We start from the raw sequence: 288,358 nt of genomic DNA on the forward strand, positions 1-288,358 counted from the left end.
TAAATTGGGAAACAGGTTGAGATTACCTGAAGAAAGCAGCTTTGAATATGTAATTACAGACACAATGATAATTAAAAGATTTATAACCAACATGTACATTAAGCTGCAAGAAAAAGAAAATGAAATAAACTATAAACCTAAGCAGGAGTGGGAAAAGGATCTAAACATAAAGATAAAAAATGAAGTATGGGAAAAGTTATGTTCTGGAACTATGAAGAATACACAAGGTTACACAGGGTATACATCACTCCTCAAAAATTTTAAAAAATGGGATTCAACATTATCGGACAGATGTTTTTGCTGTAAGAAGGAAATGGGAACAACATTACATGCAACTTGGGCATGTACGAAAGTGAATACATTTTGGGAAGAACTAAATCAGATACTAAATAAAATTACAAAAAATAACATACCAATAAAAACAGAGATATTTCTTTTAAGTAACATAAGAAGTAGAGAATTAGGCCTCAAATTGGATAAAGTGCAAAAAAAGTTCATTATGATAGCCTTAGCGATAGCAAAAAATGTATAATGTCAACTTGGAAAATGGAAGAGAGCCTGAGAATACAGCAATGGTACATGGAAATGAATAAATGCATTCCATTGGAAAAAATAACATATAATTTAAAAAATAAAGTCACAATGTTTGAACAAATTTGGGAACCATACATGGAATATATCAGAGAGAGCTTGCCTAGGACCTCCATCCCTTAAAATGAGAATGAAAATGACAAGAAGACAAAACGACTAGATTCAGTGTGTAATAAATAGATGATGCATTTTTCTTGTTTATTTTCCTTTGTGTGAAGATATTGTTTTATGGTTTTATTGTATTGTATATGTTGAATATTGATGGGTTTTGGAGGGGGGTGGGTAGATGGGAGGGAAGGAAAGGGGAAAAAATGGGAGAAAAGACCACTGTGTGAATTTAATGAGAAACATTTGTTCATATTTTGGTTGATATGATTCATAGTGTGAAAATTTTTTTTTTATTTTAAAAAATGTCACAGTAGCATGTCCAAGTTCACTATTAAATAAATTGATAGTTAACTTAACCTCCAATAATCTCTCAAAAACTATTTCCCATTCCATCAAATGTTCCTCCCAGATGTTACTTTTTGTGACCATGTCAAGAATATACGCATCCGTATATTTTAATCATTAGATTACAGAATTTATCATCATTTGGAATGTAGCAGGGCATTCTTCATACTAAAAGGTAAGACATTGTATTTATAAAAGCTTGATGGTGTCACAAATACAGAAATCTCCCTTAATCTCTCTGTTAGTTGCACTCATCAGTAGCCCTTCAACAGATCCACCTTAGTAAGAAACTTAGCTGCCCCAATTTTATCAAATCAATCATCTATTCTAGGAATAGGATGGGCATCTTTTTTGGTTATGGTATGGACTTTCTTGTAATCAGTACAGAACCTAACAGTTCCACCTGTTTTAGGTACAAGAACAAAAGGAGTTTGAATGTCTAACAATTACATTCTCCAACAGGTATTCCACCTCCTTATTTCTATTTTTTAAAATTTATTTAAGCTTTTCAAAATACATAAAAATAATATCAAAATAATCTAAACATAAACCCATCTCATACTCTCCCCACCCTCAGTACACCCCCCAAGGGGAGCCAAAAAAAGTAACAAATACGGAGATAAACTAGATAGTATCAAGATATTGCCAACCCCATAGATTTCAAATAGGGCAATCTCATTTGAACAAAAATGTATAATTATCATACAAATTATACATGATCTTTTCCATTATGCCAACGTGCTATATTTACTTCTACATCATCTTTCCAAGTAATCGTTATACATTTCCATGCTATTGCCAATACTAAATGAACAAAAGCTATCTGAAATTTATCCAACCCCAAACCAGTCAACTAAACAGTGTAACCCAATAAAAAAAATTTCAGGATCTAATGGCAATTGGATCTTAAATAAATTTTCCAAAAATACACTAATTTTTTCCCAAAATAGTTGAACATGATCACAAAGCCAAACTGAATGCAAAAATGGTCCAACACGTTGTGCACAACTAAAACATCAATCCGAATGACTGAATCCATATGTTTTCAATTTCTCAGGGGTCAAATACAACTGACAGAGAAAATTATAATTATGCATACTATATCTTACATTAAGTAATTTAGTCACCCCCGTCTTGACACATAATTTCCCAATCTTCCTGAGGTATATCATAAGATCAATCCCCTTCCCATCTATTTCTAGATTTATTTAAATTTGACTTATCCATACTATCCGGTAACAAAGCATACATATGAGAAATAAAACCCTTTTTTAGTGATTGCGATATCAAGAATTCAAATTTTGTTAATTTAGGCATTATCATTTCTTTTCCAAAATTATTCCTAACTAATACTCTAACCTGATAATGCACAAATATAGTATTCACTGATATTCCAAATTTTTCTCTAAGTTGATTAAAAGAAAGAAGTCCTTCTTCAAAACAATTCTCTAACACAAATGCCTTCAAATTCCCATTCCTTTAAAAACCTATTTTTCAACGAAAAAGGCCTCTTCAAGTTTTTCATATATCAGAGTTGAACTTGATATCTTACTTTTAGTAGCTATAATAGAATTCATTTTAGTCCAAATCCCTATTAAATGTTTTAAAACTGGTACGTTATATCCCTGTAATCGACCTAAATTCCAGTTTACTGATGAACCTGAGATTCAGAAATTCAAGCAAATTCCACTTTAGCCCAACTAGGAGACTGTGTAACATCCAACATCCTGTTAATAAATTTAAACTGTGCGATTTCATAACAATTTTGAAAATGAGGCAATTGTAAACCTCCTAAAGCATTCTTCCACATCAATTTTTGCAATGCTATTCTTTCCCTCCTTATTCATTAGTTTTTTTTCAATGTTAATTCGATAGGGCTGTTGTTTAATAGGATTTTCTTCTCCAACATCAACATCATGAAAAAGTATTACTGTGGCGGTGCACATCCTCATGGTGAACCGGCCCCCCTTGTAGCGCCACGTGGCGGGGCAGCCACGGGGAAATGGCGTTATCAGAGGTTTCTCTCTGACTCCAGCATCCCTTCCAGTGTGCACCCTGGGCCGTGATTATGATGCCACAATGCACCAGGTGACTGAGCTCCTGCTGCCCTTATAGGGGCGTGCTGAATTTGGATAAAAACAGTCATTAACGACCCTCAACATGGTGGCAGTGTTTCTTCCACTGCTCACACCCCCACATTGGTGACCCTGACAAGCCCAGATGTTTTTCTGGACACAAAACACCATGGATTCAGCAGAGGTTATCGCTGTCTCAATCAAGCTTCCCCCCTTTTAGATCCACCAACCGAGAACGTGGTTCGGGCAGGCGGAAGCACAATATTAACTCTGCAACAAAATCTCCTAAGATGTTACAATATTCTACCATGTCATGAGCTCTCTGGACAAAGTTACGGCAGTGAGGGTGGATGACATCATCCACCACACCCCGGCTATGGGCAAGTACACCGCCCTCAAAGACCTGCTGCTTGGAACTTTCAGACTAACTCCCCAGCAACAGGCTTCCAGGTTCTTTCACTTAGATGGGCTTGGGACTGTAGTCCGTTAGCACTGATGGATGAAATTCTGGCCCTGGCAGAAGACCACAAGCCTTGTTTTCTCTTCCGTCAGATATTCCTGGAACAGATACCGGAGGACATCCAGCTGACAACCTCACAGATGAAGACTTCTTGAATCCGAGGAGAGCAGCAGCCTGTGCGGATGCCCTCTGGCACACGAAGATGGAGAACAAGGCAGCCTTCAATCAGGTGGCACTATCAGGAGCCAGCCGACTGCAAGCCCCTCCCAAGACCAAGCCAGAGGAAGGCCAGTCGACCTGGTGTTTAAACTACCAGCGCTGGGGAGCACAAGTCTGTAAGTACTCCCAGCCCTGCGGGTTTCAGGGAACCGACCAGGCCAGCCGCAGTTGATGGCTGTGATGGCTGGCCACACAAACAGCCTCCTTCATGTGACAGAAAAATCCACCGGCCACTGCTTCCTGGTGGACACAGAGGCTGAGCTCAGCGTCCTTCCCCCCACAGCATTAGAGACTCGCACCCGATCTCGAGGTCCAACCCTGCAGGCAGTCAACCGCTCCACTATCAGGACCTACGACAACCACAGGGCACAGATCCAGATCAAGAAGGAGAAGTTCCACTGAAGGTTCTTCCAAGCAACCGTGGGCACCATCCTGTTAGGGGCCGACTTTCTCAGAGCTCACGGCCTACCGGTTGACATGAAGGGCAAAAGACTGGTTAATGCCCGAAATGTTCCACTCCACCCGACTGGACATAGCAGAAGCCCATAGGCCTGAAATCGCCACCGTAGCCGCTGCCAGGGACTAGTTCAATGAGATCCTCCATGAATTCCCTGCCATCTTAGAGCCACAGTTCAATGCCTCCCTGCCCTAGCATGGGATCTTTCACCACATTGCCCCACAGGGCCCCCTGCTGCATTCTAGACCTAGACGGCTGCTGCCTGCGTAGTTCCAGCAGGCAAAGGAGGAGTTCTCCAGGCTCCAGGAACTGGGAATCATCCAGTGCTAGGAGAGCACCTGAGCATCACCGCTCCATATAGTGCAGAAATTGTCCAGTGGCTGGAGACCATGTGGAGACAACTGTCAGTTGAACAATGCAGCCACCCCCGAGAGGTATTTGGTGCCCAAAATACAGGACAGATAGGCAGGGATTGATTAGGGGCACCCAGCATGGGTTTGTAAAGCGAAAGTAATGTTTGATGAACCTTTTTGAGTTTTTTGAGGAGGTTACAAAAAAAGTGGATGAAGGTAGGGCGGTATGTTATCTATTCGGATTTTAATAAGGCTTTTGATACGGTTCTGCATGGAAGGTTAATAAGGAAGGTTCGGTCACTAGGGATTAATGGAGAGATAGTGACATGGGTTCAGAGGTGGCTGGGAGATAACAGCAGAGAGTCATGGTGAACAACTGTCTGTCAGGTTGGAAGCCTGTGACAAGCGGGGTGCCTCAGGGATTGGTGCTGGGTTCCTTGGTGTTTATCATTTATATTAATGGTTTGGAGGAGGGTGTGGTTAACTGGGTAATCAAATATGCAGATGATACGAAAATAGGAGTGATGGATAGTGAGGAAGGTTTTCTTAGATTACAGAAGAATTTGGTTTGTTTGGAAGAGTGGGCTGAAAGATGTCAGATGGCATTTAATGTAGACAAATAAGAGGTGCTGCATTTTGAAAAAAATAACCAAAATAGGACATATGCAGTTAAGGGGAGGGCACTGAGATACGCAGATGAACAGAGGGACCTGGGGGTTATGGTACAAAGTTCACTGAAGGTGGATTCCCATGTAGACAGGGTGATTAAGAAGGCATATGGTATGCTGGCCTTCATAAATCTTAGTATTGAGTATAGGAGCTGGGAAGTGATGCTGTGGCTGTTTAAGGCATTGATGAGGCCAGGTTTGGAGTACTGTGTTCAGTTCTGGTCTTCAAATTATAGAAAGGGTATAGATAAGGTGGAGAGGGTGCAGAGAAAATTTACAAGGGTGTTGCCTGGCTTACAGCATCTAGAGAACAGAGAAAGATTAAGGAGACTTGGATTTATTCATTGGAACATAAATGGCTGAGAGGGGATTTGATAGAGGTATTTAAAATTATGAATGGAATAGATAGACTAGACGTAAATAAACTCTTTCCCCTGAGGGCAGAGGAAGTTGGAACAAGAGGGCATAAGTTAAGGGTAAGAGGACAAAACTTTAGGAGAAATATTAGAGAATGCTTTTTCACTCAGAGTGGTGGCAGAATGGAATGATCTTCCAAAAGAGATAGTTGCGGCAGGGTCCCTTCTGTCATTTAAGAGATGATTGGATGTGTACGTGGATGGGAGGGGATTGGAGGGTTATGGGCAGAGAGCAGGAGGGGGGTGCTAGTGGAGTTGTTCAAGTGAACTGGCGTGGACTCGAAGGGCCGACATGGCCTGTTTCCGCGCTGTAAATGGTTATATGGTTATAACCATATAACAATTACAGTATGGAAACAAGCTATCTTAATCCCTCTAGTCCACACCGATTTAAGTAAAATTCCACTAGCCCCACCTATTTGCTCTCTGTCCATAACCTTCCAATCCCTTCACATCTATGTACTCATCCAACCTCCTCTTAAATGACAAAATTGACCCTGCTGCAACCACCTCTTCAGGATGGTCATTCCACTCAGCCACCATTCTCTGAGTGAAGAAGCTCCCCCTTATTTTACTTCTAAAGTTCTCCCCCCAACCCTTAATTATGACCCCTCATACCAATCTCACCTACCCTCAAGGGGAAGAGCCTATTCACTCTATTTTTCCACTCTGTATAGAAGTGTCAGGTCACCTGGCCATTAAATCAAAATTCCTGCTTGCACAACCTCAAGGTACCCTCCTACTTTTACAAGTTATGGTAATTAAATGTGAAGATGACACTACAAAATGACCCAGTTTCCATGGCAACGCTCTTTCTGACAATCACCCCAAACAGGTCACTTTAAATCAATCGCCCTTTTGGCAGTCACCAGCCTCAACCGATTATCCCCTGTTCATTTCTTTTTTCTGACCCAGAGCAAGTTCAGAATGCAGCCACAGTTCAGGAGATGCGTACCTGGCAAAAAAAGATGCTGCTGGCTGGGTGCACACTGACATGTCACCAGTTTACCTGATTACTCTTTCTTCCCCTGGGTCAGGTGAATCATTTAGAGGCTCACATGGTCAATTCAGGGATGCTACACATTATTATCAAGCAATGGTTTTCACAAGGAATATTGGTAATGGTAGATAGGTGGTAGGGATGTGTGAGGTCTGTGAACAACACGGTAGAGGCAGGACACCAGGAAAAAAATGATCACTGCCTGGGCCTGAGCTGGCATTGCAGCAGCTCAAATTGAATTTGTTCAGATGCTTGCCAGTAAACAATTCAAATACTCTTGAGTTATAGTTGATATATTTTCCCTGTGTGTGGAATCTTATCTAACTAAAATAAATGATTATTTCAGATTTCAGATTTATTGTCAGAGTACATACACATTACATTCAACCCTAAGATTCATTTTCCTGTGGGCAAGGTAGATTTACCATTTATTGGTAGTGTAAAAAATCTGTGTACAACGTTCAATGTAATCAAATAAAGGAATGTAAACAAACTGATTATGCAATAGAGGGGGAAAAACCATCAAGTACACAAGTAAGAGTCCTTAAATGAGCTCTTGATTGGGTTTGTTAGTTGAGGAAATTGATGGTGGACGGATGGCAGCTGTATCTGAACCTGCTGATACACTGCTTTCTTGATGGTAGCAGTGAGAATAGAACATGTGCTGGGTGGTGTGGATCCTTGACAATTGCTGCTGCTCTGTGGAAGAAATTTGCCAAATGGACGGATATTGTAGATGGCAGAGTAACTCTTAAGGGGTTAATGGCATGATATAAAAGTTGTTTGTGTGAATGGAATGAGACAGGATCTCTGGTCCCAGGTGCCGTTTGCAAAGGAATAGCTCCAGATAACATTCTTTATCTTCTAAGACACTCTGATTGCATTATATCTGAGACACTGATTGCATTATGTTCTTGTGATATCCTCCCCCTTTCCTCTAGTAACTCATTCTGCTGACTTCACAAACTAACTTGTTTACTTCACTGTATAAATTCGAGCTGTACAACTGTGTAGTTCAGAGCTGAGCCCTGGCTGTTACAAGGACTGCTCTCCAAGATATCTCACTCTAATAAACTCTTCCGAAGCATTACCCTGGCGTTAGTAGTAAAATTGTTTCTCAGCAACAAATCTGGTGCTGCGAGCAGGATCCTATTTGACAGAATCACGAACCTGGGACTGAGGGTCCCATAGGAGTGAATGGGCAACAGCCCTGGCCAAGAACCTAGCTGAAAGGGGATGAGGCAGGCTCACACACCAAGAACTCCACTTGAGAGGGTGAAGTGACGTACAGAGAGTGGGAGACTCTCTATGTAAAGGGGTGAGGCATGCCAAGAACCCAACTGTAAAGAGGTGAGGCATGCCAAGAACCCAAATCCAAAATGGGGGGAAGATGGAGAAGTGAAACCCAGGGTGACAACGCAGACAGAAGAGGCACTGGTTCACGCGCTGTAAAGTAAGAGAACTGACAATTGTGTATATATTGTATAACTGTTGTTAAGATTTAATAGGAGGCCAAGATGGGAAATCAAGTATGTGTCGGTCGAGCAGGGAAAGCTGTTCCCAACCCACCAAAGGAGCGAGACTCTCCAAGGGACCGCCAATGAGTAAAAAGCCAGTCAGACGAGGTCAATAGGTAAATAAGAGTCGGCGACTGGTCATTGATTTGATAGTACTGCCAGGATCGCCCACTGATATTGTGATTAAGGAGACCGGGACCTGGAAATGGGCTGTCCCATTTTCCACTGAATTGTATGGGTAGTCTCAGAGAGAGTGGCTGTATGGAGGAAGTTTTAATGTGCAATTAATAAATGACTGGTGGGAAAACACCGACAATGAAGGAGGGAGTGCTCCTGTCCGGGAACCTGATGTCCCTGCTACTGCCCAGGAGGCCACTCTCCTTGATCCCTGGGTGAGGGATTCTTCCATTCGCTTGCAGCTGGGAGACAGTGGCAGAGAGTTGGAGAAAAGTCAATAGTGGAAGGTAAAGAAGAAATGGAAAGAGAGAGGGGAGGGAGTTACCTGAAACTAGGACAATCGTCATTCTAATTTCGTGTCAAGTGAATTTTTAAACCTGTGAGGTCAGTTTGGCTCCAAAAGTTTAAAAAATTTGATAAAAGAGGATTTTAGAGAATCTGACTTTGGGTAATCAGAGTTGTACTGTAATTAGAAAGAATATTTAATAGGATTAAGCACATTTAGAGATTCCATTTTTATTTCCTCATTTACAAATTCATCACATTTTACTTGGTTAAATTTAATTCTTTAAAGAAATACTATAGGCATCACCTTTTTTGGTAACAAGTTCAATCCAAATAACAGCATGAGAGCACATTGTGGCTGATGTGCCACTGCGAGCAAAAGAAACACATTGAGTTGAGCATAGTTTCAGTTCAACTGATTGACTAATTCAAAATTGAGCAATTAAGTGGCCCGCGCTTCCCAGAAACCCTAGCACCCTGCAGAATGTAAGTGTTGTCAACTTCCAGGCCAAGGCTTTGCTCCGCACTGAGAGTCACTGTGGGCCCACCCATAACCGCTGGAGCCGGTTCACTTGCCACATGGGTGAGCCGCCACAATATCAAACTACCTGGTAAAATGTTCAATTTAGATTGTACAGGAAAAAAATGTAATTTATATAGCCTTTTTCTCATGTCAGAATACTTCATTAACAAAGAAAGTATTTATTGAATTTTGATGTAGAAATTTGTGTCTTTTTTAAAAAATTAGAGATTTCTAACAGTTTAGACTTTATAACCTGATGGAAAACATCCATCTGGAAAGCTTCAGTCCTTATTTTGGTTCCAGTGCAGGGCACTACAACTCAAGAATTGCTTCAAACTAATAACACCAAAAGTTGTTAGAATTAAATGTTAACAATGCAATTACGAGAAGACTAGAATTTAGATGACACTCATAATTTGTGGTCATTTTTTATTATGAATATATTATTATAGCTGAATTTGCTAAATATGACGTTACCACTGAAAATTGCTACGTAGAAAAGTGAGAGAATATTAATAGAATATGGCATATAATTTGTTAAAAATCTAAAAAATGTGCATGTAATTTTACATTTCATAAACAGCTTTGACTTTCTCAAAAGTATTTGTAATTTCCAATGGCAATTTCATTGACACTCAACTTTTCAATTAAGTTACTGTACAGTTAACAATTGAATAATACTGTTAATTTTTATTTTTGCTCCTCATTTCCCAGGTATTCAGTCCATTGATGGCTAGTCATTCCTAAGATCTATTTAAAAATGAAATATTTATTAATGTCTTCATAACCAGATAATTGCATTTAATTACTATTTTTTTCTAATGCTTGTAATTAGATTAAAGGGAACAGAAAAATCCTGTTTTTTTTAAAGCGTAGCCTAGCTGGTTGCTAAAATTGGCCCGTGTGGAAAATTACCTGCTCTTACTGGTGCAAATCCCTGTCTATGGATGTTGGATGATAGAGTTTGATGACTGATTCACAATTATTGCCTCTCACTCGAGGTAAAATAAACTATAGAAAGTGGAAACCTGATTTTTTAAAAGTCAAAATGCAAGAAATATTCAGCAAGATGGACAGAATCTCTGAATGGAGGAGTAGTTAATATTTTGGTTTGACAATCTTTGAATTCACTATTTTACATGGCTTAATGTGTTGTTGTGTTTAGACTCATGTCCTTTTAGATGCAATTCACGTTTGAAGCAAATGGTTGCCCTAATTGCAGCAACCTTTGCAAGATCATCACCTTGAGACATGAACATTGAAAGTGTTTTCCAGAGGCATTCTTTGACCTCTAATTTTATTCACCCAATAAACAAGCACTGCCCCTTTCCCCCTGCCAGGCAGGTGTTCCTTTTAAATTACACATCTCGGCTACTGAATGGAATCTCTGGCAGAAGATCCAAGGGTGCAGAGTCCTGCTGGTCTTCTGGACAAAATCTCCGCCTGGTGCCGCTGCTTGCTACAACCCATTTGATACCGGGACATTGGCCAACACTTTCCTTAGGGTTACTTATGAATTTGCGAGCACTTGTACAGTGACACCGAACTGACGACTGACCAACAAGACAGTTCGTCATGTATTATGCAAAAATAAAATCAGCAAGAGAACAGCTGTTGCTCTGGAAACTATCATCTTACCAAGCCTTTAAGTTTTTAAAAATTGTATGTTTAGCTGTGGTTTTCACAAAGCGTAATGTCTCGAAGCACACTCAGAGAAGATGAAATTTCGAGATACATAATCGCAGTGTGGATGTAAAGTTACAGTTTGTGAGCTGGATCCCTGTAATCGTTACAGGCACTTGGGGCACCCATTGAAAGAGAACGTGAGCAGGAAGGGCATCCTGGTGTCAAACGTCAGCCCAGAAAAGCAGGCGCTCCAGGTACACCCTGGATGTATACCTGCTGACCTGCCCCCTGCCTCACCATGGGGTAGCACGGTGACAGGCATCTGGGCTCTGAGCCTGAGGAGTGTCCAAGCATGAGGCCAAGGCGCATGATGCGCAAGCCAAGAGGAGGCTCTGCCACCTGATGGATGACCTTGCACTGCCTCCTCGCAGACATTGGTGGTAAGGGTGCTCACATTTTCTGGCTAAGTTGGAGAACCCAGGCATAGGAGTTGGGACCAAACAAATTCCTTTTTCTATCTTCCCCTCTGACACTGGGGAGCAGCTCACACTGCACCCTGCCCCACTGGTAACACAACAACCCTGTTTGGTCAGGGGTGTGGAGGCTGGTGAGGTGTTGTCATTGAATTTATCTATGTGCCTTGTCCAGCATTCGGATGGCACTAGTGAATATATTGACCCACTTGATCAGCATTGTTTTTTTTAACATGCTTTGACTTGTAACATTCATAGTTAATGATTGTCTCATGATTGGTGAGTGGAGTGACTTCCGAGGGGTGGCTAAGATTGAAATATATGATGAGAAATGTTCTTTCTTATTGGGAACCTGGAGGCAGGTATAAGATTATTGAATTGCCCACCGCCGGCAACTCCTCACTTCCCTTATTAACTATACCCATTTGGATAGACTGATTAAAGAAAAAGAGCAAATCACCCACCTGATGGGAAAATAAGGACGAACCATAAGTCAAACCCGAGTGGACGTAACCTATAAGGAGGGACAGTTGATCCGGGTCGCAGATCAGATCACCCAACTCACGACCCATCACTGGTGGGATATCTTTAAGGGTTGGTCCCCCAAAGCCAGTAGGATGCTCAATTTGGAATGGCACCCTGTTCTTATGTTTCTCACTTTATTGCTACTATTATTCCTGATCATATGCCTGTGGATGAGAATAAAACGACTGATAAGGCAGGTAGAGAAGACTGCAAGAAAGGTTTGGCACAGGTTGCTGAAGGTGACCAAAAGTGCTAGACAGAAAGAGGAGGAAAAGGAAATTATGATTCAATAAGGTGTTGATCTGCGGATCCACAAGGAGGGAACTGTGGAAGAAATTTGCCAAATGGAAGGATACTGTAGATAGCAGAGTAACTCTTAATGGGATGATATAGAAGTTGTCTGTGCGAATGGAATGAGACAGGATCTCTGGTCCCAGGTGCCGTTTGCAAAGGAATAGCTCCAGATAACATTCTTTATCTTCTGAGACACTCTGATTGCATTATGTCTGAGACACTGATTGCATTATGTTCTTGTGATTTCCTCCCTCTTTCCTCTAGTAACTCATTCTGCTGACTTCGCAAACTAACTTGTTTACTTCACTGTATAAATTCGAGCTGTGCAACTGTGTAGTTCAGAGCTGAGCCCTGGCTGTTACAGGGACGGCTCTCTGAGATATCTCGCTCTAATAAACTCTTCCGAAGCATTACCCTGGTGTTAGTAGTGAAATTCTTTCTCCGCAACATGCTCTCTGACAGTAGTATTCCTTGTAGATGTTCTCGACATTTTGGAGGGTGTAACAGGTGATGTTCTGCGGTGTGCTCTTTACCTTTTGCAGGGATTTCCAGTCAGGGGTATTGGCAACTCCGTACCACACAATGATGTGAAAACAGCTGTAAAAGTCCCAACTAAAGGCAATACTTCTGCAATGGGGATCAACAGTGATTGAGGGTCTCATTTTGCTAATATGTTAATGAGGCCTCAATGATGCTCTATGATTCAGGTGGGATTTGCAGATCCCATCCTAATCTCTGTCCTCCTGAATGGTTGAAATGATGACTGGACACATCAAGGGGGCATTAACAAAGGTTTGGTCACATGCAAAGTTTGCTACCCAGATACCACAACCCTCCAGATCCAACATATCTTCCTCTGCCATTTCAGCCCCTACTACATGCTTCCACCACTAGATACGTATTCTACTTTATTCTCCTCTCTGTCTTTCACCTGGTTCTCTCTCTCTAACATCGTTGTCCACTTCCCTACCCTTTGAATCTCCCCCCCAACCCCCATCACCTTCCCCTTTGATCACAAGAGATGCACCACTTGAGCCAAAACCAAGTCCCTTACCTCTATTTAGGGCCCCAAATACTCTTTCCAAGTGAAACAACACTTCACTTCTGAATCTTCAGGGGTCTTTACAACATCGAGTTGTCCCGTTGTGCTTTTCCCTGACTGGATGCAGACTGGGAAATTATTTTTTTAATTTTGAGCACTTTGGCTCTGTCCACCACACCAGTGGCAATCAGTGCGCAACCAGTGTGCATTACCAGCACCATTCCCTTGATGAGAGGTCTGTCAATGGTCTGAGGCACTGCCAGATATTGACCTCTCATAAATTGGAGGAAAAATACCCCATTTTCCATCTGTTCACCCTCCAACTGCATGGCATTAATATGTACTTCTGCAATTTCCATTGAAACCTACTCCCTAATATCTCTCTCTTACACACACACACACACACACACACACACACACACACACACACACACACACACACACACACACACACACACACACACTTCCCTTTTCCCTCTATCTCTTTTCACGGAGCCAAATTCAATTCTCACTTTTCCCCCTTATCATTTCCTTTAACACCTTTTCTCTGTTGGTCTGTACTCCCTCCTCCCATTTTTATCCCTTTCTTTCCCCAGTCTTTAAATCAGAGTCTTGACTATTTTCAATCACACATTGAGGAAGGGCTTAGGCCCGAAAAAGCCGTAATACGTCTTTTTTTAATGATAATATTTGCATGCGTCCTTCCGATGTTCATCTTTTCTTTTCTGTTGACCTTCCTAGTTACCTACTATTCGTATTTAAAAGCTTCCCAGTCCTCCCTAATTTTTGTTTCCTTGTATGTGTCAAAGAAATTAACTGATATGAGACCAAAAGTATCATGTCACTAACTTTATTTCACATGATATATAATTGAAAGTAGGTGGCAGTCCCCACTGCTTACTGAGTCCAAAATTTACTTCTACAACAATATGGAGACAAACAAGCTGTTACGGTAAATAGGATTACAATATGGGTTAAGCTCATGAGAACTCCATTATGACCTTTGTTTTTTGTATATTAAAATATTAATTTGGTCTAATGTGTCAATAGCCACCGTATTACCTTTGACTATTGCTTAAGGCTACAACTTAGCGTCTAAATTATATGTATAATTGAAAAGATACTCCATTAAAATTTTGTATTTGGCAATTTTCTTTTAAAACTGATGCCAATTATATCAGTGACAGTATCAAACTTCCAGGTAACCGTTATGCTTCACCTGGCCACCGCCAAGGCACCTTTCACAAATTGAATTTGGTGTTTGGACAAGTTCGGATTCATGTCCATTATATAACCCAACAGGAACAAGACTGAATTCTGTGGATACGTCACCCCTGTAATTTTTTTCCAAAATCTCCCCTAATTCTACCCAAAAGGGTCTTACCTTGGAACATAGTCAGTTTGAATGCACAAAGGTTCCTGTCTCTACACCGCATCTAAAACACAATTCTGAGATTCCTGTTTTTGCCTTATGCAATCTTTGAAGGAAATTGTACTGCACCAGCCTATACCTGGCGTTAATAACCTTTATCACGCTGCCCCGACAGATGTCGGACCAGCATTGTTCAGGAATTGCTGTTCCAAGATTTTATTCCGATCTTTGCCTCAATTTATGGAGACTCATTTTTGGGCTCTTGTTTTGGAACAGAACCAGAGTTGAATTTCTGTGTGATCCCCTTTTGAAATAGAGCCTCCATGTCACTACACAATGGCAATGACATAGACAGACTTAATTTGTCCTTCAAAAAGGATCTTATTTGTGCAGCGCGACTGATTGTACTCAGAGACAGGGGAGGAGAACAAATATGCTTTTAATAGCTTACAATAAGTGGCCTATTGACACAATAGTCCCTCAAGTGAATCTGAGGAAAGGCAGAAAACCAGGATTTAAATGAGGGTGGAGCCAGGGGAGGAGCCAGCCATCTGAACAATACATAGACAATGAATTTCAGTTCACTGCATTTACCCCTTTCTTCCAAATTGAGCCTGTGGGTGAAATACAGAGACCATTCATTCAAAAAACTAACACTTTACAAATATTTACATTAAGTTTGTCAGGGAGTCTGGCAATTCTGGTCGAGTGCCACAGTACTGGAGGACTTTGGGCTTCCTGAACTTCCTGGACCCCCTGTGGTACAGGGTCAGTGGGCCTCAAGGGCTCAGGCTTAGGTCATGGGGTTGAATGGACCACTTCCCGAGCAGTGTGCTCCGGGACCCTGAATGGGGTACTCAGTAGTTCCTAGCTCACTTGAGGCATCGGAATCCTCAGTTCTGGTGGGTGCCAGGTCTGTGATTGAGACGGTGTCCTTTCTGCCATGAGGGTATGTGGCATACATACATTTGATTGGCGTACAGCAAGTGCACCCTCTTGATCAGGGGGCCTGCCTTGCTCCTCCTCGCATTCTTCTTCAGCAAAACTGGCCCTAGTGCCACTAGCCAAGCCGGGAGAGTAGTCACAGATGTGAATTTCCTCTGGAACATAAACATAAGCTCGTGATGAGTTTTGTTGGTCGCCATGCAGAGGAGCGACCTTATGGAGTGGAGCACCATGGGTAGGACTTCTTGGCAGTGTGAGTCTGGAAGGACTTTGGACCGGAGAGCTAATTTCATGGCCTTCCAAACAGTTGTGTTCTCTTTTTCGACTTGTCCGTTCTCCCAGGGATTGTAGCTAGTTGTCCTGCTTGAGACATGCTCCTTATGAGTAGATACTGGCGTAGCTCTTCACTCATAAATGATGAGCTCTGGTCACTATGGATATAGCTGGGATATTCAAACAGGGTGAAAATAGAATGCAAGGCCCTGATGACCATGGTGGTGATCATGTCTGGGCAGGAGATGGTGAACATAAAACGTGAATACTCTTCGATGATGTTGATAAAATACATGTTTCCATTGGTGGAAGGGAGGGGCCCCTTGTAATCAACACTGAATCGTTTGAAAGGGTGGGTTGCCTTTATCAGGTGTGTTTTGTCGGGGAGGTAGAAATGCAGATTGCACTCTGTGGGACCTGACAGGAGCTGGTCATTACCCTGATGTCCTCAACAAAGTTGGGCAGGTTGTGTGCCTTGACGATATGAACCATGCGAGTGATGCCTGGGTGGAAAAGCTGATTGAGCAGTGACTGCAACTGGCTGGTTTGTATACAGATACAACTTCCTCTTGAGAGTACCTGGCCTGTATGCTATGTCGTAATTATCGGTGGAGAGTTCGATCCTCCACCTAGTGATCTTATCATTCTTTATTTTCCCCCTTTTTGCATTATTAAACATAAATGCCACCAATCACTGGTTGGTGAGCCGTGTAAATTTTCTGCTGGCCCAGTAATGCCTCCAGTGCCTGATGGCCTCCAGAATGATTTGAACCTCTTTCTCCACAGATGGGTTCTCAATCTCATGGTCTTATAGGGTGCGGGATGGGGGGGGAGGTGGGAAAGCAATTGGCCTACCTGCCTGGTTAAGTGAAGTGGCCAGATCTACTTCAAAGGCATCATTTTCCACCTGGATGGGTGCATTCTAGTCCACCGCATGCATGGTGACCTTTATGATATAGCTCCGAATATTGTCGAAAGCCATCTGGGATTCAGCCGATATTGGGAAAGAGGATTTTAAGAGGGGGAAAACTTTTTCCGCATAGTGAGGGACCCACTGGGTGTAGTAGGAGTAGAATCCCAGCAATTCCTGAAGGCCTTCATGGTGTTTGAGATCAGGTCTAACAGGGCGCATTCAATCGGGCTCAAGGGCAATGATACCATCCTCCACCACATACCTCAGGACCACCAGATGTTTCATCCGGAACATGCATTTACTGAGGTTCAGGGCCTTGGCCATGTGAAGAAACCTCTGGAGTTTGGCATCATGGTCTTCCAGAGAGTGCCCACAAATGGTGACATTTTTGAGATAAGGGAAGGTGGCCATCAACACGTATTTGTCAATCATTTTGTCTATGTGTCTCTGGAAGACACCATTAGTAAAGCAAAAAGGGACCCTCCAGAACTGATAGAGCCATCTGCCTCAGATGCTGTGTAAGGGCGGTCCTCGAAAGCGATCAGTAACTAAAGGTAGATTTCAAGTTGATAGTCAGATAGACCCGATACTGTGCAATTTCTTTTTACCATGTCTGAAATTTAAAGGAGAGGGTCTGAGTCCAGTAGTGTGAAGCAATTAATTACTTGGCTATAAGTTAATCACTAGCCTGGACTTTTCTTCCCCTTTCATGATTACAACCTGGGCTCTACATGGGCTGTTGGTAGGCTTAATGATGTTTTCTTGGAGCAGTCACTGTGACTCAGGTCGAATAAATTCCCGATCCCCCACATTGTATCTCCTGCTCTTGGTAGCTATTCGCTTGCAATAGGGAGTCAGATTCAGAAACAGTGGGATGGGGGGAAATCTATATTTAGGGAGGAGAATCACATGTGGCATCCAGCTTTTGGAACTTTCAATTCCACACCATGATTGGACGAAGTTGTCAAGAGTACTCCATGGTCACGCTTTTAAGGTGACACAGGAAGCCCAGGTCCAGCAACACAGGAGCACACAAATCCTTCAGTACATACAATCTGAACATGCAAAATTCCCCCTTTTTCCTGTTAGATGTACTATACATTACCCCTGTATCATTGCAGAATGAGAGTGCAAAGCTAGGAAAATACAATAGTCCATCGGGTACACTCTTATGTTGTACAGCAGAGCCATCGCAGAGTTTATAAAGCTCTCAGTTGAGCCAGTGTCTACTAAGCCATCAGTCAAATGTTTATTTACCCTCACCTCCATCATCAAGTTATTCAGGATGACCGATGCCAGAAACCCCGTCGGCCCCCACTCCAATATCGATTTTCCCCTCTTGGCCCACAGTCAGACAAGATAGCGTCGACCTCAAGGCATAGCAAGATGGCTGCTGTAGCTTCTATAGATGGTTTACCTCTGGTGGCGCGTCTCACCACGAGGCACAGCAGGATGCTGGCGGTGAGCAGTGTTGAGAGGCTTAGGCTAGCACTTCGGGACTTGAGCACAGGTCAAGCGATGATTCGGGGGGTCGTACATGTGATCACCCTCTTTGGGTTTCCTTAACCCTGAAGACCTTCACCCAGTGCACTCGCTTACTGCATCCTGAGCACACAGAGACCTTCACAGGGCATCAGGTGTGGGGGTGCTGCGCCTGTCCACAGAAGTAGCACCCAGTTGCGCATGGCTACAGCAGTCAGTGCTGGGGCAGTGGGGGTCACCAGCACTCCAATGACCTGGTTCTCTGAAAAGACCCCACTTTCACGTGAGATTGTCAGCTCCCAGTTGGGCCTGCTTGAGTGCTTTTGCCAGCTCCAGGATGTAGGACATCTTTCTTCCCCACTCCAGCAGTCACTGGCTCACATACCTTGACCTCATTCCTTCCACAAGTGTGTCTCAGATTTGTTCCTCCTCTCTTACCCGGGCCGTGGCCACTTCGTAGCAGCATTTTCTGGTCAGGGCCCACAATTCCAGAATATAGTCATCCAGCGATTCACCCGGACGCTGACACATTCAAAGAGCTGGTGCCTCTCCAGCACATTGTTCTGGGGCTCACGTATTGGGCCTTCAACTCTTCTATGGCCGACTTGTATGTAGCACCATTTCTGATGACAACGAACCCTCTGGGGCTGACTTGAAAGAGAAGTGCTGGTCTCCTGAGACTATCTGATTTGAAGACGCTTTGTGTGATTGTCAGGTAGGACTGGAAGCATTCCAGCTAATAGACAAATTCCTCTGTGGATTGGACTGAGGGAAGACCTGGAGCATGCCTGGCTTCAGCTGGGCTTCCTCGCTGCTTCAAAGTTATGCTATTAAAATTGTAACACAACTGATTGCACTCAGTGACAAGTGAGGAGTACAAATACCTAAATTAATAACTGGTAGATGATACAATAGTCCTCAGGTAAATCTGAGATAAGGTGGGAAAATTAGCATTTACATATCGATAAGTAAGGGTGGAGCCAAGGGAGGAGCTAGCCATCTGAACAATAGATATATTCCAGTTCCCTGCACATCTGCTATTGTCATAGACCCTCACCACTCTTCACTCTGCTACCTTTGGCAAAAATGTACAGGAGCCTAAAAACAAGGACTCAATGGCACAGGGACAACTTCTTCCCTGCTGTCTTCAGGTTCCCGAATAATCAATGAACCAAAGATACTGCCTCGCTTTTTGTGCATTATTATTATTATTTTATGTATAGTGTGGGTGGATTGCCCATGTAACAGGTGAATCAGCTCATGGAGTCGCAGGCAAGTCCACGGCAGATATGACTGAGAGCTCCTGGTGCGGGGCATCCCACCACCTGGCGGATGATGCTATAAGGAGTCACAAGCGTCATCGGGTTCCGTAGGATTTAAGTGCGCACGAAGTTCTATTAAAGTGAGTTGTTCTATTAAAGTCAGTTGGTTCAACCAACTTTCGACCCTGTGTGGTGCTTTCTCTAACTGCGTGCCTATTACGACTACATTGGTGACCCCAACTGTCCAAACGGCATTTGGGCCCAACGATGACCGACCCAAGCATGTAGAATGAAGTTTCACTGAAACTGCTGACTTCCTGGACCTAGCAGCCGCGGGTGTGGTTTGAAATGGTCGAAGCCCAATTCCAGGTTGGGCAAATCATCTCAGACACCACAGACTACTTTGTGGTCAGTTCACTCGACCAGGAAACAACTGGCTGCATCATTGGCTTCCTACACCAGTTTGTGGACAGGAATGAAACAGTCAAGGCACTCCTGATCCATACTTTTGGGCTCTCCTGCCATGCGCACACAGTGTGATTGCTCCACATGGATGGCCATGGTGACCGCGGGACACCATCCTTACTGAATGAGATGCTGGCACTAGTAACAGCCAAAAGTCATATTTACTGATCAAACAAGCTTTTCTCAAGCAGATGCCAGATGATATCCACCTCCGCATCACTGAAGATGATTTCAGTGACCCACGCAAAGTAGCGGCACATGCAGATATCCTGTGGCACACCAAGAATCATGGCGGGACCTACATCGACCAAGTTGCTGCATTACACCCTAAGGCCTGGGCCTTCCCCTCACCACCAATAAAGCCAGTGATGCCTGCAGGAGGGAGTGAACTCACTTTGGACTATTGGCATTTTTAACACCAAAACTGGTGTTCAGGAACCCATCGTTGAGCCCATCCTGTTCTTTTCTGGGAAATGCTAGGGACGGCCATCACTAATGGATATGTTGGCTGGCCACTGTGATAGCCTCCTTTACTTAGGTGATCGACATTCTTGGTGAATCTTCCTCATAGATATGGGGCAGAGGTTAGCGTCTTGCCCTCTTTGAGTCATGAAACACATGGTAGAAAGTCATGACTGGCGCTCAGTGCTGCCAACAATATTCACACTATAAATATTCCCACTACAGTCTGGTTCTAACGTATGACCTGGTCATATACTCTGGCAGCAGTGTCGCAGGCTTTATTGGATGCAGATTTCCTACAGGTATACTGCCTCCTAGTGGACCTCAAGGGATACTGCCTAGTGAATGCCAAGTCCTTTCAGACCTTCTCACTCATCAAGCCAAATTATTGGCCCCACACCTGGACTCTGTGACTGTCAGGCAATGAGTTCCCGGCCATTATTATGCTGCAGTTCTCCACAGACACCCTTAGCATGGCATACTTCACCACATTCCCCTTCAAGGACCACTGCTGCATGCCCAGACTGACAGCTCCTACCCAATCAACTCCAATTGCCGAGGAGGAGTTCAGGAAAATGGAGATGGGGATCATCCAGTGTTCAGACAGTCTGTGGCCCTCTCCGCTGCACATGGTGTCCAAGTCGGCTGGAGGCCATGCAGCGACTACAGAAGGCTCAGTGATGCCACTATCTAATGCCACACATTCAGGACTTTAGGGCCGATTTCCATGGAAAAATTGGAAATCAGAGGTAGAGAGAGTGAGCAAACTTAAGATTTCGGGATTCACTATCTTGAAGGATCTTTCCTGAACCCAACACACTAATGGTGTTGTGAAGAAAGCACATCAGTGCCTCTATTTCCTCATGAGTTTGGTATGGCACCAAAAACCCTGGCAAATGTTGGAAAGTATGGTGAATGGCTGCATCATGGTCTGGTATGGGGAAACCTATACCCATGAGCGTAAAACTCTGCAAAACGTAGTGGACACAGCTCAAGACATCACAGGAAAAACCATCCCCACCATCGAGAACATATCTTGGGAACATTGCCGTTGGAGAGCAGCAGCAATCATCAATGATCAACACCACCCAGCACACACACACTGTTCTCGCTGCTGCCATCAGGAAAGAGGTATCGGTGCCACAAGACCCGCATCAGCAGGTACATGAACAGCTGCTCCCCCTCCACCATTGACTCCTCAACAGCACAATCAGGGACTAATTTAAGTACTCTGACTTGCTTTTTTCTTCTCTCTCTGTATTACACTGTTTGTTTACATTTCTTTATTTGTTTCCATTTTTACGTTGAGTACATTTTTTTGCACTTCAAGTGGTAATTCTGTCTCACCTGCAGGAAAAAAGAATCTCAGAATTGAATGTGATGTCATGTATGTACTCTGACAATAAATCTGACTTCTGAAGACTGCAGATGCCAGAATCTGAGGTCCAGCACATTCTGATGGAGAAAAATGCTGAAGGATGTTTGTACAGGAACATTGTAAAGAAAACAGGGTGGGAGGGAGGAGGCAGGGCCTCACATTATAGACCAGTTTTCATTTTAGCTGTAAATATTGAAGAACCTATTTCTGGTTGATGTACTTGATACTCCGTGTGCTCGCATCATGTTTATTGGATGTAAAAGCTGTTTAACCCTCAGTCTGAATCAGTGTCTTTTCTCTGATCCTATTCCACACATTAAATAATTATTCACTGCAGCCACTCCTCATGGAACTGATTTCCATATCCTCATCACTCTGCGGCTGGTATCAACAAAACACACCAGAATCAACTGTGGTACAAGGATGTGAATTACTGAGGTGAATCCCCTCTATTTACCATGCATCTGCCCTGGCCCCTTCCCTTCCATAATGCAACAAGATTAGGACTCCCCTCATCCTCCCCAAACCACACCAAACACATCATTCTCTGATAGTTCTGCCACCTCATCAGGTTTTCACCAATAGATCCCCTCTCTGCTTTCCATAGCGTTTGCTCCCTCAGCAACTCCCTCATCTACTTATCCCTTCCCACTAAATGCCCCCCTTGGTACTAATGTTTTTGTCCACAAGTAGTCCTATACTTCCACACACACCTTCTCCATCATGGCTATTTGGTACCCCCAAACAGTCCTTCCAAGTGGATAGCCAGCATCTTCTTCCGGGGGCGAGAGTATCAAACAGTTCTTCTCTACATCAAGTCCCCTCCCTCCTTTCTCTACCTATCATCTCCTACCTTTGCCACCCCCATCCCCTCTCCTACTCTTTTGCTCAGATGCCTGCTGACATTTTTCCATACTTTGATGAAGGGCTCAAGCCTGAAAAACCTTTCCGACTTATAAAGGACACTGACCTGCTGAGCTTCTACAGTATTTTGTGTTTTAGTTTTTTTCTGTATTGGAAAGACTGGATGCAGATTGGGAGATCGCTTTGCTGAGCACCTTCGCTCTGTCTGCAACAATGACAGGAATCTCCCAGTGGCCAAGCATTTCAATTCTGCACCTAACTCGTGGGCTGACGTGTCTGTCCTTGGCAAACCAAGACCACCCGTAAATTGGAGGAGCAACACCTAATTTTCCATCTGGGTATTCTCCAACCTGGTGTCATTAACATCGACTTCCCTGGTTTCTGCTAGCCCACTCCCCATTATCCTTTTCTTTCTTCTTTCCTCCAGCTTTCCACCCCTTCCCTCTTTCAGAGCCACCCCCAACCCCATTTTCTGGTGCACCTTTCCTTATCCACCTATTACCTCCTGCCTGTGGGACTGTGCTCCACTCCCTGCCCACACATTTTGTTTGGGCATGGGCATCTGCCTATATTTTGTTCATACCTTGATCAAGCGCTCAATCCCAAAACGTTAGCTATGTCTCTTTTTCTTTGCTACAGAAATAACTCTTTTTGACTTTGAATTTCTCCAGGTTTGTGTTTTTACTTCAATTACTGTGTCTGCAGACTTTCATGTTTTACTCCTCAAACACCAGAGGACATCTTAACAAGGTGAGGGGAGGAAAGTTTAGGGGCGACATCAGGTGTAGGGTTTTTTATAAACATACAAAGTAGTGGGTTCCATGATACTTCACATCCAGTTCCCTGCAAGGTTTCTCTCAATACCTCTGTTTGTCGTTATCTGCTCCCAAGATGAGGACTTCAGTCTAGATATTCCAAGATGTTCTCCTTCTTCAGAAATTGTGACTTCCCCTCCACTACCATCAACTCAGCCCTTATCTGCATCTCCACCATTTCCTACCATATCTTCCCTGGGCCCTCTACCCCTTGACTAATGGTTCTCAGCCTTTTTCAGTTTAAGGCCCATGTGGCTAACATGCCATGGCCCACTAATGGCAATGACTGAGTAATATTTTCAAGTCAAAGGCAGCTCTGTAAGAAACAGATCTTTATCTAATTTAAAGTATTTTATTTAACATTTTTAAAGACCCACATGGAAACATGCTGTGGCCCACTGGTTGGGAACCTCCTGCCTTACACACAATAAAACCAGGATTCCCCTTGACCTCACCTTTCACCCCACTAGACTCCACATATTATCTTCTATCATTTCTGTCACCTACATAATCCCACCACCAGACACCCTCTCCACCTTCTGTAAGGACTGCTCTCTCCATGTCCACTCACCCCTTCCCACTAATTGCTCCCTTGGCAATTACCCCAATGGCTGCAAAAAGTGCCACATGTGCCCCCATCTCCTTGCTCACCACCATTCAGGGCCCCAAACAGTCCTTCCAAGTGAAGCAACAGCTCACTTGTGAATCTATGGATGTTATCTACTGCATCCGGTGCTCCTATTGTGGCTTCTACATCAGAGAAACTGGACACAGACTGGGAGATCACTTCACTGAGCAACGTCGCTCTGCCAATCAATGACAGCCATCTCCCGGAGGACAACTATTTCAATTCTGTGCCGCACTCGTGTGCTGACATGCCTGTCGATGGCCCCATGCATTACCAAACCAAGGCCATCTATAAATTGGAGAAGCAACACTTTTGTCTGGGCATTCTCAACTGGATGGCATTAACATCGACTTCTCCAGTTTCTGCTAGACTAATCCCTATTCTCCCTCTCTTCCCCATCCCTCTCTCTTCTTTCTTTCAGCTCTCCACCCGCTTTCCTCTCCATTCATGGAGCCATCCCCCACCCCCCTTGCTGGTGTGCCCATATCAACCTAATATCTCCTGCCAGTGGGCCTGCCTACCCTCCAACCAGGCAGCTTTCCTACATTTTGCTCATACCTTCAAGAAGGGGGTCAAGCCTGAAACATTGGTTATGTATCTTTATCTTTGCTATATAAAGGATACTGTTTGACCTGCTGAGTTTTTGCTTCATTACTCAATGATTCTATTGCCAACACTTGTGATCATTGGTTAAAGAACAGATAGGTTATGGTCACCCATTTGCTTTAGAAAACTGGGTTGCTGAAAAGATAATAATTCCACCCCCCCCCCCCACCTGAATAGGTTCATTTATTCAATCACTTAAAACAAATCCAGAAACATAATTATGCAGATAGAAAATTGAGTGACAAATGTTACAATGAGATGATGTTTTTTTCTTTTCCAACTTAACATAACTTTCAGTTTCAAATGAATAAATCTTCTGCACCTTTACTTTATCCACATTATGATAAGAAAATATTTGCACATATGGGAGAGGACACAACTAAGGATGTTGACCTGCCTTAAAGCCAACAGATGATTCATGAGAAACATTTCCACCTAATGTGCTTCCAGACCATTCCTGAAGGAAGGACTGTCACTTGAAGCCTGGGAATTGAAGTTTATGAATTTTTGAAAGTACCAGGACAGGACTGGATCATTGGACTTTGTAAACTAGAGCAAAGGCTGTGCCATAACAGGAGCAAAATGTCTGGTTAATAAACTTGATGATGCAGAAAAGGTTTCCAGATTGAAGTATTTGAGTCAGGCAAAGAAATGGGATAGTCCTCCTTCAAGCAGAGAAGCTGTGTTCCAAGCCATCGTCCAGTCAAAATGAACAAAGAAAAGCAGTCCTCAGTGTGGTTACTGGCAATTTAAATGGAGGTAGAAACCTCAGGCCAAAATTTTGAAGTGTTGTCTAAAAAAAAAATGTGGACATTCGATATCCTTGCAAGTCAGGGGAATGATAAATTGCAATTTAATCACAAACCACATTTCTTGAAGATTGCATTTGTTTTTTTTTAAAAAAAGATGACATAAATAATCCACAGAACAAAATAAGAAAGTGTAGAAAAATAGCACAATTCACTACCAAAGCCAGAGTCAAGTAATAAAAAGAGAACTTGGAATCCAAAATAAAAATTAAGCCAGGCTGGGCACACCATGGAGGTCTGGTCTTCACGACAACTGTTTGACCATGTTGATGTGTAGTGAACACATTGTTTGGGGAGCATAGATTTTAACTATCTGCCTTGTAGAATTGATAGGGGAAACTTTCAGAAGAGAACTGGGTCTAAGCAACACCTTTGGTTTAGTGCTAACCTTTGCCTGAATCACAAGTTCTTCCATCACCCAGGTAAATACTGGCTGTGCGATGATGGGATGAATGTCCTCCAGGATCTACTGCTTTCTTTACTGTACTGTTGTCATGCAGAGAATGAATTGCCCCCTCAAACCCAAGTCACTGCAGAAATCATGGAATACAGGCTTGGAGTGGAGAAAGGTGTGGGCGAGGGACAGCCACAAATGCCACTGTTTCCATAGGTTGGAGATGGAAAGTGGTAACTGTTGTTATAAATCATTCCCAATTTTTCTTACTGGATGCAGTGAGACTGACCCTACCATATTGAAGTAACAGAGAAGGAAGGGGTGTGCAGGTGGGTGAGAGAGAGAGAGAGAGAGACACACACACACACATACACACACACTGAGACAGAGACAGAGAGACAGTAGCAAGAGCAACTGAACCCCTTCTCTCACAGCTTGAGCCCATCCTCATGAGATACTGATGAGGTTTCAACATCAAGAGTCCCAGAGTTTGTTGAAGCCTGAAAGGCAAGATGTATACTGCATGAAGAAACAGAGAAGGTGCTATATATTACACAAGCTTTACAAAAGTAACTAAAATTGCACATTGGTTTCAATCAACACAATACCTCCCCTGCTCTCAGAAGGAAGGTGATGACATACAAATATACAACTTATTAGTAGGGACTGAAACATCACTGAGAACAGATCTACACTGTTGTCTTCGATTGGTGTGCCTGTTTTCAATACATTTGCTCTTGGCTGGTGTGCACATACCAGTCACTGCCCCAGGGCCAGTCATTTAAACAGTCCTTGGGTATAGATAGGGTCATGGCAGGAGTCTTCTCACCAGGAGCTTTCAGGGGTCCAGCAGCGTATCTGCTCTTTAATCCTAGCTGCAGTCAGTCGGCTGCATGGCCAAACTGTAGTAGAGTTTGAGCCACAGGTCCCAGGTGCAAGGTGAATCCCTGACTCATGCCAACCCTCGGGTTTTCAAGCATCGGAGAGACTTCACTCAAATTCACACAAGTCTCTATTTCTGGCATGGCTTTTTGAAAAGACACAGCTAGATTTATCAATGAAAGTGCAGCTCCATCCACTGTACTTGTGAGGTACACACATTGCTTTGCACTCCAAACTAGTCATAGGAGTAAGGGAGCCCCTCTTCCAATGCAAAGCAGCACCATTTTATTTTGAGCCTTACCGGGTTGAAGGCTTGAATCTGCATTTACCTGGGAGAGGATGGCGAGAAAGATGGTAGGAGCTCTATAACTTTTCAAAGTAGGTTGATTTTGTTTGCATGAATCAAACCCCCACACCCCCCCCCCCGCTTCCCTCCAGGGCCGAAAGAGACTAAGGTTGATACCTGGGATCTTCTGCTCTGTGGAGCTCAGTACCACTGGGACCTCTATCGAAGAACAGAGGGCTGGAGAGGAACACAAAGGGAAAGTGCAAAGAAACATATGGTCACTTCACAAGCAGTCACCAGTTCCTTGCGGCCCTTCTGACACCTCCCTTTACAAAGATTCTCTATTTAGCGTTCTGTCTTTGAAGTTCCTTCAAGTTTTCAGTCCTTGCAAATTTACAAAATTAACTGTTTGGGCTGGATTACTTCGCGATGGTTGAAGATCGAATTTAAACTTCCTTCACTGATGCAATGATGTATGTGTGAGGCAGGGGTGGCAATGGGGGCTTTCCTCTTTCAAAAATGCTCTCACTCTTCACTCAGCAGGCAGCAATGCCACACTGACTCACAGACCCCTTCAATGTAATAATTTCATTGTATGAATGTGTGGCTCAGGTTTGTTGCAGGTTCACTGCCTAAAAGCTGGATTTCTTGTGGGAATCTAGAGATAGAAAGAAAAATGTCAATAAAACATCAAATGGTGAGGCAGAGGTGTTGGCTTAGTCTTTATCAGGCAACTTCCAAATCCTGCACGGTGGTCATTCTCTGTTGCCTTGGGAACATCTTTGCTTTTCAAAGTGGATGCAAAGTTCCTAGGTTGTGGGAAAATAATGTGGAGGGAGAGACACAAGAGGTTGACAAAACCTTTGTATTCCTGAAGGCACATAAAATCATTGACCCCCCCCCCGCCCTTTCACACCGCAAACAGCATCTTTCAGCTGCTCCCATCGGGGAAGAGACCCAGGAGGATCAGAGCCAGCACCACCAGGCTGAAGAACAGCTTCTTCCCACAGGCAGTGAGAATGCTGAACATCCAAAAGAACTGCTCACATTCACCGTCCCAGACTCTCATATCTACAAAACAATATTTATTTATTTGTGTAGACGAATACGTGTTCTACGTATGTATTGTTTGTCTGTATGTGTGATAAGTCTGGTTGTGGGTCTAGGTGTTTTGCAGTAAATTGAAGTCATAGGTAAATTTCTGTACCTTTCACCTATTTGGGAAGTTTGTCCCAAGCAGAGGAGGGCACTGGGAATTTGCCAGCTTTTATGATCTGCTGTTAGGCCACACTGCAAGAGGGGAGTGGACAGTGGCGATGGAACCAATTCGCTTTGTCAAGGATTCCGGGTAGGATTACCACATCACCAGTTTCCCCGTATGCCTTCAAAGAGATGGAAGCACGCACACTCCTTACCATTACTGGTCTGCTCAGAGCCTCCATCTATCTGGACACGTAGGTGTAGGTGCGGGGGGACGATTGCGAACCATCACCCTGCTCAGAGGGCACATTCAGGAAATCCCAGATCAGGATGGTGTCATCGTGAGAGCTGCTGACTATCTGGAACTCATCAAACTGAAGCCGGAATACTCGCCCAGAATGCTCCTGAGAGAGGGAGGGAGAGAGAGAGAGAGAGAGAGAGAGAGAGAGAAAGAGAGAGAGAGAGAGAGAGAGAGAGAGAGAGAGAGAGAGAGAGAGATCACACAAACACTAAATCCAAGGCTTATTGAGTGATGAGCAATACTCTCCCCACTTCTATCGGAGAACCTGAATAGACCAAACATTAGGTTCTAGATTCACAATCGTCACACTGCACTTTCTCATCAGGCAGAAGTGCCCACCCAGTGGGGGGGTCATTGGAGTACAATGGGTCAAGACTCAGGTTCAACCCCAACCACTGGTGCTGCCTTGTGTGGAGTTTTCATATGGTTTCCCCCGGTGCTCTGGACTCCTCTCACATCCTAAAGATGTTTGTGTTGGTAGGTTAATTGGGTGCTGTAAATTGCCCCTAGTGTGTAGATGAGGAGCAGAATCCTAGAGGATGGGGATAGTTTTAGAGGACTAGTGTAGGACTGGTGTTAATGGCACTTGATGGTCAATACAAACTCAGTTCTCAAACTCAGGCTGAAGGAGTTTTTTCATTTGTATGACTATAACCCATGGCTGAGGTGTATTTTAGACTGGATAGACAAAAGCTTTGGGCAACTACCTGCTGATTCTTCTGACATTATCTTCCGATACAATCACCTTTGGTCATTTCAACTGAAGTGAACATTGTGATTGTGTGGCTAGGAACAATTTCAATGCTATTTATAAACTTGCTGATGACACACAGTTGTCGGCAGAATCAGAAATGACAATATCACACCAACACTGGGGCGAGATGGATCAGCTCATTGAGGGGTGTCACACCAACACTGGGGGGAGATGGATCAGCCCATTGAGGGGTGTCACACCAACACTGGAGTGAGATGGATCAGCTTGTTGAGGGGTGTCACACGAACACTGGGGGGAGATGGATCAGCTCATTGAGGGGTGTCACACCAACACTGGAGGGAGATGGATCAGCTTGTTGAGGGGTGTCACACCAACACTGGGGGGAGATGGATCAGCCCATTGAGGGGTGTCACACCAACACTGGAGGGAGATGGATCAGCTTGTTGAGGGGTGTCACACCAACACTGGGGGGAGATGGATCAGCTTGTTGAGGGGTGTCACACCAACAACCTTGCACTCAACATTAGCAAAACCAAGGAGATGATTGTGGACTTCAGGAAGAAATCAGAAGAACACAAACCAGACTTCATTGAGAACTTAGCAGAGGACAGGGTTTAAAAACTTCAAATTCCTGGGTGTCAACATCTCCAAGAATCCTGGAGCCTCCACGTCGATGCAATCACGAAGAAGGCTCGCCAGCGGCTATACTTTATGCGGATTTTGAGGGGATTCAGTATGTCTCTGAAAACTCCTACAGGTGGTCCATGGAGGGCATTCTATCTGGTTGCATCAGTGTCAGGTATGGAGGTTCCAGTGCTCAGGTCAAGAAAAAACTCCAGAGGGTTGTGAATTCAGCTTGTGAAGTCATGGCCACCAGTCATCATTTATCATATCTATGAGAGGCGGTGTCTTAAGAAAGCAGCCTCTATCCTCAAGGACCCCCACCACCCAGGCCAGGCCCTCTTCACTCTGCTACCATCGGGAAGGAGGTACAGGAGCCCGAAGGTGAGCACTCAGCGAAAATGAGCACAAGGACGGCTTCTTCCCATCTGCCATCAGATTCCTGAATGATTAATTAACTATAAACATTGCCTTACTTTGACTGTCTTGCACTATTTTTTATTTATTTCATAAGGTTGTTTAAATGTTTTCACTGTAATGTCACAAAACAATGAATTTCATGACGATAATTCTGAATCTACTCCCTTCCCATAACAAAGAGCATCGTTCCTTCGAGAAGAAGAGATTACTCGTTATCCGGTCTCACTGGAGCACCTCTGTGCAGAGAAGGTTGCAGATTGTAAACACTTTTGTTTTTAAATTTTAAAAAAAATTTTCACACTGTGAACCATATCAATCAAAATACATACAAACATTTCCCTCTTAAATATATAGTGGCATTTTCTCCCCTTTTGTCCCCCCTACCTTCCCTTCCCCCTTCCCACCCCCCTCCAAACCCATTAAACGTTCAACATATACAATACAATAAAACCATTAAACAATGTCATCACACAATGAAAATAAACAAGAAAAATGTGTCATCTACTTTTACACACTGGATCAAGTCATTTTGTCTTCTTACCATTTTATCATTTTAGGGGGTGGAGGTCCGCGGTAGGCCCTCTCTGTTGTGTTCCATGTACGGTTCCCAAATTTGTTCAAATAATGTGACTTTATTTTTTAAATTATATGTTATTTTTTCCAATGGAATACATTTATTCATTTCCATATACCATTGCTGTACTCTCAAGGCTCTCTTCTGGTTTCCAAGTTGACATTATACATTTTTTTGCTATCGCTAAGGCTATCATAATAAATCTTTTTTGCGCTTCATCCAGCTTGAAGCCTAACTCTTTACTTCTTATATTACTTAGAAGAAAGATCTCTGGATTTTTTTGGTATGTTGATTTTTGTGATTTTTTTTTAATACCTGATTTAGATCTTCCCAAAACTTTTTCACTTTCTCACATGCCCAAATTGCATGTACTGTTGTTCCCATTTCCTTCTTACAGTGAAAACTTCTATCTGATAATGTTGGATCCCATTTTTTTAACTTTTGGGGCGTGATATATAATCTGTGTAACCTCGTGTTTATTATATTCTTCATAGTTCCAGAGCATAACTTTTCCCATATTTCATTTTTTATCTTTATGTTTTTTCCCAATTTTGTTTGGGTTTATAGCTTATTTCATAATTTTCCTTCTCTTGCAGCTTGATGTACATGTTTGTTATAAATCTTTTTATGAACCTTGTTTCTGTAATCACATATTCAAAGCTGCTTCCTTCTGATAATCTCAGTCTGCTTCCCAATTTCTCCCTTAAGTAGGCTTTCAGTTGATGATATGCAAACATTGTACCATGAGTTATTCCATATTTGTACTTCATTTGTTCAAATGTTAATAAATTATTTCCCAAAAAAACAAATTCTATTCCTTAAATTCCTTTTCTCTCCCATTCTCTAAAGGAAAGGTTATCTATTGTGAAAGGGATTAGTTGATTTTGCGTCAATAATAATTTTGGTATTTGGTAATTTGTTTTTTTCCTTTCTAAGTGAATCTTCTTCCATATATTGAATAAATGATGCAGTACTGGTGAACTTTTATACTGCACCAGTTTTTCATCCCACATAAAGTATATGTTCTGGTACCTTCTCCCCTATTTGATCTAGCTCTATTTTAGTCCAATTTGGTTTTTCCCTTGTCTGATAAAAATCTGATAAATACCTTAATTGTGCTGCTCTATAATAATTTTTAAAGTTTGGTAACTGCAAACCCACTTGTTTGTACCACTCTGTAAATTTATTTCATGCTATCCTCGGTTTCCACCCCCTCCCCCATAAGAATTTCCTTATTATTCTCTTTAGTTCATTGAAGAATTTCTCAATTAGGGAATTGGCAACGATTGAAATAGGTATCCTTGGGAAGATATTCATTTTAATGCAATTTACAATCAATGTTAGTGGCAATTCTTTCCAATGTTCTACGTCATCCTGTAATTTCTTCATTAATGGCTGATAATTTAATTTGTATAGGTGGCTTAAATTATTATCTAATCTAATACCTAGGTATTGGATTGCTTGTGTTTGTCATTTAAATGGTGATTCTTTCTTAAATTCTGTGTAATCCGCATTATTCATTGGCATCGCTTCACTTTTATTTGCGTTGATCTTGTACCCCGATATTTCTCCATATTCCTTCAATTTCTTACGTAGTTCTTTTATTGATATTTCTGATTCTGTTAAGTATACTATGATGTTATCTGCAAATAAACTGATTTTATACTCCTCCTTTAGTTTTATCCTTTTATTTTATTTTCTGTTCTTATCAGTTCTGCCAAGGGTTCTATTGATAAAGCGAAAAAGTGGACATCTCTGCCTAGTTGACCTGCTTAATTTAAATTGGTTCGATAAATATCCATTTACTGTCACCTTCGCTAATGGTCCATTATATAATGCTTTATTCAAATTAATATATTTTTCTGGTAGGTTGAACCTCTGTAATACTTTGAATAAATAATTCCATTCTACCCTGTCAAAGGCTTTTTCTGCATCTAAAGCAACAGCCATTGTTGGTATCTTATTTCCTTGAACAGCATGGATTTAAATTAATGAACTTACAGACATTATCCGCTGTTCATCTTTTCTTAATAAATCCAGTTTGATCTTGTTTTACTATTTTTGGTACACAGTCGGCCAATCTGTTTGCTAATAGTTTTGCTATTATCCAGATTGTACACACTTTAAGAGGGGAATTTGATTCAGTAAAAGGAATTGAGCTGGAGGTGCTGTTTGCTCGAGAGTCCAATGGGTTTAAGGGATAACTCCTGAGAAGTGGAACATGAAGTTCTTACCACTAGAGTCCGCAAGCAAAGGGTCCCAGCTGGCGATCGGGGGTCCAATGCAGCCACCAAGTCCCAAACCTTAATTTTGCTTTGAAACAAGAAAAAAAGAGATCAATCAAATTAAATTAAAGCACTGCACTGACTGACCACGGCCCAGAGACACCCTGTGTGTGCGTCAGCAGGTTGCCTGACCATGCATGGTCATTTTGCCTAAAATCCTCCAGGGGGGCAGGAGGAATCTTGTCCAGTGGCTGAATGCTGGTCTGGCAGCTCAGCTGGTGTTAACTGTTCCAGGATGGCGGAGCATGGATTGACTGCTCCATTCAACTCTTGAAGCCCACCACATGACAAACCAATGACAGCTGAAAAAACGCAAGATTATAGATGGAGGAATCTAGATCAATGACTGCTGGCACCTCCTCTGTGACCTAACATGCCAAGACCTGTCATCCGTCAGGCCCTGCTTCCAAAGCGACCCAGGCTAGCTTCTTGTCTGGCCAATGCCTCCATTCTTGCATGTTCATGTTCCTCCATAGACTCATCCCTCCAAACCTCTATAATCTCCTCCCAACCAAGCTGAAAAATTTCTACACTCCTCCAATTCTGACCTCTTGATCATTTCTAATTCCCAATGCTTTGCCATCACTGCCAATGTGCTCAGGAATTCCTGCTCCAAATTCCCCCGTTTTCTCATCAAAGATACACCTTGACCTCCATGCCAAGCCAAATATTTGGTCACCTGCTTACTTCCACAAGAAAAAAAAACGATGGCACCGTTGGAGCTGTTGTAATGACAGTGACAGTGCTGGTACGGACCTGTGGAGAGCAGGGAGTGAAGACACAGCGCTCCCACAGGGTCCAACCACCCAGTCTGACTGCTGTCAGCTCCACATGGGTTTTAAATGGTTGATTAAAGGAGTGGATAGTAATTTTATTTAAAATCCTCCGACTGTGTGGTCTGCGTCCAAGATGGTGCCGCTTATGATCGGCAACAGCCAAAAAGTTGCACACTCTGGGGAAGTGGCGGACTGGTGCAGGGCACCAGAAAACATGGTGACCACAGCCGGTATGAGAAGAAGCAGAGGAGACAACCCACAGGTTGATAACCATAGCGGCAGACCAGGGGTTTTGCGTCTGAGGAATATACAGGTGGCGGTGCTGTTGATGACTGGAGGAGAGGAATCCATGCAAGTTGTGGGCTGGAGATTGTGGTCAAGGGACTCACACCAGGGGCGAACTGCTGGACACTGGCTCAAGACTGGCTGAAGTTATCAGAACTGGATGTGAGGGTGCTGAAGAGTTCCTGATTGTGGAACTAGAGCTTGGGTTGCCGAAAGTTTGGACTGGAGTCTGTGTGGCTGGGGAGGCTGTGGGAGCACTGGAGGTAAATCCTCAGACACTTGGTGATTCTGGCGGGAATCTCTTTTGCTTCTCTTTCACTGACTAAGAGGCTCTTCAGGCAATTTTTGCTGAAGGCAAATCTGTCCGCTTTAGAGCAAACAAAAGGTAATTTAATTTAATATGACACTTTTTAAATCACATGACAATAAATTAAATCTTGAAACATGAAAGTTTCCAGACACCCTGGTTGAAGTAAAAAGACAATGCTCAAAAAGTGCACTTTATACAGCAAAATTAAAGATACATAACCAATATTTTGGCCCTGAACCCTTCATCAAGGTAAGAGCAAATGTAGGCAGGGGGAGGAGCACAGTGCCAAAGGCAGGATGTAATAGGTGGATAAGGAAGAGAGGACACACCACCAGTCAGGGGGAGGGAGATGGCTGGTGAATGGAGAGAGGAGATGAATAGCTGGAGGAAATGAGACAGAGGGAAAGGGAAGGGAGGGAGAAGGGAGAGTATGCTAGCAAAATCTGGACGTTAATGATAGAGACATCCAGCTGGAGAGTGCCCAGACAGAAAATCAAGTGTTGCTCCTCCAATTTATAGGTGGTTTTGGTGGGACAGTACGAGGCCATGGATAGACATGTCAGCATGGGAGTTTGGTGCAGGAGTGACCTGTGCTTTTATCAGAAGCATTCCCAGGAAGAGCCTGCAGTGAAAGGTATTAAATAATTAAGTTGTTGGGATCTCCACTATACATAGATACTTCACTTTGGCCAGTGTGCTTCCCCTGGTACCATCTGTATAGTTTATGGAGAAACAGGAGGGACCACATGAACATCACTTCATCTGATCTGTTTACTTTCTCACTGCTGCTTGTCAACAAACAAGTCACTTTTTTTCCTGCATGATAATTGTGACAATTTAATAACTACAATAAAATCCTCTCTATCCGGAATTCAAGCAACTGGCAAAAAATTTGAGGAAAATAAACAAACAAAAAAAAGAAAAAAAAAATTAAATATAAGTTTACAATTCTAAACTTAAATGTCTCCGATGTAACACATAACCCTTTGGTGAAGGTGAGAGCAAATATTCAGCCAGCGGAGGGCCTTGATTGGGCTTTGCTCGTAGCAGCTGTTTGAATAAAGTTGTGCGAAATAGCAATGGGGTCACCCAGGATGAAGAGCTGGTTGATGCTGCTCGCTGTTGAGGTGACTCTCTTAAAGCGTCTCCTTATCCCTGCTTAGTAAGAGATTTTGTCTTTATTAGCATATTATTAAGTGAGGCTTTATGTAAACTTGGGAGAGGGAGTTAATTACGATGGCGGTACGGTTAGCAAAATGCTGTTATAGCGCTAGCGACAGGTATTCAAATATAAATTTAAATTTTTAAAGTTAGGTAATTACCTGATTAAAGAGAATTTTACACAATTAAGGACTACAATACTGATATTTTTTAAATTATTTTACATTTTGCATTGTAAGTGAGTCTCAAGCATCCGAAAATTTTGCACATCCAGTTTACTGTACTTGATTGGCTATGAAGTTCCTTGGAATGTTTTACTTACCCATCGTAGGCTCCACTAACTATCCGTTTGTTGTCAAAACGGATGCATCGAACCAGTTCTTCATGACCTTCCAGGACCCGCAGGCAAGCACCACACTCAATGTCCCATAACCTACAGCAGAGAGAGGTGAGGGGTCGAAATTGAAGCTGATGTCCAATCACATTTGCAAAAGCTCACAAATCGTGTTCCAAACCCAGCAGGGGTCTCCATATTTCCCGACCAAACACCAGGAAGCCATTTTGCTCTTTGAGTCAATGCCATTGCACAGAGCAATCACATTCTTCCCCTGATTGCAAATTATTCACCCCATCGTTTCATTAACTCACCACCTCTCCTTTTTATTACTCAGATATATACTAGGGACATCTTGCAGCCCATTGATCAGCACACCTTTGGAAAATGCACATGGCCACAGGCAAACTCTATAAAAACAGTGCTGGAGGTCGAGATTGAACTCTGGTTGCTGGAGCCATGAGACAGCTACACTATTTGCAATGCCACAGTATTTTATTAAAAAGGAGGGTACTGGTAAATGGGATCTGCAACCAAAGGTAGATCGGCTGTGGAGACTATTCTACCCCATCTCTCCCCTCTTCCAGAGCTCTTGAAACCCTACCCTTTACCTAGAGCAGGAGTGGCCAAACTTTCAATTTTTAATTTAGAGGTACAGCACAGTATCAGGTCATTTCGGCCCATGAGTCCAATTAACCTACACACGTGGGCCGAAATGACATGTTACTGTGCCATATGTTTAACTTAAAAATTAAAAGGAGGGCCACCCCTGGGTTAGAGCTTTTGGTCAGCTCTTATCCCAATGACATGGTTTGATGTCAGATTTTGTTTGACTTCATATTTTGAAGATGTTTTTAAGGTTGAGATTTCTTAAATTGTCAGATAAACAGGAGAAAATAACAGGTTAACTTGGAGTAAACCATCGGAGAACATTTCCTAAGTTTTGACTCCATCCAACTTGCAAGAGATTAATGTGGTTTTGCTCCTTCTGTTTAACAGCAAGACGTGCCTGGAAATTCCTGCATCTCTGGAAAACAGTTGCACAATTAGATCGTTTACCGTTCCTGTGAATCCTACATCTTTGGAAATACTCAGCTTCAGATGAGACTGAAGTGTGGCCTCTCTGTCCTTATAAATGGATGCAAAAGATGCCATGGCCATTACTGGAAAACAGTGCTTGTCCTCGTCTCTTCATACTTATCCCCAATTCAGCATCTTTAAGAATAGTTATCAAATCAGTATCACATTTCCAATGCTTTGAGACGTTCCAAGATCGTGAAAGGTGATAAAACTTGCCCTTTTCTGCTAAAAATAAACATTTCAAGTGGTAACCTGAAGACATTTGTTATTAGAAATGGCCAAACCAGCAGTTTCCTGTTTTGGTGGGGATGACAGTTTGCAATAAATGCCCAAGAGACTTACCGGATTGTATTATCCGAGGAACCACTGACCACGAGCCTGTCCCGGTACTGCAGGCATGCGATGCCTCGCTTGTGTCCGTTTAACGTTCGGACAAACTCACAGGATCCAGTGTTCCACACCTAAATGAGAGTTGTGGGGGTTATGGACAAGGATGTTATTATAAGTAGACACAGGACACAATGAGGGAATAGTTTAGATTCCAAATTTCATCTTAAAAGAATTAAGAGAACAAAGTAACCTGGATAAATTTATTGATTGAGAAGAAATATGGAAGAATGGATTTTTAAGCTGAAAACTATAGGTGATTCATTTGGGTTTATTAAAAATATTCAGATTGTTATAAGTAATTGAAATGAAGGAAAATAAATGTAGAAAGATGGGGGAATTGAGAGCTAAGGAGGACTGGCAGAGTGGAGGCGTAGAGGTCTGGGGCAGATTAGAAATTATCATGGTGAACGGCAGGGCAGGCTTGAGGGGCTGAGTGCACTCCTTCCACTTTATCAATTTGCATTTTTGTATCCTGTCATGAAGAGTTCTAATATAATAGGAATACCATTTCTTCTAGAGGACCTATGGATCATTTCCACAGGTGAAGAAAAGTTCTCTCTTTAAATACTGAGGGAGAGAATGCAAGCTGATGACCCCAGAGCAGCATTGAGGGAATAACAGTGTATATTGTATTGTTAAAATGCTGTACTTCAGAGTTATACTGAGATTTCATCTGTTGGATGAAACCAAATTATAGATCAATAATTGTTCCTCAACCAAAATTGGATGCTCTGTCTGATGAGTTTATTACTTTATAAATTGTATCCTGGACTTCCTAATAGAAAGACCACAGTCTGTCCAGATTGGTAACAGAACCTCAAGAACCATAATTCTGAGCACTGGCACACCTCAGGGCTGTATGCTCAGCCCGCTTCTGACCCATAATTGCACTGCCAGATCCAGCTCCTGGCCTCATCAGCAACAACAACATGTTGTGCTACAGAAAAGATGTGGAAAATCTCATGATATGGTGCAATAACAATCTTTGTCTCAACATGGACAAAAGTAGATGATTGTGGACTTCAGGGATAATCACCCTCCACTACACATTAATAGATTGGTAGTAGAGAAAGTAGAGAGTACCAAGGTCCTCAGAGTCCATTTAAGTAGTGTCCTATCATGGACACACATCTCCTCACTTGTCAGGAAGGCGCAACAGTGACTGCAATTCCTGAGAAGACTGAGGCGTGCAAGGCTACTGGCCACCATTCTGTTAACTTTCTCCAGGAGCTGGCTGGCTGCATCACAGTGTGGTATGGTTGCTATAGAGCTGTGGATCAGAGGTCAATCCACAGGATCATAAGAGCAGTAGAGGGGACCACTGGGGTCTCCCTCTCCCCATTGACGTGATCTACCGGTATCGTTGTCTGAAGAGACTGTGCAAAATCATTAAGGACCCCTACCACCCCGCACACAGCATATTCTAGTTACTACTAAAAGATACAGGAGGATCAGAGCCAGCACCACCAGGCTGAGGAACAGCTTCTTCCCACCAGCAGTGAGACTGTCCAATGATTGATGAGCTGCTCATACAATTTATTTAATAATATTTATTTATTTTGATATATGTACTGAGACAGGGTATATAGAGTATATAGATATGTTCTTGGGAGATAAATTGGAAAAAGTTTGTTAGAGTAGGTCACATACAAACACTTTAAAACAGATCTTATATGAAATACTGGAGCTCTGCCCCATGCTAGACATATCGGCTACAAGAGCTTTGAAGAGTGCTCAAGAGACATTACTAATGGATTGTTGTGTACCAAAGGCAACAGATGAAAGAGCATGCTGGGGCCGCTGCTGTCTGGAAGAGAGTTGTAAGAGAGTCATGTGGTTTTGCAAGCAGAGAGTCAAACAGGCTTTCTCTCTGAGAGAGAGAGAGAGAGACAGAGAGAGAGAGAGAGAGAGAGAGAGAGAGAAAGAGAGAGGGGCAGAGATCACTTGACAGTGTTACATCCGGCAGAAGTAGCTGGGATTGGAACAGGACAAGCTGGAAAGACAATTTGGAAGACAGCCTGGTCAAAACACTTGTGGTTCATGAAAGAGGAGAGGACTGGTTGTCTAATATTTCACTTGGAATAAGTGAAACAAAAAGGAACTCTGTGGTGACCTGAAAGAAAGAAGTTATCACCTGGAGAACCCTGAAGGGGCAAGTTAAATCAGCAGGACACTGGAGTGGCTGATGGAAGTATATCAGTTGTGGATGGCCTAGAACAACAAATCTCTCTCTGAAAACAGACAAGAACCTTCCTGAGCGGTAACCATTTACCTTTCAAGCACCAAAGCCTGGTGAATTTTATAAATGTTAAATTCTGTGCATAGTATAAGAATTGTCTGCAACCAGTGAACTTAGGGGAATGAGAAGTGAGATTGGACTGTGAACCAAGAACTTTTCTAAACTTACACACACACATTACATACATGTGCACTTAGAATTAGAAGGGGGTTAAGTAAATTAGTGATAAGATAAAGTTTGATTCTATTTTAATGTTTAAAGATAATTAAAAGCAACTATTGTTTAAGTAACCATTTGTCTTGGTGAATATCTATTGCTACTGGGTTTTTGTGTTCTTCTAACATTTTATGGGGACTTGTCCGTTCGATTTGAAAATTGGAGTTTTTGTGATTTATTAGTTAATTGGTATTTTTTTCAAGCTAATTTAAAGCTTGTATGGAAAAACAGCAGCAATGGATGTTAATACATTTTTGTCACAGCCATCACCTGCAGAGCTGCAGAGCAAGAGGAAAGAGGAACTGATGGCTATTTCTAAGGCATTAAAACTGACTGAAGTTATGCATTGGATGAGGAAAATACAAGTATAGAGGATTACAATGAAATATTATATAGATGAGGGAAAATTTGTTGAGAAGGACTTAGAAAATTTTCCAGAGGACAGATCTATTGAATTGCAATTGGAATTGGAGAGATTGAGGATGGAAGAAGAAAGAGAGAAATAGAGGGTGTTGGAGATAATATGAGACAGACCAAGCTGAAAAACAAAGAGAAGAGGCTAAGAAACAGAGGAAACATGAGACAGAGAAAACTGAAAAATGGAGGAAATATGATTTAGAGGTAGCTGAAAATGGAGGGTGGGTGATGAAAGACAAAGAAAATATGACTTGGGAAAGATTGAAAGGGACAGATGGTTTCAATTAGTGAAGATAAAAATTGAAATGGAGTGAGGTAAGAGAAATGAGGCTGTAACTCCTGGGGAGAGCTTTTTGGTGAGTAGAGAGGTAAATCTAGTTCCTCCTTTTGATGAGGGAGATATAGATACATATTTTCATCTTTTTCAAAAGGTTAATGAGAGCTCAAGATGGCCAAAGGGAAAATGGCCCCTTACGCTCCAAAGTGTATTGAAGGGAAAAACACAAATTGCATCCTCTAGCTTGACTACAGAGCAAATGGGAAATTATGATACTGTTAAACAAGTAGTATTTAAAGCTGATGATTTGGCAAAAGAAGCATATAGATAAAAATTTTGGAATTTGGTGAAAACATGGAATCAATCTTATATGGATTTTTCTCTGAAGCAATCTGTATGTTTTGACCATTGATGCACCTGAAAAGGAATAAACAATGATTTTGACAGATTGAGAGAATTGATATTCATTGAGGAAATGAAAAGGTGTGTCCCAAAGGAGATTAAATTATACCTGGATGAGATAGACGTGGGGACGTGGCTACAAACGGCTAGATTAGCGGACAAATTTGCCCTAATTCACAAAGGTACATTTCAGAATAGTAAAACATTTTCAGGAAGTTAATGTGGAACAGATTAATAAGCCTTTTCAGAAGGTTATTGTGGAGCAGACTAGTAAACCTGAAATTAAGTCTGGAGAGAATGCAAAGAGAAAAGATGGTGGGAAAGGACAGAATTTCTGGATTTGTATGTCATTTTTGTAAACCTGGTCATGTTATTGCAAAATGTCTAGTATTTAAAAAGAGATGACAAAAGGAGGTTTTACCAGAGCATATATTCAAATAGTGGAATTTAAGGAGAGCAGATGTTCCAAACCCTGGTAAGAAGGTCATGGATGTTTTCAAACCTTTTGTGCCAGATATTTTGTTTCAGTATAGGAGGGAGAATCACAGGTTCCCGTTAAAATTCTGAGAGATACTGGGGGGCTGCTCAGTCATTGTTGTTGGAAAGTATTTTAACTCTGGATCAAAGGACTGACATAGGAGAGACAACTTTGATTAAAGGAGTTGGAGATGAGGTAGAGTCAATATCTCTTCACAACATAGTGCTAAATTCAGAATTAGTTAAAGGATCTGTTGTAGTAGAAGTAATTTCAAAGTTACCCATGCAGGGTGTCTCGTTTTTATTAGACAATAGTTTTGAAGTAGTTTTGAAAGAGCAGGGTAATTGTGAGAGTAAGGATTTCTCTTTACCAAAGAAAGAGTTAATTTGTTGACTTGAGGGACAAAGCAGTAACTGAACAGGAGATTAAAGAAATGGCTTGTGGATATTACTTGAAGGATGAATTGTTGATGAGAAAATGGAGAACTCTTGATATTTCTGCTAATGAAGAGTGGGGTGGGGGGGCACGGGGGAGGGGTGATTCATCAGGTGGTTGATCCGAGAAATTATCAGAATTCAATTTTAAATCTAGCCCAGAGTACATCTTTGGGTGGTCATCTTGGTGTAAATAAAACCATGAATAAGATTTTGAGACAATTTTTCTGGCCAGGTTTGCGTAAGGATGTTGTAAATTGGTGCCAGACATGTCATTTTTATCAGGTTGTGGAGAAACCTAACCAGGGTCCTCAAGTAGCTCCATTGCAACCTATTCCTGTGGTTGGGGAAACTTTCACTAGGGTTATTGTGGATTGTGTAGGTCCCCTGCCGAAAACTAAGTCTGGGAATCAGTACTTATTAACAATTTTGTGTACAGCATCAAGATTTCCAAAGGCTATACCATTTAGAGATAGTAAAGCCAAAATGTGGTAAAGGCTCTGGAAAGATTTTTCACAGTTTTTGGACTACCTAAAGAGATCCAGAGTGATCAAGGATCTAACTTTATGTTTGGGTTGTTTCAGCAGTTGATTTATGAGTTGGGAATAAACAGATCACTTCATCTGGGTACCATCCTGAAACTCGCGGAGCTTTGGAAAGATTTCATTCTATTCTTAAAAATATGATGAGGATTTATTGTCTGGAGGTTGGAAAAGATTGGGATGAAGTTATTCCTTTATTGTTATTTGCAGCAAGGGAGGATGTGCAGGATTCATTAGGTTTCAGCCCTTTTGAAATTGTGTTTGGACATCAGGTTTGAGGACCTTTAATGTTGATAAAAGAACAGTGGGTTAATGAGGATGAGCAGTTGGATTTGCTGGATTATGTTTCTAAATTTAAAGATAGGTTACAAAAAGTGTGGACTTTGGCTCAAGAGAATTTAGAAATGGTTCAGGGTAAAATGAAGCATTTATTTGACAGGAAAGCTCAAGTGAGGAATTTTAAGACAGGAAGTAAAGTTTTGATTTTGTTTCCATCACATGACTATCCTTTGAGAGCTAGATTTTCTGGTCCATACACAGTTAAATCAAAATTGAATGATGTTAACTATGTTGTTAACACTCCAGATCGAAGGAATAAAACTCAGGTTTGTCACATAAATATGTTGAAACCTTATTATGAGGATAAGGGTAGTGGAGAACAATCTGTATCAGAGGTGTTAGCTGTTGTCAGGGAAGTTATAGATCATAAGATTATGGAAACAGAATCTTGTGAGGGTAACCCTAAAGAAACCATGGTTCCTGTGTGACTGTCTAACTTAGCAATTTTGGAAAATTTGGAGGAAAAGTTAGACCATCTTGAGTCACAAGAGCAGATGCAGTTGAAGGAATTAATTTTGAAGTATACATATTTGTTCCCTGATGTTCCAAAAAGGATATCAGTGATTTACCATGATGTAGATGTGGGAGAAGCAAATCCCATAAAACAACACCCATATTGAATAAACATTCAGAAGAGTTAAATCATGGATCAGGAGGTGGAATATATGTTGATAAATGATATTATTAGACCTTCAAACTGAGATTGGGGTTCTCCTTGTATTCTGGTACCGAAACCAGATGGAACTGTTAGGTTCTGTACAGATTACAGGAAAGTTAATTCAGTAACTAAAACAGATGCTTATCCTATTCTGAGAATAGATGACTGTATTGATAAAATTTGGAAAGATAAATTTCTTATTAAGTTGGATTTGTTGAAGGGTTACTGGTGTGTGCCTTTAACTGAGAGAGGAAAGAATATTTTGGCTTTTGTAACTCTATCCGGTTTATATGAGTATAATGTGTTACCTTTTGGCATGAAAAATACCCCTGCAACATTCCAAAGGATGATTAATTCGGTAATCCAAGGGTTAACGCATATAGATGATTGGTCACTAAAAGTTACACATGGGAAGAACATCTAAGGGAATTGGACAAATTGCAAGATTATCTAAAGCAAACTTAACTGTTAATTTAGCAAAAACTCAATTTGAAAATGCCACTGTAATATACTTGGGTCATGGCAAAGTTGCACCTATTTAAGCTAAGGTGAATGCAATTTCTGAGTTTCCTATTCCAAATGACAAGAAAGCAGAGAGAAGGTTCTTAGGAATGGCAGGATATTATAGGAAATTTTGCAGAAATTTTGCTGAGGTATCTCTTCCTTTAACCAATCTTTTGAAGAAAGGGTAGAAATTTGTGTGGACTAAAGTTTGTCATACAGCTTTAGAAAATTTAATGGAGATGCTATGTCATTGCCCTGTGTTAAAATCTCCTGATTTTGACAAACTATTTTCTTTAGCGGAGCATGTCTGTGAGGGAGCAGCAGGTGCAGTTTTATTGCAAAAACATAAAGAAATTGACCATCCAGTTGCCTTCTTTTCAAAAAAAATTCAATGTTCATCAAAGGAACTGTTCCACTATTGAAAAAGAACTGCTGTCTATCATATTTGCACTGCGGAATTCTGATACCTCTCAAGAACCAACTGTAATATTTACTGACCACAATCCTCTGGTGTTTTTGAATAAAATGAAGAATAAAAACAGAAGATTGTTAAACTAGAGTTTAATATTATAATATAATCTGCAAATTAATCATATCAGAGGTACAAATAATATGATAGCAGATTGTTTGTGAAGATGTTAAAATTAATCGTGTATAGAAATATTCTCAACATTGGTTTACTTTATTACGACATGTTATATATTGTGTTTTGTTAGCGATTTTAAAGACAGTTAAGGTATAACTGAATTTTAACTCAAGAGTTAAATTCTTTTAAAGGGCGAAGATGTGACAGAGTATATAGATGTTTTTGGGAGATAAATTGGAAAAGGTTTGTTAGAGTAGGCCACATACAAACACTTTAAAATAGATCTTATTTGAAATACTGGAGCTCTGCCCCTGCTAGACATATCAGCTACACAGCTTTTCCAAGAGCTGTGAAAAATGCTCAAGAGACTTCACTATTGGATTGTTGTGTACCAAAGGCAACTATGAAAGAGCATGCTGGAGCCGATGCTGTCTGGAAGAGAGCTTGCTGTTGTAAGGTCATGTGGTTTTGCAAACAGAGAGAGTCAAACAGGCTTTCTCTCTGAGAGAGAGACACACACACACACACACACACACACACACACACACACACACACACACACACACACACACACACACACACACACACACACACAGTGTCACAGCCAGCAGAAGTAGCTGGGACTAGTACAGGACAAGCTGAAAAGCCCATTTGGAAGATGGCCTGGTCAAAGCCCTTGTTTTTCATGCAGTCTAATGTTTCACTTGCAATATGTGAAACAAAAAGGAACTCTGTGGGGACCTGAAAGAAAGAGGTTATCATCTGGAGAACCCAGAAGGGGCAAGTTTCGTCAGCAGGACACTGGCGTGACTGATGAAAATACATCAGTTGTGGAGGTCCTGGAACAACAAATCTCTCTGAAAACCATCAAGACCCTTCTTGAGCAGTAACCATTTACCTTTCATGCAAAAAAGCCCGGTGAACTTTATAAATGTTAAATTCTGTGCACAGTATAAGAATTGCCTGGAACCAGTGAACTTGGAGGAATGAGAAGTGAGATTGGACTGTGAAACAAATAATTTTTCTGAACTTATACACACACACATGTGCTTAGAATTAGAAGGGAGTTAAGTTAGGTTAAGTAAGTTAGTGATGTTAAAGCTTGATTCTATTTTCCTATTTAAAGATAAATAAAAGCAACTCTTGTTTAAGTACCCATTTGTCTTGGTGAATATCTATTGCTGCTGGGTTTTGTGGTCCTCTGGGCTCATAACAGTACTGCATATAAATGTGTGTGTCATCTCTATGTATGTTTTTACACTGAGGATGAAGAATGCTGTTTTGTCCAGTTGTACCTATACAATTGGATAATTATAATAAACTTGAACTATTAGTTTCAAAATTCTTTGGGGTGTAAAACCCAAAATCAGAATTTGTTGTCATGAACATGTCACAAAATTCCTCATCTATTTATTTGAAGTACTTCAGACATACTTCATGGTGAATTAACTGCTTGCGGGTGTGTATGGACCTCAGAATCCCAGCTTTAAGCAATATCCTTTGAACTTTACCAAACAATTACTCATCATTGCTCTCTTCTTTAGTCGACTTATTGACATGAATGGAGACCTAGGTTCCAGTTTCAAATGAAAGAAAGAATCACTGTGGCGCCCCTTTAATAAGACTCCTCTGGAGTCCACGTTGGGCAGCATGAGTCAGCTGGACTAAACCATATGAGATAGGCTTGATTGACACCTGGGACCATGCTGTCACAAAGTGATAATGTGATGCATTATAACAAAAGTTATAATTTGCTTACAAATCGGTCTATCCTACAGAGATATGCAAATTTAGTTTTTGGATGCGCAGGGAAGCCTCACAAGATTGCAAGCCAGATGAACTGGCTTCAGATCAGAACGTCCTCTTATCTTAGTCTTGTTCCACGAGGGGCAACGTTTTCCACTCAGTGGACAGTATGTCTCTGGAATGAGCGGCCAGAGGAAGCTTTAGAAGCAGGTACGATTGTGAAGTTCAAAACACTTTTGGACAGAGTTACAGATAGGAAAAGTTTCAATGGATCTGGACCAAACGCTGTTTAAAAGGACTGTTGGCATTTGGAGCCAAAGGTTTTGTTCTGCACTGAATGCCTCTCTCTGATGATATCCAGATAAAGGAGATTGGATTGAGCTGAACATAGTACATCGATATCTTCAGGACAGTACGAGAATGGGATGCAACAGCACCCTGGTTAGTTTACAAATTAGAGGTCCTGAGGCCTGGATTAACATTAGAGAATATGGGTTTGGGTGACGCAGTACGCAGTGCTGCTACTTCCAGTGATTGGGTTTGACCTTGCCCTTGGGCACCACCCAAACAGAATTTGCACATTCTCCCAGTGGCTGTATCGGTTTTCCCAGATGCTCTATTCCTTTCACATCTGAGTCCCATGGGTTGGTCGGTTCACTGGATAACGTTTATTACTTGGACTTGGTGAGTGATTGAGAATCAGGTCAATTTAATGGGCATGATACAGAATAGGAAAATATGTAAAAGGAAAGGCATTGCTATGAAAGGCAGCATTGGTTTGATGGGTTTAATATCATTAGTCCACCACTTTGGTGGCATGGTTAGCACAGTGGTTAATGCAACACTGCTGCAGTGCCAGCGACTGGGGTTCAAATCTGGCCCTATCTGTCAGGATTTGGCACCTTCTCCCCATGTCTGCGTGGGTTTCCTCCAGGCACATCTGTTTCCTCTCACCATTCAAAACGTACTGGAGTTGTAGGTTATTCGGGTATAATGGGGCGGCCACGGGCTTGTGGGAATTATGGGCCTGTTACCGTGCTGTATGCCTAAATGTTATTTAAAATTTAATAGTCATCTGGTGGATTTAAATTCAAGCTATAAAAATAAATTCTAAATTTAAAAATCCATCAGAAATGTTGTACACATAATCACAAAAATTTTAAAACTACAGTAAAACCCCTGGTATCTGAGAATTAAAGCAACTGGAAGCTTCAAGCAATCGGCAAATAAATTGACAAAAATAAATAGGTAAAAAATATATGTTTAAAATTGGCATGCCTCGCCGTTAGTTTGCCAATCCACACAACATGCAATCTCAAGCAACAGGAAAATTCACGTATCCAGCATCTAATGGCCTGAATACTCATGAGATTGTTTGATCTCAGAAGCTAAGCAGGCTCAAGCCTGGTCAGTACTTGGAGGGGAGACCGCCTGGGAACACCAGGTGCTGTAGGTTTCTGTGAGGGGCGCTGGACAAAGTGGCGACTCTGTCTACATTACGGAAGAAAAAAAGTTAAAGGATTTCATGTACGTTACCTTCTTAATGTAGTATTACATGACAATAATGGACCCATCAACCAGGGTTTTACTGTGCTCAGGAAATCTCCCAACAGTTCCCAGACTGGTCTAACTGCAATAGCTACATCTGTCTTGCAACAAACACAACACAAAACAAATAGATAGAGAAGGGAACAGAGGAAGATCAAAGAGCAGGAACTGATCTTACTTTGATGGTCCTGTCTCCAGAAGCAGACACGATGTACTTATCATCAAAATCAACCACATTAACAGCTGCCCTGTGGCCAACCAGGACACGGCGCAGGGTGATGTCTGTGGATGTGCTCATGTCCCACACAGCTATCGAGCGGTCCTTGGAGCACGTGACCATCATTCCGTTCGTGAAGCGGAGGTGCAGCACAGCCTCACAATGATGGATCAAAGTATTCAACATTTCCCCAGTGTTCACTTCCCAAACCCTGCAAAGGTCAAACAAGGCCCAACTTTATTGATTATCACTGAGCAGAATGAGAAAGAGCAACAAGATTGTGATAGTAAGAGAAGGAAAAAGAGAGAAGAGGAAAAGAGTGAAAAGATGGGATAGTCATTAATTTCAAGGCCCCTAATGTCAGAGCTCTGCTAGGTTAAATACTTGGACTTTCAACTCTTGGAGATGAGATTGATCTCCTCATGCCATTTCCTGGCTGTACTCCCTCTGACCCATAAGGGAGGGGAACAGTTCACAATCCTTACACAGCCCAGGGTGAGATATATCAGGAGATGATTGTGGACTTCAGGAGAACCAGGAATGAGCACCCTCCACTACACATCGGTTGTGGAGAGAGTAGAGACCACCAAGTTCCTTGGAATCCACTTAACTAGTGACCAATCATGGACACACAACATCTCTTCACCTATCAGGAAGGCGTAACAGTGACTGCACTTCCTGAGGAGACTGAAGCGGGCAAGGCTACTGGCCACCATTGTGACGACCTTCTACAGGAGCTTTATTGAGATCATCCTGGCCGGCTGCATCACAGTGCGGTATGGTTGCTGTAGAGCACTAGGTTAGAGGTCAATTCACAGGACCATGAGAGTGACTGAAAGGATCACTGGGGTCTCTCTCCTCGCCATCGACATGATCTAACAGGATCTGCGAGGGCATTGAGGACCCCTACCACATTGCACACAGCATCTTTCAACCACTGCCATCGGGAAAGATACGGGAGTATCAGAGCCAGCACCAGGTTGAGAAACAGCTTTTTCTCATTGTCAGTGAGAATGCTGAATGAGCAAACGAACTATTCACACTAACCATCCGAGATTCTCATATTTACAAAAAATGTATTTATTTTTATATATGTATATTTGTCCTCTGAACATATTCTTTGTCTGTATGCGTGTAATGTCTAGTTTGAGTCTGTGTGTTTTGCACCGAGGACCGGAGAATGCTATTTCATCAGGTTGTACTTGTCCAATCAGATAATAAACTTGAACTCGAGGTATCGGTTCCATATTGCACAACCCAACAAGCAGCCACACATACCGTACTGTGGAGTCAGACGATCCAGTAATGATGACTTTGTCATCGTACTGTAGACAGAGCACAGAGCCAGTGTGTCCTGTCAGAATGTTCTTACATTCCAACGTGTTCTTGTCCCATATCTGAGGAGAGTGAAATAAAATAAAGCATTGGATATTTTAATGCAACTGAGCATTGTCGTTTCTTATCTTTCCACCCTCATTCTAAAAATAATTCCCCTTGTGTCAATCCCAGGCACCCTGACTACCAATATCAGGCTCAGCGCTTTTACCCAGTTACTAATCCCACAATCTTGACTTTCCACAGTAACCAAAGGCCCCATTGCCTCTCCCTCAGCCAAGGACTCTCTATCCTTGTAGGTCACAATTGGAGCCAATCTTTCACTGTCGCCAGAGCATATACAGGTTAATTAGCTTCCTTTAACTGAAAGGTCTCCTTCTGAAACTGAAACTGATTTTGTTCATAAAGGCAATCCTGAAAATTGGCAAACTCAGTATAGACCATGCATTGGTCGCTGGGAGTCAGCCAACTCACTGCAAACTGTGCATGTCCAGCATTAGTACAAAACAAATCACACCAACCATCTATCAGTGTATAACATCAGTTTTCCTGATTCCTTCCACCTACCTTGATGGTGTTGTCACGCAGCCCACTGATGATTTTCTGGTCATCATACTGTAAACAATAGACTCCTTTGCTAGTTTCACTGTGGCAGTGAATCCGCTGTAAACCGTGATGTCCACACCTCCAGTTAGATTCAATAGTCTGGAAAAACAAACAGTGCTTTTGTATTTCTTAACATACTATAACCATTCACTTTGTGTCCGCATTGATTTCGACCAAATTTCCACTCTAAGGTTTTCATTAATCTTACCCCATCCCCAAAATTGTGAAAACCTGTTACACCTCAAATTTTTCAGTTTCAATGAGATGCCAATGACCTGAAATGTCTTTCCACTGACACTGACCTGCTTTACCTATGTGCAATTCAGATTTTCGGCATCTGCAGCTCTTCGATCACCCACATTGCTCTTTCCTCAGGAGAGATTATACAGTTGAGAAGAATTTGCTGATTCATTGAAAGAAAGCAACATATTTAACAAAGGAATTCTTTCTCTTTAACTTTCAGCTATCTGTCTGCCAACTTCTTGTGAAGAGAGAACAAAGGATGCACTGGTACACGAGAGGCAAGTTACTGTAAAGTAATATTCTACAAATTGAATGACTCCAGAGTTGTCACACCCTAGAACCATGCATCACCTAGAGGGCGGTTCAGTTAGCACAACACTGTGACAGGGCCAGCAACAGGGACCAGGGTAGGAATCCTGCACTGTTTGTAATGAGTTTGTACATTCTTCCCATGCCTGTGTGGGTTTCTGCCAGGTGATGTGGTTTCCTCCTTCCATTCAAAAAATGTACCAGGGTTGTAGGTAAATTGGGTCTAATTGGGGCGGCAAGGGCTCCTGGGCTGAAAGGGCCTGTTTCCGTGCTGGATGTCTAAACATAAAAAAATTCTAACCCAAGCTCATGTCCAATGCAGAACTGTGTGTCGTAGTGCTGGAAGGGTCACATTTCAGACAAGATGTTAAATGAAGCCCTTGGTCAGGTGGATGTGACCATCCTGAGAAACCATTTCAGTCGGCAGTTTTCTGGACAACATTCATCACAGCTATTGTCTGGATTGTATCTTGGTGACGTTTGTGCTTGCTGTGAGCAATCTGGGTGCGTTTTTCTTGAGATGTATTTAATTAGCAATGTTTCCTGCAATAATGTTTACCCTAAGCAATCAGTGTGCCTGCCGAAGAAATTACATCCCTTACCTCTATATCTTGTATGATCTGGGGGTATAGAGATCTGTAGAAGGAATCTGGAGGCAAAATACCATCGGAGGGTTTGTTTTTGAACAGATACTGGATCCTGTAGATAAAAAAAGTTCTTTAGCGTCAGTGGAATTGTACATAAATTTTAGCATCACCACTCAGAACCCAATGGCAGGGAGGGTAATCACATTGGGAACATTTTAGGTAAAAGTAAAGGTTCCATTGTTGTCACGTAATACAACATTTAGAATGTAACATACATGAAATTCTTTAACTTTTGTCTACCGTAAGAGTCACAACTTTGTACAGCACCCCTCACAGCAACCGACAGCACCTGGTGTCCCGAGGTGGTCTCCCCCCCAGTTACTGACCAGGCCTGTGCTTATTTAGCTTCCGAGATCTGACAATCAGTATTGTCAATAACCTGCAGTATTTGAGACCTTTAAACTGAGTCTAGAGTTGGCACCAAAAGGCAGACATACTTCAGCTAAACCCCAGGATTCTGCACATTATTTGGTGCTCCGGAACTTGCTGCAAATTCTCACATCATTTATGTACAACCATGTTCAAATTCATGCAAACATTTGATGCCATGGGTTAAACTGCCACATGCAGAAGTGGGACCAGGAAACAAATTTCCAACAAGCAAGAGGCTTTCAGCTGAGGTTTATTGTCACAAAGCTAACAAGAACAACAGATAAAACAAAGAACAGTTAGAGAGAGATCAGTTAGAATAGAGGAAGGGCAACATTATTTTACTAGTGTGAGGCACATTCAACAATCTGAGAGTAGCAGGAAAATTTGAACTTAGTGGAGGTAAACAAGAAGCCTGCAGATTCTAGGGTGTATGGGTGCACACAAAGTTCTGGAGGAACTCAGCAGCGTGCTATCAATCATGGAAAACAATAGGCTGTCGACATTTTGGGCCTGATCCCTTACTTCATACCTGATGAAGCACTCAGTCAGTTGAACCTGGTGGTGTGTGATCTCGGTCATGAATCTTCTTCCCATTGAGGAGGGTGAAGGGAGTATGGCTGGGGTGGGATGTGTCCTTTCCAGGCTGCTTTTCAGAGGCAGTGGGAAGTATGGATGGAAATGATGGAGAGGGAAGGTGTGTTTATGTAATGATCTGAGCTGTGTTCAGAGCTCTCTGCAGTTCTTGTTGTCTTTGGCAGATTTCCTGTATCATGTATTGATGCATCCTGACAGGTTGTGGGTGAACCAGGTCAGGTTGTTGGAATATTTATGCAAGGACTAAAAGCTAGACATTATCATCACCTCAGAATCATTGATATGGTCTGATCAGTGAGCTCCACTTCTCTTCCATAAGTCAGTGACCAACTCCTTGGTTTTGCAGACACAGAGGGAGAAGTTATTGACTTGTACGAAGTCACTAGTCCCTCTGCCTCCCTATTATGTTCCATTGTGTCATTGTTCAAGCTCCGGCCAACAATGGTGGTATCACCCACACATTTGTATCTGAAGTTGGAATGGTATTTGGCTACAAAGTAATGCATGTACAGTGAGTATAGTGGGAGTATAATGATTTTCTTTTGTCACTTTAAGCAGATAATTAAAATTGCATTGAGAATACTGTATGTTTCATGCAATAAACCTTTCCTTGGTGGTGTTAGGCTTCAAGTTATTGGAGCTGCCCTCTCCTGGGCAAATGGAGAATTTTTCACCATGTTCTTTTGTCGTACCCTGATAATAGTGAAAAGGCACTGGAGTTTCAGAAGCTGAGGAACTTGCCCCCAGCCACTGACCTGTTCCTGTACACAAGACATAATGTACTGCATGTAATGCAGCTATCTTACAGTCCCAGTTAGCCAGATTCTGGTGTGTGGAGTTTGCTTTCTCTCCCAAATGTTTTCTTTTAATACATACTGGGTGCTCTGGTTTCCTCATTCATCCTCAAGACATGATGGTTGGTAGGTTATCCCCGAGTGTGAGTGGGTGGTAGAAGAATCAGGGATGTCAATGGGCATGCGAGAAGAATACATATTGATCAAGGCTAAGATTCCCAAATGTAGATAAATCTGCCTTTACTGTCTGACTAACCCAAACTCTGGATCACCTCCTACTGCACCAGTCCAAATAACATCTCATTTTTCTTGTACTAAAGTACCCTGTGCCAAAATCAGAATCAGAGCACCACTCCCAACATCCTGTCTTATATGTCCTCTAACAATCAATACTCACAAAAGGATAGATGAACTGGTCATTTGTCTCACTGCGGGGTCTTGCCATGTGCTGAAGAGGTGCTATCTCAACAGACAAGGTCACTCCCACAATCAGAGATTCATTTCTGTAATATTTAAATGTGGACAATGCTGCTGGTTGGATAAACAACAGTGATCAGTGTTCTCTTTCACAACTTTTAAGTCATTGAAAAGTTATCAGCACCTCTGATCTCCCAACCATGGCGAGAACTTCAAGTCATTTCAAGCCTGCACTTCATCTTTGTTCAAATGATTTAATACAGGTATCCATGTCAAAGGTGTTCAGGAAAGTTTTCTAAATCAATATATCGAGGTACCAACTAGAGAGAGTGTAATAGGAAACAAGGTAGGACAAGTGACAGAAGTATGTGTAAGGGAACACTTTGGGTTCAGTAATCATAATGCCATTAGTTTCAAGATAAATTAAGGATAGGGTATGGTCCTCAGGTTGAAATTCTAAATTGGAGAAAGGCCAATTTTGAAGAAATGATAAAGGATCTAGAAAGCATCGATTGGGAGAAGTTGTTTTCTGGCAAGGATAAGCTTGGTGGATGGAAGGCCTTTAAAGGTGAAATTTTGCGAGTGCAGAGTTTGTGAGTTTCTGAAAGAACTAAAGGCAAATTTAACAGGCATAAGGAACCTTGGTTTAAGAGGAATATTGAGGATCAGGTAAAGGCATAGAGAAGTGTACAGCTGGTATAGGCAACAAGCAAATTAAGTACTTGATGTGTACAAACTTAAGATGGAAATGAAGAAAGATAAGACACGGGGTTGCTTTGGCAGACAAAGTGAAAGAAAATTGTACGGACTTCTGCAGATAAAGAATCGCAAGGACAAAATTGGTCCTCTTGTACATTAGTGTGAACGGCTATGTACAGAGTCAGAAGAGATGGGGGAGATCTTAGCATGGGTTTCGAAGTTCAATGTTCAGATTTATTGTGAGAGCTCAAATGACATCACATACAACCCCGAGATTCTTTTCCCTGCGGAGAAGGCAGAATTACCATTTTATTGGTAGTGCAAAAAACTGTACTCAAGAAGATATGTACACATAGAAATAAATAAAGAAATGTAACCAAACTGAATGTGCAATACAGAGAGATAAAATTAACTTAGGAAACTGAGACTGAATCCAGGGAAGTGAGGCAAACAAACAGTCAGGTTAGCACAAACAACAACCTTGCATTCAGTGTCACCAAATCTAAGGAGCTGATTGTTGACTTCAGGTAGGGAAAACCAGATGTTTATGATTCAGCTGAGAAAATTTAACTCCTTGGGAGCCACCTGCTCAGAGGATCTTCTCTGGACCCAACACACAAATGGCATCTTGAAGAAAGCAGTAAAAACACAACATGCTGGAGAAGCTCAGCAGGTCAAACAGTGTCCTTTATGTAGCAAAAGCAAAGATAAATAGCCCTTCATCAAAGTATGAGAAAATGCCGGCAAGCATCTGAACAAAAGAGCGGGGGCGGGGGAAAGGGGGTATGTGTGGCAAAGGCAGGAGAAGATAGGTGGAGAAAAGAGGGAGAGGACAGCAGGAATGCAGGGGAGGAGAAATGGCTGGGCTGGATGGATGAAAGAATTGGAAAGACAGGAAAAGGGGGAGGGGAATGAAAAGGCAAGAGGTTTAATGTAAAGCATTAAAGTGAATGTTCATACCATGAGACTGGAGGGTGTCCAAATGGAAAATAAGGTGTTGTTCCTCCAATCTGTGGTTCGTCAGGGTGGGAAAGTACATAAGGCCATGGACAGACATGTGAGCGTGGGAGTGTGACCCTGACATTTAAATGGTTGGCCACTGGACACTAGCAGGATATTCCACTGTTTTGTTTCTACCTGCGATGCTTGCTGTTCTGCCTAGACTTGTAACTGGGAGAGGAAATAAATGGCGTCCAACACCATGCCCACCTCAGCTCAAGATAATAGCACCCATAACTGGAACAGTTCAAGGTACTATTTGGCAGTGGTATTGTCCACAGGGTTTATGTGAGCACACAAGTAAACCTTACCATCCCCTCCGCTCTGAAAGCCCCTTCCAGAGGGTGTCTGTGCGCACCATCCTCTCCATCAATTTCTTCCAGAGCATCCCATCGGAGATGACACGGTACCATTCTTTACACACCAGTTCCGCGGCACACAGCGATCGGGCATCCAGAAATGAGAGGATGTTCTCTGCAATGTGATCCAGACCACGGGCTAAAGAGATAAGTGAAGATAATTACAATAGAGTTGTTAATATTCAGAGTTTCAGAACTAGTATGTCCCAGAGGTGGGGAACCTGCTGCCTTCTCGGCCATCATGTGTGGCCTTTCGAATGAATCAAAATTTTAGGACACATCTTTTATTTTTTTAATATGTTTTTGTTCTTTTATTATTTTTATTTTACCATTTAAATGAACATATGTAAAATACTAAAGAATAAAAGAAAATTCAACAAAATAATCCTTCCTGCCTGACTGGCGCCATTACCGCCTGACTGGCGCCAAATACGATCTGACCGTATTTGCGGTTTATTTGATTATTTTTTTAAATTCTGTTTGCTTAACAGCCCATCATGGGAAAGAAGACCAAGAGAACGCTGAAGGAAGAAAACAAAGGTTTTAATAAGGATTGGGAACTGCAATATTATATTGTGTCTGCTAAAAATTTGCTTGCTTTGTGATACTGCATTATCAACACTGAAGAAATTTAATGCTCATCAGCATTATGCCATTCATAAAGACCACAAATATTTCAGATTAGACGGAGTGGCGTGAAAGGTTGCATTGCAGAAATTAAAAGATGAAAAACAAAAGCAAAGACAGTTATTTCAAGCAGTGGTAAAACCCGGAAATAATGTCACTGAAGCAACTTATAATATAGATTGCATAAGAATGCATTGTCGAAGACCCCGTTAATGTTTCAAGTACAAACAACTGCCTCTTTCAAGGAGAACCATAACTGATTGGCAGCATGAATTATCCCTCAACATAACAGAACAACTTCACACAATAATCCAAAAGGAAAATGTATATTTTTCCAATCGCTTTGGATGAATCAACTGATACTACTGACTCTACGCAGGTTTTATACTTCATTCGGGCCATAACAGATGATTTTATTTGCTATGAAGAGTTACTGGCTTTGGGCACTCTTATGGTATAGATATCTTCACAATCTTTCAAGATAAATGTCGTGAATTTGAATAATGTAGTGAGTGTATGTACAGACGGTGCACCTTCCATGACAGGAAAACATGAAGGGTTCATTGCACAGATAAAAAAGGTATTATCAGATCCAGATGCTCTCATTTCTTTTCATTGTCTCTTACATCAGCAAAATCTCTGTGCTAAATCTACACTCTTAAGTGGCACTTTGCAACAAATTATAAATATTGTTAACTATATTCGTGCAAATGCAACACGGCATCGTCAGTTTCATAACATGCTAAGGTTGGACGATAAGGTATTCAGTGTGGATTGGCCGTATCATTCTAAGGTGAGCTGGCTATCGCAAGGACAGGTGTTAGCAAAAGATTTTATCTTTGCGAGAACAGATAATTAAATTTTATGAAGAGAATCAAAAAAGTGAATTATTGAAAGAAGATTTCTATAGAAATGCTGCATTTCTGTGTGATATCATGTCAAAGCAAAATTACTTAAATATTTCTTTGCAAGGTAAGACTAAGTCTATGTATATGTGGCAAAAAATCCAAGTATTTTGAAAAAAAGTTATCTTTTTTCAAAACTCTTCTTCTTCAAAAGGAAATTTCGAATGAACATTTTCCTCAGTTAGCAAAGGTCATTGATGAACAGGAAGATTCATGCGAATCACGTGAAGAATACGCAGCTATTTTAGACTTATTAATTGGAGAAAAGGTTCACTGACTTTGAGAATCATGACCATTACACTCAAATTACTATCTCAACCTCACTTAGTTGATGTCTCCAAGGCTCCTAAAGAGCGACAGATGGAGTTGATTGAGCTCTCAGAAGATGCCATTTTAAAGTCCTTATTTGAAGCGAAGAAAGATCCGATCGAAATCTGGACAAACGCAATAGAATACCCATACCTTTGGCAATATTCATGAAAAATGCCTTCCTGTTTTTAAATTACTTATTGCTGTGAATCTACATTATCCTACCTAACCAAAATCAAGATGCCCCTAAGGTCACAAATGACAGATACCCATTTAGAGGATCAGCTGAAACTGCGGACCTCCCAGCTGCAACCAAATATTCAAATGCTTTCCTACAAAAAGTAGTCACAACAAAGTCAATAAAAGGTTAGTTAACTTTAGAATTCAAATTTATTTTTTCAATTTTTGAAGTTAGTTAGCACAAAGTAGTTAGATTTTTACATGATATTGTATATTTTGATGAATATTTAATTGAAGTTTCTTGAATGCAGCCTCATTAGATTACAACTAACTTAATGCGGCCTTCCAGCATGAAAAGGTTCCCCACCTCTGGTCTAACCAGTCTTCATATGTGGGACTTGCACCTTTGTGACAGCTGTCTTTTGGACTAGAGTACCACTGAGGCAGATATTCCCCAGGGAACAAAGTTCAGACCACATTTATAAAACAAGCTGGATATCAGAAAGCAGGGAAACATAAAAATATGCAGATAACTCCAAAATCAGAGGTGATTTAACCAGAGAAGATGATAACCAACTGCAAGAGAGTGGCAGAGTGCGTGGATCAGTGGCAGAATGAATTAAATACCAAGAGTATGCAGTGGTGCGGGACCACAAGTTCAAAGTTTGGATTATTGTCAGAATACATATGACATCACATACAATAACGAGATTCTTTTAATTACCATTTATACTAGGCAACGTTTTTTTTGTACAAAAGATTTGCTTCCTGTAAATAAATTGATTATGATAGACAAGCTGAACACAAAGACAATTTCAGATTTGCTGTATCACGTAGGAAGATGGAGAAACATTAACTTTTATTGAATTTAGCATTGTCTATACTCGCTACGAATGAAACAGAAAGTATCGCAGCTGTGTTGCGACATTGATGAGACATGTCTGCCGTTCTGAATCTTCCTGAAGACTATAAATGCTATTCTTAAAAGTACTCACTATGCTATAGCCTGAAGAACATGTGTATCAACTTGCGTTCAATATTTCAATCTATGTCAGCATCTGTATATGTGATTTGCTTTTATTGACTGTCTGCATCTACCCTGACTAAACATGCCCAGGCCTAAGAAACATTGACATAGCATCTGCACTGAGCACATGCCCAGGTCAGCTTGGAGTGACCAAAATGGTTTGCATTGTGGGTAATGTAATAGTAGACTTAAAATATGACAGGAAATCACAAAAATATGTTACATCTAAAACAAAATGGTACGTGATAGGAACATTTTAAGATGATTTTCGTGATGAGCAGCTCAAATCCATAAAATAGATGCAAATGTGCCCAGAAAGAAAAATCTTCATTGTCCAGTGTTATTGATAGGGCAAAAATCTGTACTCAAGAGATACGAGCACATGTAAACAAATAAAGACATATAAACAAATTGACTATGTAATACAGAGAGAGAAAAAAAATCAATAAATGCAAAAGTAAGAGTCCTTAAGTGAGTCACTGACGGATGTTGATGGAGATTAGCCTCAGACCTGCTGATTGGCAGAGATGGCTCGAAGGGAAGACTGCCGCTGCTTCTTATCATCAAAAGTCGGAGCGACAAAGTAGGTAAATAATACAGTTGTAAAAGGTGTGCAGGAACATTGTGACACCGACGCAGATGTGCAGTTTTTACTCTTTACGAGCACAAGACTGATTTGAGAGAATGGTTCATAAAGCAATTGGGACCCTGGGGTTTATAAATTGAAGCATAATATACAAAAGCTGAACATTTACAGAATGGTGCCAAGACTACAGCACCAGAGCTGCATCCAATTCTGGTTACCATGCTTTTGGAAGAAAGTTATCCAAGAATCAAACCGTGCATCTTGCCTAACAGTTCGGCAGGCAGCAACCTCCCTTGAAGAAGACTGCAGAGCCCACCTCACTGACAAAAGACAAAGGAGAAAAAACCCAACACCCAACCCCAACCCACCAATTTTCCCCTGCAACCGCTGCAACCGTGTCTGCCTGTCCCGCATCGGACTTGTCAGCCACAAACGAGCCTGCAGCTGACATGGACATTTACCTCTCCATAAATCTTCGTCCGCGAAGCCAAGCCAAAGAAAAATCCAAGAAGAGGACACAAGTTTTCTGAAATGGTTCAAGAAATTGATGCGAGAAATTGCAGAGTTGTATACACAGCTGAGGCCATCAAATAACCTGCCTCCCCTCCATTAACTCCATCTATATCTCCCATTGTCTTGGGTAAGCTGCTATGAACTAAAGGACCCACCCTGGTCACACTCACTACACCGCCTTCCTATGGGGCAGAAAATAGACCAGCTTAAAAACATAACCCTCCAAATTCAAAGACAGTTTCTTTCCTGCTGTTATCAGACTCTTAAATGACGTGTGACTTGCTGAGTTTCTCCAACACTTTTGCATTCTGCATATGCTAGAAATGCCTTTTTGTTCTGATCTGGTTATTGAGTTGAGATGCCATTTGTTTCTTCATTGATGCTGCCATAGCTGGAAAGAGAGAAATATGTAGGAGATCAATTTCTATTACTGGACAATCACCACTTTGTTTTGATTTGTTTTGATCATCTTCAGGCAACCCTTTTCCCTTTCTAATCCTCAGTAGTTTGGAGGGCATTGCATTGCGTGGATCTGAAGACATGGGGGATGGCAAAACACAGGTTCATGAACGGGATTATTGAAGTAGTTAAAACACAGAGATACTGGAGGAACTCAGCTGGTCTCGCAGTGTCCACAGGAGGTAACAATATAGTACTGACATTTGCAGACTTTAGTGTTCCACTCCATTGGCGAAGTAGTGCTATAGTTACATTTAGTTCTTTCTTGAAAGCATGTTCGAAGGGATTGGTGTACAAATACCCTGTTTCCAAACCAAAATTCGTTCGTGACAGTGGCCTGAAGTCTCTGCTACTCACGACGTCGCTCTGCTTGGTTTCTCACGTGTAATAATGCTTTGACTTCAGGAAAACAAATGCTGTTCCAGCATGCACACTTAGCGTCCCAATCAATAAGCAAGCACTTAAAAATAACCCAGTGAAGGATTACATTTGTAAATCCACTGAATCAAGGGAGAGTTTGCAAGAGTTGATTGAAGAGCAAAGGAGATTTGGTGCTGGTGCTGGAGAGAAAACAGGCTGTCAAGACTGACTACAATTTTCAGATGGGAGAAATTTAGGGGAAGGGGCGGGTATGGAAGTAAAGGAACATATTGCTTCACTGCTACTAAGCAGTTTTTAACGTGAATGTAACATTTATTAGACAGCTTAAAAGACATACAAGATTGTTAGCTTTATAAACAGATACGGAAGCAACAGTTATGTCTACTTTTACAAATCACTGGAAAGATCCCAGCTGGAACAGTCTCCCAGTTTTAGGTCCAACTCTTTAGGGAGAATGTCCAGAGGTTTACCACAACAGTCACAGGTTGAGGCACTTCATGCAGGCAAAATCACGAATTTCTGGGGTTGATTTCCTTACAGAAGAGAGGGTGGAAGAAAGATTTAATCAAACGGGTTCAGAATTATGACAGGCGTTTATCTGATTGTTTTTCTAAGGGATGTTTTTGTTCTCTCGATGAATTATAAAGGAAACTTGGTATTAATGGAAATTCTGTATTTATGCATTATTAATTATGATTTTTTGTATAACAGATATGTGGTTGATATATGATTTTAATATTTGAACTTAGTTTTAAAGTGGATTTCATTTGTTAAATACGTATTATGTTTGATTTAAATATATGTTTAAGGGTATTATTTTAGTATTGATTTTTTTTGTTGTTAGTAATTTTTTTTGTTGTTAAGTTTTATCCTTTTTGTAAGTGGGGTTTTTTCTCTTTTATTTAAAATATTGTTAATTAATTCTTCACTCTTTATTTTGGGGGGGAGGGTTGGACTAATTTTAAATTAGATGATTAATGTTGTGTTATAATTATTGGGGGGGTTAATTTGTGTAGTTTAATGATGTAGTATTCTAATTTTTATTATCTTATTTTTTATTATTTCTTTAAATGTAATTTTTATTTTATTCATGTCATAAAATTTTAAATAAAGTTTAAAAAAAAAGAATTATGACAGGCTCCTATTAGGAGTAAGAACAGTTCCCAGTAGCAGGAAGATCACTGAACAGGAGACAAATTGGCAAAGGATCCAAAAGGAGATCTGAAATAATCATTTTCAAACAGCCGGCTTTGCAACTCATTCCTCAGATTCTGAAGGGAATTGGCTAAATACCGGAAACATGAAATGAATGAGAGGGCCATGTGGAAGAGTTGGGGAGTGGAAGTATCACAGCACCCCATGCAATACAATCACACAACTTGTGAAAACTCTACCCACACTACTTCCAGCTCCTCCCTGCACAAATACCTGGTAAGACGGTGATGAAGTCCCTCTGCAACATTGGTTTAAGATAGGAGTTGATATGGCCGTGTTGATAGTGACACATTCGGGATATCAGGTTCTCGACAAATTCCACCTGATCGGTTTCTGTCCACTGATCGAAGTATTTCACACACTGCTCTTTCTGCTTCTCATAACTGGTGGAAGGCTTGCGCTGCTTGGCTGCGATCATACTCGATGTACCAATGCTGAGTTTAGTCTGCAGAGGAATAGGAACACCACTGTGAGAAGAGGGGTGAACATTTCTTCTACATTGTTCTTAGAAAGTGTTTGGTGTTGAAATTCAGCAAGGAGAGCTTTACAGAGGTTTAAATGAGCAGAGGAGAAATTAGAACAAAGGTGTGATTGGAGAGCAGTGAAAGCTACAAACATCAAGATTTTTTTTAAAGGAGGATTCTGTAGGCAGAGGGGAGGGGAAAGAGGGAATTAAGAAGTAAAGGCCTAGCAGCATTGATGTGCTGGGTGGGGAATATACAAAGGGCAGCAGATAGCAGAGTACCACTGATAAGAGCCACAACAATTGACAGATTTAAACATTACTGATCAAACCTTCTAAAACTCATCCCATCTAGAGTAGCCACAGAATTTTCACCGGCTCTCAATCATTCACAATCAACTCGCTTAATCTATTTACCCTATCATGTCCATGTATGCCATAAATGGCTTTCAGGCTTTCCCAGGTATTGGTTCACCCCTCTGAAGGTTACGGTTATTTGATGACTTTATATGGGATACTGGAAAAACTGTACCTTGACATTGTGTACAGGTCTGATCTCCCTATCCAAGGGCAGTTATTCTTGCAAAAATTGATCAGAATGATTCTTGGGACAGGACTGTGACCAATCAGAAGAAGCTAATTAGATTGTGCCTACACTACTTCTGGCTTAGAAGAAAAGAGGTGTTCTTATTGAACTGCACAAAATTCTTACAGATGACCTGGATGGTCTGCTCAGGAAACCATCCCACTGGGTCCATCGAGTCCTCATCTATCAGTTTCTGCAAGATGTTCTGTGCTGATCACTGCCTGATGGCCTTGTGGTCGAAAGTGTTCTTCTAGGAAAAGTTTTTTCACGAAGGATAGGTGGTGTGGCAAAATCCAGCAAACTGGGACATTGCGTGGGAATGGGGCCAGGCCTATCCTTGCCAACACTTGGGCCTGGTAGAACCTCAGCACATAGTGCTATTTGGTGCCCTCATACTTTGGTTCCATGCACAGCCTGATACAGCCATACACAAAGAAGGTCATCAGGATGAGGGCCATGTTGGATACGCCCTTGCCTCCATTGTCTGGCAACTTGTACATGCCACCCCCTATCTATTTAGGACCCACATATGAATTGGAAAACTGCTCTGATAACCACCAGGGTGGAGGTGTGAGAATGAGCCACATCTGCGCCATGTACAACAGTACTGAGACCACCTTACACCTGATGACCAGGTTCTTCCACATTATTGAGAGTCAGTGCCATGCCCATAGACCTGATTTTTGGTGGACTTTTGTGATCCACTCTGACCAATTCTTGTTGCACACCTCAGCTCCTCTAAACCAGATCCCTAGCACCGACAGGTAGTCAGATTTGACTGTGAAGGGGATGGTGGACTAGTCGGGCCAGTTACTGAACAGCATTGCCTCACTCTTTTTCTGGTTTACTATAGTACCTGATGTGGACTCAAAATGCCCTCATACACTGCTCATTCTCCACATCGATTGTGTATCCGAACAGAAGATGGTGACATCATCCATTTACAGGGAGGCCTTGACCAGAGTGCTTCCACTGCCTGGCAACATCACTCCTCTTAAACCCTCATCCTTCCTGATGGATTCAGGAAAGTGCTCTATGCAGCACCCAAATAAGACTGGATACAGCCTAACTCCAGACTTGATGGGGAAGCTCTCTGTTTACCACCCAGTGATTTGGGCTGCACTACAGATGTCTGTGTAGTGCAGTTTAATCCAATTCCAGATACCCTCCCCAAATCCCATTTTGTAGAGAACATCCATCATGTACGTGAGCATTATCTGGCCAAAAGCCTTCTCCTGGATTAAGCTGACCAAGCAGGTATCCACTCCCCTGTCCTACATTTAGGCGATGGCATCCCTGAGCAGCACAAGGCTGTCAGAGATCTTCCTGCCTGTAACTGTGCAGGTTTGATCCGGGTGGATTACCTGCCCAGGGGCAGGCTTGACTTGATTGGCGATGACCTTGGACAGGAATTTATCGAGGAACTAAAGAAGGAGTTCGCTGGTTGGAGAACCATGAAATCCTTCTTTGATTCCCCAGTAACTTGGTGGAAAGTGACGAGGAAGGTGTTCAGTGGGCAAGACAGAGACAGCAGGAACTGAGCTAACTCTAGACTGACCTACAAAAACTCCTCCTTCTGCAGTCAAGAGGGGTGGATGTGAGGGAGGAACTCCAAGAGGTGAAGAGCCAGCAAGCCTTGCTGTTCACCACAGAGTCCTCCAAGATCATCTTCCAATCTAGAGCTGCACAGTGGAACAGGATGAAATGTCCTCATGTTTCTTCTTCCAAAAGATTCACAGAGGGAGCTCTGTGATCCACAGCCTTAAGGAAATAGACGGCTCAGTCATATCCTCGCAGATAGGCATTCAGAGGATCTGCAGATCCTCTTAAGCCGAACTGCATGACATGAAGGATATAGACAGAATGGTCTCTCAAAATTTCCTGTTCTCTATCACGGAGATCTTAGTTGACAGCAAGTGGGAACGTCCGGATGAGCCAATTACTCTGGGGGAGTTGACAGACTTCATCAGTTCCTTTGAGTCGAGTAAGACTCCTGGAAGCTATGGTATACCTGCTGAGTTGAACACAGCTCTGTGGGACTGGGTGGGCCCGGACCTGCTGGAAGTATACAACGCTGTGCTTCTGGCAGGAAGCATGTCAAATTCCATTAGGAAGGGTGTCATCACCCTCATCTTCAAACAAAAGATGGAGAAGAATCAGGAATTGGAGACCCATATCATTGCTAAACAATTGGGTGGGAAATCCACGACCCTGTCCAACCAGGGGGGGGTGGGAACTCCACGATCCTGTCCAAGCTGGGGGGTGGGAACTCCACGATCCTGCCCAAGTGGGGGGCAGGTGGGAACTCCATGATCTTGCCCAAGCAAGTGGGTGGGAACTCCACAATCCTGTCCTAGCAGTGGTGGTGGAGTTCCTCAATGCAAAACATCCTGTTGTATGTGGGGAGGATGACTTCCAGAAAATAGACTTGAATCATCACCTGATTAAAGGAGTTCTTTTCCAATACAAGTTTCTTAGGGGGCTCAGCCTCATTAAGGTCATCATGTCCAGACGCATTCTGGGAGCAGAAGAGAAAAAGAGCAAAGAAAAACAGAGAAGATCAGCACTGGGAGTTCTGCAAAGGTTGCCCAAAATCACCCCTGGCCACAGAAGGGTAGACAGAAAAGGGGAGTGAAGAGTCAAGGCCAAATAGAATCTATGAGCTACAAGCCAACAAAAGGAACACGTTAGTGGTGATCAGTGCTCTCAACATTCTCACTGCAAAACCATCTCATTCCCACCATCTTCATTTCAGCTTATTTCACAAATACAAAATTCCTGGTTAAACTGCTCCTTCCAAATTTTCTCCCCTTATGGAGAAAGAATTGTGAATCATGAGGCCTGTACTGTTCCTGTTGTATGATCTGTTCTATCACCATTAGATCTGGAAGGTTTCGCAAGAATCAAGACCCTGCCACAGAAGTCTGAGACAGACTTCAAGGCACAACCACAAGAGAAGCTTCGACAACGTCCTCTTTGCAAAATCCTTCAAATCCATACCTACCGGTTGTCATCAATACTATTGTTAAGCTGAGTCAGTCACAACATCAGTCTCCCACATCAAGCATCCCACCCGGATGGAGTTCTACCATAGCTAAATACTTTAGGGGCAGACAGTGTTCGAGAATGTTCTTCTAAAGTCACCTTGAGGAAGATGCAACTTTATTCCCAACTGATGGCTGATCTCTGGCACACTCACAGTCACCATGAGCATGCAGTGGAAGGACACCTGTCCGTAAAGCACCGTACAGAGAATGTAATTGCTGTTCAGACTTTATTTATCTCAAAATTTTCAATTGTATTACATCAGGTTACAAGATCCTGCATTCTTAAGATGAGCTAAACTCTATTAGAATACCTCACTCTTTAAAAATGGCAAGATTTACTACTTTCCAATATTCTCTTTTCTAGACATTGAAATAAGGTTCTGCAACATACCTCTGCCAACGCCTGCTTTACATCCATTCTCCTGTAAAATTTTTCACAGACATTTTTATATTTAACCATCTATATACTAGTGAATTGCTTTATGGATCCTTTAACTGACTTCTGATGACATTTTGATCATCCGCCCAGACAGTATTGTATGTCAATATTGATAACACTTCTTTAATGCGCCTTGGATTTTCTATTGCATAAAATACATTAATACTTCTAATATTATTTATCTCTTTGTGGAAGTAAGGGTCTGCCTTATGTGGACTAATGTACATTGATAAATTTTAATTAATGTGTCTTGCTGTTTTGTGAAAGAATGCTAAGAGGGTTGTAAATACTTTAAAAGAAGCGAGGATCCCCATAACGCATGTTGCCCAGCAACCCTATCTGAGCTAGTAAATTTCCACAAACCTGGAATTCCCCACAGTGAGACACAAGAACAACACTTGGGAAGATGAAATGTACTTGAGTTAGTTACAAATTAATGCCTAGGGCAACATTTCTCTTTGATGTAAAAACAGGATAGCCACATGTGTGGGGTTCAATGGAAAAGTGTGACTAATGTACCAGGTTCCAAATGTCAGCGCCTTATCTTAGGTCAGCAAGAGTTCACAAGAACTGGACTATCCCTTGGGTGCTGATCAAAAGATTTTTAAAAATGACCAAGGCTAATGATTTCAGATGGTGGTGCCTGAGTTTGTAAAAGGAGACAAGAACAGGAACCTGCTTGACCATAGGCTGAGATCAAGCTAATGGAAAAGAACAGTGAACCCATAAAGCACTGGTAATAGAAGCAAAAGAGTCTGACCGTTTGGTAGACCCACTTGCTGCTGGACCAGCTCCTCAACAGCAGCTGTTCCCTAAGTTAACTGAGTTCTCATTTCGCAAAACTAATAAAGTGGTACTCGTAATAACATTGTAGTTGTGAAATTTTTCCAAGGTTGAAAGGCATGAAGCTTTAATATTTCCAATTCTGAATCCTGAGACAAACTTTCCCTACACAATCTCACTGTAAATTTAGTCCTGTGGGTGAACTCATCATTCAGACTTTACTTCCTCACTTTACAAAAATCCGGATCCTCCAACCTCCTATCTATAATCACCACTCTCCCCATCCTCTCCTATTTACGCAAAAGCAACTAAATAGAGGTCTACAAGATAATGATAGGCAAAGGGATGGTGGACAGCCATACCATTTTCCCTGGGGAGAGAGGAGCAAACAGCAGAGGACATCTGTACTATGTGAAGTTGGGGGCGGGCGGTGGGGGGAAAGTTTAGGGGAGATATCAGGGGTAAGGTTCTCCCCCCTGCCCCCCCAACAGAGTAGTGGGTGCCTGAATGCATTGCCGGGGTGGTGGTGGACTTTGGTACAATAGGGACTTTTAAAAGACTCTTATACTAAGTTCAAAGTTCAGATTTATTGTCAGAGAACATACATGACATCACATACAACCCTGAGATTCTTTTTCCTGTGGGCCAGGAATTTCTAATTATCATTAGTGCAAAAAAAACTGCACTCAAGAAAAGTTACGTACACCTCCGTCGAGGTCAGCCTGGAAGAGACAATCCTTATGGAAGCAGCTAGAATTATGGAAGGTAGGCCTCAAATGTTTAAAACTACTTCTTTACAAACTTTTAAAACTGTTAAAACTTTAAAGCTTAAGCTGTTAACCTTATATTAGAAGATATTGCTAAGCAAATGGAAAATATGGCTTTTCAAATGAATCAAGGATTTTTAGGTGCCCAATTTGATGACATGAAAGGAAAAATGAATATATATATGAAGAAATTTCAACTGTAAAGATGGATGTTTCTGCAGTAAAAATTGATGTCAGTAGATGTTTGAAAGCAGTTGATATTGTACAAGATAAGTTTAAGAAGAATGAACTGACTGTAATGATAAAGTGGAGTGATATACAGAAAGGATGGATTATATTGAGCATTCTATCACTGGTTGGGACACTTATAAAAGAGAATTTCTGAAAAAAATTGATTCGTTGGAAAATCAAAGTGAGCATAATAATATTAACATAGTAGGTCTTTGAGAAGATATTGAGCGGATCCGGTAAAAAATTTTCGGAAATGGATTCCGGAAATGTTGGGTGAAGAGTCTTTCCCAGATGGATTGGAATTAGATCAAGCGCATAGAGTGACAAGGAAAAAACCTTTTCCAGGTCAACCTCCACAGGCAATTCTTGTTCATTGTTTGTGGTATCAGGATCGAGAGATGATCTTGCGTCTTGTGGTACAAAAAGCTTGTCAAAATCAGAGCCCTTTGATAATCCAGGGCAATAGGGTTTTCTTTTACGCTGATGTTATTAGGAGATGTAAAGAATTTAATCCTGCTAAAGCGGTGCTGTGGAAGAAGGGTTACAGATACCCGGCAATTTGGGGGGGGGGGGGGGGGGTCGTGGCAAGATGGCGTAGGGTGAAGATGTGGGAGCCCATCTCTCCTTAGCTGGAAAGTTTAAAGCCTGATTTTAATGTCTGAATATATATCTGAAAACTTTGCTTATGGATATGAGAAGAAAACTGGTTAAAAGAGGTAAAGTTCAACAATAAAAAAAACTGCACTTTAGAGAGTTGGAAGATTCTGAAAAACTTGGCCTTACTGAAAGTTTGGAGCCCGGATTATCAAATGAAGATGGAGCCGAAGACTCAATGATATATAACTACGAAGCTGGGTGTAGCGACGGCATCCTCTGCGCATGGATTGACGCAAGGTGGTGCTGCGGCGGCATCCTTGACGTCGCTTTGTGAGGTATGTGACGTGCACGAGTCTGCTGCGTTAACCATGTCAGGTAGCGTGGTTGAGAGTGGACCGGTTGGGAGGTGCAATGTATCGCCTGTGGCAGCGTCTTTAACGCAGCACGCAGGCGATGTGATGGGAGTGACTTACCAGCTCTATACAGTCGCTGCTGGTACCGAGCAGCAGTGTGCGCGCGCGAAACCCTGAAGCGAGTGAGGGCTGCTGCTCAATGTCAGGCTGAGGAATTCAGCTCATTATTGAGTGGGATAGATTATGGAAAATAAAATTACTCAAGTTGTTTATAAATGGAACCCTATATTAATACAAGAATTTAAATTACCTGTTATACAACATATAATGAATATTTGGTATAATTGAGATTTAAGTATAAGATCTAAAGGGATAGTTTCCATAAAATCTCCACTATATCAAAATAAATTAATTCCTTTTTCATTATATAATCCATATTTGAAAGATTGGGAAATTAAAGGAATAGTTAATATTATAGATTGTTTTGAGGCAGGGAGATTTTGTTCGTTTAAAAGATGACAGGAAAGATATGGCATTGAGTCAAAATCATTATTTGTTTATTATCAACTTTGAGATTTTTTTGAAGAAGAATTATGGTAAGGAAATAATTTTACCGGGTCAAACGAAATTTGAATTATTAATTGCAAGTTGAAAAAGGTTTTATTTCTGACATGTATAAGTTGCTACAGGAGAAAATGGAAAAAGTAAATATATATGTAAAGTTAAAGAGAAATGGGAAAATGATTTAAATATTGATTTGACATGGGAAGAATGGTCAAAAATGTGTGTGGATAGTGTTACCAAATTAATTAATATGAGATATAGTATGGTTAATTACAATTTTTTATATCAATTATATTTAACTCCTGAGAAATTAAAAAGATATGGATTTAGTGTAACAGATTTATGTTTTAGATGTTGAGAGCAGAAGGGTACTTTTGTACATTCAGTTTGGTCGTGTAAGAAAATTAAGTATTTTTGGGAGGAAGTTATAACATTTTTGAGAGATTTGTTAAAAATGGATATTCGATTGGATCCTAAGTTGTGCTTAGTGGGTTATGTTAATGTTCCATTTGTAGATTCACAAATGTCTAAACCGTATTTAGCCTTTTTAAGATTATGGTTAGCGGTAGCGAGAAAATGTATAGCTGTCACATGGAAGAATGAAGTACAATTAAACTGCGTAGATGGCATAATGAACTGCAGTCTTGCTTATATTTAGAAAAAATACATAAAACGTTAGAAATAATTATTCTTTTTTTATTGATATGTGGGGTTTATATTTGAAATAAATGTTGTAAAGTTGGCACACCAATCAGGGATTATTAAATACTTTTTAATAAGTCTCTGGGGGGGGGTAAGGGGGGTTGTTTTTTTTGTGTTAGTAAGGGGGGCAGGGGATGTAATTTATAGTTTTTTTATATACAGGTATTTGATTGTATTTGATTTTTTCTAATGTAATTTGAAAATATTATTTTTTTTTTAAAAAAAGGATACCTGGCAATATTGAAGGTGTTCTATGGGAATTTTCAGGTGCAATTTTTTGAAAATGATATTGATACTTTAAGTTTTGCTAACTCTTTGCCAGATAACCAGTCAAGTTCTGAATGGCAGAAGCAGTTGATGATGAAGGTTTTTCTGAAGAATAATGGGAATGGGAAGATGGTGCCAGAAACTCAACAAATGATTGACATAGAAGGAGATGACCAAGCTGATCATGGATTGGAATCTGTGGGCTAAATGTCACAAAATTGTACATTTTTTTATGGACATTGGTTGGGGGGAGGTGGATGACTCTGATACTTCCAAAGTTATCAGAGTGATATTGACCACACCTGGTCGAATGAGGGAGGTACCACTGAGGTGGCAGTTTTTTTTTTAGGGTTTTTTTTCTTTTTTTAATTTGTTGAGTTTATTGTTTGTTGATTATTTTAGTTGTTAGTGTTTTAAAGGGGCTTTTTTTGAAGGAAATTTTTTTATTTGTATTAGTGACTGTGTGAGGTGCCCGGGGGATACAATGATTAATTTGAATTTTGCAACTATTAATGTCAAAGGGCTTAATCACCCAATTAAAAGGAAACGAGTATTGGATTATTTTAAAAAGATGAAGGTTGATATTGTTTTTATGAAGAGACTCATTTGACCGAGAAAGAACATTCAAAGTTACAACGAGATTAGGTAGGACAAGTCATTGTGTTGTCTTTTAATTCTGAGGCTAGAGGGGTAGCTATTTTAGTACATTAAAAATTACCTTTTATGTTGGAATTGTTTTCTGCTGGTAGAGTATTGACAGTTAACTGTAAAATATTTTCAGAAGCTAGGACTTTGATGAATGTAGATGATGAAGAATTTGTAACTGAAACATTTTTGAATTTGAATCAGGCAAATGAGAATATTTTAGTTGCTTGGATCCTTAATTGGATAAATCTCCAAAAACTTTGAAGAAAATAAAAATGGCTGAACGATTGGCTGTATTCATGAAAGATTTGAATCTGGTTGAAATTTGGAGACGTTTGAATGTGACTGAGAAAGATTTTTCATTTCATTCAGCAAGACATCATTCTTTTTCTAGAATTGATTTAATTTTAGCATCGGCACACTTACAAGGTAGAATTATGCATGCTGAATATAAGAGTAGGATTTTGTCCGATCACTCTTTATTATTAATTTCTGGTATGGGTCCTGAGGTGGTAGAAACTGCCTATCGTTGGAGATTTAATGAGATGCTATTAAAAAAACCTGAGTTCATTGACTATATTAGGAGTCAATTACAAAAATTCTTTTTGTAATCAAATGAGGATTCAATACAGAGTAAGTTTATTTTATAGGACGCTTTGAAGCGTATTTAAGGGGTTAGGTCAAAAACTAAGAAGCAATATTTGGCAGAGGGTCAAAATTTAGAAAAGGATATAGAGGTGTTAGAGAAGAAGTAACAAAGGAATTTGACAAAAGACAAGAAGGCACAGTTATCTAGATTGAAATTGCATTATAATATTTTGCAAACATAAATATGAGAAAATGATACAAAGATCTAAACAACATTATTATGAGTTAGGAGATAGATCCCATAAAGTTTTGGCCTAGCAGTTAGGAGAAATTCGACGGTTACTTATAGACCCCAGGAGATTAATGATGAGTTTCATTAATTTTATCAAGAATTATATACTTCTGAGGTGGTTCAGGATAATGATCGAATTGACTCCTTTTTTAGCTAATTTAGATTTTCCTTCTTTGAATGATAAAGATGTAAATGAATTAGTTTTTTTTAACTGATCTAGAGCTTAAGGAGGTATTACAAACTATGTCTAGTGGGAAATCTCCAGAAGACAGATTTACAATAGAGTTTTATAAAAATTTTTATGATTTATTACTTCTAGTATTTACAGATGTGTTGAAGTAAACTACAGAAATGGGTTCTTTCCTGGAGTCTTTTTCTAGGGTATTAATTACAGTTATTCCAAAGAAAGACAGAGACCCTCTGAAAGTGGCCTCATATAGAACTGATTTCTTTATTAAATGTAGATTATAAAATTGTAGCTAAGGTTTTAGCTAATAGACTTGCTAAATATTTACCACTAGATCAAGCGGGTTTTATTAAGAATAGATATTCAGCCGATAATATTGTTAAATTGATTACAATAATTCTTCTTCTTCTTTGGCTTGGCTTCGCGGACGAAGATTTATGGAGGGGGTAAAAAGTCCACGTCAGCTGCAGGCTCGTTTGTGGCTGACAAGTCCGATGCGGGACAGGCAGACACGGTTGCAGCGGTTGCAGGGGAAAATTGGTTGGTTGGGGTTGGGTGTTGGGTTTTTCCTTCTTTGCCTTTTGTCAGTGAGGTGGGCTCTGCGGTCTTCTTCAAAGGAGGTTGCTGCCCGCCAAACTGTGAGGCGCCAAGATGCACGGTTTGAGGCGTAATGCATCAAGAAAGCAACTCGACCAACCAATGATAGTAGCTTTAGATGCTGAAAAGGCTTTTGATCGTGTAGAGTGGAATTTTTAAAGTGTTAGAAGGATTTAAATTTGGACCACTCTTTACTGGTTGGGTGAAGACTTTATATAAAAATCCTTCTGCTCGGGTGGTGACAAATGGACAGTTGTCATCTGTATTTAATCTGTCTCGATCTAGGTCCATTGTCGCCGGCCTTATTTGCATTGGTTATTGAACCATTGGCTCAAGTAATTAGACAGAATGTTAATATTAAAGGTATTAAAGTTGGGGAGGATGAGTATAAAATTAACTTGTTTGCTGATGATGCGTTAATTTACTTAACACTTCCTAGAAATTCCCTGGGGCTAATTCAGAAACTACCAATTTCAGATGAGATTACTCAGATTGTAAACAGATCGTGAAGTTTAGCTAGTCTAATAAAATTAAATAATTAGGTGTAACAGTAGATATTGATTATCAAAATTTATATAAATTAGATTACGTGCCTTTATTATAAGATTAAGTTTAATTTGAATAGATGGAAGGACTTACCTCTAACTTTAATAGGAAGAGTAAATTACATCAAAATGAATATATTTCCTCGTATTCAATATCTTTTTCAATCTATTCCTTGTTTCATGCCAAATAATTTTTTTTTAAGGAATTAAATGCAGTATGAGTATTTTTATGGAAAGGAAAATTATCGAGAGTTTCTTTACAAAAATTGACATGGAGATATGAATTGGGAGGACTTCAATGACCAAATTTTCAGAATTATTTTGAAGCAGTACAATTAAAATTTATTAACAGGATGTTTGATATTGACCAACCTCCAATATGGGCTAAAGTTCAATTAGCTCAGATTTCCGAATTTAACGTACACCAATTTATATATATGAATGGAATCCTTCTCTTTTACAAGAGTATAAATTGCCAGTATTGAGACATTTAATGGAGATCTGGTATAAAAGGGATCAAATTATAGGGGCTAAATGTAAAATCTCATTTAAGACACTGTTATATCAGAATAAAATAATTCCTTTTTCAATGAATAACCCCTATCTGAAGGCTTGGGAACTGAAGGTTATTAAATTGGTAGAGGATTGCTTTGAAGTGGGTATGTTTCTTTCTTTTGCTAGACTCAAATAAAAATTTGGGATATTATCAAGTTCTTTATTTGCATATTATCAAGTTCATGCGTTATTCTTGGAAAATTTGGACGGGATTTGATATTACCTGGACAATCTAAATTTGAGATTTTAATTGTTGACTGTGGGGGAAAAAAGGGTTTATTTCTGAAATGTATGCTTTGTTACAAGACGGTCAAGGTTGACTTATACAAAATGAAGAATAAGTGGGAGAAGGACTTATCTATTTTACTATCTTAGGAGGAATGGCTGACTATGTGTGTCGATAGTGTTACAAAATTAATTAATGTAAGATATAGTTTAGCTAATTATAACTTTTTGCATCAGTTATATTTAACCCCTGAAAAGTTGAAAAAATACGGTTTTAGTTCTTCAGATTTGTGTTTTCATTGTGGAATACAGACAGGTACTTTCTTATATTCAGCATGGACTTATGAAAAAATTAAACCTTTTTGGGGAAAAAAATTATGAAGTTTTTTGAAGATTTATTTAAGATTGAATTAACACTGGATCCATTACTTTTTTTAATGAGTTACAATGAAACATTAATAACTGGTTTATGACTGGATAAATTTCAAATTGCATTTATACGTCTGGTGTTAGCTGTAGCTAGAAAATGTATTGCTGTTACTTGGAAGAATGATGTTGAATTGAGTATACAAAGATGGCATAATGAACTAAAATGATGTCTTTATTTAGAGAAGATAACATAATTTACAGAATAATTATTCTTTTTTTGTTAAAATGTGGACTCCGTATTTGAAATGTACGGGTTTGGATATGTTGTAAGTGTTTTTTTGTAAAGGGATGGCACACTTTACAGCAACTGATAATTACCCGAAATATGTATTTGGCTCCTGTATGGGGAGGTGGGGGGGAGGGGGAATTAATAGGGGTATAGGTTTAGCATGTTTTCTGTATATATTTTAAAATCTATAAAGTTTTCAGAAAATAAATTACGTACACAAAAGAGATATGTAAACAAAGTGCAAACAAACTGTGCAATATAGAAAATATTCAATAATAAATAATAATAAATAATATGCAAAGAGCCCTTAAATGAGTCTCTGATTGAGTTTGTTGTTGAGGAGTCTGATGGTGGAAGGGGAGCAGCTGTTCCTGGTGATAGTCTCTACCTCTTACCCGATAGCAGCAGCAAAAATAGAGTGTGTTGGGTGGTGTGGGTCCTTGATGATTGCTGCTGCTCTCTGACATCAACAGTCCATGTACATTTTCTTGATGGTGGGGAGAGTTTAGCCTGTGATGTTCTGGGCTATGTCCACTACCTTCTACAGGGCTTTCTACACAGAGGTTTGGTGTCCCCATTCCAGGCCATGATGCAGCTGGTCAACACACTTTCCTCTATACATCTGAAGAAGTTTGCCAAGGTTTTCGATGTGCAGTGAACTGGAATTCACTGTCTATGTATAGATTATATACAAATGTATGGGTTTGGATATGTTGTAAGTGTTTTTTTTGTAAAAAAAAAACTCTTGGTTCCACCCCCATCAGTCCTGATATAAACCCTGTTTTCCCGCCTTACCTCCTATTTACCTGAAGTCTACTGTAGATACCAGCCATTAATTGTAAGCTAATAAAAGCGTGCTTGTGCTCCTTACAAGACTCCATGTAACCATGTTACAATTTTATTAGTTTATTTTTGAAGTCAGGATGGAAACCATATTGAAGCCAGGCATGCTCCGGGTTGACCCTTTGGCTCCAGAGGCCCGGGAAGAATTTGTCTACTTGTTGGAGTGCTTCCAGTCCAATATAGCAGGCACCTGAGAAGTCTTCCACTCCGACACCTCTGGAGAACAGCCCTCCTCTCTCGAGTCGGCCCCAAGGGATTTGTGCTCATTAGGGACTGTGCAATGTACGAGATGGCCATGGAAGGCCTGAAGACCCACTACACAGAACGATGTGCTGGCGAGACACTGCCTCTCACAACATCAGCAATTACCAGGTGAATCAGTGGACAACTATGTCCTGGAACTGTGGACACTGACGGGTGAAGGAAAAAGAGCAAGTCCAGGATACACTCATGGGTGGAGTGAAGTTCTAGGTATGTGAAGCAGTGACTACTAGAATTGGGGAAGAAGGACCTTGCCAGTATCCTTGATCTGGCAAAATCCCTCGAACAGGCCCAACTGGGAGCGAACCACTTCGCTAACAAAAGCAGGAACTTCTTGGAAAGCCAGGCCTGTGGAGCTCAGCTGTCCCAGGTATCAACTACCACAGCCACACGTGACCGGGAAATGCTCAGCAAAAGACTCCATGTGTTCAAGATGCAGTAAGAGGGGACACTGGACGAAGGCTACCGAGTGCGTGGTCCCCAAACAGTCGTACATCCCGTGCCCAAGCCTAGATGTGCGGGCTCCCACCTCTCCATACTCCTCGCTGCCACCATCTTGATGTACCTTGAGGCGGGAACTACTATCGGAAGAGACGCAACGGTGGCCATCGCTGCTACTGGAAGAGAAGCAATGGAGGGAACAGCAGCTATCTTGCCACTCCTTAAGTAGAGGCCACCTTTCTGGCCTTCAGTTTAAGACAGTCGGCAGGGGGAGTGATGAAGCCTCTGGAGCACTGGCATTAGTTGTCCTCGACTAAGCAAAACCCAACCAGCTGAGCAACTCAATGATGGAGGTGAGAGTAAATAGACAGCTGCTGGATTATTTAATACACACTAGCTAGATGGAGATCTTTATAAACTAGGATCGCTTGGCAGTACAGCTTAAAGGTTTACCCCACGAACTATCGTATCTATTTAGTGTCACAATCATATTCAGTGACTATTCAGGGGTATTGTACTCTGCACTTAACGGTAAGGGGGTGGGGAATTTTGCAAGTTCCGACTGTATGCATTGAAAGGTTTGTGTGCTTCTGTGTTGCTGGGCCTAGACTTCCTTTGTCACCTTAAAAGTGTGACCATGGAGTACTCAGGCCCAAAATCCAGACATTACATGCGGTATCTCCACGCTGAATATCAAACCCCCCACCCCCACCCCCGTTTCAGAACCAAGCCACCAACTGTAAGTCGATAGCTGCAAAGAGCAGGCGATACAGTGCAGAGGAATTTATTAGAGCCGAAACTCAGCAGCTGCTCAAAGATTTATAAAAAAAATCATTGAACCTAGCAAGAGCCCACGAAGAGTCCAGGTGGTTGTTGTGAGGGGAGGGGCGGGGAAGCAATGGCGAGTGATTGACTATAGCCAATCTATTAATCGCTTTACACTCCTAGACACATACCCCCTCCCATGAATGAAATTCTGCAGTACCGGGTCTATTTGTCCATCGACCTCAAAGCTGCATATCATCAGTTACCAATCCATTCCAAGGACCGTCCCTATATCGCATTCGAGGCAAATGGATGGCTTTATCAGTTCCTGAGGGTCCCTTTCGGTATTATGAACGGGGTCTTGGTCTTCCAGAGGCAGATGGACGAAATGGTAGATAAGTACAGGCTAAGGGCTATGTTCCCCTATCTCAACAACGTCACCATTTGCGGATACAACCCAGACGACCATGATACCAATCTCAAAGAAGCCAAATCCATGAACCTCACATATAATGTCAGTAAGTGCATGTTTCGGACCAAACGTCTAGCTATCCTGGGTTATGTGATGGAGAACGGAGTCATTGGCCCAGACCCTGAGTGTATGCATCCCCTCTTAGACCTCCCTATCCCAAGGATCATGAAAGCACTAAGGAAGTGCCTGGGCTTCTTCTCATACTATACCCAGTGGGTACCTCATTACTTCACAAGGTCCACTCCATCTTAAAATCCAACTCCTTCCATTATTGGCCGAAGCCCAGGAGGCTTTTAACTATGTCAGGAGCCATAATTGCAAAAGCCACCATGTAAGCGGTGGACGAAAACGCTTCATTTCATGTGAAGAGCGATGCCTCCGACATAGCTCTGGCTGTGTCCCTTACACAGGCAGACAGGCCAGTAGCTTTCTTTTCCACACCCTGCAAGGCCACGAGCTCCGAAGCCCTTCAGTGGAGTAAGAGACCCAAACCATTGTGGAGGCCAACAGACACTGGAGGCACTACCTGTCCACTGCTCACTGATTAGCAATCTGTGGCATTCATGTATGACTCAAAAAGAGGTAAAATGAAGAATGACAAGATCACGAGGTGGAGGATCGAACTCTCCACCTATAACTATGAGATAGTGAAGAGGATGTTATGCTCAATGAGCCTATCTCGAGGAAGTTGCACTGCTGCACACACCAGCCAATAGTTGTCACTTCACGACAGGCTCTGCCACCCAGGCATCACCCGCATGGCCCACTTCATCAAGGCACGCAACCTGCCCTCCTCTATTGAAGGCATCAAGGAGATGACCGGACCTCGCCAGGCCTGCGCTGAGTGCAAATTGTGCTTCTACTGCCCTGACAAAGCACACATGATAAAAGCTTCCCGCTACTTTGAACTACTCAGCATCGATTTCAAGGGGCCCCTTCTTTCCACCAACGGAAATGTGTATTTTCTTAATGTTATTGATGGGTACCTGCGTTTTCTGTTTGCTATCACCTGTTTAGACATCACAGTCATCAGAACTCTGCACTCCATTTTCACCATCCTCGGGTATCCCAGCTATATATATCATAGTGACTGGCTCATCATTTATGAACGAAGAGCAACACCAGTATCTGCTCGCAAGAGGCATTGCCTAAACAAGGACGACTAGCTACAACCCCCAGGGGGAACAGACAAGTTGGAAAGGGGAACACAACTGTTTGGAAGGCTGTAAAATTGGCCCTCTGGTTTAAAGGCCTTCCGGACACACACTGGCAAGAGGTTCTACTCACCGCACTCCACCCTATTAAGTCGCTTCTCTTAAATGCGACTCCTCACAAACTAAGGTTTGCATTCCCAAGGAAATCCACATTGGGATCACTCGTGGCTAATGACACCAGACCAGTCCTGCTGAAAAAGCACGAGAGGAGAAGCAAAATGGACCCGCTGGTCGAGAAAGTGACTGCATGCAAATCCGATGTGGCATACCCAGATGGTCTCGATCAGAGATCAGGCACCTTCAGGAACTAAGGTCCTGATGCCCACAATAGTCCTGGAACCTCCAAATACCTCATGCAGGGTTAAAACGACAAGGTTCCAAAGGAGCTACCATTGGATCTGGGACCCCCAAGTCCTCCTTTGAGTCCCACTATCCAAGAACCACAGGAGGCACAGGAAGCTCTGGAAGAGCAAAGTCCACCAGTAATAAGGTGCTCAACCAGACTTAACTTGTAAATAATTATAAAAATTTGTGTTACTGAATGTGGTCTCTGTTTTTGCCCACAGGTTCTTTTTTGAAGGAAGGGGGTGAACTGGAATTCACTGTTTATGTATAGATTAGACGGCCAGCTCCTCCTCTTTTCTCTGCCTACATCGGACACAATATAAACCCTGTTTTCCCAGCTTATCTCTGATTTACCTGATGACTATTGTAGATACTGGCCATTAGTGGTAACTAATGATGTCATACCAAACCTCCTCAAACTCCTGAGAAAATACAGGCATTGACGTGCTTTCTTTACGGTGACATTAGTGTGTTGGATCCAGGTAAGATCCTCCAATATAGTGACAGTGGAGTATTGATGTCCAAGGAATTGGAGTTTGCTGATCAGTTTTGAGGGATCGATAGTGTTGAATGCCAAACTGTAATCAATAAAATTAAAGCATCCTGATGAATGCATCTTTGCTGTTCAGGTGTTCCAGAGCTTTGTGTAGAGCAAGAGAGTTGGTAGCTGCCACAAACCTGTTGGTGCTATAGGCAAATTAGAATGGGTCCATGGTGTCACTCAGACAGGAGCTGATATGCTTCAACGTCAGACTCTCAAAGCACTTCATCCTTGTGAATGTGAGTACCACTGGTCAGTGGTTACCACACTCTTCTTGAGCACTTGTACAATTGAGGCCTGTTTGAAACAGGTGGGTATCATACCCTGCTGGAGAGAGGTGTGGAAGATATCCGTGAATACACTGGCAAGTTGGTCACCATAGGTTTTTTAAGTACCCAGCATGGTCCTCTGTCCAGTCCAGATGCTTTCCTTGGATTCACTGTCCTGAAAGTAGCCTGCACATCATTGAATACTGATAGGAGAAGATCATTAGGAGACTGGGGGTGCAGTTGTTATTTTTTGTTCTGGTGGACAAATCTGGTATAGAAGGTATTGAGTTTATCTGGGAGTGAAGCTTTGCTGTCTCCTATTGCACCAGATTTAGTTCTGTAGTCAGTTATGATATTTAGGTCCTGCCACAGCTGTCATCAGGTATCCTTTGTTGTTTCCATTCTCGTCCAGTATCTCCACTTCACCTGGGAGATGGTTTGTCGTAAGACATACCTGCTCCTTGTGTAGTGTTCTGGACCTCCAGTCTTAAATGCCTCTGATCTGCCTCTCAGTAGCTTCTCATTTCATTGTTCATCCAGGGCTTCTTGTTGGGGAAATCTCTGAACAATTTAGTGGGAACACACTTGTCTACACCTGCTTTGCTGAAGTTTGTAATGACTCTGGTTTGTAATGATTGTAATCAATCATTCAGATCCTCAGCTGAGTTCTTGAAAACTGACCAATCGAGGCAGTTCTGCAACCATTCTTCAGCCTCCTGTAACTACCTTCTAGCTGTCCTAATATCTGGAGCCTCTCTTTTTAGGCTCGGTCTGTATGAATGCAGAAGGCGCGCTGCCAGGTAATCTGACTTACCAAAATGCAGACTTGGTAAAGAACAGTAGGCCTTCCTTAACTTGGTGTAGCAGTGATCAAGTATGCTGGAACCTCTGGCACAGCAGATTACTTATGTGCTGGTGGTAATTGGGCAGGGTTTTCTTGAGACAGACCTGGTTAAGATCCCTGAATATGATTTGTAGTGTACTGGGGTAGGAGACTCTGGTTTATGACCACATCATGCAGCTCCGCAAGTGCCTGTTTGTAATTGGCATCAGAAGGGATACAAACTCTGATGAGAATCACTGATGAGAACTCTTGGGATAGATGGAAGAATGTGGATTTAATTAAGATTTGCTCTAAGGCAGTGGAGCAGAAGGTCAACATAACCTCAATGTCCACTCACTAGCCGCTATTAACTGAAAAGCACCACCTCTCTCTGCCAGAATACTAATTCTGATCCAGTCTATGAAACCCTCTAGTCGGATCGTGTCTCAAGCACATGGATACAAGAAAATAGAGATTTATAGGTGTGAGCTAGGGAAGGTTTAGTTTGTTGAGTAGGCCATGGGCTGAAAGCCATTAAAGCACAGTACAGCCACTATGTTCTATTTTTACATCATTTCATAATCTGACAGTCAAGAGAGGGGAAGTAAAACTGGTCAGACAGCAGTGGTAACAAAGGAAACACCTCACTGAGGGTGGCAAATCGCCAGTGATGTCTAATTGAGGATATTTAAAGTGGTTCACAAGATATAGTAGAAGTAGGCCCATTGATCCATCGAGTCTGCTCCGCCATTCAATCATGAGCTGATCCATGCTCCCACTTAGCCCTACTTCCCAGCTTTCCCTGGTTGTAGATGCACTTCTGAAAAAAATCAGGAAATGAGGACTATGAGGATCTGGCACAAAGATGGGATGAGGTTTGGGCCAGACCAGCCATGATCAGACAGAATTGAAGCAGAGGCTGAAGGGGCAGAGTGGTCTACTCATGTTCTGGAAGTTTCTCTACTTTGAGACCCCACAGGGCAACAGTTTGTGGTTGCAGTGATCAGCCTGAAGCAGTGTGGGGATGCAGCAGCTGAAACAGCAGCGATCATTATGGTGATCGTGAGGGGAATGGGAGCCAGAGAACTTTGTGTCAGGTGACGAATCCAATGGATCAGAGGAGCTCTTCGTACACAAGTGTTTCTGAGCCAGTATCGCCGCTGTGAGGAAACTAATGATCATGAGGTTTCACAGGTCAAACTGTAAGAGTGGGTGGGAGGAAATTCATACTCAGAGTAATCAGAGATGAGAGAATTTTGCTGTTCTGGTGTTGGGTTGAATGAATGGACTGTTTCAGGAGATGTAGTTGATAGTGCGTTGACTGTTACGACTAACAGTTAACATGATATTTCACAATCTCATGGCACGGGTCATTCTGTTAGCACTTTCCTCCAATAATCTCTCCCCACCCAAACTGGAGTGTTCTCCATTTCGTGCATTTGTCTCCTTACACTTGTGTATGCGGGGCTCTTTCATTCCATTGGATCTATTGCCTTGTACAAAGCTGCACAACGTTCCCTGCCTCCCATTCCCCTCACTAGCACCACAATAACTTCTCCAGCTTAGCCAGTGCATCACCAAAAGGATTGAGGAAGATCAATTCACTTAATGTTGTTAAAGCGCCCAGAGATGTTAACTTAAAAAAAAGCTGTACGTTAGGGACACAGAGCTCTGGAAATAGTCAGAAGAAATCCAATGACACAAGTAAAAATACAATGCTGGAGAAACTCTTATCAATGATGCTGGCCAAATAATCAGTTTTCTAATGCCAACTGAGGAATACATTTTGGTCCCTGTACAACAGGAATTACCTCGGTTTCGAAATAGTCATGCAAAGTGTTTTACATGCACCGATGAGACCTGTCCTGGAGCCTCCACTTTGATGCAATCGCAAAGAAGGCTCGTCAATGGTTATATTTTGTGAGGTGTCTGAGGAAATTTAGTATGTCCTGGAAAACTCTCAGAAGCTTTTGCAGGTGTACCATGGAGGCCTGGTATGGAGGTGCTAAATCTCAGGACAAGAATAAACCCTAGAGAGTTGTTAACTCGGCCTGCGACATCACAGGCACCAGACATCGAGGACATCTATGAAATGGTGTCTTAAAAAAAAAAAACAAGCAGCCTCTATCCTCAAAGACCCCCACCACCCAGATCATGCCCACTTCACTCTGCTACCATCAGGAAAAAGGTACAGGAGCCTAAAGGTGAGTACTCAACGGCCCAAGGACAACTTCTTCTCCACCGCCATCAGATTCCTGAATAATCAATGAACAAAAGACACTGCCTGACTTTTCACGCACTATTATTTTTATTTTTTATTTTATAGTAATATTGTAAGATGGTTATAATATGAATGTTTGCACTTTGATACTGCAGCAAAAACACTGAATCTCACGACAATAAATTCTGATTCTGAGAACAGATCAAGGCCTTGGTTTAAATTCTGAGTCTGCAGTTGGAACTATTCAGACTCCTTCAGTGCTGTCTAGGAGAGTCAAACTAAATCATACAGTGGAGTAGGGCTCACTGTGACCGTGAAGCAAGTTTCTAGGACAATGAGCCACATCTCACACCTCACCAACATTGCAAATCAGAACATATTGCAGACTCCAGAGTTCAAAATAAAACACAGGCATTGTTGGAAATATTCAGCAATCTCAGGCTGCATCTGCCGGAGAATTAGTCACATTCCAGCTCCGCAATTCTGAGTGTTTCTGGGATTTGTTTGTTTTTATGTCATCTTATCAAAGTTGGAGCATAACAACAGTTGAACGTGTGAATGGAAGATATGAAGGGCCCTCTTGTACAAATACCTCTCGCCCACCATACTGTCCACTGAGGGGATTTTATGTAAACCAGGTGGCAAAGTGCGGATCATCCATTAGGGGGAGAAGCGTAATGATCCCGTAGACCGGAGATGATAAAAATTTCCTCTAACCATGGTTTAATTCGTTCATTCACCACCCATATCTTCAAACCTAAACTGGCTTGTAAATGGGCAATAAATCAACTTTGCGCTTTTTAGCCTCATTTTCAAACCTTTCTGTGACAGCTCTCTCTATCTCTCGATTCTTCTAACTCTAATGCACTAAGAGGTCTTTGTTCCTCTCATTCCTGCCTCTTGCTCATAACCCTTTAGGTGGCTTGTGTTCAGCTGCCCAGACACTGTGCTATCCCCTTCCCTTTAAGACATCACCTCAAACTGGACTCTTTGACTAAAGTTTTTTTTTCATCTGCATTATTAGCTCTATCTGTGTGAACATCATTCTCCTTTTGGTTTGTTGTAGTTCCTTAGATAAACATTGTTTTTGTCACATTATAGATGTTCCTGGATGTAAATCAGAATTATTCATAGCAAATGAGAGAACCCACAATGGTTATATCATCTTAATAGCTGTTTTACTAAAAACCTATCCTCAGGGACGGATGAACTTTGTGGGCCGATCAATCTCATAATTTGTATGGAACTCACTTGTGCAAACGAAAATAAAATTCCTATTTTAAGAATTATTACAATTCTCATGAAAAAATGAATTCCAAATATTCAAGGTGAAACCTGCCTTATTTTATGACTGCAGCATATCAAATAATTGAACATTAAATTGATTTTTTTTGCATCTCACTAGAGATAGCAAATCATCCACCATCAGCAAATGAGGTACAAATTTAAATGTTTCCACATTTCATTGGCAAAGCATTAAATATCACAGTGAGCACTGGTAACAGCTCAGCAGGCACATAAAATCCATGTAACTCCTCAAGACAAGAAGTTGCAATACAACACCTAGTGACAAAATTGAAGTAAGTTAACAGCAACACTGGTATTCAGTGGTCTTGAACGGCAATTAGCTTGATCAGTGGACAGTGAAGAAGGTTTTTAAAGCTTTTGGAGGGATCAGAACCAGCTGGAAAAGTGAGCTGAAAATGGCAAATAGAATTTAATGCAGACAAGTGCAAGGTGTTGCATTTTGGAAGGACAAACCAAATAAGAACATACACAGTGAATGGCAGGGCACTGAGGTGTGCAGTACATAGGAAGTAGGAACAGGAGTAGGCCAAAAATGGCCCATCGAGCCTTCTCCGCCATTCAATACGATCATGGCTGATCTAATTTATGACCTAACTCCTGCCTTCTCCCCATATCCCCTAATTCCTCTATCATGTAAAAATTTATCGAACCGAATTTTAAATATGTTTAATGAGGCAGCCTCAACCACTTCCCTGGTTAGAGAATTCCAAACATTCACTACTCTCTGGGAAAAACTATTTTTCCTCATCTCTGTCTTAAATCTACTGCCCTGAATCTTGAGACTGTGTTCTCTCGTTTTAGTTTCCCCGGCCAGCTCAAAAAACAAAGGGATCCCGGAATACAGATACATAATTCCCTGAAAGTGGTGTAACAGGAGAAAAAAGGGCTGCTATCCTACCTAGGAACTTAAGAGTGTGATCTTCCAGCATCTTTATGGCAAGTTCATATCATTGTAGTGGGGCATATTTGGCCATGTTTTAGATTTCCAAAACCACACGATCAGTATACAATTTGCAGAAGCAGGAACTATTGTTTTTTCCGGCTCAAAGAGAACACTGTGGAGGTTATGGGAACCTGGGAGTTCTGGAAAGAGAACAGAGATGTCTTCAAACATATCCACCTGAGGAGGAGGGGCTGGTGGTCTTAAAGCATATAAATGATCTGAGCCTGACTAAGTCTATCCTGGGATACCGGCAGTGATATTTGTATTCTCATTAGCCATGGTCAGATTCCAGAATGCTGAACGATGACTTCTGTTGTCTCTTAGATTCAAAATGGCTGCAAAGACAAGACAGGAAACAATGTTCTAGTGAGCCTAACATCAATGATGAAGGGGATTTTGAGGAACGGGATGTACCTGCATTTGGTAAGGCAAGGACTGATTATGGATATTCAGCATGGATTTGCGTCAGTTTTGCAAACTGTGTCTCACAAGCTTTATAGAAATTTTATTGAAGAGGTGACCAAGGGAGATGTGGAGGGTAGGGCAGTAGATATTGACTACATGGATTTTAACAAGGCTTTTGACAAGGTTTTGCATGGTGGACTAGTTGGAAAGTTATATTGCACGGAATCTAAAGCAGTGGTTCTCAACCTTTTTCTTTCCACTCATATATCACTTTAAGAGGTTGAGAATCACTGCTCTAGACCTAATTGTTACTGAAATATTTTGCTTGAGAAAAATTGCAATTGGTGCATTTCCTTTGGAGTTATGAAACTGTGCATATAACAAGTCAATTGGGTATGATTAAAACAGTGGTTTTCAAACTTTTTCTTTCCATCCACATAACACCTTAAGCAATCCTTTACACAGGACACAGAGCACCTATAGCATAGGGATTACTTAAAGTGGTTTGTGAATAGAAAGAAAAAGGTTGAGAATCACTGATCTAGAGTGAGTTAGAAGGTTAGTTTTACAGACTGGAGGCCTTTAAACAGTGGTGCACCACAGAGATCAGTGTTGGGTCCACTGTTATTTGTCATCTACTGAGACCATTCAGAGGAGAATATAGTTGGCATGGCAAGTTTACAGATTGCAACAAAATTGGTGAAATAGTGTCAATCTTGTAGATTAAATACATTTTAAAAAATTTAGACAGCATGGTAACAGGCCATTTCCATCTACGTCCATGCCGCCCAATTTACACCTAATTAACCTACACCCCTAGTAAGTTTTAAAGGGTGGGAGGAAACTAATACCCCTGGGAAAAACTCACGAATATACAGGGAAAATGTACAAACATCTTACAGACATCATGGGGATTCGAACCCCAGTCCCAATCATTGGCTCTGTAAAAGCATTGCGCTGTTACCCCAATTGTGTTGCCCCTGAGATTAACCGGGGAAGTGGGTGAAGGACCAACACAGATGGAATTTCAGCGACTCAAGTAAGAGATGTTGCATTTGGTAAGGGCAGATGGTCTTGTGTAGTAAATGGTGGGGCCTAGGAGAGTACTGTAGAACAGAGAGACCAAGGGATGCCGTACGAGGTGACACTGGTAAACTTGTGTTGCTGAAGGCATTTGGCACACTTGCCTTCATCAGTCAAAGCAGAGTATAAATGATGGGGCGTCATATTACAACTGTACAAGACATTGTGGAGACCACATAAAGTACAGGTACTGCCTACCTAGAAAAAAGATATTAAACTACAAAGGGTACAGAAAGATTCACAAGAGCGTTACTTGGATTTGAAGCGTTGAGTTATTATATGTGGCTGGAGCTGTTTTCCCTGGAGTGCAGGAGGCTGGGCTCATGGAAGTTTATAAAATCATGAGGGACATATACAAGGTGTATGGTAATAGTCATTTAGGTAGTCCAGAACTAGATTTAAGGCGAGAGAGGAAAGATTTAAAGAGGATCTGAGGAGAATGTGTATCCACAAATAGAGTGGTGGGTAAATGGAATGAGTTGCCAGAGGAGAGGTAGAAGCAGGGACAATTACAGATATAAAAGGCAGCGAACATGGTGCAAATGCAGGCCTGCTCAGGTGGCCAATGTGGTCGCCATAACGGTTTGGGTACAGTGCCGGTTTCCACGTTGTATGGCTTTATGAGATCTCTAACTAAAAACTGCACAAAGTCTCCCCTGGGAAAGGTGATCTCAAACAGGGAAATGGTAGGGCAGGGAAAGGCTTGCATTCTAGTGACTCCAATAAAAATTGGCCATGCGTTATTTCCAGAAGACTATAAAGAATGATTTTCTGCAACCTGAAAACACATTATCTGTGGACATAGCAAAGATGCAAGATGAAAAATAAATTCTGATTTATTTACTTTCTTCCACCACTGCACCCTGTCCCCTCCCCCAAAATTCTGAGCAAGCGCTTTTTAATCTGGGCCTCAAATTTTTGGGTCATAGTTTATTGCAGCAACATGAATGAGTAGAGGAGCCTCACAAATACTGGCTAATGTTGTTGGTGCATCACACTGTCACTGACCCAGCATTGTAGACAGCAATCCTGAATTGATGCTGTTCACGAAGATGTCAATCATTGTTCCAGAACACGTTCTCCCTTGTGTGCTAAAATAATGGCAGCACTGCCGTAGACTTGGGAGAGCAGCGAGTGAAGTCCAAGCGCTCTCTCGCAGGGTCAAACCTTCCTGTCCGACTACTGTTGGCTGTGTACAGGCTTTAAACAGCCTGATAAAGGAGCTGATGGTGGTTTATTTTAAAATCCTGCGATTGAGGGGTCTGGGCCCAAGATGGCAATGCCCATATTTGGCAGCGATTGAGGGATTGCAGACTCCAGAGAAGCAGAGGACTGGCACAGGGCACCATAAAATGAGACCACCGCACACTCCACGTTTGATGAGAAGACCCACGGGGCAGTTACCACAGCAGCGGTCATGAGGGACTCTGCAGCCTTATGGCAGACTATAAGCAGTTTCATGTAATATTACACAGGTTTTATTACATGACAAAAAAGGAATCTTGAATCATATCCCAATGTTCATGCCCAACACATCACTGGACCTCATGGGAACTATTGCTCAGACTGCCACATTTTATAAATTGAAAGCAGACTTCTAAAAAAGCTCTATTAGAGCATGACATCAGAACTGTTCCACAATTTAAGCCATTAAAACTCAATTAACAAAAAAGCAGTGTTATGAGAGTTTCGCTGGTTTGCTTTGTGAGATCCCTCTGATACTGACCATCCAGTCATATGAAAAAGTTTCTCCTTATTTACTCCAGTAAAATAGCTCTCTATTTTGAACACCACTATTAAAGTGCACTCTAACTGTCCCCACTCAAAGGAAAATAACATGCAGCTTCTTTCTGCTGTCGATACAAGAAAAAGGCCTCATACTGGATTCTGTAAATGTCTGTACCCACCTCAAATCCTTCACAGCCTTCCTAAATGCCAGGCCTAGATTTGATTACATCTGGGTTTCAACCAACAAATTATAAAGTTTTAATATTATATCTTTCCAACATAGTCTATTACTTATGAACACCAGAACCCAGTCAGATAGCTCTCATATCTCTGTCCCTACATGTTAAAGTTAGTGATCTCTTCATTACTATCCCAATTAATCATATTACACCTCTCCACGTCAATACATAATTTCCTGCCCAATATACATTGCACTGGGCATCTATTCTCATCACAGCTACATGAGAGAACTTCCTGGTCATCTGCAAAATTGATGTGACCAGCCACACAAAGATTGTAATACATAACAATACCTGTGATCCCATCAGGACAATCCCCTGGGAAACAGCACTGGATGTCTCCCTATAGAGCAGTGGTTCTCAGCCTATTTTTCCATTCACATACCACCTTTAGTAATCCCTTACTAACCACAGAGCACCTATGGCAATAGAAGGTAGTATGTGAGTAGGAAAAAAGGTTGAGAACCACTACAATAGCGTTTAAGAGTCTCCTTGACGGATGCATGAATATACAGGGATTAAGGGATATGTGCCATATGAATGTGGCAGAATTTTCAGCTGAAGGGCGAGTTCCTGTATGTTCTGTGAACAAAGACTGACTGACATCCCTGGTCGCCTGTGCGGAGAATTTCAAAGATTTGCACTCTTAACGAAGAATATCCTCCCTGCCTGATAGTTGATTGAAAGTGGCAGAATTCTACAGCATGGAAATAGGCCTCTCAGCCCACCTTGTCCATGCCCACCAAGCTATTTCCCATTCCTCTAAACCTTTCCAATCTACGAACCTGTCTACATTACAATTGTCACCACTTCCTCTGGCAGCTTGTTCCACTCCCCCCCCCCCCCCCCCCCCAAGGTGTGAAGAACGCGCCCCTTGGGTCCCCTTTAAATCCTTCCCCTCTGGTTTTAGGTTCACGATCTTCCACCACCACCCTCTCCTTTTCTGTTCCTTTGCCAATTTTTAATGACGACACCAAAAGCCTTCGTTTTTTTCCCCTAATGCAATCACGCAGTAAAAAGCCTCGCCTCCCACCCCCCCCCCCCTCCCTCACCTTGGAGGCGCGTGTGACCCAGGATATCACCACAGCACCCCTGCCTGATGATTCAATCGGACCAGAACCCCACTGGGCCAAGGTGTGTGACTTACCATGTATTCCACGATCTTGTCATGCAGAATGGATTCAGCGTCCATTATTCCACAGCCTCAGAAAGACAGTGCGGGGAAACCCAGTTTCCTCTCCACAAACAGAAAGAGGAAGAAGCCTCTCTCCTTCATTAATCACACCGCCCTTCAACCCCCTTTTCTCAGTGTCGCTGCCTTAGAGACATAGGTTATGTATATTTAAAAAAAAACAATTTTTTCTCATTCCACCCTCCCTCCCTCTCTCCCCCCTTGTCAGGCTGTCACCCACATGATCACACCCGGGAGAGGGGAGCATCTGATTCTCGCCTCCACCTCTTGCCTCCCCCCCCCCGCCCCCGATGTCGAGGCCTTGGTCTCGGTACTCCTACCCTCTGCCTTGCTCTAGTCACCCGTCCCCTCCCTACTCTCCCCACCCCACAATGAGGGCGTCCCGCCCCGCCGCCTTCCTCCTTCACCCTGGGCACAGACAGGACGCCAGGCAGTCCAAGCAACTCCCCTTCCCCCCGCCGCCGGGACCGGACGTCGCTCCTTCCACCCGCCCCCCTCCTCAGTGTCGGAACCAAGGCGACCTCTGACCCCGCGGGCCGCAGCCGCGCCCTCTGACCCCGCGGGCCGCTGCACGCATGCTCCCCTCACCTCTCCCCTCACGGACACCGAATACCTCTCCTCGCATCCACACTCGGGGTTTTATTCAGTAAGAAAAATTAAATGTGACTGACCCCCCCCCACCCCCGCCACCTCACTACGCGGCGGAAGTGCGGCGGCGACAACATGGCAGGCAGCGGCCTCGGAGCTTTGGTGAGGCTGACTTTCCTACTCCTCGCACCGGCGGCCCGCGTTCACGTTCTCGGGAGGCCGAAATCCGGAGCAAAACAGGCTCCGGTAGTGGGGCCTGGTGTCCAATCCCCTCCACAGAGGCATCAGGGACTCCAGTAGTGAGGCCTGGTGTCCAATCCCCTCCACAGAGGGATCAGGGACTCCAGTAGTTGGGGCCTGGTGTCCAATCCCCTCCACAGAGGCATCAGGGACTCCGGTAGTGGGGCCTGGTGTCCATTCCCCAACACAGAGGGATCAGGGACTCCAGTAGTGGGGCCTGGTGTACAATCCCCAACACAGAGGGATCAGGTACTCCGGCAGTGGGGCCTGGTGTCCAATCCCCTCCACAGAGGGATTACGGACTCCGGTAGTGGGGCCTGGTGTCCAATCCACAACACAGAGGGATCAGGTACTCCGGCAGTGGGTCCTGGTGTCCAATCCCCAACACAGAGGGATCAGGTACTCGGGCAGTGGGGCCTGTTGTCCAATCCACTCCACAGAGGCATCAGGGACTCCGGTCGTGGGGCCTGGTGTCCAATCCCCAACACAGAGGGATCAGGGACTCCAGTAGTGGGGCCTGGTGTCCAATCCCCAACACAGAGGGATCAGGTACTCTGGCAGTGGGGTCTGGTGTCCAATCCCCTCCACAGAGGCATCAGGGACTCCGGTAGTGGAGCCTGGTGTCCAATCCCCTCCACAGAGGGATCAGGGACTCCGGTAGTGGGGCCTGCGGTCCAATCCCCTCCACAGAGGTATCATGGACTCCGGCAGTGGGTCCTGGTGTCCAATCCCCTCCACAGAGGAATCAGGGACTCCGGTAGTGGGGCCTGGTGTCCAATCTCCAACACAGAGGGATCAGGTACTCCGGTAGTCGGGCCTGGTGTCCAATCCCCAACACAGAGGGATCAGGGACTCCGACAGTGGGGCCTGGTGTCCAATCCCCTCCACAGAGTGATCACAGACTCCAGTAATTGGGGCCTGGTGTCCATTCCCCTCCACAGAGGCATCAGGGACTCCTGTAGTGGGGCCTGGTATCCAATCCCCCTCCACAGAGGGATCAGGAACTCCGGTTTGTGGGCCTGGTGTCCAATTCCCCTCCACAGAGGGATCATGGACTCCGGTAGTGTGGCTTGGTGTCCAATCCGCTCCACAGAGGGATCAGGAACTCCAGTAGTGGGGCCTGGTGTCCAATCCCCTCCACAGAGGCATCATGGACTCTGGTAGTGGGGCCTGGTGTCCAATCCCCAACACAGAGGGATCAGGGACTCCGGTAGTGGGGCCTGGTGTCCAATCCCCTCCACAGAGGGATCTGGAACTTCGGTAATGGGGCCTGGTGTCCAATCCCCTCCGCAGAGGGATCAGGGACTCCGGTAGTGGGACCTGGTGTCCAATCCCCCTCGACAGAGGGATCTGGAACTTCGGTAATGAAGCCTGGTGTCCAATCCCCTCCACAGAGGCATCACGGACTCCAGTAGTTGGGGCCTGGTGTCCAATCCCCTCCACAGAGGCATCACGGACTCCAGTAGTTGGGGCCTGGTGTCCAATCCACTCCACAGAGGCATCATGGACTCCGGTAGTGGGGCCTGGTGTCCAATCACCTCCACAGAAGCAACAGACTGTTGGTGTGTGGCCTGGTGTCGTTTCCCCTCTGCAAGGGCGACGTGGGCATCTGGATTGAGGACGGGTGGCCTGGTGACCAATCCCCTCCACAGAGGTGACAAAAGCTCCTCGAGTAAAATACTTGAGATATTCAGCAGTTCAGCCAGTATTGACAATGAATATTCGTTTCCTGTTTAATCCCTGCTTGTTGATTATTTCTCGCAGTTGCTGTTTTGAATGTTCACAATTCGCAGAGATGAATGAGGTTAGTTTTGGTAGAGGTATACAAAATTATAAGGGGTGTTGGGAGAGTAAATGTTAGCAGGCTTTTCTCCAGAAGGTAGATGAGATACAAACCAGAGGACATGGATTAAATTTGAAATGGGAAAAGTTTAGGGGGTACTTCACACTGAGAGTGGTGGGAATGTGGAACGAGCTGCTAATTGAAATAGTGATTACATGCTCAGTTTTAACATCTAAGAACAATTTGGACAGATTAGTGTATGGGTGCAGATCAGTGGGTCTCCGCCAGGGGTGGGCAACTTTTTAATTTTTAATTTTGACATACAGCATGATATCAAGCCATTACAGTCCATTGAGTAAATACCAGGGGTGTAGGTTAATTGGGTGGCACAAATTCATGGGCCAAAATGGCCTGTTATTGTGCTGTATGTCTAAATTAAAAGGTCGGCCACCCCAGGTCTTTTTAAATTCTTTTTATTTGTTTTAAACAATACAAATTTAAAAATACAATGAAAATCCATTATACATGGCGATTGAACAATCGGTACATCAACAAAAGTATATAAATTGAAAAACACATCCATAAATCATAGTCTGGGTAGTATATTATATTCAAACCAAAGAGAAAAAAGGAGGAAAAAATCCCCTGATCTAGGCAGTTTGGCACAGAGTAGAAGGCCTGTTTCTGAAGTATTGTTCTATGGTTCTATTTTAACTTTGAGAAAATGTTGCCATGATGTTATGAATGCCATTGCTTTTTAAAACCATCCTTGGATTTGTGGTCTCAATAGCCACTTTCAGGTGTTCTGATACATTAGGCGCCTGCAGGCGCGGCTAGAGGAGTTCAGCTAGCACGTTTAGGTGGTCACGGAATGGATGGCTTTCTGGCACCTAAACATGCCAGCTGACTGCTGGCCATCTAGCAGTAAAAGCCGGCTACTCCGGACAGGTGCCGAGTCCCGCTCACGCTGACCTCACGTCATAGCAGCGCGTCAAAGCAAGTTTGACAAACAGCTCAGGCATGACTTGACTCCCGCTGCCGGTTCCCCCCCCCCCCACCCTCACCCGCCCGACTCCCGCTGCTGGTCTCCTCGCCCACCCGACTCCCACTGCAGGTTCCCCCCATCCTCGCCTGCCCGAGACCCGCTGGTGCTCTCCCCCCCCACCTTCGCCCGCCTGAGTCCCACTGGCGCTCTCGCTTTGCCCACCCGATTTTCGCTTCTCCCCCCCCAAACCCTCACCCGCCCAGCTTCCATTGCCGGTTTCCCCCTCCCACCCTCGCCTGCCCGACTCCCGATGTTGCTGCTGGTTTCCCTCGCCCGCCCGACTCCCGTTGCCAGTTTCCCCCTCCCACCCTCCCCCGCCCGACTCCTGATGCCGGTTCCCCCCCACCCTTGCCCGCCAGAGTCCCTTTGAAACTGCCTGTTTCCCCCCTCCCACCCTCGCCCGCCCGACTCCCGTTGCTGTTGCCGGTTCCCCCCACCCTCGCCTGCCCGACTCCCGTTGCCGCTCTCCCTTCCCCCCCCCACCCCTGAAGCAGGAGTCAGGCGGGCAAGGGTGGGGGTGGAGAATGGCAGCGGGAGTCGTGTGGATGAGGGGGGAGTATGCCAGCAGCGGCAATGGGAGTCGGGTGGGAGAGGGGAACCAGCAGCGGCAGTCAGGCGGGCGAGGGTGGGTGGGGTAAACCGGCAACGGGAGTTGGGAGGGTGATGGTGGGGTGGGGGGGTAGACCGGGCGGGCGAGGGGAGACTGGCAGCGAGAGTCGGGGGCGGGGACCAGTAGCAGCAGCGGGAGTTGGGCGGGCGAGGGTTGGGGGGGGGGGGGTGCGTAGACCAGCAGCGGGAGAGGGTGCAAAATAAAATTTGAAGTCGTCTACTTTAGTCTGGCTTCCTTGTTTCAGGAGTCGATGGCTGACAATGTCATCGCAACGTCATCAGCCCGCCCCCTGGCAGCCCGACCGTTTTCAGCTGCCACAATCGATACTCCGAGCAGGATAGTTATACCTCTCGGAGAAGGGTTAGGTGAGTAACCCTCATGGCCGGCTTTTCTGGTTTCAGATGGCCACCCAAAGGCCACACAGGAGTATTCTGTGCGGCTTTACAGTCGGGCTTGTGGTCACCTGAAAGCGGCTTTTGTGATTAAAATCTATTTAGTGTTTGTTGCTGTGTTCAGTAGGTCAGTCATGGTCACTCTGTTTCAATTCTGAACCCTTTATAAAAATAGGAAGTTGCCTATAAATGGAGAAGGAAGCTAAGGTGTGGCAGGGGGAGAGACTGTTATGGGGGAAGTAAAGAATAGATGAAAACAATGAAATCTGATGGGGAGATTTCTTAAAATGTGAAAAATCAATTTCATGCTGTTAGGTTTAAGGCTGTCTGGAGGAATATTTGTGTTGACCCTCAAGTTTTCATTTGGCCTCACCCTGACAGTGGATGAGGCCAAGGAGAGGCATGTCTCTGAGGGAATGGTTGGGAGAGTTGAAATGGTTGGCTACAAGGAGTTCAAGTTTAGACCAACAAACAGCATGGGTGTTTGGAGAAGTGGACATCCAATCTATGATTCCTTTCACCAATGTAGAAAAGGCCATACCAAGGACAATGAATGTGGTGGATCAGATTGGATGATGTGCAGGTAAAGCTCTGTCTCACCTGGAAGGTCTGCTCATGACCCTGGATAAAAGTTGGTGGTGGGGGGGGTGATGTTGAGAATGCAGGGACAATTTTGCACTTTTCGCTATTACTGTGGAAAGAGCATAGTGGTAGATCAAAAGAGACACTTTCTGCATTGGAGGCTTGTACTAAATATTGTGCTCTTTCATCTTATAAATTGTTTGGAGGTGCTCCACAGGAATGTAATCAGATGAAAATTAATTTTGAGCTTTCCTGGAAAGAAGTTGGAATGTAACAAAATGCTGAGAAGAAAAGTAGCATAAATATAGGAATTAATAAATCTTTAAATTCTTTATAAAATTCAGATGAAAATCCATCTTCTGCAGATTTATTACCCTTATCTTTACCCCAGTAAATGGGGCATTAAGTTTTCTGTTTTTTCCAAACTTAATCTAGGCAATATTATCAGTGATTAAATAATTGTTTATTTTATTTTTTTAATCCCTTAAAGACTCTGAACTATATTATTTCAACTAAAATATTAACTTATTTCTTGAGGCTTATACGTAACTACATTGGTATATTTTTAAAATTGCATTAATTATTCTTGAAGCCTGCTCTGCCTTTAATTGTCAAGCTAACATTTTATGTGACTTCTCAAGTAGTTCATAATATCTTTGTTTCGTTCTTATAATTGCTTTCTCAGTTCTATAAGTTTGTAATGGATTATACTGGAGTTTTTTATTGATCAACTGTCTACGCTTATTTTCGGAGGTAAGATTTTGAAGGTCATTTTCCAAAACTATAATTTCTCTTTCTAATTGGTCTACCTTTCATGTATTCCTTTTTAATTTTAGAAATGCAACTTATAATTTGACCTCTTAAATATGCCTTTAAGGTATCCCAAATAATAAATTTATCATTTACCAAATTCAAATTTGTATCACAAAATATCCAAATTTGTGATCAAATAAACTCTCAAAAATATTTTCAACAACAAATTCAACCTCCATCTGTATATCGACTTCTCCTTATCAGCCATTTCCATTGTTATTTACAAAGGTGAATGATCAGATAAAATCCTCGGTTTATAATCCGTTTCAAGGATCTTAACTTGCATTTGAGCCAAAATCAAAAATAAATCAATTCTCGAGTAGAAGTCAAATAAAATTAATAATCTTTTTCTCTCGAATGAATCCTACTCCATAAATCTATTAATTTAAATTTCTCATCAAAACCAATGTAGATTTAGCTGCTTATGTTCTCATTGTTGCTTGGGTAGACTTATCGAACAATGGATCTAAACAAAAATTAAAATGACCTATTAAAATATTTTCATGAGCCTCTGCTAAAATTGAGAAATCTGTCTTTGATAAATTTCTTATGGTCAACATTCGGAGTGTACAAATTCAAAAAAGTCCACATTTCTGAAAATATTTGACAATGTACTATTACATATCTCCCTGCTGGGTCTATCACATTTTGAACTTTGATCGGAAGGTTCTTTTTTCTATCGAAATTGCCACACCTCTTGCCTTAGAGTTAATCGAAGATGACATTACATATCCCACCCAATCCCTTTTTAATTTCAAATGTTATTTTTCAGTTAAATGTGTTTCTTGAAGAAAAATTTCTTAATATACATTAATACTTTTTGTAATGTATGTGAATAATAGATGAGATTGTGTGGGGGGAAATTGGTAGGTTACAGACAATTTGAAAATTGGTGGATGGAAAGAGTAGACAGTTCATATCTATCTCACAAGGGAGAAGAGTCCTTGAAGAAAGGCTCAAGCGTGAACATTGGTATGTACAATGCCCTCCATAATGTTTGGAATATAAATTTTTTTCCTTTATTTGTCCCTGTGCTCCACATTTTAAAATTTGTAATTAAAACAATTCATATTCGCACCAGATTTTATTCAAGGTTATTTGTATACGTTTTGGTTTGACCATGTAGAAATTACAGCACTTTTTATATATATAGTCCCCTCATTTCAGGACACCATAATTAAAAAAAAAACCAGACATATAGCACTGTAACAGTCCAATTCGGCCCTACGAGTCTGTGCTGCCCAATTTACACCTCATTACTCAGGTATGTTTAATTGCTTCATTGGTGCAGGTACAAGAGAGCTAGGCTTGCTTCTAACTTTTTCATCACCTGCAGATGCCATTTTTCAACGTGAGGACCAAGTTGCGCCAATGAAAGTCAAATAAGCCATTATGAGGGACAAGTCTTCTGTGGACGGTAGTCATTGACATATCCACACCTTCTTCCTGAAGAGTCCTTCTGATCTGTCGGTCATATGTTTGGGGATTTTTCTTCATGTTGAAAATTCTGTCATCGACAGTGGAGATCTTCCTTGGAATCCCATTCTCTTTGTGATTACTGAGCTCACCAGCATGCTCTTTCTTCTCAATGATGTTCTATAGTTGATTTTGGTAATTCTAAGTTTTGGGCTATGTTTCTTATTGTTTTAGTTTTGTTTTTCGTAATAGCTTTTTTGACTTTCATTTGCACAACCCTTTGAAAAATGGCAACTACAGACTCCAAAGATGATCAAAAGCTTAAAAGCAAGCCTAACTCACTTGCAAGCCTACCTGCATCAATGAAGCAACTAAACATACCTGAATACTCACAAACACCAGTGAAGCCAAATGTCCCAAACATTACAGTGCCTTGAAATGAGGGGACCATGTAAAAAGTGCTGTAATTTTTACATGGTCATACCAAAATGTACACAAATAACCTTGAATAAAATCTGGAATGTGTACTTTAATTACATGTCAATTGTTTGATTACAAATTTAAAACTGTGGAACACAGGGGCAAATAATGGAAAGAAGTGTCTTTGTCCCACATTATGGAGGGCACTGTATAAGTTGCTATATAAGTACGCCGTTTCACATGGTGAGTTTCTCCAGCATTGTTTTTATTTCAACTCAACTACAGAACATAGATTTAAAGTGAGACAAGAGAAATTTAAGTAAGATCTGTTTTTCACTCAGGATATTGGTTCTATGGAATGAGCCGGCAGAGGAAGTAGTGGAGATAATTCAATGTTTAAAAGGCGTTTGGATATTCTAATTGGAATGGAAAGGTGCAGAAGGATGTGAGCCTAAAGCAGGCAATGAATCATGGTTAAAATGGACGAGATTAGTCAACAGGACCTGTTTCTGTGCTATGATACTGATGGCTCTATCTCTGCTTTCCCAAACAAACTTGTTACTTTCTCTCCCAGTCCTGATTAAGGATCTGATATTTTAACTGTTTCCTGATTTCCAGCATCTGCAGTTTCATTTGATTGTCGTTTATATTATTGGTGCTTATTAGTGTTTTGTAATCTCTGCTAACTGAAGTATTCACAGTTGATGGAACTTGGAGCATCCATATGAAACTTTTGACCCAGGTGCATTTTTGTGACAATGAATCCACAAGACAACTTTGTCTAAACAGTAGAAGTCTTCCTTCCAGCATTTCACTCCTGACTACCCTATGTAAATTATCTGATCATAAACACAATTCCATTGTGCAGTTCTGATCAAACACAAATAACATTGAACATGACAGATCTGTACAGGCCCTTCGGCCCTTGATGTTGTGCTGACATGTATACTCACACAAACATAAAGAAACCCTTCTGACTTGATAACCCTCTATTTTTCTTTCATCCATGTGTCTTAAGAGTTTCCTGCATGCCCCTTATGTTTCAGCCTTCGCCACCACCACTGGAAAGGTATTCAAGGCACCCACAACTCTGTGTATTAAACAAAAACTTACCCCCAATGTCTCCCCTAAACTTCCCTCCCTTCACTTATACAAATATCGTTTGGCTTTTGCTATTCCCCCCGCCCTGTGCTGGCTGTCTGTGCCTCTCATAATCTTGTTGACCTCTATAAAGTCACTTCTCATCCTTCTTCCTCCAAAGAAGGAAGCGCTAGGTCTGCTAATCTTTAGGCTGTTGAGTTTCCTGCAATATAATATTGAGTATGACTCCAGGGTGTGAAGGGCAGTACAGCAATAATTCAAAGCTCTGGGTATAGATTTGGGCAACTCGTGTCCTGACAAACCACCTCTCAAATCAATGAGGGACTGCTTAGCCCTTGTATTGATGAGTTGCTTGTGTTTACAGAGTTGTTTCTTCAATGTAACCTTGGCTACAGAGGGTGATCCTTCCTGTTTTCAGAATAATGCAGGGCAATGTGATCCTGGTCAAAGTGCCAGGACTGCAGGGATAAATTGGCTGATTCTAAATGAAGATGTGATACAAATAGAAATCAAGTACAGTGCAACTCAATTATCCAAAATGATCAGGACTGGGCCTATTTTGTAAAAATGTTTTTTTCGGAGAACTGGTCATTTCTTTTAAAAAACGGCCCAGAAGCAGTAGCATTCATTTGTAACAGTGTTTAAACAACAAGGGATGGCTTTTTAATCATTAAAATAATGTTTAATTCTCACCAAAAGATGCTGGCCGCTGCCGATCACTGACACTCCCCACTGAGGTGCCCGTGCTGTCGCTGGCAGCCTAAGGTCTCAGGTCAGTTCGGCTCTTGACAAAATTTTGGATAAATGAGGATTTTGGAGAATCTGGTTTAGGTTAATTGGAGTTGTACTGTAAATGGATTGTCAGTTTTCAAAATACTCCCAAGATGTGGAACAAGTACCATCAAAAGGACAGGCTGAACCAACTAGAAAATCATTGGGATTTTCTTCAGCCTGACCCGTCACCCATTTGACCACCTTGGGGACATGGCCTGACCATTGTCTGTTTCTGTCTCTTGTTCAGGGCAGTGCTGAATTGATGTCAGCAGCACAGGCACTTTCTCTGCCAGCGGATGCTTATGGGAATGATGTGAGTATTGGATCCTTTTGCTCTTGTATCAGAGAGGGTTGTAGCATCTGCAAAGTTGTCCCTGTATCCCATGGTGCCGTGGGATAATGGATGCACTCATTTTCCACACTTTCACAGATTCCAGAAATGTTTCCACAGGTTGTAAGGTTACAGATAAAACCCCAGAAGAACTGGGAGTGTTTGAACTATCAGCAAAAGACCAGGAGAGACTTAAGTGCAGGAATCTATAGTCAAGAGGTGGTAACAGGGTACTGAGGGGGGGGGGGGGGGGGGGGGGGGAAATAGGGTTGAGTTGAGTTGGTGTGGATTTATGAAAGGAGATTTTATCATCACATTGTTCCTAGCTATAGGAGGAATAAAATGTTGCAAAGGGTACAGATGAGGTTTATGAGGTTGATACCAGGATTAGAGAGTTTTAAATTTAAATTTTAGATGTAGACATGCATCATGGTATCAAGTCCTTTTGTCCCACGAGCCTGTGCTGCCCCAATTACACCAATTGACCTAAAACCCATGGAACATTTTGAAAGGTGGGAGAAAACCAGAGCACCCAGAGGAAACCTATGCAGACATGTGGAGAACGTTCAAACTTCTGACAGACAGTGCCTGATTTGAATCCTGTTGCTGTAGAAGCAACTGCTAACTGCTACACTAACCGTGCTGCCGAAGTTGAGTTATTACAAGAGAATGGAAAATTAGGTCTGTTTTCTTTAGAGTTTAGAAGGTTGAGAGGGGGTCTTATTAAGGTCAATAAAATCCCAAGGGACAGTGATAAAGTGAACAGCAATGGTCTGCTTTTTAGAGTCTGAGCGGCAGTGTTTACATGCTCTAATGGTTAAACAGCTAATGGAAGTTAATCCTTAGTGTTGGTAAATAGCAAAAAGCACAAAAGGTGATCATGATAGAGAAACTAATCTGCAAGGGGAGGGCATAGTTAAATAAGGAGGAGAATTGGATTGACTCCTGGAGCTAGCATGGACTTGATTGGCTGAATAGCTTCTGTCATAAGTTTAAAATTATTCTACAAGGGTTGCCCTGTCAACCAGCTGTAACAATAGGGTGGCAGAGAAACCAATACATACCAGTGACTTTTGACTCAGGGAATGATTACTTTGTTTTCTTGATTCCAACAAATGAAAAAGCAAGTTGTGAGGGAAGGTTATGTACATCTTAAATGATGGTTGATGAAGGAGATGCTGAGAAGTGTGAGGTATGAGAGTTTGCATTATAAAGTATAGGTGCAGTGAAATTCTTGCTGCAATCGCACAAGGAACCTTAAGTACAACAATATAAATTAAGCGACCTCAGTGTACTGTGAGACAGTAAGAAATAATAAGTCAAAGGATCGATCGATATGCATAGTTGCAGTTAGTGCAAAAATGGAATTACAGTAGGGCAGAGTGATTGTTTGGTGGCTCCAGAGTAGGTTGTGTTAGGGTAGAACATGGAGATTCAAGAGGCTGATAGCTGTTTGGGGGAGGTGAGGAGGGGTAATCCTAAAGGGTCCAGAGTTCAGACCTTCCGCTTGAAGGAAGCGGCAAGAGTTCGTGACTAGGGTTATGGAGATACTTTGTTGTTGGCTCTCTTCCTGAGGCAGCTCTTCACAATGGATGGAAGATCAATGCCCATGATGGATTTGGTTAGGTTTGCCATTTTCTGCAGCCTTGAGTGTTCTTGGGCACCGTCAACCAGTCTGTTCACATACCACAGCACACCTGCAGCAGTTCAACACAGTATTTGATTACATGAAAAATCTTCTCTGACTTCTTCAATTAGGATCAGTGTACACACTTCCCAGGTGATTCTGTGCTGGCTCCAGGAGAGCTCCTCTGGTATATGGCCCCTCAGGAACCCGCCCCACTGCTGCTCTGCCAATGGATGTATTCAGGCTTGTGATCACTCGGCCTTCTGTTCCCAAAATCCACAATAACAGTAGTGAGAATGCTGAACAACCATAGAAACTGCTCGCACTAAATATTCAAGATTCTCATCTTCACAAAACAATATTTATTTATATATTGAATACTTGTCCTGCATATGTATTGTGTATTTTGTCCAGTTGTGCCTGCGTGATTTGCACCGAGGACCGGAGAACACTGTTTCATCGAGTTGTGCTTGTGCAATCAAATGACAATAAACTTGACTTGATCTGCTTCAAATTCCATTCCAAGACAGATTTGTGAAGTCCACTTATTAGACTTGTGGTTTAGTTTCTTTGAGCAGTTATGATGGATGTAAATCTTCAGTGGAATGGTATACAGTGTTTGTGAGATCCACAGTGATTGAAGACAATTCTGTTGACATTGTAATAGCTTTATCTAAAAGCTTCCTGTGCAAATGTGGTCACTGGGAAATGCACCAATCTCCAAGAGATCTGAAAATTGTAACTATGGACATCAGATTATAGCCTTCACTTCTCAAACTGTGAAACACTCCAGATGAGGGAGTGCAGACCCCAATCAATGCAGGTCAGCAACATTACCTCATCCGCACTGACTATCAACATGGGCACCCCAAGGCTGCATGCTTAGTCCCCTGCTCTATTTCCTTTGTACTTATCTAAGCTAGGCTCACAACACATTGAATAAATTCACTTAATACACCACTGCTGTTGACTGAATACTGGGAGTCGAAGAGTCAGAATACCAGATGGAGATAGAGAATCTGGTTGGATGGTGTCAGAACAACAAATTTGCTCTCAACGTCACCAAGACCATGGAGCTTATTGATTTTAGGGAGGCAGAGAGGGTGAGGACCTTGAGAGTTCCCATGCGACCTCTCTTAGAGACAGTACATGGAGGGAACCATGAAGAAGGTACACCAATACTTTCTAAGAAGCCCAAGGAGGTTTGGCATGTTGTCGAATATGGTGTCAAACGTACATCGTTGCACTGTGGAAAGTAAACTGACTGGTTTGACAATACAAGTGCCCAGAAATGCAGAAGGTTACAAATGCTTCGAGGTCCATCATAGTCTCTGACATCACGCTCATTAAATGCATCCAAGTGACGTGCTGCCTCAAGAAGGCCAACGTAATAAAGACCCCGGTCACAACCTCTTCTTGGGCTGAAAGTACATACAGAATAAACAAGGTATTTGAGAATAAGAAATGCAAAAGGACCCTCAAGGATATCAGGAAGGCTAAAAAAAAAGAGGTTGCTTTGACAGACAAGATGAAGAAAAATAGCAAGGGTTTCTACAGATATATTAAGAGCAAAACAATAGCCGGTGATAAAATTGGTCCTTGTGAAGGTAGTTTGGGGAGGGGGGTAAATTGATCTGAAATACATTTTTTTTTGCATCAGTATTTACTCAGGAAATGGTCAGGGTATAGAAGTGAACAAAACAGCAAAGGGGCCATCAACCAATACAGATTATACAGAAGGAGGTGCTTGCTGTTTTGAGGCAAATAGGGTGGACAAATTCCCAAAACTTGACAAGATATTCTCTCTGACCTTGCGGGAGTCTAGTTCAGAAATTACAAGGGTCCGAGCAGATGTATTTAAAATGTCCTTGGCTATGGGGGAAAGAGCTAGTGTTAAATGTTGTTGTCCCTTGGCTCTAAGAATCTGGGGAATTGTAGGCTGGTAAGCCGGAAATCAGTAGTAAGAAGTCTGATTTATGTACTTGGATAGACGGTCTGAATATCCAACATGGCTTTGTATCCAAACCCATTTCAAATTTTTAAGGTTACTAGGAAAGTTGACGAAGGAAAGGCCTTGCATGTTACATGGACTTGAATAAGACCTGTGACAAGGTCTGCGAGGGAGGTTGATCAAGACGGTTCAGTCACTCAATATTCAGGATGAGGTAGACATTGGTTTTGTGGGAGAAGCCAGAGAGTGGTAGTTGTAGATTGCCTCTTTGACTGGAGTATCAGTGCTGAGTCAATTTATTGTTTATTATCCAGATTGTTGATATAGATGACAATTATGGTTTTTGGACTGCAGGCATGAAATGGCACAATCAATGAATTTTGCCACTACACAGGCAGTATAAAAAGGAATGTGCTTGAATTTTGAGTCAATTCCTGCACCACGATTTATCCTGCAGGACTCCTACTTTTTGGGAAGCCTGCAGTCTAAATCATACCACAAAACTCACCTCATGAATTTGACGTCCAGCAGGTGATTTGCGATGATGCACACAGCATGCAACAACTAACGCGGGTATTTGACTGCTGATACTGGTAGTCAGACTATTTCAATCAGCCACAATGTCTGGAACAAAGCACTGGACTGCTGCAGACATCAGTGACCTCCTCAGCATCCGTGTTGAGGATGAAATTGATAGTTACCTGCATGGCACATCTAAGGATGTGCCAACATTGGACATGAAGCATCAGATATTAGTTTCAGACAAAGGCCACGTTGCTCCATGTATAATGAGTGCGCACAGGAACTTGCAGTTTAAAAAGGCATGCATTGTAAATGACCACAAGGTGAGTAATTGTGTTAATTTTTTTCAGGGATTTCCTGTCACTGCAGTCTAAAAACCATAAAGGAGGTAAATTGGATCAGCAAATTTGCAAATGACACAAATATTGGGTATTTAGTGGACAGCAAGGCAGGCTCTTGAAGTTTGCAGCAGGGTCTTGTCCAGCCTGGAAAATGTGGGCTGCAAAGAGGCAGATAAGATTCAATGCAGGTGTTGCACTTTGGGAGGACGAAGCAGGGTAGGACATGCATGGTAAACGGAAAGGCACTGAGAAGTGCAGAAGAACAGGGATCTGGGAATAGAGATAGATAATTTCTTGAAAGGTTCATGTAGAGCTTTTGGCACATTGTCCTTCATAAATCAAATATTGAGAAGAGGAGTTGAGATGTTGAAGCTGAAGAAGGTGCTCAAATTTGGAGTATTATGTGCAGTGGCATACAGGAAGGATATCAATAAGATTGAAAGTGTGCAGAGAAAATTTGCAAGCATGTTGCTGGGTCTTGAGCTCAGTCTTTGGGAAAGGTGAATATATTATGACTATTCCCTGGAGTGTCAGTGGTTTTCAAAATTTCAAAACATACAGTCGATGTAAGTTAATTGGGTGGCACAGACTTGCGGGCTGAAGTGGCCTTTTACAGTGCTGTATGTCTAAACATTTGGAGAGGTTTTTGATAAGGTAAATGCAAGCAGGCTTTTTCCAATGAGGTTGGGAAAGACCAGAACAAGAGGACATTGGGTAAGAGTGAAATTTTGAAGTTTGATATGGGTGGGGGGGGGGGAGGGGAGACTTCTTTGCCCAGATGGTGTTCAGAGTATGGAAGGAGCTGCCAGTGGAAGTGGTGGATGTGGTTTCAACAGTTAAGAGAAGATTGGATAGAATAAACAATTAGGTACACACTAGATAGGCAGAAAAGCCTGTTTCTGTGTTGTCGTATTCTGTCGTTTGAAGCCTAAAGTTCAGCTCCTTAAGGTTCAAGAAAGATTTTTCCAACACCTATAAAGCTCTTGAACTTTACTACTCTGGCACCACAAACTATTCCTACACTACTGAAATGCTTCTTGCATTAATGTAATTGTGAAAATTTATTATCTATATTTAATTTGATATCTCTACAATATATGGTTAGTGGTCTTGAATCTTTTTTTAAAAACAAAGTAGCTGTTCATCTGCAGCAAGAAAACAAATTGGGCATATGTAGTTCGCGCGTGACAATAACATTTAACAATTTGTCTTCCCATTTTGTAGACAAACGTTGAAATGATGTGGGCTATTAAAGCCTATCAACATGCTGAAATTTATTTCAATGTAAGTATGTTATTTTGAATATTTTTAATTGGGTATCTTTCTGTATCAGTGTCACCTGTGACACACAAGGCTTTGAGGACAGATTTCCCCTGTCACTCTGCAATGGTGCTATCACTAGAACCATTTTCTGCATTTGTTGGAGTTTAATGATCAAAAGTAAATCCAGAACAGTGCAACTTGAAATCATCAGAAATTGCCTTCTCCATTTCAGACCTTTCAGGTGATGTAGAATGGATTTCTTCGCCTGTGGTCTGACTTGGTTTGAGCAATATGGCAGATCCTGTAGCTTTGTTGTTGCTTGAACTCTGGAATGATTCCATATTTGAAAGTAGACTCCTGAATTCTCCAGTTATCAGAGGTGGAGTGGAAAAGATCACTGACTATGTATTTATTCTGAGAGTCCACAGAATATTTCAGTATCTATGGGAATTGAGTTATTTTTGACAAGGCATCTCTGGGCAAGGAGACCAATCCTAACAGTGTGTCATCATGAAGAAATAGCTAGTTGAACATTGTCTGTCAGATTTGATGTAGGTTCCCTTGCATCCAGAATTATGTATCTTGAACTTGAGCTGATTCAGTAGTTCATTTGACAAGTTGTTGGGAATCATGAAGCTCTCTTCTGGAAGAGATTCCTTTTCATCATAAAGGGGAAACTTTATGCTAAAATTATGCCCCCTACCCTTATACCAGAAGAAACATTTTCTCAGTGTCTACCATTACAATTTCTGAATCTTGTTTTAATACAATCAACTCTTCCTTCTAAACTTCAATGAGCAATCCTTGAGTAGAACAGTTCACCACAGGAATTGCAGCGCGAGCGATGAGGTAAGTATTTATTGGGAAGACATTGCAGATAGGAGCAGGGATGTCATGGAAAACTGCAGAAGGTGCTGGTGAGGCTGCACTATTGTCAATTTGGATCATCCAGATTTTATTCATAAGAATGTGGCTGGGATTGGAAAGTTTAAATTACAATGAGATAGTGGATAGTCTGGGATTTTTTATGGAAGATGGAAGGTGGAGAGGCCGAGATGAAACTTTTATCCCCCTGACAAGGTGAAGTCCAACAATCAGAAGGCATAGATTTAAGGTGAGATGGAAATGTGTTTGAATGAAATGATGGAAAGTGAGTGAAGACCACGTCTTCACTTCAGTAGTGTCTCCTATGATGGAATTTCTAGTAACATCTGCTCTTTCCAAAGCTCATTTCGTCAGTTGACCCAAGGTACCTTAGACTGACAAAAGAAGATGATATGATCTACAGGGAATTCAGAACGCACTTCGGTAGTATGAAAGTTGACGTTCTGGATCCAGACCAGCTGAAGTCGGAGACTGCAAAACTTGTAAGTTTCTTCTGCATTCATACAGAATGCAGGTGGGGACTGCCGCGCCCAATCACTTTAAGCAAAGCACCTTGAGTTTCACATTGAAGAGGATGCAGTTCAAGAATCATGGGTGGTTGTGCAGAAAATCTGAGCCATTGTCAGCTTTGCAAATTGGCTATGGTGGAAGACAGTTGGGCTTTTGGCTAAGGCAATGTATGTGGAGCAAACTTCAGATCTAAAGTAGTCACTCTGAACAGGGCCCATATGGACCCCCCATCCCCTCCCCCCCCCCCCCCAAGGGCCAGAGCACATTTAAGGGGAGGGCCACCATGGACTGAAATCCTTAATAAGGAGGGTCCCCAAGGTGTACAAAGGCCAGGCAAAAAGTATGGACTTGACTGCTTCACAGGGAAGGGGACCATAGCCAAATTCAGGAGCAGGTAACCTTTTTTAAAAAAAACCCTCAAATTCCACCTTAAATATTCACTATGCCATAAGTGCTCTGTGATTATTAAGGGATTGCTTAAGGTGGTATTTGAGTGGGAAGGGAAGGTTGAGAATCACTGATCGAGACCCAATTGTTACTGAAATATTTGGCTTGAGGAAAATTGTCATTGGCCCATTTCCTTTGGAGTTAAGAAACCATGCACATAACGAGTCAATGAGGGACAATTAAAACAGTGTTTTTCAAACTTTTTCTTTCCATTCACATACCACCCGAAGTAATTCTTACTAATCACAGAGAACCTATGGCATAGGGATTACTTAAATTATTTGTTAAAAATTAGACATTCAGCAGTGTAAGAAGCCAATTCAGCCCCTATGAGTTCATGCCACCCAAATTACACCCCATTGACCTGCAACCCAGTACATTTTTTTGGAAGGAGGAAACCCATGCAGACGGGAAGAATGCACCAATTCCTTACAGACAGCGTGGGGTTTGAATCCCAGGGTCACTAGCCCTGTAAAAGTGTTGTGCCAACTGTGCCACCCTTAAGGTGGCATGGGAGTGGAAAGAAAGTTTGAAAACCACTGGTCTAAACAATTTCAGATGCCAGACATAACAAATAATCTCCATGATAGTACAGAGGACAGTTTGTTCCCGCCTCCTAATGGCTCTATTGAAATAGGTGTAAGGCTGGCTGATGTCCTATTTCAGGCCTGGCGTCCATTCTGCCTGCAGTTTGAAACTCTGGTGGAAGATTTCAACTATGGAACACTTCTCCGCTTGGATTGTACAAAGGATTATACAGAGGAAAACACCATATTTGGTAAGTACTGAAGGAGGGGAGGTGGGGAGGGGTTGGGGGTGGGAGGAAAGGAACAAAATTTTCTTACTTTTCAATTTACTTTTAGCCACCAGAATCCAGTTCCTTGCCATTGAAGTCACACGCAACCGTGAAGGTTTCAATTCTCCACTTTTCCTTCATTCAGTTCATTCTGCTCACGCCAACCACAAAGGATGCATGGCTGATGTGGCCACGTAGATTTCTCCCCTCTGCCTTTCTTCCATCTCTGCACGTTGTCCTGTCATTTACATCAAAATCTCCACCAGACTGCAAACAAGATGTGTCGGTCACAGCACACTGCCTCCTTTTACTCTGGCATCTACAGTTTTCCTGAGGGACCATGATTGAGGACACCAGCAATCGCACAAGCATGCGAGGTCTCAGAGGTTGACCTCGTATCTTCGATCCATCAGCGCAAGTCTAGGATCAAATGCTTCAGAGGGAGAGGGCAACTCACCAAGACCTCGGCACTTCATGCCCTGCTCATCTGTTGACCACAATGCAGACACTTCATTTCAGTACAAACCATTGACGTTTTATTTGCAGCCTCAACACTTACATTTGATGCAGCAGCAGGACATTCGTACATAACAACCAGCTACCTGATCACGCAGCCATTTGGAAACCTCTCATTTGAATATTCAGTTGTAAGGAACAATAAAAATATATAATCCATTGCTTTTCTTTTGAAATGTGGATATAAATGAGCTGTGCTCAACACATTACCACTGCTGGAACAATAGTTGCATCACACATTAATCCCAATCACCCTGGGAAGGTACTACCATTTGTTATTCATTTTTTTTTTAAAATGGGAATTGGGTTGTGTTGTTTCACTTCTGGTGTTTGAGTTTGATTTATAACACCCACACACATTCTGCCTCAAGGGCCACTCAGCTGAGCCTCTCGTCATCATACTCTCAACTCTAAAAAGTTCAATCACAACTTTTCTGTTTTCCTCTTTACTGATTTCATATAAACAGTTCAAAATGTCTTAAGAAAAAAATGTACAAGTTTATACAAGGCAGATGTGGGGCCAGAGGACAGGGACGCTCCCTGCCAAGATAAAAGAAGGAGGGGGTTGTGACGTCCAATCATCAGTGGGCTGGATGAGTTGCAGTGACCCATCTATCTGACTCCAAACTCACCTTCCCCCAATCCCCTCCCCACCACCCCATTCATCCTCTTGCAATTGGATGAAAGCCAATCCAGTGGGGGACAGGGAAGCAGAACTGATGTCAGCTCATCATGTCGTTGCTGTTGACACCATATGTTGAATTCTTCATCGAGTCGTTCACTTCTCTTCGAAACACAGAGAGGTTCTGCGTGAACCTGAGGAGGAGTAACAAAAGTACATCAACCATGATCCTGTCCACTTGAAGCACCCTACCTAAGTCAGCAATTTTAAATTGCCATCCTTCTAACAGATTCCAGCACTCCCTGCAGTCACTGCATCTTGATGCAATCCCCTCCCTCCAAATCACTACACAGCTGCAGTCTGGACTGCTTACCTATCCCTGTTCTTTGTCAATAGGTTGCGTTCAATTCCTTCCATCAAGTTTTCAAAGCAAAGGTGCATGGCCTGCTGCTTCTCAGGGGGTTGGCTGTTCACAATGCTGTTCCTCAGGTCTGCAAAATACTGCAGTTTGGTCGAGAAAACAATGAAAGAGATTAACACAGTGAGCCTGTTTGCAATGTTCAGAAGAGTGCTGCCCAATTCGAGGTCCTCACGCATTTTTGCAGGGAATCTCCAGTTGAGCACCACTGTGTTCACGTGTATCCCATTGCTACTGTTATTCCAGCTACATTTCAACATTGGATCCATTACAGAGGTCAAATGAAATGTTCTGCAGCTGCCCAATAATTACCCTCAGGAAGATGTCCCTCAAAACCTGGCCCACCAAAAGGAACATTGACAGCAAAGCAGAAAACCTGCTAATGTTCCAGATTAATAGTATTTATTTCAGTACTTGTTTTCAAAGAAATAAATTTTTAGCAATAGTGAATGTCAGAAATTCATCATCTTTTGTGTGTTTGTAATTTAAGGGGATAGCAGTTCTGGGTGACATAAATCCATCTGGAATGTCTATGCTTTGAAGGACTCCATTGGTGGCACTATAGGTGGGGAAACATCAGGAATAAGTAATGCATCAGTCAGTCCTGCTGTAGACAATCTACCGACTAGAAGTCTCAAATAATCCTGCCCAAATCCATTCACTTCTCAGCCCAGGTATTTCAAATGTCAAACCATGGTCCTGTCTGCTCTGGCAGGAATGCCTCCATTAACAGAACCCTTCAGATGAGAGGGTTATTTGATTCAGCACAAGGATGTTGCCTGGATTAGAGAACTTGAGTTATGAGATTAAACAGCCAGAGTCTATTTTCTCTGAAGAAAAATAGACCTTGAGGTGACATATAAAGACATACAAAATTAGGGGAGGAGTAGATAGGGTGCATCATTCATGCTCCCCACGATAGGATTGTCTGAAAGAGGGATCTTTGCATGATTTGCCAAACAGTTTTGATCAAGTGATGTGGTATGTCAGTGGATGTGTAAAGTTGAGCTTCTGCCTGCCATCGTTACAAAGTACCCAGAGTAATGTCGAGCCCAAAGGTCTGCTGTGACTGTCGTCACCTCTCCACACACCAGCCTAAGTTCACACCACAACTGCCTTTCAAACTCACCTTTTCATTCAGGAGAATTAATCCAAGCAGAGGACGGGACATAGACCATTGATTTCTGCAGTCTTCAAAAATGATGATATTGAGAACTGTGGACAACATCTGTGGCAGCAGAAGCAGATTGTTGAGGAAGGCAAGAATTCAAAGCAAATATCCAAAATTTTTAAAATGCTGTTTGAAGAAATAAGCTGCAACCAGGAACTGTGCAATTGTTGGCTGCTTTCTCAAATCACAGCCATCATTATATTTCAACAAAGTGATGATCTTAATAGCTCTGGGAACTACTACAAACCTCCCATTAAGTATGGACAACAACCTTCACCACTGCTCCAGATATTGTCAACCAGCTAATCGAAGCAGAAACTATAGGCCATGTGATTATGTTTCCTGTAATGTCTGTCAGATCTTTGGCAGATGGTTACTTTTTAATCCTATTCAAAGCCCAGGATGTTGCCTGGATTAGGAAATAAATCTTATGGCAAATTTAGCAGAGCTGGTACTTTTTTCTTCAGTGCACAGAAGGTTGAGAGACTTAATAGAGGTCTACAATATTCTGAGAGGCATAGATAAACAAGCCAGCACCTTTTCCCAGGGCGAGAGTAGCAAACATCACAGCATTTATACAAAGTGAAGGGAGGAAAGTTTAGGGGAGACCTCAGGTTTTTTTTTAAACAGAGAGTTGTAGGTGCCTGGAATGCCTTGCCAGGGATGGTGGTGGAGGCTGAAGCATTAGGGGCATTTAGGGATATGGGTGAAAAACAAGGTAGGAAGGATTTAGTTTTTTCACTTTGATAGGAATATACAAGCCAGCACATTGAGGGCTGAATGGCCTGTACAGTTCTATGTTATAAAATAAAATGTTTCTGGCTGACCACATCAATGCCAACTATAAATGTTTTTTATGAACCTCTACAAGATCATCCCTCAGCCTCTGATGCTCCAGGGTGAAAAGTCCTGATTTATCCACCCTCTCCTTGTAACCCAAGCCCTCTCGTCCTGGAAAATTTCTCATGCACTCCAACTTGATGACATTTTCCCGATAATTGGGCAACCAGAACAGCACAGTCCTCCAGATGTGGCCTCACCAGTACGAAAACAACAAGGTCAGGTCAGATACAGCAATGAGCTCTCTGAACCCTTCTCCATTAACAATGGCGTGAAGCAAGGCTGTGTTCTCGCACCAACCCTCTTTTCAATCTTCTTCAGCATGATGCTGAACCAAGCCATGAAAGACCTCAACAATGAAGACGCTGTTTACATCCGGTACCGCACGGATGGCAGTCTCTTCAATCTGAGGCGCCTGCAAGCACACACCAAGACACAAGAGAAACTTGTCCGTGAACTACTCTTTGCAGACGATGCCGCTTTAGTTGCCCATTCAGAGCCAGCTCTTCAGTGCTTGACGTCCTGTTTTGCAGAAACTGCCAAAATGTTTGGCCTGGAAGTCAGCCTGAAGAAAACGGAGGTCCTCCATCAGCCAGCTCCCCACCATGACTACCAGCCCCCCCACATCTCCATCGGGCACACAAAACTCAAAACAGTCAACCAGTTTACCTATCTCGGCTGCATCATTTCATCAGATGCAAGGATCGACAACGAGATAGACAACAGACTCGCCAAGGCAAATAGCGCCTTTGGAAGACTACACAAAAGAGTCTGGAAAAACAACCAACTGAAAAACCTCACAAAGATAAGTGTATACAGAGCCGTTGTCATACCCACACTTCTGTTCGGCTCCGAATCATGGGTCCTCTACCGGCATCACCTACGGCTCCTAGAACGCTTCCACCAGCGTTGTCTCCGCTCCATCCTGAATATTCATTGGAGCGCCTTCATCCCTAACATCGAAGTACTCGAGATGGCAGAGGCCGACAGCATCGAGTCCACGCTGCTGAAGATCCAGCTGCGGTGGGTGGGTCACGTCTCCAGAATGGAGGACCATCGCCTTCCCAAGATCGTGTTATATGGCGAGCTCTCAGAGGTGACAGAGGTGCACCAAAGAAGAGGTACAAGGACTGGCTAAAGAAATCTCTTGGTGCCTGCCACATTGACCACCGCCAGTGGGCTGCTATCGCCTCAAACCGTGCATCTTGGCGCCTCACAGTTCGGCGGGCAGCAACCTCCTTTGAAGAAGACCGCAGAGCCCACCTCACTGACAAAAGACAAAGGAAGAAAAACCCAACACCCAACCCCAACCAACCAATTTTCCCCTGCAACCGCTGCAACCGTGTCTGCCTGTCCCACATCGGACTTGTCAGCCACAATTGAGCCTGCAGCTGACGTGGACATTTACCCCCTCTATAAATCTTCGTCCGCGAAGCCAAGCCAAAGAGACAACATAACATCCCATCTCCTGTAATCATTGCTCTTAGACCTGTGCCAATTGCCTTCTCCAAACTGCCCAGCAGTGTTACCACTTGCATATAATATGTACTTGTTCCCCTGGGTCTATGTCCTACAACATTTTCAAGGGCCCTCTATTGTATGATTCTTGCCCTGGTTGGATTTGGCAAAAATGCATCACTTCACACATCAGAATGACCCCACCTGCCATTCCTTGACCCATTTTGCCAGTTGATCTGGAAACTGTTGTAAACTTACTAACCACATGAATTGGATTCTCATCCAAATCATTAACATAATTTATGACTAGTGGACCTAGTGCTGATCCACTGGTTACAACCTGCTATCACCTCATGTCCGACTGCCAACCAGTTTTAAATTCAATTGGCTAGATCCCAAGTGATCCAACTTTCCTGATCTGTCTGGATTAATTCCACACCCCTGTCTGCCTTTACTCATTCAAGTACTTGTACAGTTGCCTCTTAAATATTCCTGCCTCCTGATATTGTGAGAAAAATTTATCCCCTCAAGTCCTCTGCCCATTCACCTCAAACCAGTTTTACACCCCCTTACCATGGGAAACAGACACTGACAATCTACCCTATTGATACCATTCATGCAAATCTCTCAGCCTCATTTGCTCTGGAGAAAATAGGGGGGAAAAAATCTCTTGATAACTCAACCCCCACCCCCCCCCAAAGTCCTGGCAATATTCTTGTTAATTCTTTCTGTGCCCCTTGGCAGTTTCTGTACCCTGGACTGGTTTGTCCACTTCCCTATTTGATTTAGATCCTGTTGTAACCTCCTGACAACCAATTTTCACTGTCACTAGATACCACTTACTAATGATGCCACCTCCATTGTTATTTGACATTAATATAAAAGATGAACATCTCCATCCACACACCCTGCAGTATTGTTTTCACTTTAGACCACTGCTTCTGATCATACAACAGTACAGCAAAATGGGCCTTTTAGTACCTTCTTTCCTGTAGCTGATGCCCACCTTCATCTCTTTTGCATGCATAAGGCCCATCCTCATCCAATTACAAAGGCAAATATCTTTTAAACATTTTATTTCTTCAAAAGGTGAATACCAAATAATGTCAAACCTCGCCAATTCAAAACTCAATTTTCAATCTATATTGAAATTCACATTTTCTTCCTCTAAACCTCAAAATCCTAAACACCATCATCAAATTTCCCTGCGTATTTTCTGTTTATAAGAGAACAATCTTAGTCTATCCATATAATTCAAGTTCTTCCTGGAGCCATTCCAAGAAATCTCTCCAGTACCCCTTCAAAATCATTGACCTTCAACCTCATCAAGGTACCTAGAATATGCAAAAATTGAGAACACTTTAGTTGCAACCTATTAATGCAACTGAGGTGCTAACTTTGAAGATTTTGTCAAATGTCTCCATCCTTTAAAATTGTGTCATAGATGACATTGCTTCTCTTTCTTCATTTTTCAATGTCACTTTACATTTTTTTAAATCAATTTTTATCTTCCATAAATTTGTGCATTTTAAATTCAATTTAAAAAAAAAATTAGACATACAACATGGTCACAAGCTCTTCCAGTGCACAATCCTGTACCCCCCAAATACCCCAATTAACCTACAGCCTATGTTCTGAACAATGGGACAAAACAGGAACATCCAGAGAAAACTCATGTAGACATGTGGGAAGAAACTCCTAACAGACACCACTGGATATGAACCTGGTGCTGTAATGGCGTTGGGCTAACTGCTATGCTAACCATGCCACAATTGTTTGTGGTATCTTCGGCTCCTTTCTACTCATCATAACTACATCAGTCCTGTTGTTGCATGTTCAAAATCAAACTCACATCCAAGTTAATCCCATGGTCTATATTATTGTTTAAAAAGTGTGTTAAATGTCACTTGGATGTTCAAATGCACAGCATACTTCAAAGAAAATCAAGTATATGAAATACAATTTTACTTCAACCTACTCTAAATGCATTGCAAGTACAAGTCAATCCCAATCACGCTGTGGTCAGATGGAAAGCGCCCCCTTCCCCTGCAAAAGTCTCACTGATCTACAACTTTAACAACAGGCCCTTTTTGCGGTCCGTAAGTACAATGAATGGGAGGTGAAATGGCAGAGATTAAAGAACAGCTCACTGTTTGTTACTCAATATTGTAACTGGCAATAACAGTGGAGAGGAAATCATTCACAACTTTTTGAAAGACAGCACAAAAACGAGAGACAGGCTGTACCTGCAGGATTAAAATGGTGCCCATGCGTACCTGTTGAATCATTTCAGGGTGCTGCTGCATGATATGCAGGAAGCGGTCACTCTCCTGAGATATGGGGGCGGTGCGCTTCTTGGTGCTACGAGACAGTTGCTTGAAGAGGTATGTTACAATGTGGTCCAGACTCGAGCAACAACCCGTACATACCATTGTGTCTGAAACAGACCAGACTTCACAGGCTTGCTTTTCATACCAGTCCCAAGCTCACAATGATCCCACCCAGAGCACCGGTAATTAGAGGAACAACACAATTTTCCATGTGGGGAAACTAGATGCCAATTAGATGGCATTAACATTAACTTCTCCAGTTTCTGCTAGACTGCTCCCTGTTCTCCCTCTCTTCCCATTCCCTCTTTCCTCCAGCTCTCCACCCACTTCCTTCTCCATACACTGCTTACTGCTGTGTCCTCCCTCCTTCCCTCCCTCCCATCTCCACATATTACCTCCCGTCTTGGGACCGTGTTTCATTACCATTTTGTTTGGGTGCCTGCTGACATTTTTCCATACCTTGATGAAGGGTTCAAGCCTGAAATGTTGGGTTTGTATCTTTATCTTTGCTGTAGAAAGTACACTGTTTGACTGACTTTCTGCAGCGCTGTGGTTTTACCTAACCATGATTCAGTGTGCTGCCCTTTGAACCAGGATGACCAAAGTCTGTCACGATTAGAGCTCATGATTCAGGCTCGCGCTCCCAGTGCTTAACAAGGAGCCACTGGATAGCCAAAGACATTCAACCAAGGTCCACACCCATCTGTCTCAGGTAGATATCCAGGTCTCTTGGACTGATTGGGAGAAAATTTCCTATCTCACAAAATGTATCCCCAACCCAGATCATTAAAACAGATTATCTGGTTATTATCACTTTTAACCATCTTTTCCTTGGTTTACGTGGATCTAAAATTGTTTTTACTAACACTTGATTGAAAGGGAGCAACCTTTGCCAATCTCCAGGCTCACATTAAAACAGCATCAGACAAGCATGTTGAACCCGAAAGGATGGATTCATTGGGGCTCGCTAGGAGACCAAATGCTCGAACAGACATTCTTCACCAAAGGTCCAAGCAAAATTACCTGAGATAAAGGATAAGATAGCAATGGCAGGCAGGAGACTTGAGCTGCAAACAGTTATGACATGCTTGGTTTGGAGTCTGCTCCTGTGCTGTTGGATACACAAGATAGATTGGGACCACTGTCATGTGAAAAATAGTTTACTTACCCAGTGCAGTGAGACCTTCTGAAATGGAGGACAGAATGTACATGATAACATGGGGCTCCAGACTGGCAATAAAATTCATGTGGTCTTGAGTGAGAACTTCTAACAAGGAATAGTATGACTGACTGAGTTTAGGATAATCCTAGGAAAAACAGAAACAATGGAACATTAAACTGGAAGACACTAAGTCAGGTTTCTGAATTTTTTTTAAAAAGAGGAACTCATGCTCGATAAAGGAGATGCTGTTTAGATTCTCACTTTGACAAAGTGCCACACATAAGGCTACTTAACAAGAGCCCATGGTAAAAGAGGAAACAAGCTAGCATGGGTAGAGCATTGGCGGGAAGCAGAGTGTCAGAATAAAGGGATCATATTTTGGTTGGTTGGTATTTGGGCTGCTTCTTTTTAATGTTGTATATTAATGATTTGGATAATGGAATGAATGGCCAAGTTTGCAGACGATGCAAGCTTCAGGTAGTGTAGAGGAAACATGGAGGCTGCAGAAAGACTTGGACAAATTAGGAGAATGGGTAGAGAAGTGGCAAATGAAATACAATGTTGGAAAGTGTACGGTCGTGTACTTTGGCGGAAGAAAAAGTGGGTAACTATTTTTATTTAAATAGGGAGAAAATTGAAAATACCCAGGTACAAAAAGACATTGGAGTCCTCATGCAAGATAGCCTGAAAGTAAACTTGCATGTTGAGTCAGTGGTGTAGAAGACAAATTAAATGCTGCCATTCATTTCAAGAAGAATAAAGAGCAGGAATATGATGTAAAGACTTTATAAGGCACTGGTGAGACCTCACTAGGAGTATTGTGAGCAATTTTGGGTTCTTCATTCAAGAAAAGATGTGCTGATGTGGGAGAGATCAGAGGAGGTTCACAAGGATGACTGGGAATGAAAGGATGCTACTGGTTGTAACTTAGGAAAATGGAGGATTCTCTAAAACTTTTGAATGTGGAAACTGCAGGTAAGTAGATGTAGAAAGATTGCTTCCCATAGTGGGTGAGTCTAGGACAAGAGGGCACTACTTCAAGATTGAAGGGTATCCACTCAGAGCAGAGATGCAGAGGAATTTCTTTAGCCAGAGGGTGGTAAATCTGTGGAAGTTGTTGCCACAGCAGTTGTGGAGCCCAATTCATTGGAGTTTTAAGGCAGAGATTGATTGGTTCTTGATTAGCCAGGGCATCAAAGGTTATGGGGAGAAGGGCGGGCAGTGGGAAAATGGATCAGTTCATGATTAAATGCCAGTGCAGACGCGATGGGCTATTTCTGCTCCTGTGTCCAATGGTCAATAGGATAAGGAAAGAAAACAAAAGTTTGATGGGCATAGTGATGGGCATACCAGAGCTGTTGGGGCAAGGACTTTTTTTTAGTAAAAAGGAATAGATGACAAAGCAGTGGGAAATGCAGGGCACTAAGAACTGTCTTCAACATGGAACTCTCTTTCAACTTCAGCCAATAAACCTGGTCCTTATGAGCAAGCAGGGAATGTGATTTAATTGATCTGGCAAAGAACTGACATGAGGGCCACAGGTTGAGCAGGAAAACTGGACTTTCCATCCGCCAAGTCAGTGTTGATCACCAAGCACCCATTAGACCCAATGGCTCTGTTAGACTGAATTTAATTAGCAATTTATTTGCACATGGAATTTGGAAACAAGAGGTTTAGTAACTAGAAACAAGTTCCTGAGATGATTTGCTTCATTTTCTTATGAAAGTCAGCCCAGGACTTGATGACATTTTCTATTCTCAAGCAACAGGGAGCAGACATGGATATTCTGCTAATTGGGGATACATTTTGTGGTATCAGCAGAAGGTAGTGATATATTGTGTTAGACATATCTGCAGGCACTGAGTTTCTGCAGCATTGTGTTTTACAGTTGTGTTATATCTGGGCATTGTGAAACACTACAATCAACAGCTTACAAATTAACATACTGTATCAAACAAGAGTATCAAGGGCACGGGGAGCACCACAAACACTAGGTTTAACAAATGTTGTCTCATCCAACGATCAGCACTCCATTTGGCCAATGGAAGTTCTCGACTACTAATCGTCCTTTGGAGAATACATCACTAGAAGAAAAGATTTGAAAGTGAAGCAACTCATGTGCTGTTCTTTAAGGTGAAATCACTCACCAGTAGGTCACTGTGGGGTATCGATAAGAGGAGCTTAATGAACGTTTGCAAAGCATTGTCAAGGGCGTCGTCACCGTAGAGTCGGAAGACACCGAAGTTAACATAGTTGCCACTAAGAGCTGCCTTCAGCATGGAGAAGCAAATGGAAATCCCTTTTAACTTCAGCCCATAAACTTGGTCCTTGGGGACCTCCCCCAGAGAGAGGATCCGGTTACCTGTTCAAACCCCAAAAAATAAACAAGTATTTTACCTCATTGGAACTTTAGCTGTTTCATGAAGATGGTTAAAGCCATGTCATTCAACCCATCCTTTCACACAAATCTATAGTTAGTCTTTCACAGAATCGAAGTATATTACAATCCCTGGTATCCAGAATTCAAGCAACCGGCAAAAGAGAGGAAAATACATTTTTTCTGTAATCTTTGGGCGGGGGATTAATTATAATGTCATTGGGGGAGGAATCTGCAGATGTAGCAACAGTTAAATATTTTCAAAAAATGTGACTGAAAATAAAATGTTTTAAGGTTTATATATTCTTGCAAGTTTGTTCAGTGCAAGTACAGTATAGTGTTTTTGTCTTTTGTCTGTTAAACTCTTAATTCATAATGTGGATGTATTAGGCATTATAAAAGCAAATCTGAAGCAGCTGAAAAATACAGTTGTCCGGCATCTACCAATCCCCTTAGGTGCCAGATACCAGGGGTTTTACAGCATGGATCATTTTCACTGTTTATTCATGTCCTTCCAACCTGTAGTAATGGTTTCCGATGAAGATATGCACTGATTATACCCTTGTGTCTCACTTACCAATACACCTTTGTTGCATAGAAATGTCTGGGAAATGAGAGAATTATTTCAAGTGTAGCACCTGCTAAATTTGGCTGAGAGGAGGAGTTAGAGATACAGGAGTGTTTATTAAGAGCTGGAGCTATAGTTGTAGCACAAGGGAATAAACCAAGGAAAAGGAGAAGCTATGCAAGTACTCAGGCAATTATAACATTTGAAGGAATCCCTTTTTCCCCACTCTCCACATATTGGGTCCCTGCAATGAAGAATGCGAATGTAAGTCCATCAAATTGAGATCAACCGGCCATCCAGAGCAATCGGGCATCAATGGTTGCTCATTCCTCTGGCCAAGGCAGCTAGTTGGCCACACATGCTTCACAGTTCCACACTTGTTTGAAGTTGAACCCTTCCTCCGACCTCTTCCCCAGAGAACTGTTTATTTTAAAAACTGATAACTGGAGAGGAATGAAGTGTAGAAAGGTGAATCACACTTACCATAGGCTGTAATCATTTTACTGGTCTCTCGAAAAAGGAGGATCCCATTCGGCGAAGATACATCAAACTGTAGTCGCTGTGATCTGTAAATAATATTGTGAGTGTTCAGGTTAGAGATGCAGCAATGCGTGGAAGTAAATCGCAGATACTACCATTAACTTCAGTGAGCCACAGCAGAATGGCCACAGTTGCACCAGGAATGCTGAAACTGTGTGTAATGTGGAATTCAGACAGATCATGAAAAAGGCAGTCCAATTCCAATTCCTGCTACCAAAACCTAGTCATCTCAGTGTTCAAACTTGGGATTGATCCAGCAATAGAAAACTGGCCTTTACTTTAGGATCTCAAAGTCCCAATTATCCATACTAACCCTTCCAACCCTTTCCTCCAAATCACCAGGGTTGCAGACAGGAGAAATAATAGTCTGAACTTTAAGACGAAGCTCATGAGATGAGAAAAGAGCTTTAACCAAAACACAGAATAGTCTTCTCAGGCCCAAATCTTGACTGCCCTTTCTATGGATTTTGTATGATCTAGAGTTTCTGAAGTACTTGTGTACTATAGTGTACACAAGATGCCAGTTCAGTTCACTGTACTGCACCGTCTGGAAATTGGTTATTCAGTTAATTCCACTATTGAAAAATTTCCTGTGTATTTGCTGGGTGTTCATTAAAATTCTCTTTTGCAAGTTTGGCATTGAATCTGCTTCTACCTTGCCTGTCAGACGTGACATTCAAGGTCAGAATAACTTGTGGCTCTCTCTTGTGGCACATGATCAATCTATTCTCTGGTTGCAGACTCTCCTGCCATTGGAACAGTTGATCCATATTCTATCAAAACCCCTTAAATTCTGAATGTTTTTACACACCCTCTTCGGTTCCTCCAGATCTCTAGCCTTTTTAGATAGCTTCTAGTCTCCAGAACCAACATCTGACACCCAGAGTATGCTATATCCATGACATGACCAAGGTGAATGATCTTTTATTACCTTCTTAAATTCACAAGCATCTTATGAAGCTAGTTTCAGGACCATCGGCCTGCATCAATCATGAATTCTGTCAGAATAAGATGCAGAAGAAGTCCAAAAATCTGGAATTCGGACTTTTGTGTGCATAAGGACCAGGGATGCACAGCGGCAACAAGTGATCACTTTATTTTCTGTTTAAAACTGCTTGTTTTGATAAATAAAGTGTGCTCTATTTGCTAAAGAATAAACTATTAAAGTTTACCTATTCATCTCTTTACTCCTCCTCAAATTTGAATTTTAAAAGTACTGCCTGAGAATCTGGACCGACCCAATCCCTGAGCAGTCCGGATTTTCAGACTTCTACTGCAGTACACAGTCCTTGAAATGTAAAGTGTAATTTTTATTTGGAAGGGCAGAGGTTTGAAGAGCAACGGTCATGTGGACAATGAAACCGGAGCTGAGTGAAGAGATGGACTCAGCTCCATGTCAGAACAGGACAAGACATCCCATTCTAGCATCCTATACGCTGCGCACAACGCCTTCCAGTCATGATCATGGAATAATTTGTTGACAGTTGCCACAGTTCACAGCACACAGCAAGATCCCACAAAAAAGAGCACCGAGATAAATGGTCAGGTCATTAGTGTACCAGGCTAGCTGTAAATATTATATTAGGACAGCAGAAAGGCATTTCTAATGAGAATATGCTCAGTACTTGTAGTTCATGCAACTAACTTGGGTTTAGCCAGTGATGTGAGGATAAGTCTTTGTATCCTGTCACTGTAACAGTTCTCCCTGAAACTTCACTCAGCTCCGGAACATCTGTGTAATGCTGACTGCAACTCTACCTTCAACACTATTGTCCCAAACTCCTCTATAGCAGTCTCAGCAGCCTCTCTGCAACTTCCTCCACCTCAGCCCACAGACTGCAGTCAGGATTGGCAACAACTCAGACAATAATTTTTAACCCTTCGAACTCTGTGTTCCTGTTTTCAGGGACTATCAACAAGTGCATATACTCTATGTACCCATTCTCTGGGACTGGATTTATACCCAACCACCATCTGGTTCGTACTGGTGTTTGTACTGTAGTTTACCTGCGGACCTAATCTGGAGTATATATTATGAAAGGTTAAAAATGGCTAGAGTCCAAAGGGTTAACCCCTGTTTCTTGCGAGGCAGAACACTCAGCCTCCTATACTCATAAGCACTCATGCCAAACGCTGATCTACAGCTCCATCTAAAGTCTGCAGATGACGCACTCAGTGTGCCAGAAATAATGTGATCGAGAACCTCGTGGCATTGTTGTTTCACTTTGCTTTCATTTTATTCCTCAATGTCAGCAAGCTAAAGGAAATAGTTATCAATTTCATGAGGCGGGGTGGAACAGATTCCGTACCAACAGGGCTGAGGTGGAGATGGTCTTGCCCCAGCCAGTACAGGCCCTTCGGCCCTTGATGTCGTCTTGATGTTATATATTCCTTAAAAAAAGTACTAAACCCTCCCTACCCTGTAACCCTCTATTTTTCTTCCATCCATGTCCCTGTCTAAGAATTTCCTAATGCCCCTGATGTTTCAGCCTCCACCACCATCATTGGCAAGTGATTCCAGGCACCCACGATTCCCAATCCACCCATCATTAAAGCTTCATCTTATTGATATAACTCCTGAAATCAATCTTATAAAACTACAATTAACCAAAAACATCCCTTCGTAATATGGTTCTGGGATCAGAAGTAGATTCTGTAAATAAGCTGCAAGTTACTGGGTTGAGTCTGAAGAAAGAATCAAATTCTCTTCTGTGACCAAGCCAAGCAGAGGCCACCGTCACCAAACAAATATTAGCAGGAAGAGCTTCAATTGCTCTACTGCTGGAATTGCATTAAAAAGTTAATTCTTGAATAATGACATGCATAGATATGATTCAGAAATGACTGTGAACCTGTGTATCAGGCTTCCAACAGGTTAAAATCCCAGGGCTACAAAAACCTTGCACTCTCCCGACCAATAATCCAGTCAAACAAATCCCTCCTGACGTCTCTGTCCTTGGTTAAGTCGTTGCTTTCCACAGACTGGTCTATAACTCCTTACTTCTCAGGGAACTTTTTGAGTGTTAAATGAACAGAAAATGTTATGAATATTTAAAGTGCAATACATTTTCAATTATTGGACAGGCAGCTCTTCGGTCTGGATAACATCATTTTTGTTCGTTGTGTCTGCCTGTTCATGTATCTGTCTCAACAGCTCTTAAATACTGCTATCTTTTCCACCACTTCTCCAGGCAGGACATTTGAGGCATCAACCAGTTGGTATCAAAAAAACTTTCCCTCTTTTACCTTAAATCTATGAGCCTGTATATTTGATATTTCTGCCCTGGGAAAAGGATCTGACTTGCAGTTTATAACTCAAGATTAAAGATTCCTTTATTGTCATGTAATAAAAACAGTGAAATATTACAAGGAATTTGCTTTGTTTGCCATAAGGCAGATAGTTTCGCCATGGCAGAAATTGCCAGAAGTGCCTCTTACAGTTAGAGAAAGAGAAGCAAAAGAAAGATTCACCTCCAGGGCTACTGCAGCCCACACACCCACAGAGTCCAGTCTAAGCTTCAGATCTGAACATCCAACACAACCAGGAAATATTCAGCACCCTTGGCACCCCCTCGCATCCCGGTTCCGATACCTGGAAGCCCTTCAGCCAGTCCCCAGCAGTCCGTTGCCTGTTTGATACCATCAACAGAAGTCCATGGAAATTTAGCATGTCCCAAGTGCCAAATTCACCAATTCCTATAGAAAGTATCCTGCCCAGATATTCATCACAGTATGATAGCAAAGCAGTTCTGCCCAGGCCCACAAGAAACTGCAGAGAGCACAGATCAAGCCTTCACATTCCGTCCAACATCTTTGTCTCCTGCTGCCTCAGGAAAGCTGCTCACATATTGAAGGACACATCTCACTTTCTCCCCCTCCCTTCCGCCAGGCAGAAGAGACAGGTTCAAAAATGCACATCTCCAGATTAAAGGACTCTTAAATGAACCTCTCATTAGTAAAAGATTCCTTGTGCTGTTTATCTGGATATTTCTCTTTCACACTGTACCCTGCACCTTTGATAGAATGCAAAACTGTATCACGGTACATGACAATAAATAATTCAGTTCTGCACATAGCAATCACACAGACATGATGGGAGATGGTAAACATTAGAGCCTCAAGAGCTACACACCTGTTGTGGACCAGCTCAGCCATCAGCTTCAGAATGGGTGTGGTGCAGGCTGGGTCATGGTACCAGAGTTCCACTGCACGTTGTAGTATTGGCATGTAGGCAGGATAACTGTGGGCAGAGGAGGCTAAGGAAATGATATCAATTGGTCAAACATATTTCTATCACTGAAACTTTAATGAGCTTCAAATATACACATTCCTCTAACACAAAAGTACACTTTCAATACTGCCCTCAAAGTGCTATAGTGCATTTGTACTTACTGATAGGTCTGGCTGTAATTCACTTGGTAACACTGTGCTTGAAAGTATTACAAGCTCAGAAACAGCTCACCTGTTCAAACATTTTTGCTTAAAAACCTACTGAAAAAGTGCTGCACTTCAGATGCTACTTTTTGAGATGATAGATACACGTGTGCTGTTCCACTTTCCACGATGCATAAAAGATACTACAGTAATATCTCCATTATCAGGAATTCAAGCAACCAGAAAAAACAAAAGGAAATTTGAGGTAGGTAAGTTGGTGGGGGAGACCAGAATGAGGGGACATAGCCTCAAGATTCAGGGTAGTAGATTTAGGATGGAGATGAGGAGGAACTGCTTTTCCCTAAGGTTGGTGAATCTGTGGAACTCACTGCCCGTTGAAGCAGAGGAGGCGACGTCAGTGTTGGATAAGGTTGGATAGATTTTTTTTAATTTAGTTGTAATTAAGGATATGGGGAATAGGCAGATAGGAGACAAGCCTATCATCAGATCGACCACAATTTTATTGAATGGCTTGTTGGCTGGATAGCCGACTCTGCTCCTATTTAAATAAAGAGATTGAAATAAATGATAAATAAAAATGTAACATTTTAAAAATAAATGTTCTCTGAAGTACATTAACCTTTGAAGATGGGAGCAAATATTCAGCCAGTGGAGTCTTGGCCATGGTTTGCTCAAAGCAGCTGTTTGAATAAAGATGTGTTTGAACAAAATTTGCCCAGGATGAAGAGCTGGTTGAAGCTTTCAGCTTAGTAAGAGGCTTAGATACAGTCTTTATTTTTATTATTAAGTATTTTATTAGTAATATTAAGGCTCTCTCTGTAAACTTGGGGAAGGGGGTTAATTATCTATAATGTTCATCTTTCGGGTGGCTCCGTGGAGATGCATCAACTGTTAAATATGTTCTGAAAATGGTGAAATGCTTTAAGGTTTATATATTCATGCAAGTGAAGTTTGTTCAGTCCAAGTACAGTGTCATATTTTTGTCTTTTAAACTGTATATTCTTAATGCTGGTGTATTAGGCATTGTAAGAGTGAGTCTCAAGCAACTGGAAAATTCAGATTTCCAGCATCTAACAATCTATGTACGTCCGGATACCAGCGAGTTTTTTTTTATTGTATTCAAAAGCTTTGCCTAATATCTTGGCCAAAACTTGTCCCTAGTCAACATTATTTATTTTTTAAATGTTAAAAAATTTGGACATACAGCATGGTAATAGGCTGTTTCAGCCCACGAGCCGGTGCCACCCAATTACAACCAATTTATGGATGTGGAAAATTTGGCCAGAGTATCCAGGAGTTCACAACACCTACTGTATTTCAACAGCAGACCCCCTCTAACCTATAACGCTCCTTCAATATTTCCCTCTTCTTGAAGAAATGGAACATCAGTCCAGATTCTGTGCTGATGTCTCTGCAATTGGATGAACCCACAGTCTCGTGATCTGAAATGGATGGTGACCCAAATTCTAACAAACATAATAGAATTGTGTAAACATTTTAAAAAGTGAGATTTGATATTCCTTCTCTCCCAAATTGTTTTAAATTTAACTTTAGACATACAACATGGTAACAGGCCCATCTGGCCCATGCCACCCAATTGGCCTACAACCCCATATGTATTGAAAGGTGGGAGGAAACCAGAGCAGCCTGAGGAAACCCATGCAGACATTAGTAAGGGATTGCTTAAGGTGGTATGTGAGTGAAAAGAAAAAGGCTGGAAAACCACGGTTTTAATCGTCCCTAATTGACTCATTATGGTTTCATAATTCAAAAGAAAACGGGCCAATGACAATTTTTCTCAAACAAAATATTTCAATAACAATTGTGTTTAGAGCAGAGCACTAATGGAATAGGGATTGCTTAAGGTGGAATGTGAGTTTAGGGGACAGTTTGAAAATCACTGTGCTAACCATACCGCCCTAACCATCCAGCATTGTAAAAAGACATGATGCCCATCATTAGGTGCGAGTAAATACCACATGAATGATGAAACGTGGACGCAATTCAATACGGTTGTGTTGAAAATTGTCTCTGGCATTCTTGGAGTTATCCTGATCTGAATGGAATTTTAGTGGCATGTAATCCCCATGTTACAACAGCCTTCACTTAAAGTATTTACCAGGTAAATTTAACTCACATCCATAAACAAACTGGTGGCTTTGTGACACAGTATATATATATATATATAGGGAAAGGTTTGTTAGAGTAGGTCACATACAAACACTTTAAAACAGATCTTATTTAAAATACTGGAGCTCTTCCCCACGGTACATGTATCGGCTCCAGAGATTTTGAAGAGTGCTCAAGTGACTTCACTAATGGATTGTTCTTTACAAAAGGCAACAGATGAAAGAGCATGTCGAAGTCGCTGCTGTCTGGAAGAGAACTTGCTATTTCAAGAGGGTCATGTGGTTTTGCAAGCAGAGAGTGTCAAATAGGCTTTCTCTCAGAGAGAGAGAGAAAGAGAGAGAGAGAGAGACATAGAGATAACTTGTACAGTGTTACAGCAAGCAGAAGTAGCTGGGACTGGAACAGGACAAGCTTGCAAGCTTATGGAAAGCCCAGTTGTAAGACGGCCTGGTCAAAGCCCTTGTGGTTTATGCAAGAGGAGAGGACTGGCTGTCTAATGTTTCACTTGGAATAAGAGCAAAAAAAGGAACTCTGTTGTGACCTAAAAGACGTTATCATCTGGAGAACGCTGAAGGGGCAAGTATCGTCAGCAAGACATTGAAGTAGCTGATTAAAAATGAACAACAAATCTCTCTCTAAAAACCGACAAGAATCTTCCTGAGCGGTAACCATTTAACTTTCAAGTGCCAAAGCCTGGAGAACTATATAAATGTTAAATTCTGTGCACAGTATGCCTGAAACCAGTGAACTTGGAGGAATGAGAAGTAAGATTGGACTGTGAATCAAAGAACTTTTCCGAACTTACACACTGTTACAGAGTTCTGTGTTGTGTATTGGCCTATGTGTTGTGTGGTTTTATGTTAAAAAAAAGACAGTTTGCCTTAGAGAGCCAAGGTGAAGGTGGACTGCTGAGAGAGTGGGATACGGACTGAGCATGTGCAGAAAATGAAAAAAAATTCTGGACTTGGACAATAAACCACCACTGGGTGGTGCTGTGGAGTGGAAGAAGGCCCAGAGCATGAGTCATGGTCTGGAACACAGTTTCGAATGTTGGGATTTCAAAAAGGATGAACATTCCGAAGGCAGCCAGAAGGATCTGGACCAAGCCAGTGGTTCCTCTCTCTGCAGCAACACAAGACAACTGCAAATTTTGTGCTCTCTCTTTCTCTCAAAGATCTTTTGGCTTCAGTTTACTCAACAAACTGAATTTTGTTTATGATCTTTGCTTCAGTTGAGATCAAAGTTTTGTGAGTGTTGTGTGTTTAGTGTCTAAGTTTTTTTTGTGGGCTGGTTGGAAATATAACAGACTTTAATTACATATGTTATATTTAGGCTGGGGAATTTATTAGTTTTACACTGTTATAGAAATTTGCATAGTAACCAGTGGGCATTGTTATAAAAGGGGGGATTTTGAATTAAAGTTTGAAGGTGAATTTTTGTTAATAAAGTAATTGTTCATCTTTACCCCTGTGTGATATGCCTTCTTTGTGGTTGCTGGCTTGATCTTGTAACATAATTTGGGTGAATCATCTGGGATCAAACCAAATTGGAAGCTTTAGGGGCGATTGACTTATGCTTAGTTATCAGTCGTCTGAGTTTGCTTGAAATTAAAAATAAATGGTGAGTGTATAAATCACCAGCAGAAAAACCAGCAACTATGAATATTGACCAGTTCATAGCGAACCCTTCAGTGGTTAATTGAAAAATGGCTAAAAAGTCAGAACTTATGGTTATAGTTGGCAAGTTAAAACTTCTTACAGTAAGAACTGGGATGAAAAAAAAGGAAACTGCCCAAAAGATTGTTAAGCACTATGTAGGAAAGGGGGTATTTGAAGAAGCTGTATTAGAGCAGTTTCCAAAGGAGAAAACTTCAGAGGAAGTAAACTTGGCTTTGAGAAAACTAGAGTCAGTGGAAAGAGAGGCAGAAAGGAAAGCCAAATGGGAAGCAATAAGGCAGGCAGAAAGAGAAGAGAAAGAGGAAAAAAGAGAGGCAGAAAGAAAAGCCAAATGGGAAACAGTAAGGCAGGCAGAAATGGAGGAAAGGGCAGCCACAAGGGAGGAGAGAAAGAACGGAAACATGAGCTAGAACTAGTTAAATTAAAGCTGACCCTAACGCAAGGAGAGGGAGAAACCCAAAACCCACGTGCTGTTTAGGAGAGGTTTCTGGTCAGTAGAGGTGAGATTAGTTCCTCCATTTGAGGAAGCTGAAATAGACCAGTATTTTCAGCATTTTGAGAAAGTAGCTGTACATTTAAAATGGCCACCAGACCAGTGGTCACTCCTGCTACAAAGTGTTCTTAAAGGGAAAGCCCAACAGGTGTATTCGTGTTTCAAGGTACAACAAGCAGTTGATTATGAATTTGTAAAGCAGGCTATACTCAGATCTTATGAACTAGTCCCAGAGGCTTATAGACAAAAGTTCAGGAGTTTAAAAAAGGCACCAACCTAATCTTACCTGGATTTTGCTTATAGGAAGGCTGTGTTTTGAACGGTGGTGTGCCGCAATAAAAGTAGAAAATAACTTTGATTTATTGAGGGAAATCATTTTGATTAAGATTAAAAATTGTGTCCCTGACGCTATTCAAGTGTACTTGGCAGAGAAAAATATAAAAACTTGGCAAGAATTGGCTAAATTTGCAGAGGAATATGCTTTAACCTACAAGCCTAAGTCGACACCAGGGAAAACCTTTCAAAGGAATACTGCTGATAATCCAAGTAGAGTAGAAAGCAAATCTAGAAGTGAGGTTAAAGGAAGAGAAGAAGAGAAATGGATGAAGGAAAAATTTTCAAGTGTTATTTGCTACTATTGTAAGAAGCCAGGGCACATAATAGCAAATTGACCTTTACTGAAAAGGAAGAAAGAGAAAGGGGTGATACCAACTGCCTGTGTTCAGAGTGAGAAAGTTAGGGATATTTTTTAAACCATTCATGACAGAAGGTTTCTTTTTGGTTAAAGAAGGATCCAATCAAGTGCCAGTTAAAATCCTGCAGGATACTGGAGCAGCCCAATCGCTTGTATTAAGCAACGTTTTGAATTTTGGTGAGGAGATCGATACTGGAGATGTGAATTTAATTAAAGTCATTGGTGGTGAAGCAGAGCCTATACCTTTGCATAGAATAGTGATGAAATCAGACTTAGTTAATGGCCCGGTTATGATAGGGATAAGATCAAGTCTGCCGGTGGATGGAATTTCTCTTTTGTTAGGGAATGATTTAGCAGAGGGTAAAGTCATACCTGCGGTGAAACTCACAAGTAAACCATTGGTTTATAAGTCCGAAAAGGATTTGGAAATCTACCCTGCATGTGCCATTACTAGAGCCATGTCTAGAAAAAAGGTAGAGGTAGAGAAAGTCTGTGATGATCTTGTAGTGGAGGCAAGCATTGAGGACAAACCTAAGGATCCAGCATTGCTGTTGTCAAGAGAAGAATTAATGGCCAGACAAAAAAAAATTCTGATCTTGCTGGGATAAGAGGTAGATTCTGTCTAACCAGGAAATTGAAACTGTGCCAGGTTACTTTGTTCAAGATGAAAATATTGATGAGAAAGTGGAGACCACAAGTGATACCTGCCAGTGAAAACTGGGCGGTAGTAAGGCAAGTTGTAATTCCCAAAACTTACAGAAATGAAATATTAAACTTGGCTCATAGTACACCTTTGGGAGGTCATCTTGGAGTGAAGAAGACAGTAGAAAAGATAAGGAAACCATTTTATTGGCCGAAATTAAGAAAGAATGTTGTGACCTTTTGTAGAACCTGTCACACTTGTCAACTGGTGGGCAAGCCTAATCAAGCACCTTTACAACCCATCACTGCTTTCGGGGAGCGCTTCTCAAAAGTGATAGTGGATTGTGTTGGCCCATTGCCAAAAACCAAAGCAGGAAATTAATATTTGTTAACACTCATGTGCACAGCTTCAAGGTTTCCAGAGGCTATTCCCCTGAGAAACATTAAAGCGAAGACAATTGTGAAGGGTTTGCTAAAATTTTTCACACTGTTTGACCTCCCAAGGGAAATTCAATCGGACCAAGGGTGTAATTTTATGCCTGGAATATTTCAACAGGTGGTGTATGAATTGGGAGTCCATCAATTTGTGTCAACTGTCTATCATCCTGAAAGTCAAAGGACCTTGGAAAGGTTCCATTTAACTGTGAAAAATATAATGAGGGCTTATTGCTTGGAAAATAATAAGGATTGGGATGAAGGAATCCATTTGTTATTGTTTGCTGTTAGAGAGGCAACTCAAGAGTCTCTTGGCTTTAGTCCATTTGAGTTGGTGTTTGGTCATGAAGTCAGGGGTCCATTACTATTGTTGAAGGAACAGTGAATACATAATGATATACAATCAAATCTGTTGGATTATGTTTTCAAATTTAAAAAAGATTACATCAGGCTTGAGAGATGGCAAGGAACAATTTAAAAACTGCTCAGGGAAAAATGAAAATTCGGTATGATCAAAAAGCAAAAATTAGGGTAATTAAACCTGGCGACAAAGTATTTGTTTTGTTTCCAATGCAATCAAACCCTTTGAGAGCTCAGTTTTCAGGACCACATAAGGTGAAATCAAAAATTAACCAGGTTACCTATGTCATTGAGATGCCTGATCGTCGAAGAGAGACACAGGTCTGTCACGTGAACATGCTTAAACTTTACTTTGAGAAAATGACTGAGGAGGAGACTAGGATTCCAACCAAGGTGCTAGTTTTTGAGGAAAGTAAGGAGATAGGTTTCGTGAAAGGTCATAGAGCGCAGAAAGTGATAAGCCCCAGGCTGGAAAATTCTATAGTTTTGAAAAACTTAGAAACCAAGTTAATGCATTTGACTAAATCAGAAAGGGAAGAAATGAAGACATTACATGAAATTTAAGGATATATTCCCAGATATTCCAAGAAGAACTACTGTGGCTTGTCATGATGTGGAGGTCAGCATCCTTACCGAGTTAATCAGGAAAAGAGCAGATGGTTGGATCAAGAGGTGGATTATATGCTCAAAGACATCCAAAAATCAAGTTCAAATTGGACTTCACCCTGTGTTCTGGTGCCTAAGGCAGATGGCTCAATTAAGTTTTATACAGATTATCGAAAGGTAAACATGGTGACAAAGATTGATGTGTTCCCTATTCCCAGAATAGATGATTGTATAGATAAGGTGGACTAAGTTTCTTACAAAGATTGATCTCTTAAAAGGATACTGGTGTGTTCCTTTGACTGAGAAAAGCAGGGAGATTTCTGCATTTGTTACACCTTTGGGATTCTATGAGTATAATGTTATGCCTTTCTGGATGAAAAATGCACCTGGCATATTTCAGAGAATGATTAATGCAGTAATTCAGGGTTAGAGCACACAGGAGCCTTTAGCGATGATTTAGTAATTAGTATGGATACATGGAAAGAACACAAGCTTGAATTAGAGCAGTTATTTCAGAGACTGGTGGAAGCACACCTCACATTGAATTTGCATAAGAGTGAGTTTGGACATGCCACTGTAATTTATTTGGGTTATATGGTAGGATAGGGACAGGTGGCACCGGTTGGAGTGAAAGTATTGGCTATCACTGTGTTCCCTATCCCCAGAAATAAGAAAGCTCTTTGGAGGCTACTATTGTAGATTTTGTAAAAACTTTGCAGAAATTGCACTCCCATTAACTACTTGGAAAGAAATAAAAATTTATCTGGTCAGATGCATGCCAGGAAGCATTTCTGAAGTTAAAGGCCATTTTATGCCATAAGCCTGTGCTTTTGTCCCCTAACTTTGAAAAGCCATTCTTTTTAGCTGTGGACACCAGTGATGAAGTGGTTGGTGCTGTACTGTTACAGAAGAAGGATGGTGATGGAGTAGAACATCCTATTTCGTACTTCTTGAAAAAGTTTAACGACCATCAACAAAATTATTCAACCATTGAAGAGTTATTACTGCTTGTTTTAGTGTTGCAACATTTTGATGTGTATATTTGTACTGCTCAAAAACTGTTAATTATACTGATCATAATCCATTAGTTTTTCTGTCTAAAATGAAAAATAAGAACAGACGGTTATTGAATTGGAGGTTACTATTGCAAGAGTATGATTTAATTATTACATAAAGGGGACGGAAAATGTAATAGCAGATTGTTTGTCAAGATGTTAATCTGGGTAGATATGAACCTAATCACATACTTATTGTAAAAAAAAAAGGAGTATTTTATTTTATTTATAATACTTACATTAATTGTTAAAAATTTGTTCTTGTGGACCAATTTTTTTTTAGCAGGAGAGGTGTTACAGAGTTGTGTATTGGCCTATATGTTGTGTGGTTTTATGTTAAAAATGACAGTTTGCCTTAGAGAGCCAAGGACTGCTGAGAGAGTGGGAGACGGACTGAGCGTATGCAGAAAACAAAAAAAAAATTCTGGACTTGGACGATAAACCAACACTGGGGGTGCTGTGGAGTGGAAGAAGGCCCAGAGCATGAGTTATGGTCTGGAACACAGTTTAGAATGTTGGGATTTCAAAAAAGGATGAATATTCCAAAGGCAGGCAGAAGGATCCGGACGAAGTCAGTTGTTCCTCTCTCTGCAAGCAACACAAGACAACTTCGAATTTTGTGCTCTCTCTCACTCTCTAAGATCTTTTGGCTTCAGTTTACCAAACAAACTGAATTTTGTTTATGATCTTTACTTCAGTTGAGATCAAATTTTTGAGAGTTTTGTGTCTAAGTTTTTTCTGTGGGCTGGTTGGAAATATAACTTAGACTTTAATTATATATGTTATATTTAGGCAGGGGAATTTATTAATTTTACACTGTTATAGAAATTTGCATAGTAACTAGTGGGTATTGTTATAAAAAGGGGGGATTTTGAATTAAAGTTTGAAGGTGAATTTTTTGTTAATAAAATAATTGTTCATCTTTACCCCTGTGTGATATGCCTTCTTTGTGGTTGCTGGTTTGATCTTATAACATTAGATATCTTCAAAGTAGACATGTTGGAGATCCCAATTGGGAAGTCACCAGGGATGATGGATTTTCTGTGGAATTTTATAAATGTTTTTCTGAAGATTTATCCTCTGTGTTTGAGGAGGTGTTACAACAAGTAACTGAAGAGCATGAGTTGCCGGAATCTTGTTCTAGTGCTTTAGAGACTTGATGAAAGTGTCTTTGTATAGACCTATTTCTTTTCTGAATGTAGATTATAAAATCGACTTGTCAAGTATTTACCCAAATTAATATATATTGATCAAATAGGTTTTATTAAGAATAGAAATGCTTCAGATAATTCTTCAATTACTGGTCAATGCATATCGACAGCAGCCCAAACATTCAATGGTGGTTGCGCTTGATGCCAAAAAAGCTTTTGACAGGGTTGAATGGGATTTTTTAATTTAAGGTGTTGGTAAAGTTTAAATTTGGCCCTTTTTTTATTGGTTGGGTTAAAGCTTTATATACGAATCCGACTGCCAGCATGGTGACAAATGGTCAAGTTTCATTACGGTTTAAATTGACACGTTTGACCCGACAGGGGTGTCCATTGTCACCAGCCCTGTTTGTTTTGGCTATTGAACCATTAACTCAAACAATAAGACAGAATGAACAGATGAGAGTTATGGATGAAGAGTATAAGATTAATTTATTTGCAGATGATGTTTTGATATATTTGACAAATCCAGAACAATATTGCCGCATTTGTGGGAATGTTTATTACAATATGGAACATTATCTGGATACAAGGTTAATTGGGATAAGAAGGAAATTTTGCCAGTTGGAGGAGATTATTCAGAATATAAAAATATTATTAAATTGAAATGGTCTGATAAAATTAAATATTTAGGAATAATTGTCAATGTTGATTATCAATCTTTATACAATTAAATTATGCTACTTTAGTAAAAAGGACTAAAGCAGATTTAATTAAGTGGAAAGATCTCCCGTTAACTTTAATTGGCCGAGTTAATTGTATTAAGATGAATATTTTTCCTCGAATTCAATATTTATTTCAATCAATACAGTGTTTTCTTTCAAAGGGATTTTTTCAGGATTTAAATAAAGCTATGAGAGAATTTTTATGGAAAGGTAAATTACTGTGGGTAGCATTATATAAACTTACTTGGAAGTATACGTTAGGTGGGCTTCAATTACCCCATTTTCAAAATTATTATGAAACAGCCAAGTTGAAATTTATTAGTAGACTGATGGATTTAGACCAACCCCCGAGTTGGGCTAAAGTTGAGATGGCTTGTATTTCTGAAGTTGAGGTGCATCGATTTATATTTCGATGGAATGTAAATTTGTTGCGGGAATATAATATGCCGGTATTAAAAATCTATTAAAGGTATGGACTTAAAAAAAATAAGATTTTAGGATCAAAAGGTAAAATTGTCTATTTTAACTCCACTATATAACAATCAGCTTATTCCTTTTTCAATTTTTAATAATCATTTAAAGAGTTGGGACTCTAAGGGTATAAAGATGTTACAGGATTGTTTTGTAGAAAGACAGTTTATTTCTTTTAATCAATTGAAAGATTGTTTTGATATTGCTGAAAATTCTTTGTTTGTTTATTATCAACTTCGAGCTTTGGTGAAAGATATGTATGGTAGAGAGATGATTTTTCCTGTATTGACGGAATTCGAGTCTTTTATTTCTTCTATACCAAAAAAAGGGTTATATTTCTGTTATGTACCAAGTATTACAAGACAATATGGATAAACCGGAATAGGAGAAGTCTAAGCTTAAATGGGAAAATGATTTAGCCTTTGTTTTTCCTGAAGAATATTGGGCAGATGTGTGTCATGATAGTGTTACATTTTATGGAATGGTTAATTATAACTTTCTACATCAGTTGTATTTAACCCCAGAGAAATTGAAAAAATATGGTTTTAGTAATTCGGACTCTTGTTTCAGATGTGGTGTATGTACTGGTACTTTTACATGCTGTTTGGTCTTGTGTTTATGTACAACAATTTTGGCAAGAAATTAGGCTAACTTTGGAAAAACTATATGACCACTAGATCCATCTATTTTTTTAATGGGTTATATGATTCCTTTAAAGGGATTAGGGTTGGATAAATTTCAAATTGCATTTGTACGCTTAGCATTGTCTGTAGCTCGAAAATGTGTAGCAAATACATGGAAAGATAACAGTGATTAATATAATGCGATGGCATAATGAATTGAAAGCTTGTATTGTTATGGAAAAAAATTACATATAATCTGCATGACAATTATTCTTTTTTTGTTAATAAGTGGTTTCTATATTTGGAATATATGTATTTAGATATATTTTGATTTATTATATATTCTTAGTTTCTGTTTATATATTTTTGGCTCTTCTAAAGAGAGCTGGCTGATGGGGTGGGAGGGGCCTTTTTTCCTGTTTTTTTTTTAAATTGTTTTTTTAATATATATATAAATATATATACATATATTTATTTATTTATATAAAATTGTCTTTGTGGAATGTATACTGTATTATTACTAATGATCTTTTAAATAAATAATTTATATATATATTTTATATATATATATATATATATATATATAAGTAATTGTTCATCTTCACCCCTGTGTGATATGCCTTCAGTGTGATTGCTGGTTTGATCTTGTAACAACACACATTACATACATGTGCGCTTAGAATTAGAAGGGGGTTAAGTTAGGTTAGTTAAGTCAATAGTGATAGTTAAAGTTTGATTCTATTTTCATGTTTAAAGATAATTAAAAGCAACCTTTGTTTAAGTAACCATTTGTCTTGGTAAATATCTATTGCTGCTGGATTTTGGGGACCTCTGGGCTCGTAACATTTTATGGGGTCTCGTCCGTTCGATTGAAAATTTGAGTTTTTGTGATTTATTAGTTAATTGTTTTTTTTCAAACTAATTGAAAGCTTGTGTGTGGAAAAACAGCAGCAATGGATGTTGATACACAACCATCATCTGCAGAGCTGCAGAGCAAGAGAAAAGAGGAACTGATGGCTATTTCTAAGGCATTAAAACTGACTGAAGTCAAGCATTGGATGAGGAAAATACAAATACAAAGGATTATAGTGAAATATTATATAAGTGAGGAAAAATTTGTTGACAAAGACTCAGAAAATTTTGCAGAGCATAAATCTGTTGAGTTTCAATTGGAATTGGAAAAATTAAGAGTGGAAGAAGAAAAAGAAATGGAATTTTGAGTTGCAGAGACAATATGAGACAGACCAGGCTAGAAAGCAAAGAGGCTGAAAAACAGAGGATATATGAGGCAGAGGAAGCTGAAAGACGAAAGGAGGATGATGAAAGACAAAGAAAATATGACTTGGGAAAGATTGAAAGGAAAAGATGGTTTCAATTAGTGAAGATAAAAATTGAGATGGAGTGAGGTAAGAGAAATTCCTGGGGAGAGGTTTTTGGCTAGTAGAGAGGTAAATCTAGTTCCTCCTTTTGATGAGGGAGATATAGATACATATTTTCATCTTTTTGAAAAGGTGCTGAGAGCTCAAGATGGCCAAAAGGAAAATGGCCTCTTATGCTCTGAAGTGTATTGAAAGGAAAAGCACAAATTGCATCCTCTAGTTTGACTACAGAACAAGTAGCAAATTATGATACTGTTAAGCAAGCTGTCTTGAAGGCTTATGGGCTGGTTCCCGAAGCATATAGACAAAAATTTAGGAGTTTGGTGAAAACATAGAATCAATCTTATATGGATTTTGCTCTGGGAAAATCTGTATGTTTTGACCATTGCTGCGCCTCAAAAGGAATAAACAATGATTTTGACAGATTGAGAGAATTGATATTAATAGAGGAAATTAAAAGGTGTGTTCCAAATGAGATTAAATTATACCTAATGAGAGAGACATGGGGATGTGGCGACAAATGGCTAGATTAGTGGACGAATTTGCTCTAATTCAAAAAAATACATTTCAGAACAGTAGACATTTTCAGAGAGTTAATGAGGAACAGATTAATAAGCCTTTTCAGATGGTTAATGTGAAGCAGACTAGTAAACCTGAAATTAAGTCTGGAGAGAAGGTTAAGACAAAAAAATGAAGGTAAGGTGGGAAAGGATAGAACTTATGGATTTGTATGTCATTTTATTGGTCATGTTATTGTGAAATGTCTAGTATTGAAAAAGAGATTTACCAGAAAAATGTATTCAGACAGTTGAATTTAAGGAGAGCAGATGTTCTAAACCTGATAAGGATGTCATGGATGTTTTCAAACGTTTTGTGTCAGAGGGCTTGATTTCACTAAAAGATGGAGAATCATAGGTTCTAGTTAAAATTCTTAGATACTGGGGCTGCTCAGTCACTATTGTTGGAAAGTGTTTTAACTCTGGATCAAAGGACTGACACAGGGGAGACAACTTTGATTAAAGTTATTGGACATGAGGTAGAGATAATAGTTGCTTTCAGGTGGAATAGCTGGGAGAATGCGGCTCCGGAGCCAGCTGCGGGTGTGTGCAAAGCGATATTCAGGTGTCAGCGCTGAAGGCGCTGTTCTGGCACCTGAAAGGTCCGCAGCAGGAAGAGGCACCGTGGAGCAAACACCAGCTCCTGTCGACTGTGGCCATAGTCCTGCCCGCTTTCAGAAGCTTAGGGGGAGCACTCAGAATTGGAGAATACACCTACCCGAGGAGGGTTGAGTAAGTACACCTCGGGTCAGGGTTCTCCACTTTCAGGTGGCCTCCCAATAGCCGCATTCGGGTATTTTAGGCGGCTTTACATTGGGGTATTCTGGCCACCTGAAAGTGCCTAATATCTCTTCAAAATATTGTACTAAATTCAGAATTAGTTAAAGGACCTGTTGTAGTAGGAGTAATTTCAAAGTTACCCATGCAGGGTATCTTGTTTTTATTAGGGAATAATTTGGCAGAGGATAAAGTTGGGACAGTTTTGAGATTAACAAATCAGCCTAGTAAGGATGAGGGTGAAGAGGATTGTGAGATATATCCTGAATGTGCTGTAACAAGGTCAGTGACTATGAAAATGATGAGAGTTGAAGAAGATCCAGTTGATAGATACTTGCCCAGTGCTTCTGAAATAGTTTTGAAAGAGCAAGGTCATTGTGAGAGTAAGAATTTCTCTTTGTCAAGGAAAGAGTTAATTCAACAACAGAAGACAGATATAAATCTTATTAACTTAAGGGACCAAGCAGTAACTGAACAGGAGATGAAGGAAATGGCTTGTGGATATAACTTGAAGGGTGAACTGTTAATGAAACCTTATTTTGAGGAAAAAGGTAGTGGAGAACAATCTGTTTCAGAGGTGTTAGCTGTTGACAGGTTTGAGATGGATGTTATGGATCATAAGATTATGGAAACAAAATCTTGTGAGGGTAACATAAAAGAAACCATGGTTCCTGTGCACCAATCTAACTCAAACTTTGGAAAATTTGAAGGAAAATGTGGACGATCTTATGTCACAAGAGTAGATGCAGTTGAAAGAATTACTTTTGAAATATACAAATTTGTTCCCTGATGTTCCAAAAAGGACATCAGAGATTTATCATGATGTAGATGTAGGAGAGGCCAGTCCCATAAAACAGCCCCCACAGAGCATAAACATTCAGAAGAGTAAAATCATGGATCATTGAGAAATGATATTATTAGATTTTGAAATCAGATTGGAGTTCTCTTTGTATTCTGGTACTGAAACCAGATGGAACTGTTGGGTTCTGTACAGATTACAGGAAGGTTAATTCAGTAACTAAAACAGTTGCTTATCCTATTCCAAGAATAGATGACAGCATTGATAAAATTGGGAAAGATAAATTTCTTACTAAGTTGGATTTGTTGAAGGGTTATTGGTGTGTGCCTTTAACTGAGAGAGGAAAGAACATTTCTGCTTTTGTAACTCCATCTGGTTTATATGAGTATAATGTGTTACCTTTTGGCATGAAAAATACCCTGCAACATTTCAAAGGATGATTAATTCAGTAATCCATGGGTTAACACATACAGATGCTTATATTAATGACTTGGTCACAAAAAAGTGACACAATGGAAGAACATCTAAGGGAATTGGACAAATTTTTTGCAAGATTATCCAAAACAAACTTAACTGTTAATTTAGCAAAAAGTCAATTTGCAAATGGCACTGTAACATACTTGGGGCATGTAGTTGGTCATTGCAAAATTGCACCTATTGAAGCTAAGGTGAATGCAATTTCTGAGTTTCCTATTCCTAATGGCAAGAAAACAGTGAGAAGGTTTTTAGGAATGCCAGGATATTATAGGAAATTTTGTAGAAATTTTGCTGAGGTTGCTCTTCTTTTAACCACCCTTTTGAAGAAAGAGAAGTAAATTTGTGTGGACTAAAGTTTGTCAGGCAGCTTTAGAAAATTTAAAGGAGATGCTATGCCATTGCCCTGCGTTAAAATCTCCTGATTTTGACAAACCATTTTCTTTAGCAGTGGATGCCAGTGAGGGAGCAGCAGATGCCGTTTTATTGCAAAAACATAATGAAATTGACCATCCAGCTACCTTCTTTTCAAAAATATTCGATGTTCAAAGAAACTGTTCCACTTTTGAAAAAGAACCATTATCTATCATATTTGCTCTGCAGAATTCTCATGAACCAATTGTTCTATTTACTGACCACAATCCTCTGGTGTTTTTGAATAATATGAAGAATAAAAACAGAAGATTGTTAAACATGAATATAATCTGCAAATTAATCAGATCAGAGGTACAACTAATGTGATAGCAGATTGTTTGTCAAGATGTTAACATTGATCAGGTATAAAAATACTCTCAGCATTGAGTTACTTTATTATAGCATGTTATATATTGTGTATTGCTATCTCTAATGATTTTAAAGACAGTTTAGTTATAACTGAATTTTAACTCAAGAGTTAAAATTTCTTTAAAGGAAGAGTATGTAGATATACATAGGTATGTTTTTGGGAGATAAATTGGGAAAGGTTTGTTAGAGTAGGTCACATACAAATACTTTAAAACAGATCTTATTTTAAATACTGGAGCTCTGCCCCATGGTACACTTATCGGCTCCAGAGCCTTTGCAAGAACTTTTGAAGAGTGCTCTTGAGACTTCACTAATGGATTGTTGTTTACAAAAGGCAACAGACGAAAGAGCATGTCGGAGCCGCTGCTGACTGGAAGAGAACTTGCTGTTCTGAGGTCATGTGGTTTTGCAAGCAGAGAGAGTCAAGCAGGCTTTCACTTGTACAGTCAGCACAAGTAGATGGGACTGGAACAGGACAAGCTTATGGAAAGCCCAGTCTTACAACTAAGACGGCCTGTTCAAAGCCCTTGTGGTTCATGCAAGAGGAGAGGACTGGCTTTTTAATGTTTCATTTGGAATACGAGCAACAAAAAGGAGCTCTGTGGTGAACTGAAAGAGGTTATCATCTGGAGAACCCTGAAGGGGCAAGTTACGTCAGCAAGACACTGAAGTGGCTGATTAAAAAGGAACAACAAATCTCTCTGAAAACCGACAAGAACCTTCTTGAGCAGTAACCATTTAACTTGCAAGCACCAAAGCCTGGTAAACTTTATAAATGTTAAATTCTGGAGGAATGAGAAGTGAGATTGGACTGTGAACCAAAGAATTTTTTTTGAACTTACACATTACATACACGTGAGCTTAGAATTAGAAGGGGATTAAGTCAATAGGGATAAGTTAAAGTGTGATTATATTTAAAGATAATTAAAAGCAACTTTTGTTCAAGTAACCATTTGTCTTAGTGAATATCTATTGCTGCTGGGTTTTGGAATCCTCTGGGCTGGTAACAGCTTGCTTTAATTAGTTCCACAGGAATTGTAAGTCTCACTAAAAATGTAGTAGTTCTCATGTTCCCCTTCCATATCAGCAGTATAATGTTCAAAGTTAGAAAGCACTTAGCCTTTTCACTGTTCAAGTATTCTGAATTGCTCACATATTCTCTACTTATCAGCAACCAGACATATACAAGTTAAACCTTGTATTTTGATTCCTTTCACTTTCCTAGGCCTTAACAGGACAATTTTGCACTGTTTGCATTCATCATAGAAATGAAGCTGAATAAATAACCAGTGCCCAATTGAAATTCCTGAAGGTAGGCTGCCTCACTTGAGAACAAGATGGACTTTATACTAAATCTGTGTGATTTTTATATTGAGGGTCAATCACTGCTTCGGGTGCTGAAGACCTGGTGTGAAGTTGAACATGAAGGTGCCATTAGCACTCAGCGAACGGTTTCAGTATTAGACATGCAATTATTCTCATCATGTAGATCACGTGCAGCCCAAAGGTGAACTCCTCACTAAACTTTTTGCAACGTTTTGCTGTGCCAATATTTACCACAGTATTTGCAAGAGTTCACACTCCAAAAGACTGAAGAGAAATAATTCACACCTGTGCCCAGCTGAGCTGACAACCCCAGACAACGTAATACTCACAAAAAGAGGAACAGCTCCCCTCTATTACCAGTTTAGTGCTCAATTCCATTTTGTTTTTGATTCCCAACCAAAAAGTTACAAAGGATACATCCAGTCAAAGAACATCATAAAACTGGTCTTTGCATTGAAAGCAAAAGCAATTCCTCTTAGATCTCTCACCAGGCCAACCAAAGTTCGCTGTGTACAAAGACATTAATGAGTAGAATTAGGAAGCGAGCAGACTTGTTACATACTAGGACACTATATCTTTGCTTGACTGTGACTGCTAAATATTAACATCTTTTCAGGTTGTGTGCAGAATGGCAGGACCAATGAATATCACAAGTCATTATCTCCCTTGGAGAAAGCATAGCCCTGCAGTTTACCATTTCATTCCAAGACCTGTCAAGGAATTGTGTACACTTGCATCATTACATTAATCAGAAGAGTCTCAAATTTTGCACAAGAGTTTGGACATTACATTGCTACCACCCCAGGAACTTCTGTTGTACGTTCTTGGCCTGCCCACAAATCCAGCAATAATGGTACGTGGGCTCCAGATTTGGTGATTAGCTCAGACCCCACGATAACTGGTGAATTCAATTTAGCTGAAGTAAAAAGTTAGTCACCATGGGACAAATTGATGTAAAGACCCATGTTCATAAATATCCTTTAAAGACATGATTCATAATGACAGTGGGCAAATCCTGACCAAAAGCCACAAGTTCCACTGACAAACATCCTCTGAACTGGAATTCACTTTGAGTGATTGGGGATGTACATTAAACTTTCACCCCTCCCTCCCCACCCAGTACATAAATTTAAAATAGAAACATTGGAAAAGGACAGAAATACAGTACATGTCAATTTTGCCACCCTTAAGAGATGGCATCAACCAAATGGGGGCAGGGCTACTGAACCCAGTCATTATTCATTCACAATCTTGTAGCTGTAACCAGCTTGCTTGAAACATTGTTTAGTTGACACTGAGGCCCAACAAAGCAAACAGATTAAATATCCCGTCTCCACTTACCTTGGCGTCTTGTTCATTGAACGTTGTTGAATTAAACATCTGTGCCACTGTTTCAAATGCTGCAGTTAAGGGAAGCATAAACTGCTCAAACTGGTCTTCATCCTCACCTGTAGAACACACAAGATTAAAACAAATGCTCTCTCTGGTAACACCAAGCAATCACTGCCAGTCACTCACTGTAACATGCCCAAGCATTCATTCAATCAGTAGGGATCAGCTGATCTTCAATTACTCAAGGCATGGAACAGCTCATTCACATTCTCTGTTCATCCTGTACATGCACACATTTTCATATCTCCAAGAACACTGGCAGATGTCTCATCCCCCAGAGATACCGAGACCTGTCACAAATGCTTACTACACCTAGCTGATATGGGACTACTCAGTAAAATCTACACAGGTAATATAATTCACCAAGAGTTACATTTTATTTCTTAAACTGGACAGCTGCTTGAAAATTTCTGGTGCTGTGCTCATAGAATATTGCCTGCAAATTCTCTCTTGCCATCAATCTCGCTTCAATGACATGCTCAGAACCTCTCAGCTTGCATCCACATCCTCCATTCTTACACCAGAGCAACTCTCTTTGCTCCATTGCCTGGTGGCCACTCATGGAATCAAATGCAGTCAACACCACCTTTAGAAACTAACTTTTGGGAATTCTACACTAACCCCATCTGCTGGCTCTACACCTTTCCTAGCCATGAACCCATCATTTCCTTCAGCAGTTCATTCCAACAAATCCCATCCACCCTTACATTATCACCACTCAATTTCTACACTAAAGTGCACACTGACAATAGGTTGATAACGTTCAAATATTGGGCTTTTACCTACCAAGGTCAACCATTAATAATCGTCCGAGTGCCGTGTAGAAGGTCGTTCGACAACGCATATCGCTCAGGTTTGATTGGTTATTGATGCCCAGGAAGGAAAAGTGCTCGCTCTATTAATTTGAGGTGCAACAGAAGATTTTTTTTCACTCATTCTGATAATTAATGATGCACAACAACATACAAAGGAAAATAACTAGTTACCCAAACATTGATTTTAGAGAAATAAAAAAGCTGCAGATGCAAGAATATTGAGCAGACAAAGAATTGCTGGAGGAACTCAGTGGGTCAGGTAGCATCCATGGGTAGAAAAGGTCAGTCAACGTTTCAGGTCAGAACCCTTTCTCAAGTCAAGTTTATTGTCATCTGATGACAAAATAGTGTTCTCCGGTCCTCGGGGAAAAAACATACATGACACATGTACAGACAAACAATACATATGCAGGGCAAGTATTCAGATATACAAATGAATAAATATGATTTTTGAAATATTTCAGTCTCAGATGGTTAGTGTGAGCTGTTCATTCAGTCGTTCAGTATTCTCATTGTACGTGGAAAGATGTTGTTTCTCAGCCTGGTGGTCCTGCCTCTGAAACTCCTGTATCTTTTTCCCAACGGGAGCAGCTGAATCATGTTGTGTGTGGGGTGGAAGGGGACCTCAATGATTTTTCACGACCTCTTCAGACGATCCCGCTAGATTGCGTTGATGCAGGGGAGAGAAAACCCCAGTGATCCTCTCTGCCACTCTTATGGTCCTGTGGATTGACCTCCAATCCGTTTCTTTTCAGCAACTGTAACACGGTGACGCAATCAGTCAGGATGCTCTCAATAGAGCTCCTGTAGAAGGTTGACATGATGGTGGCCAGTAGCCTTGCCTGCTTCTGTCTTCTCTGAAAGTACAGATGTTGTTGTACCTTCCTGACAAGTGCAAAGTGTGTCCACAATAGGTCACCAGTTAAGTGAACTCCAAGGAACTTCGTACTCTCCGTTAGAGTTAATGTGTAGAGGAGGGTGGGTCACTCCTTGTCCTCCTGAAATCCATGATAATTTTCTTCACCTTATCCACATTGAGACTTGGGCTGTTACTCTCTATTTCCCACTTCTTCTCTGTAGTGTGACTCATCGTTGTTGCTGAAGAGGCCAACGATTGTTGTGCCATCTGCAAACTTGATGACACTATTGGAGTTGGATCTGGCAATGCTGTCTTAGGTGATTAAGACTAAAATAATAATAGAAGGCGAAAGAAGATGCGGAAGAGGCCCAGAGGTGATAGAAAGGTGTGAGCGGTACAGGAGCCTGAAGATGAACACCCAATGGCACAAAAACAGCTTCTTCCCTCTGCCATCAGATTTTGAATGGACAATGAACGACGACACTATCTGACTTTCCTTGAGCATTAATTTAAAAAAAAATTAATTTGTAGCAATTATGCACCAATGACGCTGCTACAAAACAATGAATTTTGTGACACTTGTTCATGACAATAAATTCTGATTTGGAGGTAAAGAGAAAGTTCGAGAAACACACCTTTGGAGGGTAGGGTGAGGTAGGAATATTAGAGAGTGAAGGATAGATTCAGTACAAGATTATAGAGATGGAAACAATGGAAACAGATGGTAGTGGGGGATTATCCAAAATTATAAAAATCAATGTTCATGCAGTTAAGTTTACACAACCTGTTTTCCTCATTTACAACGAGGCAGAAGGCAGATATCTCACTGTAGGAATTTAAAATTTTTGATTTAGAAATACAGCACAGTAACAGACCCATTTAGCCTACAAGCCCATGCCATCCAATTGACCTATAATCCAATACGTTTAGGACGGTGGGAGGAATCCCAAGCACCCGGAGTAAACCCACGCAGACACGGGAAGAATGTACAAACTCCTTCTAAACAGCTCCATATTCAAACCCTGATCACTGGCACTGTAACAGCATTGCACTAACTGCTACACTAACCATAATTGGGAGTGTTTGGCTGGAGGAAGTGAAATCAAACACTGACTAGGTGACCAGTTTGCCGAATATCAACGTTGGTGGGTGTAACCTCGAGCCTCCAGTAGTCTGTCCACCTCTCAAATCTTCTGTTTTCTCAACTCTGAGCTACTGCATCCCCTTTCCACCTTTGTGTAATTTTGCCTTTTCGTCTTGGTCTTGATCAAGGGTTCCAACATGAAACAATGACCGATCTTTTCTACCCATGGAGGCTGTCTGACCTGACGAGTTCCTCCAGCAATTGCTCATCTGCTCAATATTGGTTTCTGGTTTGAAAGGTTTTACCAGTAACCCTCAAATCTTTCAACAATTAATGTGTTCAAATTCACACATTGGCCCATTGACAAAACATTTCACCAGATTAGCAAATACCAGAGAGGAAAGGAAAAATCAGGAGGATGAGGTACTTACTGTGTGATTGTTCAGCATGAATTGAACAGCAGTGAGTTTTACAAGCTTCCTTACGCTGCTGTATGTAGATACCGAGTCAAGGATACAAACCACCAATGACATTATTCAAAAATCTTTGTACATTTCCATTGTGTTTGGTCATCTTTCATTCTAGTCAAACAGAGGTTGTCATTCAAGCCTTTGTGTTTTTGAAAGTTGTTTAAAGGCATACAAGAATGAATTCTATCCATATTGATCAGTAAATCAATGGCAACTTTTATCACAATGTGATCCTATGAAACCCAAAGCCTTGCAGCTTATAGTCACTGGGCTACGAGAGATATCACTATAAAGCAAAGGCAAGCTTGCACTTTCCGCAGAATTAAATACATCTGTTTATTCATACTTATACTTTTTCCATCTACAAGTAAAAACAACCTTCCTGCCTCAATTTTGTCTATCCCTTTCATAACGTTTGCAAGATTCCCTAGGATTCGTCTGAATTCCAATAAGTATAGTCCCAGGCCACTCTCTCCTTATAGGCTAATTCCCTTATCTCTAGAATCAACCTGGTGAACCTCATCTGTACCACTTCCAAGGCCAGTACATCCAGAGATCTGGAACACGCAGTACTCAATCTGCAGTCTCACCAGTAAACTGTAGATTGCAGCACAACCTTCCTGCCCTTGCATTCAATTTCTCCAATGAAGGATAATGTTTTATTTGCCTTTTTAATTACCTGTTTAGATTGATGCACAAGTGCTCTCAAGTTCCTATGCACAACAGCATGCTGCAATCTTTCAGAAATTTAAATGAGCTGATCAATTTTTCTTTCCAAAATAGTGAGACTTTACATTTTCCAACATCTGTCATCCCCTTGCTCACACACTTATCCATCTCTCTGTAGACTACACCATTTGCTTTTCCATTCAATTTCATCTGTAATCTTAGCTACTCTATACTTGGTCCACTCTTCCAAGTTATTAATGCACATCTTGAAAAGTTGCAGGCCCAGTACCAATCCCTGAGATACTCCATTCACTACTGATTGCCTACCTGAAAAAAAATCACTGGAATCTTTTGGTTAAGCAATCATGCTAATACTTTACCCAGAAGTTCACGGACAAGGATGCAAGGAGATTACTTTTTTTTTTAAATGCAGCACCTTACTGGAAATCCAAGTGTACAACATCCACTTGCTCTCCATGGAGCTGTTTAGAAGGAGTTTAAGGACTCCAACAAATTTGTCAAACAGAACCTGCCCTTCCTGAATCCAAGATGCATAATTTTTACTCAGCTGTCTCCCATCTCATCATTTCTTCTTTAATGATAGCTTCAAGCATTTTCCAGTCTGAAGGCTGGCCTATAGTTACCTGTCATTTTCCTGCACCCTTTTTAAAGAGCAGCATAACATTCACTGTCATCAAATCCACCAGGACCTGCCCAGGGTTCAGGGAATTTTGCTAAATTATCACATGCCTTCTCTATAATTTGTGCCATTTCTTTCAATCCCTGGGATGTAATCCATCAGGACCAGGGGACTTTTTGTTTACCAATAGATCCAGTAGTTTGCTCAGCACATGCTCTTTAATGATAGCAAATGTACAGAGGTCGTCAACCTCCCACCACATGCCTACCATCTCTGTTGGCACGTCGGAGCTGTTTTCCACTGTCAAGACCAAACACAAAATAGTCATTCAAGGGCTTGGCCATTGCAGCATTGCCCTATGTCAATTCCCGCTTCTAATCTTCCAAGGGGCCCATGTACACTTTGGCCACCTTTTTCAGTTTAATTTCTACAATCGTTTTATATATTGTGCTAGTTCATTTTCACAATCTTTCCTTGCTTTATCGCTTTCTTAGTGGTTCTTTGTTGATTGATTTTTCAATCTTCCTGTTTACCACAAATGAAGACTTGTAGCATTTTTAATTCTTAGCTGCTTTCAAACTTCACTTGGCACTGTATTTGTGTCTTCTTTCTTTTTCTTTGGCTTGGCTTCGCGGACGAAGATTTATGGAGGGGTATGTCCACGTCTGCTGCAGGCTTGTTGGTGACTGACAAGTCCGATGCGGGACAGGCAGGCACAGTTGCAGCGGTTGCAAGGGAAAATTGGTTGGTTGGGGTTGGGTGTTGGGTTTTTCCTCCTTTGCCTTTTGTCAGTGAGGTGGGCTCTGCGGTCTTCTTCAAAGGAGGTTGCTGCCCGCCGAACTGAGGCACCAAGATGCACGGTTGGAGGCGATATCAGCCCACTGGCGGTGGTCAATGTGGCAGGCACCAAGAGATTTCTTTAACCAGTCCTTGTACCAGTGGAGAGCTCGCCATATAACACGATCTTGGGAAGGCGATGGTCCTCCATTCTGGAGACGTGACCCACCCAGCGCAGTTGGGTCTTCAGCAGCGTGGATTCGATGCTTGCGGACTCTGCCAGCTCGAGTACTTCGATGTTGGTGATGAAATCACTCCAATGAATGTTGAGGATGGAGCGGAGACAGCGCTGATGGAAGCGTTCTAGAAGCCATAGGTGATGCCGGTAGAGGACCCATGATTCGGAGCCGAAAAGGAGCGTGGGTATGACAACGGCTCTGTACACGCTGATCTTTGTGTGTTTCTTCAGGTGGTTGTTTTTCCAGACTCTTTTGTGTAGTCTGCCAAAGGTGCTATTTGCCTTGGTGAGTCTAACAACAAGATAGACAACAGACTCGCCAAGGCAAATAGCGCCTTTGGAAGACTACACAAGAGAGTCTGGAAAAACATCCACCTGAAGAAACACAAAAATGCATCTGTGGAAGTTTGGAAAGGTCCATTTCCATGGTCAGTGACCATGACAAATCTCAGATCTTAACATAAATTGTGGGCATTTTCATGCTTGGTCAAAAATGAAGGCTATAGCTTGTGTCACATCAATTCAACTTCAACCATCTAACATCACCAGCACTGACAACTGTCATTCAGTGATGTACAGTTTCCAATAAAATATGCAAGTATTCCATTAAACTATTTTTCCAGAAATGCTGATCAAGTTTCTCAAACCCAGCATTAAACAGCAACTAACCCCTTGTATCTGGCACCTATGGGGATTGGTAGATGCCAGATAAGTGAAATTTCTCATTGCTTGAGATTGCATGCTTTGTGAATGGCGAACTAATGGCAATGTGCGCCAATTTTAAACGTGCAGTTTTTACATATTTATTTTCCATGATTTTTTTGCCGGTTGCTTGAATTCCAGATATCTTAACTCCAAATAGTTCCAAGCTTAGACATTTAAATTTTACTGCTCAGAACAACATTCAAAAGAGCACATTGGCCTTCCCTTAACCTCCAGCCACATATTGTCCCTTACTGTCTTTCCCAACACTCAATTCCCGTTGAAAATTTACTAGCGGGTAGGGCAGTGTAAGTTGTTTATATAGACTTTGGCAAGACATTTAACAAGGTTTCCACATTGTTGGTGTATTCTGTTCAAATTTGGGTTGTCTTTAGTAGTGTTTCTTTCTCTGACTGGAGATTCATAACCAGTGGTGATCCATAGGGATCTGCGAGGAGAGAGAGAGAAGGGGGAGAGAAAGAGATTTTAAAAATTATGAAAGGCATACATGAGATAGAGGTAGGCAAATTGTTTCCATTGGTGGGAGCGACTTGAACTAGGGGACATAATCTGAAGATTCAGGGTAGTTGATTTAGGGCAAAGATGAAGAAGAACTGCTTTTCCCAGAAGGTGGTGAATCTATGAGGGTGACCTCAGTACATATATTTAAGACAAGGCTAGATAGATTTCTACACAGTAGGGGAAATTAATGGATATGGGGAAAAGACAGGTAGGTGGAGATAAGCCTATCATCAGATCAACTATGATCTCATTGAATGGCTGAACAGGCTTGATGGGCCAGATGGCCAACTCCTGGTCCTATTTCTTATGTTCTGATGAAAAGAAGGGATCTGGCAACAGAAGATAGGATGACAAAGTAGAACAGCATTGAGAATAAGCGGGAAGTCTTGTGGCAACTCTATAAAATTTTCCTCAGGATACCTTTGGAGCAGTGTGTGCAATTCAGGTTGCCTCATTACAGGAAGATTGTGAAGGCTTTGGAGAGGGTGAAGAAGAGGTTCACCAGATGTTGCCTGGATTAGAGAGTATTGGCTACAAGGAGATTAGATAAACTTGAATTGTTTCCCTGGAGATTAAAGGATGAAAGATGTTTATACAATGAACATAGAACAGGTATTTTGCCAGTCTTTTTTCCTCTCGTGGAAATGTCTAATACTAGAGGGCACAGCTTTAAGGCATAGGGTTAAAGGAAATATGCAAGGCGATTTCCCCTCCACCCCTGGAATAGAGGGGAGTGAACATACTGCTAGGGATAAGTGGAAGTTGTTATGATTGTGACATCTGGGCAATATTTAGACATGAAGATGCAGTGAACTGAGGGAAATGGACTCTGTGCAGGCAGATGGAATTGGTTTAGTGCAGCAGCATAGTTGGCACAGACAGTGGGTTGAAAGGTCTTGTCATGTGCTCTATTGTAATAGGGGCCAAGTGCAGTTTCATCAAAATAACCTTCAGATTCACTTCTCTGTTTGCCTCAAACAAGCTCCAGAGGCACAGACCATTCATTGCAGTTTCCTTTAGAAATCTACATGCTCCTCACAGTTTAGGAGATTTTGCTCAAAGGATATCCAATGGAGAGATCGTTCAAAAGCTGCAACGTCTTTGAGGTGATTGGCTCACATCTTCCCCAGTACTTCAGGTTGGTGATTCTAATTAATCAAAAATAGTCAAATCAAAAAATGTGATATGGCTTGCATTCAAGTTTCAGTAGAAGTCTTCCAGTTTAATTAAGTACATTTAATAATTAAAGTAAAATCCCCGGTATCCGTCTCCTATGGGGATTGGTAGATTCCGGATAAGTGCATTTTCCGGTTGTTTGAGATTGACCATTGGGTAATTGGCAAAATGACCAGTAGGGGGCGCCATATTTTAACCTATTTATTTTCGGCTACTTTGTTTGCCTGTTGCTTGAAGCTGCCAGTTACCTGAATTCTGGATTTTACAGTACAAGTATGTGCCACTTAACATCCACCATAAGTTCTGTGACCTTGGGCACTGTGCAATGCAAACACAGAGCTATATGAGATACTGTAGAGGATCAGTAAACTTTTTATTTGTAATTAGAGTGGGGAGCGGCAGGGGGCAGCGGCACCAGTGTGGGGTCCAGCACGGGGCTGTGGGGAGAGAGCGGGGCAGTGGGATTAGTTGGGACTGATACAGGGCTGTGGGGAGAGAGAGCAGGGACAGTCGCATCAGGGTGGGGACTGGCGCTGGGCTGTGGCACCAGTGGGGTGACCAGCGCGGGGCCACTGCGCAGTGGGGCAACCAGCGTGGGGCAGATTAAGGCACTCAATAGAAAAGGTCACCCTTAGCCCCACCTCCTGGATTGACAGTGAAGAAACATATACATCAAGACTTGCCTGGAAACATGTCAAACTACCCAAGTGAGAGAGAATCTGATAAATACCTAATTTTTACTTCATGTGTTTGGTTTTCACTTTATAGGGTGATAATAAGGGTGCAATTTTAAACCAAGGAAGGCCAATTTTACCAGTATCACCAGATACAAACCACAATGAATGTAAAACTAGACTGATTGAACATCTGTGGGGCAGCATTGTTAGTGTAGCGGTTAGTGCACAAGCAAGCAGAGTTCAAATTCTGCTCTGTAAGGAGTTTGTACGTTCTCCACGTGTCTGAGTGGGTTTCCTCAGGGTGCTCCGGTTTTCTCTCACCTTCCAAAACCGTACAGGTGTTGTAGGTGAATTGGGCTGCCCAGGCTCACAGGCCAGAAGGGCCTGTTACCATGCTGTATATCCAAATTTAAAAATACCATGGTTCTGACAAAGCCCATTAGGTCAAAACTGTCCCACAAAATTTGACTACCTTATCCACCTTGCATCTGCTGTGTTAATGGATTCCAAAAACTGGAAAAAAGTTAGATGGGCACAGCACCTGTCCAAATCTTCAGAAAGTATTTCTGAATGTTTAATATTAAATAATGAATGAGAAACAACATTTACAAAAAGGCCTTTGAGTGGTCCAGGGCTGGCCATTAGAGCAATTCCTTGAGATTTAATTGCCCTTATCACACAGTTTCCTTAGCCAGCGGACAGCTTTACAAAAGGTTACAAATTAGACAGGTTGTGTAAATATAACACGAGTCACAGATGGCTTTCCCAAATATTGCCAAAATGCTTGTTAATTTAAATGGAAGTTCAAAGAACAGTAAAATCTTGGAGCTCAAAAGGGCAAAAATTTAAAATGTTAAAACCCAATCCCTGCTTTTTCTTAAAGGTGTGGGAACGGTTGTGTCACAGTCACGAGTAAAATCAGTTTTAACCAATCCGTGTGCATGCACTCACATTTTTCCAATAAAAACACTCAAGACCATTGTCTCGTCATTCAGTCCCAGGACTTCTGATAGCCTGCGGTATAACTGTAAAGGAAATGAAATAGTCATTAACTGCCAAAAAGATAAACCAATCTGGTACTGAGTGAGGTAACTTCAGCCAAGTTGAAAAGAGCAAAGTATTGCAAATAGCAATAGGATCAGTTAATTACCTTTACCATAAGTCCAAAATTCCGGACCACCTTAGAATAGAGACTTTGAAAACTCTCAAACTTTTGAAATTTAGCGGGCCTTTGTGTGCGTGCATGCATACGTGCCACAGATGCACAGCGGCCACAAGTGTCTACACATGTTGACTTTTTTTTAAAACTGCTCGCTTTAATAAATGCAGCTCACTGTATTTGCTAATGAATAAACTATCAACATTAACCTGTTCTTCTTTATTCCTCCTTAAAATTGAATTTAAAAAATACTGCCCTAGAATCCAGACTGACCCAATCCCCAAGAAGTCCTGATTTTTGGACTTCTACTGTAGTAATGTTTAATTGATATATAAATATTAGAAGGCTTGCTCCCCTTCTTAGAGGGCTGTGGAATTAATTACATTTACTTGAAGAGCCAGCTAGGACCTTGGTTTCATGACTAGTAAAGAGCTCGATTTTCAGAACTTCCTTTCAAATTTCAAGCCATCTATATATGCTTTAATCTTTGGAATGAAAACATTCTTTAATTTTCTTTATTTGTGTTACAGCTTATATCTTCGAGTCCTTTTTTGCACAGTGGTAATTCTGCCTCACCTCCAATAAATCTGAACTTTAAACTCCATGTTCTGGCTCAGAGGTGAGATACCACCAGTTGTGCAAAATTTTCAGCTAAAATGGAGAAAAACACCCAAGTCAGATGGTCTCAGGTCAAGCAGCATCCATGGAGGGAAATAGACAGCCACCAATTTAGTTGGGATTATTTTTAATTCAAAATAGTGTTCCAGATGAATTGTCTGTCCGTTTCTCTCCTTGGATGCTACCCAGCCTCCTGATCCCTCTAGTTTGTTTGCTCCAGATTCCAGCATCTACAATGTGGGGTCGCAAACTTAATGGAGCAATGTACAGCAGATTTTTCTATCTGGTTGATGAACAAGCCAAACTGCTCAGGAATATTAACCCTATACATTTATTGAAATATAAAATACAAAATTAAGACAAAAAAATTTCACCACCAGGCTAGAACTGCAAGTATGAATTGGGATGACATTTTAGCAGGGAAATGTACGATGGAGATGTGGTCAATGTTTAGAGATTTCTTGCAGGTTGTTAGAGATAAATTTGTCGCAGTGAGGCAGAGAAAAAATGATAGAGTGAAGGAACCATGGTTAACAAGAGAGGTGGAAAATCTAGTCAGGTGAAAGAGGCAACATACACAAGGTTTAGGCAGCAAGGATAAGATTGGTCTATCAGGTAGCAAGAAAGGATCTTATGATGGGGCTGAGGAGAGCAAGAAGGGGAAACGAGAAGGCCTTGGTGAGTAGGGTTAAGGAAAACCCCAAGGCATTCTTCACTTATGTGAAGAACAGAAGGATGACAGGAGTGAAGGTGGGACTGATTAGAGATAAAGGTAGGAAGATGTTCCTGGAGGCTATGGAAGTGAGTGAGGCCTCAATGAATACTTATCTCCAGTATTCATCAAGGAGAGGGACCTTGATGACAGTTAGGACAATATAGATGGGGTAAATGTTCTAGAGCACATTAAATTTAAGGGAGGATGTGTTGGAGCAATTAAAATGCATTAGGATGGATGGCCCCGAGGCCTGATACAATATTCCCTAGGTTGCTCCATGAGGTGAGGGAGGAGATTAAAGAGTGGCAAATGTTGTCCCCTTGTTCAATAAAGGTAGTAGGGCAAGTCCAGGAAATTATAGACCAGTGAGCCTTGTGTTTGTGGTGGGCAAGCTATTAGAAAGAATTCTTAGAGATAGGATCTATGGGCATTAGAGTCTGATCAGGGACAGTCAGCATGGCTTTGTGAAGGGCAGCTCATGCCTCACAAGCCTGATAAAAAAATTTTGAGGAGGTGACCAGACATATTGATGAGAGTAGTGTGTTGGATGTGGTCTATATCTCGAAGTACTCGAGATGGCAGAGGTCGACAGCATCGAGTCCACGCTGCTGAAGATCCAGCTGCGCTGGGTGGGTCACGTCTCCAGAATGGAGGACCATCGCCTTTCCAAGATCGTGTTATATGGCGAGCTCTCCACTGGCCACCGTGACAGAGGTGCACCAAAGAAAAGGTACAAGGACTGCCTAAAGAAATCTCTTGGTGCCTGCCACATTGACCACCGCCAGTGGGCTGATATCGCCTCAAACTGTGCATCTTGGCGCCTCACAGTTTGGCGGGCAGCAACCTCCTTTGAAGAAGACCGCAGAGCCCACCTCACTGACAAAAGGCAAAGGAGGAAAAACCCAACACCCAACCCCAACCAACCAATTTTCCCCTGCAACCACTGCAACCGTGTCTGCCTGTCCCGCATCGGACTTGTCAGCCACAAACGAGCCTGCAGCTGACGTGGACATTTACCCCCTCCATAAATCTTCGTCCGCGAAGCCAAGCCAAAGAGAAAGAGAACATGGATTTTAGTGAGGCATTTGACAAGGTGCCACAAAGTAGTCTTATATAGAAAGTCAGAAGACATGGGATCCAGGGAAGCTTGGTCATGTGGATTCAGAATTTACATGCCTGTAGAAAGCGGTTGTGGTGGAGGGAGTACATTCGGATTGGAGGGCTGTGACGAGAGATGTCCCTCAAGGACCAAATTCCTGCTTTTCAGATGTTTACTAATGACTTAGATGAGGGCAAGAAGGGTGGGTTGGCAAGTTTTCAAATGACACAAAGGTTGGTGGTGTTATGGATAGTCTGGAAGATTGTAGAAGATTGCAGAGGGACATTGATAGGATGTAGAACTGGGCTGAGAAGTGGCAGATGGAGTTCAATCTGGAGAAGTGTGAGGTGGTACACTTTGGAAGGATAAACTCCAAGGCAAAGTTAAAGGTAGGATTCCTGGTCGTGTGGAAGAGCAGAGGATCTTGGTGGGGGGGGGGGGGTTTCCATATCCACAGTTGCCTCTCAGGTAGACAGGGTAGTTAAGAAAGCTTATGTGGTGTTAGCCTTCATAAGACAAGGGATTGAGTTTAAGAACTGCCAGGTAATGATGCAGCTCAACAAAACTCTGTTTTGACCACTTATGGAGCACTGTGTCCAGTTCTGGTCACCACATTATAGGAAAGACGGGGAAGCATTGGAAAGGGTGCAGAGGAGATTGATCAGGATACTACCTGGTTTAGAGAGTATGCATTATGAGCAGAGATTAAAGGAGTTAGGGCTTTTCTCTTTGGAGAGAAGGATGATGAGAGGAGACATGATATCAATATACAAGATATTAAGAGGGATGGATAGAATGGACAGCCAGTACCTCCTTTCCAGAGCACCACTGCTCAATACAAGAGGGCATGGCTTTAAGGTAATGGGTGGGAAGCCCAAAGAGATATTAGAGGAAGGTGTTTTATTACCCATGGAAAGGTGGATCAGTGGTGGAGGCAGGTACATTGGTGAAATTCAAGAGATGACTGGACAAGCATATGGATGAATTTAAAGTATAGTGTTATGTGGGAGGCTGGGTCTAAAGGTTGGCACAACATTGTGGGCTAAAAAGCCTGTACTGTGCTGTACTGTTCTAAGACAGTAAGCACTATTTTTAACTTCTAACATTCCAGAAAGGTACATCTCATATATCTGATGATCCATCTTAATGGTGCACTGAAGATTAAAATAGCAAAGGGCAAGTACCTACAAAAATAATATTTACAGTGGTGAAAGAATGCTGACACTGGAAAGCAAAAAAACATGATGTAAAATGTCAGTCGGCTAGTCAGTATCTGTGGAATGTGAAGCAATCAATGTTTTGGAACTGGAATTCTGAGCTCAATGTGACCATATCTATGGTGATGCAATGCTATTGGCCCACAGCCACAGCAATCTGGGGTCTTGTTTGAAGTAGGTGAACCAAAGTAGAGCCTTTTCAGGCTCTCCTGCCAGATATAACCAACTTGAGGATGGTCTCCACTGGATCTAGTTAGCAACTTTTGGACACAACATTAATAGTGCATTCTATTCTAGACATTGTGATTATACATATTACTGGTGTAGTTGGATGATAAGTTTGGTTGAGAATCAAAATCAATGATTTTGGGAAACAACTTTCGAGAGTTTACACCCAGAATATTTAAACATTTAAGTCCAGCAATAGTCTGATCCTCATCTCAAACACATATAGGAGTCAAATGTTTGCCAAGCTTCTGACTGCCCAGGAACACATTTCAAACCTTCCATTTTGTCCACGTACACCACCACTGTAGAACTGATGCCACTAGAGTTTGTGAGTGACCGTTAAAGATTCAGTAGCATGAGCCACAGCGAGCCAGGAAGTTTCCTCTGTGTCTTGGCCATGTACCCCCCACAACCAAAGTACCAGGGATAATTGAGAAACAGTAATGTACTGTTTCTGGAACTATGCCTCTGCGCAATGATTGAGCCCAAGAAGCGATAAAATGATCAGGCTATTAGGTATTTGTCTTCTAGGTTAGCCTGATATTCCAAAATATTGTTTTATATTTTTTTTTGTTCACAGGATATGGGCATCACTGGCAAGGGGCACAATGACTGTAGTTTCCCCTGGACAATCTATCGAGGTTTCATCCTTGAACTGCAGCAGAAGCCATTCCCCCAGAAAAACACTGAAGACAACATTTCAAAAGGCAAGTAACAAAACTAAAGAATGCAGTAGAGAGCATATAACTTCAGTCTTTTTTTTTTACCTTGGATGACTTTTGAACCTGATCTCCGATATAAATCTTGCGGAATTGTTCGAAGAAGCTGAGCATGGCCAATTCCAATTTCTCATTGCCAGCTTGAGCCAGTCGAGAGTCAGTCAAGTTCATTAGCTGCAAAACTCTGCACAGGAACCATAAAACAGTCAGATGATTCACACTGCAATCAACATCTCCAAGCTACTCCTAAAGCAGATGCTGAAGGATTAATTCATTGACAAAGATCACAGGAACAATGGCGCAGTAACAGAGGAGCCCTGAACAAGTTCAAACTCAAGCCACAAGAGCTGTGCAATTTAAAAGATAATTAACACCTGATTCTCTGATGTGCTGTTTAGAGAGAAATGTACTACTTTCCTGATCTGATCAATAGGTGATGCCAAAGCCACAATACAGAACATGACTACTGAAATGTACTGGCAAACTAGCCAGGCACATAATGATTGTTACCTTAAAAGGGGTAAAATGGGGCAAGTGCAAGGCATCTATTAACATAGGAAATTTAAATGTGAGAAATTAATTCTAAATCAACCTTGCAACCACTGACGAATCAAACCATGAGCTGATATTGCTGCACTCACAAAACCTATTTCAGACAACTTGTCCTTCACCTCCATCACAAACACACCGCCAGGATAGATGACACAAAAGTTGGAGGAAGTCGCCTTGGGAGGCAACAGTAACAGCGTCAACTCCAGATCTCACAAATTATTTGAGGCAGCAAGCCAAATGTGGACAAGGTTCTCTAGTCTCACTGAGCTAACGAATCTCATCTAGGGTATGAAACCAGCAATGAAACTAGCAATGGCACAGAATGTTGAACGGAGGACCAATATCCATGCTCAAAAGTGGCTCAAAAGCACCACCAACAACTGAATTAGCCAAGCCCAGAAAGGGACCAAGACCATATCTGTAAAGCAGAGAGGTACCATAGTCAACCAAAAGTGCCACATGCACCACAGAAAATTTACAGCACAGGACATTTAACACATTGTACCGATGCCACCTGAAAAAGAGCTACTCAGCCAAACTGCACCTTGCAGTTCTAGAGGTCACGGCTCTTCAAATGTATATTCATATTTTCTAAATGCAGAGTTTGCATCTTTATACCTTCCTTTTAGGCCCTACTATTCACTTTTCTCTTCTTTAATCCTGCTACTAATTACTGAAGAGGAATGGATAACAGGGGTTTTAATGTATAGGTATATGCCGCTTAACGGTCTGTGAAATTGGGTGTTATACAATGTGGATGCAGTGCAAACACCATATTATATACTTAGCAAAGCTATGTGGGATACAGTGTGTACCTGTAAGCTTTTTATTTGTAAGTACGTATCAGTGTGGGGACCGACATGTGGCTTTAGGGAGAGCATGGAGCAGTGGGATCAGTGCTGGTACTGACAAAGGACTGTGGGAAGTTCGAGAAATAAGGGTGCAAATTTAATATGGGCACTTAACTCTCAAGCATGCTCCATCTGAAGATTTACACATGCACACAGGAATCAAGATGGTCACGCCCAGCCTACTGACCCCAGAACATCGACTGAAAGGTAAGTACACAGAGGTTGGCTCTTACATGCCCTCTATCCCTGTTATAGTTTCTCAAGTACAACAAATAACTATGACGAAAAAAAGATTTGATTAAAAAGTTTGCTTTAAGACTTTGGTACTCCATGCATGTGGACAAAATTCCGGCACGTCCATTCCGAGATGCAATAAATACTTCGGTTCTGATTACGGTCGTAAGTCGGGGACTACCTGTCCATACTGGTAGATGTTGGGCTGCATGACACAACAATGTGGAAAATTTGCAGATTTATTTTGCACACAAGGAACATTCCAACGTGGCCAATTGCTGCCCAGTTTACTCTAAATCAAAGTGATGGTAGGTGGGACTTTGACGGTGCTATCATACAACATTCACCAATAATCTGATGGAGTGAAACATGAAAATCTGCAGATGCTGTAATTGCGGTAAAAAACCAGAAATTTTCGAGCAACACAGCCAGTCTCGCAGCATCCATCCGAGGTAAAAATATATTATTCATGTTTCAGGACTGAGACCTTCCTCAAGGTGTAAGCAAAAACAGGATGGTGTCAGAATAAAGTCTAAAGAATGGGAGGGGGAGAAATTCAGACCAACAAGAGGAAAGGTGAGAATTGATTTTAGCTCTGTGAAAGGAGACAGGAAAAAAGGAAGAGAGAAAGAGAGAGAGGTGAGCAAAAGGTGCAGAGGAAGAAAGAGGTGGGGGGGGGGAGGAGTTAACGGAAACCGACACGATATTAATGCCATTTGGTTGGAGGGTGCCCAGATGGATGAAGTGTTCTTTCTCCAATTTGTGGGTGGTCTCAGTCTTGCCGTGCATAAAACCAAGGTCAGCAAACGTGATGTGGATTGTGGAGGATCACGTGAACTCTCCAACTAGAACATGGATTGTGGAGGGTCAGTGAGCCTGAGATCAGAAGTGACCTTTGAGCAAGTCGGGTGAATGAGCCCTGCATTGTAAAAGCACGTGAAGCCTGCTCGTCCTCTTTTTCTGCTGCCTCGAGACCATCACTAAAGTCTAGGTTGCAGAACACGGGCTACACCAGTTCATTTGATATACCTGTTAGTTGAAATTAATTTACTATTAATTAGTGTGCTGTTCCTGTGGGTGGATGGGTATTCTGTGTTTAACTCTTGCATTCCCAACTGGGAGTTGAGAATGTTTAGCAGTGATTTATTTGCACCTGATGTATTGTCATTTGTAATTTTTGAGTGTGTGTCCTTTTTGTCTTTAATTACAAAGAGTGAGTTCACAATGTTTATTCATAACGTGTCCAGCCTTGATTCTCTTTGAACCTGTCGAACCTATTCTGAACACAACAGCAAGGAAATGGGATGGGGAATTGAAATGGGTGGCCACTGGGAGATGCAAGCTATTGACACGGACAATGCTGAGGTACTCAACAAATCTCCCAGTCTGCGTCCAGTTTCTTTGACATAGAGGAGACCACAATGAGAGCACCAGATCCAGTAGGTGACGCCTGCAGATTCACAAGTGAAATGTTGCTATTTGGGGTGAGGTGGTGATGGAGAAGGTGTGGGCAAAGTGGAGCATCTCCTGTGGTCACAGGGGTAGAAGGCAAGGGGACACATGATGGGGATGTCCTGTTTGGATTTCAAGACAACTCAACCTCTGATCTCATCACAAAATAGATTCAAACATGGATCCAAAAGCTGAGAGACTGCCCTCAACATCAAGTCAGCACTTGAAGAATGTGCTTCAAGGACACAAGGTGTCCAAGGAAAAATGAAGAAAATGAGGAAGATGGTAGAGTTACTGGAAGCCAATCAGCTCAGTGTCCAGAGTACAATAATCTTTAGCTGGTTCAAATTCTTTCCACCACAATCTCAAAAGTGGAGATATTTTGTGAATGATTTTATCAATAATCAGAAGAGGAAGTCAGAGTACTCTTGAAGCATGACTAAAGATAGGGGCTAATGTGGAAAGTAACATGGCCCCACACAAGTGCAACGCCATGGCCATTTCTTATTCTCACATTTTCTAAGGCCATAAAAGATGAACATACAGCCCTTCATGACTTTGACACGTCAAGGAATATCATCAATCCAATTCCCCCACTTATTTCGCTATTGCCTACTCTCTCACTTGCCCATCAACTCCCCCCAAATTCTCCTATCAAACCTGTTTACAGTTGGAGTATAATGGTCGAAAAACTTTCCAGCCAGGATTTTTCTGGAATGTAGGAGGAAATCTACTTGATCATGGGGAGAATGTGCAAACTCCAGAAAGACAGCATCTAAGGACAGAATTATACTGGCGATCCCTGGAGCCGAAAGGCAAGAGTCCATTTGCTTTACCATCAACCAATTTTAGGATCCCCTGGACGCATTACATCACATTAGCACAACCTCCAGATTTATGAACACAACTAAACTTTCTTTCAATAATTAGCATAATGTTCAGAGGCTTAAATGGAGCTTAATGTGCAGCACCATTGTGGGCACAATTACCACATCCTTGCAAGCAGGCAGAGAAGGAGGGAAACTAGATTTGCAATTAACTCACCGGCAAACTAGCTCTCCATCCATGGAATCCTGCTCGTCTGTGCTAGCAAAGGAAACCCGACCCCCAATCACTGCCCCAATGATGTACACCAGCCACGTCAATCGACCTGAGAAAAGATTTATGTCCATAAATCATTTCATCCACCATAGATAAGGTATACACTACTTCCAATCACAGAAAAGCTGGAGAAAAAAATTGTCTACCTACCCTTTGCGATATTAACTTTATGAGCAAAACCTTTGGAGTGCTGGTCTTACAACAGGATATGAATGTAGGCATTAGTTACACCATGCAATTGGGATCATTTCAGATAAAAAAGTCAGTTTGTACATGCTTACAGAACCAAAGATTTATACTGATATTTATATTTAGCTCAATGTACATAAGCAATGAAATTCTCGCCTGCTGCAGTTGAACAGATACCTTGTAAAAACTAGAAAAACAATTAAATAACAACCAGAATGGTATACTTAATTGAATTAGACACATTAAAATGAATAGAAAACAAATATTTGAGATGACGCATTACAAATAGTAAAACCCAAGAAGCAGCAATTACCTTCTTGCACAGCAACATCAATCGCACTAGCATTTGCACTTTGCAACAACTCCTGGTAGGTTTGAGCCGACTGATCAAAGAGCTGGACCAACAGAGCACAGGTCTTCTCGTATTCACAGCGGCCAATGGTAGAGAGCTGGTCGAGCTGCTGTTGAACAAGGCCAGTGTCATCCAGTGGGTCTTCCAGTCCATCCCTGTGGACAAAAACACATCTCAGCTCTCATTCTGAGCACCCACTTTCTCAATTTCATTTTTTTCCTCCAAACACACAATTCTTAAACCACATCAAATATAAACACCATTTTGCTAATATACATTTATTTTATTACAAGTTAATTTGAGCTTTGCCAGGATCACAATACCTCAGAATAATGTGAATTGATTCCAGTCTGGAGGTGATGTAGGATTTGGTGACCTCTGGTGTATACGTCTCCAACATGTGTGGCTCAGTGGCTTTGACATATGGTACCGAGGCAGCCAAGCGTTGCCACAAGCTCAGCAGGTAGTGCACACTGTTAGGGGCAAATTCCCAGTGCTATACAAGGGGAAGACATCAAAATGAAACATTAACTTCTAGAATTACCATTAGGTTAACTAAGCATCTTCTTGTGAACTGTGCAAAGCATTTAATTGTGAGTGATAAGCTCATTCATGAATCAAGTCCAATCACGAGTTCTGACAGAGAACAAGTTGGTTCAAATAAAAGAACGATTTAACCAGCAGAAAGCATTTTACTGGAGGAACTCGAGCATCATTATTTTGGGCTGGAATCTTCCATCAAGACTTAAACTATTTCAGCCCAAAATGTTGACTATTCTTTTTCTCCCATTGATGCCATTCGACCTTCAGTTCTCCAGCAGGATGATTTTTGCTCAACATTCTAGTGTCAGCATCTCATGCATTTTTATTTAAAGATTTATTTTATTTACAGCGCAGTGGAATCCGATTCCAACTATTTAAACCCACGCTGCCCAATTACACCCAATTTAACCTACAACCCCATACGTTTTTGAAGATGAGAGGAAACTGAAGCACCCAGGGAAAACTGACGCATGGGGACACAAACAAACTCATTACAGACACCACTGGATTCAAACCCGGGCAGCTGGCGCTGTAACAGAGTTGCAGTTACCGGTACCCTAGGCGTGCCATACACTGCATCTCAAGTAAGCGTTAGACTTCAAATTTAATTTTAATTTCCAAATAATTTTTACTTGTGCCCTACTATAATGTCTTAAAACTCAGGTTTTCCAAACATAATGATGCTTCTTTCATGCAATGTCGACTGCAGAAGGGAATGATGTATGTACAATCAAACTCCAATATTAACCCAAAGACCCTGCTAATCCAAGTAACAATATTATTAGCATGGATTGACAGCTCATAGGAAGCTGCCATTTGTGGACTGACTTGCCATGTGTTGTTCCCAGCTCAAGTTGGGCAGTGACAGAGCACAAAGCCATCCAAGACGAATACAAAATACAGGCACAGAACCCTGAAAGGCAACTCACCGTCGCAACCTACTTACACTTTCTTCTCCCTTGTCCCCACCAATTGTCCCCTGTGACTGCTGGAGATGCTCCACTTGTGCCCACACCTCCTCCCTCTCAACTATTCTGGGACCCAAACAGTCCTTCCAAATGAAGCAACATTTCACTTGTGAATCTGCAAGGGTTCTTGATCCTCCAAAATATTCAGTCTGGAAATTAAACTGGAGGTGGTCATCTACTACAATGCTCCTGTTGTGGTCTCCTGTACATCGGAGAGACTTGGCACAAACCGGGAAATTGCTTTGTTGAGCACCTTGATTCTGTCCACTGACATTGTCTGTCCACAGTCATATGCACTGCCAGACTGAGACCACTTGCAAATTGGAGGTGCATCACCTGATCTCCCATCTGAGCTCCCTCCAACCAGATGGCATTAACATCAACCTCTCTGATTTCTGTTAAGAAAATCTCTGGTTTCCTCCTCCTTTTTTCCTCCCAATCTTCTTCCCTCCAGTCCTCTCTCTCTCTCTCTTCTCCCTTTGTCTTCTTTCAGAGCCAAAATCAATTCTCACCTCTTCTCCTATCATATCCAATTAACACCTTTTGGCTGTTGTTCTGGACTCCTCCTTCCCCCCCCCCCCTTCCATTCTTTCCCCTTTCTCTCTTGTCTTTAATAAACATGTCTGCCTACTTTTTGCTTATACCCTGAAGGCCTCAGGCCTGAAACGTTAGTAATACATCTTTACCTCCTCTGGACACTGCAAGACCAGCTGAGTTCCTCCAGCATTTCTGTGTGTTTTTAATACTTTCACCATCAGTCATCTATTCCATAAAGAAAATCTATCTTGATAAACATCTCCAGAGAGGTAGCTGGTAAATGTACCTGTAGGCTAGTCACAGTGAAATTGGCCACTAGGCGGATGACTTCGGGGTAGTTTTCAACTTTCACCAGCTCTCCCAGTTGATAATTGCTCTTCAGCCGAGCCAATAACCGGCAGAACTCATGGTAATTGTTCGGGTCAGACAAGCTCTACAATAGAAGTTGTAGTTTCACATGCATACAACTGAAACAAGTGACATTACCAGACGCAAGGATGAAAGCCAGAATGGTTTACATATGGTTAAGACTTCAACATTAAACAGAATACATGTGTGGCATCTTCTAGTAAAACAATACAAATCCAAAAAAAAACAAACAAGTCTAAATATTTCAATAATAACTCAACTGAGGAAGCCTACATGTTTAGCCATTGAAGTATGAGAGTACACCTATTCATTTACAAATATACCATCACTAAGGAAAATTCTTTCCTAATTATTCTCCCAAACCCTGCGGCTGTAGAACAAAGATGACAGGTGAAGCAAATAATGGAATTGTCCAGAAGAGAAAATTTGTAAAGGCAAATGTACGAGATGCACGTGTATCTGCAGCAAGAGCGAAGAGCTTACTTTGTCCACACCTCTCAGCCCACAATGGTCAATGGCACTTCAATTATATTTTCCTTTCTTCTTGAATTAAAAATCACAATTCTTGTCCTTGTAGACAAAATGAAGCTCACCATCTAGAGGAACCCATGGCCTTACAGTCAGAAGCTACTGTCCCACGGAGACACAATCTCAGTGCAAATCACAAAACAGCTCTGGGGATTTCATATTTATAAAGAAAATTCACTTCGAAGTTTCTCTTTCACTACCTGTAGGATAAGAAATCAGTCACCTGTGGGTTTTCTAAAACCCTCTTCACTCCATCCACCAAGTGAGACAGGAACTTTGCTCGCTCTGCATTGTTAAACAGTGACCTCCGAACTGAAGCGATCTGTACTAAACAAGACAAGACCTGCAAGAAAGAAGAGCAGTAGTCAGAAAAAAGATCTTGGCATGAGCACTTTTATTCAGTTGTTCGGATTTACTAAGGTTCCTCATGTTTGAGGGACTTTTCAATTTGTATAGTGAAAGATTACTGGGGGCAAAGGGAAGCATTCTGCAGTACCATAAGCAACAGAAATTGTAGGAAATATTCACCACTTGATAGATTGGAGGCTTTCAAACTAAGTAGCTTTAAAATAGAAACATTATTCTTGGCAGGCAGATCTGCTAAAAATACAGATTTAGAAATGTTTTAATTTTAAATTTTAGACATACAGCACAGTACAGGCCCTTTTGGCCACAAGCCCTTTCCGCCCAATTACACCCAAAAAACCTACAATCCCAGTACAAAACTTCTGGAAGTAATTGAGAACTCTGCCTGAAAATGGTAGTGGAAGGAGCTTTAACTGTAACTTTCACATAAAACTGGTTAAACATTAAACAAAGATTTTGTTTTTAAAGCTTTGGGGAAAATAACGATTTAGAATTTACCACTAATTTATCTGGCACAGACACAATGAGCTGATTAGCCTCTTTTCCTGGCAGATGGGTAACCATTCAAAAATCACAAATAATGATTTTAGTTGTCTAACCACAACCTTTCCAGTGAAGGGTTTGAAATGTTTCCAAGCCTTGCACTTTAACATTGTACAGATTGCACTGGCCTTCTGAGGTTTATGAACAGGCAAGGTCACCGTAGTAATGAATTGTGTATCTTTATGTTAATAGTTTTACAATGAAGTAATGTGAACAAAATCTCAAGTTTGGCCATTATGGGAATGATGGCACTGGGAAAAATTCAAATATAATCCAACACCATGTTAATTCATTCAAATTTAGAGCCCTGCAGAAGATCGATCTGAACAGAATATTTTAGTCATATAGACCCATGCATTAAAGGAATGATTTACTGTAACATGTAGGTACTCACTAGCACCTTGCAGGTTACTGCCTTTGATAACCAACAGGATAATTGTGTCAGTGTGTCATCATCCATGTGTGACAGTGAATGTATATGACGCTATAGCAAAGATACCACAGTGAAGGCAATGGTGCAAGTGGAAAGTGTAAGTAACAATGTACAATGATGGGAATGTATGGACATGACACCAAGGATGTGAAGAGACTTCGAATGGTTTTCTTTTTTGTAAGTAATTTATTGTAAATAAAATCTATTTTTGGAAAAATGGCAAGATATTCTATTATCAGAAATATTATGACTTGATGCTTTATACCTGCACATATCAATGATGAGAACTAGTCCACAGAATTCAACTTGAATATGTACCAGACTTCACTATAATTAATAAATTGGAACTGTCAGCACATGGAAACAGGATAAAGGATCAATGAACTACAAAGAAAAATAATCTCTGCACCCATTTGAACCCAACATCAACAAGCATGCTTAGGACAGCAACTTCAATGCAACAACAAAAAACAGCTGAAGGCTTGACAGAGTAATCCTCAGACAACAAGGGACCCAGAACAAAAGAGGACACAAGGAGGAGTCAGATTTGGGGAAGTTTTAATATGGTCAGTGACACATGAAGGCATGAGGGTAAGGAGAGCGCAGAATTAAAACAGTCAACACCGAAGAAAGACGTCTGGGGAGCGCTGGATACTGCAGGGGTTAGAAAAAAGGCATCATATATTCATGATGCAATTTCAAAACAAACTACAGTAAAAAAAAACCCTTACTATCCAGCACCTATGGGGATCGTTCAATGCCAGAAAAGTGAATTTCCTGGTTATTTGAGACTGCATGTTGTATGAATAGAGAAGTTTTAAACTTCCTGATTTTCTTATACCCTAATTATTTTCTGTAATTTTTTTTGCCAGTAGTTTGAGGCTACTGGCTGCTTGAATCTGGATAATAGGGATTTTACTGTACAGGTTTTGGGGCACAGCAGTTAATAAGGATGAAAAGAGATATTAAAGGTTCTGAGGTAAGAGACAGCAAAGTGGAGCTCAGCTGTGATCTTGAATGGCACCACAGACTCAGCAGGCCAGAAATCAGTCTCCTGCTGCAATTGCTTGTGTTCAATAGAAGAATAATGTTTTGAGTTCTGGATGCCAATTAATGTAGGCAGCTTGTCGAATGTACTAGAGTAACAGAGCATGGAGATGACAGAGGTGTTAGTTAAAGGCAGATTGAGACAAGTGGAAAAAAAGAAATTTTCTGAATGGGTAGAGGATGAAGTGCAGCACAGACTTCATGATACAAAATCAAGAGCATGAGTTGAAATAAATTGATCAAAGATTAAAGAGATGGTTTTTCACCCAGAGGGTAGCTGTAAAAGACATCCTAATATCTTTTCTCCAACTGCCAAAAACAATGGGCTGAATTATATTGTTGTGGTGGCGCATATCCTCATGGCAAACCGACCCCGCTTGTATCGCCACGTGGTGGGGCAGCCATGGGGAAATTGCGTCGTCAGAGGTTTCTCTCTGACTCTAGCATCTCTTCCAGCGCGCACCCTGGGCAGCGATTATGACGTTACAATGCACCAGGTGACTGAGCTCGTGCTGCCCTTAAAGGGGCATGCTGAATTTGAATAAAAACAGTCGTTAACGATCTTCAATGTAGCAGCAATGATTTCCTTCATCTCCTGCAAGTTCCACATCGTCTATCTGGACCCAGCGAACAATGAACGCAGCCGAGGTGAAGGATGTCGCCCTCAAACTCCCCCCCCCACCCCCACCTTTTCTGGCCCCATCACCCACAGACATGGTTCAGGCAGGCAGAGGCACAATTCCACCTCTGCAACATTTCAGGCAATGCCACAGAATTTTACCACGCCATGGGTGCGCTGGATCAGGACATGGCGGCGAGGGTGGACGACATCATTCACTGGCCACCAGCAGTGGGCAAGTATACCACCCTCAAAAATCTACTCCTGGGGAAGTTTGGCCTCACTCCCCAGCAGTGTGCTTTCAGGCTCTTACACCTGGATGGGTTGGGGGATCGCAACACCTCAGCCCTCATGGACGAAATGCTGGCCCTGGCAGAGGATCATGAGCTGTGTTTCCTCTTCCACCAGATATTCCTTAACAGATGGCAAAAGATATCCGGCTCCATCTGCCCGAAGAGGACCTTTCCGACCCCCGCAAGGCCGCAGCCCGGGGAGATGCCCTCCAGCGCGCCAAACAGGAGAACGAGGCACCCTCAGCCAAGTCTCCAAGCCGGGGCCCCGCCGTCTGCAGGATACCCCCAAGAACAAGCCAGTCAACGTGGTGCCTTTATCACTAGCACTGGGGAGTGAAAGGCCGCATGCCGCCAACCCTGAGACTTCAAGCCAACCCTGCGACTTTCAGGGGTATGGCCAGGCAAATTGCCATTGATGGCTGCCACGGTTGGCCATGTGAACAGCCTCCTTTATATCACTGACAAGTCCACAGGTCGCTGGTTCCTGGTGGACACAAAGGCGGAGCTGAGCATCCTCCTCCCCTACAGCGCTGGAAACTCAAACCCAGACCTCCGGTCCAACCCTGCGGGCTGCCAATGGTTCCGCAATCGAGACCTATGGTGGCACCCGTCGGGCACAGATACAGTTCGGGGATGAAAAGTTCACTTGGAGATTTGTCCTGGCCTCGGTGGGCACCACGCTGTTAGGGGCTGACTTCCTAAGGGCTCATGGTCTGCTGCTGGACATGAGGGGCAGGAGGCTGCTCATCGCCTGCACCTTTCGCTCGGTGCACCTGGGCACGGTGGATGACGACAAACCCAAAAATCGCCTTGGTAGCCAACACCACAGACAAGCTCGCCAAGATCCTCAGTGAGTTCCTTGCCACCCTGGAGCCACGCTTCAACGTCGACTTCCCCCGCCATGGAGTTTTCCATCACATCTCCACAAAAGGCCCCCTGCTGCACACCAGAGCTAGACGTCTGCCACTGGAGAAGCTAAAACAGGCAAAGGAGGAATTCTCCAGGCTCCAGGAGTTGGGCATCGTTCAGCGGTCAGACAACGCTTGGGCGGCGCCACTGCACATGGTCCCGAAGTCATCAGGAGGTTGGAGGCCCTACGGAGACTAGAGATGGCTAAATGACGCAATGACTCCAGACCGGAACCCGATACCCCAAATCCAGGACTTCGTGGTCAACCTCCACTGCACGCAGTTCTTTTCAAAGGTCGATCTGGTGCACGGATACCACCAGATCCCGGTCTACCCTGATGACGTTGGAAAGACCACCATTATCACCTCTTTTGGCTTGTTCAAATTCCTCTTTGGACAGATGCCGTTCAGGTTGAAAAACGTGGCCCAGATGTTCCAGCGCCTCATGGATGCAGTGGGTAGGGATTTGGCCTTAATCTTTATCTATCTAGATGACATCCTGGTAGCCAGCCGCAGCCGCAAAGAGCACAAGGTCCATCTCCGTACCCTGTTCGCCCGGCTGGCTGAATTCTGCCTCACGGTCAACAAGGCCAAATGCCAGTTTGGGAAACAGACATTGCTGTTCCTGAGGCACATGGTTGTCATGGGCCGCGTGGATGTCGTGGGTCCAGGGAGTTGCGGTTCCTGTTTACCATAGTGGACAGAGCAACAAATAAGCCATCCCGGTCCGTGAGGCGTCAGCGGAGACTGTGCTAGAGCCCTGGTCAGCTAGTAGATTGCCCGTTTTAGCATGCCGGCGCACATCACAAGCGACAGAGGCGTCCAATTTACATCCGCACTATGGTCGCAGCTGGAAAGGCTTTTAGGGGTAACACTGCACCACACCACGGCCTACCACACACAGTCTAACGGGTTGGTAAAAAATCCGCTCTGATGGCAAGACTTTTCGCCCCTGACTGGGTGGACAAGTTGCCCTGGGTTCTCCTTGGAACAGCGCCTAAGGAAGACCTGCAAGCCTTGTCAACAGAAATGGTTTATGGCACGGCATTCTCCCTGCCAGGCAAATTCTTCGGCCTGGAGGCCGAGACGACACACAATGAAGGTGAACGGCTTGCGGACCTCCGTAAATGACTGGGCAACCTAACCCCGCTGCCCCCATCGTACCATGGCACCCAACCTTCCCATTGACCGAAAGAACTGGATGTGGCACAATTCGTGTTCGTCCAGAGAGGACCACAGAGGGTCCCGCTGCAGTGCCTATACGAAGGGCCTTACAAGGTTCTCTGGTGGTCGGCTGCAACTTTCACTTTAGATGTGGGGGGCAGGGAAGAACTATTTCTTGTGGGCTGCTTAAAAGCCGCTCATTTAGACCTGTCATAGCTGGTGCAAATGGCCGCGCTCAAGCGTCGGGGCCGGCCGCCAAAGTGACAGGACGCGTAGCCGGTTCTTGGGGGGTGGGGGGGGAGTTGTGTGACAGCGCACATCCTCATGGCGAACCAGCCCTACTTGTATCACCATGTGGCAGGGCAGCCATGGGGAAATGGCATCGTCAGAGGTTTCTCTCTGACTCCAGCATCCCTTCCAGCGCGCGCCCTGGGCAGTGATTATGACGTCAGGTGACTGAGCTCATGCTGCCCTTAAAGGGGCGCACTGAATTTGAATAAAACAGTCGTTAATGACCACCAGTGTGGTAGCAGTGATTTCTTTCAGTTCCTGCAAGTGCCACATTGTAAATTTTATTCTATTCTCTGGAGCTGAAAAACATGGGCTTTGGCTTTTCAAATAATCTCCTGCAGTAATTTGATGCATCCAGCAATTAAATCTAAAATCATCAGCCTGGCTATATGAGGAAGTTGATAAGGCAATGGAACTAAAGCCAAGGGCACTGTGGAAGATGACAAGATGACCCCACATTGAAACAAAAACGCAAGACTGGAATCAAGGATATCACACATCTCATCCCTTGTCAGGAAGGCGCAATGACTGCACTTCCTGAGAAGACGAATGTGGGCACCATCATGACAAACTCCTACAGAAGCTAGATCAAGAACATCCTGGCCAGTGGCATCAGTCAGGTTCGGTTGCTGTTAAACATTGGGTCAGAGGTTAATCCACAGGACCAAAAAGTGGCAGAGAGGATCATCGATGTGAGCTACTGGGATCGTTGACTGAAGAGGGCATGCAAAATCATTGAGGATCCCTTCCACCCTGCACACAGCATCTTTCAGCTGCTCCTGTCGGGGAAGAGATCCAGGAGGATCAGAGCCAGGATCTCCAGGCTGAGGAACAGCTTCTTCCCATGGGCAGTGAGAATGCTGAACGACCAAAGGAACTGCTCACACTAACCACCTGAGACTTTCATATTCATAAAACAATATTTATTTGATATAGGAACACTTGTCCTGCTTATGTACTGTTTGCCTGTATTATGTCCGGTTGTGTGTCTGGCATCGAGGACCGGAGACCATTGTTTTGTTGGGTTGTACTTGTGCAATCAGATGACAATAAATTTGACTTGAACAGAGAGAGATAGGAGTAGTTACTCTTGTAAAAGACCAGGTAGATCAGGGTTGACAACACCCCATAGTCCATCACAAAGCACATCACTCTTGGCTTTGACCATGGTTCCTAGAACGCTTCCACCAGCGTTGTCTCCGCTCCATCCTCAACATTCATTGGAGCGCCTTCATCCCTAATGTCGAAGTACTCGAGATGGCAGAGGCTGACAGCATCGAGTCCACGCTGCTGAAGATCCAGCTGAGCTGGGTGGGTCACGTCTCCAGAATGGAGGACCATCGCCTTCCCAAGATCGTGTTATATGGCGAGCTCTCCACTGGCCACCATGACAGAGGTGCACCAAAGAAGAGGTACAAGGACTGCCTAAAGAAATCTCTTGGTGCCTGCCACATTGACCACCGCCAGTGGGCTGATATCGCCTCAAACCGTGCATCTTGGCGCCTCACAGTTCGGCGGGCAGCAACCTCCTTTGAAGAAGACCGCAGAGCCCACCTCACTGACAAAAGACAAAGGAGGAAAAACCCAACACCCAACCAACCAATTTTCCCCTGCAACCGCTGCAACCGTGTCTGTCTGTCCCGCATCGGACTTGTCAGCCACAAACGAGCCTGCAGCTGACGTGGACATTTACCCTCTCCATAAATCTTCGTCTGCGAAGCCAAGCCAAAGAAAGAAAGATGTCAAATAGATGTTGCAGATGAAAGCAAATTTTTGGGCTTTGAAGAAAGGTGGGCCTGTGGCAGGACACATACTTGTAGCGAACCGGCCCCGCTTGTACCATTAATTTTCTAAAACAAAAACAGTGAGTTTGCCCACAGTAGTAAAAGAGAAAAGAACAGTATGGAGGAAAGGGGACCTAAACTAGCTAGGAAGGGAAGATGAAATAAAGATCAACAGAATTGATGCTCCCTATGTTACTGCATCAAATCATGGTGAAATTCACAAATCTTTCCCTTTCGAGCCATCACATTCAATGAGGTGGTTTGGAATAGAACACTGGCCAGTGAATTTAAAGCACATTTATTTAAACAATTTAAAATTGTGATTCAAAGAAAACTATGATTGAAAGATTCAGATTTTCACATCAAGGAGCAATGCCTTTCGTTACAAGGCTGAATCTCATTTTAAATTTGGTACACCTGAAAATCTACCCTTGGCACCTCACTCAGCACAAACATCTCCAGCCAATTTCATTGCATTATTGGATGTTGTGCATTAAACACCTCTTCTGCAAGTTTGATAGTCTTCCAGTTCACAGCCTAGGGTCGCACTGAAAGAGAGATCTTGGAAGATAATGGCTCTCAATCTGAGAATGTAAATATAAGGTGTTAGAATCATCACAACTCCACAATTTCTCTCCTGGCTATCACATATTGGTCAAACTCCTTGCACCTCTATCAGAGAAAAGCACGACTCACCAGAGGGGACAGTGATGGAGGGATGGAATGGTACAAGTCGAAAAACAACTGCAGGGTTGATGAATCCAGGAAAGCTGTTGAAAGAAAGAGGAGGCTTTAACTCGGCAAACTTACAGAAAGAAGGAGATAAAAACATTACAAAGCGTAGCTAAGCACCTGCTTCTTGTTAAATGTGCAAGGCATGCATTACCGCCAATTCTCAAGCACTGGAATAGTTGCTGAAATATGTATCCTCCTCATTTAACTTTTCCTGACAAGCATCAGGCTAAAAGAACATTATATTTAATACAATTATACTTTGTTACAAGGAAAATCATTTATTCAAGTGGCAGGCAAGCTAATCTGTTCCCCTACAAATAGTAAAATTAGAACACCCCCTCTTGTTGGGCAGACTCACACTGAAATTGATATGTAACAAATTACTTATTCATTTGCAAAACTTATCATACCTGCAAAATGTCCCATTTGATTCACAGCCGATAAAGCACAATTGAAATGGAGTTTCCACTGGCATGTACCAAAGTACACAGAGGAAAGATCCCACAAACAGCAAACAAAATCAGCTACTTTTCTCTAAAGTGATTAATGAATTAATTCTTGCCAACCATACAAAATATTTTTTCCCCCATTGTGCATCTAGTACTGTCACGGGATTTTAAGACCACAAGACATAGGAGCAGAAATAGGCTATTTGGCCCACTGAAATTTGTCCTGCTATTTAATCATGATCTGATCCATTTTCCCACTCAGCCCCACTGCCCAGCCTTCTCTCCATAAAATTTGATGCCCAGGCCAATCAAGAACTGCCTTAATTACACTCAATGATTTGGCCTATACAATTGCCTGTGGCAATAAATTCCACAGATTTACCACCCCTTGGCTGAAGAAATTTCTCTGCATCTGTTCGACTTCAATCCTGAAGTTGAACCCTTTTGTCCTAGACTCTTCCACCATGGGAAACAACCATTCTACATCTACTCTGTCCATCAACTTCAATCCTGAAGTTGAATCCTTTTGTCCTCGACTCTTCCACCATGGGAAACAATCTTTCTACATCTACTCTGTCCATGTTCAAAATGTTTTAATGAGATCCCCCCTCATTCTTATGAACTCCAAAGAGTACAAGCCAAGAGCTGTCGCTCATTCCTGGAATCATTTTTGTGAACACCCTCTCCAATGTCAGCACATCCTTTCTTAAATGAGGATCCAAAACTACTCACGAAGAGGCCTCAGCAGGGCCTTAAAAATCCTCAACATCATATCCCTGCTCTTGTATTCTATTCCTCTTGAAACAAATGCCAGCATTGTATTTACCTTCTTCACCACTGTCCCAACCTGCAAGTTTACCTAGAAACACCTGGAGAAACTCAGCAGGTCAAATAGTGTCCTTTATAGCAAAGATAAAGATACATGACTGACATTTTGGGCTTGAGCCGTTCATCAAGATATAAAAGAATGTCGGCAGGTGTTTGAACAAAAAGGTATTGGGGGGGGGAAGAGGGGAAGGAAGTAACAGGTGGAGAAGGGAGGGAAGGCACAGCAGTGAACAGGGGGAGGAGGGATGGCTAGGTGAATAAAGAGAGAAGGGGGTGGAGAGCTGAGGGAAAGATAAAAGGGGTAGGGGAGGGGAGTGAGAAAGGAGAGCAGGTTAACAGAAACCGGAGAAGTGAATGTTAATGCCTTTCGGCTGGAGGTGTGCCCAGAAAGAAAATCAGATGTTGTTCCTCCAATTTCCACCTCCCACGCCTCCTCCACTTACCTTTTCATTTAGACAGTTTTTCATACCTTCAAGCCCAAAATGTTGGTTATGTATCTTTATCTTTGCTGAGTTTCTCCATCATTGTGTTTTTACATCAATCACTGTAGAGTTTCATGATTTACTGCAAGTTTACCTTCAGGCTATCGTTCACGAGGACTCCCTTTATATCCAGGTATTTACAGTTTTCTTCCCATTTAGAAAATAATCTGCCCATAATCTTTCTACCAAAGTTCATGAACGTACACATTCTGACATATTTCATTTGCCCCTTCTCTGCCCACTCTCCTCATCTGTCTAAGTCCTTCTGCAGCCTCCGTTTCCTCAATACTACCTGTTCTTCTACCGACCTTCGTTTTATCTGCAAACTTGGCTGCAAAGCCTTCATTCCATAATTTAAATCATTAATATACAACATAAAAAGAAGCAGCCCCAACTCCGACCCCTGTGGAACACCACTAACAACCAGTAGCCATCCTGAATATGATCCCTGTCGTCCAACTCTGCTTCCTGCCAATCACCCAATGCTGCACCCACACTGGTATGTAATATATCATGGGCTCTTATCTTCTCCATGAAAGACCTCAACAATGAAGACGTTGTTTACATCCGGTACCGCACGGATGGCAGTCTCTTCAATCTGAGGCGCCTGCAAGCTCACACCAAGACACAAGAGCAACTTGTTCGTGAACTACTTTTGCAGATGATGTCGCTTTAGTTGCCCATTCAGAGCCAGGTCTCCAGCGCATGACATCCTGTTTTGCGGAAACTGCTAAAATGTTTGGCCTGGAAGTCAGCCTATAGAAAACTGAGGTCCTCCATCAGCCATCTCCCCGCCATGACTACCAGCCCCCCCACATCTCTATCGGGCACACAGAACTCAAAACAGTCAACCAGTTTATCTACCTCAGCTGCACCATTTCACCTGATGCAAGGATCAACAAAGAGATAGACAACAGACTCGCCAAGGCAAATAGCTCCTTTGGAAGACTACACAAAAGAATCTGGAAAAACAATCACCTGAAGAAATACACAAAGATCAGCGTGTACGGAGCCGTTGTCATACCCACGCTCCTGTTCGGCTCCCAATCATGGGTCCTCTACCGGCATCACCTTCGGCTCCTAGAACGCTTGCATCAGCGCTGTCTCCGCTCCATCCTCAGCATTCACTGGAATGACTTCATCACCAACATCGGAGTACTCGAGCTAGCAGAGTCCGCAAGCATCGAATCCACGCTGCTGAAGACCCAACTGCGCTGGGTGGGTCACATCTCCAGAATGGAGGACCATCGCCTTCCCAAGATCATGTTATATGGCGAGCTCTCCACTGGCCACCGAGACAGAGGTGCACCAAAGAAGAGGTACAAGGACTGGTTAAAGAAATCTCTTGGTGACTGCTACATTGACCACCGCCAGTGGGCTGATATCACCTCCAACCGTGCATCTTGGTGCCTCACAGTTCAACGGGCTGCAACCTCCTTTAAAGAAGACCGCAGAGCCCACCTCACTGACAAAAGACAAAGGAGGAAAAACCCAACACCCAACCCCAACCAACCAATTTTTCCTTCCAACCGCTGCAACCGTGCCTGCCTGTCCCGCATCGGACTTGTCAGTCACCAATGAGCCTGCAGCAGATGTGGACATACCCCTCCATAAATCTTCATCCGCGAAGCCAAGCCAAAGAAGATCTTCTCATTGTCATGTCAAAGGCTTTTTGAAAAACCAAACACACTACATTCAATGCATTTCCTTTATCTTGACTGCTTGTCACTTCTAAGAATTTTAATTTGTGTTCGCATAGAAAGGCTGACTGACCCAGGGTTTAACAATCCAAAATATTGTACTTGAACAGCGCAACAATCCCCCAGTACTGAGCTGCAATATTTACTCTGAATTTGAGGTCAAGGCTCAGATGAGAGAGTAACCAAAGACTAGATGAGACCATCGAGCAAAATGCAAACATACAAGTACAATGTACCCCTGCATTGAAATTTTTACTTGCTACAGCCACATAGGTTCTTTACGTAAAACCCCTCAACTTCAATATACAATAAATAATCCCTGTAAGGAATGAGATATAATGATAATGTTGAATCATTAAAAAATTGTAGCAAATACATTGTAGAATGTACTTGCTGTATGAACTGAAATTCTAACCAGTTGCAGCCAAACAGGTACATTAAAACACCTGGGTTCCAACACCTTTGGGATAAGTGATGCCGGATAAGTGAATTTTCTGGTTGCCTGAGATTCTGTATTGTGTGGATTGGCAAACTAATGGAGAGCTGCGCCTTTTATTAGCTTCTGTATTTTTTATTTTCCTTGATTTTTTTGCCTGTTGTTTGAATTCTGGATAACAGGGATTTTTTTTTACTCTATTTCACTTAAAAATTGCATTAGTATACATTAAATTAAAAAGATAAATACAAAAGGCAAATAGAAAATATATATTCAGTTACTATAATGCACAGAAAGGTGGCATAACAACACTGCAGACAGTTCTTTGTGGTGTCAGATAGTTTATGATTTGTGTTAAAAGGAAACAATCAAGAGCCTGATAGTTGTTGGAAAGAAATGGCTCTTAAACATTTCCTTATAACACAAATGTCAGTCTTTTGTACCTTCTTCCTGAAAGTAGCAATGAGAGAAGGATATGACAAGAGTGATGGGAGTTCTTTATGATGTTGACTGATCATTTAGCTGTCTTTAATAGATAGAAGGTTGTGAACGAGAGGTCACGTAAGCATCCTTTTACATCCCATTTACCAAACTAGGCTGTGATGCAACCAAGGTTCAAGGTTCCCTTTATTGTCATGTCTTCTCTTTGGCTTGGCTTCGCGGACGAAGATTTATGGAGGGGGTAAAAAGTCCACGTCAGCTGCAGGCTCGTTTGTGGCTGACAAGTCCGATGCGGGACAGGCAGACACGATTGCAGCGGTTGCAAGGGAAAATTGGTTGGGGTTGGGTGTTGGGTTTTTCCTCCTTTGCCTTTTGTCAGTGAGGTGTAATAAGACATAAAAATCTAATCTACATGATACACCTCAACTATTGTCTGCCGTAAGGCAAACAAACAGTCACACAAGAGTTCCCTAGCACCCCTAACAATAAGAGAAAGAGAGGTAAACAAGAGTGCCAGAGACATTGAGTGTCTGTGGATTCACCGCCAGCACTCACATAGCCTCAGATTCCTGTTAAAACCATTAGCAACCAGAGCTCCAGATCCAAACCTCCGATATGATTAGGAAGCCTTCAACACCCGAGGCCTTCCAGGAACCTTGCCCTCAACACCTCCCCAAATCCTGGTTCTCATGACTCAGTCTCCAGGGGTCTGTTTGGATCCTTCAACTGCAAGTTCCCAGCAGCCCACAGCCTGAATTTTTCTAGCATTATGTTTTTACTTTTTGCCATTAGTCTGTGCGTGTGTCCTTCAGCCAGTGAGCCCCTCACTGGTCTGCTGCTGTAGTCAGTCACCTTCCCTGTAGGCTCCTCTCTCATGCTTTTCCTTTTCAACAGGGGGGTGCTGTCTGCGTTTCTGGTGCCATGCACCAGTCCGCTGCTCCCCCGGAGTCTGCAATCACTTGTGATACGTGGCTCAGCACAGGTGCTGCCATCTTGGGCACAGACCTCCATGGTTTCAGGATTTAAAAACACCATCGGCTCCTTTAACAGGCCATTTTCAGCCTGTACGGAGCTGTTGTCATCACGACCGGGCAGTAGGACACTGCAGAGCAACACAGTGTCTCCGCTGCTTGTTGTCCCAGTCCACACCAGCGCTGCTGTTTCGGCAGCACTGCCAACATCTTTTTTTACCCTTCCCAATGTGTGTGACAAGAAATTCATCATCATTTGCAGTAGATGAAGTCAATCCTGCAACTAGATAGAATTGCATTTCAAATGAAAATTAAGTTTCAGAACTGTGACAAGTCTAAATTCTCTGTAACTTAGTCATAAAAGATTACAGGCAGTTAGCACTTTAATAAAACAACTTGTCAGTAGGCTATGGTTCAATGGATTGCCTTTGAGTCAGATTGTCAAGGGCTCCCATTTCAAATAGGGACAAGGAGGCACTCAGTTTAGTACCAAACGAGTACCAAACTCAGTTTTGCTTTCCGGATGTTGTCTTTTAGATGACTTTAATGATGTTAAATTTCTGTTTGCTTCAGTAAAACTACACAAAAGTGTAGCCAAGAAAATGGTGCTCATTCATTTAACTCCATTGTTTCATCTTACAATAAAATAATGAAATCTGTTGCGCCAAACCAACCTTTTTTGATTCATGCAAGTTGAACTTGATAGGTCATCGAGTTTTGAAAGTTTATCACCAAAGTGCTTTGGCTCACTATGCATGCAGCCCTGGGCAGCATGGTTCGCACAACACCTTTACAGTACCAGCAGACAGGACTGGGGTCTGAATTCTGTGCTGTTTGTAAGGAGTTTGTACATTCTCCCCGCGTTTTCCCTGCGGGCTCTAGTTTCCTCCACCGTTCAAAACATACCAGGGGTGTAGGTCAATTGGGTATAAATTGGGCAGCACAGATTTGTGGGCCAAGTTTCAGAGATCCTGATGGGTTCAGGTTCGAAATGTCGACTGCCTTTTGCTTTCTAAGTATGCGGCATGACCTGCAGAGTTTCTCCAGCACTTGCGTACTGCACAAGATCAATTCTATGTCCGAATTCGTCAAAATGATACATCTCAAATTAAAAAAAAACATATCTTAAAAACCTGGTTCTAGCTTTGCACATGCACTCCATCCACTTTAACAAAGAAAACACATTAATATGTGGTGTACAAATCATATGGAATTAATGTAGCAAATTATCACATCATAAAACATTACAGCACAGGTCCTTAATGTCAGGTCATTCGAGTGCTACCGGTACCATGTAACCCAGTACTACCTGTCGAGTGGCTTACGACTAAGCTTGCCTGGTGTGGAGGGTGGCTAGACACCCTTCAGGATGAAAAACAAGACCTGTCAAAGGGCAGACGAACCTTCTTGTCAGGTCAATGGCCATCTAGCAAACACATGCTGTGAAGCGCGGAAAGGGCATCCCTTGCATCGAAGCTTGGTCTAGCCATTCACTCCAACAGAACTTCCCCCAGCTGTCTTGGGCCTCACTATGCCGCTGGATCCAGGAGGGGCTGTTGAAAGGGTGTTCTGGACCTGTGCAAACCCTATTCACTTAAATTATTCATGCACACAGTGTTCCTTTCTAAGGAGTGGCGTGTCCTCATATCAAAGCCCACAAACTGAAAGGAACCTTCGTCATCCTATGGGATGGATAGCCAGAGAAGTTGTGCCAACCTATATACACCTAAAAACTAAACCCTCCCTACCTCATAACTCTCTATTCTTCCTTCATGCATGTGCCTAAGAGTCTCCTACCGTCCCAGCCTCGACCAGCCCTTGAAAGCCATTCCAGGTACCCAAAACTCTGTTTTTAAAAAATGGCAAACAACACTAGAAAGATCAGAATCTTGTCAGCAATTAATTCAGCAGGTTTTTACTGACACCCCTCAGATTGTAACAAAGGATGGATCATATGAAATTTTATTGCATTTTTATCACACAATTTTGAGGTGAAAATGCTGTAATTAAATTGAAGTAAAATCATTTGAATTTTAATCCTGAAGAATGTGACATTTACAACTCAAAGAGAATCGAGTACTCCATCATAGGAAGGATTACCTATGATAGATTTGACTTATTTATCTCTTCCTGCGGATCGTATGATTGCTTTTCTTACACTAATGGCTAGAAGATCTATACTATTAAATTGGAAAGAGGTAAATCCTCCCACTGTTTTCCAATGGTTTACCCAAACTATACTATATTTAAATTTAGAGAAAATTAGAAACTCTGTCTATGAATCCCCTTCTAAGTTTGAGTTAACCTGCCGACCATTTATTCAATATTTTCATTTGTGGTGAGTTGATCTGGCTCTGTTTTCTTTCTATGATTATGTATGATAATTGGGCTGTAAGATGAGATCAGAGTGATCGGCGTGGTTTAGCTATATCTGTAGGTTTTTTTTTAATTCAGATTTGTTTTTTCTTCTTTTTTGGGGTTTTTTTTTTCTCTTTTTTCATATATTGTTATTAATTATATTTTTTTTAAGAGATAGTTCACACCCTAAACTGATCAAAAAATTTTTTTATGATATATTTTTATTCTGTAATATTATTGTTTAATATCTCTGTATTAATTCATTACTTACTATGTATTTTTTATATCTCTTTGAACTGTATGTGTTTATAAATTATAATAATAATAAAAAGATTGAAAAAGAAAGAGAATCGAGTTTAAACACGAGAGGAAGCCATTGTACTTGCTAGTATTTATCCAGCTTCAGCACAGGAGTATTTATGCCAATAAAAAGCACAACAAATTTGATAATAATCAGACATACACTAGACAGCCTGCATCCTTGAAATTTTAGTAGCATGAAAATGATAAAACTAGTTGTTGAAACAAACTTTCTGTATTGACGTGCAAGTGGGAGCCAGTGGCTTTGGGATGGGTTATGAATGGGAAGATTGTGAGTAGTGAGATCTATTATAGTCTTGGGCAGGTTTCAGAGGGAGTTTACATTAGAGAAAGTCATGGGCCAGAAAGAGGGGGCAATGTTGGTGCTGAGTTTAAGCTAGGGTACGAGTGAACAAATACCGTTGAGGGAGAGAATGTGGGTAATGTTGGCATTGAGAGAGTGGAAACAGAAAGAAGATGGTAAAGCTTATGCAGGGTTATGCACATTGAGGGATAAGGAGGAGATGGAGTTCTTCCATCTTAACTGGCTAAATGATGAATAATGTTGTAGCTTAAATTACTGATGATGACCATACCTGACCTCCAGCTGGTTGGAATCTGGACAGTGCAGAGGTCATCTGATGACTCATCCGTTGATGTGCCAATGAAGTCAAAGTTGAGGCAGTTGTGAGCCAGTTTGAGAAGCTGCATTAGGAGACCATGCTGACTTTCGTCATTCAGATTTAAACTCTTCCCTGATGCCTGCAAGAGAGTGCATGTAAATACAGTAACACCCCTTTATCCGGTGTTCAAACAACTGGTAAAAAAAAAGAGGAAAATAAAGAAATTATTTACAAAATCAAAATAAATAAATATTTAAGTATAAGTTTAAAATTTGAAAAATTGTCCTTGAAGTTACACAGAAATCTCTGGTGAAGATGGAAGCAAATATCCAGCCAGCAGAGTGCCTTGGTCTTGTTTTTCACGTAGCAGCTGTTTGAATAAAATTGTGTTTGAATAACATGGTGTCACCCAAGATGAAGAGCTGGTTAATATCACTTGCTATTGGGGTGACTCTCTCCAAGAGTATCCTTATCGCTGATTAATAAGCCTTTTTCTTTAGTATGTTATTAAATATATTTGTAAGGCTTTATTTGTAGACTTGGGGGGCGGCGGCATTAATTATGAAGTTATTGTTCACCTTTCGGGAGGCTGAGGGGAGGAACCTACAGATGCAGCAAAGGATAACTGTTTTCAAAGAATGTGAATGAAAATAAAGTAAACTGCTTTAAGGTTGATATATTCATGCAAGTGAAGTTTATTTAGTGTAAGTATCTTTGTCTTTTAAATTGTTTATTCATAATGTAGGTGTATTAGTTAGGTATTATAAAAGTGAGTTTCAAGCAACCAGAAAACTCACTTATCTGGCATTTACCAATCTCTGTAGGTGCCAGATATCAGGTGTTTTACTGTACCAATGATACAAAGAAACAATAGGCACAGAGCCACACACTTTTCATTGAGCCACAGCACATTCCAGAGGAGTGCGTAGGACCCCAAGCTGCAAAAATTTGCCGAAACTAAATTTATAAAATCATGTGGCACTCTCTGTAAATTGATAGATATTTAATTTTTTTTTGTCTAAAATGCATGCATTCTCTCATTTCCACCAATGCAACCTGTGCTCTCTTGTGGCTAGGAGATTTTGCAATTCAATTGAATCATTTTGTTTCAAGAGTCCTGGGACAGGAAACTCTCAACTGCACCTAAAAGGGAATTTAAGGCAAACATTTTTTGTCAAATATTCCAGTTACCAGGATGAATAAGGTGGTGTACAAACTAAATGAAAGTACAATTTGAAAACCAGAAACATTATATTGTTGGCATTCTTTTAGAGGTGCATTTTGTTTAGCAATTCAACATGTGCACCTTTTGAACTACAAGATGCCTGTGCATGCTCAGTTATAAACGAGGCTTGAAACACCTTGGGGTTTGACAGCAATCCATTAATTGCTGGGGAAATAGATAACCCTTACCTGTTTTAGTAAATTGCACGAAAGTGTGAAAATATCAAACAGTGATGCATCTCGAAATGATGATGCTATTTTCCTATGTTTTGTCAGTGGATGTGTAGTGTCAGCCTAGAACAAACAAATCCACATTCACAAGTAGAAAGCTGTTACACAAATTCTCAAATCGTTGAAAATAGCAACACAGGTAAAGAAAATCATTAAACCTGCAATCAAACTGAGGGGTCTAATTTTCGGAGGAACAGAATTAAAATGCAGACTTCCATGAATCTTGATTGCAATGCATTTAGCAGGACAAACATTTGGTTACAGGGAGATGAATCGTGCTTGAAGTACATGTATGCAAATGAATAAAAGAGCTGAATGAGATGAAGTGCATATGTGAAGGAAAGTCCCACTGTGGGCTTGGTGCACTGATCAAGTTGTTTCTATGCAGGTATTCTATTATTACTGTGTAATATCCCTGCCTTTCACTGGTAAATGGTTGTGATCTTACTCTGCTGTCCAACAGCTTCCAAGATAACTGTGGTCCACTACTGTATATACACAGGTAATAGTCGAATTTTGTGGACCAATTTTGAAGGTAAAATTTAGGGGATCGATCATTACATCCATACTACTTTTGTACTTGCATCGCTTGAGTTCCAATGGACAGGCACACGGCTGGGTCCAGGCAGTAAGATCACGTTCGAGGTGTTGGGAGATCAGATGGGCGGGTGATTGGGACTGGGTGGTAAGATCGCAATCGAGCCAAAATAAGTGTGTGGGGGTGGGGGTGGTTTGACACAAGCGATAGATAGAAAACACAGATTTTTGGGTTGACTTTTAAATGTAAATCTAGACTTGGACATCCCTTGATTTCCTGTACTCTGCTACCCGTGGCTTGCACTTCAGAAAAGCTTAGGATTTCCCACTTTTAAACTCACAAACTACCCCTTCCCCAAATTTTTGGCTATTTGCCCATATTTTCTCCATGTGGCTCAGCATCTGATCTTTCTGTGAAATTTTTGTACGAAAGTTATGACGTTGTTATTCTTACATTCAACTCAGCCCAAAAAATGCAGAAGCAGTTCAGCTATAAACATTGAAGTTTATCTATTTTAGAATATGATTATTTGTTCACCCTCGTATAACCCAGCTGAAAAGCTTGCTTTTTTTAAAATTTTTTATTTTTCACACTGAACCATATTAACCAAAATACACACAAACATTTCCCTCTTGAATATACACAGTGTCATTTTCTCCCCTTTTACCTCCTCCCTTCCCTCCCTCCTTCCCACCCCCCTCCCTACCCACTAAACGTTCAACATATACAATACAATAAACTTATTAAACAAAGTCATCACACAATGAAAATAAACAAGAAAATTGTGTCGTCTACTTTTACACGCCGGGTCAGTTCATTTCGTCATCTTCTCATTCTATCATTTTAGGGGGTGGAGGTCCGCGGTAGGCCCTTTCTGATGCGTTCATGTACAGTTCCCAAATTTGTTCGAATACTGTGACTTTATTTTTTAAATTATGTTATTTTTTTCCAATGGAATACATTTATTCATTTCTATGTACCATTGCTGTACTCTCAGGCTCTCTTCTGATTTCCAGGTTGACATTATACATTTTTTTGCAACATGTAAGGCTATCATAATAAATCTTTTTTGTGCTTCATCCAATTTGAAGCCTAGATCTCAGAAAGATCTCTGCATTTTTTGGTATGTTGCTTTTTGTGATTTTATTTAATACCTGATTTAGATCTTCCCAAAACTTTTCCACTTTCTCACATGCCCAAATTGCATGTACTGTTGTCCCCGCTTGCTTCTGATAGCGAAAACATCTATCTGATACTGTTGGGTCCCATTTATTTAACTTTTGGGGCCTATGTAACCAATTATATTGTATCATGCATAACCTCATGTTTATTATATTTCTCACAGTTTCGGAGCATAGCTTTTCCCATTTTTCATTTTTTATCTTTATGTTTAGATCTTGTTCCCACTTTTGTTTGGGTTTACAGCTTATTTCATCGTTCTCTTTCAGCTTGATGTACATGTTTGTTATAAATCTTTTAATTATCACTGTGTCTGTAATCACATATTCAAAGCTGCTTCCTTCTGGTAACCTCAGCCTGCTTCCCAATTTGTCCTTTAAGTAGGTTTTCAGTTGGTCGTATGCAAACATTGTACTGTGAGTTATACCATATTTGTACTTCATTAGTTCAAAAGTTAATAATTTTTTTCCCAAAAAATGATTTTCTATTCTTTTGATCCCTTTTCTCTCCCATTCTCGAAAGGAAAGGTTATCTATTGTGAAAGGGATTAGTTGATTTTGCTTCAATAATAATTTTGGTAGTTGGCAATTTGTTTTTTCCTTTCTACGTGAATCTTCTTCCAAATGTTGAGCAGATGGTGCAGTTCTGGTGAACTTCTATGTTGCACCAGTTTTTCATCCCACTTATAAAGTATATGTTGTGGCATGTTCTCCCCTATTTTATCTAGCTCTAACCTGGTCCAATCTGGTTTTTCCCTTGTTTGATATCTGATAGATATCTTAATTGTGCTGCTCTAAAATAATTCTTAAAGTTTGGTAGCTGTAAGCCCCCTTGTTTGTACCATGCTGTTAATTTATCTAGCGCTATCCTCCATTTTCCCCCTTTTCATAAGAATTTCCTTGTTATTTTCTTTAGCTCATTGAAGAATTTCTCTGTTAAGGGAATTGGTAACGATTGAAATAGGTATTGTATCCTTGGGAAGATATTCATTTTAATGCAATTTACCCTTTCTATCAGTGTTAGTGGTATATCTTTCCAATGTTCTAAGTCATCTTGTAATTTCTTCATTAATGGCTCATAATTTAATTTGTATATCTGGCCTAGATTATTATCTAGTCTAATAACTAGGTATTGGTTGCTTGTTTGCCATTTAAATGGTGATTCTTTCTTAAACTTTGTGAAATCCGCATTATTCATTGGCATCGCTTCACTTTTACTTGCGTTGATCTAGTACCCCATTATTTCTCCATATTCCTTCAATTTCTTATGTAATTCTTTTATTGATAATTCTGGTTCGGTTAGGTATACTATAATGTCATCTGCAAATAGACTGATTTTATATTCTTTTTCTTTTATTTTTATCCCTTTTATTTTATTTTCTGTTATTATCAGTTCTGCCAAGGGTTCTTTCGCTAAAGTGAACAGTGAGGGAGATAGTGGACATCCCTGCCTAGTTGACCTGCTTAATTTAAATTGGTTTGATTATATATCCATTTACTGTCACCTTCGCCATTGGACCCTTATATAATGCTTTAATCCAATTAATATATTTCTTTGGTTGGTTAAACCTCTGTAGTACTTTGAATAAATAATTCCATTCTACCCTGTCAAAGGCTTTCTCTGCATCTAAAGCAACCACCACTGTTGGCATATTATTTCCTTGTACTGCATGGATTAAGTTACAGATATTGTCCGTTGTTCATCTTTTCTTAATAAATCCAGTTTGATCTAGTTTTACTATTTTTGGTACACAGTCGGCCAATCTGTTTGCTAATAGTTTTGCTATTATCTTATAATCTGAATTAAGTAGAGATATTGGTCTATACGATACTGGTGTTAGTGCATCATTCCCCATCTTTGGTATTACTGTAATTATTGCTGTTTTACATGAATCTGGCATGTTTTGTGTTTCTTCAATCTGGTTCATTACTTCCAGGAGAGGAGGAATTAATAAGTCTTTAAATGTTTTATAGAATTCTATTGGGAGTCCGTCCTCTCCAGGCGTTTTATTGTTCGGTAGCTTTTTTAATATATCCTGTATTTCCTCTATTTCAAATGGTTTTATCAATTTGTTTTACTCCTCTTCTTGCAATTTTGGAAGTTCAATTTTAGCTAGAAACTCATCTATTTTGTCTTCTTTCCCTTTGTTCTCAGTTCGGTATAATTGCTCGTAGAATTCCTTGAAGTTTTCATTGATTTCCATTGGGTTATATGTAATTTGTTTGTCCTTTTTCCTTGATGCCAATACCGTTCTTTTAGCTTGTTCTGTTTTAAGCTGCCAAGCTAGTATTTTGTGCATTTTTTCTCCTAGCTCATAATACTTCTGCTTTGTTTTCATTATGTCCTTCTACATCTTATACGTTTGTAGTGTTTCATATTTTATTTTTTTGTCCGCCAATTCTCTTCTTTTTGTTATGTCTTCCCTTGTTGCTAGTTCTTTTTCTGTACTTATTATTTCCCTTTCCAGTTGTTCTATTTCCTGATTGTAGTCCTTCTTCATCTTAGTTACATAACTTATTATCTGCCCTCTGATGAAGGCTTTCATTGCATCCCATAATATAAATTTATCTTTCACTGATTCCCTATTTATTTCAAAGTACATTTTAATTTGGCGCTCAATCAATTCTCTAAATTCCTGTCTTTTAAGTAGCATGAAGTTTAATCTCCATCTATACGTTCTTGGTGGGATGTCCTCCAGCTCTATTGCTAATAATAGGGGTGAGTGATCCGTTAGCAATCTAGCTTTATATTCAGTTTTCCTAACTCACCCTTGGATATGGGCTGACAACAGGAACCGGTCAATCCTTGAATATGTTTTATGACTACTCGAATAATATGAGTATTCCTTCTCCTTTGGGTGTTGTCTCCTCCATTTATCCAAAAGTTGCATTTCCTGCATTGATTTAAACATAAATTTGGCTACTTTGTTCTTTCTGCTAGTCTTTTGTCCAGTTTTATCCATTTTTGAATTCAAATTAAGGTTAAAATCCCCACCTATCAATATATTTCCCTGCGTATCTACAATCTTCAAAAAGATATCTTGCATAAACACTTTGATCCTCTTCATTAGGTGCATATATATTGAGCAAATTCCAAAATTATGAATATATCTTACACTTTATCATTACATACCTCCCTGGTGGATCTATTATTTCCTCCTCTATTTTGATTGGTACATTTTTATTGATTAATATAGCTACTCCTCTGACTTTTGAATTATATGATGCTGCCGTTACGTGCCCTACCCAGTCTCTCCTTAATTTCTTGTGTTCCACTTCAGTTAGATGTGTTTCCTGCATGAATGCTATATCATTTTTTTTTCCAGTAAATTTAATAGCCTCTTCCTTTTGATTTGGTTATGTATTCCGTTAATATTTATAGTCATATAGTTCAACATGGCAATTTCATACTTTACCTCTCATTTCCGCTTCCTCACCACCACCTTTCCCCTTTCCCCCCCATTTCCATTTCTCAGTTTTCTTTTTTTGAACGCACTGTATGACAACACTTCTAAAACATAAAATATTTCAACCATTCCCACATCTAAAATTCCCTTAACCCCAAGTGACCCCTCCCTCTCTGAGTCCCTTGCTGGGCAACCACAACTCCCCTCTCCATTCCGACTGTGAACCCATTCACAAGTGTCAACTGATTTCGCAGTGACTGTCATTCTATCCCACCCAACACCCTCCAGAAAAGACTTTAATCTTCACATTACAACAAAGCTCCTCCTCTTTTCTTCTTTTTGTTTTTATGTTTTTATTTATTTATTAATAATTTTTTAACCCCTCCTTTTTTTCTCCCCCCTTCTCCCTTACTTCCCTTTTCTTCCCTCCTTTAGTTCCTACTTATACATTATTTTTACTTCTTTATATGTAGTTTGTCATCGTTCCTTGTTCTTGTTACATCTCTTCATCTCTCTTTGTCTTGCAGGCGTTCTGCAAATTCTCGTACTTTCTCCGGATCCGAGAACAGTCTGTTTTGCTGCCCCGGGATAACTATTTTAAGCACCGCTGGATATCTTAACATAAATTTATAGCCTTTCTTCCACTGGATCGATTTTGCTGCGTTAAACTCTTTCCTCTCTTTCAGGAGCTCAAAACTTGTGTCTGGGTAGAAAAAAAATGTTTTGACCTTTGTATTCCAGTGGTTTTTCTGTCTTCTCTCATTTTATTCATTGCCTTCTCCTATATATTTTCTTACTATTTCCATTCCTTCCTGCATTTCTGGCATTCCCAGGACCTTTGGGATCCATTCTTTTATAAATTCTTTCATATCTTTGCCTTCTTCATCTTCCTTAAGGCCCACTATCTTTATATTGTTTCGCCTACTATAGTTTTCCATTATATCCATCTTCTGAGCTAACAACTCCTGTGTTTCTTTCTTTTTTATCACTTTCTTCCAATTTTCTTTTAAAGTCATTTACTTCCATTTCTTCCGCCATCACACGTTCTTCCACATTTTCTAATCTTTTCCCTACATCTGTTATGACCAGCTCTATTCCACTCACTTTTTCTTCTGTACTTTTCATTTTACTAAATTCTAGTGTCAGCCATTCTTTTAATGCTTTCATTTGTTCTTGATTTTTTTTTAATCTATGTGCTGTCCATTCATTTTGCCTCCTATTCCTCTGTGCAGAGCTTGGTATTCTCCTTCTTCTGTGTCTGCTCTTGGGTTTGTGTCTTCTATTTCTCTTCCTTGTATCTGTGTCTCTTCTGACTTTCTTGTTGAGCTGCTTGTCTCAGTTTGTTGTTTTATTTATGGTGTCTTGATGTTGGTCCTCTTCTTCTGGGCTGGCTATCTGTTGTGTCTCTAGTTTCCTTTTTTCATTCTCACCCCTCCCATTCCCATTGTTTTCTTTATCTTCCAGCTGGGAGCCCTGCTGTTGGTCTCTCTCAGCTGTTCATGCTGTGGAGTTTCACACCCAGCTGGTCTCCCCTCCCGTCGGTGTTGTCTTTGTCACACGCAGTTGCGCACCCATTTGGCTCCGTGAGCCATTTTTGCAGTCCTGCGGTTAGTGGGTCACGACCCTGCAGGGTCTCCACTAACCTTGGGGAGTGGGCTCCTCTTTCCACAATGGGTCCCTGCTTTTTCGTGCAGGTAAGGCCTTCACCTTTCTCTTCTGGCATCTTTCTTTCTTTTCTTCCCGTTTTTGGCTTTTCTTTCGGAGGTGCCATTTTCTCCACACCTTTATTTCTTATGTGTTATGATTTGTGTGTTTGGGGCTTTGCTTTTTCTTCACTTTTTTCCTTCTTTTCTGAAGAGGGCTGGTATTCTCCTACCAGCCACTACTCCATCACGTGACTCCTCCTGAAAAGCTTGGTTGACAGAGCTGCACCAATGGCATCTTTCGATGAACATTAAATTGCAGGCGCCATCTCCTCCTTTTGGTGTTTGCAAAAGATCCTAGGTCCAGACTTTCAGTGGATGACCTCACATTTTTCTGCATTGTATTCAATCTGCTAGATCATTGACCAAACTCCAAAACATATCTGGTCACTCACAATTCTGTACCCCGAGCTGCTTACACAACAAAGGGAAGATGGGACAAATCAGAAAAATTCCCCATAGAGGTCATGTTGCTGAGAACATTTAGTGAGACAGAACAATCGAGATTTAAAATGGGGTCAATTGACATTGAGAAAGTTGGAAAACATTTTTTACCATTATAGTGTCACAGAGCTGCAGATTACAGAAAGAGCCCCGGCAGTCTACATCATTCCTGCGGTCTGAGGTACCTGCCCAAACTGGGCACCTGCATTTGGCCCATATCCTTCTATCAATGCAACTGTTCAAATATCTTTTATAGATTTTATTGTACCCACCTCAACAGTTTTGGTATCTCATATCTGGAAAAAACATTTTGTCTCAGTTCCTCTAATTTTTTTCCCACCCTTTCTTCTTGAACCTAAACTCCAGGCTTAGGCTAGAAAAAAATACCTTATCCACATTATATACGTCACACATAATTTTTTTAAACCTCTGTGAGGTCACCCCTCACCCTTCTCCACTCCAAGTGAAATAGTCCCAGTCTATCCAGTCTCTCCCAGCAACATCCTTGTGATTTTTGTTTTGTTTCACCCAGCTCTTTCTCCACATCCCTTCAAGTAATTATGCATTCCCCTTCAAAAACCACAACTGAACACCTTTCCACTGGCAAATGGGCACTATTCCAAATCAGGGACACTTCCTGAGAAGACTGAAGCGGGAGTTCTACTGAGAGTCCTGGCAGCTGCATCAGTGGTCATACAATTACTGCAGAGAAAAAAGACTGGAAGTCAATCCAAAGGATTGATGAGTGTCAGAGAAGATCACTGGAGTCTCCCCCCCAAACCCCCCCCCCCAAATCGACGTGATCTAACGGGATTGTTGTCTGAAGAGGGTGCACAAAATCATTCCACCCTGCACGCAGAATCTTTTAGCTGTTCCCGTCTGGAAAGAGACAGGAATATCAGAGCCAGCATCACCAGACTGAGGAACTGCTGCTTCCCCACAGGCAGTGAGAACACTGAATGACCAAAGGAACTGTTCACACCAACCATCTGAAACTTTTATATTCATGAAACAATATTTATTATTAATTGGTATATCTGCATGTATGTTGTGTCTGGTTGTGTGTCTGCATGTTTTGCATGAGAACACTATCATTGGGTTGTACTTGTACAATCAGATGACAATAAACTTGACACAGGTCCTTTGTTTTTCCTCTTCAAACATTAACACTTCTTCAAAAAGCAATGAAGCTCATTTAAACTAAACAGAAGCACATCTCTCCAGGCAGTGTTGGCATTGGACTCTGGTCGTGAGAAACTCAAAGAATGCATCATCATTCACATCCTCACAAAAAAGATACATCCAAACACATACAAAGCCAAATATTCAGGAAAGTATTGCACTGAGAAGGTGCCAAGAGTTTGTAACTATTTCAATATGTTCTTGGTATTGGCACTTTGCAACTGTTTGCTCTAACATGTGACACGTTTGCAATGTAGGGACATCCAGAGGCACAAATTTCTCATTCACAATGGTACGAGAGAGTGGACAAATGGTTACAGGGAAATCGTTTATTTGCATCCTCGATAACATAATCTGAAGGAATTTTCAGAAATCCAAGAGTCACTATGAAATCACCCATCAAGCTGCATTAGGAGCATGCAGTAGTAAAATATTCATCTATATAATGTTGATTAATGAAATTAGAGCAATGCATTATTTGTGCATTCATACCAAAATTCAGCAGAAATCTGAAGTAAACTTATCTGGCTCAGGTCTGATTTATTCGTCCTGTAAAAGACAGCTTCATCCTGTTCCATGCAAACAATGCCTCACAAGAAACCATGTTACCAAATTGCCTTCCTCATCCAAAGTCAACTCGCAAGTTAGTTTTGAATGACTGAGCAAATATATCCATGGGCAAGGAAAGTATCACTATGGGGATATCAGATCCAACTGGGCCATTAATGGGAAAAGTCAGAACAAAATCTCAAGCCATAGACAAAGTTTTACAGTGGTGCTGTCAGAACTGCAAGTGAAAATGTTACTGATTTTTAAATAAAATGATCATCAGCCTCAAAAATCTCCTGTGAGGGGAACAGGAGCACACAAACAGGAAGGCAGATAATGGAAATAAAACAATGAAGGTCAGTGCAGCACTTACCTGGTTTATTTCATTTGTTAATTGGGAAAGAATCATTACGCCTATAATGCAGTGCTCAACACTGTCCTGTGGAGCAGAACAGAAACAATGTTGTTTACATCATCTTCCTCGGATTCTCACCCTAAGCAAATTAGCTGTAATTATTACATTTCATCCATGATATTTAAGTCTAATGAATCTAACATCAATGCTTCCTTCAAAGATACACTGAACAGCCAATTGAGTGGACATGGGGAGAATTTGCAATGCAGGAAATAAACAAGCTGCACAAGACCAGATGGGTTTCCTGGTCATTTGGAATCACCAGCAAGTAAAGGAGATGCAATGGATAGTAAATGCTGCCTCCTGCCAGCTCCAGTAAACCAGGTTCAATCCGAACCTCTGGGGCATTCTGGGTGGAATTGGCACATTTCCTTGTGAGCACCTAGGTTTCCTTTGGGCGCTTCAGGCCCTTCCCACTTCTCAAAGACGTTGGTTAGGAGATGAATTGGATACTATGAGCACGAGCACTACTGGGCAGCATGAGAATCATGTGGAAGTGATGGGCACAGGAGATAATAGGATACAGGAAATTAAGTGGGGGGTGTGGGGTTGATAGGATTACTCTGAACAACAGTATAAAGTCAGCGGGCTAAGTGGATTTCCATGTCAAAAGAAGATATGATGAAATAGGAAATGTGAATCAGGTACAAGTGTGAATTTATAAATTATGAACTTCAACTTTTCTCTTTACTTGATGTCATGAGCTCCTGGGAGATTGCTAATCCATGTGCACCCTCACTCTCACGAGCCATGCCTTAGGAAGTAAAGGCGAGAATAAATAGATGGAACTGCCCAAATGGGACAGTCATCGGCCATAGATATTACACAATTTGGCAGTAAACAGGAGTTGATGGCAAGACAATGGACCAGATTAAACTGAACCCAGTCAAATGTAATCACTGCCCATAATAGCCTTGTAGGTGCTACAAGATTTTGTAGCTATGAGACTCCCAACCTACTGCTGGCTTTGCGCTGCTACCCTCGTACAACATGAAGACCAGATATTTGAAAAAGCTTAAGGTGGAAAACTGTATAAAAAGCAAAGCACATGGAATTTTTGTCAATCAACTAAAAAAACATGGAGAGTGACCCCATTCAAATGAATGAGCTCACACTGGATGGCTATAAAGAAGATGGTGCCCGATGCTTCTGGAGATGGAACTGATGTCATTTCAGCATCTTTCTTGGACTCAATGGCATGTTCAAAAACAAATCAGGAGATCAAAGAATACTAAAGGTTTCAGAGTAAAAAGGAAACATATGGTAGTATAGACAGCAGGGATTCAGGCTCTCGAGGCATTTAGAAGGTATATGAATAGGAAAGGTGTGGACAGATATGAGCCAACTGCAGGCAAATGGAATGAGCTCAGGTAGGTAGTATTAAAGGTATATTCATATCATGGGATGCACAAGGGTTGATAAATTCCATGGGGCTGGAAAAGATAGATTCTAGTCCTCTACAGGAAGCAAGAGAAGTAATAATGGGGCCCTGGTGGAGATGTATGCATTTTTTCTAGACTTGGGCTATGTGCCAGAAGACTGGAGAATAATTGTGTTTTTTGTTTAAGGGCAGCAAGGAAAAAGCATTAACCATAAATTGGAGAACCTCAATGAAGTGGTAGGGAAATTATTAAGGAACACACTAAAAGACTACATTTGTATATTTTTGGAAATGCTAGGACTGATCAGGGATAGACAGCATGGTTTTGTATGGGGTGAATCCCGCTTCACCAATTTAATTAAATATCTTGAGAAAGTTAACCAAGGTTAATGAGGGAGGGAAAGTCTGCAGAACCTGCGATTGTAGTAAAAACACACAGAAATGCTGGAGGAACTCAGCCAGCCTCCAGCATCAATAGGAGGTAAAGATAAAATACTGATGTTTCAGGCCCTACCTTCAAGATAAGAGCAAAAAAAAAAAACAGGAAGGTGGCTGAATAAAGACTGAAGAGTGTTGGTGTGTGTGTGTATGTGTGTATGTGTGTGGGGGGGGGGGGTAGTTAGGTGAGAGTGTAGACCAACACTCAAAAGGTATTAAATGGATAAGAGGAAAGGTGAGAATTAATTTTGGCTCTGTAAAAGGAGAAAGAAGGAAAAGGGAGAGAGAAAGAGAGAGCTAGGGAAGGCAACATGGGGATTGGTGGGGGGGGGGGGGGGGCAAAGAGTGATGGTGGTGATTTAATGGAAACTGGAGATGTCAGTGTTAATGCCATCCTTTTCATCCAAAATTAATTCTCACCTTTCCTCTTGTCATATCCAAGTAACACCTTTTGACTCTTGGTCTAGCCACCCCTTACCCCCACCTCCCTGCCAGACCAGTCTTCATTCAGATGCCTTCCTGTTCAAAAAGGGCTCAGACCCAAACATCGGTAATCTATCTTTACCTCCTATGGATGTTGTGAGACTGGCTGAGTTTCTCCAGCATGACTGGAAGGGCATCTGACAAGGTCTCATATGATAAACCTATCTAAAAGTTAGCACAAAGCTGTAACAGCACCAGTGACCAGGACCAGGGTTTGAATCCAACGCTGTCTGTGAGGAGTTTGTATATTCTCACCATCCCTGCATGGGTTTTCTCTGGGTGTTCTGGTTTCCTTCCATCATTTAAAAATGTACTGAGGGTTGTAGATTAACTGGGTATTTGGTCAGCATGGGCTTGTGGACCAAAATGGCCAGTTATTGTGCTGTATGTCTAAATTTAAATTGAACACTTTTTTTAAGGTGAAGGCACAAGGGATCAAGGCAAGCTACCCAACTAATAAGTAGAGGGGGCTGATGGAAGCATAATTTCCTGATTGGAAGACCATGACTAGTACTATACCATGGGGATTGATGCAGGGATCCTATTGCTTGAATGTGAACGTTGAAGGTATGAGTCGCAAGTCTATGAATGAAACGAATGTTAGTGGTGTTATCAATGGTAATGAAGGTTGTCTAAGGCATGAGAGAAATCAGATAACAAGTTGTACAAAGCATTGGCAAATGGACCTTAATCCTGACAAGTGAGAGATGATGCATTTTGGAAAACAAGACATACAGAAAATGGCAGGATACGTAGGATTGTTGATAAAGAGACCTTGGGCTTTGTGCCACAATTCCCCAATAATGGCAACATGAGCAGATAAGGTGGTGAAGGTACATGACAGGGCATGGAATACAAAAGTCAGGACAACTGAAACATTACATTGCAACATTGTAACAATGCACACAATACTCAAAGAGCAGTTTAACCAAAGTTTTGTTTTGCTCTATATTCAACAGGATATTACCTGGATTGGAGGATCTTAGTTATGAGAAAATATTGGATAGGCTGAAGGGTGAGATATAAAATTATAAGGGACAGATTTAGACAGACATACAGCACAGTAACAAACCCTTTCGGCCCATGAGCCCGTGCCGCCCAATTAGATCCATTTGACGTACAGCCCTGGTATATTTTGAATGGTGGGAGGAAACCAGAGCACCCGGAGGAAACCCACACAGACATGGGGAAAACACACAAACTTCTTACCGACAGTGCGGGATTCGTACCTTGGTCGCTGGTTCTGTAACTGTGTTTCACTAACTGTGCCATCTTCATTGGTAAGAGTAGTATTTTCCCCCCAGGGTGAGGATATCAAAAAAATAAGAGGATTTACAGTGAGATGTTTTGAAGATCTGAAAAGTTTTTGAGAGTGGTTGCTATCTGAACTCTCTACCAGAAGAAGATAGAGGAGTCAGATACAGGGTGTTTTAAGACATTTAGACAGGCACACAATTTGGCAAAAGGAGATGGGAACCTAATGCAGGTAATAGTGTAGATGGCCAAAGATGACATGGCAAGAACCGGTTCTTCTGCTGTTTTTTCCCCCCCAGCAATTGAACAAATTTAGCTTCTTCCTGAACTGAATGATTATGAAGTTACCTGATCATATCTTGGCAGGAAATAGTGGGCATCACACAATGAGGTGATTCTATCATATCCCACCATTTTCTAGCAGTGAATCTCCGGAGGACTTTGGCCAAACTCCATCCTGAAATTCTGCTGTCAAGTGGTCAAAAAAAAGCCATTCGCTCTTGCACCTGTTTGATCACTTAATTAGGTCGTGACTGATATGTATTTTAATTACAATTATCAAAAAACTCAGAAAATTAAGAAAATGAACCCAGAATCTTCTGTCTCTGAACAGTGAAGAGACATCAGGAAAAGAAACTTAACATTATCTTAGAAAGTATTTGATCACCAAAAGAAATAGATCCACTTATGATGAACGTACTTTATAAAAAATTTGACGAGTGCCACTTTAAAAAGTCAGAATAAATACTTTCCATCAACAAAGCTTAACTGTGGCAAACTCTACCTGTAAAAATCTTGTGACATCAGCAATGACATTCCTAAAAACATATTCCTCCTTCTGGCAGTCAAACCAGCCCAGTTTGGTGATTCGGGCAAAGAGTTGGATGAGTGCTTGTGTTACAAAGTTGGCTAGTTTTGGTCTGGTCGCCAGGTAATTCAAGACATAGTTTCCTAATGGCAAAACAGAATGGGAAAATTAAATTCAATAAATTTAAGAAACACGGGCGGGGGGGGGGGGAGGGAGTTATAACCCAAATTAAAGGAAAAAAACCTGGAACCAGAATTGAAGCATAAAGGGAGAAAACTGGAAGCCTTCAGCAGATCAAGCAATATCATTGACAATAACAAAACAGACTCAACAAGTCAAAGACCGCTCATTAGAACCAAAAATATTAAGTTGCAAAGATGGACAAAGTTGATAAGAGGGACTCTACATTTGCCTCTCATCAAATATGAAAATGACAACTATTAAAATCAACAACTGGTGACAGAGGTAATTAAAACAGAGGTCAAACCGTGCATCTTGGCGCCTCACAGTTCGGCGGGCAGCAACCTCCTTTGAAGAAGACCGCAGAGCCCACCTCACTGACAAAAGGCAAAGGAGGAAAAACCCAACACCCAACCCCAACCAACCAATTTTCCCCTGCAACCGCGTCTGCCTGTCCCGCATCAGACTTGTCAGCCACAAATGAGCCTGCAGCTGACGTGGACATTTACCCCTCCATAAATCTTCGTCTGCGAAGCCAAGCCAAAGAAACATCCAGAACAGTGGAGAGATGAGGAAGACAGATGTCTAAAATTATTAAGTTCATGCAAGTATTGTAAGGTTGGAAGAACTTAGTAGGTCAGCCAACCTCTATGGATAGATAGGATCATTCAATATTTCGAGTCCGGGCCCTTTAACAAGATTTTTTTTAAAAAGGGGGAATATCACACATGAAGAGGGAAGTAAGATGGAGAGGGACCAAGAGATGATAGGGTATTGGACAAATTGTGTGAAATGAAGAAACAGGTAGAGGAAAAGATTATTTGGAAGAGGGGTGGAGCTAGAGAGACAAGTACCTCAGAGGTAAAAGATGGAAGCAGTGGAACCAGTGCCTGAGGTAGTGGAAGGGTGTGTGGGGAGGAAAGAATGGACGAGGAAAATGCAGGCAGACTGATCCCTGCAACAACAAAAAAAAACAGATGGGAATGGGAAGATGTGACTGGTGATGGGATGGTGCTGAAGGTTGTGGAAGTATCAGAGGTTAATGCGGAGGCTGGTAGGTAGAAAGTGAGGACCAAAAGATTCTATCTGAGTTCCACTGGGGGGGTAGGAATTTGGGAAGAGTGTAGGTACATGAAATAGAGGTGTGGGCTTTATTAAAGCCAAAGGGGAAATTGATATAGTTTGAAGAAAGAGGACATTTTTGGATGTTCTGGAGTAGATGATGTGGTATGGAATTGGAAGAAGGGAAACAAGGTTGGGAAGAGGTATAGTATGTCCTGCTGGCTGTGAAAGTTAATGAGTTTGTAATAGATATCTGTACATAGTTTGTCATGAGAAGGGGAGAGAAGTGTCAGAAGCAGTCCAGGTAAATCTAAGGGGTAGGTTGAAGCTGGCAATTGTTAATAAAATTGTCAAGTTCTGCACAGGATGTAGCACCAATGTTGTCAGCGGAAGTGTTGGGGAGTGGCAAATTAACACACACCTGCTTCTGATAAGCATGCAACTTTGATTCTGTTTTTCTCCATTGTTTAGTGCTTCCAGCATTCACCATTTTTGTGAAAAAACAAACTTGATTATTCATTGAGCTTGTCCCTGGTCAATAATAGATACATTTATTCTTCCATAACACATCATTGAAATATGAGAATGTTTAATCTTAATTTAATGGTTTGATAATTATCACATTCCTTGGCCAATAGTCAAACCACTATTATCTCATCTTTACTGTGCGAGCATGGTAGAAAACGATAAAAGTGACAACTTGAGAACTCCACACAATAGAAAGAAGATGGGGCCTCAATTTACGCCTCATCCAATCAACAAATCAACAGGTCATGCAGCATCTATGGAAAGCAATAAGCAGTTGACATTTTGGGCCTAATCCCTTCAGTGGAAGGATTTCAGCAAAGACTTTGATAAAATCTCCATGGGACTGATCCAATAAGTTAGTCCATGGGATGCAAAGCAAGTTGAAGTTTGGATCCAAATGGTTTTGATTACAGGAGGCACAGGGTGATGGTGTAGGCTGTTTTGCTGTGTTGAACACAGAAATCAGTAGTGGGATCCTTACCATTTGTTACATACATTAACAATTTGGAAATACTGTCCAAGATATTAACAAGTAGGAAGATGCAAAAAAAAAATCAGTAGTGTTTGTTTATAGTGAGGAACATAAATGAAGACTACAAAATGATATGCAGATAAAATGGAGAGAGCAGCAACAGGTGAAATTGAAGCCTGATGGTAGATAAAGTAATGAAAAAGACATTCATTATCCAGGGCATAGAATATACATGCATGGAAGTCTTGGTGCAACTTTACAAAATATTGGTTAGGCCACATATGGAATATTGTGTGCACACAGAACAGTACAGGCCCTCGATGTTGTGCCAACCATATTTTCCTTCTTAAGTACTAAACCCTCCCTACCCATTTTTCTTTCATCATGTGTCTTCTTCTTCTTTCTTCTTTGGCTTGGCTTCGCGGACGAAGATTTATGGAGGGGGTAAAAAGTCCAAGTCAGCTGCAGGCTCGTTTGTGGCTGACAAGTCCGATGCGGGACAGGCAGACACGGTTGCAGCGGTTGCAGGGGAAAATTGGTTGGTTGGGGTTGGGTGTTGGGTTTTTCCTCCTTTGCCTTTTGTCAGTGAGGTGGGCTCTGCGGTCTTCTTCAAAGGAGGTTGCTGCCCGCCAAACTGTGAGGCGCCAAGATGCACGGTTTGAGGCGTTATCAGCCCACTGGCGGTGGTCAATGTGGCAGGCACCAAGAGATTTCTTAGGCAGTCCTTGTACCTTTTCTTAGGTGCACCTCTGTCACGGTGGCCAGTGGAGAGCTCGCCATATAACACGATCTTGGGAAGGCGATGGTCCTCCATTCTGGAGACGTGACCCATCCAGCGCAGCCCAATAACCCTCTATTTATCTTTCATCATGTGTCTAATAGTCCCTTAAATGCCCCCAATATTTCAGGCTCCACCACTGTTCCTGGGAAGACATTCAAGGCACCCAGAACTCTGTATAAAAAAAATTACCACTGATATCTCCCCTAAGCTTACCTCCTTTAATTTTCTACTCATATCCTCTGGTGTTTGCTGACCCTTCCCTGAGAAACAGGTACTGGTTGTCCACCCTCTCATAATCTTGTAGATCTCTATCAAGTCTCCTTTCATCTGTCTAAGCTCCAAAGAGAAAAGTCCCAGCTCTGCTAACCTTTCCTCATAAGGCTTGTTTCCCAATCCAGTCAACATTCTGGTAAATCTCCTCTGCACCCTCTCCATAGCTTCTCCTTCCTTCATATAATGGGGTAACCAGGACTGAAAACAATACTCTTAGTGTGGTCTTACCAAAGATTTGTAGAGTTGCAACATGACCTCTCTACTCCTGAATTTAATCTCCCTATTAATAATGAATCCCAGCATCCCATAGGCCTTCTTAACTATCCTGTCAACCCATGAGGCGACCTTGAGGGATATATGGATTTGCACCCCAAGGTCCCACTTTCATCCACACTCTTAAGTAACTAATCATTATCCTTGTATTCAGCCTTCTGATTTGTCCTTCCAAAATGCATTAGCTTACACTTATCTGGATTAAAATCCATCTGCCACTTTCCTGCCCAACTCTGCATCCTGTCTATTTCCTCTTGACCAGTGTAGTTCTAGTCACTTCATTAAGGCAAGATATAATTGCACTGGAGATACTGGGATGGAAGTATGAGGAGAGACAGCATAGGCTGGGTCTGTTTTCCTTGGAGTAGAAAAGGCTGAGGGGGAAGATCTGGTAGAGGTACATAAAATTGAGCATATACAGTAAAAATCCCCATTATCTGGAATTCAAGCAACCAGCAAAAAAATTGCACATGTGGTGGCCCACCCCCACGGCCATCGAGCCGGCGCACCGGGGGCGAGCGCAAAGGCCAACAGCCCGTGCGGTGGCACTGGCCCCAACAAGCGAATTGGCAGGTGAATGGCAAGGACAGCTTAAAGGCCAGTGACCCCAAAATGGCGCTGGCCTTGCTGCACAGCTCACAGACATGGACAGAACGTGGGGAAGAAGGGCATTGTTATGCAGGAAAGTACCCGCGTGCAGGAAAACAGCTTTTGTTATGCATGTTGTGATGTCAGCCAAGGGGGGCCACGGTGGGAACAATGCAAGTATAAAAGTCAGGCCTGAGCCCTAATAAAACTCAGAGCTTAATCTGACTATCCTACGTGTGTGTCTTCTTTCGGGTAGCGTGCAGCCACACACTAATAGATAAAAAATGTGAAACTTTAAAATTGGCATCCCCTTTGCGGTTTGTTCGCCAATCTCAAGCAATTGGAAAATTCATTTATTCAGCATCTACCAATCTCCATAGGTGCCAGATACTGGTGGTGGGGGGTTACTGTATAGAGTAAATGACATGAAACTTTTCCCCATAGCCAAGTTATCTCAAACTGGTGCACTGTAGCTGGGCTAAGGCGCAAGAGATTTAAATGGATTCTAAGGAAGAATCTTTCACCTAGAGAATAGTTGGATTCTCGAATATGCCATCCAAGATGGATGGTGGAGATAGGCATTCTCATTAAATTTTAGAAATATCAAGATAAACACCTGGCTGGTTTCTGTATTTCAGAATGCCATGATGAAATGTAACTAAATTTATGCATCCAATTGATCTGGTTAGCTTTTTGAACAGAGAATTTGATTCAGTGGCTTATTTGAATAATATGGTATGACAGGTTGGTCAACCATTACAACAATGTCTCATTTGAGGAGCCACAGCCTGGAGCCCAGCCTGCTCAATGAAATGTATTGAAGAACTGATAGGCATTGCATGCTCAGACACATGTCAGTATTTGCACCAAATTCCCAGGAATGGGTCTAGAAATTTGTCAGTACTTTTAAAGGATCTCTAAATGAGCAGCAAGACTTCAAATGTAGCTCTGGAGAATAGCAAAGCCCACATCATCTCTTGTGGAGTTTGACTAAATTTAGAGTTTCCCCGCTCGAGGAAAAGATTAAAAAAAAGCAAGTTCTGTACTTACGTATGTCAGTACGTTGTTCTAAAGGCAAAGGCAAAGGGCTGTTTGTTCGCGAGACAAGCTTTGTAAGGCAGGTTGCTGCCAGCAACTGTGAATATGATGACTGTAGAATAAAGAAAAAGATTTTAGAAATAAATATTAGAAAAGAGAAAATTCTGCAAAATTCTTAACCAATGACAAAAGTGCAATCTTTGTTCAGTCTAGGTTTAAGCTTCTTAGCAGTGGTATTTCCACATTCATTGCAAAACTTTTGCTACTATATCAAGGCACCAATATTTATTATTCTAGCTCTATTTAGAAAAAAATCCTTACTGGCTCTCTACCAGCCTGCTACCACTTTTACCGTAGAACATTATATCACAGAAACAGGCCCTTTCAGTCTGTCCCAAACTATTTTTCTGCCTAGTCCCACTGACCTGCACCCAGTCCATAGGCCTCTAAACCTCTCCTATTCATATACCTATCCAGATGTTAAAATTTGAATGTTAAAACTGACTCACATTTACCACTCTGGCTAGCAGCTCGTTCCACACTCCCACTACTCTGCGGGAAGTTCCCCCTTTCACCCTTAACCCATATCCTCTGGTATGTATCTCACCTACCCTCAGTAGAAAAAGTCTACCTATCTATATACCCCCCCCCCCAATAATTTTAAATACCTCTATCAAATCTCTCCTCATTCTCCAAACTTTCCCTGTAACTAAGTTCCTAGTCAAGGCAACACCTTAATAAATCTTTTCTGCTCTCATGATTTTATTGATATTATGGATTTTTTTCACATTTTCAACCCCACACCCAGGCCAGATATATCTTACTGTTTCGAACTGATGCAAAATACCCTATCATCTTGCTTTCCTTTCCCCTTGCCTGTTTATGATGCTTCCCTGAAAGCAGCACACCCTGGTGTCTCTGCCTTTGCTCCATGTGTGGAGTTTGCACATTCTTCCTGGTTGGTCTAGTTCCCTCCTGTACCCCAAAGTCATGGTGATTAGTGGTTTAGTTTTGTGTGATTGCTTCAAAAGCTGACAGACTCAATGTGCCTCCTATGTTTAGAACCAGGAGCTGAAGGTTACTTGGATGCCTGCAGCTCGGTTCACTGCTGAGACAGACGAGGCTATGCAGTCAGAGAAAATACAGGGGCCTAGTAGGCGAGTCAGTTTTAACATTTAAGAAGAATGAAGTGGTGTAATCCATAGGCTGTCTCTGAAGGGATTTACTTTTTCTTTTCCTGCTCTTTTTAGTACGGGTGCTGGATTAGAGGAGTTTCTGTGTGCCTTTACAGGAAAGAAAATGTAAATACATTGTATATTAGATTTATAATAAAGGAATCTGAATCTATGCAGAAATAAACCTTGTTAATCCTGTGGTAGTTAATTCTTCATTCAAGCCAAGAAAGATCTGGAGAGGACAGATAGGTTTCCATTAATCAAAGTGACAACAACACTAGAAGGCATGGATTTTTGGCAATTGTTAGGAGTTGAGAAAAGTGACAGAGGTCATGCAGCATCCATAGATAAGGGTAATCAGTGTTTTGGGCCTGGGCTCTTCATCAGGTACAAGCAAAAACAGCCATGTGCCTGAAAGAAAAAGTGGGGAGGGGATGGGAGAGGGGGGCAGAAAGAAATAAAGAGAGGGAAAGGGGAGACTTGAAAGTCTACAGATGTTGGAGTTGATTGTGATACACAAATATGCTGCAGAAACTCAGCAGGTAATAAAGTATAGGAACCTTCATGTAGTATAAAAATTCTTGTGCGCCGTCTATGAATTTGTTCCTATCAATTGCATTATTGGGACCTCAAAATGACTGCAAGGTTATAGAATTAATGTATTCCTTGGAAAGGAATTAAGTTAGTCATAATAAACAAGATTGGGCAAATGACCATTTTACAATACAAGCTTAAGTCATACTTCCATGCATATAATTTAAACTGTCTATAAACTATCAGATTATGTACCATATTTCACACATATAATGCGCACACACAAATAACATGCAGAAAATCGTAAATTGTGTAAATATTTTCATATAACGCGCACACACATATATACCGCATGGGTGTAGTATTTCTAAATTCCAAATGACAAAAGCAATTTGCATTTAAATGGGACATGAGTCAAAGCACATACCAGTATCTGCCACAGTTAATCTCCCGCAATAAACACCCAACCAACTTCCCCCAGAGGTGTCGATCGCCCATTATATAGATGATATCCTGCTGCAACACATTAACAAGCTTTGGAGAGGAATCAATTAAATTGATCGAAGACAGGCTTCAGAGTTAAGCAGAATTTTAATTCTAACGTCTCAAATCAGAGGCACTTGATATGTTAATCTCCTCTCTCAGGGCTGGATCTGGACAATTAACATTGATAAGGTGCAGTGCCCTAGCCAAAATGTCCTGTTTATAGGAATACCATGGCATTCAGTACAAAAAACATATTCCCAAATTCAAAATTTCTCACGCCCACTATAAATTGTGTGCTTTCTTTCAACGCCGCTATAACATTCCCACGCTTGCTATAAATTGTATCTTTCCCATGGTTGCTATAAATTGTGTGCGTTCTTTAATTGCTGCTAATATATTCTTATGCTCACTATAAAATGCCAGCACATCTTTCCCACAGTCGCTATAAATTGAGCGCATTCATTGTTGCTATTATATTCCTACGCGCACTATAAATTGCTGGTTCAACTTTCCCACGCTCACTATTAATTTTGCACATCCTTTCAACAGGTAAAAATATTCTCGTATAGCACGCACAAGCACATTATGTGCGGGGTGGGGGGGGGGCATTTGTCTGGTTTGTAAAATAAGCATATAATGTGCACATTATATGCGTAAAATTACAGCACTTAACAATTGATGGTACTTACGCTTCCCCTCTCCAGGAGCAGTTGGCATTTGCTCAGGCAGTCTGGGCTATTGGTGAACTCAACGAGGGCCTTTTCTGCCTGTAGTCGAGTAGCTGTGTCTGTGGTTTCATAGAGCTGTTTGCACAGTATTTCTAGCTGGGCTAAGCTCTGTAACAATAAGCACGTTGGTTACTGAAGAACATATATTATAACCAGAATTATGCTAATATCAATTAAACAATTTACAAGTGATGGGCCTTAAGGTTTGTTGCACATAAAGAGAAAATTTATTGCATTATCTATGGCAGCAATAATTTGTTCTATAGATACAAGATATGAAAGAACTGGTATAATGATATTTATTAAGAAAAATTATATTCATTTACTTTGTTGATCTTCATTTACTTTGTTAAACCCCAGGAAAGGATTACACAAGGGAATGTTTTAGTGTCCAAGGATCTCATTTAACATCAGGTAAACTTTACCACTCCTTCTTCCTTGGATCCATCTGCAGACAAGACAGCTATATAAAATACAGCTTTCTGCCCAGGCCACCTCATCTTTCTCGGCCTTGCATAGCTAGCGAACACAAGATGTGATCAGCAAGGTGTGAAAGCCTCCTCAGAAATTTGAGGTCATGTTCACAATTAAGCACAAGTGTAGTAACAAGTTTTTTGCCCAGCGTACAAGGAGTGGGAAGAAAAGGGTGTGGGGGAGGGGGGGGGAAAGGGTGTCCCCCATAATATTTGGGACAAAGACACTTTTTTCTTTTATTTGTTCCTGTGCTCCACAATTTTAAACTTACAATCATACAATCCACATGATTAAAGTGCACATTCTAGATTTTGTTCAAGATTATTTTTATACATTTTGGTTTGACCATGTACAAATTACAGCACTTATTATATCCCCTCATTGGAGGGCACCATAATATTTGGGACATACCAATGATATGTATATTAAAGTAGTAATGTTTAGTACCTTGCTGCATATACCTTACATGCAATGAATGCTTGACAGCATTCTGTGTCATCAGGAATGGAGGTCTTCCTTGACCTACCTGTCCCTTCGGGATTACTGAGCTCACCAGTACGCTTTCTTCTTAATAATGTTCAAAACAGTTGATTTTGGTAATCCTAAGGTTTGAGTAATGTCTCATACTGTTTATTTTTAATTTTTTTTTTTTTTTACAGCCTCATAATGGCTTCTTTGACTTTCATTGGCATAAGTCTGTTTCTCGTGTTGAAAAATAGCAACTACAGACTCCAAAGGTGATCAAAAGCTTAGAAGCAAGCCTAACTCTCTTATACCTGCACCAATGAAGCAATTAAACATACCCAAGTAATCACAGACATCTGTGAAGCCAAATGTCCCAAACATTATGTTGCCCTGAAATGAGGAAACTATGTACAAAAGTGCTATAATTTCTGCATGATCAAACCAAAATGAATACAAATAACATTTAATAAAATTGGAAATGTACACTTTAATCACATGTGCATTGTTTGATTTACAAATTTAAAACTGTGGAACACAGGGGCAAGGAAAAAAGTGTCTATCCCAAACATTATGGAGGGCACTGCATATAAAAAAAACCACATAATCCAAAGATTGCTCAAATTGACACACAATTTCCCAGTTACAGCTTTAGATTCTCCCTCAGCAAATCTGCAGAGAGCAGGTCAATTAATGATTACATAACAATAGACGAGATAGATTGTCACCACCCTTTATTCCCAGGGTCAGAGTTCAAAACCAAAGGTATCAAGGGATATGCGGAAAAGGCTGGAAAATGGAACTGGGTGTGAGGATAGATTAGCTTACTTAGTGTAGAGTTATGGAACAGACTCGAAGGGCCTAGTGGAATGATAATAGGACATAGATTTAAGGTGAGAGGGGAATGATTTAAAGGATATCTGAGCGGGAAGCTTTTCACAGAGGGTGGTGAATAAATGGAACCAACTGCAAGAGGAAGTGGCAAAAGTGGATATGATTACAGTATTTACAGTTTTTAAAATATATTTGCATAAAAAATATTAAAAGCCCAGTTGCATCACAGTCTCATAAGGGGACACCAATGCCTGAGCATAAAGCCCTCCAAAAGGTTGTGGACACAGCCAGAACATCACAGGCAAAACCCTCTATCTACAGGGAACACTGGCATTGGAAAGCATCAGCAATCATCGAGGATCCACATCACCCAGCACACTCTCGCTGCTGCTATCTGGAAAGAGGTATCTTTCTTCTTTGGCTTGGCTTCGCGGACGAAGATTTATGGAGGGGTAATGTCCACGTCAGCTGCAGGCTCGTTTGTGGCTGACAAGTCCAATGCGGGACAGGCAGACACGGTTGCAACGGAAAATTGGTTGGTTGGGGTTGGGTGTTGGGTTTTTCCTCCTTTGTCTTTTGACAGTGAGGTGGGCTCTGCAGTCTTCTTCAAAGGAGGTTGCTGCCCGCCGAACTGTGAGGCGCCAAGATGCACGGTTTGAGGCAATATCAGCCCACTGGCGATGGTCAATATGGCAGGAACCAAGAGCTTTCTGGAAAGAGGTATAGGTGCCACAAGACTCACACCACCAGGTTCAGGAACAACTGCTACCCCCTCCACCATCAGACTCCTCAACAATAAATTCAGAGCCTCATTTAAGGACTCTTACTTTCACACTTTATTGATTTTTTTCTCTCTCTGTATTGCAGTTTGCTTACATTTCTTTATTCGTTTACATGTGTACATATCTTTTTGAGGACAAGTCATTGAGCTACCAATAAGTAGTAATTCAGACTCAACTACAGTAAAAAGAATCTCAGGGTTGTATGCAATCTAATATATTTCAATAAATCTGAACTGAACATTTGGACAGGTTTAAAGCGATATGGACCAAATGACACTAGCTTTGGGAAACACCAAAGGGCTTGTTGTTGTACTGAACAACAATGGCAACTCTATTTACTTTGGCTGCTAGTTCATGAATCTCATGTGCAAACAATGCAATGAAACCACACCATCTCCCTCACAACCATTCAGGTTCCCAAACAGTCCTATAAAGTAAAGAAGCACTTCACATGTGCATCCGATGGAGTTATCTACTGCATCCAGTGCTCCCATTGTGGCCTTCTCTACATCAGAGACTGGGAGATCGCTGAGTACCTTCACTCTGTCCACATCCCAGTGCCCAATCATTTCAATTCTGCACCCCGCTCACATGCCTGTCCATCGCCTCGTACTATCCCACCAAGACCACCCATAAATTGGAGGAACAACACTTGATTTTCGGTCTGGGAACTCTCCAACCAGATAACATTAACATTGACCTCCAGTTTCTGCTAACCTGCTCTTTGTTCTCCTTCCATTGGCTTCTTACCTCCAGCTCTCCACCCCCTTCCCTCTCCATTCACAGAGGTTTTCTGCTGTGCCCTCCCTCCCTTATCCACCTATTACTTCCTACCTTTGGGGCTGTCTTCCTCCCCCCTGACCCTCCCCCCCATAACTTATCTTGGGCATCTCAACATTTTTCCATAACTCAATGAAGGGCTCAAGCCTGAAACATTGGGTATGAATCTTTATCTCAGCTGAGCTTCTCCAGCATTGTGTTTTTCACTTCAACCACGGTGTCTGCAGACCTTCGTGTTTCACTATTTTTTGCAATAAATTTATTTATTGCCAATTGCTTTGGAGCATAAGTAAAAAATGCATTGCAAGAAATTTTGGTTTCACCATAATAGATGTTAATGGCAAAGTTGCACATATTATCCATTCCTCATTTCCCCCCTTAGCTTGAGAGAGGTAGGAGTGCTGTTGAAATGAAACACTGAGATGTAACTATGCCGCACGAAGCACTGAGAATTTGGTGTATAGCAAGCGAGCAGATATTCAGAGGGAACTGCAGGTCTGCAAAAAGATGTTGGTTTGCTCTGTAGTTTATGAATCTGAAACTGATTTATTAAATCATGATGTGATAGCCAGCTGATAACAGAGCGCAAATGCTTACACGTGGGACAAAAACACTAAAGACATGATCACCATGAGATTAATTAATGAAAAACCTGCTAGCTCTTAGATCATCCCAAGACAGTCTAACTATTTTATTGAAACTTAACCTCAGAAATGAACTTAAATAATTGTGTAGTGAAATACAGAAGTCTGCAGACACTGTGATTGTAGGAAAACACAGAAATGCTCAAGGAACTCAGCCGATCACGCAGCATCTATAGGAGGTAAAGAAACATTTCCAATGCTTTGGGCCTGAGCCTTTCAAGGTACAAGCAAAAAGCAGGATGGCATCTGAATGAGGAGTCCAGACCAACAGCCAAAAGGTATTAATTGGATATGATTATGATTAATTCTCACCTATCCTCTTATCACATCCTTCGGCCATGGGCTGGATCCAAATTTATCCAACCCACAACCCAATGCAAGTCTTTCCCTGCACCGTTGCCTATCAGTGCGCATTACAGCCAAGCAACAGGGCTCCCACTATTTTGCAGGGCAACGAGTAGTAGAATGGATGGGCAGGTGGCCGCCATGGCTTTGAAGGGCGGCAACGTTACGGCGAGCCTGACATGTACACTGTGTCAGGGATTTAAATATTTTATTTAAGCTTCCATACATGCATTAATATCTAGATACAGAAAATATCCCTCATGCATCTCTAATCAGTAATACATAGTATCATATACCACCAACCCCTTCCACCCTTCCCCCAAATAATAGCCCCAAAGAACATTAAAAATAAAAAAGAACAAGAAAAAGAAAAAAGAAACACACCTGGTTACTAAAGTTTCACTACATTCAATCAAATTTTGCCGTACAATATTAAGCATATAATAATTCCAAGTAGTTGATAGAGTTCTTGAGGTTTAGGGGGATAGTTTTTATAATGTAATATCTAAAATATGGCCATCAATTTTTTTTAAATTATCATATTTATTTCTTAAATTATATGTAATTTTCTCAAGAGATATACAACTATGTATTTCAGCTTGCCACCTATCCATTCCCAAATACGAATCTGATTTCCATGTCACTGCTATATATTTTCTTGCAACTGCTAATGCAATTTTCATGAATTCCTTTTGAAACTTGAAAAGTTTCATTTTTGGCCTTGTCCCAGATATATTACGTATGGTAATAAGAAAAGCATTGGATCTTGATGAAAATTAACTTTAATGACCCATTCTAAAAATGCTCCTAATTCCACCCAAAAAGGTCTCAAATTTGGACATGATCAAGCAGAGTGTAAAAAAAGTACCTATCTCAATTACACCAAAAACATTTATCGGATAAATGTGATTTCAGTCTATTTAGTTTCTGTGGGATAAGATATAATTGATGTAAAAAGTTATATTGAACCAATATCTAATGTTTATTGTTTGTCATACTATTATGACACAGTTCCAACTAATTTTTATCCCCAATATTTAGATCAGTTTCCCATCTTTGCCTAGATCTATGGATTTGCTGCTTTCGTATTCCCTTTTGCAATAGTGTATACATAACTGAAGTAAACTACTTAATAGATTTATTACAAATCACAGTTTCTATTTCACTTTTATCAGGCAGTGACATTGTCGGATCCAATTCATCTGAAAATATGCCTTTATTTTATAACAAAATATTGTATTATTTTGTATCCCACATATATTCTCCAATTGTCAAACCAATCCACTAGTCTTCTAATTCCTTTGCTACCAAGTATTAAAAAGTTGTTTGTTTATTGTAAAGGGAATGTCTATTTTGAGTCAATGGCATTTTAGGAATCTCATAATTCCTCATTCCTTCAACATTTAGCTTGTTCCATATATTAATGAAATGTTTAAACAAAGGAGTATCCCTATCTCCACTTATAAATCTCTCATACAATTTGTATATAAAATCTTCAGACATTATCTCCCCAATGTGCCAGAGATTTTGCATTTCATTTACCATGAGTGGGCACGTTTCAAGATTGAGAAAGCACGATGGGAAGCAGAAAAAGTGAGCTGCAAGTAAGTGGAGGAGCATTGAAAAGAAACTGCCCTGGTACACCCTGGCTTAATCTTTACCTCACAGGGGATCGATTGCTGAGGTAAAGCAAGTTTAAAAATGTATTTTATGCAGAAGAAATGCACTTTTTTTTTTAAACCTTTTATTGTTGTAAAGGGTGGGTGGTGCGCTGCCATCTTGAATTTAAAGATGGCATTCCTTGGTTATGTCATTAACCAAGAGACCACAGGCAAGAAATAATTGAAGTTACTTTTTAATTACTGGTAGCATCAGTGTAACCTGCCATTCAACCACTGACACATCATCCAGCCCATGCATGGTAAAAGATAGCCTTCCCTTGGTCAAGACCAGGGGTCTCAAGCTTGCGGCCAGCAGGCCAACTGCGGCCCTCAGGACAATAGTTTGTGGCCCCGCCTTAATATGAAAGTTTAATGTTAGTGCGGCCCGCGAGTTTGATATGATTGGCACTTTTCAGTGTTGTGTGCGGAGCTGAACGAACCTACCAATCACGGTGGGGTATATTGCTCTTGGGGGCGGGACATTGGCTGGGCTTATTGCGAATATAAGCATATTTGTGTGCATTTTCTATTTGTCATTATATGCACGCGGCACATGCGCAATTTCTGCAGCCACTCCCACTTTACGCGCTTCGGCGTCCAGTCTGAACCCGGAAGTTGTTGCTCAGTGGGACAGAAAAAGAAGCGGAAAAGACGCATTGGCTAAACACTGAAACAGAGCCACATTTCAAATTTTTGCGGACCCCTTCTCCTTTGATGTGCAAGATGCCCCTCCTGTGCTTCAAATGGAGCTCATTGACCTGCAGTGCAACTCTGAACTCAAAACCAAGTTCAGGGAGGTGAGTGGAAAAGCAGACAAGCTTGGGCAATTTTTGAGAGAATTGCCCCCCAGCTTCCCTGAGCTTTCCCGAATGTTCAAGCGGACCATGTGTCTTTTTGGGAGCACATACTTGTGCGAAAAGCTCTTCTCTACCTTGAACTTCAATAAGTCCAAGTACAGGTCCAGACTTACTGATGAGCATCTTCAAGCCCTACTGAGGGTCTCAACTGCCTCCTCCCTTAAGCCAAATGTGGCTCGGCTATGCGAGAGGAAGCGCTGCCAGATCTCTAGCAGTAAGAAATAGGCAGAAGAAGACATGTTCATAACAGTTTATGTTCAATGTTCCATTCATGTTCAGAAAGTTAAAGGTTAAAGAACTGTTAATACAGACATTTGAATTTGAATAATAATAATTACATTTCTCCAGTCAGCAACCATATGTGGTTTCTTCAGTCTTCTAGATCTGCTGTATTATTATTATTATTTTTATTTTCATTATTATTATTTTCATTTTATTTATTTATTTATTACTGATTGATTTTTTTTTCTTATGAATTGTTAATTAATTTTTTCATCTTATTGTGTCTTTAAAAAATAAAAATAAAGACATTTGATAACATTGGAATGTTTTTGTAAGAGCTTTTCTTGTGGAAAACCTGATGTGGCCCAGCCTCACCCAGACTCTACCTCCAGCGGCCCCCAGGTAAATTGAGTTTGAGACCCCTGGTCTAGACTCTTCTCCCCCCCCCCACCCTTTTAATCTCTCCGGTCTTTATTCAGATGCCTTCTTGTTTTTTCTTTATACTTTGAAGGGGGACTCAGGCCTGAAACAGGTAAAATATATTTACCTCCTCTGGATGCTGAGTTCCTTCAGCATTTTGTGCATCTTATCTGATCAATAGACATTCTTGGGAGCTTTCAATCAGTTTGGAAGCAGACACATCTAATAATTTAAATACCATGTGAATGGAAGGCTTTACTTTTGTTACAAACTAAATTGTCATTCGACTTTCCTCAAACTAAACAACATTGGCGCGACAGTCCTGTGACCAGATACTGTCACATCCCTGACAAATATGGAAAATTAGAGAATTTTCTTAGTTGATCTACAAGATAATTTCAGGGCTTCATTTCTGGATGGTGCTTGCTTGCCTTGTATTGGAAAAAAATAACAACCTGGGAATGAGATAAAAAATATAATTTACCTGAGCAGAGCACATGCAATCAACTTCCTCAGGCTCCTTCAACAACAACAACTTAAAGGCAAGGAGCTCTAGAATATTAGAGTACAAGTTTGATTAAACTTGTTGGGCACAAAAAGATAATGATGTACTTGTTTCAAGAGTCAAGTTTTCTACAAGACAACCCTCAACCTCCCCAACCTGCAACATCGGGATCACATGTAGACAGATGCTAATTGCAGGAAATTGAAAAAGGTGCTGAAAATTTTAAACTAACACAGAGCAGGCAAGAGAATAGTTGTAAGCTGCATCACCTGAAACTGCCCCTCCAAGTCACACACCTCCCAGACCTGGATTTATAACATCGATCTTTCTTCATGATTGATCTCATATCCTGGAATTCCCTACATAACGGTACAGCAAAATCCCTGTTATCCAGAATTCAAGCAATTGGAAGCCTCAAGAAACCGGAAAAAAAAAGCATAAAATAAATGGGTAAAAAATATGCGTTTAAAATTGGTGCGCCTCTGTTAGTTCACCATTCACGCAACATGCACTTTCAAGCAATTGGGAAATTCACTATCAGCTTCCACCAATCCCCATAGTGCCGGATACCAGGGATTTTACTGTATTACCATAGAGTTCCAAAACCTGTCCACACCCACAATCTTAATTATCTTAACGGTCAGTTGACTTAAATTTTGAAAATTTAAACACATGGCATGGTAACAGCCCCTTTTGGCCCACGAGCCCATGCCCAATTACAACCAATTAACCTACAACCCCCGTACATTTTTGAAGGGAGGGAGGAAATCATAGTTCTCCCAAACTACATTGGGAGAATGTACACACTCCTTACAGATAGCACTGGATTTGACCCCCCAGTTGCAGGCAATGTAACAGGTGGTGATGCACCACCTTTTCAAGGGGATTAAGCAACTTTTCCAGGTAAAACCAGACCTTGAAAACTAGTTTTAAAAGAGGTAGATTTTGGCATTATTTTAAAGAGCAAGTTATACCTGGTGTCCAACTAGTATAGTAGAAACAAGATTGAGTGATACTTTGTGGAAGCTGATGGGCACAAATTTCCTTCCCAGAACCTATTTTTGTCAGCCACATTTTATTGCTCAAACACTTTGGCATCTTTCTAAACTTCATTCAGAGCAGCATTATGAATAAAAACTATTCATGTTTTAAATATGTAGTTCCATTATTATGATACATAAATTCAACTGTCAATGAGATTAGAATGTGGACTACACTCCATTTAAAGTATTATTCTGGTGTCAAGGAGAAACGTTACCTAACTTTACATAAATTACACTTTTCAAAGTAGAAAACCCCAAAAGACTTCAAATCAAGCATTTGCCTGGGTACAAAATTAAACCTGATCTGGACAAGAACACAGACAATTCAAACCCAACCTTCTCCAAACCCAGAGAAATTTGCAGGAGAATCATGATTTGTTATAATGCAGATTCATTGCCATTGTCGAGAATGGAGAAATACCTATAGTAACGCCAGGCAACCCACCTTGAACAGAATATAGTTGCGAGCTAACCCATGTCAATATTTTAGTAGAAAATATGCCCAACCATGTACCTGGGTCACACTGAGCTCAGCTAGGTAGCCAGGTATGAAGGAAGGGTTTAATGGCAGTGGTACACTTTCCTGCATTTTGCTGGGCAAACACATCCTCATGGTTCTCTGTACCAGCCATCGTTATGCAGGACCTCTATCGAGAGCATCCTGGCTGCGTGTGTCACAGAGTGGCACAATTGCTGTGTAGAGCATTGGATTGGAGGTCAATCTACAGAAGCAGATGAGTGGCATAGAGGAGTGTCTATCCTCAAAGACCTCACCACCCAGGCCATGTCCTCTTCACTCTGCTACCATTGTACAGGTACAGGAGCCTGAAGATGAGCACTCAGCAGCACAAGGACAGCTTCTTCCCCGCTGCCATCAGATTCCTGAATAATCAATGAAGCAAAGACACTGCCTTATTTTTTGTGCACTGTTATTTTTATTTTTTTTTAATCGTAATGTTGCAAGAAGATTATAATATCAATGTTTGCTCTATGATGCTGTCGCAGAACACCAAACTTTATGACTTATTCATAATAATAAATTCTAATTCTTCTGATGGAGACAGAGCAAAGGTCTTCAGCGAAGTGATATCCCAAGTGAAGTGTTGCTTCGCTGGGAAGGACTGTTTTGGCCCTTAAATGGTGGTGATGGAGGAAGAATGGGCGAAGTGTGAAACTTCCTGCAGTCACAGGGGAAGGTGCCAAGGGGGCAATTAGTGGAAAGGGATGAGTGGGCGAGAGAGTCATGGAGGGAGTGGTCCCTAGGGAAGGCAGAGGAGAGGAGATGGGATCATGTTTTAGGTAACGGAAATTACAGAGAATAATGTGTTGGAGGCTGTAGGGATGGTAGGTGAGGACAATGGGAATCCTGTTTTGGTTGCATTTAGAAGCAGAGGAGGCCAGGGCAGATGTGCGGGAAAAGGAAGTGATGCAGGTAAGGATGAGTTGATATTGGTAGAGGGATAAGCCACATTTTTGGAAGAAGGATGACATCTTGGATGATCTGGACTGGAAGACCTCATCTTGGGATCAGATACGACAGAGAAATTAAGAGAAAGAAACAGAATCCTTGCAGAGAACAGAACTGGATATGAAGAAGTGTAGTAGAAGTAGTTGTTTTAAAAAATGTCAGTAGAAAGCTTGCCTCCAGAGATGGAGGCAGAGAGATCAAGAAAGGGGAGAATGTCGCCAAAGATGGACCAAGTGATTTTGAGATCGGGGTGAAAGTTAGCATTAAAGTGAACACAAGAACACCAGAAATCGGAGTAGACCATCCAGCCTCTTGAGCCTGCTCCACCATTCAATAAGATCATGGCTGATCTGATGATAGGCTCATCTCCACCTACCTGTCTTCTCCTCATATCTCTCAATTCTCCTACTATGTAGGAATCAATTCAATCTTGTCAAATATATTTGTTGAGGTAGCTTCCTCTGCTTCAATGGGCAGCGAATTCTAGATTCACAACTCTGGGAAAAGCAGGTCCTCCTCATTTCTGTCCCAAATCTACTACCCACAACCTTGGGGCTATGTCCTCTAGTTCTAATCCCCCCCCCCCCCCCACCAATGGAAACAACTGAATTACCTCTATCTTAGTTATGCCTTTCATAATTTTATGTTTCTATAAGATTCCCTCATTCTTCTGAATTTCAGTGAGTATAGTCCCAGACGACTCAGTCTCTTCTCATAGGCCAACTCCATTATCTCTGGAATCAACCTGGTGAACCTCCTCCGATTCGCCTCCAAAGTCAATACGTCCTTTCTCAAGTAAGGAGACCAGAACTGCATGCAGTACTCCAGATACAGCCTCACCAGGACCTTGTACAGTTGCAGCATAACCTCCCTGATCCTAAATTCAATCCCTCTGGCAACGAAGGCAACATTTCATTTACCTCCTTCATAGCCCGCAGCACCTGCAAACCAACCTTTTGCGATTCATGCACAACCACTCCCAAGTTCTTCTTCATGGCACATGCTCCAATTGCTTTCCATTGAAATAATAATCTGACCTTCTATTTTTCCTTTCAGAGTGGAAAACCTCACATTTACCAACATTGTCCTCCATCTCCCACTCACTTAACCTATATTTCTTTGAGAATCTACACAATTTGCTGACTAAATTTAGTGTCATCAGCAGATACATAACACTCTGTCCTTTCTTCCAGATCATTAATGTATATCATGAACAGCAGACCCAGCACCAACCCCTCCTCCGTCCGTGCCAATGCATGAACCCCTCCTCCGTCCGTGCCAATGCATGAACCCCTCCTCCGTCCGTGCCAATGCATGAACCCCTCCTCCGTCCGTGCCAATGCATGAACCCCTCCTCCGTCCGTGCCAATGCATGAACCCCTCCTCCGTCCGTGCCAATGCATGAACCCCTCCTCCGTCCGTGCCAATGCATGAACCCCTCCTCCGTCCGTGCCAATGCATGAACCCCTCCTCCGTCCGTGCCAATGCATGAACCCCTCCTCCGTCCGTGCCAATGCATGAACCCCTCCTCTGTCCGTGCCAATGCATGAACCCCTCCTCCGACCGTGCCAATGCATGAACCCCTCCTCCGTCCGTGCCAATGCATGAACCCCTCCTCCGTCCGTGCCAATGCATGAACCCCTCCTCCGTCCGTGCCAATGCATGAACCCCTCCTCCGTCCGTGCCAATGCATGAACCCCTCCTCCGTCCGTGCCAATGCATGAACCCATCCTCCGTCCATGCCAATGCATGAACCCCTCCTCCGTCCATGCCAATGCATGAACCCCTCCTCCATCCATGCCAATGCATGAACCCCTCCTCCATCCATGCCAATGCATGAACCCCTCCTCCATCCATGCCAATGCATGATCCCCTCCTCCATCCATGCCAATGCATGAACCCCTCCTCCGTCCGTGCCAATGCATGAACCCCTCCTCCGTCCGTGCCAATGCATGAACCCCTCCTCCGTCCGTGCCAATGCATGAACCCCTCCTCCGTCCGTGCCAATGCATGAACCCATCCTCCGTCCATGCCAATGCATGAACCCCTCCTCCGTCCATGCCAATGCATGAACCCCTCCTCCATCCATGCCAATGCATGAACCCCTCCTCCATCCATGCCAATGCATGAACCCCTCCTCCATCCATGCCAATGCATGATCCCCTCCTCCATCCATGCCAATGCATGAACCCCTCCTCCATCCATGCCAATGCATGAACCCCTCCTCCATCCATGCCAATGCATGAACCCCTCCTCCATCCATGCCAATGCATGAACCCCTCCTCTATCCATGCCAATGCATGAACCCCTCCTCTATCCATGCCAATGCATGAACCCCTCCTCTATCCATGCCAATGCATGAACCCCTCCTCTATCCATGCCAATGCATGAACCCCTCCTCTATCCATGCCAATGCATGAACCCCTCCTCTATCCATGCCAATGCATGAACCCCTCCTCTATCCATGCCAATGCATGAACCCCTCCTCTATCCATGCCAATGCATGAACCCCTCCTCTATCCATGCCAATGCATGAACCCCTCCTCTATCCATGCCAATGCATGAACCCCTCCTCTATCCATGCCAATGCATGAACCCCTCCTCTATCCATGCCAATGCATGAACCTCTCCTCTATCCATGCCAATGCATGAACCCCTCCTCTATCCATGCCAATGCATGAACCCCTCCTCTATCCATGCCAATGCATGAACCCCTCCTCTATCCATGCCAATGCATGGACCCCTCCTCTATCCATGCCAATGCATTAACCCCTCCTCTATCCATGCCAATGCATGAACCCCTCCTCTATCCATGCCAATGCATGAACCCCTCCTCTATCCATGCCAATGCATTATCCCCTCCTCTATCCATGCCAATGCATTAACCCCTCCTCTATCCATGCCAATGCATTAACCCCTCCTCTATCCATGCCAATGCATTAACCCCTCCTCTATACATGCCAATGCATTAACCCCTCCTCTATCCATGCCAATGCATTAACCCCTCTTCTATCCATGCCAATGCATTAACCCCTCCTCTATCCATGCCAATGCATGAACCCCTCCTCTATCCATGCCAATGCATGAACCCCTCCTCTATCCATGCCAATGCATGAACCCCTCCTCTATCCATGCCAATGCATGAACCCCTCCTCTATCCATGCCAATGCATGAACCCCTCCTCTATCCATGCCAATACATGAACCCCAACTTTATCCATGCCAATGCATGAACCCCTCCTCTATCCATGCCAATGCATGAACCCCTCCTCTATCCATGCCAATGCATGAACCCCTCCTCTATCCATGCCAATGCATGAACCCCTCCTCTATCCATGCCAATGCATTAACCCCTCCTCTATCCATGCCAATGCATTAACCCCTCCTCTATCCATGCCAATTCATTAATCCCTCCTCTATCCATGCCAATGCATTAACCCCTCCTCTATCCATGCCAATGCATTAACCCCTCCTCTATCCATGCCAATGCATTAACCCCTCCTCTATCCATGCCAATGCATTAACCCCTCCTCTATCCATGCCAATGCATTAACCCCTCCTCTATCCATGCCAATGCATTAACCCCTCCTCTATCCATGCCAATGCATTAACCCCTCCTCTATCCATGCCAATGCATTAACCCCTCCTCTATCCATGACAATGCATTAACCCCTCCTCTATCCATGCCAATGCATTAACCCCTCCTCTATCCATGTCAATACATTAACCTCAACTCTATATATGCTAATACATTAACCCCAACTCTATCCATGCCAATACATTAACCCCAACTCTATCCATGCCAATACATTAACCCCAACTCTATCCATGCCAATACATTAACCCCAACTCTATCCATGCCAATACATTAACCCCAACTCTATCCATGCCAATACATTAACCCCAACTCTATCCATGCCAATACATTAACCCCAGCTCTATCCCTGCCAATACATTAACCCCAACTCTATCCATGCCAATACATTAAACCCAACTCTATGCATTCTATCTTGTGTACGTCTTTTATGCAGCACCTTATTGAATGCCTTTTGAATAAAGTTGTAATGTCCTAAAATTGACAAGGTCCTCACAGGTGTATTAGGTAACACCAATGCAGTGTCTCTGTAGCAGAGGAAGAGCTGAGGATCCTTGCCTGTGTCGGCTTGCAGCATGGATTGCTTCACAAAGTAAAAAAAAGAGGCAAGGTGGAGTTCATGTGCAGGTTCATATAACTACTCTGATTTGAAGAAAGTGGGATAAGGCAAAGGAGATGTTATTGAGGGCAAGAACATGTTCTACCAAGCACAGGAAGGTTGTGGTGGAAGAGGACTGGTTAGATCTTTTATCAAGAAAGAAACAAATGGCTTTGAGGCCTCTTTTGGGTGGAGTACTTTTATTTAGTATTCTTTGAGATTTGTGTCTGTTTTGAGGTATTGATTTTCAAACATTTTCCCAAAGGCAGCACTGGCAAGGCATAAATAAATTTCACCAATGTTTGCTGAGAGGTAGTTCCCCAGATATAGAAGTTGGACTACATTTTACAGGGAATAATCGTGAACTTTCTGGGGTTGGGGGGGAGGGGTATAAAGAAGGGACAGTTTGCTTTTAGAATCAAGTAGCAGGGTCAGCATTTTGCCAATGCTTAGCACAAGACTTATTTTCTTGGATCAGCAATTTACTTTAAACAAAGAAGTCTCCAATTTTGGAATGAGGTGTAATTCTGCACATGCACTCATGCTGCCCAATTACATCCAATTAACCTACAACCCCAGTATGTTTCAAACAGTGGGAGGAAACCAGAGTCCCTGGAGGAAACCCATGCAAGAGGTGGGGAGAACGTACAAACTCCTTACAGACAACGTGGGATTCAAATCCAAGATCCAAGTCCTAATCGCTGGTGTTGTAACAGCATTGCACTAGCCGCTACGCTAACCATGCCGCCCTAACAAAGTTGAGTTTGAATAAAATTGCATCGCCCACGATGCAGTCTGGTTGATGCCACTTGCCAACACTCTCTGAAAGTGACTCCTTAACCCTGCTTAGTAAGAATCACCTCGGTCAGAGCTCTATCTGTAAAGTTTTGGGGGGGGGGGTTAATTATGTTATTGTTCGTGTTTCGGGCAGTTCTGTGGAGGGGGAGGAACCTGCAGATACAGCAACGGTTAAATGCTTTCAAAGAATGTGACTGAAAATAAAGTAAAATGCTTTAAGGTTCATATAAATATGCAAGTAAAATTGGTTCAGTGTAACTACAGTATATTTTTGTCTTTTGATCTATTTATTCTTAATGTTGGTGTATTAGTTAGGGATTGTAAGAGCAAGTCTCAAGCAACAGAAAATACACTTATCCAGCACCTAACAATCCCAGTAGGTTGCAAATACCAGAGGTTTTACCATATACATTGTCAATAGTGATGCATTGGAAATCAGAGTAGACAAAGATGGAATTGGACCAGTGGCATTGTGGAGGATGGGAGCAAAGTCACATCTAATTCACAAGTCAAAAATACCCCAGCACCAAGTACTCACAACTTCTAGTGTTGGATACTATAGGTTAAACTAAGTTGCTGGTTCAAGGACAGTATTCAACTGTTTTTGACTGGTTGAAGATTACGACGGCAGAACACAAAGGTTTGTTCCTCAAAACTTTAATTGGCCTCAACTTGGCGGTACAATAGGTCATGGTCAGTTATGTCAATGTTGGAATGGGCCTCTGCGAGGTTCTTGCTATGGCAGCAGACAAGGTGGAGGTGCTCAAAGTAATCCCTCAATCTGCATCCAGTCTTTCCTACATAGAGGATATTGCAGTAAATAACCCCGACAGATTCAGAGGTGAGGTGTTGTCTTATTTGGAAGGACTGATTGAGGGCCAAAATGGTGGTGAAGGAGAGTTCAGGTTTATCTTATTTTTGCAATCACAGAAATAGGTGTAGGGTGGCCTTTAGTAGGATTGGACAAATGACCAAGAGAGTGGAAGAGAGAGCATTGCCTATTAAAGGTGTCTTGTTGTGGGATCCAATTGTCAGTAACAGATTATGGAAGATAATATTAAAAACACAGAAATGCTGGAAGAACTCAGCCAGTCGTGTAGCATCCATAGGAGGTAGAGATATTTTATCTCAAGGAAATGAGGAAGGGTACAGGCCCAAAATGTCAGTAATATATCTTTACCTCCTATGGACGCTGCGAGACTAGCCAAGTTCCTCCAGCATTTCTACATGTTACTATTACATTTGCAGACTTTTGTGTTTCACTACGGAGGATAATGCATTGGATGCAGATGCTAGTTGGGTAGTCAGTGAGGATGAGGGGACCCCTTTCCATGTTATATCAGGGAGAGAAAAATGGGCCAAGGGGAGATGTGCGGAAATGGAGACACTGGTGAGAGGTGCATTGATAGCAGCAGAGGGGAAGAAAGAGGATATCAGGGACGTTGTGGAATGGAAAGCTTTGTCCAGGGAGCAGATGTTGTGGAGACAGAGGAACTAAGAGAAAGGAATAACATCCTTACGGGAGACTTGGTGAAAAGAGGAGTGGTCAAGGCACACTTCTGACAATTTGCTAGGTGCCAGTATTGGCTCAAAGATCATTTCTCTTGTTTCTGAGTCAGAAGGACTGACCACATAATCCAGGTTTAAATTTCTGGAATGTCTTTTACAGGATCAAAACTCAGTTCCATTTAGCCTCATAGGTGGATACAAAAACCCTACAGTGACATTCAGAAAAGAGGAAGGTAACTCCCCATATTCAACACTAAAGCAACATCTTCAAGCTGGATTATTTGGTCATTTATCAGAGTGTTGTGGATGATCAGTTAACAGAAATTATATATCAATTCCAGAACTAGATCCAGAACTTGAAGCTCTTGAAATAGTTGATACAGGATAAAACCAAGTTATTTAGGCCCTGTCCCAATGCATGGACAATTCCTTCCCTCCCATGGATACTTCTTGGCTCACTGCATTCATTCAGCAGTGTTTTTAGATCCACAGTCCAAGTCCATACACCCAACCTCCCCAGATTTTATAACCATGGTTTTAATGTGACCATTTTAAATATCTTACTATGTGACAAAGACTCCAAATTCCTACCACACAGACTTTGAAATATAGATCATTTTTTCCAGTGATACAAAACAGGAGTCTGCTTATTTATCATTTGACCCACTGCTGTGCCAGCCTATATATTCCTACCAATATTTTAAAAAAGTAAACCCTTCCTACCTTGTAACCTTCTATTTTCTTTCATCCATGTGCCTGTCTGAGAATCTCTTGAAGACCTCTAAAGTTTCAGCCTCCACCACCAACCCAGACAAGGAATCCCAGGCACCGACAACTGTATTTTTAAAAAAAACTTCCCCTTGATGTCTATCCTAAACTTTCCTACCTTCATTCAAAAGATCAATAAATTATTTTGGTGGGGAGTGCCGACTATGTACAGCACCCATGATATATTAACCTGGATTTGGTATGGCAGTGATGAAACTTTAAATCCTTGTACATCAGGCCCTCAAATTACAAGTACCAAAGGTACAATAAAAGCAAATTGTTTCTTGTTATTAACACCTTCTTTGGCTTCCCACTTCAAATTCAATTGTTTCCCACTTGCCAAAATTACTATCTAGTCATGAATGACATTTACACAATGCAAGACTTCCCAGTAGTACCACAAATCAACAATTCAACAGGGCATTTGGGGCACCCCGAGTTCACAAAAGATAAAATATCAATCTAGTCCAAGAATTCTACACCTGAAACATTTCATGGCAATCCAAAAACAGCCCTGTATTTTCAACATATGCTCAGCAAACTGCACTCCAACAGGTCAACAATGGACCTCACATCCCATTTCCCTCAGCAAATCCAAAAATGTTCTCCTTCAACAAATGTTGAATAAACAACCAACCACTTCTCCAACTGAGAACAGCAAAATGGGCTCTGGGTTAAGTGTGCAAAGCAATTTCTCTTGTTAAAACATTGGCAAAAGTTTATTTCAGTGCTGAAAGTTTGCCTCCAATATTCCTCTTGGACATCATGGCCATCAAGGAATGAAGATAAACCTTCAATGGGGAAGATCAGAAATGTTTTTACATAAATACTCATTACACCCATGCAAGCCTAATGATTCAAAGATTAGAAAATAAAACATTCAAGATACTTCACATCCTTTGAAAGATGAATAGGTTAATAGTTCAGACCTCATGACCATTGCTTGAATTGCAAGATGTCAAAGGGGCTATATTAGAGACCAGAAAAAACATAATTCCAAAAGAAGGGTCTTTTTTAAAAAAAACATCGAAACATGTGCCAAACCAAATAAAGCCAGAAAACAGATTGCAAATGAGATGCAGTACCTTGAAATAACTTTCCTTCCAAACATTTACATTGCAACTAGAGGGATGGAACCTGGTGAAAAATGGAACTACAAGAGGACAGAAAATTTGTTTAGACAAAAATTATGATGCAGAAAAGGAAACACTGGAAAACCAAGACACTGACTGAACCAAAAATTTAAGTGAAATACAACATGATTCATGGTTTCTCTTTAATGAACAGATTCTGATCTATTAAAATCGTACACAAACGTCTGGGTAACTTGCAATATTTCAATACAATAAAACAACTATTTATGCTGGAGTGTTCACTCAAGCAGATTGTAAAAAAAATATGTTTTACATTGTTTATCCAGCCTAAACAAGTTAGTTTACACCGATGGCGAAATGAGTGGCGTTGTCCAGTTGCATGGCCATCATAAAAAGGAAACTTTGCTCTCTGCCGGAGGCTGCTGGGTTGAATTAGTGGATAAAGAGCAACTACTGGCCAACAGACCCTGCAGCGACAGAGAAGCAGTCCTGGGGATGTCAGTGTTTACACTGAATTGTAAACTCCAAAAAAAAAGCAGGCTCCAACCGCAGCTAACGAGTGCGAATCTCCCGGAGCTGCTGTGAGAGAGCCCAGAGCTGGAGAACGGCGAGGGCGCCAACAGCATCCATGCAGGTTGTGTTTATTTACATCAGATGCCTGAGCCTCAGGAGCCATCTCCAGCCCAGGCTCTGCCCGTTACCCCTGGCAACCCCCCGTCCGCAGGCCTTCTTCCCCCACCAGGACCGCTCCGACCGCACGCTCACAGCCTGCAGACGCTGGAGGAGTCCACTGCAGACGCCACACCGTTCCAGCATTAATCCCAGGCCTCCCCAATCATCCAAGCCCCTGGAAGCTCACGGCTCCATCACTATTACCTGCACATGATCCGCCATTTTCCTCCATTCATGCTCGAATCGGTGATGCGCCTGCGCACCGCCCGCCCTCCTCAGCGCATCCGCGTTCAGGCGCCTGCGCACTACCTAAGCTCAAGCCACTCTTCAGAACCGACAGTTTCCACGCATGCGTACTGCCTGATAGACGGGGCATTGACGGTATTGCGCCTGCTCGCTGTCCGCCTGCGGCTCTCCGCTGCCGTCGTCGCTGTGCGTACGATTTGGCCTTCCGCGGCTCCATCCCCTTCACGCACGTGCGCACTATTCTCCCGACCAGTTGTCGCCGCAGCGTGGCGCCAAAACTTCGTCACGCGGTAAAGGCGTCCTGTGGTCTACCATCACGTGACACACGGTGCGGTATCACGTGATATCTGGCGCGACACGACGGCCAAGTTGTGAATGGCATAGAAGCGGGTGCAGTTAATCTTGCTCGGAAATCAGAATATTATACTCAAATAAAGGGAACATTGAACAAGCTGAAGGAAAATATATTTAATGAATTAAATTTAAGCTCCGTTTCAAAAGCACAAATGCTGTTCTGCAGAAACTCGGCAGGTCACGCATTCCTGGACAACAGGCCTGAGGCCTTCCACGGGCCTCGTCAGAACCAATAAAAAGGCAGGGGTTGTGCACAAGCAAACAGGAGAGATATGATTAGTGGAGAGAGGTGGAAGGGGAAAGATGATTGGCGCAGAGAAGTGGGAGGGGAGAGGTGATTGGTGCATAGAGGGGGGGAAAGATGATTGGTGCAGAGAGGTGGGAGGGGAGGGGAGAGGTGATTGGTGCAGAGAGGGGGGGAGGGGAGAGGGGAGAGGTGATTGGTGCAGAGAGGCGGGGGAGAGGTGATTGGTGAAGAGAGCTCGAAGGGGGAGGTGATGGTGAAGAGAAGTGGGGGGAGAGGTGATTGGTGGATTATGGTGGGCGCGGAGAGGTGGTTGGCCAAGAGAGGTGGGGGGGGGGGGAGTTATTGGTTAGGTGCAGTAAACTAGGATTCGTTGTGCGTGTTTCTACTGGGACACCTCGAATCACCCGCATCACCGCAAACTTTTGTCCCCTGCATCACCGCGTATTTTACGACTACCCGAACTGTTTCTACTGAACGATAAATACGCGGTGATGTGGGGCGATGCGAGGTGACCAGGAAGTCACGTATTTTAAGGTCACATTTCAGGTCGTTTTGTTTTCCATTCCAAAATGCCCTTCACCATCATTTCCTGCCATTTTGTGATCAAGAATCGCTGAAGATCAAATGTCCAGTTGATACTGTCCGACATATTCCAACGAAGAAACGAAAAAGTTAATATAACAACAGACAAGCTTGATATTTGTCCAGGGAAATTACTCTAATTTAACGATACACAAAGGAACAGCGGAAGCGATATGAACACAGTATAGCTAGCTAGTAGGTAGCTTGTGCAGTATATATCTTTGGCTTGGCTTCGCGGACAAAGATTTATGGAGGGGGTAAAAGTCCACGTCAGCTGCAGGCTCGTTTGTGGCTGACAAGTCCGATGCGGGACAGGCAGACACGGTTGCAGCGGCTGCAGGGGAAAATTGGTTGGTTGGGGTTGGGTGTTGGGTTTTTTCTCCTTTGCCTTTTGTCAGTGAGGTGGGCTCTGCGGTCTTCTTCAAAGGAGGTTGCTGCCCGCCAAACTGTGAGGCGCCAAGATGCACGGTTTGAGGCGATATCAGCCCACTGGCGGTGGTCAATGTGGCAGGCACCAAGAGATTTCTTTAGGCAGTCCTTGTAGCTTTTCTTTGGTGCACCTCTGTCACAGTGGCCAGTGGAGAGCTCGCCATATAACACGATCTTGGGAAGGCGATGGTCCTCCATTCTGGAGACGTGACCCACCCAGCGCAGCTGGATCTTCAGCAGCGTGGACTCGATGCTGTCGACCTCTGCCATCTCGAGTACTTCGACGTTAGGGATGAAAGCGCTCCAATGGATGTTGAAGATGGAGCGGAGACAACGCTGGTGGAAGCGTTCTAGGAGCCGTAGGTGATGCCGGTAGAGGACCCATGATTCGGAGCCGAACAGGAGTGTGGGTATGACAATGGCTCTGTATACGCTTATCTTTGTGAGGTTTTTCATTTGGTTGTTTTTCCAGACTCTTTTGTGTAGTCTTCCAAAGGCGCTATTTGCCTTGGCGAGTCTGTTGTCTATCTCATTGTCGATCCTTGCATCTGATGAAATATACGCAATAAGATAATGCGCTGTGCTGGTGCGTGCATGCGATGATCAATTGAAAAGCACGGGCGAAAAATCGAGACTTCCGGTACACCGCAAATTCATTACTCGCTGTGTTTCTACTGAAAAATCATCCTTCACATCACCGCACATCGACCACCTCAAAAGGTGGACGATGGAGCACCTCGCATCACCGCGCATCGGCCACTACCTGATGTGTTTCTACTGAGGAAAAATTCATCGCTCAGTAGAAACACGGCCAGTGTTAGTTTGTTGTGCTGATAGCTGGTCCCGCCCCCATCTGCTTACATATAACCTTGGTTTCCCGCCTAAACCCAGAATCCTTTTGAAGACTACTGTGGTGGAGCAGACTCAATGGGCATAATGCAGGTATTCAGGAATTGCATGGCAGAAAGGATTGCGACAAACTGCTGAGGTGTCTTGGAGGCAACCAAAGACACAGGAAGGCCAAAGAAGAGGCTTGGAAGAATGGACGGACCTGGGGCTGAAGGTACAAGTCATGTTTACGCTGTCATTCCCATGGGAAGTGTTCCTATGGGAACACTGGACTAATGCAAGATGTCTTGTGTTCTCTTCAATCACAGGTATAAGACAGCCATGGTGAGCCATGAGGCCTTTATTTCTCACCCCTAATTTGCCACTGAGAGGTAGATATGGAGCTGGAATACCAGGTAGTGATGCAACCAGCCAGAAGGTTCTGCATAGTACACCAGTAGAAGATTTGGAGAGTCTAAGATGACATACCAAATCTCCTCAGACACCTCACAAAATCTAGCCGCTGACGAGCCTTCTTTGTGATTGCATCAACATGGGGGCTCCAGGACAGATCCTCGGAGATCTTCTCACCCAGGAATTTGAAGTTCTTGATCCTCTCCACTACTGAGCAATGACATCTTCCTCAATCATCTCCATGATTTTGCTAATGTTGAGCACAAGATTGTTGCACTTTGCTGAAAGTTTGACTTCAGTCCCTCCTCCAGAGAATAGATGGCAGAAGCAGATAGATTCTCCATTGTCAGTTGTGAGGGAGTCCTGTCTTGCTGACCTTCAGATGAGATATTAAATCGGATCCATTGCCCACTATTGAGAGAAAATGAGTACAGTAAAACCCCTGGTTTCCAGCACCTATGGAGATGGGTAGATGCCAGATAAGTGTATTTTCTGGTTGCTTGAGACCTCCTCTTACAATGTCTAACTTGTACTCCTGCATTAAAAATTAACAGTTTAAAAGACAAAACATAATGAACAAAAATACAAAAATTACTGAACAGAATTGAGTTGCATGAATATATTAACTTTAAAGCATTTAACTTTATTTTCAGTCACATCCTTTGAAGACATTTAACCATCACTGCATCTGCAGGTTCCTCCCCCTCTTCGGAGCCACCTGAAAGACAAATAATAACATTAGAGATACTTAACCTCCCCCCCCCCCCCCCACTCAAGTTTACAGATAAAACCTCTGACTGAGGTAACTCTTACTAAGAAGGGATAAGGAGACGCTTTAATAGAATCACCCAACGGCAAGCGGTTTCAACCAGCTCTTCATCCTGGGCTGTTTAACAGATTGTTATTCAAATAGGTGCTATGAGCAAAGCCCGACCAAGACCTCTGCTGGCTGAATATTTGATTCCATCTTTGCCAAAGGGTTATGTGCTACTTCTGAGAACATTGACTTTTAAAATTTTGAACTTGTGTAACTTTACCTTTTTAAATTTTTTTTTTTACCTTTTTTTGCCATTTGCTTGAGACTTCCAATTGCTAGAATTCCAGATACCAGGGATTTTACAGTATGGTTAAGCCTAAACCTACATTACAGAAACCTTTGCTGTTTTTTGCATGACCGATCAGCAATAATCCCATAGGGAAAATAATCTCGGAATTGTATGTGATGTCATGTATGTACTCTGACAATAAATCTGAGCTTTACTTTGTGAGATCTTGCTGTGCCAGTGAATAAAAGTTGCTCTTTTTCCTTCACATGTGTGGTGGGTGGAGGAGGTTGGATGGTGGCAGGCCAGCAGTTGAAGGTCCAATTAGAACCAGGAGAAGAGGAAGGGGTTTGGCTTCCGAGAACAGTTAAGCTTGTGGCATCAAAGGTTTGATTGAATTGTGCCATTGAGTCCCAGGGTATTGCCCCTTGCAGTATTAGAATTGGGGTCTTAGAGATCTTAGCGTGGGGAAGTGGAGGCTGAAGATCTGGGTGGTGGTTTGTTGCTGGGCTGTTTGGGGTTCAGTTGAGCTGGACTGAGGGAAAGAATCTTGGACCCAACCCACTAATGACATCATGAAGAAAAGATGTCATGAGATTGTGGTGGTTTGGTATGACACCAGAAACCCTTGCAAATTTCTACAGATGTGTAGTGGAAAGTGTGCTGACCGGCTGCATCACAGTCTGGTATGGGCACACCAATACCCTTGAGCGTAAAGCCCTCCAAAAGGTAGTGGACACAGCCTAGGACATCACAGGAAAATTCCTCCCCACCATCAAGAACATTTACAGGCAACGGTCCCGTCTGAGAGCAGCAGCAATCATCAAGGATCCACACCACCCAGCACACGTTCTGTTCTCGCTGCTGCTATCAGGAAAGAGGTCTAGGTGCCACAAGACTCGCACCATCAGATTTAGGAACAGCTGCTCCCCCTCTGCCATCAGACTCCTCAATGAAAATCTCACTCAGGGACCCATTTAAGGACTCTTGTGCAATTTTTTGATTTATTTTCTTTCTGTATTGCATAGTCAGTTTTTTTACATTTCTTTATTTGTTTACATGTTACTTGTGTATGTTGAGTAGTTTTATTGCACTACCAGTAAGTGTTGATTCTGCCTTGCTCGCAGGAAAAAGAATCTCAGGGTTGTATGTGATGCCATGTATGTACTCTGACAATAAATCTGAAATCCAGGGAGAATAACGTCAGGACAATGGTTAATGGTGAGAGCCTGAGAGACAGAAGTCATGTTTGGAAATTGTAATGGAATTTTGGCCTGGGAATGAAACACAGTCATCCCAGACATGGCCGATGGTGGTCAACTGTAAATAACATCCTTGGCAACGGTAAATGTGGAATAACAACTCTGAGGTACTTCCAATGGTGAGCTCACCTCCCATGAGCAGGTTCCACTCATGTTAGAGGAACCCAGAATGTCCGAAAGGAAGCAAAAAGGACTTGGCTGCTATCGTGTTTCACTCCACTGAACAAGGTCATTTGGCAATTCAATGTCAAAATAAACAGCAAATTTTGAACCAAAATTTATCGACAGCCCTGAAAACTCACAGGTAATAACAGTACCTGCCCTCCAGGTGGCAGTATTAATGCAGCCCATGGGGATCCATAGGAACTATGTATTTCTATAAACGTTACCCTCATGTTCACCCCTTTCATTGTTTTGTTTTCTTTTCATCACTTTTGCATTCTTACTGACAATGAAATGACATTTTGTGGAAAGGCTAGTAGGTAGAGCTCAGCACAATCTGGCTTGGTAATAAGCCTGAATGGTCTCTTCTGCTCAACGAAATAATTGCTTAAAAAATGTATTTTCCCTTTTCTCAGTACTCATGACCAATCAGACCCTCTGGAGAAAAATGTGATACCAACCATAAAATTAGAGGTGTCGAATCACACAGCACAGCAGCGGATCCCTTGGTCCAACGTCCACTCTGATCTTAGAGCCTGGTTCAGTTAGGTCCACATCCTTCTCCTTTGTACCTTCCATGTGTCTGTACATTAATTGTATCTGCCTCCACTGCCTTTGGCAGCTTGCTCCAGATAACCACCATCCTCTGTGGAAAAGAAATGCCCTCAGATCTCTTTTGAAGTTCTTCCATCTCACTTTAAGCTTGTACCCTCTAGGTTTTGACTCCCCAACTCTAGAAATAGGATGGCACAGTTAGTGCATCATTGTTAAGGCACCAGCCACTGGGGTTCAAATCCTGCACTGCCTGTAAATGTGTTCTCTCAGAATTTGCATGTGTTTCCTCCCACCGTTCAAAGCGTACTGGGGGTTGTAGATCAATTGGGTGTAATTGAGCGGCACAGACTCATAGGCCGAAAGGACCTGTTACTGTGCTGTATGTCTACATTTAAAATGTAAAGACTCTGGCAATCTCTCCTAAGGTCACCCCACCCCCCAATTTCCTACATTCCAGTGAGAATAAGCCCAACCAGCCCAATATCTCCTTCAAACCATAGGCCTCCCCTCCAGCCAACATCCCTGGTGAATCTCTTCTCACAGACTAAATCCTTCCAGCCATCAGCTGACCAGAACTGCACACAGTCCAGCAGCATTTTGTAAAGCTGCAACAGGGTATCCCAACAAGAATGCTAACAGGATCAGGTGAAAATTAATCATGATCGTTTGTATGAATGGTTCAAAAAGGAACTCCAGCTCGACTTGCATGACAAAATGTTTTAATGAGTTAACAGAGAACTTATTCAATTGTGGTGCAGAAGATGTAACTTATTGCAGACATACGAATGAGAAGAAGTGATGTTATTAGCCCTTCAAGTGTTATGGAATAAGTTAATAAAATTATTATAAAATATATCTTAAAAGGGATATGAAAAGGTAGACTTTGTGTCTGCAGTTGCTTTGCAGAGACAGTGGGAAGTACTGTGAGAGTTTTATGTTTGAATAGTGTCCAGGCTCAAGAACTGAGAACTCTTTTGCTTCTAAACTGGTTTTAAATGTGTGGTTGGAGTTTGTTGTCCTAAGAGAGACCATGAGGTTTTGCAAACAGAGAGAAAACATCCATTGTTTGGGAGAGTATTCTGCAGCAGTTTGTGGTGAAGGGTTCAAATTGGCAGACCTGCTGTACAACCCCATTTTAAGATGAATTTCAGTTCTGATTTCAGCCTGTTCTAAATCTCTTTTTTCATTTGCAGAGGTTGTGTCTGGTTATTATGTTATTACCTTGTGGTAACCTGGATGAAGAGGTTATCTTTTGTTAAAAAAAAACACAAGAGAGGTCAAGTTTCTTCGATAAGACTCTTCAGTGGCTGGTTGAAGAAGATCAGTTTGTGTGTCCAACAAACAACGAACATCTCTCTGAAACTAACAAAGACCTTCCTGAGCAGTAACAACTCAAGATAAAGTATCGGAGCCTGATGAATATAATATCTGTTCAATTCTGTGCACAGTATGGAAGATTGCCTGACAACAGTGAAAAAGAACTTTCCTGAACACATAAACATACATACATGTGCGCTTAGAATTAGAAAGGGATTAAGTTAGGTTAAATTAATAATAATGTATTGATCTTATTAAGATGCATTAAGACAATAAAACCAGTTTTGTTTAAGTAGCCATGGTCTTGGTGGATTTCTGTTGCTGCTCGTTTTTGAGTCCTTTGGGCTCGTAACGCAAGGCTTCCCATCTCTTTCATGATATGGCAGGTCTGACTATAATCCTGATTCTGTATTCCTCAACCCTTCATACCCATGCATACCTCTGACTTCATGACTTATGCTTTCCAAGAACCATCAGAGCAGAAGTAGGATGTATGTCTTTGAAGATTTTGTTGCATATTTTTTGGAATGGCCCACCCTGCCTGGGGAATTACGAACGATTGTTGAGTCCAAATCCTAGAATGCCTGACCTATCAGCGCTGTTGGAGCATCCTCATCAAAGGAACATAGGAGTTCAAGAAGATGGATTACCACTACTTCTCACAGACAATGTGGGCTGAGCAATGAGGCTGACTGCGTCACAGTGTGGGCAGTTGCTGCAAAGAAATGGATTGGAGGTCAAGCCACAGGACCATAAGAGTGGAATAGAGAATCAGCACCAACCCCAACCCCCCCCCCCCCCAGCCATTGACATGATCTACTGGGTATGTTGTCTGAAGAGGGCTTGCAAAATTATTGTGGACCCCTTCCATCCTGACAGAGCATCTTTTAGCTGCTCCCGTTGGGGAAGAGATCCAGGAGGATCAGAGCCAGCACCACCAGACTGAGGAACAGCTTCTTCCCACGGGCAGTGAGAATGCTAAACAACCAAAGGAACTGCTCACACTCACCATCCAAGACTCATATTCAATATTTATTTATTTGTGTGTTACATCTGGTTGTGTTTCCGTATGCTTTGCACTGAGGACTGGAGAACGCTGCATCATTGAGTTGTACTTGTACAATCAGATGATAATAACCTTGACTTGACAACAATGGATGCTGTTCTCACTGCTGTCCAGATCAGAAAAATGAATCTTCCCCAGTGTCACAAATGAGACCAAATGGATATCATGGCAGCTCAATGTTGGCTTTGCCAGAGTTTGTGATTTGCAAGTGTCTAAACAATTTCCAGACAGTTTTGAAGTTACCATTATTATTAGAGTGTCCCTTTCAATAGACATCCACAATAGAAAACCCTGACATACTGTGACTGATCAACGAAGAACTCCAGTTACATCCAGAAGGGCTTGGATCCAACAGCTGAAAGGACATCAGCTAAATTAGCTTAAACTGCGAGGAAGTGCCAAGCTGATTAAATGGGTAGAAAAAACAGGTGCTGGTGGGTCCAATTTCTTAGTTGTTGAGAGGCTGCTTCATCTTGCTGGAGAGTCTGGAGCCAGACTCTCAGGTTAAATGATTGGCTGGTTAGATTAGGGAAAATGTCTTCACTGCGAGCACTCCAAACCTTTGAAATCCTCTTCCTAGAGGCTGTGGATATCCAGAAGCAGAAGCAGATTTATTATTGTACCAGCAGTATTGTGCATTACAGATGCAAAAAATTATATAAATTACATTTTCACAAATACACTAATTTTTAAAAAGTACTTTATTGCAAAAAGTGAGGAAGGATCTGTGGTTCTTTGACAATTCAGAAATTTTATGGCTGAGTGGGGGGGGGGGGTAAGCTGTTTTTTGTCCTGTTTGTCTTTAGGCTCTTGTACCTCCTTCCTGATGGTAGCAATGAGAAGAGGGTGGTGAGGAGGGGGATCCTTGAGACACAGCCTCTTATAGATATCCTTAATGGAGTGAAGACTGATGCCCATAATGGTGCTGGCTGAGTTTTCAACCCAATGTAGCCCATTCCTGTTCAGTCCTGTGGTATCTTCGTACCAGATAGTGATGCAACCAGTCAGAATGCTCTCCACGGCCCACCTATAGAAATTTGCAAGAGTCTTTGGTGACATACTGAATCTTATCAAAACTTCTCATATGGTAATAGCTGAATCACCTGCAACAAACGACCTTTCCCAGAGGGTGGTGAATCTGTGGAATTCACTGCCCATGGAAGCAGTGGAGGCGACCTCAGTAAATATATTTTAGACATGGTTAGAGAGATTTTTGCATCGTCGGGGAATTGAGGGACATGGAGAAAATTCGGGTCAATGGAGATGTGCCTATCATCAGGTCAGCCATGATCTTTTTGAATGGTGGATCAGGCGCCATAGGCCGAATGGCCAATTCCTGCTCCTATTTCTTATGTTCTTATCACCTGGATAATGACTGAAACTACTGATGCAATAAAAATCCTAATGGTTCACATAGAATGTTACGGAAAGAGGCCAACATCCATGCTGGCTCCCAGGGGACCAATCCCACTCCCTTCCCTTTATTTTCCTGTACTCCTTCAACAGATTCCTTCCCACACCTGCCCATCAAATGCTCTTTTGATTCTTTTCCATCAGTTAACATTTAGGGGTCACTTAGTGCTGTTTATTCAGCTGCCAGCACATCTTTTGGGCTGTTGGAGTAAATTGGAACATCCCATATAGTCATGGAAGAAGGAGCACCAACAACATCCTTGGTTAGGATTGGACTCTAGATCCCTCAAGTTGTAATAAAAGCACATGCCTTCCAGGATGACTACCACTGGTTCGAAATCTGTGCAGTCTCTGATAGCCTGGAAAGCGCGCAGGTTTATATTGATGTCTCTTCTGGTTAGTGTTGATAACCTCAGCCTGTGTGTGGATGATCGCCTCAATTGCATGCTTCCAGATCTTGAAGTATGCTAGAGTGTCCAGGTGTTGAGGGTCAATATCCAGCCTCTCGATGGTGAGGAACTTCTCCATGGTCCTTTGTAAGTGCTGCTGTGCAAGTAATTCTGATACAAAGTCCACAGACCATGCAACAGGTTTTAATTAGCTTAAACTTGTACACACCAGTCTTAGTATCTTTGCTGGCTCCATGTGTCTGACTGTTCCTGAAGGGGTCGGTTCAAATCATTATTTGGGCTGGTGATTGATAGCCAGCAGGTGGGGCCAGCCTCCCAGGTTGCCCACCTGCAGGTACAGTGGTTGCCCCCTGCAGTAGGCTGGTAAGAGTGAAGCCAATGTAGAGATTGTATCACCACAGGATGAGAGAGGAATATGCCTAGTGGTTGGTAATAAGTGGCGGAAATAGTAGAGGAGGATATGAAGGACATAAAGGCAGGTGTGGTGGTAGATGTGAGACCTATTTGCACACTAAAGGAAGAAAAATTGTCTCTGTGTTTAGCAGTGGTTCTCAACCTTTTTCTTTCCACTCACATACCACTTTAATCCCTATGGCATCAATGGTCTGTGATTAGTAAAAGATTTTTTAAGGTGGTATATGGGTGGAAAGAAAAAGTTACTCGTTATGTGCACAGTTTCATAACTCCAAAAGAAATCAGCCAATGACAATTTTTCTCAAGCAAAATATTTCAGTAACAATTGGGTCAAGAACAACCTTCCCTTCCCACTCACCTTAACCAATCCTTCACTAATCACAGAGCACCGATGGCATAGAGATTACTTAAAGTGGAATGTGAATGGAAAGAAAAAGGTTGAGAACCACTGGTTTAGAGCCATACCAATGCCATCAATGTCAGCACCATCTCCACAGAATGCAGCAGCTCAGGAGGCTGTGTAACCTTTTGAAAGGCCATCAGAGTGGGTGGTCAATGTGGACCTCTTCTTTGTAGTGTGACTCATCATTTTTGCTGATGAGGCCAAACTACTATTGTGTCATCTGCAAAGCCGAAAATTAAGATTGGCTGAATGGTGCACCAACAACAATCTTGCACTCAATGTCACCAAAACATTGGAGATAATAGTTGAATTCAGGAAAGGAAAATCAGAGGTGATTCCATTGATCATTGGGTAATCAGACGTTGAAAGGGTGAGCACATTCAGGTCTTGGGAGGATCGTTCCTGGATTTTGGAGGATCTTTCCTGGATCCAACACACCATTGGCATACTGAAGAAAGCATGTCAGTACTTTTACTTCCTCAGGAGTTTGGGGAGGTTTGGTATGACATCAGAAACCCTGGAAAATTTCTACAGATGTGTGGTGGAAAGTGTGTTGACCGACTGCATCACTGTCTGATATGGGTACACCAATACCCTTGAGCGTAAAGCCCTCCAAAAGGTAGTGGACACAGCCCAGGACATCACAGGAAAAAACTCTCCCCATCGTCGAGAACATTTACAGACAACGGTCCCGTCAGAGAGCAGCAGCAATCATTAAGGATCCACACCACCCAGCACATGCTCTGTTCTCACTGCTGCCATCAGGACAGAGATATAGGTGCCACAAGACTTGCACCACCAGGTTCAAGAACAGCTGCTACTCTTCCACCATCAGATTCCTCAACAACAAACACAATCGGGGACTCATTTCAGGACTCTTACTTGTGGACTTTATTAATTTTCTTTTTGTTCTCTCTGTATTGCACAGTCAGTTTGTTTACATTTGTTATGTTTACAGTTTTTTATTTATATATTTACATTGTGCTCAGTTTATTGTTTTGCTGAACCAATTAGCAGTAATTTTGCCATGCCTGCAGGAAAAAAGAATTTATGTACTCTGACAACAGATCTGAATCTGAATCTGAAACTTAATGACACTGTTGGAACTAAATCTAGTGATGCATCAAGGGTCAGACGCTTGAACAGAAGCAGGCTAAGCACACTGCCCAGAGGTGTGCCAGCTGAGAGGAAGTTTATTCAGCTTCTGCTTTGTTTTTGTGTTTCTGTTGTTCCTTCATCTGCCCTGTCGTACCCCATCACAGTACCCCGAAACTTACATCTTTAAGGGAAGTTTATCCAACTTGCCCTTTCTATTACCTCTGCAAGTCCTTCCATGAAGGAATGAGCTTTGCACTCTCATCACTCTTGGGTAGTGTGTATTTTTATTCTGATTAATAAATGCTCCGCCTCCTACTTTCAGGGGTGCGAGAGGCAGGTTTTAGAGGCGAGATCTGGAGGGAAGTGAGGCTGTCTGCAGTTACTGCCTCTTGGGCGACGCAGAGAGCTGACGCTGGAAAGCAGGGCGTAAAACCACAGTTCCTGATCTGGGTCTGGCTCGTACTGACAGAAGATCACAATCTGACCCCAGAGAATGAAGCAAACAAAATGGAAGCAGTTGTAAGACAGGGAGTCCTTCTGATGCAGCAGCATCAGAAATTTGGCAAGGTAAAATGCTTTTGGAAATATTCTCTGGGGAGGTTTTGTTCACTTGGAAGTGGGCAAGAAAGGCTGTTGTTTGACGCAGAGGCAGTTAATTTTTCATGCTTCCTCTTGCACAGGATGGTGCTGCACTCAAACCTTTCTATCACTTTTGTCAATTGTGCTGTCAGTGTTAAAGAAAGGAGGAACTTGCATTTCCACAACACTATCCTGAGTTCCAAACATGGTGAGCACTACAGAGTCAATAGGGGACTTTGTGGTGTGCAATCCCTAATGTGATGTGAAGTCCCAGCCTGCTTACTGTCAGCTCCATCAAACTGCATGGTTTGGCGATAGAATCAGCCTCACTTAATCAGTTTTCTAAAAATGGCCACGGCACCTTTTATATTTGTCTGGGAAGTATAGATAACATTTCAGGGAAGATGGTGGCTTCAACAGAGTGGTACTTTTTCATCATCATCAGGAACTACTGTGGCCTAGACCAGCGGCGGCTGGATCCCTGGTGGGGCATAGTGCATTTAAGGAGGGGCCACGGACTGAATTCATCAGATACTTTGTCATGTTTTTATGTAGTCAGTAAGAAGGGAAGAAACCAACTAAAAGGGGAACATAAATTTTCAGTAGAGTTTTAAAGGGGCCACACCAAATAAACATTGAGAATGGTTGGTTTAGATGATCGGCTCAAGACCTGCTGGGCTTTGTACCATTAACAGAGCAGATGCAGACTGCAGGCGCACATGCACATGCACATGGACACACACATATGCACACTCACTCACTCACTCACTCACTCACTCACTCACTCACTCACTCACTCACTCACTCACTCATTCACTTACTCACTCACTCAACCGTTCAGTACATTGAGATCATCTGAGGCAATGAACAGCGTTGTAGAAATGAGGGTTATGCATTCGTTTGATAATTATTGGAAATGGGTCACTTACTGTACTGGTGTGTGTGCTCCCACATAATATTTACCATTTTTATCAAGAGAGCCTTTGCACTTTTCCAGCACTCATGATGGATATTTGTAGAGAAATGTACAATGAAACTAGGTTTATGACAAACGAAGTAAAACGGAAAGTCTGCAGATGCTGTGATTGAAGTAAAAACACAATGATGGAGAAACTCAGTAGGTCATATGGTGTCCTTTATGTACCATAAGCAACGTTTCAGGCTTGAGCCTTTTATCAAGGTATGGACAAAAGGTAGGCAGGTGCCCTCTTTATCTTTGCAGTATGAAGTTCACAGTTTGACCTGCTGAGTTTCTCCATCATTGTGTTTTTACTTTATTACAAACCAAGCATCCTAGTTAGAAAATGAATGACCCTCAATCTTGTAACATGATTTTAAAGTATTTTTCATTGTTCTTTAAAGCGGATCATATTGTTTGATATTTAATTTCACTATATTTGGGTGTCAAATATATTGGGTGGTGCTGATTAGCTTCCAGCTCAACAGGTCAAGTTTCACCAATTTGCATTCCAGGGCATGAGGAACAACTTTGTTGCTTGTCTAGATGTTAATGTGAACCAAGTGGGGGGCACGGTTAGTGAAGTGGTTAGCACAATGCTTTTACAGCGCCAGTGATTCGGGTTTGAATCTGCCGCTGTCTGTAAGGATTTTGTACTTTTTCCCCATGTCTGCATGTTTTTCCTCCCACCATTCAAAATGTAGCGGGGGGTTGTGGGGTTAATTGGGGTATTTGGCTCATCTTAAAAACTTCGAAATGCTGGAGGAACTCCCAGGAATTCAGCATATGACGAGACAAAGATATATCGCCAAAGTTTCAGGCCTGAGCCTGTCTTCAAGGAAGCTTCTTACCTCTTCTTGGCTCGTGGCCTATTACCATATTGTATGTCTAAATTTAAATTTAAAAAGTGACTTTCTGGACCCTCTCAGAAGGCAGTTTGGAGTCACATACAAGCCTAACAAGGACAGGTGAACCAGATGAACCATTCAAGAGCTTTGTACTGGCACCAGCATTTTATTCCATGTTTGTTTAAAGCCCCCCCCCCCACCCCCACTTTACATTCTCAGCTGTTGTGCGATTTGAATGTGTCTGTCGGCCACTGTTCTGACAATGCTATCGCATCCTTGACTTAGAGAGGTCATGGGTTCAATCACAAGTTCAGTGGTCTCAGAATATGATCCTAGATGACAGTCAAGCCAATTTGTACAGTTGGAGGATGTAACTTTCAGATTACGAAGGCATGGTTAGCGTAATGTTGTTACGGCACCAGTGACCCGGGTTCGAATCTGGCACTGCCTGTAAAGAGTTTGCACATTCTCCCCATGTCCGTATAAGTTTCCTCCGGGTGCTCCAGTTTCTCCCACCATTCAAGAGTACCTGGGCTCTAGGTCAATTAGGTGTAATTGAGCAGCACAGGCTCATGGGTCAAAAGGGCCTGTTACTGAGCTGTGCCTAAATTAAAAGAAAATAAAAAAAGAAATTTGACATAAAGTTACCTAGCCTGACTTGAAGAGTGCCAGCAGGACCTGCTGGAATATCTTCCTGGAAGGGTGGCCCCCATCCTCGTCTAGACCAACATGTTAACATTTTCTGTAGTAGATGAGCTTGTTGGGTGGTATTGATAGGAGGTACGTGAAGAAGGAAATAAGAACTACAAGTAGGAGGAGGCCATTCAATAAGATAAAAGCTGATGTGTTGTCTCAGCATCTACAGTAAAACCCCTTATAACTGGCACCTGTGGGGATTAGTAGATACCGCACAAGTGTATTTTCCAGTTGCTTGAGACTCACACTTGCAATGCCTAACTAAAACACTTACATTAAGAATAAAGTTTAAAAGACAAATATTTTACACGCTATTTACACTGAACAAACTTCATGTGGATCAATATATAAACCTTAAAGCATTTTACTTATTTTCAGTCACATTCTTTGAAAACATTTAACCGTCGCTTCATCTGCAGGATCCTCTCCCTCCATGGAGCTGCTCAAAAGATCATTAGAGATAATTACCCCTCCCCCATCCCTCCAAGCTTCTGACCAGGGCAACTCTTACCAAGCAGGGATAAGGAGACAGCAAGCGACATCAACCAGCTCTGCATCCTGGGTGATCCCATTGCTGTTTCACATAAAATTATTCAAACAACTGCTACGAGCAAAGCCTGGCCAGGCCCTCCACTGGCTGAATATTTGCTCCCATCTTCACCAAAGCTTGATGTGTTGCTTCACAGAACATTTACAATTTTAAACGTATTTTTTTACTTCTTATATTATTTTTCTTTATTTTAATTTTTAAAATTTATTTTCCTTGATATTTTGCTGGTTGCTTGAATTCTGGATACCAGTGTACTTCTTCAAAGTCTTGGTTCCCTTGTTATCTAAAAATCCATCAGCCACTTCCTTGAATATACTCAGCGGTTGAGCCACCACAACTTCTTGAGCAACAAATTCCAATGTTTAATTTTGCTCGAGAAATGTTCTCTTTTCTCCGTTTCAAATGGCCAACCCCATTTTTGATTCCTTGCCCTCAATTTTAGGGCATCCTAGCCAGAGGAAGCCTCACAAGAAATGTGTTTGTTTTAACTAGAGCTCTGGGGCCCAGTCTGCTTAAGCTCTCCTCATCTGCCAAAGGTACACCCCAGGAGTCAGGTTTGGGAGCACATTTGACACAGAGCATCACAGCACAGCAGATGGTAGGCCAAAGCTGGAAACCAAACATCAGATGTGGTCTCCCCAATTATATTGTGTAATCAGCCCAAAAATTTTAATTAAAAAAATATTTAGACACACAGCACGGTAACAGGCCAATTCAGCCCTACGAGTCTGTGCTGCCCAATTTACACCCCATGAACCTACACCCTGGCACATTTTTGAACAGCGAGAGGAAACGAGAGCCCCTGGGGAAAACCCATGTAGACACGGGGAGAACGTACAAACTCCTCACAGATAGCACGGATTTGAACCCTAGTCCCGATTGCTAACGCTGTAAAGGCGTTGCGCTAACCACTATGCCAACCGTGCCACACATGTTTTAATATAATAATACTTTATGTACTAGGACATGCCCCTTTCTGACTGTGCCTGAGGCTCCTCCTCGGTCCAGGACAGTCGACCAGCATGGACAGGCCTCCATTCTGTTATAAATAAAAGCATGTCAATTTCTCTACAACTTCTAGTCTTTGAAGTTATTGATTGTGCATCAATAATAATATAATAAATAATAATATATAATAATAATTAAACACATTTTAATATAATAATATAAAATTTTTCATACTCGTCTCAAGTAACCACAGTAAATGCAAGCATATTGTTTGCCTTCCTGATTGTTTCCGTACTTGCATATTCACTTTAAGTCATTTTTATGGATACCCATAGATAAATCACAAAATTCTGCAGACACTGTGGTTGAAGTAAAAAAAGCAGAATGCTGGAGAAGCACAGCAGGCCAAATGGTGTCCTTTATGTAGCAAAGACAGATACAGAACTGATATTTCGCTACCTTTGCTACATAAAGGTCACTGTTTGACCTACTGAGCTTCTCCAGCATTCTGTGTTTTTAATAGACGTCGATATACTTCTGAAAGGCAAAATCTTTCAATCTCTCTGCATTTAAAAGAATACTTCGCTTTGGTTTAAAAAAAATTGAAAAGCAGACCCCTTCACATGTCACCTCATTACATGAAGAATGTGGAAGCTATGAAGAGGGTGCAGAGGAGATTTATCAAGACGGGAAACAAATTTTATGAAGCAAGGATAGCAGAGCTGGGACTTTTCTCTTTGGAGCATAGAAGGATGAGAGGTGACTTAATAGAGGACTACAAGATTATGCGAGACCTCGATAAGGTGGACAGCCAGCACCTTTTTTCCCCAGGGCAGGATCAGCAAACACCAGAGGACATCTATCCAAAGTGAAGAGAGGGAAGTTGAGGGGAGACATCAGGGATAAGTTTTGTTACGAAGAGAGTTATGGGTGCCTGGAACACATTGCCGGGGATGGTGGTGGAGGCTGAAAAATTAGGGATATTTAAGAGATTCTTAGACAGACACGGATGAAGGAAAAATAGAAGGTTACAAGGTAGGGAGTGTTTAGTACTTTTTTTAGGGATATATGGGTGGGCACAACATTGAGGCCCGAAGGGCCTGTACTGTGCTGTAGTGTTTTATATTCTGTCTCGTGTGCCCTGCCCCTTTCCCATTCACGTAACTTGTGTGTAAGCCCTGCGGCCTCCCTGAGCCCTCCTCACAGACCACACTGCCGTCCCTTGTTTTCTGCAGAAACTTGCTTTGAATAGATTGCCTCCTCCACTGGCCTGTTTCACATCTGTAAGTGCACTTGGAAACAACGTTTTCCACAATATATTGTAAAGATCGATGACTCATTCTGATCAAATGAAGTGCCGCACAGTGAAGTGCTAAATTTACGACTGTCAGCACTTTTATTTCAGGCCAGAGGTTGATGAGCAAGGAGCAAGATTGTGCCAAAAGGTGAAATTTAAATGTGGCAAAGTGGTAGGTGAGACAATTCGGAAAGAAAATAAAAAGAGGGTGAAATAAACTAAATGGGAAAGCTAAGCAAACAGATAGAAGCGGGATTGGGGGGGGGGGGGTGGTGCCCAGTGGGTCAGATAGGCACCTGTGTTTAGAATTGGTCTGTCAGTGGTTGGGATCCTCAACCAAGAAAGTGAAAACTGTTTGTCAAGCCGGTGATGTTCCACATATCAACTCGGCAATGCTGAACAGTAGAGTGTGAAGATAAGGAATATCTCTCTCTGTCCTTTTCACACTGCCAATCCTCCTAGGAAGCGGGTAAATTTGTGGGGCATGCTGCACCTCGGGAGCCTTTCCTACTGCACCATGATTTACCTGGTTAATCAGCCACCCAGCATTTTAGGGGGTGGGGGAGTCCCACCTCCAGAGGTGACAATGGGAGAGCAGGCTGTGCTTTCACACCACCAGAAGGCAATTAGTGAGTTAACTTGGCCCGGGTTCTGACATTTGCCCAGATGAATTTAACTCGCCCTGCCAGGTTGGGATGCTTCACACTGCTCGATTACTGGGAACGGACCTGTTAAATTAGTCGGTTAACCCACACAGAATCGGCTGTGTGAAAGTACCCACAGAAATGAAAGTCTGTCTTCCTTTGGAAAAATCTTTGCAGGTTTTGAACCTGATTCTTGCTGCTCTCTACGGATATGCCTTAGGAGATCACCAGCTCCTGTCCTTCAGTTTGTCAGCATCCAACAGGTTTTTCTTCAAAGGAATTCTGATAACTTTTGATCTTAACCAGATCATTTGGTTATATTTAAATCCTTCTCTTTAGTGCAAATAAAGTTCACCTTTAACTATTTACAATTATTTACTAATATTTACTATTAACACTTCACAAGATGAACTTTTTCCGAAACTCTGCTTAGGTTTAGAACATAGAACGTTACAGCACAGTACAGGCCCTTTGGCCCTCGATGTTGTGCTGACCCATATATTCTGACCAAAATTAAATAAAATGAAACCCTCCCTACTCATAGCCCTCTATTTTTATTTCATCCATGTATCTGTCTAAGAATCTCTTAAATCCCCTGATGTTTCAGCCTCTACCACCACCCCTGGCAAGGCATTCCAGGCACTACAACTCTCTGTGTGAAAAACTTACCCCTGATGGCTCCCCTAAATGTTCCTCCATTCACATTGTACAGACGTCCCCTGGTGTTTGATTCTGCCCTGAGAAAAAGGCACTGGTTGTCTACCTGGGATCTATGCCCCTCAGAATCTTGTAGAACTCTACTAAGTCATCTCTTACAGATCCATCCCAGATAATGCCTTGTTGCAATCTGGAAAGTATGAAATATAAAAAAGACAGCATGGCGGTAAGTTGTAGGTAATTTGCATTATGTGTAGGTCAGATTCTAACCCACCCAGAAGCAAGGTAAGAGCCACCATAATGATAACTTAAGAAGAACTTACTGCTGCATCTTGCTGAGAGGGGGCTGGAGAACACAAACAATACAGGAACAGGCCCTTGTGCCCACGAATGTGTGCTAGACATGGTCCAAAATAATTGAAAGCTCTGCTGCTTGCATTTGATAGCTATCCCTCCATATGTCAATCTTAGAAGCCTCTTAAAGCATTACTATTGTACAGTAGAAATCTGAAAATCCAGACTGCTCGAGGATAGGGTAGGTCTGGATTTTCCAGATTATCGGACAGTACTTTTAAAATTCAAATTTAAGGAGGAAGAAAAAATGATCAGGTAAAATTTTGACAGTTTATTCATAGCAAATACAGTGCACTTCATTTATCAAAACGAGCAGTTTTAGGGAAAAATAAAGTGGTCGCTTGTTGCTCCTGTATATCTGGTATCTATGGCTTTTACACACTCACATATGCAAAAGCCTGCTAAATTTAAAAAGTTTGAGGGTTTTTGAAAATTACAGATTCTCGGGAGGCCCAGGTTTCTGCCATCTGGATTCTTTTGACTTCTTCAGTAGCTGCTTCCATCGCTACTACCCGCAGCCAGTTCCAGGCACCCACCACTACTCCTAGCAGCCCATTCCAGGCACCCACCCCTACACCTGGCAGCCCGTTCCAGACACCAACCCCTACTCCTGGCAGCCTGTTCCAGGCACCCACCCCTACACCTGGCAGCCCGTTCCAGGCACCAACCCCTACTCCTGGCAGCCCGTTCCAGGCACCTCCCGCTTCTCCTGGCAGCCCATTCCAGGCCCCCCCCCCACCCCCACATCCGGCAGCCTGTTCCAGGCTCCCACCGCTACTCCCGGCAGCCCATTCCAGGCTCCCACCGCTACTCCCGGTAGCCCGTTCCAGGCTCCCACCACTACTCCCGGCAGCCCATTCCAGACACGGACCACTCTGTAAATTGTCTGCCCTGCACATTTCCCTTAAACTCTCCACTTTAAATGTATGTGTGACCATTTTACCCCAGGTAAAAGATTCCGACTGTCTATCCTGTTAATGTTTCTCATGATTTTATAAACTTCAATAATTTTTATCTTCTTCCTTTGATGCTCCAAAGAAAATAAGTTTGTTTAACCTCTCCCTGAAACTCATCCCCTCTAATCCAGGCAACATACTGGTAAACCTCTTCTGTACCCTTTCCAAAACCTCCAGATCCTTCCTGTAACAGACCTGAATTGCAAATAGATTCCATGTGCATTCTGACCAAAATTTTGTCTGGGTGTCACATGTCTTCCCAACCCTTCTACCCAAAGAAGCCAAGCAGACCATAATTCTACTTGAATAGCCACGTTCAATGAACTATGGACCTGCACCTCAATACTTTCAAGAACCCTGCTATTAACAGTGTACATTCCCTTCACCATTATGTTGTGTGTCTGCGTGTTTTACACCGAGGACCGGAGAACACTGTTTTGTCAGGTTGTACTTGTGCAATCAAATAACAATAAACTTGATTTAACTGCCCATTTCCTCAACTGCTCGATATTCTGGTTTTTTTGATAACCCTTTTCCACAGCTATTCCCATCCTTATTTTCAGCTGGGACACTGTTCCAAGTTCATGGACCTCCTTCCCTGTGAAGCCGTTATGTTTTGGTTTCTTCTGTACTTCTCTCCTATCGACCAGATAAAAAAAAACATAAAAATATTTATGTTATGTGAGATGAAAAGAAATCAGGGCTTTTAATTAAATATGTGGTGACCCTCATCGGTGGTGGGGGATTGTGAAGGGGGCGGAGGCCCCTGTTGAGAATGGCTGCTCCACACAGTCCACATCTCCACTAATTTTTGTATCATCTGAAGTCTTACTTACTCACCCACCTAATTTTTCATCCAAGTCATTTATGCACATCACAAACAACAAGGGATCCAACACTGATCCCTATGGAACACCACTGGTCACTGGCCCCCAACCCAAACAACAGCCTTCTTCTGCTAGCTTCTGTCTTCTATGAACCAACCAATTTTGTATTGAAAGTATCAACTCACCATGCACCTGCATCTTCTGAACCAATTTTTCATGAGGGACCTCAACAAATGCCTTCTTAAAGTCCATGTAGACAACTCCCTCATCATTCACTTTTGGGACCTCCTCAAAAAACTCAATCACATTGGTAAGACATGACCTGCCCCTCACAAAGTTATGTTCACTGTTTCTAATCTGTCCATACTTCCCAAATGTACATAAATCCTTTCCTTAAGTTCTCATTTCAAATTGTTTCCCCATAACTGATGTGAGGTTTACTAGCCTCTCATTTACTAGATGATCCTTTTTCCCCCTTCTTGAACAAATGTGCAGTATTGGCTCCTCTTCAGTCCTCTGGGACCTCCCCTGTCGCTGGTGAGGATGCAAAGATCTTTGTCAAACCCCAGCAATCTCTTCATTTGCCTCTTCATATCCCTGGAGATCTGTTGATCTTAATGCTCCTCTTTCTTGAACTCAAACATGACCATTCTCCAGGTTAGATTGAAACTGGGGAACTCAGCCTCAAGATTCGAGGGAGCAGGTTAAGCACAGAGATGAAGAGGAACAACTTTTCCTAGGGAGGTGGATTGGTGAAATTCTCTGCCAGGGAAGGAGTGAAGGCTACTTTTTATTTTAAAAAAATTAGACGTACAGCACAGTATCAGGCCATTTCAGCCCTTGGGTCCATGCCACCCAAGTTACATACTGGTACGTTTCAAACAGTGGGAGGAAACCAGAGCCACGGGGAAAACACAACCATGGGGAGAACGTGTAAATCCCTGACAGGCAGCTCAGGATTCGAACCCTGGTCCTGATTGCTGGTGCTGTAACAGCGTTGCCAACTGTTTAATCTCATTGAATATCTTTAAAACGCAGACAGAAAGATTTTTGCAAAGTAGGGGTATTAAAGGTTATGGGATAAAGGTGGGTTGGAAGAGTTGAGTCCATGGCCAGATCAGTCATGATCGAATTAAATGATGGAACAAGCTCGATGGGATGAATGGCCTGCCTCTGCTCCTATTCTTCACCTTATGTTCTTGCTATCCTCCCTGTCACTGTCCATGACCTTGGTAAACACCAATGTAAAGTACCTTGCTCACTTCCTCTGACTCCATGCATACATTCCCTTCTTTGTCCTTGAGGATACTCCCATCCCCAGAGATCTCCACTTGATTTTTAATGTAAGTGTAACATGTCTTGGGATTTTTCTTTTAATCCTGTTCATCAAGGACATCTCAAGTTCCCTTTTAGCCATCTTAATTCTCTCCCTGAACTCTTTCCGAGATGGATGGACAGTTTGATGCAGTTGACAAAATCCTTTCCTGTATTCGCCCATTCTTGTAGCCTGCCCTGGGACAGGTGCCAGCTACAGATGCTGACAGTGGTGGGACAGATTATTCTGCACCTGCCCTCCAGTTCCTGACTCATGATGATATATTTCACACATCAAAGAGTGGCAGTTTGAGCTGTACATGCTAATGTTGCCCTATAAAAATGGTACAAGCTTTAAGACTACGAGCAAATATAGGGGAACACTACTCACCTCCATTGCTGCCTCACCTCATGTTCTGCTGAAGCCCTCAGCTTTACTGCTACCAGACTTGTCTGTTCCGATGGTCTCCAGCCAATGTCCCTTTCATCCATTATTCCCTCTGCTCACCAATTCATGCAGGTTCCAAATCAGAATCAAAATTTATTGTCATGAACGAGTCGGGAAATTCATTGATTGGCAGCAGCGTCACAGTGTAAACATTCATATAAACCAAAAAATAAATAAAAATAGTCGAAGTTAGGCAGTGTCTTTAGTTCATTGGTTATTCAGGAATCTGATGGCAGCAGGGAAGAAGCTTGTGCCACTGAGTGCTCTCTTCAGGGTCCTGTACCCTGATGGTAGCAGAGTGAAAGGCCTGGCCTGGCGGTGCAGGTCCTTGAAGATAGAGGCAGCTTTAACTGCTTAAACTGTTCCTGAGTTTGCTCATGTATTCTGTCTGAGGGTCTACTACTAACTTAAAATTTAAATTTATCCATATAGCACGGTTACAGATCCTTTCAGCCCACAAAGTCAAGCTGCCCAATTACAACCAATTGACTTCCAACCTCCAGAACGGTGGGTGGAGATGGGAGACCTGGGGTAAACCCATGCAGACATGTGGAGAACGTACAAACTCCTTACAAACAGCGCGGGATTTGAACCCGGGTCGCTGGCGCTATAACTGCATTGTGATAACCACCACGCTCACCCTGCAGCACTTCAACAATATTTATTTATTTTTTTATGCATCTATAGACATGCTGCTAATGTATCTTTAGTCTGTTTTTGCATCAAGGACTGGAGAAGGTTGATTTGCCGGTTTCAATGGCAGATTAACCATTAGGCTGAGTAAGTTTAAGCCTAGGGGCCCTGAAGGGAAGGGGGCTTGGCAGGAGCGGGGTCGTGGGGCTCCTGGCAGGAGTGGGACTGTCCCAGCAGGAGCGGGGATGTCGAAGCAGGAGCAGGTATGTCGGGCTCCCAGCAGGAGTGGGGGCCTCGGGCTCTATGGTTCTTTTGATCCCAAAAGTTCATTTGACCCCCTGGCATTTTTTGACCCCTTGGATAGTCCCATCAACCCCCAGGGGTCAATATCAATTACTTTGGAAACTCCTAATATGTTATTTTTATTGAATATTTTATTTACAGTCATAAACAGTGTCATAACTTAATGTCACTTTATTCTATTCAATGAAGGGTGGGGCAGCGGGAAAGATCAGGGAGAGCCTTACTAAAGTTCACTCACGGGTGGTAGTTAATCCACCACTGGCTGGTTTGTACTGGATGATAATAAACTTGACCTAGAGAATGCACTTCCTTTCTCTCCAAATTCCTCCATGGCCTCCCCTCTCTCCTGTGCTCTCTGAGCTCCTGCCGTGCCTCACCTCTGCTCTCCAACACAAATGGACTTCCATAGCCTCAGCTGTGGTAGTTCGGCTACCAGAGACATGCACTTTCCCATTCTTGCCAAAACTCTTTCTGCTTCTCCCCTCGACTCGAAAATGCACTTTAAAACCTCATGTGTCCAAACATTTTTCACCTGTTCTCATACCATCTCATGTCATGGGGTAAAACACGAAAGTTGGCAGACACTGTGGTTGAAGTGATAACACAATACTGGAGAAATTCAGCAGGTCAAACAAAGGGCGGCACAGTTAGTGTAGCAGTTAGCATTAAACAGTTACAGCGCCAGCGATCGGTACCAGGTTTTGAATCCCATGCTGTCTGTAAGGAGTTTGTACGTTCTCCCTGTGTCTGTGTGGGAATTTCCCTGTGGATTTGGTTTCTTCCCACCCTTCAAAATGTATGGGGGGTTGTGTAGGTCAGTTGAGTGTAATTGGGCAGCATGGGTTCATGGGGCAGAAGGGCCTGTAACCAAGCTGTATGTTTAAATTTTAAGATAAAGATACATAATCAACATTTTGGTCTTAAGTCTTTCATTATGATGTAGGCAAAAACCATACTCAATTTCAAAATCAAAATGAATTTGAATTGAACGTTCAAACTCCACATAGACATCAGCCGACGTCAGGATTGTACCTGGGTCATTGGAAGTATGAGGTTGTGGTTTTACCAGTGCTGATCTCATGATGTTACAAATGTCTTCTGATTCAATTTGTACCAAGCTCTATCTGATAAAAAGCTTGTCAAGGACACTGTGCAAACATATGCTGGAGAAATTAGCACATCAAACAGTGCACTTTATAGAGCAAATGTAAAGATACATATCCAAAAGTTTTGGGCTTGAGCCTTTCATCAAGATATGAGCAAAATATAGGCTGGCGGCCAAACAAAATGTTGGGCAAAAAATGGATAAGGGACACTGGCAAACAAGAGCAGGGGGGATAGCTCTGTGAATGGAGAGGGAAGGGGGTGGAGAACTGGAGGAAAGGAGACAGAGGGATGGGGAAGGAAGGGAGAATGGTGAGTGGACCAACAGAAACCAGAGAAGTCAACGTTAATGGCATCTGGTTGGAGAGTGCCCAAAATCAAATGTTGTTCCTCCAATTTATGGGTGGTCTTGGTTTGACAGTACATGAAGCCATGGTCAGACATGTCCATGTGGGAGTGGGGTGCAGAATTAAAATGGTTGGCCACTGGGAGATCTCCATCACTGATGCGAACAGTGCGAAGGTGCTCAGTGTCATAATGCCTGTGTGAAGAATCCAGGGAGAATTTTATTGCATTTAAGGTGTTTAACATAGAAATAGGGGTGAAGCAAAGCATTGCTGATGACACTGAGCTCATTCGACAGCTGAAGCACTTAATTACCAATGATATTTATGTTTTGAGTGGTGCTAAATGAGTTGGTCTCAAAGGGATATGCACCACCCCATCTGAGTTGCCTTGTGTAGGTACAGCAAGTGGAAGGATTCCATGCAAGTCCATCTAAGACAACTAATCAGTTACCAGTCAAACCATGTGATAGTAGATCCCTTCTGAATAAAATATTTCAAACAGCACACCCCAACATGACCCTATCTGAACCCAGGAGGAATTCAATATAGGAGAAGGCTGCTTTCAGCACCAAACCAGGGCATTTCATGGTCAGGGGAAGTCCCGCGGGTTCCCTTGGTACTCAGAATAAATGAAACCACAAGCCCAGGTCTGGTCGGCCCCATGTTGTGCACTGGGTCCAGACCTGCATTGGGTGGGGTTCAGAACAGATCTCCAAATCACTCGGGAGGTATTTTGGCCATGGAGTAAGGCAGAGTTGAACAACGTGTGTGTTTCCGTAGAAATGTCCGATTTACAAGGGAAGACTTGAGAGATTAATTCAAATAGTGCTCCACCTAATAGGAACAGGAAATTAAACTGCCTCGTTCGTCAACAAAGACTCACGAAGCAGAGCCAGGAATGGGGACAGAAGCAACATTGTGGTATTGTCAATTGGTGGGGAGAGAGGACAGCAGGCCTCATGCTGGCAAATAGAATGAGTATTGATTAGAACTTGGGGGTCAGCATGGATATGGTGGGACAAAGGCAGTGCTCCCTCTAAGCTCTGCATGTGCACACACATGTTTTGCAACCAGCGCACAAAGGAAATTAATGTGCGCACTAAAGATTAGTTACCTAAAATAATATAATAATTAATAATCTTTAAAAATCTTAACTAAATTTGTTACTTCATAGAATGCAATCATGTGTGTATCAAATAGTTTTAGTAGCCATGAGAGATGGGCTATGCCACAATGGTCTTGAGCCAATTTCAAGTTTTAATTTGCACAGGCATCCAGTGCGCACATACTTTTGCTTTAGGAAAAAAAAATTAGCAGAACATAAGATTTTTGTGCACACTGACTACTAAAAATTAGAGGGAACATTGGCCAAAGGACCTCCTTCTGGATGTATGATTTGATGATGTCATGTGTATGGATAGATGGCATGAGATGACACTGAAATCTATTTCATCTGGTTCCAGATGTTCTGAATCTCAGAGTAATGTAAGATCAGTAAGAGAGCATTTTTTGGCAGCAGTGAGGACATTGTCATTTACAGATCATACAGCCACACAAAGAAGGCATCTGCCCAACTGATGCAGTGGACACCTCAGCAGATTCAAGCAGCTCCAGGATTTGTGGGAGGCCAAAACATTTGGTGGGAATTGGACTGAGCATGCTGTAGCCAGTGATAAAAATGCACAGAAATACTGGAGGAACTCAGCCGGGCTCGCAGTGTCCATTGGATGTAAAAATTGTAGTGATACAACCACTACAATGGCCGTATTCCTACCAGCCTACTGCAGGGGGAAACCACTGTACCTGCAGGTAGGCACCCTAGGAGGCTGACCCCACTTGCCAGCTGTGAATCACCAGCCCATATAAAGACTTGAGCTGGCCCCTTCCTAAACTAGTCGGGCACGTGGAAACAGAGGTTATACAGACCTGGTGTTCACCTGGTGTTTAACTTTAAGCTAATTAAAGCCTGTGGTACAGTCTTCTTGAGTTTTTTGTTTGTTTGCTGCACCACAAAGATATATAACCAAAATTCTAGGCCTGAGCGCTTCTTCAAGAAATTTCCGACTGGCTGTGTGTTTTATTACAATCACAGTGTCTGCAGACTTTTGTATTTCTCTCTGTAGCCAGTGATAAACTGAGGTTGGCAGAATCACAAATGGCAACAAGGAAGCGTACAGGAGAGAGAGAGAGAGATCAGCTCATTGAATGGTGTAATGATAACAACCTTGCACTCAAAGTTAGCAAAACCAAGGAGATGATTGTGGAAGTCAGGGGAGCACAAACCAGTTCTTGTCGAGGGCTCTGTAGTGGAGAGGGTCAAGAACTTCAAATTCCTGACTGTCAACATCCCAAGGATCTGTCTTGCATCCTCCACATCGATGCAAAGATTAGAAAATTAGAGAGGAATGTAACAAGGACCTCACAATAATCATGGCATCCTTAGTCTGCAAACAGACAAACTAGTGGACAAAGTCATCAATGTATACAGGATGGGCTTTCTACCTCAGCTAGTGGCTGAAAGACTCCACAGGACAGTGACCACAGTGGTGAACCACTGAGGGACTCAGCGGCTGATGGACCCGCACAGGCTGCAGGCTGCTGGAGACTGGCTCATGGGAACCAGGTGTCGGAGCCAGGATTGGAGATGGTGCTGAGGACAAGAGGACTCCTGAAGGGCCTCAACCGTATAGGAGGTTTGGACCTGGAGCTCTGGTTGCAATGCATTGGACAGGAGTCTGTGCGACAGTATTCAGTGGCCTCTTTATTGGGGGCCTCTCTTTCATTTAGCTTTTCCAAGATCAATAGAAATGTATCTAATCCAATACATTGCAAAACATTTCCAATTTAGGAAATGTTTTAATTTTAAAACTTTGTCTTATCTAGTGCTGTGGTGATACACCACTAGCCTACTGCAGGGGGAAACCTGTGTACCTGCAGAAGAGCTCTGGCCGGCTGTCAATCAGCCAACCTGAATGGACCATGCCCCACCCGGTCAGCTGGCAATCACCCTCTGTGATATAAGCTAGATCCGGCCCTTCGAGGTCAGTCTCAGAGTTTGAAATAGCATTCTCACAGCCAGCTCTGTGGAAGTTTATGTTGAATAAAGCCTGTAGAACAGACGTTATGTTTTGTGTCTGCTCTCTGCTTGATCGCGCATCACAAGAGCTATCTCTCATAATTATTTATTTTTTTCAACCATCAATAATTGATCAAATCCTTGTCTAATTGAAAAATCAAACATACTGTTTCTTTTGCAATTTTTTTTAAGGAAGGATGTTTAATGTCTTTTGAACAGCTGGAAAGCAAATTTGGCTTACCAAATTCTCTCTTTCTTTGATATTTACAGATTAGAAATTTATTAAATATCATATTACTGATTTCCCATTTGTATATCCACCAGATCACGGAAAGGGTTATTTAGAATTATATGTGATAGATTATTAACATTACATCCATTACTTCATGATAGATTAAAAAGCCTTGGGAATTAGAACTTGCACTAGATCTATGGGACAATTTTTAAACTGGTGAATACATCTTCTATATGTGCCCGACATTCATTCATCCAATTCAAAGTGGTGCATCATGATTATATGTCCAAAGATAAATTGGCTAGTATATTTTCTAATATTAACCCTATTTGTGAACAATACAAATCTGGAATTGCTACATTGAAACATATGTTTTGGTCTTGTTCATGCTTAGAAAACTATTGGAAAGAAATATTTAATATCTTTTCAACTATATTCCAGGTGGAGCTACAACCCAATCCAATAACTGCTCTTTTTGGGGTTATTGACCCAGACATGGAGAGTTTTTCTGTACCTGTTCAACAGGTTGTGGCCTTTTCTACATTGTTGGCTACAAGAGCCATCCTATTCAAATGGAAAGACTGTAGACTTCCAATAGTATTTCAATGGTTTTCTCATAATATGTCCTGTTTAATTTTAGAAAAAATTAGATATCATGTATTTAATTCATTGGTGAAATTTGAAGATACATGGTGATCTTTTATGTTTTATTTTCATACGATTTAAATGTTTCTAATATGATTAGATGTGTTAACTCTTCCAGATGAGATATAGTTTTACCTTTGTTTTTGATTTACGGTAGGAACCAAAAACTACAAAATATATGTAATCCTCAGGATAAGCTGCTCGGATGTTGTTAGTTAACTTTTTTATTCAAGTAGGTTAGGTATTTTTTATACAATAATTTTGAATTTTTTAAATTTCACTCATTGCAGTGGAGGTTTATACTGTTTTACCAACCCTCTTTTCAATCTTCTTCAGCATGATGCTGAACCAAGCCATGAAAGACCCCAACAATGAAGACGCTGTTTACATCCGGTACCGCACGGATGGCAGTCTCTTCAATCTGAGGCGCCTGCAAGCTCACACCAAGACACAAGAGAAACTTGTCCGTGAACTACTCTTTGCAGATGATGCCGCTTTAGTTGCCCATTCAGAGCCAGCTCTTCAGCGCTTGACGTCCTGCTTTGCGGAAACTGCCAAAATGTTTGGCCTGGAAGTCAGCCTGAAGAAAACTGAGGTCCTCCATCAGCCAGCTCCCCACCATGACTACCAGCCCCCCCACATCTCCATCGGGCACACAAAACTCAAAACGGTCAACCAGTTTACCTATCTCGGCTGCACCATTTCATCAGATGCAAGGATCGACAATGAGATAGACAACAGACTCGCCAAGGCAAATAGCGCCTTTGGAAGACTACACAAAAGAGTCTGGAAAAACAACCAACTGAAAAACCTCACAAAGATAAGCGTATACAGAGCCGTTGTCATACCCACACTCCTGTTCGGCTCCGAATCATGGGTCCTCTACCGGCACCACCTACGGCTCCTAGAACGCTTCCACCAGCGTTGTCTCCGCTCCATCCTCAACATCCATTGGAGCGCTCACACCCCTAACGTCGAGGTACTCGAGATGGCAGAGGTCGACAGCATCGAGTCCACGCTGCTGAAGATCCAGCTGCGCTGGATGGGTCACGTCTCCAGAATGGAGGACCATCGCCTTCCCAAGATCGTATTATATGGCGAGCTCTCCACTGGCCACCGTGACAGAGGTGCACCAAAGAAAAGGTACAAGGACTGCCTAAAGAAATCTCTTGGTGCCTGCCACATTGACCACCGCCAGTGGGCTGATAACGCCTCAAACCGTGCATCTTGGCGCCTCACAGTTTGGCGGGCAGCAGCCTCCTTTGAAGAAGACCGCAGAGCCCACCTCACTGACAAAAGGCAAAGGAGGAAAAACCCAACACCCAACCCCAACCAACCAATTTTCCCTTGCAACCGCTGCAATCGTGTCTGCCTGTCCCGCATCGGACTGGTCAGCCACAAACGAGCCTGCAGCTGACGTGGACTTTTTACCCCCTCCATAAATCTTCGTCCGCGAAGCCAAGCCAAAGAAAGAATGTATGTGATACATATACATATATATGTATATATATATGAGGGGCTGTGTACGGCCCCTCACCCCAAGTCCAAAGCCCGCTGCGCAGCTCAGACGGCAAAGTCCTCCTCAGCGACAAGATCTCCATCCTCAACCGATGGTCAGAACACTTCCAATCTCTTTTCAGTGCCAACCGCTCAGTCCAAGATTCCGCCCTGCTCCAGCTCCCTCAACAGCCCCTAAGGCTAGAGCTGGATGAGGTTCCCACCCTGGATGAGACATATAAGGCAATCGAACAACTGAAAAGTGGCAAAGCAGCAGGTATGGATGGAATCCCCCCAGAAGTCTGGAAGGCTGGCGGCAAAACTCTGCATGCCAAACTGCATGAGTTTTTCAAGCTTTGTTGGGACCAAGGTAAACTGCCTCAGGATCTTCGTGATGCCACCATCATCACCCTGTACAAAAACAAAGGCAAGAAATCAGACTGCTCAAACTACAGGGGAATCACGTTGCTCTCCATTGCAGGCAAAATCTTCGCTAGGATTCTACTAAATAGAATAATACCTAGTGTCGCCGAGAATATTCTCCCAGAATCACAGTGCGGCTTTCGCGCAAACAGAGGAACCACTGACATGGTCTTTGCCCTCAGACAGCTCCAAGAAAAGTGCAGAGAACAAAACAAAGGACTCTACATCACCTTTGTTGACCTCACCAAAGCCTTCGACACCGTGAGCAGGAAAGGGCTTTGGCAAATACTAGAGCGCATCGGATGTCCCCCAAAGTTCCTCAACATGATTATCCAACTGCACGAAAACCAACAAGGTCGGGTCAGATACAGCAATGAGCTCTCTGAACCCTTCTCCATTAACAATGGCGTGAAGCAAGGCTGTGTTCTCGCACCAACCCTCTTTTCAATCTTCTTCAGCATGATGCTGAACCAAGCCATGAAAGACCCCAACAATGAAGACGCTGTTTACATCCGGTACTGCACGGATGGCAGTCTCTTCAATCTGAGGCGCCTGCAAGCTCACACCAAGACACAAGAGAAACTTGTCCGTGAACTACTCTTTGCAGATGATGCCGCTTTAGTTGCCCATTCAGAGCCAGCTCTTCAGCGCTTGACGTCCTGCTTTGCGGAAACTGCCAAAATGTTTGGCCTGGAAGTCAGCCTATAGAAAACTGAGGTCCTCCATCAGCCAGCTCCCCACCATGACTACCAGCCCCCCCACATCTCCATCGGGCACACAAAACTCAAAACGGTCAACCAGTTTACCTATCTCGGCTGCACCATTTCATCAGATGCAAGGATCGACAACGAGATAGACAACAGACTCGCCAAGGCAAATAGCGCTTTTGGAAGACTACACAAAAGAGTCTGGAAAAACAACCAACTGAAAAACCTCACAAAGATAAGCGTATACAGAGCCGTTGTCATACCCACACTCCTGTTCGGCTCCGAATCATGGGTCCTCTACTGGCACCACCTACGGCTCCTAGAACGCTTCCACCAGCGTTGTCTCCGCTCCATCCTCAACATCCATTGGAGCGCTTACACCCCTAACGTCGAAGTACTCGAGATGGCAGAGGTCGACAGCATCGAGTCCACGCTGCTGAAGATCCAGCTGCGCTGGATGGGTCACGTCTCCAGAATGGAGGACCATCGCCTTCCCAAGATCGTGTTATATGGAGAGCTCTCCACTGGCCACCGTGACAGAGGTGCACCAAAGAAAAGGTACAAGGACTGCCTAAAGAAATCTCTTGGTGCCTGCCACATTGACCACCGCCAGTGGGCTGATAACGCCTCAAACCGTGCATCTTGGCGCCTCACAGTTTGGCGGGCAGCAACCTCCTTTGAAGAAGACCGCAGAGCCCACCTCACTGACAAAAGGCAAAGGAGGAAAAACCCAACACCCAACCCCAACCAACCAATTTTCCCTTGCAACCGCTGCAATCGTGTCTGCCTGTCCCGCATCGGACTTGTCAGCCACAAACGAGCCTGCAGCTGACGTGGACTTTTTACCCCCTCCATAAATCTTCGTCCGCGAAGCCAAGCCAAAGATGTATGTGATTGTGTATTTCAGTTTCATTCCTTTTTCTTCATTGTATTGTATTTCTTATAAAAACCAATAAAAAGGATTGAAAATGAAAAGGAATCTGTACAGCTACAGAGGCTGAGGAATCATGAGGGAGTCAGGGAACATGGCCCAGTCCTAATCAAGAGCTCAGTAGTGGAGAAGGTCAAGAACTTCAAACTCCTGGGTGTTCAAATCTCCAAGGATCTGTCCTGGAGCCTCTACAAAGAAGGCTCACCAGTGATTATACTTTGAGAGGTGTCTGAGGAGATTTGGTATGAAACTGAAGACTCTCGTAAACTTCTATGGGAGAGCATTCTGGCTGGTTGCATCACTGCCTGGTATGGAGGTGTCAACTCTTAGGACAAGAATAAACTCTAGAGGGTTGTTAACCCAGCCAGCGACGTCACAGGCACCAGACTTCACTCTATCAAGGACAACTACATGAGGCGGTGCAGAACATGCAATGTGACATGAAATTACCTTTTGCCTGCTGTAAGGCAGTCAGAGAAACATCATTAGTTTTGCCCTCTACCTTTTACATTACAAGAGAAAGAGAAGCAAAAATGGGTCCCTTCAGAGAGACTGAATGTCCATGGATTCTTAAAAAATCAGCCTCTATCCTCAAAGACCCCAACCACCCAGACCATGCCCTCTTCACTCTGTTAGCATCGGGGAAAAGGTACAGGAGCCTAAAGTCAAGCATTCAATGGCACAAGGACAGCTTCTTTCCCACTGTCATCAGATTCCTGAATAATCAATAAACCAAAGATACTGCCTTACTTTTTATGCCCTGTTATTGTTCTTATTTTTTATAGTCATGTTGTAAGATGGTTATCACGTGAATATTTACCCTATGACGCTGCCACAAAACACTGAATTTTATGACTTGTTCATGACAATAAATCCTGATTCTGATTCTGATCACTGGAGGTGAATCCATGGACACCCTTAAAGGAGCCATTTTTATTTCTCTTTCTTTTGTACTGTAAAAGATGGGGGGGTAAAACTAATGATGATTTTCTGTCTGTCTTACAACAGGTAGAAGGCAATTTCATGTCAAATTACATGTTCTGTACTATTACACGACAATAAAGGAATCTTGAATATTATGTGGAAAGATATGATGTCATCCACAGTAACAAAAAAAGAAAAGTTGAGCATTTTTTAGATAAGTACTGGGATTTTCTCCTGATATCCACTATGATCTCCTCGGTTATGTTAATGTTAAGCGCAAGGTTGAGGAACTTGAGGACTGACCAAGCAGGGTGACAGATGCCCTCTAATATGGACCTCAGTCGGGAAAGCCAGCCCTCCCCAGGAAAATAGGAAAAAAGTTAGGAAAAAGCAAAACATAACAAAAATAGAATATAAGAAATAGAAGATAAAGATACAGAGAAGATGGCTTCCAAGAAGGAGAAAGTAAGAACAACTGAAAAAAAAGAAGTAAAAATGTCACTGGAGAAGAAAGAAGAAGGCCTTACCTGCACGAATGAACAGGACACTGTGGTGACAAGGAGTGCCCGACCCTCGAGGTCAGTGCCTGCCCAATGGAGTCACGACCCACCAGCCGGTGCAATACAAAAATGGCTCTTGGAGCCAAACAAAAATGCACAACTGTGCAATCAAAGGAGAAAGAGGACACCGGTGGGAGGGAGGCTCAGCAGAGGAGCGGGCTGTCACAGAGCAAGCAGCTGAGGGATGCCCAACACCAGGGATCTCAGCTGGAAGATAAGGAAGACAACAGAGGAAGGAGAATGAAACAGACGTGGAAAATAGATGGAGGAAGACCGACAAGAAGCACAACAGACGAGCAGCCCAGGAGGAGAGGACCAGCAACAAGAGGCCCAGCAAGAAGTGGCCTGACAAAGAGATACAAGCAGCTCATCAGGAAAAACAGAAGAGACACAGACACAAAGAAGAGAAGAAGAAAACACAAACACAAATACAGACGCAGAAGAAGAGGAAGAAGAGGAAGACCAAGATCTTCACAGAGGAATAGGAGGTAAAACTGATTGACAAAGAGAAATAAAAGGAAAAATTGATGAAAAGAATAGAGATAAAGTCTTTTTTGAAGAACAAATGAGGTCACTAAAAGAATGATTATCATTAGAATTTAATCCAATTAAAAGGAAAATGAAAAGAACAGAAGATAAAATGCAAAGGTTAGAACTGGTCATGACAGAAATAGGGAAAAGAGTAGAGAATGTGGAAGAATGGGAAATGGCTGTAGAAATGGAAGTAAATGACTTAAGAGAAAAGTTGGAAGAAAGTGACAAAAAAATTAGAGACACAAGAGTTGTTATCTCAGAAAATTGATATGTTGGAAAATTATAGTAGGTGAAACAACATAAAAATAGTGGGCCTGAAGGAGGGTGAAGAAGACACAGACATGAAGGAATTTATAAAAGTATAGATCCCGAAGGTCCTGGGAATGACAGAAATGCAGGAAGAAATGGAAATAGAAAGGGCACACAGAGCATTAGCTTCGAAATCACAGACACATCAAATATCAAGATCCATTAGTAGTAAAAGTTTTGAGATACACAACAAGAGAAAATATACTGGAATGGGCAAGGAATAAAATTATAGAAGATGATAAACCATTGGAATACAAGGGTCAAAAAATATTTTTTTACCCAGACATAAGTTTTGAACTCTTAAAGAGGAGGAAGGAATTTAATACATCGAATCAACTTTATGGAAAAATGGTTACAAATTCATGTTAAGACATCCAGCTATGCTTAAAATATTTATACCGGGGAGCAAAATAGACTGTTCTCGGAACCAGAGAAAGTGCAAGAATTCGCAGAACATTTGCAAGACAGGAGAAGAGATGAAGAAATGTAACAAGAATGAAGAACGGCAATAAAGTATATATAAAGATGTAAAAACAATGTATATATAAAGAACTAAAGAGGGAAAAGAGAAGGGAAGGAAGGGAGTAAGGGGGAAAAAAAGAAGAGAGTGAGCTTTGTTATATGTGTTTTTTAAAAAAGTGTTTTCTGGAGAGGGTTAGGTAGAGGGGGAATAACCGTCACTGCAAAATCAGTTGATGCTGCGAACAAGATAGCAATCCAAATGAAAAGGGGAGTTGCGGTTGCCCGGCAAGGGGTATGGCGCAACTCAGAGAGGGGGGAAACATTTGGGGTTAAGGTATTAGTGGATGTGGAAACTGCAGGGGTACTTTATGTCTTAAATGTGTTGTAGTACATTAAGTGTAATAAGAGAAAACTAAGAGGTAAAAATGGGGAAAAGGGGGATGGAGGTGGCGTAGAGGTGGAAAAGATGTGTATGCAAGATATAAGATGGCCATGTTGAATTATATGACTATAAACATTAATACATTAATACATAACCAAATTAAAAGGAAGAGGCTACTAAATTTATTGAAGAAGGAAAAAATAGATATAGCATCATTTGTGCAGAAAATGCATCTAACTGAAGTGGAACATAACAAACTAAAGAGAGATTAGATAGGACACGTAAAGGCAGCATCCTATAATTCAAAAGCTAGAGTTGTAGCCATACTAGTTAACAAAAATGTACCAATCAAAATAGAGGAGGAAATAATAGATCCGGCAGGGAGGTATACTCAGAATTTTGGCATTTGCTCAATATATATGCACCTAACGAGGAGGATCATAAGTTTATTCAGGATATTTTATGAAGATTGCAGACACACAAAGAAATATATTGATAGGAGGGGATTTTAACCTTATTTTGGACCCAATATTGGATAAAACTGGACAAAAGACAAGTAAAAAGAATAGATATCCAAATTTATGGTTAAATTAATGCAGGAAATGAAACTTATGGATATATGGAGGAGGCAACACCCAAGAGAGAAGGAATTTTCATATTATTCAAGTAGGCACAAAACTTACTCAAGGATTGAAGTATTTTTGTTGTCAGCCATATTCAAGGGAGAGTTAGGAAAACTGAGTATAAAGCTAGACTACTATCAGATCATTCACCCCTATTATTAGCAATAGAACTGGAGGACATCTCACCAAGAACATATAGATGGAGGTTAAACTCCATGCTACTTAAAAGAGAGGAATTTAGGGAGTTTATTGAATGCCAAATTAAAGCATATTTTGAAATAAACACAGGATCAATTTATATTATGGGATGCAATGAAAGCTTTCATTAATGGGTAGATAATAAGTTATGTGACTTAGATGAAAAGGATTACAATCAGGAAATAGAACAGTTGGAAAGGGAGATAGTAAGTACAGAAAAGGAATTCATAAAAAGGGATGATATAATGAAAAGGAGAGAATTGGTGGACAAAAAAATTAAATACAAAACATTACAAACGTACAGGGTGGAGAAGAACATAATGAAAACAAAGCAAAAGTATTATGAACTGGAAGAAAAAATGCATAAAATATTAGCCTGGCAACTTAAAACAGAACAAGCTAAAAGAACGATACTGGCATCAAGGAAAAGGGAGAAACAAATTACATATAACCCAACAGAGATTAGTGAAAATTTTAAGGAATTTTATGAACAATTGTATCAAACTAAGAACGAGGGGAAAGATGATAAAATAGAGGCATTTTTAGCTAAAATTGAACTGCCAAAATTGCAGGAAGAGGAACAAAACAAACTAATAAAACAATTTGAAATAGAGGAAGTACAGGATATATTAAAAAAGCTGTCAAACTTTGAAACACCAGCAGAGGATGGATTTATAATTGAATTTTATAAAACATTTTAAGATTTATTAATTCCTCCTCTCCTCAAAGTAATGAATCAGATAGAAGAAACACAAAACTTGCCAGAATCATGTAAGACAGCAATAATTACAGTAATACCAAAGACGGGGAAGGATCCATTAACACCAGCATCATATAGACCAATATCTCTACTTAACTCAGACTATAAGATAATAACGAAATTATTAGCAAACAGATTGGCCGATTGTGTACCTAAAATAGTAAAACAAGATCAAACTGGATTTATTAAGAAAAGACAAACAGCGGACAATGTCTGCAAACATATTAATCTAATCCACTCAGTTCAAGGAAATAAGAAACCAACAGTGGGTGTTGCTCTAGATGTGGAAAAAAGCCTTTGACAGAGTAGAGTGGATTACTTATTTAAAGTATTACAGAAGTTCAATCTACCAGAAAAATATATAAATTGGATTAAAGCATTGTATAATGGACCGTTGGTGAAGGTAACAGTAAATGGATATGTATCGAGTCACTTTATATTAAGTAGGTCAACTTGTCAGGGATGTCCATTGTTCGCCTTAGCAATAGAACCTTTGGCAGAACTGATAAGAATAGAAAATAAAATAAAAGGGATAAAAATAAAGGAGAAGGAGTATAAAATCAGCTTATTTGCAGATGACATCATAGTATACCTAACAGAACCAGAGGTATCAGTAAAACAATTACATAAGAAATTGAAGGAATATAGAGAAATATCGGGGTACAAGATCAACGGAAATAAAAGTGAAGTGATGCCAATGAGTAACGCAGAGTATACAGAATTTAAAAAAAAGAATCACCATTTAAATGGCAAGAACAAGCAATCCAATACCTAGGTATCAGGTTAGATAATAACTTAAACCACTTGTACAAACTAAATTATCAGCCACTAATAAAGAAATTGCAGGAAGACTTAGAACATTGGAAAGAATTACCGCTAATGTTGATAGGGAGGGTAAACTGCATTAAAGTACCTAAATTAACGAAAGGAGAAGGAAATGAAAATAATTGACTCAGTGGAATTTCTTGTTTATTTTTATTGAATGACAACATTGTTTGACTGGTTTAATGTATCTTAGATTTTGTACTTTAAATGGATGGGGGGGGAGGTAGGGAGGGTGGGATGGGAGGAGGGAGGGGGGAGAAAATGGCACTGTATATATTTGAAAAGGAAAATGTATGTATCATGGTCAATGTGGTTTATGGTGTGAAAAATAAAAAAATTAAAAAAAATGAACGTGTTCTCAAGGATACAATACTTATTTCAAACGTTACCAATTTCCTTAACAGAAAAATTCTTTAAGGAACTAAAGAGAATAATAAGGAAATTCTTGTGGAAAGGGAGGAATCCAAGGGTAGTGTTAGATAAATTAGCAGAGAGGTATAATCAATGTGGTTTACAGTTACTAAATTTTAGAAATTATTATACAGCTGCACAATTAAGGTATTTATTGGATTTTTACCAGACAAGGGAAAAACCAGACTGGACTAAGATAGAACTAGATAAAATAAGGGAAAAGGTACCGGAACATATACTTTATAAGTGGGATGAAAAGCTGGTGCAATATAAAAACTCACCAGTACTACATCATTTACTTAATATATGGAAGAAGATCCACTTAGGAAAAAAAAAACAAATTAACAAATACCAAAATTATTATTGACACAAAATCTGCTAATCCCTTTTACAATAGACAACCTTTCCTTTAGAGAATGGGAGAGAAAATGAATCAAAAGAATAGAAAACTGTTTTTTTGGGAAATCATTTATTAACATTTGAACAGTTGAAGTACAAATATGGAATAACTCATGGGTCAATGTTTGCATATCATCAACTAAAAGCTTATTTAAAGGATAAATTGGGAAACAGCTTGAGATTACCTGAAGGAAGCAGCTTTGAATATGTGATTACAGACACAATGATAATTAAAAGATTTATAACCAACATGTACATTAAGCTGCAAGATAAAGAAAATGAAATAAACTATAAACCTAAGCAGAAGTGTGAAAAGGATCTAAACATAAAGATAAAAAATGAAGTATGGGAAAATGTTATGTTCTGGAGATATGAAGAATACAATAAACACAAGGTTACACAGGGTATACATCACTCCTCAAAAATTAAAAAAATGGGATTCAACATTATCGGATAGATGTTTTCACTGTAAGAAGGAATTGGAACAACTTTACATGCAACTTGGGATGTACAAAAGTAAATATGTTTTGGGAAGAATGAAATCAGATACTAAATAAAATTACAAAAATTAACATACCAGAAAAACAGAGATATTTCTTTTAAGTAACATAAGAAGTAGAGAATTAGGCCTCAAATTGGATAAAGTGCAAAACAAAGTTCATTATGATAGCCTTAGCGATAGCAAAAAAATGTATAATGTTCACTTGGAAAATGGAAGAGAGCATGGTACATGGAAATGAATAAATGTATTCCATTGGAAAAAATAACATATAATTTAAAAAATAAAGTCACAATGTTTGAACAAATTTGGGAACCATACATGGAACATATCAGAGAGAGCTTGCCTACGACCTCCATCCCCTAAAATGAAAATGAAAATGACAAGAAGACAAAATGACTAGATTCAGTGTGTAATAAATAGATGATGCATTTTTCTTGTTTATTTTCCTTTGTGTGAAGATATTGTTTTATGGTTTTATTGTATTGTATATGTTGAATATTTATGGGTTTTGGATGGGGGTGGGTAGAGGGGAGGGAGGGAAAGGGGAAAAAAAGGGGAGAAAAGACCACTATGTAAATTTAATGAGAAACGTTTGTACATATTTTGGTTCATATGGTTCATAGTGTGAAAAATAGAAAAAAATAGAAAAAATAATATGGACTTCAGTAAGGTTCCTGACAAGGATCTGCATGACAGTTGGTTCAGGCACCCGAGATCTCATGGAAGCTGACCAATTGGTTCCAAAACTGGCTTCGTGACAGCGGGCAGAGGGCAGTGATGGAATGACAGTTTTGTAGGAGCCATGGAGTTTGTGGATAACATAAAAATTTGTGGTGTTGTGGATAGTCAGGAATATTGTATAAGACTTCAGCAGCATACAAATGACATGTAAAATTGAGAGGAACTTCAGCAGATGGAATTTAATCCAGACAAGTGTGAGGTGATACACTTTGGTAGGTCATATTGGGGTAAGGTGCATATGTAAATGGGACCAGAGTTCGAATTAGGTTTATTGACATGTGTCACAAAATTTGTTGTTTTGCAGCAACAGTATTGTGCATTACAGGTGCAAAATTGCTATAAATTAAATTCCGTAAATACAAGATTTAAAACAATTAGTGCAAAACAGAGAAAAGAGAGGTAGTGTCTGTGATTCATAGACCATTCTGACATCTGATGGCGGAGGGGAAGAAGCTGTCCTTGTGCTGCTGAGTGCATCAGGCTCCTGTACCTCCTTTCTGATGGTAGCAGTGAGAAGAGGGCATGGCCTGTGTGATAGGAATCCTTGATGATAGAAGCTGCTTTCTTGAGATACCGTGTTTTGTAGATGTCCTTAATGGAGTGAAGACATGCCATGATGTCTCAGACTGAGTTAAAAACCCTCTGGACCTTTCTCTTGTCCTGTGCATTGGCACCACCATACCAGACAGCGATGCAACCGGTCAGAATGCTCTCCGTGGTACACATATAGAAATTTACAAGAGTCTTTGGTAACATACTCAATCTCCTCAAACTCCTAACCACTGGGATGCTTTTTTCATGATTACATCAATATGATGGCCCCAGGATATGTCTTCAGAGATGGAATTTGAAACTCTTTACCCTCTCCACTGCTGACCCATCAACGAGGACTGGCTTGTGTTCTCCGCATTTCTTACTTCCTGAAGTGCACAATCAGTTCCTTAGTTTTGCTAACATTGACTGCAAGGTGGTCATTGTGATGCCACAAAACAAGCCGATGATTTCCCTCCGGTAATGTTTCCTCATTGTCATCTGTGATTCCACCAAAAACCGTGATACTAATTGGCAATTTATAGATGGCATTTGAATTATGGGTGTGGAGAGAATAGAACAGTGGGCTAAGCACGCATCCTTGTTGATTGTCAGTGAGGCGGAGATGTTGTTACTGATCTGCCCTAACTGTGTTTGTAGGATATTATAAAATGTGGATGAACAGAGGGACCTTGGGGTTTAAGTTCTCTAAATCACATACTGCTGCAGACATATCACATAATTTCCTTCAAAGCCTGCAGCACAGATGTCAGAGTTGTGATTTTTATAGTGCACCTTTAAAATTTAAACTTTAAATTTAGACATGCAACACTGCAACAGGCCAATTCAGTCCATGAGTCTGCTCCACTCAATTTATACCCCATTAACCTGCACGCCGGGTATGTTTTTGAAGGGTAGGAGGAAACAAGAGCCCCTGGAGAAAACCCATACAGAGAGAACATACAAACTCTTTACAGACAACATGGGATTTGAACCCCAGTAACAATTGCCATCGCTGTAAAGGTGCTACACCAACCTTGCTGATCGAATACCATCAGGGCACTGATGTGATTGTAGTTGGAATATAGAATGCAGTTCTGTTTACCATACCACACGAAGGAGGGCAGAGGAAATTGAAGCAGAAGCAGAAAACTGAGAGAGCTCGGTGATTTGAGCAGCATGTACGCTAAAGGTGTGTGTTGACATTTTAGGTGGAGAGCATGCAGCAAGAGGCCTGGGTGAACACACAAAACCTTTCTGCTGTTGTAGGGGTGTCAAGAACAAGAAGGCATAGGCTTAAATTGAGATAATGCAATTCTAAAGGAAATGTGTGGGAGAAGGATTTATTTATATAGAGCAGGAATGTGCTGCCAAAGGGAGTCAAGTACAGTCATTGTGTTTAGGAGACGTTTAGACAGAGATAGGCAAGGAACTGATGGAAGCAGGTAAATTTAATTTTTTTAAATTTTAATTTTAAAAAAATTTAGACAGACAGTACGGTAACAGGCCATTTTGGCCCCCAAGTCCATACAGCTAATTTACACCCCATTGACCTACACCACCAGTAGGTTTTTTTTTGGAATATTTTATTTTATATTCCATACATGCACTAAGTACAATTATTATAATACTAAAAATATCAAAAAAGAACAAATTGATTCCATGCATGATGGTTTGCACCCCACCCCCAAAATCTCATCCCTCCAACCCAACAACCCCCCTCAAAGAAACAATATATAAATTTAAAAAAATTAAACTTTATGGGTATCAAAAGAAAAAGGAGAAAGGAAAAGAAAAAGAAAAAGAAAAAGAAAGATCTCTGGATGGCAGAGAGAGATGTTGTTCAGTACAAATAATCAGTTCTAACATTAATGTATAGAGGAGAATCCCGCAGGGCTGGAGGGAGAAGAAGGCTATCACTTCATTATTTGAGTGTATGGGCACTAAATTTGTGAAAACATAAAGTACTTATTTCCTAAATTATAAGTAATTTTTTCTAAAGAAATACAACTTTGAATTTTACCACGCCACCTTGGCATAGTTAAAAAATTATCTGATTTCCAAGTAATTGCAATGCACTTCCTTGCAACTGCTAATGTTAAATTAACAAGCTTCATTTGATAAATTGATAATTTTAATTTAGGTCTTGGACCTTCAATATTTCCTAATAAAAATAAATCAGGACTTTGCAGAAAAGCAATTCCTGTAACTTGTTTCAAAAAGTTATGTAAAGCCGCCCAAAAAGAGTCTCACTTTGGGTCAAGACCACGTTGAATGTATAAAAGATCCTACATTTTCACCACACCTAAAACATTGATCTGATAAATTTGATTTCAATCTATTAAATTTCTGTGGTGTAAGATATAATTGATGTAAAAAAATTGTATTGAACTAATCTACATTTTGAACAGTGGAGGAAACGGTAGCCCCCACTCAGACATGGAGAGAACATACAAATTCCTTATAGACAGCGTAGGATTCAAACCCTTGTCCCAATCACTGGCACTGCATTAACCACTATGGCAACTGTGCCATCCAAATGGGATGACTGTGGGTGAGTAAGGAGTTATAATGGAAGTGGTGGGATGAAGGGTGGCCTATCACACTCTACCTCTGTCTTTCCCTACAGAAATGGAGAAAGGTTTGGGTCGTTCTCTATGGAGAGAGCACCTGTTCAGTTGCTCGCCTGGAGTATTTCGAGTTCAAGGAGGGTATGAGCCTGTCTGAGAGGCAAAGCACCAAGAAAACTGACAGCAAAAAAGTCATCAAACTCAATGACTGCATTCGGATCACAGAAGCCCTTGGCGAGAACTGTCCCAGCGAATGCCGATCCTTTCACTTGGAAACAATAGAGAAACTGTTTGTTTTTGCAGTGGACTCATCAGAGTATGAGGAGTGGAGTCAGAGCCTGTGTGAAGTGGCCTTTCCAGTAAGTTCTCCCAAGTATTAATACAAAAGCTGCTTCATGAAGTCACCTGCTGCTAATCTGATATTACGCCTATTCAAGATTATTTTTTTGATTGTCATGCAATAAAAGAGAAAATGTGATATTTCACATAATTTCCTTAAGGTAGACAAAGATTCGCCATCAGCAAAAATTGCCAGGTGCCCCTTACAAGCAGAGAAAGAGAAACAAAAGAGAGTTCCCCCCAGGGTCACTGAGTGTCCATGTCTTCACCTCCAGTTCTCCCGCAGCCTCATAGCCTTCATTCTGAACCGTGAGCAACCTGGGCCCCAGATCCAAACCTCTGACATGATCAGGAAGCCTCCAACACCCTCGGCACCCTCTTGCATCCCAGTTCTGATACCTGTACCTGTACCTGTACCTGTCTCAAGCCAGTCTGTAGCAGTCTACAGCCTGGTGTGAGCTTGTGTCCGCAGTCGCCAGCAACCCACATCCTGTGTGGGTTCCTTGGCTCGAGTCACTAACAGCCCACTGACTGTGTGTTCTTCAGGCTCAGAAGGAGGCTGTGTGAGCCCCTCACTGGTTCGCCACCATTGTCACTGTCCTGTAGATCATCTCCTCCACTCTCCTTCTCAAATGGTAAGCGAGGGGGAAAGCGAGGGATTGTTCTCCCTGTTTTCTGTTGCCCTGCGCCAGTCCTCTGCTTCCCTGGAGTCTGAATCCTCTCGTGGCCGCTGCCATCTTGGGCACAGAACCTGCGGTCGCAGAATTTTAAAATAAACCACTGTCGGCTCCTTTAACAGGCCACTTAAAGCCTGTACAGAGCTGATTTCAGTCATACTGGGTGGTTGAACCCTGTGGGGGAGTTCTGTGTCTCCACTCCACGGTCTCAGCAGGGCCACACCAGTCACAGCGCTGCCTCTACAGCAGCTCCGCCATTTTTTTGATGATGATGTGCTTGTGCTATTGAGGTTCAGTTAACTTCTTGCAAATTTATGGGTGATTTGGCTAACTGAAAACTCAAGTGAATATTCAGATTTCAGACCTTCAAATTGATCACATTTACTCAAGGACGGGCTTTCTAATGTAGACAAGAGAGACTGTGGATGCAAATCTGCTGAGTTCCTTCTGCATTTTGTGTGTTTTTCTAATTTTGTATATTTTGTCGATTTAAACAGAGAGATATCACATTGAATGTGTGAAAAACTCTTGGTAGATGCTGGATAGTGAATTTTCCGTTGCTTGAGTCTGCGCGTTGCGTGGTGGTGAACTAGCAGCAAGGCAGGCCAATTTTTTGCTGTTTATCTTCTGCGATTTTTTTTGCTGGTTGCTTAAGTCTGTTGATGATTATATTCTGGATAACAAGGGTTGTACTGTGCTTTTAAGATACTCTAGAAAGGAAAGTTGCCATTCATATCGCTCTGGGTTGCCAGAAAGATTATTTGTTAGTCTCCCATCAAAACTGGAAAGGGAAGTGGAAAGGGTCACAGCACAATGGAGAAAGTATTATAAAGGCTTCAATTTCTGTGGTGTTTGCCACAGCCCCCGAATGCACAGCCAGTTTGAAGTGTTGTCCCTGGTAGAAAATCCGGGCTGTTCGGGGATCGAGTGAGTCTGGATTTTCCAGATTCTTGGGAAATTCAAATTTGACAAAGAATAACGAAGAGAAGAACAGGTAATTTTTGATAGTTTATTCATTAGCAAATACAGCATGCTTCATTTATCGAAACAAACAGTTTTAAAGAAAAATAAAGTCAACAAGCATGTTTTAATGCTGTAAATCTGTGGCGCTTACGCACACACACAAAAGCTCACTAAATTTAACATGTTAAAAAGCTTTTGAAAAGTCTGGATTTTTAGGTGGTCTGGATTTATGGCATCCAGATTTTTGGATTTTTACTGTATCATAGAGCAATAATTATGGAAACATCAATGATTCAACAAGCTCTTGTACTGCTGCTTGAGTTCTGATCCTTAGCCGCCACACACCAAGGAAAACTTCACTGCTTTCCTTGGATGTAACAGTATGAAATTGTTCACAATTTGGCTCGCATGCAGAAAGCAGATAGAAGCAGATGAAACCAGCCAGAATGCTTTTCACGGTACATCTGTAGAAGTTTTTGAGAGTTTTCGATGTTTGGCACAACATCAAGGGCTGAATGGCCTGTACTTTGCTGTTATGTTCTATGTTCCATAACTACTTAGGAGGACCAATAATTCGACCTCGTTAGAAGACAGCATCTGAAGGTGCAGCACTCCCTCATTTCCAGATACAGTGTTAGCAGGTCCATTTCCTGGAGGGAAAGGTCAACCTTTAGGTTTAGTGGGAAGTGACTCACCTTGGCAACCACAGCCAACCTTACCCAGCATAACCATCAGTTGAGAACTCATGACAAGTCATTGGAATGCGCTGTTGTACCCATCAGACGAAGCTAACACATTAAGGTCTCTAATTTTGCATCTTCTGATGTCATCGCACACTTTAATGTGTCATAAGCTGCCATTTCCTATTTTAGAAGAGATAGAGGACAGAGATGGGAAATTGCAAGTCACAATGCTGCTCGCTGATATCTTTACAGGTGGACATTAATTGGAATGGTTTACATCCCTGTTTCAGGGAGTTTTTAAATAAAAAAAAAGGGCCCTTCCAGAGCACGAGCCCGTGCTCCCCAATTACACCCAATTGACCTACAACCTCGATAGGTTTTGAATGGTGCGAGGAAACCGGAGCCCCGGAGGAAAAGCCACACAGACGCGGGGAGAGCATACAAACTCCTTATGGACAGGGGGGGATTTGAACCCAAGTCGATGGTGCTGTAACAACGTTATGCTGACCATTAAGCCAACATGGCTACAGCCAGGAAATGTTGGACTGGTCCGTGAGAGAGCAATACTATGGGATATTTCCAAATTACGCCTGGATAAACTATAAACATAGCAGGGGCTAAGGAAACTGTGGGATATATATAATCATGTGATAAAGAAGTGTGTTCTTTTACTCAAAGAATGGAGATGAGATTAGACACTTGGATGACGAATTCCTGCCCCAGGCTCCTTCGATGTGATGCTCTCTCCTATCAGACCAGGAACTAGTTTTCTAGGTTTTGGTCCATAAGACATGGTTGGGCACAGTTAGCGCAATGCCTCTACAGTGGCAGCAATCAGGACAGGGCTTCGAATCCCGTGCTGTCTGTAAAGAATTTGTGTGTTCTCCCCATGTCTTTGTGGCTTTTCCTTGGGGACTCCTGTTTCCTCCCACTGTACTAGGAGTGTAAGTTAATTGGGTGTAAATTGGGTGCCACGGACTCATAGGCTGAAGCCTGTTACCGTGCTTTATGTCTAAATTAAAAATTTTAAAAGACCATAAAAGCAATCTGCTGCTGATACATTTCCCCACAGCCCCACTGACCGGCCTTTGATGCTCTGGCTAATCAATCTCTGCCTTCAAAACACCCAATGACCTGACCTCCGCATCTGCCTCAGGCAGCAAATTCCACACATTTACCACCCTTAGGTTAAAGAAATTCCTTTGTATTTCTATTCTAAACAGTCATCCTTCAATCCTGAAGTTGTGCCATCTTGTCCTAGACTTTCCCACTGTGGGAAACTGCAAGGACAAAGAGGAGATCAAAACAAGTTTAGCAGGCATAGGGAACCTTGATTTTTAAGGGATATTGGGGATCTGGTTCGGAGGAAGAATGCGGTGTATAGTAGGTATAGGAAATGGAGCAAATGAGGTACTTGAGGAGTATTAAAAAATGCAAGAAAAACCTCAAGAAATAAATCAGGAAGGCAAAAAAAGAGGTTGCTTTGGCAGACAATGTGAAAGAAAATCCTAAGGGTATATTAAGAACAAAAGGATAGTAAGGGACAAAATTGGTTCCCTTGAAGATCAGAGTGGTCGGCTTTGTATGGAGCCAAAAAGAGATGGGGAGATCTTAATTTTTTTTTCATTAGTATTCACTCAGGAAACAGTCACAGAGTCATGGGAAGTAAGGAAAACAAGCAGTGAGGTCATGGAACTGATGCAGATTAAAGAAGAGGAAGTACTTGCAGTCTTAAAGCAAATAATGGTGGATAAATCCCAGGCCCTGACAAGATATTCCCTTGGACCTTGAGGGAGGCTAGTTTAGAAATTACAGAAATATTTAAAATGTCCCTAGCCATTGTTGTGGTGCCAGAGGATTGGAGGGTAGCTCACATTGTTCCATTGTTTAAAAAAGGCTCCTGAGACTGATAAGGTTATATTTTATATTGTATATAGATATGTTTTAAAGGAGATAAATTGTGTTTTTTTTTAGTGTAGGTCACAAACAAACACAAATACTTCACGAAACAGATCTTATTTAAAATGCCAAAGCTCTCCTCAAGCCACAGTCCAGCCTCCCAGTGCGAAGAAGGTCATGTGGTTTTGCAAACAGATTTTTTTCTGAGAGAAAAGTTAGTTCTGCAGTTCAGTAGCTGGGACTAGAACATGACAAGTGACTTTTGGAAGCTTGTTTGAAACCCCATTTTGAAGATGGTTTGTGAGTTCTAAGGTCAGCCTGTTCAATGTTGGCTGTATAATGTTTCACAAAATAAGGGAAACAAAAAAGAACTCTGTGGTGACCTGGAGGAAAGAAGTTATCTGGAAAACCTGATGGGACAATTTTCTTAGGCAAAACACTGAAGTAGCTGATTGCAAGGAATCAGTTTGCGTCCAACGAGCAACAAATCTCTCTCTGAAAACCGACAAGAACCTTCCTTAGTGATAACCATTGATCTTTTAAGCACCAAAGCCTGGTGAACTTCATAAATGTTAAATTCTGTGCACAGTATAAGAATTGCCTGCAATCAGTGAACTTGGAGGAATGACAAGTGTTTTGTTTTAGACTGTGAATCAAAAACCTTTTCTGAACTTATGCACATTACACACACGAGTGCTTTGAATTAGAAGGGGTTAAATTAGATTAAGTTAATAGTAATAAGTTAAGGTATGATCCTGTTTTCATGTTTAAAGTAAATTAAAAGTAACTTTTGTTTAAGTAACCATTTGTCTTGGTGAATTTCCATTGCTGCTGGGTTTTGGGGTCCTCTGGGCCCGTCACACTCCAAAGTAACCCTGGAAATTATAGGCCAGTGAGCCTGATGTCAGTGGTATGTAAATTATTGGAAGGTGTTCCAAGAAACAGAATATACAATTATTTGGATAATCAGGGACTGATTAGGGATAGTCAACATGGCTTTAACCAATCTTATAGAGTTTTTTAAGGAGGTTACTAGGAAAGTTGATGAAGGAAAGGTTGCGAATGTTATCTACGTGAAAAGTCCCACATGGGAAGTTAGTCAGGAAGGTTCAGACGCTGGTATTCATGGTGAAGTAGTGAACTGGATTCAACAATTGCTGGATGGGAGAAATCAGAGAGTGGTGGGGAAAGATTGCTTCTTAAACTGGAGGCCTGTGACTAGTGGTGTGCCTCAGGGATCAGTATAGGGATTATTGTTGTTTGTCATCCATATCAATGATCTGGATGAGAATGTGGTAAATTGGATTAGCAAGTTTGCAAATGACACTAAGATTGGAGGTGTTGTTGCCAGCGAAGAAAGATTTCAAAGCTTGCAGAGGGATCTTGACCAGCTGATAAAATGGCCTGAAAAGCGGCAGATGAAATTTAATGCAGACAAGTATGAAGTGTTGCATTTTGGAAGGACAAAACAAGAAAGGACATACACGGTGAATGGTAAGGCACTGAGGAGTGCAGTAGAACAGAGGGATCTGGGAATACAGATGTGTAATTCCCTGAAAATGGCATCACAAGTGGACAGGGTTGTAAAGAGAGCTTTTGGCTTATTGGGAAGTTATGTTAAAGTTGGTGAGGCCAGATTTGGAGTATTGTGTGCAATTTTGATCACCTAACTACAGGAAAAATATTAAAAAGATGGAAAGAGTGAAAAGAAGGTTTACTAGGATGTTGCCCAGATTTCTGGAACTGAGTTACAGGGAAAGATTAAACAGGTCAGGATGTTATTCCCTGGAGTGTAGAACAATGAGGGGAGATTTGATAGAGGTATTTAAAATTACGAAGTGGATATATAGAGTAAATGTGTACAGGCTTTTTTCCACTGAGGGTAGGTGAAATGCCAACCAGAGGATGTGGGTGAAGGGTGAAAGGGGAAAAGTTTAGGGTGAACTTCTTCACACAGAGAGTGGTGGGAGTGTGGAATGAGCTTCCAGTTGAAGTGGTGAATGTGGGCTCAAGTGGAATTTGGACAAGCACATGGATTGGGGAGGTATGGAGGGCTATGGGCTAGGTGAAGGTCAGTGGGACTAGGAAAACAAATGACTAGAGGGGCTGAAGTGGCCTGTTTCTGTGCTGTAATTATTCTGTGATTCTAGGCTATCAGGTCAGCCAACCAGCACATACAAAGTGTGTTCGAGCACTGTTGAACCGAGAGGGCCATGGGATGAGCCAGGTGCCATCTGTTCTTTGCTTGTAATTTCTAGCTCTGACATTTACCAATGATCAAGCTCATTTTGCAGTTTGCTCTCGAACATCTTCCCCAACAACTATGCCTGCCTCTCACAATGTGGAGCTGTATCTTATTCCCTCGATTATAGGATTTAGGGACCTTCTTTTGCACAAAAGGGCACCACCTTCTTCACTGAATGATCATGTAAAAGAAAAATGCCCTGACTATTTCCCTTCAAACCCTTTTTCTAAACTTCCATCTTGTTGCTAAAGTCCTGAGGTTAATCAGAATCTGAATCCGAATCAGGATTTATTATCATGAAATTCATTGTTTTGTGGCAGCATCAAAGTGCAAATGTTCATATTATAACCATCTTACAAGATTACTATAAAAAATAAAGTAAAATAATAATAAAAATAATAGTGCACGAAAAATAAGGCTGTGTCTTTGGTTCATTGATTATTCACGAATCTGATGGCAGTGGGGAAGAAGCTGTCCTTGTGCTACTGAGTGCTCGTCTTTAGGTTCCTGTACCTTTTCCCTGATGGTAGCAGAGTGAAGAGGGCCTGGCCTGGGTGGTGGGGGTCCTTGAGGATAGAGGCTGCTTTTTTTATGACACTGCCTCACGTAGATGTCCTCGATGAAGTCTGGTGCCTGTGAGTTAATAACCCTCTGGAGTTCATTCTTGTCCTGAAAGTTGATGCCTCCATACCAGACAATGATGTAACCAGTCAAATGCTCTTCATAGTACACCATTAGAAGTTTACGAGAGTCTTTGGTGACATACCAAATCTTCTCAGACACCTCACAAAGTATAGCTGCCGGCAAGCCTTCTTTGTGATTGCCTCAATGTGGAGGCTCCAGACAGATCCTCGGAGATGTTGACAGCCAGGAATTTGAATTTCTTGACCCTCTCCCCAACTGAGCCCTTGATGAGGACTGGCTCATCTTCCCCTAACTTCCTCCTGAAGTCCACAATCATCTTCTCGGTTTTGCTGACGTTGAGCACAAGGTTGTTATCATTACATCATTCAATGAGCTGATCTATTTCCCTCCTATACACTTCCTCATTACCATTTGTGATTCTGCTGACAACTGTGGAGTCATCAGCAAACTTGTAGATGGCATTGGAATTTTGCCTGGCCACACAGTCACGGGTGTATAATGAGTAGAGCAGTGGGCTAAGCACACATCCTTAGGGTGCGCCTGTGTTGATGATCAGTGAGGAGGAGATGTTTCCAATTCGTACTGACTGTGGTCTCCGATGAGAAAGCCAAGGATTGATTTGCAGAGTGGGGTACAGAACCTAGGGTTTGATATTGCAGGCCAAGCTGTAGTCGATGAAGATTAGCCATATGTATGAGTTGCTGTTTTCGAGGTGATCTAGAGGTGAGTGGAGAGCCAGCGATATTCCATCTGCCATGGAGCGGTTGTGATGACAGGCGAATTGCAGTGGGTCCTGATCTTTATTTAGGTACGTGTTAATTTTAGCCATGACCAGGTTCTCAAAGCATTTCATCACAGTAGAAATTAGTGCTACTGGACGACAGTCGTTGAGGCAGCTCACACCTCTTGGGATCATTGGTGCCCTTTTGGAGTAAGTGGGAATGTCTGACTGCCACAATGAGAGGTAATGGTCAGCTACTTGCCAGTAAAACTCCTGGTATCCAATACCTACAAGGATTGGTAGATATAGGATAAGCAGGCTTTCCTGTTGTTTGAGACTCAATCTTACAGTGTCTGACTGTCTCCTGTATTAAGAATGAACAGTTTAAATAACAAAATACTACACTGAACAAACTTCACTTGCATGAATAAATAAACCTCAAAGAATTTTACTTTATTTTCAGTCACATGCTTTGAAAATATTTAACCTTTGCTGCATCTACAGGTTTCTCCCCCTCAACGAAGCCACCTGAAATGTGAAAAATAACATTATAGGTAATGAATCCACCCTTCCCGAAGTTTACAGATAAACCCCCTGACTGGTGCAGGAATAAGGAGACACTTTAAGAGAGTCAACCCAATGGCAAGCGGCATCAACCAGCTCTTCATCCTGGGCGATGCCATTTTATTCAAACATAACTTTATTCAAACAGCTGCTACAAGCAAAGTATGACCAAGGCCATGACCACTGGCTGAATATTTGCTCCCATCTTCACCAAAGGTTGATATGTTACTTCACAGAACATTTACTTTTGCCATTTTAACATATTTAAATTTTTACTTATTCTTATTTATTTTAATGTTATTTATTTATTTAGTTATTCATCCATCTATTTATTTATTTATCTACCTATCTATCTATTTATTCATCTATCTATCTATCTCTATTTATTTATTTTTCGTTGATTTTTTGCTGGTTGCTTGAGGCTGCTGTTTGATTGAATTCCGGATAACAAGAGTTTTACTGTATTTCACACTTGCTTATTTTCCTTTTAGATGTATTGGGGTGACCGACCATTGCTTAGTAAGGGTGATGGTTCCCAATGGTCAAACAAAATGATGAATAACTCCTTAACAATGGAGGAGAACGAGTTGTACAGCACCCACAAGGCTGGTAAGCAAGATTCCTTTACTTTTCTCATGATTGTGAACAATTTTACGTAAAGGGAGTCTCAAAAAGGCAAGGCCGAGAAAGTTGGCAGTGGCACTCATTCTCACATGGAAGTGGTTGAGATGATAGTGTGGTACATGTGTATATGGAAGAGAAAGGAACAGAAAGCTGTGCTGAGAGTTAGCAGGAATGATGGGGTAGATAAAAGAAGGCTTGTATGGATGGTAACCATGCAGAGGCCCAAAGTATTGAATGGCCTGTGGCTGTTACATATATATTTTTCTGTGTTGCTTTTGGCACAAATCACAAAAAAGTTTCTTCAACCAAAAGGACCACAATGTTCAACTGGGAAAGTGTGAAACAGGATTGCGAAGGAGCCAATTTGTCTGGCCTTAGTCTGCATTGTAAACGCAGAATTGCTGAAGGAACTCGGTCGGTCTTGTGGTGTCCAGTAGAAGGTATTACCCATGTTTCCCTTCTTTAAGGTATGAGAAAAAGCAGGCAGCCCCTGAATAAATGAATTGGCATGGGAGGAGTTCAGACCAATAGAGAAAAGTTGATAATTGTACATGAGAAAAGGCCAGAAGAGAGGAAAGGTGAGAAATTTTCGTGAGAAATTATTTGGTTCGAGGGTAAAGGAGACAGAGAGAAAAGAGAAAAGAGAGCAAGGGAGAGAGAGAGTGAGAAGGCCCTTTCAGGTGGCCTGAACACCCCATTGTAAAGCTGCATATTCTCCCCCCATGCGGCTAAGGAAGTATTCACCTGAATTCTCCGAAAGCACCTCCTAGGCGCTGATACCAACCCTCCTCGGGGAGGGATAATTAGTGGAGTGCCGGGCTCCGTCAAAGCACCTGAATGTGCAGCTGCTGTAAATGGCTGTCTGGGGATGGGCTGATAACTTTTATCAGCTGGCGACCCAACTCCCCGCTGCCTGACAGCCGCCACCCCTGCCCTGCTGCCTGACATCCGCCCCCTGCCCCTTTGCCTGACAGACCCTGTCCTACTGGGAAGGCAAGGTCGGCGGGGGCCTTCGGGGCAGGGGCGGCCAGCAGGGGACGTTGGGGCAGGGGAAGCCGGCGGGGGAATGTCATGGCAGGGCCACCTGGCGGGGGATGTCAGGGGGCGGCCAGTGCGGGCTGTCACAGCCCGGCTGGCTGCTCCTGCTCCTGGGCCGCTCTCTGTGGCTCAAAATGTGGCATAATAATGGCGGTCCTATAAACCCCCATACAGCTGGAACTGTGTGAGAAACAGAGCGGTTCCCCCTGTGTGGGGGTTTATGGGTAGGGAAGACGGTCTCATATTTATGACGGGTGGCACTGTGGCACCAGTTGCTCCTCCTCCATCAGATCCGAGGCGCACCAAGGTGTCACTGGATACGTTTAGGCCCTTTCAGGTGGACCAGACAATACTGCAGCAGCCTTTTAGGGCTGTCACCTGAAAGGTGAGTCTGCAGGTTAAGATCCACTCCTGCCACCGCACTCAAGGCAGAGGGTCCACCTGAAAAGGCTAATGAGAGCTACAGAAAAGGAGACATGGGGGGGGGGGTGGATTGGGGGATGGGGGATAGTGGTGTGGTAGTTGGCTAACAGAAACTGGAGAAATTAATGTTCATGCCGTCTGGTTGGAGAGTGCCCATATGGAAGATGAGGTGATGTACCTCCATTTTCAGTTTGGCAGTGCATGAGATCAGGGACGGACATTTCAGCAAGGGAATGGGATGGGGAATTGAAACAGGTGGCCTCAGGGAGATCCATGCCATTGCAAAGGACAGGGCCGAAGTGCTCAACAAAGACTCTCCGATGCAGAGGAGACAGCAATAGGAGCATTGGAGACTGTAGGAGATCCCTGCAGATTCACAAGTGATATGTTGCTTCATGTGGAAGGGCTGTTTGGGGCCCTGAATGGTGGTGAGAGAAGAGGTGTTGGCGCAAGTGGATCATTTCCTGCAATCACAGGGGTATGTGCCAAGGATGTGATTGATGTAGAGGGAGGAGTAGACGAGGTAGTCATGGAGGGAGTGTCCCTGCAGAAAGTGGAAAAGTGAAGAGCAGGGAAGAATTGACTGGTGGGATCTTGTAGTAGGTGGTGTAAATGGCAGAAGATGATATGTTGGGTGCGGAGGCTGCTGGGGTGGTAGGTGAGGATAGGGGAATCATCCTCATTATATGTGGGGGCAGAGGAGGCCAGGTCAGATGTGCGGGTAATGGAGGAGATGTGGTAGAGGGCCAAGTTAATGGTAGTAGAGGGGAAACCATGTTATTTGAAGAAGGCTCTCTCGTTGGCCACCCATTTCAATTCCCCAACCCATTCCCTTGCCGACATGTCTGTCCATGATCTCATGCATTGCCAGACTGAGACCACCTGCAAACTGGAGGAACAACACTTCATCTTCTGGCTGAGCATCCTCCAACCAGATGGCATTAACATCGACTTCTCCAGATTCCGTTAAAACTCCCGTCCCCCCATTTCCTTTCCTGTAGTTGTCTCTTTCTCTCTCTCTCTCTCTGCCCAAAAATTCATTGTTCCTGTTGTGTGATCAACATTATAAAATAGATCTCTCCAAACTGCAGAACTTGTATCATTCAGTTCTCTCTCTCTCTCTCTCTCACTCTCTCTCTCTCTCTCGCTCTCTCTTTCTCTCTCTCTCGCTCTCTCTCTCTCTCTCTCACTCTCTCTCTCGCTCTCTCTCGTTCTCTCTCGCTCTCTCTCGCTCTCTCTCGCTCTCTCTCGCTCTCTCTCGCTCTCGCTCTCTCTCTCTCTCTCTCACTCTCTCTCTCTCTCTCTCTCTCTCTCTCTCTCTCTCTCTCTCTCTCTCTCTCTCTCTCGCCCTCTCCCCTTTTCCCTCTGTCTCCCTTACTCCAGCTCTTCATTCAGAGCCAAAATCTTTCCCTAATCAATTCTTACCTTCCCTCTCTCCTGGCCTATCCCCCATACCAATAATCACCTTTTGCCTATTGGACTATACTCCTCCCCCTGCCCTTTCTTTAATTCCAGCAACTTGCCTCTCATACCTTGAAGAAGGGCTCAGGCTCAAAGCAGTAATATATCTTTATCTCGGGTGGATGCTGCGAGACCTGCTGAGTTTCTCCAGCATCTCTGTGTTTCTACTACAATCACAGCATCTGCAGACTTTTGCATTACACTCCATTAGTCTGCATTAACAGACTCTGAGCCACAGTGTGGATCACCAGGTTTACCTGCAGTGAGGAAACTCTCTATTACTGCTGACCTCACGCTGGAGGTTCCTGGTGTAAAACCTGTGCTAACCTTCATAGGTCGTGTATGTAGATTTCATCAGATTGTTGTTAGTGGGAAGGGAGAAATCAATCAGCTGCATTTACATAAAACTTCATTAATTTACACGCAATGGATGAACCTGGCAGTTTTGTTGTTGGGAAGAGTGTTTATAAAGTTTAAAAATGAAAGTGAATTTAAAGGAATAATTTAAAAGGGAGATGTGGTGCAAGGCTTGGTTAGCAGCGGTTAGTGCTGCGCAGTTGCTGTGCTAGCGACCAGGATCGGGGTTCAAATCTGGTGCTGTCTGTAAGGAGTTTGTACATTCTCTCCATATCTATATGTGTTTTCTCTAGCGGTTTCAGTTTCCACCCACCTTTCAAAACGTTTGGGACTGTAATTGGGTAGCATGGGCTCGCGGGCTAAAAGGGCCTGTTACCATGCTGTATGTCTAAAAAAAAAGGCTCTATTGTGATGGGAGAGGTATGAATTATCATCTTTGGTGGTTTCACCGGATGACTTTGACAAGGAGACTCTTCCCCTACCCCCCCCCCCCCCCCACCCCATTAATGATTCAGCAAGCTTCATGGTCTTGATCTTTTCACCATCAATTGCTGACGGGATAATAAACACCCTCTCTAACCTCAGCCCCCATGCACCCTACCTTGAATTCTATGCTCTTCATTCACTTTGGTTCAATGTCATCATTCAACCGCAGACAAGGGAGGTGTGGTTGTGGTCTGATGTACAAACCTCTACATTGCAGAGGCCAGACAGCAGCTCTAAGACACCTCCTCATATCTACCCTAAGAGTAAGAGCCCACTCACTGTCATCAAGATGTCATCTTCCAGATCATCACCGACTTCATCACTTCTCTATCTCCTACACAATGTTCACCAACAGGTCCATTCTTCCTGCCTGCTCCTGACCCATTGAACTTGTATGCTCACACCATGACAGCATATTTTCTCTGTCATCCAGTACTTTCCTGCCTACATCTGAGACATCACTCAGGCTCTCTACCTCTGAAGAATTCCAGTTCTTCACCCCTCACTGGCTTCACACAGGACGTGCAATTCCTTTTCTCATCCATTCCTCATCAGGAGGGCCTCGGGGCTTGCTGCTTTTTTTCTAGAATGCAGAGCTGTTCATTCCTCATCATTGACATTCTTATGGTGGAAAGTCCTCGCCCTTAACTTCTCCTTCAAGTCATCCCATTTCCTCCAGATCCAGGGTTGCCTCTGCTCCATCTGGCTAATTGTACGATAAGTAGATCTTTCCCTATTTCAATCCTACTCTGCTACTACTCCCCAACTCTTCCACTGACTGCATTGGTGCAACCTCCAGTGCCTGTGCAGAACTAGACGTCATAACTTCACTGCCAACAACAGAAATTACATTTCAAAGGCATCTTGTTGCTTCTAAAGCTCTGTGGAAGTTCTCAGGTTGTAAAACACTTTGAGAAAAATATAAATCCTTTATGTTTGCTTTTTCTTGTAAAGTGGTGACTTTGAGCAAAGCTCTCATTATTACTTAATCTTGGCACTCGCCCAATGTAGTTCAAAGTAAATCTAACATAGTTCAGTGGAAATAGTTTATTTTATCGGGGCAATGAATGGAGCACTAATGCCTTTGATTGTGGATATAATGAGTTCTGGCAGAACATCAGTCTGCTACGAGGGTTCCTGCTCTTCACTTCACATTAAGTGAAGTATTCTTCCTTCCCACCTGCTGTTTTATTCAGAAGTCTCCTTACCCAAGAAAGGATGTACTTGCTTTGGAGGGAGGGTTCACAAGACTGACTCCTGACTGCAGTCTTTAGCAGCCCACAGCTTCCGCATGTTCATTGTAAGGAGATATAACATATAACAATTACAGCACGGAAACAGGCCATTAGGCCCTTCTAGTCCGCACCGAACCAAACACCCCTTTCTAGTCCCACCTCCCTGCACAATGCCCATAACCCTCCATCTTCTTCTCATCCATATACCTGTCCAACCTTTTCTTAAATAATACAATTGACTCCGCCGCCACTATTTCTCCCGGAAGATGATTCCACACAGCTACCACTCTCTGAGTAAAGAAGTTCCCCCTCATGTTACCTCTAAACCTCTGCCCCTTAATTCTTAACTCATGTCCTCTTGTTTTAATCTTTCCTCCTCTTAATGGAAATAGTCTATCCACATCCATTCTGTCTATCCCTTTCATAATCTTAAATACTTCTATCAAATCCCCTCTCAACCTTCTACGCTCCAAAGAATAAAGACCCAATCTGTCCAATCTCTCCCCATACTTCAGATGCTTAAACCCAGGCAACATTCTGGTAAACCTTCTCTGCACTCTCTCCACTCTGTTTATATCCTTCCTATAATTAGGCGACCAGAACTGCACACAGAACTCCAAATTAGGCCGCACCAACGTCTTATACAATCTCAACATCACCTCCCAACTCCTATATTCCATGCAATGATTGATAAAGGCCAGCATACTAAAAGCCTTCTTCACCACCCTATTCACGTGAGTTTCTACCTTCAGGGAACGATGTACCGTTACTCCTAAATCTTTCTGCTCTTCTGTATTCCTCAATGCTCTCCCATTTACCACATATGTCCTATTCTGATTCTTCTTACCAAAATGAAGCACCTCACACTTATCAGCATTAAATTCCATCTGCCATTTTTCAGCCCACTTTTCTAAGCAGCCCAAATCCCTCTGCAATCCTTGAAAACCTTCTTCATTATGCCAGTAACCCGCCACATGCACTAGACCCTCAGCTGCAGAGCCCCCTCAATGGTCCGCCGCCGTGGTCACTGTCCCCGTGGGGTAATCTCCTTTGCTTCTCCCTCTCAGACAGGGCGTGATCTTCCCGTCTTCTGGTGCCCTGCATCAGTCTTTCGCTTCCCCAGAATCTGCAGCCCCTTGTGGCTGCTGCAGATTAATAGAACTGCCATCTTGGGCGCAGACCTGCGGTCACAGGATTTCAACTAAAACCATTGTTGGCTCCTTCAACAGGCCATTCAAAGCCTGTGCAGAGCTGAAGGCAATCAACTGGGCGGCCAGATCCTGTGGGAATACTGCATCTCCTCTCCCTCACTACAGCAACTCCGGCAGTACCACCATCATTTTATTGCCAGATGCTAGATAAGCGAGTTTTCCAGTTGCATGAATATAAACCTAATGACAAAGCGCTTCAATTTTAACCTTCTGTATTTTTTAATCATTTATTTTCCGCGATATTTTTTGCCAATTGCTTGAGGTTTCCAGATGCTTATATTCTAGATAACAAGGATTTTATTGTAAATTCTTTCAAGTTTGAAGCATGAAATGAGATCTCATCAAAACTTACAAAATCTTTACGAGGTTTGACAGGTTGGATGTCGAGAGACTTTCCTGGCTGATGAATCTAGTTCCAAGGGGTAAAGTTTTTGAGAAAAGGCAAAAATGTTTAGGATGGAGATAAGGAGACTTCTCTCCACTCAGAGGATGGTGAACCTTTGCAGTTCTCTACCTTGGAGTGTTGTAGAGGCTCAGTCATTACGTGCCTTCCAGACAAAGATCAAGGAAATCTCGATGAATGGGGAAATGGTGTCGAGGTAGAAGGTGAGTCATGATTTTGATGAGAAGCAAAGCTCACTCCCGCTCCTCTATCAAAGTGTACCAAATTGAAGTGTTGCATGTCCAATTCTCTCCATGGTGCTGGCCGATCCCCTGAGCCACTCCTATCTAAATTTTAAATTTGTTTAATTACATTTTTTAATTTAAACATACAGCACAGTAACAGGACCTTTTGGTCCACAAGCCCTTGCTGCCCAAATTACACCCAATTAAGCTACAACCCTGGTACGTTTTGAAGGGTGTGAGGAAACCAAAGCTCCCAGAGGAAAACACACGCAGACACAGGGAGAATGTACAAACTTACAGACAGCACGGGATTTGAACCCAGGTCGCTGGCACTGGAATAGCATTGGGCTAAGTGCTATGGTAACAGTGCCCATCTCCAGCTTCTCTTTGTTTGCTCTTTATTTCTATTCACGGTGACACCTTGGCACCATGATGGATAGGATTTTAGTCAGTTCCCTTCACTCCATCTCGAAGACAGGTGCACTGTCAACTTAAACTCTGGAGATTTTGAGTGGATTGGTGTTTGCCTCACCCAGCACTTGTACAGGAGCTACTAATTCTGAGACCAAGAATCCAGAGACCACTATCTCAATAGCTCGTGAGTTCAGATATTGTTTAAAGATCTAACATTAAATGCCATGGAACTCTTTCCTTCTCGGACAATGTGTGGCTACAGACTTGTATCAATGAGGTTGACTGTCTTTGGAAGAAGCTTGGATGAACCTTCATAGTTTCGAGCCCACCAGCTCTGAGGCATTTCGATTCCGCAGGGGTTTGAAATGACTGGAGGTTTTGTCATAGCTCTCCACAACCTGAAAATGATTTAATCACTCTTGGTTTGCCCAACTAACATTGCTGCTGGAATACCCTCATCTTCAAGACAACTCCCACCAATGGGATTGGAAGGTAATGAGTCAAGTCACATTAATTGTCATCTGATTGAACAAGTACAACCCGATGACATAGCATTCTTGAGTCCTCAATGCAAAACACACAGACCCACAACTAGATATAACACACATACAGACAAACAATACATACTGTATGCAGGACAAGTTAATGTTTGTGCACTAACGTTAGGATAGCAGTTAGCACAATGCCGTTACAGCACCAGTGATCAGGACCGGGATTCAAATCCCTGCTGTCTGTAAGGAGTTGAATTCTCCCCATGTCTGCGTGGGTTTTTCACAGTGGCTTCGGTTTCCTCCCTGCGTTCAAATCTTACCGGAGATGTAGGTAAATTGGGTGTAATTGGACGACATGGGCTTTGGACTGAAATGACCTGTTACCATGCTGTATGTCTAAATTTAAAAAATTTAAAAGTAGTCATATAAACAAATAAATAAATATTGTCTTGTGAATATAGGAGTTTCAGATGTGGACAGTTGATTCCCTCCTTGACTTCCTTGAGGCTGTCTGAGATTTCCCAATCAGAAATAGAAACTTATTTGCGCTTTGTTTTGAGAAAGAGAACATTTTCAGAATTTTTTATTTAAAGTTTTGGAGAAATATAAGTTTGGATCCTTTTTTATTGGTTGGGTGAAGGCACTATATAATAATCCCGTTTTTTCTTTCTTCTTCTTTGGCTTGGCTTCACGGACAAAGATTTATGGAGGGGGTAATGTCCACGTCTGCTGCAGGCTCGTTGGTGACTGACAAGTCCGATGCGGGACAGGCAGGCACGGTTGCAGCGGTTGCAAGGGAAAATTGGTGGGTTGGGGTTGGGTGTTGGGTTTTTCCTCCTTTGTCTTTTGTCAATGAGGTGGGCTCTGTGGTCTTCTTCAAAGGAGGTTGCTTCCCGCCGAATTGTGAGGCACCAAGATGCACGGTTGGAGGCGAGATCAGCCCACTGGCGGTGGTCAATGTGGCAGGCACCAAGAGATTTCTTTAAGCAGTCCTTGTACCTCTTCTTTGGTGCACCTCGGTCTCGGTGGCCAGTGGAGAGCTCGCCATAGAACATGATCTTGGGAAGGCGATGGTCCTCCATTCTGGAGACGTGACCCACCCAGCGCAGTTGGGTCTTCAGCAGCATGGATTCGATGCTGCGGACTCTTCCAGCTCAAGTACTTCGATGTTGGTGATGAAGTCACTCCAATGAATGTTGAAGACGGAGCAGAGACAGCGCTGATGGAAGCGTTCTAGGAGCTGTAGGTGATGCCGGTAGAGGACCCATGATTCGGAGCTGAACAGGAGCGTGGGTATGACAACGGCTCTAGGGTGGAGACAAATGGTCAAACCTCTTCTTTTTTTAAAATCATCGCGTTCAACTCGTCAAGGTTGTCCTTCGTTGCCAGCTCTACTTGCGTTGGTCATCGAACCGTTAGCTCAAGCTATTAGGCAGAATGAGAATATTAGAGGTACAAGGATAACAGATGATGAATATATGATGAATTTATTTGCTGATGACGCTTTGATATATTTAACTAATCTGGAACAATTTTTAATTTACTTGCAAGAATGTTTAGAACAATATGGTAAATTGCCAGGATATAAAGTAAATTGGCACAAAAGTGAAATATTACCAATTTCTGAGGGAAATTATGACTAGTGAAGACAAATTACTAAATTTCATTGGACTGATAAAGTCAAGTATTTAGGTATAATGATTGATATAAATATTCAATCATTGCATAATTTAAATTATGTACCATTAATGGATTTGATTAAATGGAAGGATTTACCTTTGTCATTAATAGGCCAAGTAAATTGTATTAAGATGAATATCTTTCCGCGAATTCAGTATCTTTTCCAGTCGATTTGATGTTTACTTTTGAAATCTTTTTTTCAGGATTTAGATAAAGTAGTACGAGAATTTTTGTTGAAGGGAAAATTAGCCAGAGTACCGATACACAAATTTACTTGGAAATATGCTTTGGGAGGTTTACAATTACTTCATTTTCAAAATTATTATGAAGCAGCTCAATTAAGATTTATTAACCGTATGCTGGATGTTTTGTGCTAGCTGGGCTAGGGTAGAATTGGCTGGTATTTCTGAACCTTATTCACATCAATTTGAATTTAAGTGGAATTCTGTTTTATTAGAAAGATATAATATACCAATTTTAAAACATTTGTTAGAGATTTGGACTAAAAGGAATTTATTAAATGGCTTGAAAGGTAATATATCATTTCAAGCCCCAATATATCAAAATAAATTGATTCTTTTTTCATTGAATAATAGATTTTTAAGAGAATGGCAGATTAAAGGAATAAAGTCTTTGCAGGATTGTTTTGAAGAGGGTAAACTTTTATCATTTAATCAACCTAGAGAGAAATTTGGAATTTCAGTGAATTCTTTGTTTGTTTATTAT

At 41.9% G+C, this 288,358-nt stretch overlaps 4 protein-coding genes and 1 long non-coding RNA gene across 18 annotated transcripts in view; 3 read left to right on the forward strand and 2 right to left on the reverse strand.

Annotated features, from left to right (window-relative positions):
- Positions 1-23,717: 23,717 nt before the first annotated feature.
- LOC138753900 (F-box/WD repeat-containing protein 1A) lies at positions 23,718-90,130 on the reverse strand. 4 transcript variants are annotated; one of them, XR_011351502.1, is made up of 14 exons: positions 89,761-90,128; positions 65,111-65,188; positions 61,835-62,066; positions 55,372-55,558; positions 51,141-51,237; positions 49,948-50,085; positions 49,324-49,442; positions 48,007-48,256; positions 37,395-37,513; positions 35,961-36,071; positions 33,056-33,134; positions 28,406-28,594; positions 27,168-27,648; positions 23,718-26,322 (listed from the first exon to the last, which is right to left on the reverse strand). XR_011351502.1 is itself a non-coding variant. In XM_069917439.1 (13 exons), exons 1-12 carry the CDS (start codon positions 89,803-89,805, stop codon positions 28,433-28,435), a joined length of 1,617 nt encoding a protein of 538 aa, XP_069773540.1. In that variant the 5' UTR covers positions 89,806-90,130; the 3' UTR covers positions 23,718-26,322; positions 28,406-28,432. The 4 variants fall into 4 exon arrangements, 3 of the variants coding, with proteins under 3 accessions (XP_069773540.1, XP_069773539.1, XP_069773541.1); XM_069917439.1 differs by lacking the exon at positions 27,168-27,648 and having other exon boundaries at positions 89,761-90,130; XM_069917438.1 differs by having other exon boundaries at positions 23,718-27,648.
- LOC138753902 (uncharacterized) lies at positions 46,330-56,646 on the forward strand. Its single transcript, XR_011351503.1, has 3 exons — positions 46,330-46,490; positions 50,450-50,507; positions 55,911-56,646. It is a non-coding gene; the product is annotated as an uncharacterized lncRNA (long non-coding RNA).
- On the forward strand, positions 89,581-108,917 carry pbdc1 (polysaccharide biosynthesis domain containing 1). 7 transcript variants are annotated; one of them, XM_069917446.1, is made up of 9 exons: positions 90,267-90,555; positions 92,398-92,437; positions 94,316-94,436; positions 95,731-95,798; positions 99,817-99,882; positions 105,566-105,625; positions 106,831-106,971; positions 108,113-108,224; positions 108,310-108,917. In XM_069917446.1, exons 5-9 carry the CDS (start codon positions 99,832-99,834, stop codon positions 108,438-108,440), a joined length of 495 nt encoding a protein of 164 aa, XP_069773547.1. In that variant the 5' UTR covers positions 90,267-90,555; positions 92,398-92,437; positions 94,316-94,436; positions 95,731-95,798; positions 99,817-99,831; the 3' UTR covers positions 108,441-108,917. The 7 variants fall into 7 exon arrangements, with proteins under 7 accessions (XP_069773543.1, XP_069773544.1, XP_069773545.1 ...); XM_069917447.1 differs by lacking the exon at positions 94,316-94,436; XM_069917445.1 differs by lacking the exon at positions 95,731-95,798 and having other exon boundaries at positions 90,268-90,555.
- xpo7 (exportin 7) lies at positions 108,756-225,211 on the reverse strand. Of its 4 annotated transcripts, XM_069917434.1 has the most exons (29): positions 225,103-225,171; positions 224,218-224,285; positions 205,330-205,476; positions 202,458-202,557; positions 197,227-197,393; positions 192,845-192,910; positions 183,429-183,533; positions 181,989-182,154; positions 173,389-173,462; positions 165,468-165,587; positions 164,634-164,780; positions 162,623-162,795; positions 162,261-162,454; positions 161,702-161,807; positions 157,617-157,752; positions 152,765-152,838; positions 151,025-151,108; positions 146,374-146,434; positions 143,971-144,079; positions 143,134-143,240; positions 142,210-142,298; positions 124,377-124,484; positions 120,188-120,270; positions 118,907-119,121; positions 116,766-116,904; positions 115,544-115,704; positions 110,928-111,026; positions 109,754-109,881; positions 108,756-109,574 (listed from the first exon to the last, which is right to left on the reverse strand). In XM_069917434.1, the coding sequence occupies exons 1-29, from the start codon at positions 225,128-225,130 to the stop codon at positions 109,481-109,483; spliced, it is 3,348 nt and encodes a 1,115-aa protein (XP_069773535.1). In that variant the 5' UTR covers positions 225,131-225,171; the 3' UTR covers positions 108,756-109,480. The 4 variants fall into 4 exon arrangements, with proteins under 4 accessions (XP_069773535.1, XP_069773536.1, XP_069773537.1 ...); XM_069917435.1 differs by lacking the exon at positions 224,218-224,285 and having other exon boundaries at positions 225,103-225,211; XM_069917436.1 differs by lacking the exon at positions 110,928-111,026 and having other exon boundaries at positions 225,103-225,172.
- A 12,215-nt stretch (positions 225,212-237,426) lies between these two features.
- LOC138753903 (docking protein 2-like) overlaps positions 237,427-288,358 on the forward strand; it is a 77,650-nt gene continuing 26,718 nt past the window's right edge. Inside the window, exons 1-3 of one of the 2 annotated variants that reach the window (XM_069917449.1) lie at positions 237,427-237,708; positions 268,909-269,208; positions 278,077-278,194. In XM_069917449.1, the coding sequence (XP_069773550.1) occupies positions 237,442-237,708; positions 268,909-269,208; positions 278,077-278,194 (685 nt within the window). In that variant the 5' untranslated portion in view covers positions 237,427-237,441. The remainder of the gene's footprint in view (positions 237,709-268,908; positions 269,209-278,076; positions 278,195-288,358) is intronic. The other variant, XM_069917450.1, reaches the window with a different exon arrangement.

Source organism: Narcine bancroftii, chromosome 2, assembly GCF_036971445.1.
Source record: "Narcine bancroftii isolate sNarBan1 chromosome 2, sNarBan1.hap1, whole genome shotgun sequence".
NCBI lineage: Eukaryota > Metazoa > Chordata > Chondrichthyes > Torpediniformes > Narcinidae > Narcine > Narcine bancroftii.

Bases quoted from the DNA above. Each gene is read 5' to 3' on its own strand.
- pbdc1 (XM_069917442.1), top strand. From the start codon at position 89,613: ATGCAATCACGCAGTAAAAAGCCTCGCCTCCCACCCCCCCCCCCCTCC. The intron at 89,748-99,816 runs GTGTGTGACTTA...TCTCTTGTTCAG, and splicing joins CAGAACCCCACTGGGCCAAG to GGCAGTGCTGAATTGATGTC. The intron at 108,225-108,309 runs GTAAGTACTGAA...ATTTACTTTTAG, and splicing joins AGAGGAAAACACCATATTTG to CCACCAGAATCCAGTTCCTT.
- xpo7 (XM_069917434.1), bottom strand. From the start codon at position 225,130: ATGGAGGAAAATGGCGGATCATGTGCAG. The intron at 124,485-142,209 runs GTATCCTTTGTA...CTCTGCCCACAG, and splicing joins ATGATGTTCTTTGACTGGAT to TTATCCTGCCTACATGCCAA. The intron at 111,027-115,543 runs GTACGCATGGGC...CTGCTGCCACAG, and splicing joins ACCCTGAAATGATTCAACAG to ATGTTGTCCACAGTTCTCAA.
- LOC138753900 (XM_069917439.1), bottom strand. From the start codon at position 89,805: ATGGACGCTGAATCCATTCTGCATGACAAGATCGTGGAATACATG. The intron at 51,238-55,371 runs GTAAGGTTTACT...TTTTATCTACAG, and splicing joins CTTTCAGAGCGGAGGGGATG to GATCCAGTATCTGTTCAAAA. The intron at 36,072-37,394 runs GTAAGTCTCTTG...TCTCTGCTGTAG, and splicing joins TCCTCGGATAATACAATCCG to GTTATGGGACATTGAGTGTG.